The following is a 243,793-nucleotide window of genomic DNA, read 5'->3' as shown; positions in this document are numbered from 1 at the left end:
TCTACCCAGTCGTCTTGAGAAGAGGATATGTACAAACGGAGAAATGTTTCTAGGTCCTGATTAACTCTTTCCGTTTGCCCGTTGGATTGGGGATGATAGGCCGAAGAGAAGTTTAGTTTGATCTGTAGTGCTTGGCACAAGGATCTCCAGAATTTTGCCACAAACTGAACTCTTCTATCTGAGACGATTTCTTCAGGACACCCATTCAAATGGAAGATCTCCTTTATAAATTGCTGAGCCAGGATAGGTGCTGATGGAAGGTAAGAAGATTTGCAAGCTAAGCTTGAGTTTTGAAACATCAGGCCGTTTTTTTTCCAAACATTCAACATTAGTGAGATCATAGCTTGAAAAAAATAGATTAAGTTATTTGGTTTGTTTTGGGGTCAAAGTGCTTGTAATAAATAACTAAACTAAGGAGAGATTGTCAAACATGTTTGAATTGGGCAGTAAAGCTTGTCTCACATTACACTATATTTTTCTTACATTTATTATTGATTCCCTCTCATTTGAACAATAACATTTGAAAGGGAACATATATGCAAAATTTTACTTACATTAAAAATATTTGTCAATCACATAGTGCCTGAAGTTGGCACCCTCATCTGTCTCCCGAGGTCTGTGTCCAGGCTCCCCCACCTGGTCCATCCCAGCAACCTCAGCCTCCACCCCTGGAGCCCCACTCCGGATATTGTGAAACACCACACACAGAGCTATGATGTCACATACTTTACTTGGCCCATACATCAGTGCACCATCAGACCGGTCCAGGCATCTGAAACGTGGCTTTAGGAGGCCAAAAGCCTGTTCAATGACCGATCTGGTGGCTGTATGAGCCAAGTTGTATGTAACCTCATGCTCTGTGTGTGGGCGCAACAACTGAGTGAGGAGCCAAGGTCATAAGGGATAAGCGTTATCTCCTATTTAGGGTGAGAAGACAGAAGAACCACACGTTAATACATTCTTAGGCAACAAATGACCACCCTCCAAATGCTAACATAGAAATATGTAACAAGTACATTATAGTAAAGGCACATTGGCAGTAAAGTTTTGAATATTTGCTACAATAAACAACACATTATTGTTTACTAAACACATTTGCCAAGCCACAAACCATAGGTGGCAGAAGGCTTTTTACAATGTGCTTTATACGTGATATTGGAGGGATGTCATGGGCAACATGTAACTTACATGCAGAGAATTCTTAAAAAATAACCACCTCTATAACATTGTAATCTACAAACATATTATATAACATTTTGCAAAGACACTAATTTTTCAAAGATTAGACCTAGGCCTTCTACAGTTTGATAACTTTACATTGAGGTTCAAAATTGACAATTACATTAAAATATGTAACCTTAGATGTGATTTATCTGTTTACTAAATAATGCTACATTAACTTGAGATTTTGCAAATGTGTTCAAACAAACCAACCAACTATTTATATAAATTTAAAAATAATGGCACATGTACTATATGACCCAATGTTGAAACCTAACATCCGAGGACAAAGATAACATTCAGAGTAAAGTCACTTTGATCTTAATGATTGTGGAAAAAAAGGTTAGCAATAAATTTAGTAAATACATTACTCTAATGACTCTTATTTAAAAGCCACGCATCTCCATGTGGCCTTGCACCCCGTTGCCTCTCTTGCAATCTGTGCCACGTCCCCAATTGCATAAATGCAAAGGAGTCATGGGTACTCCCACCCCATTTGGCAACCAGGTCTCGAATCTGGAGAGACGGCTCAAACACAGCATGGACATTAATCGAGTGGAAATGCTTCCTGTTCAAATACAGAGAAGCATCCCCACTCAACGGGATCAAAGCCACATACGTCCCATCTACTGCCCCTATGACGTGCGGAATGCCGGATATGGTGACAAACTGCCGCTTAATGGGCACAAGGGACCCCTCATCGAATGGCAGATGTATAAACTGCGAGATGCGCGACAGGAATGCCCTGAGCACAACCTTCAGAACACGACTGAAGGTGGCCTGGGACATACCTGCCGCGACCCCCACTGTGGTCTGGAATGACCCTGTCGCAGAGAAGTGCAGTACCACCAACAGTTTGGTCAAAGGCGGTACTGCTGTTGGGATGTTGCGCATTAGCTCAAGGTCACTCTGCACAATGCACAGGTTGTCCAAGATGACATGAGGAGTAAGTCGATAGCAACGGACAACCTCAGCATCTGACATCCCAAAGAGACTGACACGTGGCCTGTAAGACACGCTCCCTAGGGCGGTGATGTTGTACCAGTTACTGGTTTGGACGGTGTGGAGGATCATCATCCTCGAGAAACAGATTCTCATCGCACTCCAGAATCTCCTGTATGTGGGACAAAAGGATGAATTAACAAACAAACTAATTAGCTGAGGTCTTTACAGCTTTGTATTTCCTATGTAGAATCCAAACATGAAAAACATATTTACAACAAAATCGCGCATCATATTTAGCCTTCATATTTTAAAGTACAGTCCAGAATAAGATAAAATTCATAAAAAAAAAATCAGACCCTAGTCAAAGTACAAAGATACCTCAGCTTAAAGATACAGAAAGAAAAACCACAACAGACAGAAGAGCAGGTGGGAGTGGATACTTACTACACAGGAAAAACCAAAGGGGAGCTTGGAAAAGCAAAAAATTTCCCCTGCGGGTCAAAGGAACTAAATATTTTCAGATAATCTGGTTGGGGGCCAGGTTAGAAAGAGAGACAAGAAAAGGGAAAAAACCAAACCAAAAAAATAATAATTTACTAAATACTCAGACCCTAAGCAAAGTGCAAAGACTCCACAGCAGAAACAACATCAACATAAATATATAGAAAGAAAAACACATCTGATTGGGGGCCTGGTTAGAAAGAGACACAAGAAAAGGGTAAAAAAAAAACCTTGAGTCAATACTCTCACCCCAGTCAAAGCGACAAGACACAGTGCAAGAAGCTTGTCAATCCCAAATAGTTTACAATACTTTACTCCCACGACCCAAAACATACAAAAAGTGTCAAATTTAACCACATTACATTGAAAAGTAGAGATGAGTATTGTTATATTCGCTACAATAATGCAAAGAATTCAATTTAGCATCTTGTTAAAGATATTGCCAAAAATACCTCTAGCCAGCACTCTTTCAATCACAAAGGAACGCCTAAACTCCCAACAAATAACAAGTAAAGCACCAAAAATGGTGTTTTGAACTGATTCATAATTAAAGAAGTGTCTGCAGGTGTACGTTGCTGTGGATCAGATGACGACAGATGCGGTAAGATTGCAGTTTCCTTGTATGTTTGAAGAGTACCAAACGCATAGTTTGAATTACGATAACTTAATAATGAAGCTGTAGTAAGGTGTCTGTGTTCATTTTTTGTGTTTGTTTATTACAACATTTAGGTGTTCCTTATGTGAAATGTATCAGTTCTCTCACTTGCAGACATGTTTTTGTAAAAAATTTTAGTTCTCACTATTCTATATAGTATATGTAATTTTAAATCTGGACGTTACCGTAGTGGTTAAGCATTCCACCTGCCAACAGTAGGGACTGAGTTCAAATCTAGAGTCACGCACGTATCTGTGTTGACTTTGTATAGCCCCATGTTTCTGTGAGTTTACTTGAATGTGTCACTTAGAGAACAGTACGCTAGTATTAGTATATGTTTTGGTGCTAGCTCTGTGTATAGAGTATTGTACAGTGAATGTATATTTATGATTGCGAATTGTTAGCCGTTGCTTTCGCAACCACAATGTGTTCTTTATTGTTTATTCTTAAACCTTCATATTGCCAGTAGTGCCTGTGTTGTGTTGGATGATTTTTAGGAGCACTATTACCTTGGTTTTTGCAAAACTTCCTTATAATAATGCTTATTGACTGTTGTGCTTTCTGGAATCCATTCTTCCAAAATTACACCCTTGATATCGAAAAAAACAATGAGCATTGCTTTGAATATTGACTTGCTTTGACAAGTTTTTTCATTCTTGGTGATGACGGTGTTTTCCAGTGCATTGACCGTCTTTTGCTTTCAGGATCGTACTGGAAGATCCAGGTCTTATCACAAGTGATTACTTTATGAAACAGGTTTGGATCTGTGTTAAGTTGCTGTAGAATGTCAAATTCAGTGCGACGTTCTTTTTGCTCTGGTGTGAGAACCCTTGGGACTATCTCTGCACAAACTTTCGTCATGTTAAGATCCTCATGCAAAATTTTCCATATGGTGTCTTTGTCAATGTTCACTGATTCAGTTATCATTCGAACACTGAGTCAGCGGTCTGTTCAAACAATCTGACTGATTTTTTCTACATTTTCTTCAGTTCTTGAAGTGCAAGGTCGTCCAGGGCCTTCATCATCTTTGACATTCTCACGTTCCTCGCTAAAAAAAATTTGCCACTCAAACACACACGCACGAGATAGGTAGTCATTCCCATAGGCCGTAGTAAGCATTTGAAAACATTCTGTTGGTGTTTTGTGCAATTTTACTAAAAATTTCAAATTGACACGTTGTTCAACTTTTAAACTTAGCATTTTTTCGGCACTCTACAGAAAACACAACCAAACTAAATGGCGACTCACAATCAACTGAACGTCATAGAGTGTTGCAGCTTGTCATGCAGGTTCAGACCGGTTGAAGTTTACTACGTGTGCAGTTATAACCGGATCTGACTGCTTTGTTTACTAGGTGGAATCACAGTCTCGCTATTTAATAGACATACCTCGTATATCATACACATACTGTTTCCACCTGCACGTTGGCTTAGTGATTAGACAATCCACCATTCAACAGTGGGGACCTGAGTTTGAATCCTCACTCACAGCCTTATCTCCGTGGAGTTTATATATCCTTCCCATGTTTGTGTGGATTTCCTATGTGTCCCTTATACAAGAGTACGCTTGGTTTAAGTTTGCACAATTTATATTATCAATTTAACCTCTTATTGTTTCATATTATTATTATTAGCGTATTATTAGCCATTTTTTTACAATATCAACAAAGGTATAGACTAACCATATATATTACACATCAATCACTTCACATTGTAATTTATTACAACTGTGCATTTACCATGGTTGTTTTTAAAAGAGTACATTGTTTAATGTTTGATAATAATATAAAATAATAAAAAAAATTAAAAATGAAGTGTATTAAGATGTATGTTGTGCGTATTTAGTTGTGAGTGTTTTAAATGAACAATACTTTTTGAACAGTTTAGTGTTTTTATTGAGCGCTGCTACTCTAGCTGCTTTGGATTTAAACATGACCCCGAGCTTCCTTAAGTTTAAGCAAGAAGTTAAGATAAAACTCTGAGCATTTCTTCTTAACTATCCGACGGATCTGGAGGTAAACGCCTACTCAGTCAGTACAAATAAAGCCTACTCTTCTTAACTCAGTACAAATCTCCACCGATTCCACTCCCATTCCCAACCCTTTTTTCTCAAGTTTTTGGAAAACTTCTTAAGTGCAGATAAGAAGGAGTTTCATCTTAAGTTAAGTGTCACGGGCACTAGGAGTCTTTACCCAGGGATCACCAGGTGATAGGCTTACCAGAGCAGTATAGGTGGTAATATGGTACTCTGGTAGCAGGGTGATCACGGAACAGGAAATAGCAGATGATGAGATGCTCAGGAAAGTCTATGACTAGCAGCACTGGCAATATGGAGGTAGTAATACACGAGGAACTGTATGGACAAAGGACACGTGAAGGTAGTCAGTGGTCTGCGGTAGCAAGTTGTACCACTGCTATAGTGAGGAGGAATGTCCAACAGAAACGAGGAGGTGATGAGAGTCAGCGGTCTGCGGATAGCAAGTTGTACCGCTGTCTGAGTGAAGGAATGGAATCCAAGTGGAGGTATCCGGGAAGTCAGTGGTCTGCGTTAGCAAGTTGTACCACTGCTATGTGAGAGGATACTGGAACAGGTGAAACTGTAAACAGGGGTCAGTGGTCTGCCACTAGCAAGTTGTACCACTGAATATATATGTGAGGAGGTGCACGGGGAGAGACTGCAACACAATATATACACGGACACCTTGACTTTGAACCACAGTGATATGCACAATATAAATGTATAGATGACTGAACAATACTGCCAATATAGAAAGTCTCTTGAAGTAGTCCAGCATAAGATAACACAGTCAATGATGGCAATAGACTCAGCGGATAGCACACTCCAGAGGAGAACCAACACAGTCCAGCAAGGTATGCAATACACAGCACAGTCAATGAGAAGTATGCATACCGTGGTTCAGGAGGCAGTCAGACAGGAGTGCAGAGATACCTGAACGGCAGGAGGCCGGCAGGATGCGAAGTCCCTGGATGGGTGAAGCGGTGGTCTAGTAGGTGCAGCGCACGGGTAGGTAGACCAGCAGGGAACACAGGAAAGCGTGGAGAGCGGATCAGCAGTAGATGGATGAGTAGTGCTGAGGAGTAGCAGCAGCGGGTCTCTGCGGGAACACGGAGGTAGCCAATAGCAACCAGCAGGTGCAGTAACGATGGGACACGGGAGAGCAGAGTTGAACAGGCACTGTTGATCACGGAGAATAGCGGGTAGCAATAGTGGAGGCAGACTCAAGGAAACACGGGAGCGTTGACAAGGACTGAAGACTGAAGCGCACAGAGGCAGCGGATAGGAATCAGCCAAACAGTCACGATGAAACACAGACGGGTTGCAGGTTGAAGACTGTAGTGCACGGAGGCAGCGGATAGGAATCAGCTAGCAGTCACGATGATGAAACACAGACGAGTTGCAGGTTGAAGACTGTAGTGCACGGAGGCAGCGGATAGGAATCAGCTAGCAGTCACGATGATGAAACACAGACGAGTTGCAGGTTGAAGACTGTAGTGCACGGAGGCAGCGGATAGGAATCAGCTAAACAGTCACGATGAAACACAGACGGGTTGCAGGTTGAAGACTGTAGTGCACGGAGGCAGCGGATAGGAATCAGCTGGCAGTCACAATCATGAACAGGTGAGTGGATGTGAATGAAAGACTGTAGTGCACGGAGGCAGCGGATAGGCATCAGCTAACAGTCCCAATGATACATGGTAGAGTTGAAGTGGTTAGAAGACTGTAGTGCACGGAGGCAGCGGATAGGAATCAGCTCACAGTCACGATGATACAGTAGATGGTAGAAGTGGTATGGGAACCACAGTAGCAGAAGTGGTTTGGAAACCACAGAGGTAGAAGTGGTTTGGAAACCACAGGAATCAGCAGGGCTGAATAAACAAGGAAACACAGGAACACCTTCAGAGACTCATGGGGAATGAGACTCCAAGATCAGGCAATGTGGTGATGACCACAGGTGCTTAATATAGGGAGGTTGCCTGATCTGCCAATTAAGTTAAAGGAACATACACTGGAGGTATAGAAAGGGCTGCGCATGCGCAGTCCCTCAGGATGGAGGACGGCCACGGTTCCTAAATGTCCGGGAAGAAGCACTCACAGTCCGGTGAGTGACAGTACCCCCCCTTTTAAAGGTGGGCACAGAACGCCTGGAACCGGGCTTGTCCGGATTTTTGGAATAAAACTTCTTCAGAAGGGCAGGAGCATTAAGATCTTCAGCTTTGATCCATGAACGCTCCTCAGGACCAAAGCCCTTCCAATGAACGAGGAAACGGAGGACTCCTCGCGAAATTTTTGCATCCAATACCTCAGTAATCTCGAAATCCTCCTCCTGATGAACTTGAACTGGCTGCGGTGCTGAGGAAGGAGTCGAGAAACGGTTGATGATGAGAGGTTTGAGCAAGGACACATGGAAGGCATTGGAAATCCGAAGATTCTTAGGAAGAAGAAGTTTAACACATACTGGATTGATAACTTGAATGATCCTATATGGACCAATAAAACGAGGGGCGAATTTCATAGATGGAACCTTCAAACGAATATTTTTGGTAGATAACCAGACACGATCTCCAATTTTTAGTGGTGGAATAGCCCGCCTCTTCTTATCTGCGAAAGACTTATATTTGTTAGATGTCTTCTTTAAACAGGTTTTGACCTGAGACCAGATATTTTTGAAGGTCTGACAAGCAGTCTCCACAGCAGGAACTTGGGTGGGCGGGAGGGCAGGAAATTCCGGAAAAGACGGATGGTGACCGTAGACCACAAAGAATGGAGTTTTGGATGATGACTCATGGTACATGTTGTTATGGGCGAATTCAGCCCAAGGGAGCAATTCTACCCAGTTGTCTTGATTGGCTGAAGAGAACATCCTAATAAAAGTCTCAAGATCTTGATTGACTCGTTCCGTTTGTCCGTTAGATTGCGGATGGTAAGACGATGAGAGTGCTAATCGTATGCCCAAGGTTTTACAAAGGGCCCGCCAGAATCTGGAAACGAATTGTACTCCTCTATCTGACACAATCTCAGACGGACATCCATGGATGCGGAAGATTTCTTTAATGAAATGTTCAGCCAGAGTAGACGAGGAAGGTAAACCGGACAGAGGGACGAAATGAGCCATCTTCGAAAATCTGTCTACCACTACCCAAATAGTATTGTGATTCTTACTTGGTGGCAAATCAGTAACGAAATCCATACTAATATGGGTCCAAGGCTTGGACGGAATGGGTAGTGGTCGCAGCAACCCTGCTGGAGTTCTGCGGGAGGATTTGAACTGAGAACATAAATCACAGGAAGCAATAAACTCTTTGACGTCTCTCCTCATTGAAGGCCACCAGTAACTACGAGAGAGAATCTCAAAGGTCTTATGTTCACCGGCGTGTCCAGAAAAACGAGAGGCATGGAACCACGAAAGGATTTTCCTCCTCAGAGTAGGAGGCACGAGGGTCTTCCCAAATGGTAGCATTTTGGTGGATGAAGCAGCCAGAGAAATACATTTGGGGTCTAGAATAGCATGGTTGGGAACCTCTTCTACATCAGAGGACGTCACAAAAGCTCGAGATAGAGCGTCAGCTTTCTTGTTCTTAGCAGCTGGTTTGAAGGTTATAATTAATTCAAAACGGGAAAAGAAAAGAGACCATCTTGCTTGACGAGGGTTCAAGCATTGAGCAGATTGCAAATATGACAAGTTCTTATGATCCGTGAAGATCGTCACCGGATGGCGAGCTCCTTCCAACAAGTATCTCCATTCCTCTAATGCAGCTTTGATGGCCAGCAACTCCTTGTCCCCGATAGTATAGTTTTTCTCTGCGGGCAGAAGACCCCGAGAGTAGAAGGCACAAGGATGTAATTTTTGTTGCTCCGAGCGTTGGGAGAGAATAGCTCCTAAGCCCACATTAGAGGCATCTACTTCTAGGAAGAAGGGGAGTGTCACATCAGGTTGTCGCAGAATGGGAGCAGACGAGAAGGACTCTTTGAGGATTTGAAAGGCTTGGAGAGCCTCAGATGACCATTGCTTAGTATTAGCCCCTTTCCGAGTTAAGGCCACAATGGGAGATGCAATGGATGAGAAGTCTTGAATGAAGCGTCTATAGTAATTGGCAAAACCTAAAAAACGCTGGATGGCACGAAGAGTAGTTGGCTGAGGCCAATGTAGTACAGCATTTACTTTGTCTGGATCCATCTTCAGGCCAACTCCGGAAACTATATACCCCAAGAATGGAATCTGGGGTAACTCGAATGAACATTTTTCCAATTTACAGAACAATGAGTTTTTCCGTAGTCTGGAGAGGACCTCTGCCACATGTTGGTGATGAGAAGGCAGGTCCTGTGAGAAGATCAATATGTCGTCCAGGTAGACAACGACACATACATATAATAAGTCCCGAAAGATCTCATTGATGAAACCCTGGAAAACCGCGGGGGCATTACACAGCCCGAAGGGCATTACTAAATATTCGTAATGCCCATCTCTGGTGTTAAACGCGGTCTTCCATTCGTCACCGGAACGGATTCTAATTAAATTGTAGGCACCACGAAGATCCAACTTAGTAAATATCCGAGCTCCCTTGATGCGATCAAATAGCTCAGTGATCAGCGGAATGGGATACCGATTCTTGATAGTAATGGCGTTGAGTCCACGAAAATCTATACAAGGGCGTAATGATCCATCCTTCTTTTTGACGAAGAAGAACCCAGCTCCAGCGGGAGAGGTGGAAGGTCGAATGAACCCACGCTGGAGATTCTCCCGTATGTACTCAGATGTGGCTTGAGTTTCAGGTAACGAGAGAGGATAGACCCGACCCCTGGGAGGAGTCTTGCCAGGTAGAAGGTCGATCGGACAATCCCAAGAACGATGAGGAGGAAGACGTTCAGACTGAGCTTTATCAAACACATCGGCAAATGAAGCATACTGAGGAGGGAGTCCCGGGGAGGAAGATGAGATGGAAGATTGCTGTACTTTAAGAGGAATAACTTGAGAGAGACAACGATGGTGACATTCAGGCCCCCAAGACGTAACTTGAGGGGTGCGCCAGTCAATCTGGGGAGAGTGACATTGAAGCCATGGAAGGCCTAAGACAATCGGACTTGTCGTAACAGGAAGAATTAAAAACGAAATTTCTTCATGGTGTAGTACACCAATCTGAAGGGTTACTGGAGACGTACTCTGGGTGATGAGACCATTGATGAGACGTGATCCATCTATAGCCGTCACAGTAATGGGTGTTTTTAAAGTGATCACTGGTAGGGACCATCGATTCACTAGTGATTTAGAAATGAAATTTCCTGCTGCTCCGGAATCAATCAATGCCTGTGACTCAAAGGATTTAGTAGCAAAGGAAATCGTAACATCGAAAGCGCAGACTTTAGATTTCATAGACAATGGAGAGGACTCCAGGGACCCTAACTTCACCTCTCCAGAACTAGTTAGGGCCTGGCATTTCCTGATTTCTTAGGGCAAGAACTGAGCATATGTGTGGAATCAGCACAATAGATACAGAGTCTATTCTTTACTCTTCGTTTCCTCTCTTCTAAAGATAATTTGGAACGTCCTATCTCCATGGGAATCACAGAAGGTGAAACTGGACGAAATTGAGGGTTTAAACGAAGAGGTGCTTTAGCAGAAGTTGTTTTCTCAGATTCTCTTTCACGAAATCTCATGTCTACACGATGGCAAAGAGAGATCAAATCTTCTAGTGACGAAGGAAGCTCTTGGGTAGTCAGTGCATCTTTAATTTTATCGGAGAGCCCCTGCCAGAAGGCGGCAACTAATGCTTCAGTGTTCCACTGAAGTTCAGAGGCTAAGATCCTAAATTGAATGACATACTGTCCTACTGTATGGGAGCCTTGTCGCAAACGAAGAATGCTGGAAGCAGCGGAGGTCACACGACCTAGTTCATCGAACACACTTCGGAACGTGGAAATGAATTTGGCACTATCTTGTAGAATTGGATCGTTTCTTTCCCACAGAGGGGAGGCCCAAGCCAGGGCTTGTCCAGAAAACAATGAGATAAGATAGGCCACTCTGGAACGATGGGTAGAAAAATTTTGAGGTTGGAGTTCAAAATGGACTGAACATTGGTTAAGGAAACCTCTACAAGTTTTGGGGTCCCCGTCATATTTTGACGGAGTAGGCAGGTGAAGCGTAGGAGCTGTAGACACCTGGGATGGCACTGGGGAAACGGAGGAAAGCACAGGAGCTTCAATACTAGCTGTAACAGTCTGTCCAGATGTCCCTTGGGAGGTTAACGATTGGTAACATTGAAGTAACAGCTGTTGGCGAGCATCCTGTTGCTCCACACGACTGACCAGATGCTGCAGCATCTCTTTAGCAGTAGGTTCCGTATCTGGGTCTGTCATGGCCTGATCTTACTGTCACGGGCACTAGGAGTCTTTACCCAGGGATCACCAGGTGATAGGCTTACCAGAGCAGTATAGGTGGTAATATGGTACTCTGGTAGCAGGGTGATCACGGAACAGGAAATAGCAGATGATGAGATGCTCAGGAAAGTCTATGACTAGCAGCACTGGCAATATGGAGGTAGTAATACACGAGGAACTGTATGGACAAAGGACACGTGAAGGTAGTCAGTGGTCTGCGGTAGCAAGTTGTACCACTGCTATAGTGAGGAGGAATGTCCAACAGAAACGAGGAGGTGATGAGAGTCAGCGGTCTGCGGATAGCAAGTTGTACCGCTGTCTGAGTGAAGGAATGGAATCCAAGTGGAGGTATCCGGGAAGTCAGTGGTCTGCGTTAGCAAGTTGTACCACTGCTATGTGAGAGGATACTGGAACAGGTGAAACTGTAAACAGGGGTCAGTGGTCTGCCACTAGCAAGTTGTACCACTGAATATATATGTGAGGAGGTGCACGGGGAGAGACTGCAACACAATATATACACGGACACCTTGACTTTGAACCACAGTGATATGCACAATATAAATGTATAGATGACTGAACAATACTGCCAATATAGAAAGTCTCTTGAAGTAGTCCAGCATAAGATAACACAGTCAATGATGGCAATAGACTCAGCGGATAGCACACTCCAGAGGAGAACCAACACAGTCCAGCAAGGTATGCAATACACAGCACAGTCAATGAGAAGTATGCATACCGTGGTTCAGGAGGCAGTCAGACAGGAGTGCAGAGATACCTGAACGGCAGGAGGCCGGCAGGATGCGAAGTCCCTGGATGGGTGAAGCGGTGGTCTAGTAGGTGCAGCGCACGGGTAGGTAGACCAGCAGGGAACACAGGAAAGCGTGGAGAGCGGATCAGCAGTAGATGGATGAGTAGTGCTGAGGAGTAGCAGCAGCGGGTCTCTGCGGGAACACGGAGGTAGCCAATAGCAACCAGCAGGTGCAGTAACGATGGGACACGGGAGAGCAGAGTTGAACAGGCACTGTTGATCACGGAGAATAGCGGGTAGCAATAGTGGAGGCAGACTCAAGGAAACACGGGAGCGTTGACAAGGACTGAAGACTGAAGCGCACAGAGGCAGCGGATAGGAATCAGCCAAACAGTCACGATGAAACACAGACGGGTTGCAGGTTGAAGACTGTAGTGCACGGAGGCAGCGGATAGGAATCAGCTAGCAGTCACGATGATGAAACACAGACGAGTTGCAGGTTGAAGACTGTAGTGCACGGAGGCAGCGGATAGGAATCAGCTAGCAGTCACGATGATGAAACACAGACGAGTTGCAGGTTGAAGACTGTAGTGCACGGAGGCAGCGGATAGGAATCAGCTAAACAGTCACGATGAAACACAGACGGGTTGCAGGTTGAAGACTGTAGTGCACGGAGGCAGCGGATAGGAATCAGCTGGCAGTCACAATCATGAACAGGTGAGTGGATGTGAATGAAAGACTGTAGTGCACGGAGGCAGCGGATAGGCATCAGCTAACAGTCCCAATGATACATGGTAGAGTTGAAGTGGTTAGAAGACTGTAGTGCACGGAGGCAGCGGATAGGAATCAGCTCACAGTCACGATGATACAGTAGATGGTAGAAGTGGTATGGGAACCACAGTAGCAGAAGTGGTTTGGAAACCACAGAGGTAGAAGTGGTTTGGAAACCACAGGAATCAGCAGGGCTGAATAAACAAGGAAACACAGGAACACCTTCAGAGACTCATGGGGAATGAGACTCCAAGATCAGGCAATGTGGTGATGACCACAGGTGCTTAATATAGGGAGGTTGCCTGATCTGCCAATTAAGTTAAAGGAACATACACTGGAGGTATAGAAAGGGCTGCGCATGCGCAGTCCCTCAGGATGGAGGACGGCCACGGTTCCTAAATGTCCGGGAAGAAGCACTCACAGTCCGGTGAGTGACATTAAGAAATTCTTAGCTTACGCAACATATTTTCCTTCTTGTATCCCTTTTCTGGGCATGCGCAGAGAAGATTTTCGTATTATCCGCAAAAAACGACAGATAAGATCAGTAATGAATCAGGCCCTATCTCTTTTAGTAACCCTCTAACTGTCCTCTCACCTTCCTTAATGTCCTTTTCATCCATGACTGTGTTTCTACCTTGTATCTTACCAACCTCCTGCCTGCCTCCTTCCCTCTTCCTCATCCTCTCCAACCTTACCCTCTCATCAAACTTTTAATTTTTGACTCTGGACGCATCCGATCAAGTTGGTTTAAAGATTCTTGACGAGCTATGCCCCAGAGGGTGCCCTCACCCTGTGTGCCATAGCTAAAGGTCGAATTGCTGCTTTCATAAAAATGATTGTGTTTGAGCAGTCTCCATATTTAACTAAATCATTTTTATATTAAAAAAAAATTCAGTCCTCTATGGGACCATTATGAATATAGACATGAACATGGGCTCCTATAGTTTCTAAAACTGTAGAGCTGTGATTACATATACCCGGCCTGATTCATCTTCAAACTCAATGTGATCGCACATAACTTGTACGCATGTGCCCCCATATTCAAGTACAAGCGGATCTCAAGATACGTTTCCATTTAAATCTGAGTATAAGTAAGCTCTACCTATATGTTACTTGCCGTATGTAGACAGACAGAACACAGTGCAGAATACAACAAAACAAACAACAGCGCTGATAACTGATGTACACATATGAAAAATACACATCAATCCGTGTGGTATAATGAACACTTTAATAAAAATATATATAAATCAACCATAAAATATGCAATATAAAATCAACACTGGCCAGTGGATGAAAGACAGAGCATCAAATGAATCTATTGCAATGGTACACCATACAATAGAGATGATAGAATTTGAATGAATCATTCTCTGATAGATGGCAAATAAGGTGTCCCACAATAGAGGACTAGTACTGTCCAATAACCCAGTCACAAAACATGAAGTGGAGCCATGTTGTTGGTATGAGTGTGGACACACTACTAATACAAAGGTGATTAGCACCAAAAATAGAAAGAGCACCACTTCTATAATTCTGGCCCGTGAATCCTCGAGATGATTCTGCCGTGAATACCACAAATAGAATGTAAACTCTGTGAAGTAAGACAATGTCACTTAACTGCCAAGGCAGGGGACGCACTACAGACCTGGTCCAATTCTCAGTCCCGTAAAGGTGTCTGTGTGCATATACTCCTCATGACATGGAGCTCCGTGGAGCCTGTAGTGAAGCCGTAGCTGAATAATCCAATCCAATGAGGGACGGCTGATACGATCATAGCACAGAGTGTGAAGATGTAACAACTTGAAGTGGTAGCGGTCTCGGGGAATTCACTGAAATGAAGGCCAGATGGATGGAACTGGGGTGTCCAGCGGCTCAGTGGGATATCCAAGTCCTCTGACGCGTTTCTTCACCTGCCGGGTGATTTCATCAGAGGAAGTTATCTGTTGTGCTCCAGTTTCTCTTTAAAAAGCTCATGATTTAGTCTCTGTTGAGCCCTATCCTCTGCCCCCTGAACTGCTTTGCGTGAGTGTCCTCTGGGCTGCGGTGGGATGGGATAGATGTGGTGCTGCATGCTCTCACTTCATTGGAACTGTAGTAGCCTGTAGTGCAGAATACGTACATGCATATTTGCAATATCAAGTTCAACCCGAATGCATGCAATTTTTTTTTTATAATTTACAACTCTTTATACTGCATTCATTAATAAAAGTATATGTTTTTATAAACTTGTTTTTACATGAATTACATAAATCCAAATGTTCTTAGTGTGTACTGTGCATAAATTGCATTTTTATAGCTTGTCTTACTTGCAAACACAAGCACACTATCAGTCGGGACTTACGTACTCACGTACTTACAAGATGCCCTGAAATTTAATTGACCACATTGATCTGCATAGGCATGCCCTAGCTACGCCCTTTAGTGTACATTGCCTACCTCCGTACACCCCTTCCCACCCTCTTTCGGCTCTTCAAGTCGCAGGCAGTTGTGTTAGTTGCATTCAAACATGAATTGCATGCAATTGCATTCATTGTTGTACGTTCAGTTCTGGCGCATGCACAGATATTTTTTCATGCAAGATACGGCACACAGATGAATCAGGCCCAACTGTGTCTTTTTGAATGTATGTGCATATGAATGCAAAAAATGCTATTTCTTTTTGTCCAGGTAGAATTGAGATCCACCACCACAACGAAGAGCAATAGTTCAGGGGAAACTGGTGAAGCCTGAAGCGCCTTGTTCTCAGAAACAAACAAGGTAAGCTGTTTTATGATAAAGAATAAGGTATTTGCTTTGCTTAGAGGTTCACATAGAGATCTGATCCAAAAAAATGACTACTTCTTCCATTATCATGTGTTTACTGCAATTAGTTAGGACGCCACTCACCTTATAGCTAGCTAGCGAGGTGCAACCAAGTCTTGATGAAGCAGACAGAAACTAAGCAGCAATCCCTTCTTCATAACCCTAATATATATATATTTATATATATTCATTTTAGGGGAAGTTTTGCCATGGATTTGTATCATCAGAAATCTGGCACACAAAAACATAAAGAAAAAAAAAGCAAGAAAGAAAAGGACTGCTGAAGGTCGGAGAACTCTTTTAGAATTTACAGTTTCCTCTCATTTGTCTGAGCATGTAGGTCAGAAGGAGGGAGCTGGATCTTCAATGATAATAAGTGGACTTGAAATTGATAAAGTTAATGAAAATCTAACTGTTTGATGATGTTAGTGGTTCAAGTAGTATGCTAACATGTGCTTCTGGCACAGACACTACACTGATTTCAGAACCACATACAAGTTCTGCACGTAAAGTTGATGTCACTGAGGTTTATTCCACATCTTACTCAAAGGGGGCATCTGATATCGAATTAGATAGCAACAGGTAGCTATTGAACTTTGATATAGGCCTTCTCCAACCAGGTTTCTCAATGACCCAAATAGAAGTTGCCATTCGACAAAGACCAGAACCATACCCAACATTTTTCCAACCTAATAAAGATGGCAGCCAATTTCCTACTTATATATTAAATAGTCAAACAAACAAACAGTTCCTCGTGACTGGTTAGTTTGGAGTAAGAGTAAGCAAGCTTTGTTCTGCTTTTCCTGTTTTTTATTCAGCAAATTCCCAGTAACACATCGTTCAGTTTTGACAACAGAAATCGGTTGGGAACCTTCTAAAGGTTATAAAAAACTGTCCAATAAAATTCCTGACCATGACAAGAGTAATAACCATCAGTCATGTTACATAGAGTGGCGAAATCTTGAAAAAGCATTACCGTTGATAGTTTAGTATGGCAAAAAAATCCAGAATGAAACAGAGGTTTGGAAAGCCTTATTGCAAAACAATCTGGATGTAGTTCTGTTTCTTGCAAAATGTGGCCTGGCTTTTAGAGGATCAAACAACCTAATCGGACATCCAAGAAATGGCAATTTTTTCGGAATGTTAGAAGTCGTAAGCTACTACGACCCTTTGCTCGCAGAGCATTTGAAAAATGTAAAACAGGCGCAAATGGAGGAAAAAAAGATTACAAGTACATTACTTTTCAGCCGAAATTCAAAATGAATTTATATAATGTTGTGCCTAATATGTGTTTAACTGCATTTTAAAGGAAAGAGAAACTGCAAAGTATATTTCTATCATTGTAGATGCAACACCAGACTCAGCACACATGGAGCAATCTACATTCATTTTGCGTTATGTTCTTGTCATAAACAATGAATATGAAGTTATAGAATGATTTATGGAATTTGCAACTACAATAAAAAAATCAGGGAAAGCTATTGCAGATTTAATTCTAGAAACACTTAAAAAACATAATATTCCTATAAATGATTGTTGTGGACAAGGCTATGACAATGGTTCTAACATGAGTGGAGCATACAAGGGTGCCCAAGCTGAATTTTACAAGTAAATCCGCTTACTATTTTTTCTGCTTGTGCCTGTCACAGTTTGAATCTGTGTGGTGTCCATGCAGCAGAATGTTGTCCTGAGGTTGTGACATTTTTCGGCATTGTACAAAAGCTGTATAATATATTTAGTGGCAGTCCTCAGAGGTGGGAAATTTTGAAAGAAAATATTGCTGCTTCACTCCATTCCATTTCAAAAACACATTGGTCTGCAATGGTAGAGAGTGTCAAACCCTTTGCTGAAAGACTTCCTGGGATCCAAAAGGCAATTGAGTCAGTGTTGGAACTAAACCTAACGTCAGAAATCCGAACCGATCTAAATTCTGTAAGCATCTATTTGGAGTCATTTGATTGTGTTTTGATGGCATCTATTTGGCTAAAAGTCCTTACAGCTATAAATTACAGAAGCACTATTTTGCAAGCACGAAAGACCACAATTGATTAAGAAGTTGAAAATCTTTCCAGTCTGGTAGATGAATTAAAAGCAATCAGAAATAATTGGCAAGCTATCTAAAATGAATCCAGACTGGTTGCTAAAATGTAAGCATTCCAACAAAGTTTAGATCTTTTCAGGATAGACGTCACAGAAAAAGGACAAGATTTTTTTAATGAATCATCAACTGAAGAAGCTTTCTGTAATTCAACCCCAGAAGAGATGTTCAAGTGCAAAATATTTCACATTCTTTTGGACAGCGTTATAGGCAATATGACAACACTATCTGATGCAGCAAAAGCCATAAATTCTTTATTCAGTATTTTATGGCTTTCCTGAGGTAGAGGATGAAGATGTTAGAGAAAATGCTATGAAGATATAAAGATGATATTAGCCAAGCTATGTGTGATGAGTTATACACCTTAAATCAATATATAATTCTAATTTAGGTGAAGATTTTCTTCCACCTATCAAACTCCTAAACAAATTGAAGCAGCTGAAGCTTGAACCCCTGTTTCCAAATTTTGTTATTGCCTTAAGGTTGTTCTGCACCATAACCGTAACAGTGGCTCAAGCTGAACGCTTTTTCAGTTGTCTCTCAAGAATCAAAGATATTTTAAGATCAACAATGACTCAAAATCGTTTAAATGATTTAGGTTTGCTATCAATAGAGGCTATCTTGACCAGAAATTGCGATTTTTTTTTTCAAGTATCATCAAGTCGTACAGCTCGTAAAGCTTCACTGTAATGGATGCAGATATAATAATTCAGCATTGGAAAAAGTCTGGGCATCTACATATTAAGAATTAAAAGGGTCTTTTAGACTGTCAGCACTGTCTTCTGGTTGATGTAATGGACAGCTCATAGGGATAGGTGGTGATTCCCACTACCTATAAAATTGTAAACCCTTATGCTGTTCCTGGCACTCAAAGATGGTGTTTATTAAATCAAAAGGTAGTATATGTAAAGTTTCATAAAGATATAAATTAAAGTACAGTTTCATTTATATCTTTATTAAACTTTACCATTACTACCTTTTGATGTAATAACCACTACCTTCGAGCGCCGGGGAACAACAGCATAAGCACCCAGATTTTAGTCTTGCAGCAATGTGCTGTAGTGTGAGCCTTTGAAGCTGTGAAAATGTAAGGTATTTTTTATGATGGCTTCTAACTTATTCAGAGTCTTGTTCACCTTTGTTATAAGTTAAGTTAATTGGTCATGCCAAATGTAATTTTGTTATGAACCAAATTTGTTTGAGAATGTTTTAAGTGTTTTGATGTTTAAAAGAAGAAACATAACTTGATGCAAAACCATCTATTACTACTGCAGTGGGAGGTGTAATATGTAAAATACAGAAATAATGTACTTAGAATAAATAAACTGTATTCTTACTGACAGGCAGAGAATTTTTCACCTCTGGGTAAGTCACTTTAAAATTGTACTCTCTGGGCCTGATTCATTAAAGCAAGCAAAGCAAATAAAGGTGAAAATTTGTTCTTGGACAAATCATGCTACAATACAAGGGCTGTAAATTAGTTTATTATTTTGCATGTAAATGTAATGAAATGTAAAGTTGATCTAGGGCATGCCCTATCCCAACCAGTGTCGGACTGGCCTGGCAGGGTCCCGGGGAAATACCTGTCCGATGGCCCCTTTTGCTAGGGGGCAGGGCCCGAATGTGATTACCAGGCCCCCACGGAGAGGTAAGTGTAGTAGCAGCCTGTGCTGCTGGTAAAGCAGAGGAGTTTCCTGCTCAGGCAGGAATTCCTCACTGTCTCCCATCACCCCCTCTGCTATGCTCTGATTGGCTGACACAGTCACTCAGTCAATCAGAGCAAACACGCCCCCTACCCACACTGCCATGGACGAAGCAAAACAGGAAAGGTAAGATAATGTGTCTGTATGTATGTATGTATGTATGAGAGGGAATGTGTGTCAGTGTGTATGATAAATGTATTAATGTGTGTATGAGAAATGTGTATATGAGAGAGGGGTGGTGAGTCAGTGTGTATGATAAATGTATTAGTGTGTGTGTGTGTGTCTGAGAAATGTATTTGTGTGTGTGTGTTATGGTAATGTGTGTGCTATGTGTGTGTGGGCAATGCGGCTTATGGCAATGTAATGGGGGTGAGGACAGTGGGGGCTTGTTATAAGTGAAATAGGGGTGAGGACAGGGGGGCTGTTGTAAGTGAAATAGGGGTGAAGACAGGGGGGCTGTTGTAAGTGAAATGGGGGTGAGGGCAGGAGGGCTTGTTATAAGTGAAATATGGGTGAGGACAGGGGGGGCTGTTATAAGTGAAATGGGGGGTGAGGACAGGGGGGCTGTTATAAGTGAAATTGGGGGTGAGGGCAGGGGGGCTTGTGGTAATATAATGACGGTGTGAGGTAGGTGGTGGCTACTGTGTGCAATTTTATTCGTGGGGTGATGGTAGACCAATTTAATTTAGTAGTGGGGCCTATTAATTTAAGATGAGGTGGCTGGACCTTTAATGCTGGGGTGGTTTGGGGCTATTAATTGAATATGGTGTTGTTTGGGCAGGAGGGTTATTTATTAAATGTGAATGTGAATTATATAATGCCAGGGATGGTTGTGGGAAATGGTTATATTTATTAAACTTAAATGCTATTTATTGCTAGGCCTATTTGGAGGTAGGGAAATAGGTTTATTTATTAAATGCTGATACTATTAATTTAATGTTGTGGCTGGTTGGAGGGAAACAGATCTATTTATCAAAAGTAAATACTATTATTTTAATGTTGGGGCTGGAGGGAGGCCTAATTATTAAACGTGTGTACTATTGATTTAATGCCAGGACTGGTTGGAGTTTTCTAAATGTCATGTACCCATTTCTTTCCATATAGGAATCCCAACATTGCAGGATCCAGACAAGCAGCAACTAAGCTAAAGAAACCAACAGCCACAGGTCAGGAAAGCGACAAGAAATTGACACACATACTCAGGTACATACAGTAGGCGCACACACATACTGGGCCCCACCTAACATTTATTTGGCCCCGTCTACATGATGTTACTTTCAGGATTTTTTTCCAGGGTCACTTTAAGTACCCAATCTGCCCTTTTCTATGTAGGTGGGACCCACCCAAGTACAAAATTTGCAAAGCGCAAGTCACCTGCACCTTTAAGAGTTGCACACATGTAAGGGGGACTAAGGGAGAGAAAGTTACACAGACTATAGTCCCCTCCCCTACACCCCAATGACTCACCCGATGATGAGGGAACACGATGAAGCACACCGCCCTGTCCGCGACCTGTTCTAGCCGAGGATCAATTCTATGTCCTCTTTTTGGCATAACCTTCCGCCCTTCCGCCTGGGGAAAAACCAAAAGTGAGGTTCTGCATGCACCAGGTGACAATATGTCGAGACCACGACAAAGGGGAAGAGACACTCACTCTATCCCTCCTGCCGACACCTCGTTTTACTCTGGGCCAGAAACCAGCACTACAAATACTTGGGACTAGAAACAGTTCCGTCCTAGTACTCTACTCGCCAATAGGCGAGGGCCCGCTCAGAAGTAGGGAAACCTAGTAGTTATACTCACTGAGTTGCTCCCACTTCTGAATCCTGTTCCCTCGCGTTCCTCCGTCACCTGCAACGACAACACACAGTCTCCCACCTACACTAACCGTGGGACTATAGTGTACCACCCACAAGATGCTACTAGCTAAACAGGCTCCCTGATTATATAACAACTAATGACCAGTCAGCGCAACTCTGCTAGAAGCTGTATGTGGTGTGCTACCTAAGCCCCACCCCACTTCCTAGGGAGCACCAGCCGGTACTTCCCTTCTGCTCCGGGGATATAAGCTAAACCCAAATCCCAGGACTTACCAAGGAGACTGTCTCCTCACTAGGGGCGCTTACACAGTACCAATGACCAGTTGCAGATGCTCGACTGGGGCCCACTGGAGCAATGCGCCACCTGGCAAGATGCCTCCGCCTGGAACCGTCAGTGGCCACTGCCGGAACTCAGACCGGACATGCCCAACCCTATGGTAACACCGCCTTCACTGGAACTGCCAGGCAGACCTGTCGGAACTCAGAGTCAGGCACTCAAGTTGAACCGACGGAAGAACCCCCAGAACTCAAATGGGCCGTGCTGCACTGCCAATGGGGTACCCTATCACTGCCTTGGTAAGTTTGCGTGCCCAGGAAACTACGGTCCAGGAAAACTAACGTGTAGGCTACACATACTGTATGTGATGTAATTTAACTCTCTACTCCCACAAAGGAACGGATAAACACAAAGGAGAGGACAGTTACAAGAGCCTACCTTTAATGGGGGCATGACGTCTTGTACCTGGAAGAGACTTCTAACATAATCCAAACACAATACACAATGCTATATCACCACACAAGTTCAATAACACATTACTAATGTCTAAGATGGTCTGAGTATGACAAGCAATTGCGTCGGCTAGCTGACAAGCCTAGTGTACAACACCACAACAGGAGCCTTCTGCTCAAACTGATGTCCCAGGCCTATTGCCTGATGTTAACCCTCCGTCTCACACTGCTCCTAAGGGCTTAGTGCCCTGCCTCAATCTATCTGATAAGCCCAAATTCTTCTACTGGGCCTGGTGTCCCCTCTCTAACTATGGGCGTTAAGTCCAGCTCTTTATGGAGCCTAGTTCCCAGATAATTTACCTATGCCTAATTGTGCCAGGGTCTTGTGCCCACTACCTGTGCTGCGGGCCTAGTGCCTGAAGTGCCCCAGGGCCTTGTGCCCTTATCTGAGAGAGAAAGAGTGCGGGCGGGGGCCCGAGAGAGGTGATGCCCAGAAGGGCCCTACCTGTCTCCTAGGTCTTCGGGGATCTTCTCCTGGGATTCCCCAACAGCAGCAGCATCCATGCTCGGCCACCGTCTTCTTTCTTGATCACGCCGGTATTCTGATCTCAGAGTAGCTCCTAGCCCTGACAAGAGCTCTCTGCGTTCAATGTCTTCTACTCGCCGTCTTCTTTGTTCTCGGCTTGACCGCGCCGCCTCTCGTCCGCCGTCCTCTTTTCTGGATATTAAATAGCCAGTGCTTTGCCATAGCTCATCTCCACTCCCCCCCCCCCCAACCCCCTTGATACAGCACCCACCAATGGTTAAGAAGGATAGACCCAGGGATTTGTCCAGGGAGGGGAAAACGCTGTGGAAATTAGACCCTAGATATAAGGAGCCACTCCAGGGGGTAGGGGGGGAGATATTCATTCTGGGACTGGAAGCTACAGGGTGGCTGGTTTTAAAGTTGCCACTCTCTACCAGTGTAATAAATCGGCAGATCCACAGGTCGTCAAGTCCAGACAGCCAGGTGACTGTAACTCCTTAAGCTAGTGTGGTAAGGGACAGATAATGTGGTAAACCTGCCTGGCATTTATTTACTGTGTGTACATAATATTCTAATGTTGTTTTTATTACAATAAGTGTACTTTTGTATTTTTCGAACTGCATTTGCCTGAGTGACTAATAAGAACCTTAAAAGATACTGGGTAGGCTTTCCTGGCTTAGAAAGGCACTCGTGGGTGGCCAGCCAGAGTGAAGTGGGTAGAATTGGGCCAGAAAACCCGGTATCTTCACAGGGTACAAGCAGTGTTGGACTCCAAAAGGTGGGTTTAATAGCCAACCCAAAAAAGTATTAATTAGGAATGGAGGAGGTGAAAAATCTGGGGTATACCATAGGCAGAGGTCTGATAAAGCCACAACTTAATAAAATTGAGGCAATACAAAACTGGTCAACAGGAAACAATTTAGAACTTTCTTGGGAATCATAGAAGCTTTATTCCCAATTTTGGTACCATTGCTGTCCCATAGACTGACCTGATTAAGGGTAGGAAGTCAGTAATGATTAGGTAGAGTCCGGAAGCAGAAAATTATTTTCAGGCGTAAAAGATAGCATTATGCGCTCAAAGACACCTGATTTTTTTTTTCTTTTTACGAATAAATTTTTTATTGGTCTTTAAAGTTTTTCAAAAGGGGTACAGAAGAAAAAAAAAGAGGGGAAAGGGTACATAAAGGGGATGGAACACAAACACAATACACTTGAAAACATACAGAATCAAAATCAAATGTATCTGACTATTCGTTGTGTGCATTAGGCTTGACTAATACTTTACACACCAACAAACAAAAGATCATTCACCAGCGTCATTAGAGGGTGAGGGTAGAGAACGTGATGGATTTCCCTCCCCATCTGTCACATAATTGTGCCAGGCTCTCCACTTAATCAGCGGAGACGATGTTGACGTGGAATATGGGACACCCAGGGTTTCCATTTTGAAATTGAAATTGATTTTGGAGATCACCTTGGCCAGGGTAGGAGGGAGAGGCTGCTTCCAAGCCTGAGCTATAGCTGCTTTGGTTGCTATCAATATCTGGCCTGTCACGTATCTATCCCAACTGGGAAGAGTAGGGGGATAGTATTGCAATAAGGCTAACTGTGGTGTGGGGAGGACCGAGTGACGAAGGACTGAGCTTATCAATTTAAAAGGCTTTATTCCATATAGGCCTTACTACAGGGCATGACCAAAATATATGGAAAATATCACCACGCTCAGAACAATTACGCCAACATAGTGGACATATGGAAGGCCAGATTTTATCAAGTTTGTCTGGGGTAACATACATTCTATTCAATAATTTTACCAGCATCTCAGTATGGTTAAGGCACTTGGACATTTTAAAGGAGTTGGCGAAAATATGTTCCCAGTCTTCTTCTGACAAATCTAACTGAAGGTCTGATTCCCATTGGATCTGAGGTTTAGACTTAGGAGCGATATCAAGACCCAATAAGGTTTTATACAAGAGGGTAATACTGGCTCTACTACTACCTTTAGTTAATGGGGAGTAATACCTGGCTAAGGGAGGGCCTATTGCCGGAATACTCAATGGTAGGGAAGTTAATAGATGCCTGATTTGGAGGTATTTGTAAAAGTCGCCTTTGGGCAACGAATATAGGGCACTGAGGTGTGAGTAGGAGAAGAGCCCACCCGAGTCCAGCAAGTGTCCTAGAGTCCGAATACCCCTACCAATCCAACCAGAAAGATTCAAGTCTGGTATTTGTTTGGCGACCGCCTGTAGAGACACACCCGTCGTAGGACGCAGCAGCCCCTCGGTACTCCGGCATAACCGATCCCACACAGTCAAGGTATCTCTGATAAGGGCCAGCAAGGTCTCCACAGGAGGTCTCCACTGAACAGGTATTGATAAAAGATCCGTCAAGGGGAATTCTGGAATACACGCTAACTCCAGATCTACCCAAGGTTTCACTCCCCTTGGGAGATACCAGTCTCGAACCTGGGACAAAATACAAGCCTCATGATATTTTGTCAGATGAGGGAGGGCCAGTCCCCCTTGTCGCTTCCCTCTAGTCATATTCTGCATAGCAATACGGGGGGGTTTGGACTTCCAGATATATGTTCTCATCAGGGAGGTCAACTTGGCTAGCAGCCCCGGGGGAAGACAAAATGGGAGCATGCAAAATAGGTACATTAATTTAGGGAGAAGCATCATTTTAAACGCTGAGATCCTGCCTAACCAAGAGACCTCGAAGCACATCCATGAGCCTATAAGCTTCAATAGTTGTTGATGTAATATAGAGAAATTATGTTCTATAATTAAATCTAAGTGAGGAGTTATTTGAATCCCAAGATAAGTAAGTCCAGTAGTTTTCCAGGAGTAACTAAATTTATCTTTAAAAGCCTGTAATGTGTCTACCGGGACATTTATAGGGAGAACTTCTGTCTTTGAAGTATTCAATTTATAAAGGGAGGCTTTCCCAAACTGTAACAGCAGGTCCTGGATCGCTGGCAGCGAGGTCTCCGGGTTAGTCACAAATAGGAGCACGTCGTCAGCAAATAGGCAAACTTTATGGGATGTCCCTTTCACCTCTAAACCTGAGCATCTTTGGTCAAGTCTTATCCGTGCCGCCAACGGTTCTATGGCCATCAGATATATTATGGGGCAGCCCTGTCGGGTCCCGTTAGTAATTGAAAAATTTAGAGAAAGGAATCCATCACTATACACTCGTGCTGAAGGGTTCGAATATAAGGATAATATGGCCTTTAAGATATTGCCGGCAAAGGTGTGAAGGACCTGAGTCATATAAGACCAGTGTAACCTATTGAACGCCTTTTCAGCATCCAGGGATAGCAGTAACATGCTATCATTATTCTTATGGCATTGTTCTATTAAATGAAGTATACGTCTCGAATTATCAGGGCCCTGTCTACCTGTCACGAAGCCCACCTGATCTGGGTGGATCAATTTTGGGATGATAGGAGCAAGTCTGTTAGCAATCAGTTTTGCGAATATTTTAACATCAGAATTTAAAAGGGCTATGGGACGATAATTCTTGCAATCAGTAGGGTCTTTTCCAGGTTTGGGGATAACTACTATATGGGATTCTAACATCTCAGATGGGAAGGAACCAGAGTGGGTCCCGGCCTCATATAGTGGAAGAAGGATAGGTGACAGTACATCTTGGAATGTGGAGAAGAATGAGTTGCTGTATCCGTCAGGGCCAGGTGCCTTATTCTTAGGGAGTTGTTTAATGACCCTATCTATCTCATCTAAGGACTAAGGGGCATTTAGTTCTTCCCTGAGAGAGGGGGGTATAGTTGGCAGGGGGAGATTCCTCAAAAAGGCGGCGATATCATGTTCTGTCGGCTGATGGGGAGGTGTCGGTACGTAAATTATATAAGTCTGTATAGAAAGCTGCAAAAGAGTCTGCAATAGCTTTAGGCTTAGTAATCTTGGTGCCCTTGGAAGTCGTAATGGTTCTAATACGATTCCGGGCCTGCAGACCCCTAAGTTTACATGCCAGCAATCCACTCGCTCTGTTACCCGCCATATAATATTTTTGGCGTAGTTTAGATAGTGCCATTTGGTACACTGCATAAGAAGTTTTTGCAATTTGGCTTTGGCCTGCGTTCTCTCGAGGTTTAGCGTTTTGGACGGGTGTGTTTTGTTCTGGGTGTCTAAAAGTTTAAGTTTCGCCTCTAGTTTCGTCTGTAGATACAAGTTTGCCTTATGTAATCTAGAAGCTACATGAATAATCCTGCCCCGAACTACCGCCTTAAGGGCGCACCAGTAAGTAAAGACCGAGGTATCAGCTGGGTCATTAGTTTGTGTGAAGGAGTGAATAGCATCTTTTATCTCTAATTTTGCCTCAAGCAAGTATAATAGGTGTTCTGGCAGCCGCCATGGCCGTAACGCAAAGGGCGTTCGGTTAGATTTCCATGTCCACGTCACAGGAGCGTGGTCAGATCACGACATGGGGAGAATCTGCGTTTTATGTGTATTTTGTAAGGACCATTTTTGTGAGAGGATGAGATCAATCCTAGAGTAGGTATTGTGAACTGTAGAAAAGTAGGTGTAATCTCTATCTTTAGGGTTAGCTGTTCTCCATACGTCATATAAACCAAATTCGGCCAAAAGCCTACCCGGGGCCATATCTGAGGTGGTAGAGGATTGTGACTGTTTAGATCCTGGTTTTAGAGATCTGTCTAATTTGGGTTCCACTACTAGGTTGAAATCACCCATTATCACCAAACTGCCTCTTTTAACCTTTTCAATCAAAGCTAAAATATTTTTCAGGAAGTGAAGTTGTCTGGAGTTAGGGGTATACAGTGACACTAAAGTTATCCATTTCTCATTCAATTGTCCTATAACTATCAGATATCTACCCATCTTATCTTTCACTGTAGTGGAAAGTTTAAAGGAACACTTAGAGCTGAGTAGAATGGCAACACCGCATTTTTTATGAGGCCCATTCGCAGTGTAACATATAGGAAACCGCCGGTCCCTGAAGACAGGTGGGGCTTTGGCAGCAAAGTGTGTCTCCTGATTTGCTATTATGTCAGCTTTCACTTTATGAAATGATGTTAACGCCAGTCTTCGTTTAGCAGGGGAGTTAAGCCCTCTAGCGTTTTGAGACAGAAATGTAACCATCACTTAAAAGGAAGGATTGGAAGTATTACAACTAATGAGCAATCTATGAGGCACCGGTCAGATATGACCTGGCCTCTTAATGGAGTCAAAGTAATTGTCTTCAGGTGCTGTGTTCCAATGGGTAAAAGGAGGGGCAAAAGAGGGGAGGTTATATATCCCCTCTGGGGGTGGGGAAACAGAAATAATCCCAAATATAGGATTAACATTTTTGCCGGAGAGGGGAGATACCGGAAAACTCACAAACTTGGGGTGTGTGCGGCCTGGGCCAGTCGGCACCACCGCCCGCATGTATAACCCAAACCATAACCCGCCTAAAGTCGAGTAGGCAGGTAAAGAAATATGAGCACACATCAGAATCTAACTCAAAGTATGCATATCATAACAAGCAAATATACAGAGTTTCTACACTCCCTAAACACAAAGAAATAACATGTACTAGGTTATCAAAAGAGAGATTATTTATATCAGATGCCTTTTTCTACAGATACGGCCTACCACACGGATGCAGTGACTTTACGGTCTTAAGAGGCTAAGCTATAATGGAGGGATGACTCCATGCTGACCCACCTTTCAGATAAGGTTCTACTTGATTCACCTCTGCTCTCACCTGTATTTTGTATATTTGTTATAGTATTGTTAAAGAGGGCGCTTTAATTGAATACAAAGTTGGTTTCTATAAAATTTGACTACCGTTTATATTTCCTCTCACCGGGATAGTAATTTGGGCTTTTTCATATATAGGGAAAGTGATGCTTGTCTCTTACTAAGTATATATGTATATATATTTAAAGACATCTGATTTTAAAAATCAATTTGTTGTGCAGACAGATGCTCAAGTGTAGGGATAGGTGCAGTGTTATCCCAAAGTAAAAAAGGTGATGAGCATCCTATTATTTATTTAGGCAGGAAGTTGAATCCGCATGAAAGAAATTATGCCACTATTGAAAAGGAAGCCCTAGCAATTAAATGGGTGCTAGAAACGCTAAGGTATTACCTTTTGGGCCGGAAATTTAGGTTAATCACCATGTTCCGTTGAAATGGATGTCTGCGTACAAAGAAACTAATGGAAGAATAACTAGGTGGTTCTTGGGTTTCCAAAATGATAAATTTTATGTAGAGCATAGGCCAGCAAGCTAACTGGCTAAGGTAGATGCATTGTCCCGAATCTATTGTTTAGGGACTACAAGTGTTCCTCCCCGTAGGTCGAATCATGGGGGGGAGATATGCAGGCACGGGCTGGCAAACTTCAGCCCAGGGGGCGCACAGGCGGCCGCATCACATTACACGTGATGCGGCCGCGTCATTGATGATGCGGCTGCATTGCGTGTCATATGATGCGGCCGCCTGTGCGCTGATGCGGCTGCATCGCGTGTCCGTGGATGCAATGTCGAAGTAATATTGTGGGGGGGAATCGGGTAATGCCCCCCTGCCCCCCGGTCCAGCCCGCCCCTGGAGATATGTGACAGAAGCACTGGGAAGGAAGTGAGTGGGAGGTACATAAGATTTTTGTCATTTGTATTTTAAAACACCAGGGAAATTGTTTGTGTCTGAGAAAAATCTGCGAAGGGTCCCTGGTGTTTTGTATGGAGAGAGTAGAATGGGCTCCATAAAAAAAATCCCAGTCCGGGTCTTCTGGTCGGCAGTCTCACAGCAGACTAATTAGAAGCTGCACCTGATTGTATTTGTATGTTTCTATGGGACTTTACAGGTCCCGCCATAGCTTTGCAGCCATGGAGTATGCTTGTGCATGTAGTAATACTGATTTTTAAAAAATTAGGGACTTTTAACCTGGTAGAAAGTGCCAAATGTATATTAGATATTAGTTTATGTTTAAAATTTACCTTCATTAAGGGCCAAATTTACATGAATACATATTTTCATTTATTTGTATAAAATTAAAAACAATGCAATGAAGCATGAGACAAACTATTGAACAGACATATAACAACATTTGAATATGAAGAAGCAGTGTAAATGTGAGAGCCGCGGCACCTGTACATGTTGCCATAAGCAAGGTGCATTGCCCTTAGTTAGTTAGGCCTGGGAGTTAGGCCCATAGCGCAGGTAGGGCCCCACCAACAGGGCACAAGTGAAGGGGCAAAGGCAGCATGGCAGAGCGTGAAAAGGGGCCAAAGCAACATGGCAGAGAGTGAAGGGGGGTCAGAGCAGCATGGCAGAGTGTGAAGGGGGGGCCAAAGCAGCATGGCAGAGTGTGAAGGGGGGCCAAAGCAGCATGGCAGAATGTGAAGGGGGGTCAAAGCAGCATGGCAGAGTGTGAAGGGGGGCCAAAGCAGCATGGCACAGGGTGACGAAGGGGGGACCAGGAGAAGGGGGGGAGCAAAAGCAGCATGAAAGGTGCCAGGGCTGGTTGGAATTTTCTAAATGTATCCATATTTTTCCCCAAATTGCATCCCCAACATTCCAGGATCCAGACAAGCCGCAACTAAACAGACCAGCAGCTATAGGTCGTGAAAGTGACAAGAACCGGTAGGACAGTCTGTCAAATGTTCTGAGTCTAGTGGGACAATCCCGATTCTTGGTGTCTGTTCTGCCCAATCGAAGGGGCAGGTCAAGACTGTGTATTCTTTATATACTACACTATGGTGCTAGCTGTCCTTCGTGGTCTGACCACTCCCCCTCAATTGTCTGGTCTTGCCTCTTTGATGGCTGGCCACATCCCCTCTGGTGGGCCCCTAGCATTGCAGTCCCCCGGTGGGCCCTTCATGCCCCAGTCCGACACTGATTGTGCTACTCGCTGATAGTGTTAGAAGTCATCAGCAGGGTCCTGTTTTTTAAGGACAGATTTGTCACTTGTATTCATTTTAAAATATTTTTACAAGCTTTACATGATGTTAAATTATTATGCTTTTTGACAAATTAATATTTCAGTTGTTTGTCTTTTATCAACAAGTCACAGAACTTTTGATAACTGTACGATTACTTTTTAAACTTTATTTTGGAGTATCGTCAATGTTTAATCGTCAATGTTTTCATTAGTTTGATTTTCATCCTCAGACAGAATATACTCCTCTATTATATAAATATACATTGTGTTTTGTGCACATAGTGAAAATGTTACTGTTTTATTGGGCAAAGTTACACAAAGAATAACCTTCTAATAAGAAATGACTTAATTTATGGTTCTTGTAAAAACATTCCAGGTTACAATTTACACAAAGGGAATGATGGTGCTTGCTTGGTGATGGTGTATGAACAGAAAGGAGAAAATATACGATCTATGGAAGGCACATCTTATACCTTGGTGATGGTGTAGTTTGTGAAAATTGCTGCCCCTTGAATTTGACCCATCAGCGAGGAATATACATCCTATTCTTTACACTGTATACTGTTGATTGGGGTTTACATGGATATAATATTGTCATAATGTTAGGAACTCTTCCAGCCGGCACAACACAACCCGGAGTCTACTCTGCCAGTCAGGTGTTCACTGGAGCCCCTGATGGTGGGGACAGACTGGGCTGCAGACTGACAGAGGGTCGTGAAGTGTGTACCGGCTGGGGAGAACCCAGGCAAGAAGAGTCAGGTCCACGCAGAGGTCAAAGGCCGGCAGCAGGTATCAGTATCGATGAACAAGCCGAGGTCAGAGGTCACAGGCAGAGAAGCGGAACGGGTAAACGAGCCAAGGATCAGGGTCACAGGAAACACAAGCGAAGTCCAATACAAAGCCAAGGGTCAAACACGGGTAGTCAAAACGTAGATAACAGGATACAGGAACTGGAACAAGCAGGTCAGCAGACTGGAGCACAGAAGCTATAACCGGCAATGAGGCAGCAGACCTCATTGCCTTAAATACAGACACAGACCAATCAGCAGTTGAACACACTCCTGCAGGTTAATTTACTAGTATCCAGCAGGGCCAATCAGGGCTTGCCCCTGACCTACACAGTTGCAGGCTAATGCCTGTTAATAAGCCTAATAGAATCAGCCCACAGGCTGCCTGCTATGCGCATGCGCCCGGCTACCAGCACCGCCGGGACGCAGCGCTAGTGTACTAGCGTCTGGCCGTTGCCCTGGTGATGGCCGGACAGGAAGAGGAAATGACGTCCCGGTCGTCAAGGTGACGGCCGGGACGCTGGGGCGCATGAGAAGCGAGCCGCGGCGGCTGTGAGTACCGCCGCGGCTCGTGACAGTACCCCCCCCTTGAGGAGGAGTCAAGGGACCCCGACACCCAGGTTTCCTTGGAAATTTCCTTAAGAATTCCTTCAATTGTTTGGGAGCACGGAGTTGTCTCCGCGGAACCCAAGAGCGTTCTTCTAACCCGCGGTTCCTCCACTGTACCAAAAAGTGCACCTGTCCTTGCACTTTTTTGGAATCCAAGATTTTCTGAACACTGTACCTCTGTGGCATGCCTGAAGACTGGGCTTGAGCTGGATAAAGAACTGGTTTTAACAGAGAACAATGAAATGTGTTTGGAATTTTTAACGAGCCCGGAATTTTTAACCTAAATGCAACAGAGTTCACCTGCTTGATGATGGAAAACGGCCCGATGAATTTAGGGCCCAACTTCTTGCAAGGTTGCTTCAGCCTGATATTTTTTGTAGACAGCCAGACTTTCTGGCCAACCTTAAGAGAGCAGATGGTACGGTGTCGGCCCGATTTTTTTTTTGCAACAAGTGAGGCTTGTCTTAAAGATGAGTGCACTTTCTTCCAGATAATTCTGAGATCCCTGGCAGTGGAACGGATCTCCTGGATACCAACGGACTGGAGAGAATACAAAGAGTTCGATCTGGGGTGAAAACCATAATTGCAAAAAAACGGAGAGGTTTTGGTGGAGGAGTGACAGGAGTTGTTACAGGCAAATTCCGCCCAGGGCAACAAGGAGGACCAGTTGTCATGGAACTCCGACGTGTAGCATCGCAAGAACTTCTCCAAAGACTGGTTAACCCTTTCCGTCTGCCCATTTGACTGAGGGTGGTACGCTGATGACAAACTAATCTTGATTCCCAGGAGGGTACAGAATGATCTCCAGAACTGCGCAATGAACTGAGAACCCCGATCGGAGACGATGTCTGTAGGGAGTCCATGGAGGCGGAAAATGTGTTGAATGAACAGGACGGCCAAATCCCGAGCAGTAGGAAGCCTGGCTAGTGGAATAAAATGCGCCATCTTGCTAAACCGGTCTACCACGACCCAAATGGTATTGTGTCCCACAGAGGGTGGTAGATCAACTATAAAGTCCATGGATAGATGTGTCCAAGGTTTAGCAGGAGCGGCTAACGGAACTAACTGCCCTACCGGGCGAGTCCTGGGAACTTTGTTCCTTGCACAAACTTCGCAGGACAGGACGTGACTTTTGACGTCGGCAGACAGAGACGGCCACCATACGGTACGGGAAAGTATCTCTAGTGTTTTGTAGATGCCAGGATATCCAGCAGTCCGACTGTTGTGTGCTTCAGCAAGAACTGTCTTCCTTAGATGAACTGGGACAAACAACCGTCCTACCGGAGTGTTGTCAGGAGCCAACTTCTGAAACCTTTGTAAAGTACAGCTCAGATCTTGAGTTAATCCGGCATGGACCATGGATATAGGAACAATAGGCTCTGGGTTAGTGACTGGGGCATGATGTGCCAGAAAACTTCTAGACAGGGCGTCCGCTTGAATATTTTTAGAACCAGGACGATAAGTGATAATAAAGTTAAATCGGGTGAAGAACAGTGACCACCGAGCCTGACGGGGGTTTAGACGTTTAGCTGAATGAATATACTGCAGATTCTTATGATCCGTTATAACGGAGATCTGGTGTGCAGCGCCTTCCAACCAGTGTCGCCATTCCTCAAAGGCCCATTTAATTGCTAGCAATTCTCGATTTCCCACGTCATAATTGGTCTCCGCTGAGGAGAATTGGCGGTAAAAAAAGGCACATGGATGCAAGCGGTGAGTCTGAGGATCCTTTTGTGACAAGATAGCTCCAGCACCGACGTCAGAAGCATCTACCTCGAGAATAAATGGTACCTTTGGGTCCGGGTGTCTGAGGACCTGAGCGGACACAAAAGCTTCCTTTAGGGTTTTAAATGCATTTATTGCTTGATGTGACCAAACAGCCGGATCACCTCCTTTACGAGTCAAGGAGACGATAGGAGCCACGATGTCAGCAAAACCGCCAATAAATCTCCTGTAATAATTGGCGAATCCTAGGAATCTCTGGACCGCCTTGAGGTTATTGGGTTGTACCCAATCCAGGATTGCCTGGACCTTGGTGGGGTCCATGGAGAAACCCTCTGAAGAGATTATATAGCCAAGAAAGGAAACCTTCTTAACCTCAAACTCACATTTTTCGAGTTTCGCGTAGAGATGATGTTCCCGTAGTTTCTGTAGGACTTGTCTGACATGACTCCGATGTGCCGGCAATGAATTGGAATATATGAGAATGTCATCTAAGTAGACAACAACAAAGTGTCCCAGGAACTCACGTAACACCTCATTAATCAAATCCTGGAACACAGCAGGAGCGTTACTAAGGCCAAACGGCATGACCAAGTATTCGTAGTGGCCCGAGAGCGTGTTGAACACCGTCTTCCACTCATCACCTGCTCTAATGTGTATGAGGTTATAAGCACCACGAAGGTCGATTTTTGTGAAGACCGTTGCTCCTCTTAATTGATCAAAGAGTACAGAGATGAGAGGAAGCAGATAGGTGTTTTTAACCGTAATCATATTCTATCCCCGATAATCGATACATGGTCTGAGTCCAAAGTCCTTCTTGGACACAAGGAAGCACCCAGCCCCTACTGGAGACTTGGATGGCCTGATGAAGCCTTTCTCCAGATTTTCATCAATGTACTCCTGCATGGATTTGGTCTCTGGACCGGAGAGAGAATACAAACGTCCCTTGGGTAGTTTAGTACCTGGAATTAACTCGATGGCACAGTCGAACTCCCTGTGCGGTGGTAGAATATCAGCAGCCTTTTTAGAGAAGACATCCCAGAAGTCATGATACTGGGAGGGAAGCTGCTAAGGAATGGACCGAACCACACGTAGAGGTAATGTCAAACAGGACTGTGAACAATGAGAGCTCCACTGGACAATCTCTCCTTTTGCCCAATCTATGACAGGGTTATGACAGGATAGCCAAGGATGACCTAGAATCAAAGGCACTGACGGGCATTCGATGAGACGAAAGACTATAGATTCGGAGTGGAGAGCCCCAATCCTCAATTGTAATAGCGGGGTCTCCCAGGTAACCTTACCGCCTGGCAATGGAGCACCATCTAAGCCACATACCGAGATGGCGGATTTGAGTTTAACCCGCGGAATTCCAGCAGAGCGGGCAAACTCGAAGTCCAAGAAGTTACCTGCAGCTCCACTATCAATGAAGGCCACCAGACCCACAGAACAAGCACTGAACGTGAGCTGTGCAGGAACCACTACCGCATTTTTTGGGGAGACAATTTGTAGACCTAAGTGAACTCTCCCCTCGTTTCCTAGGCATGCTCGTTTCCCGACTTGTTTGGGCAAGAACGGGAGAAGTGGCCTCTTGCGCCACAATATAAACATAAGCCTTGTGGCCGTCTCCTGTCTCTTTCCTCAGAGGAAAGACGGTATGCTCCCAATTGCATTGGTTCCTCACCATCCTGGGAGAAAGGAACGAAGGCGGATGGAGGTGATGACGTTTCCTTTTCAATTTTCCGCTCTTTATATCTCCTGTCAATTTTAATGGAGAGGTGCATCAGATCCTCCAGAGAGCTAGGAGACGGGTATTGCACCAGCGAATCTTTAACCTGTTCGGATAGGCCGACACGGAACTGACTACGTAAGGCAGGGTCGTTCCATCCACTGTCAGGTGACCATCTACGGAATTCCGCGCAGTATTCTTCTGCCGACCGTCGGCCTTGTTTCAAGGACCGTAGATGAGCTTCCGCGGAGGCCACTCGATCCGGGTCATCATACAGTAAACCCAATGCCTCAAAGAAGGAGTCTACGGACTGCATGGCCGGACTGGTCTGTGGCAAAGAAAACGCCCAGGACTGGGGGTCACCCTGTAGAAGGGAAATAATTATCCCAACTCGTTGCTGCTCTGAACCGGAGGAGCGGGGTCTCATCCGAAAAATAGAGCTTGCAGCTCTCCCTGAAGTTCCGAAACAAGGTTCTATTTCCGGAGAACCGATCCGGTAAATTCATTTTGGGCTCACAGATGGGATCTGGAGGAGATTGTGAAGCTTTTGTGGCTTCTTCTTGAACAGACATACGCTCAGCCAATCCCTGCATCATCTGATACAAAGACTCAACATGGCCTGCTAGGGTTTGTGCCGGAGACGGTGTGGATCCACTTGCATCCATTCTAATCTTGTCTCCGTGAGTGGGCCGGTTATAATGTTACTGTTAGGAACTCTTCCAGCCGGCACAACACAACCCGGAGTCTACTCTGCCAGTCAGGTGTTCACTGGAGCCCCTGATGGTGGGGACAGACTGGGCTGCAGACTGACAGAGGGTCGTGAAGTGTGTACCGGCTGGGGAGAACCCAGGCAAGAAGAGTCAGGTCCACGCAGAGGTCAAAGGCCGGCAGCAGGTATCAGTATCGATGAACAAGCCGAGGTCAGAGGTCACAGGCAGAGAAGCGGAACGGGTAAACGAGCCAAGGATCAGGGTCACAGGAAACACAAGCGAAGTCCAATACAAAGCCAAGGGTCAAACACGGGTAGTCAAAACGTAGATAACAGGATACAGGAACTGGAACAAGCAGGTCAGCAGACTGGAGCACAGAAGCTATAACCGGCAATGAGGCAGCAGACCTCATTGCCTTAAATACAGACACAGACCAATCAGCAGTTGAACACACTCCTGCAGGTTAATTTACTAGTATCCAGCAGGGCCAATCAGGGCTTGCCCCTGACCTACACAGTTGCAGGCTAATGCCTGTTAATAAGCCTAATAGAATCAGCCCACAGGCTGCCTGCTATGCGCATGTGCCTGGCTACCAGCACCGCCGGGACGCAGCGCTAGTGTACTAGCGTCTGGCTGTTGCCCTGGTGACGGCCGGACAGGAAGAGGAAATGACGTCCCGGTCGTCAAGGTGACGGCTGGGACGATGGGGCGCATGAGAAGCGAGCCGCGGCGGCTGTGAGTACCGCCGCGGCTCGTGACACATAATAATGAAAGCTGTTTACAGGCACGAACATATTTAGTCACCCCAGGCCTCTCTCCCTAGGGTGCTCAGCTATTCCCAAGCCCCTTTGTGTGAACAGACATAGGGGTAAATTTATCAAGCTGCGGGTTTGAAAAAGTAGAGTTGTTGCCTATAGCAACCAATCAGATTCTAGTTATCATTTATTTAGTACATTCTACAAAATGACAGCTAGAATCTGATTGGATGCTATGGGCAACATTTACACTTTTTCACACTTGCAGCTTGATAAATTTACCCCATTATCCCGGTTGTATCTCACTCACTTGTGGGTCAGGGAATGGGTGTCACACTGCCTCTACCTCCGACAGTCTGCCTCTGAGCTTCTGCCAGTCAGTCCCTGTCAATAATACAGATTTTGATTGTCATTGATACATACACAGTTGACCAATGCAAGATAGACTTAACTTATATATGTTTTATGGAGCACAGTATACAGAGATTAGTCATTGTATTCTTCACATTGTGTACTGTTGATTGGAGAGTTCATAGACATAATATTGTATTAATATTAGTAATATGAGCTGCTTATGTCTTTTGTGTTCCCATACCAAGACCTCGATCCCTGAGGTGCTCATTCCCCAATACTCTGCCCCGTTGGTAAACACTGGTGAGGTTTGTTCCCAGTTGTGTCACACTCACTTAGGAGTCAGAATGGGTGCGACTGATACCAGTCAGACACTGCTGCCATTCACTGTCTCCACTGAGTGTGAGAAAAAGTGAGCTCCAGTTAGGCGAGGCGGGGACAAACTATAGAGTGCACACCAATATGGGATGGTGGAAACATCCCCCCAACACTCATCTGCAGGGGGAAGACTTGGAAGCCTGGTGGGTGGTAGTCGTGTTTTTCTTTTTAAAATAAACCTATATGGAAACTAAAAAAAAAAAGAAGTTGAAAAAAAAAAAGTTTTTCCTGATTTCCTGGAATGGTCCTGACCGGGGTCAAATTGCCAAGAAAGTGGAAACACTACTCACAACAGCTGGCAGAAACATCAGCTGATGAAGAGCTCCTGTCCTCAGGAGCCTGCTGCCGAAGTGGACAGCAGGGAAGTAGCTTGAGTCTCTTCTCAAATGCAGGGTGGTAGCTGTTATAACAGCTCCATTTAAACCTTCAAATGCCTGCCAGGACGCCACTACCTCTTTCAGCACCAATACAAGATTGGATCTGTTTACATATGATTATAATGACACGATTTACACATTCATAAAATACAATTTATTTTTTTTACATTAAATGCCATAACAATAAATATTAGATATTCCACCATATTTCTCTAGTTCCCTATTCTCTCATACTGTGGGATCTGTCAAGATTTTATGGAAACATTTCCTATTTTGCAGGGTACTACACAAGTATAATATGAAATTAATATATAATAGCTCCAAAACAAATTCACAAATATAATTTGGGTCCTAGCTTAAAAATGTTAAGAACCCCTATTTCATGTATTAGTCTGGTGTTACTTAATAACCACAACATAAACAGTTAATGAAAACACTTATTATTTAATAAAGAAAGCATAGTAGCAGTGTTTATAGAGAATATAATACCATATTGTCTATTATTCCCTAAATAAATGAATGCCCCCATCGGGTACCAGCTACAGGCCAACCTGCTATTTAACCCTGTACAAGTCCGGTTAGGTATGGGCTACAGATGTGGTGTGGTAAGAGGTAATAGAGAGCAGCACTTCAGGCAGATAAATGGCGGTGACAGTACAATTTGGAAACAACCTCCAATGAATTGATGCTTCTCCCAGTATAAATAATTATTTATACAAACATGAAAAAGCCACAGAATGACCCCAAAGATTTAAATGAACCTATTAATTGGTATTCAGTCCAAATCACATTCCATAAAGAGACCCTTCTAAGAATTACTCACTTTCATATATTTGTTAATATAATAATCTATATCACAATGTATAATTAATACTAAAGAGGGGAAGAGAGATCACTACGTCCCGTGCAGCGCCCATTCTGCTTCCACTTTCCATTTGTACCTCTAATGTTTCCGTACAAGATGAACGGGTGACGTGAGGACTTAGTGGGTGGGGAAAGAGTCACACCCGGAAGAGACTGACAGCACCGGGAGGAGAACTGCTGATAATTGGGGTAACTGAATCACCCACTCGGGTGTACGCGCACTCTTACACCTATGACTCGTGTATAAGACTGGACGTGTGTGTGACCATGTGTGTCATTCTTGTGCAGCGCGCACACGTGTAGTCTTACTGTAAGTTTGTCGCAACATGTGTGTAGCGCTGTGTGTGCTGCCCGGTGTTACCCAGAGGGTGTGCCAGGTCTCTGTGTGACCACCTATGTGACACTCACCTATGTCGCTGGCTGCTTGACACTGGGTTGTTTACCAGGGGGAAATCTGAAACATGACGTTGGGGATACTTGTGATGGATATATAGAAGTTGTATTGCCAATGCACATTATTAATACGGATATACAGCTGTATCAAAACCTTGCATTGGTTTCATTTGGTGTTGTAGTTGGCAGTACATTACAAGGTGTGCATCATTGGTAGGTTAGCTGAAGGTGTTTCAGATAGGAGGGATCTTTGTTCAGCTCTAAAATGTGTTTGAAGCTACATTACAAAAACACTCCTATAATACTTTTGTCTTTTTGAAACGAAAGTATTTAACATCACATAGGTATCTATGCACTAAGGCAATTATGAAGTTAAGAGCAGCTCATTTTCCTCAATATTTGCCTCCTCTTGTTATATGAGGCTAGGGCACACATACATGGCAATAAGATTAATTATTATCATGCGGCTTGTGTGCGCAAAAATCTTCCATCACTTCTGTGGTAGTGGAGGTCTGCTCTGCTCCATTTACCTCTTGAAGAGCCAACAGCTGGACAAATATTTAACACCCCTGCAGCTGTATTTCTGTACTTTCTCCATATGTGCTGTGCTTTTCTATTTTTTTTATTTTTTTTTAGTTCAGTCACATTTTGAACCTCCATCCTTCTTCCTCCTTCAAACCTGCAGCTTGATAAATTTACCCCTAGGTGTTTTGCTTGCGATGGAGGGTAAAATTAGGCTTTGCCCTTTTGAAAGGGCAGGAACCTGAATGTTACATAACACTAGAACTGTTACTGAAAATCCAGGCCATTTGGTAGCTATAATGAAAGATAGTTAAAGACACTTTGTCCATAGACTCATAAGAAAGTGAAGGTGACATATCTGTATGTTACCCTATTTAATATTGTTACCCGAAGAATTTGTTCAGGTTATCATTGTTCATTTCTTTACCCAAACATCTCTGAGCTATTTTTAGGTTTATTTCTAAACACAAAATATGCAGCCATACAATACCATCCAGCTTCTGCAAATTGTCCACCTCCACAGAACGCCTTCATGCTGGAATTTGCAACTGCCCCTGTAAAAGTGTTACCTTTTCAGGGTCCAGTTGGAAATGTTTCCTAGTTTAGACTTATTTATGTTTTAAATTAATCAGGAGACTGAGGGGACATTGGGACTTTATTACTTGGGCCACTTTTGTTTGTAAGCTTTAATTACATTTTTGAAGTACGCCTAGATTTGCCTTTCCCGTGTAAAGTGCTAATGGAAGTTGCCCCAATAAAAGTATAGGTTAACACCAGGGGCCTGATTCATCAAGGAATGTATCTGTCGATTTCGTGCGTATCATACGCAAAATCACCCAGCACTTTGCCAGAACCGGGAGATACAGGCGTGAGCGCAACCCTGTCTGCTGTGTATGTGAACGCAAAGGACACTTACTACAGCCGGCAATTTGGGGGAGTGAACAGGGCGGACAAGAGGCATTTTGCTGTAGTCAATGTACAGTAGGGGCGTGCCAAACTCAAGCAAACGCGGCCACTTCCGAATCCAGTACTGAGCGTCTCAAAGTTACTTGTTTTTCTGCCGTATCTTTTTGTCCTGATCAGTAGTGATGACAGTCTTGCATGCATGCTATAACATGTGTTTGCAACCACAAACAACTGTTGTAATGTATTTTATGTTCAGTATACATTAACAACATCCTAATAAATGTATTTGATGGACAAAAAGTTTTTTCTTTTTTTCTTTTTTTTAAAAAACACATTTTTTTTAAACTGTTTTATTAGTAATGGCTTTATAATTAACAGGTGACATCAATTCAATATTTTTTTTTTTGTTTTCCTGTGTGTTCTTTAGCGAATTTATAATCCACATAGGTATTGGATGTATCCTGCAGCGTCCGGGGTAGTAGAGCAGACCTACACCTGAATTCATCTGTGCACCTATCTTGAGGTCCGTGCTTAGATGAATTTGGGAGTACTGAATAAGTGCGTATAATACTCAACGTGGGTAGCGCTCAGAGTGCGTGCCTTGATGAATCGGGCCACAGGTTTCTATCACCTTAAAGGTTGTGTACAAAATGTTTGTTTTGCATGGAGAGAAATGCTTTCTGTGTCCTCAATAAACAGGCAACACCAGCCTAAATGCGCGCCTTCATATTCTTTTTCTTCTTGTAATCATATTTAAAATGCAGTGCTCCTAATTTATGCTACCCCCATCCTCACTTACCACCAGATCTGCCCCTTCCCAGTTTCGGACAGTGCTTTATGCTGACAGTACAAAGTGAAGCATCTAACCAATGTTTTGTTGCTTCTGAGGCTTGGTTTTCAAATAAATAAGATCATAAATTCTGTATATTCATACTTTTCTGTATTTTGACAGAAACAAGACTGCTGCTGTAAACTAGTTATGTCTGGGCTGCTGTAGTTCTGCTTTTGTCTGGTCTGTCGAGCAGGAGCATTATATTTTCCATAGAGTTCAGCATTCTGGGCCCCTAGTTTGTAAACTGCTAGGCCCCCTGTCTAGTGATTTATGAAGATAGTTATTAATTGGAAGATTTTGTTTTATTGCTTAGCTGACCCTTTTATTAATTGTATCCTTAATTTATTATAGTGGTAACAGTAATCTGTAGTGCTGTAAAACCAGGAAATGAAATTTGAACATACATGACCAAAAAGGGGATTCGGTGGAACAGAAGGTGTTTTGCTAGGGGTTTGATCAAAAAGGGGTGAGTGCGATGAAACAAAAGGCACAAATACATTTTTGTTACAGGGACAAGTCACATGTTTAACAATAAGGATGTACTGTACTTTAATTACTGCTGAATGGTCCTGTATATATCAGCCACCCAACTTGTTGAACACAAATAAAGTGCAGTGAGGAACAATAATGTGTTGTGAACAGAGTGGTAATGATTACTGAAGAAGACATACGTGATAGTGTGTAGGAGTATACAATATGATAGGTTTCACTGAAGATAGGCGTTTTCAAGTAATGCATAATAGCTTCAGGGTTTCCCAAACCCAGTCCTCAGGGCTCCCCAACAGTGCAGGTTTTCCATATCTCCTTGCTGGAGCACAGGTGTATTCATTACTGACTGACACATTGTTATACCCCATTCATACTGCACCAAAATCCCGGGTTTTTGTCGGGGCGAGCTCAAACGACCCGGGTCTTGGTGCAGTATGAATGGTACAAGTCAAAAATCCCGGGTCTAAAAACCCGGGTCTTCAACCCGGGATTTATCGAGGGGTAATTCCCGGGTCGGACCCGGGTTGCCTGCACTATGAATGGTGCAACCCGGGTTTTTCAACCCGGGTTGCACAGAAAACAAGCTGATTGGCTGTCTGCCTGTCTCTGGAGGATGATGAAAAGTAATGTGGTAAACAATCACCACCCACTTTTGCATCATCTTTATGCGTCAAAAAACCAGTCACCTTTCAATGACATCACCATTTTTCAGCCAATGAAAACTGCTCTGGTGATGACTCCCACAAATTGCCAGGGCACAGACGTGTGCAGTATGAATGGGGTCAACCCGGGAAATTCCCAGGTCCGAGGTGCAGTATGAATGGTATTTCTGAGCTGGGACGCTCCGAGCACCGGCAAAAACCTGGCTTGAAAAACCCGGGATATTGCCGGGGCGGCAGTATGAAAGCGGTATTAAATGGTAGGGCCTGACCCTCTGACATGCCTTGTAAGAGAATCATAACTATCCACACATTTTAGGGATTTATTGTCTATTGAGGTGAAGTGAGGTAATCATATGTCATCCAGGCAAGTGATGCGTCTGATTCTACTGGGTTAGGACAGGAAGAAATGTAAATGTACATTTTTGGACAACCCCCTTCCTTATGAGAACTGTGTGCAAAAATCTTCAACTTAGTTTTGACTTGTTGCCTTCACCATTCCACAAGGCCACAGTTTCCAGCACAGAAAAGAGAAGTATTACTTTTTGTACTCATCTGATATTGGCTTTTCTGATGGTTTGGGAAACACAGTACTCCTACAAGAAATAGTGAGCGATAAGCCTTTGTGCTACATCTCTTACACTTGCTGATGTAACTACTAGCTTAGCGGAAGTCTACTATAAATAAACTAAAGCAAGAAAATGAGAACATTTTTGGTGTTGATGTGAATCTCTAAAAATCTATTATTTACTTACTATGTTTGTAACTTGAACTTAGAAGAACAAAGTAACAGACATTTGGTAAAAGACAAATCGGAGGCGAATAAAGGGGCTCATTTAGAGTTGGAAACTTTTGTTCTTAAAATGTACATTGGAAAAGACCCACTTAAAATGCATATTTATGTGCAGATGGGGTGTATGTCAGGCGTAGCTCCATGATAGCGTAGAGAATTCATAGAGATGTGGCTTGATAATGTTAATAGTAAATGCTAAAGTCTTGTTTGGTGTATGTTTTGTTTTATTTATTTGTTTAAAAAGAAATGAAAATTCCCTAATAAATGGACATTGTTTAAAAAACAAACCAAAACAGGTATTGCCTCATTACCCTACTTGTACATCAGCAACTTATACACAAGAGAGCATAGTATCTTGACAGTTATTTATAAAAGTCACATTTCCATATACAATCTAATTAAATACAAATACATATTACATTAAATGAAAAAAAAAAAATTAAATAAAGTTGCAGTAAATTCAAACATCTGTTGTTTTCTCCTTTAAAAATGCAATGGGAATATTCTTTCCTACAGTAGACCAAATAGAAATGTTAATTAAGTTTTATCACAATGCTAATGAATAAAGTGCTGTCAGCTGGAGGGGTCAGTACACAATCAGCCAATCAGAAGCAGCGAAGTAGTGCTGCTGATAGTCATCATCATCAGTGCTTATAGCCGCAACAGCCCACAAGAGTTTGTGTTTGCATCCACATTTAGTTGAGTCGTTTGTACCTGAACATACCCTTAGTGTACAGGGCATAGGGAGACGCAAGCCAACAATTTTCAAAAAAAACCTACGGTTGTATGCATACACATTTTGGTGCGCATACGTAGTACAAAAATGAATTTCTTTTTACAGAATAAAACCCCAGACATACAGTATGTCCAACTCTAAATGAGCCTCAAAATATTTCAAAGAGGAAGAGTACTTGTTGATAAGTGTATTGTTGTAAACAGCATCGCCATATGCTTTCAGTAGTTCATTTAATAATAAATATCCTTGTTTTATTCGTTTTGTTTTTTGAGTAGGTGTACAGTGTTTTGCTTATAAGGAACATAAATTAGTTTGGTTAGGGGGGGTTGTTTAATTTTGTGAGTGGGAGAGATGAGATAGTTAGGGAAGCATCTAAACTGGCTAGATAGCGTCTGTTACAGTAATGTATTTTAATGATAGACTTTAATATCTTTTTGTGCTAGATCACGCCCTCTATTCCAGTTGCTGCCAGAAATATGTGTAAGTCTTGTCACTATCAACTTTATTGATTCTTCTCTTACCACTTATTCTCAGCAACTTTCAAAGGTGTGCATTTTACTTTGTGTATATAGTAATAGCTGAGTAATAGCTAATTTTTATACTAATTCAAAAATGGAATTATCTAAATAGGCGCTATCATTTATAAAGGTATAGGCTATCTTTTTGAAAACCAGTTTTTAAGAAAGTTTTAAAAACCAGAAATAATAATAAACTATTGCTGTTGTTTGGGATTTTCATCATTTAGTATTTGCAGTAAGCAAATACAAAGGCAAAATAAAAATGAGGTTAGTGTGTCTTTAAAACTGTGACGTAAAGAACTATATCTGTGTGTTTGTGTCAGTTTGTATGTGTCTCTATCTGCAAATGTATGCCAAGTGAAAATGTATATGTCTTTTTGTTTTTAAGCAAACTTGTGTGTGACTTTACTCTACGCTTGAAGTGTTTATTACTGTGACTTTGTGCAAATGTCTATGCTTTTGCATTCACGCGCATAGATCCCTGTCTGATGTCAGATTACATTAAAACAAATAAATTATAACACAAGTATTTTAATTTCAGCTGCCAGCAATATAATCACATGCAGACCATATAAACAACTACTAGTTACTTTTTTTTTTTTAATAAATAAGATTTATTTTGTATGGCCTAAACTATTCACAATAAACATTTTCTTACATTTTCACATGTATAACCACTAAATGCTCTGGCTGTAATCGCCAACTTTTCATATTCTTGCACAATTCTAAGTTGTTTTCTGTAGTAGACAGTTTTCCTAAAATACATAATGAATTATTGCTTTTGATGCATTCTAATTTAGGTTATTTTATTACCTCCCTGCCATATATTAATTATTGATTAATTTGTTTATTTTATTATATTGCAATTGTCAAAATGAAAGCTGTTGCTAGTGAACTAGGTTTTTTCAGGCATCACTCTGCAATTTATTTACATCTTTTCTTTTTACTTTATTTCTTAATATATTTTTTAACTTGTAAGGTGCCACAGTAATGCAGTTGGGGTGAGCAACATACATATAAAAAGCAGTGATATGCAAGTAGCAATTGGCATGTACGTGAAATAGGAATGGGGAAGGACCGCCTCTTGAGAGCTTACAAACTAGTGGGCATGGGGCTATAGTTGAGGAGCAAGTTTGGCATTTGGAACATCAGAACGGTGGTAGAGGGGAGTGTTGGGTGGTAGTTGAGTAGGCATCAGAGAGTAAGTGGGCTTTCAGAGAGTGTTAAAGCTTTGGAGGCTGGGAGAGAATCTGATAATGTGTGGCAGGGAATTCTATGAGTTGGTGGAGGAGCAGGCGAAGTACTGTAGATGAGTAGATGAGTTTTAGGCCAAAGGTGTACTGGAGAGGGAGAATATTTGGAGATGAGGGTATGGTGAACCAGTATAGTAATCAGTAAAGTGTAATGGCAAGAGAGAAAGATCAGTCTTGTAGTAGCAACCTAGAATGAGGAAGCAGTAGTTGATGTGGAATTGGAGTTTTACTTGTGTCTTGACATGTGCTTAGTCTGGCAATGTTACATAGATAGAGTTGTCAGGATTTTGAAGGAGAGAGCAGAGTTGAGGGTGATACCTAAGCAGTGGGCTAGGAATGGTGTTGTCAATGAGGGAGAATGGGGAAGTGCTGATTCTGGGTGGAGAGAAGAAGAACCTTTCCATTTTGTACATGTTGAGCTTCAGGCAGAATTGGGAAATCCAAATTGAGATAGCAGAGTGAAGATTGGTCACATGAGATAGGAGGGAGAAATAAAGTTCAGGGGAGGAAAGGTAGTTTGAGCAAAAAAGAAAAAAAAAGAGGAGAGCCAAGAACAGAGCATTATAGGTCCTCAGCAGATTGTGGGAGTGGAGATGAGGATGTTCCAGAAGTGGACACACTAAAGGAATGATTGGATATATAGGATGTGAGTCAGGACAGAGCTGTGACATGTAGGCCGATGGAGTAAAGGGTGTGCAGGAGAATAGGGTGATTAACATTGTCAAAAGCTCAGATTTCCGGGAGGATGTGTGTGGAGAGTGACTGTTGGACTTTGATATGAGTAAATTATTGGTCAGTTTTGTAAGGGCTCAGTGGAATCCAGATTGCAGAGTATAAAGGAAAGCATAAGAGGAGAGAAAGATTTAGGGATAAATGTATTAAGTTGCAGGTGATAGATCTAAAATTCTGACCTAAGTCTGCCTGTGGTGTCAAGTATATCTGGAAGCGCTTCAATCAGCTGGAGAGAATTGACACAGACCAAGTTCTGTATACAAGGAATATTCTCTAGTTTATTGATACAAAGATAGAAGTTTTTATAGCCTACTGAATAAATGAATCCTACGTCATATGCATACATTAGTCTATGAGAAGCGCTACTGATTAACTTTCTCACGTATTCTAGAGGTGTTTATTTTTCTCCCCCTTCTAAGGACAGATGAGCCTATTGTTTTTATCTCAAGGGGAGCTGGGGGTATGCTATGTGCAACATCAAGGGCACAGCTCCCATACTACCAGCTGGATATGAAGCTACTTATTGTTTTCATATCTGGTTACATTCTTCAGGTGTTGTCTATGTCAGCTTAACTTCAAGGCCATAGGCCCACATATTGTAAGACTGCAAATCAGCAGAAAAATTAATAATCTCTTCTAGCAAATAATATTTCTATGGAAGTTACAATAAAATGGCTGAACAAAGGCCTTATGAGGCCTTAACAAAAAATCATATTTAACACAGGTTTGAAAAAGTGGAGCTGTTGCCTATAACAACTAATCAGATTCTAGCTGTCATTTGGTTGAATGTACTAAACGAATGATAGCTAGAATCTGGTTGCTATAGGCAACATCTCCACTTTTTCAAACCTGCAGCTTGCTAAATTTACCCCTTTTAGGCTCTAACATGAGGACATATCTTGTCTGATAGTGTGCAGTAAAATGTCCCACATTGTTTTATGTACTGAAATGGCTCAACCTGCTTTTCTGGGTAAATTGCTGAATAACAACTGATTAAATTTTGTGTTCACTGAACATTTACCACTATAATGAAGAATACTGGACTATAGGGAATGATTTGCACACAAATTTAGATCATTCATACACTGAAAAGCCTTCAGTAACAAATGTTAGTATACAGCATATATATGAGACATTGTTCAGGGATCCAAATTTCAACAAATTTTTCAACCAGGCCTCCCAAGGAAGGGTAGAAGACAATTCTGAAGGATATAAATCATGTCAGTACACTTGCCAAAGTGTGAGTTTCCCAACAACAAATGTACCACTCAGATACACTTTAACTGTTTCATTGCCATGGATCTAACGGGCAGTTCAAGTAAGATACTAATGGAAAGCTATACTTTTCCTGCAAAAAATAAAGTTATGCATTGTGTGTAAAGATCACATTCACAGCAATGAGGGCTAAGGGTCTCGCCACCTGTGCTGCAAAATTTCAACAGACCTAAAGAGAGATTCTTCCTGGTGTTAATAGACTTCATTGCATACGGTTTATGAATCCGTGCTATGCCAACATTTGTCTGCAATAATTATCAATGCTTTCTTTTTGATTAATTTCCACCACTGCTTCTGTAGGTATATTACTAGCTTACTTATTTTGTTTACTTTAAGCAACTACATTATTTGGTCAAAGTTAATAGAAAAAAAAAAATCAGGAAAATGAAAACTATTACCTAAATAAATCAGCTTCAGTTCAGTGTTTGTAGTTCACCTTCCACTGTACTTATTCCTCCTGTCCAAATGATTCCTTGGCCAAAGTTTCTCTTGTCTTATTACAATGCTATGAAAACTTATGTAAGATCCATTTTTTCGCAACAGGGTAGGAAACACTGGCACTTTTTATGTGGCCTCCTATCCCACGTTCTTCTTTTATGTGGCTCTTTATTCTCCGAATCAAAATGTTTAAACCAAAGGCCTCATTATTTAAAGTCCCTCTTTAAAATTAGACTGTTTCTCTTGTTTAGTTCTCTATTTAGAAAAGGTATATATCTACTTACAATATTTGTGACTATGCTCAGGTAATTATATGGATCTCTTTTATTGATCTCTTATTTTAATATGGTCTACAGCATACTTACCTACTTTCTTCAGCTCCCTTCCGGGAGCCAGCCAGTGGAGGGGGGCGTGAGGGTGCTGGGCGGCCAAAATCGCGTCATTTCGGCCCCGCCCCCTGTGGCATCATGACGCAAATTGCGTCATTTGACAGCGGGGGCGGGGCTAAATGCCGCGATTCATCAGGAATCGCGGCGTTTGGGATCTAATTCTGCCCACTTCACTAGGAAGTGGGCAGAATTCGGAAGATTGCCACACTCGCCCGGGAGTCCGGGAGACTCTCGCAAAATGCGGGAGTCTCCCGGACATTCCGGGAGAGTTGGCAAGTATGGTCTACAGTAATCCGCTATAGTAATCAATGGTGCTGGTTCTCTCTTTTTTTTTTTTTTTCTTTTTTTGTTATTTTTATAGTCTCTTCTAAACACATATACAGATTAACTAAGACAAATTTCAATGCTTCTCTTTTGCACTTGACTATTCATATTAGTGCAGCTGTTAGTTATGTTTCAATGGATTTAATTCCTTAATTGTTAATCAGATTACAGAAGCAACATTAACTATGACCGGGCTGAGCAGGTTCGAGTAGACTGGTAGTCAATGTGCTTAAAAAAGGACTACTGGCCCATAACTTGTGGGTCTTCTTTCTGTTGATGCCAATGAATACACATCTACCTTGGCTCCTTTTAAGATCTTGCTAGCTCCTGAAATCTGCATATTTTGTACACCTCTTAAATAGGTAGTTAGAGAGAAGTCCAGGTTAGCTGCAGGGTACTCTATTTTCCAACTAAAATAACCCTTGACAGATCTCAATTGGAATTTCTGCTCACTTTCTTAATGTATTACAGTTAGCTGTCCCCAATGACAATCGGCTGTAATAACTAATCACATAAGGGAGGGATCTGTTGAGTACTGACTGTTGTACCACTGATGTGGTTGTCAAGGGACAGTTAGAGATATCTACAGTTGGGTAGACATCACTTTTAGGTATTGCTAATGCAAGAACAAAAGTAATTGAATAGGTGACCTATTTATTTCCTTTTTGCCTTAAGAGTTATCAGGTTTTGAGATACTGGGGCTACATTCTAGAGTTTGAAATAAGAAGGGATGCAGATGTGGAGGATGATGTAGAAAAAGGCTATTTATATTAATGGTTCAAAATAGTTAAATAAAGACTATTCAAGGATATGATCTGTTAAAAAGGCTCCATGATATCTGTTCCATATATGCCGTTTGACAGAAAAACTTAGTAAATGTTTCCTTTTTAAATCTCTTGCAGAACATAGTTTTGTCACAAAACTGTTGAATGAAACCAACTGGTCTATATGTGCTGTCCAAACCGCTGGAAGAATGACAGATGACAAGGACGTACTTCGAGATGTTTGGCATGGGCGATTACCGACTTGCTTCACGTTATATCAGGATGAGCTTACTGAAAGGGAAGCTGAACCTTATTATGTAAGTGCCATCAATGTAGATGTGCAGTACCTTTTATGTATTTTATGTAAAACTTTTATCCAAGTAACATACATTATGCTGTGCCATATATTGTTTTAAGGAATTACTCCACAATTAATGGTCCAATTCTTAATAAAATATTCATCTTTGTTATACCCACCGCCGCTCCTGGAAACCTCCTGCTACCTAAAGCTAAGAGTTGGCGCTCGCTGAATCATGACTGGATTTCCCTGCAGCTTCTATATAGCTCTGTTAAAGGGCTATGAACAGATTAAACCCTCCAGTGTCGAGAAATGTGTTTTTCTAGGTGTTAAATTGCACTTTAGTTGGATTTGCTCCAAACTCTAACCCCCAATAGGCAATATGTTTCATCACAACATACCAACTTATCCCAGTCGACCAAGACATATTTTATCTAGCATTCCACTATCATATAATTCTTTTTATTCCCTTTCTGTATAAAGCACATATCAAGTACAAAATATGTACACAAACTGTTTCATATTTGAAAAGGTGTTACAAAAGTGTAAATGGTGTATTGTATAACATGTAATGTAGACAAAATAGAGTTGTACCGAAATTATAGGCTCTGCCTATTTAAATTACATACTTCCACTGGAGGTGTGACTCCCCATTATCTATAAACTTGGCCTTTGGTCGAAATATTATTAAGGAAAAGTAGCAAGGGTACAAAGTTAGAAAATAATAATGTATTAGGGAGCAAGTACAGGAGAATGGATGCTGACCTATCTTATCTGTCAGCACATTAACCCTATAATGTTTATCACAAGACCCATAAAAACTTGGTAGCATCGAAATATGATCCAGAGGACCATACACATCTCTATTGAAGGAAATGACCTTTCCATCATCAGATTTACTTTAGAACACCATAGCTGCAAGTGGAGCAGTGAGATGTGATTTACAGTTTTTTGGGATTAGTGACTTTGCTGGAAAGTCAATTTTTTTTTCTGTTTGGGTGGTGGGAGAGGGCGCCTGTGCAATAAAATAAGCCAGTGCTTGGTTATTGTTTAAAGTAAATATTTGTAACAAGTGTTTGGGGCCACCTTCTGATCAATTCATAGTTACATTTCTGTGTCTTGCTATTTATCTCTTGCACAAAAATGTTTTTAATTTTATGTAACTACTGGCTTTCTGTACATGTACAACCCATCTGAAATTCCCATTGTTTCGTAAAGTAGGGTAATGTCTCCTGCATATCCATTAATTATGTGTAATTGGAAATGGGGGAAGTGGAGGAACATATTCGCTTGACGGGAGTAAGATCCTCCTAGAAGTGGTTCTTTTCTGGGAGCTTAGCAGCAAATCTGGATAATTGTTTGTTTAGTCACTGATCTAACATTAAAGGGTTAATTGCTTGATGTAGCAATTCTTGTTTTTGAAATAGTCATTTTCTTAAAGATTGCCTCCCTTTCCCCATTTACCGTACTGGTTATAATCTATGCCTGAGGAAACTCAAGGCTACCAGTCAAGAAGGTGAGTGAAGATGTGATTGTGATTTTTTTTAGTTCAGACACAGACTGGAGTGGCACCTTCAATGTATTTGAATTGCTTACTTTGATTATGACGGTGGATAAGTCTCCAAACAGTTCAGTCATGTAACAGTCATGGGATTGTGACCCTGAATTTCATAAATATATATCCATATATATAAGACTTTTATATTTGTTTCTCCCTACGGTAACATCCCTGATGTGCACAGGCCTCCAGCACTAGAGTAAATATCAGTAGAGAGAGGGGGATCAACTGGGCATTTTTTTCCTATGAAAACTTATGGCAGCCCTATTTAACCATATTTAGCCAGTAGGCTTTTGATAGATGGCATCTATGTATTTGAGCATATTGGGGCCTAATCCTAAAGTCTGTAAAACACATTTAATAAGTACCCATCTATTGTATTTAATGCTTTATCCTCATTCATCAAACCTCGTGGGGATTCCCTTTTGTTGGACCAAGCATTATAATATAGCATGTAGGGCCTTAATGCCTCGCTTCTTTCTGCAGCACAAAACCCAGCTGTTCCTTGTCTGTACAGAAGGGAAGGACTCCATCCAGCCTCTTTGCTCAGACATTTGTATATCATTTAATGTCAACATTCAATAAGGAAATAGATACTAGCTTGCGATGACAATTTCCTTCTTTAGGAATAACTAGTTTATGTCCCTCTAGGGAAGTTGCAATGTACTGCCTTGCAGAGACAGTGAATTACAGACATTCAGGAATTAAGGCATGAGCATATCCTGGTATGATTTACAGTACGTGACTGTAAAGCATCTGGATCAGGACTCTTGTCCTCTTGTCATGGGTTTCACTGCTCCAAATTATTTGAAGGAAAGATCTTTTTCTTGGCTATTCACAGTTTTCTCCAACAAATTTTGGGTATCCACCAAGCCCAGATATCCTAATAATCCTTTTTTCTCTGTTTTTGTAAAACGGGTCTCCCCAGTATTGTGTTACAAATTGCTTACATTGTGACCTATAAATCCGCATTTAATGTGGCTTTAAACAGACCCCATATGATTTTCCATCTCCTAAGTCCATGCTCTTATTTCTGCTGACTGGGAAGCTACTACTGTTTTGATGGGAGTAAGGCTGTATTGCCTATCTTTCTGGCTTTTCCCCAACTCATCCACACACTCAGTAATGTGACAAAAGTCACTTCTGAGATTTGCTATTCAGCATGAATTGTGTTGTGACTTGGCAAATAAATCTTGGATTTATTCTATTGAATTGTTTTCATTTCAGCCCCTAGTTCGTGTTCCTTCTGTTTTGTTTTAACTATCTCCCATGCTTTTTTGGGGTCGCTTTTAGAGGGGAAATTATAATTAAAGGTACATCCAGAGGCAGATTATCCCTTAACACGTCTTCCTTGAATGTGATCAGACCATGTCCCCTCATGCACTTGCACTATGAACCAGGAGAGGGTAAGAGAGTTGTGATCACACTGACTATGCGCTGTAGGACTTGGGAAACTAAAGTAAAGGAAATGACAACAAAGATTATGGCTGCTGTATGCAATGGGCTAGCATGTAGGAAAAAGTCATCTTAATTGGTGAAAAACATTTCTAATGTGTTGTGCGCAATTTTAAAACTGGACTGCTGGAACTAGACCTGCCAATAGCAGCAGCGACCAGCAGTTGGTTAACACACTAGCTGTCAATTCAGACTAACATGACATGTTTCTCATAAATGACATCTCTAATGACACAGAATCTAAATGATGAGTTTCACAAATTAAAGTACTGTGCTCCCAATTACTCCCTCTTCACCCTTCCTTAATATCACCACCATGCTCTACTCAAATATTACATTCATTTAAGAGTTGTCCATTAAATTATTAGCATAATGATCAACATATATGTTTATTTAATAGCATGGTACAAAGATCAATGATCTCCTGTAATTAATTGCAAAAAATCAGATACATGCTTTTATCAGTTTACAGTAAGTCAGACTAATAAAAGCTAATAGCTGATTTGTTGCTGTTCATTACAGTGCATGGTCTACTTTAATATTAAAGTAAAACGGGCATTATCACAAAAGCTGAACATTTTGTCATTACTATCGCATTTTGGATTGGTCTCTACAAGAGCAACTAAACTACTTATTGTTTGTGTATTCTGCATGTTTGTTTGTTCATAGGAGTGTATGTTAAATGGGTACCAAGGATGGCTTAGGTTGTTAGAGTACAATGCAAACATATAAGACTCCACACAGTAGAATACATCACAAAGGGGTAATCCACAGCACACAAAAGCAATTTACAGTAAAGGATGTTAATTGGAAAGGTTTCCAGAAATGGTTAATCCGCAGTAAACAGGACAATCCGCATTATAGGATTAATCCACTGCAATGTTGGAAGCCCTGCTGTTCTCCAAAGGGCTATGCTTTTCCACCTTGCCTCATTCTGTCCACTGGCTTTCTCCCATCCACCGCAGGTCTCCACCACTGACAACTGTTTTATTTCTCTACTTCCTTCTGGGCTTGAGTGACCCTCAGGCCTTGATTGGCTGCCCCGGATGCTTACTTATGGCCGCACAATCCTTTGTCTGCAGTACCACGGCCCAAATAAAGGCCACACAACCAGATTCCCATCCAGAGACCAAAGGGTTTTCAGTGCACTATTGGGCAGCGGCAATGGCCGAACATAGGCAAGGAATCGAGACTGAAACCTGAAACGCATTGGATTAATTCACTTCTATTCTTTTATTTATGAAATTGTGAGAAGTCAACATTCAGAAGTGACATGAACAAAGCTTTTGAAAATCGTGTGATCTCTAGTTCATAACAAACTTATTTAGGTCTTTTGATATGTCATTATAGCGTATGTTGGACAAATTACGTGTAGGAAATTTCAGTAAGTTGAAAATTCTAAAATACTATGTACGATCTGGTTTAGGTCTTTGTCACTTGCAAAATGCAGTTTTTTTTTTTTTTTTTACTATGTGTCAGAAAAAAAATTAACAGAAACTCCCTTTTTTTGTGTTTATACATATACATACATTTGGCTATATATATTTATATTTGCAAAAAAACGATCTAGTTCTGAGAATAGTACTGATAGGCTGACCATTGAGTCATTTCTGGCTCTTGTGGCAGTAAATCACATCTGTTTATCTACAGTAAGCTGAGGGTTGTACACTGACATAGTTGTTTTTCTACTGTCTGTCTTTCTCTGTTATGCATAATGTAGGCGTGTCTGTAAACATTTTTCATTAATTTGGAACTTTGTGGGTTATAAGCTGGGGAGGTTGCATTAGTCATATATATTTTATTGTCCTCTTTCTCTTCCATTTCCCGCTCAAAGGCCATTTTGAGGCAATTACAGTGCAAACATCTTCACCCTTAATGAAAAAAAGCTGCAATGCAAAATGGTACAAAGTATCTTCACTTTCCAGAACATTTCCAGGTATAGGTTTAATAGAAATCTACAGCAACTAACTGGTCCAGATGGATCAGGGGGTGGGGGGTGATAATGCTACTTTAATCTGGTCGCTTAGATTTGTGCAATATTAAGCATAAACATAGGATTGTCACTGGTGCCTGAAGCAGGATCTTTGCCCTCTTTGTGAATCACTACTAATTTTGAAGCTCCTGGTGGCTAGATCAAATTTTGCTCCTTGTAAAAGGGATTTGAAAAAATCCACCAGGAAGGGGGCTAAGATATATCTCTGAATGTCTTGTAACAAGCAGCAGTAAATCTGTTTGGATCAGGCAGAGAGCAGGATTTGAGAGTTTTTTTTTTTATTGTGTCAATTGTGAGATCTTTTTATTGAAATTGGATTCCTGAGTGATTGAGAGTTTACGAAGAGGACAGGAACCTAGGTAGTTGTTCCATGTGCTCAGGGGAAGTTCTAGCTCCCAGTGCTGCAAACAAAAATCTGCGTTGAAATTACCAAAGTAACGGTAATAATGCGCTGCCCTGTTGTTGTAAAGAAAAACGCGGGGAATTGCATCTGCCCCTAAGTATCATAACAGCAATAGGTTTTTAACAAAGTAGCTAATTGTTTTGCTAATTGGACAGATATAGCAGGCTTTCAAATGTCAGAGGACCTATCTAAATTAGAATTCAGAGTTACACTAAAGTCACCTCCAGGATCACATCTCTTTTTAGTAATTCTTAAAAAAAAAAAAACCCCAAAACATTAAAGAACTTATGCTGGGAAGTGGGGCATATATGAATGCCAGAGTAACATTCATTTGATTGAATGTACCAAACAACTATAAGGTAACAACCTATTTTTTTCTAAGAAGAGGGGTTGTTCTATAGGATAAGCATCCCAAGCCCGCAACATTTATTCTCAACTGAGGCAGAGAATGTTTGATGAAATCATTTGCCTTTCAGAGAAGAATGTGCCATAAAAGTCAATCACTTCTCATTCGTTTGAACACATAAAGTGCAAGTTTTCTTTTCTTTGGAGAGATTAACAGCACAAGCTCACAGAATGGGACCGCTGAGTGTTAAATAGCTTAGCACGTAAAAGTAGTCTGTCCTCGCTTGCAACACTCACTACTGAGTTCCAAACTGCCTCTATAAGCAACATGAGCACAAGAACTGTTTGTCAGGTGCTTCATATGTTGTGTTTCCATGGGCGAGTAGCCACACACAAGCCTCAGAACACCATGCACAATGCCAAATGTTGACTCTGGAGCAGTAAAAACACATTCTCTGGAGTGTCAAATCATACTTCACCATCTGGCAATCTGATGGACAAATCTGGCTTTGGCGGATGTCAGGAGAACGCGATTTACCTGAATGTGTACTGTCAGCCTCAGACCATTATTTTTCCTCCAACAAACTTACAGCTGTTTTTCATGGTAGGGCCTGGGCCCCTTAGCTCCAACATACAATGGCATTCTATAAAATTGTGTGCTTACAATTTTGTGGCAGCAGTATGGAAAAGGCCTTTTCTTGTTTCAGAATAACAATGCCCCTGTGCACAAAGTGAAGTCCATCAAGGATTGATTTACCAAGTTTGGTGTGGAGGAACTTGACTGGCGTGCACAGTGCCCTGACTTCAACCCCATTCAACACCTTTGGGATGAATTAAAATGCCAACTGCGAGCCAGGCCTTCTTGTCTAACATCAGTGCTGACCTAACTCGCTGTTGTGATTTGAGTGGCTGTGAATCCCCGCAGCTATATTCCAAAATCTATTGGACAGCCTTCCCAGAAGAGCGGAAGCTTGTATTGCAGCAAAGATGGAACCAACTCCATATTGCTGTCCATAGATTAGGAATGAGATGTCTAAAAACGCACATGGATGAGGTGTCAACTTCTGGCTATGTGTGTTATATAGAGTAGCTGCACCTTCTCTTCTTGTGAACAAAAAAAATAAGTGCTGGTCTGTTCTTAGTGAACATGTTTGTGGTTTTTTTTTATGTAATATTTTTTCTTTTTTTTTTTTCTTACGGACATGTGCACAGTACTTCCTTTCCTGATTATTGAGTATGTTCTCTCCCAGGACTTTTCAATTATATTTTGCTGTGAATTCATGTCAGAGTTTATAAAGTAACTACTTTAGTTGGCAAGTAAAAAAAAAAAAAAAAAAGTCATGATTTGAATGTATTTATTGGTATGTTTATGATGTTGTATTGTAAATAAGGGTGCAGACAGTGTAAATACACCAGTGCACTATGCAATCCAGTCTAATGAAATCAGAGGCCGGCTGATGTGACATGCGCTGCATGGAAAAGTGTTACGTTGTGCAGGTAAAGATGCCATTTTGTGTTCTGTTTTCAGAGTAGATTAGGTTTAAGCATGTATTATAGCTAATATTTTAGTATCCTGATTCATATTTACCCATAGACTTCTGATAACAGAGGACAATCATCATAATATAAATTAATAATGTGTGGTTTGTGTTAGACAGATGAAGCTCTTTTTACATAACTGTACGTCCTGCTGCTATATGACTACACGCACAAGGCTGTACTGTTTTGGACGGCTTTCTGATGGTTCCCAGCCATTAGATCATCTGTGCATCATCATCATCATTTATTTATATAGCGCCACTGATTCCGCAGCGCTTCCATATTGGAAGGAAAGCCCTGGACCTAGTAGACTCTGCCATCGATATTACTGAATGTGTTGCCGTGCTGTTTGTATTAAAAGTAAAACAACAAAAATAAAATGCAAAATAATGTCTCCACTTAAGGGGACAAATTTGTAAAATATTTTTAAAAAAAGTAAAAAACAAACAAAACAAAAGCAAACACATACTGTTTATATTTTTTGTTATATATTTATACCTCTATAGATGATGTAGGGTTACAGTGTGGGTTCAAGTCCTTTTTGGGTTGGATCGCAGCACTGGAAGATAGTACTCCCAATGAAGCATAAATTGCTTAATGTCATACTTTTCTACTCTGAAAAAGAAAAGATAAGCTTTCATTGTTCTGTTCCTGGAGCAGGAAACATAGAATTTTACAGCAGACAAGAACCACTTGGCCCATCTATCCTGCAACCAGGATCTTATCCAGTCAACCATCTTAGAAGATCTGCAATGTGGGACAGTGTCAGAAACCTTTCTGAAATCTAGATAAGCTACATCTACGCCCCCCTTGATCTATTACTTTAGTCACCCAGTCAAAAAAGTCAATAAGATTTGTTTGACATGATCTCGCCCCAGTAAATCCATGCTGTTTGGGATCACGTAAGTTACTGGATTTGAGATATTCTACAACTCTATCTTTTAAGAGTGTTTCCATCAGTTTCCCTACTACTGATGTAAGGCTTACTGGTCTGTAGTTGCTCGCCTCTTCCTTTGTTTCCCCTTTTGTGCAGTGGGACTACATTTGTTTTTTTCTAGTCTTCTGGAATTACTCCTGTAGCTAATGACTGGTTGAATAGTTCTGTTAATGGAGTTACCAGCACACCCTTAAGCTATTTTAGTATCCTTGGATGTATCCCATTTGGCCCCATTGATTTATCAACTTTCAGTTTTGAGAGCTCTGTTAGGACTTTCTCCTCTGTAAATGTACTTGTATCTACCTCATTTTTATGAGTATACTTGCAACTTAACTGTGGTCCCTTCCCCGCTCTTTCTGTAGTGAACACTGAGCAAAATTAATTATTAAGATGATCTGCTATTACCTTGTCTCCCAGAACAAGACCCTCACTCTCTGACTTTAGTCTTATTATTCCTCCTTTTGTTTTTCTCCTTTCACGTATATACCTATAAAAGTTTTGCCCCCTTACCTACTGACTGGGCCATTTTCTGTTCAGATTGTGCCTTTGCACATCTGATTACCTTCTTAGCCTCTTTCTGTCTAGCAAGATACACCACTTATATTTCCTGAAGACCATCTTTTTTTTTTTTTTTTTTTTCACAATACTTGCAACTTATTTTGCAAACCACCCTGACTCCCTTTTCCTTGTACTTTTCTTAACTCTTTTGATACAAAGGTCTGTTGCTTTAAGTATTGCACGTTTTAATTTTTCCCACCTCTCCTGCACTCCTTTCAATTTTTTCCACTCTGCCAAAAAGTCTCTTACACAATTTCCCATCTCTACAAAGTCAGCCTTCCTAAAATCTAACACCTTTTTTTTTGTGTGGTATGAGTGTGTCTGTTTTTATACTAAACCATACTGCTTGATGATCACTGGATCCTAGATTCTCACCCATATTTATATCAAATATTCTGTCACCATTTGTAAGAAGTAAGTCTAATATTACGTCTTTGCGAGTAAGCTCCCTCACCTATAGCTTGAGGGATGCTCCTTGCAAGGAATTCAGAATGTCCTTACTTTTAGTGGAACTTGCAAAAGACCCCTCCCAGTTCACATCAGGTAGATTAAAGTATCCCATGATTATTACCTCTTCTTCTTTTTATGCCATTTTATTGACGTCCAGCAATAAGTTTCTGTCCAGTTCCTCTTCCGGACTAGGTGATCTATAGATCACCCCAGTCCGAAGAACAGCCTTCACTTCCGTTTTTATGGTCACCCAAAGGGACTCAGTTTTTTCTTCAATACTTACATACATTGTAACTCCTCCTTTGATTCTTCCCACTCTGTCCTCTCATAAATAAAGTATATCCCGGTATAGCTATGTCCCAGTCATGATTTTCATTGCACCATGACTCCGTAATAGCCACAATATCCAGATCATCCCTTGTCATGCTTGATTTTCTCCAGTTGTCAGCTTTACTAGTTCCTTAGCATGCTCCGTTTGTGCTCCTTACATCTCTGCTGACTCTGATCTTCTGTGATTGTTACCCTTTAAATAGAGAACTGTTATATAATTTCTCAGTGTGCTCCTTGCTCTGCAATTCCTGTGCCTGACTGATTTCCCAATAGCCAGAACTTTGGCTTTATCCTAACCTTGTGAACTTCAGGAATTCCTGACCTTGGCTTGATTGTGGACTTTACTATCTGTGTACAAGACCGTTACTTTAGCCCAGTTACCTGCACAGATTATTTACCTGCATTACACATATTACCATGTCAAGTCTGGCATCCAACCAGTGAGGTACATCATCTGAATGCATGTACCATTATTCCTGAACTTGATACTGCATGCAGCGCATACCTGTTTCTGGTATATTCTGCAGTAAAGAGTTAGGATATCATCCCAGCTTCTGCGTTTGCTCTCCAGTTTTGTGACAGACTCAGTTTTGTCACAGATTATCATATAAAATCTATAGAATTTGAAAGCAGAAGTACTCCATTACGCCATACCTCTCAACATTGTTGAAAATCCCCATGGAGACAGATGTGGGTGTGGAGTGCGCTACCAGAGGGACTGTGGTCATTCCATGAAGTGGGAGTGGCCATGCCCCTTAGGGAGCGAGCCATGACCCTCCCCTGTAAATATTTGACCTCCCTCACTTCTGTAGTAACACATTTCAGCCACTCCCTTTACCAGTGTAGCAAACCCCGCCCACTCCCACCCCCTCACTGGTGTATGAACACCTCTTCCCCCCATCTTCACTGTAGCAACTCTAGCGGTCACAATACATTTTTATCCACTCGCTTGCTGGCATCGCCCTGGAAGAAGAGTACTGCCGGCATCCTTGAGATCACTTCATAAAATCGTTGTTTTTTTCTTTAATTATGGGGATGAAGGTTTTCAAGAAACTGTTGGCCCCAGAAAAATAATGGACTATGTCTCTTTTGCTACCAGTGTTACAGCCTGGTGGAAATTAAGTGACTATAAAGGGTGTGTAACAATTTTGTTTTGATGAATGCACATGAAAATATTTTTTAGGCAGCTTCTCATATTTGCCCTTTAAAACAAAGCGTTGAGTTAAGAAGTAAATAAAATAGTTGCTTGGAAAATATATGCTAATGCCTATTAAATAGCAATGCAACCTTATGAGCCGCTTCATGCATCAACTTATAGCTTATGTATATGCTACATATTATAACCGTTTTTCTGTGACTGTGAGCTCACCACCTCACTGATCCCAGGGAGAACAGCACTCTCTTCCTCCCGCCTCCTGCGGTACCTCCTTAGCTGCAGGATCCCCCAGGGCATTTGAAGCTGGTAGGGTAATTGGGAGCAGTTCTGACATGTTTGTGCTGATTGTTGCAGAGACATATCATGTGACAGTGTATCAGCTCACCCACTCCTGTTACCAGAATGTCCTTCTATCATCTCTGGAGCTTGGTGAGTTCTTTCTTCTTTTTTCTTCTTTTCTTCTTCTATTGAAGAAGACGACTGCCTGGTTGATGCTTATTCATTTGCAAGACTGACTTCACTGAACCCCCAACCACAGAGAGGCTGGTACAATGCGGGACAGATACAGGGGTCCTGGAAAGCCAAGATTGAAAGACTGCAGTAATGTTTCTTTTCCGGTGTCCTAGGTCCTGGGCCATGGGTTTTGCACAAGTGAGCTATAGTAATGGCAAAACTGTAGTACTTGTTGTTGCTAATTTTCATTGTAATATCCAAATATATTCACTTTTGTACACTACACCATAAAAAATGCATTTCTCTTGAAAGCAAAGTATGGAAAAAATGTAAAATTGGTTTGCTCGTATGGTGCAAAACACATGGTCCTGAAGGGGTTAAAGTAGTTGTGTTCTCCTTTGTTTTATTGGTCTGTGTATTTTGTAATGCATGTTTGTACCTCATTACACTGTATTAAACTGTACAGTCTTCAAAGCTAAATGAAACTAAAGTACAGAATGTGATTTTTAAAACGATTATTACTGTTTGTTTAACTATCCCTGTGTTGTGAAAGACTGGAAGCAGAACAGAGCAGATATTGTCATAGCAGGTTGCAGCACTTGGAAGAGACCATATAGAGACCTCTGCGGAAACTGCCATTTATTGGATAACCTAGAATATTTGACTGTAGGTGCAAAAAAAAATCAGTGAAAGCCATGCAATAACTGACTCTGTTAAGGCCAAAGACTATAAGATTTCACTAAAAACCCTGATTTTTCAGATCGCACCATAAGCGTTCCCACCTATGTCATTGGAGTCGTCATGGTGCCGGTGCAGTGACTCCATCGGTTGACATACACAAGTGAAATATAATATATATGTGTGTGTGTGTGTGTATGTGTGTGTATGTGTATATATATATATATATATATATATATATATATATATATACATATACATACACATACACACATATATACATACACACAGTTCAGTTTATTAGATTTACTATAGGTCATTCTATGTTTTGTCCATAATGATTAGTTACTGCTCAGTGAATACGACACCAGTAATCTGCTTGTATGATATATGAAAATATTTTCTTTACAGCTGCTCTTACCTCGTGTGAGCTACCTGACCCTGGTAACTGACAAAGTGAAGAAACATTTTCAGAAAGTTATGCGGACAGAAGACATAGGCGAGATTTGGTTTGAATATGAAGGCATTCCTCTGAAATGGTGAGTGGTCAGAGCATGGTTACTGTGCGTACACATTGCTAACTTGTGAACTCTTTGATCTTTCCAGTTACAGGACATTTGACAGCTGTTGGTTTTTTTTGTGACACCTGTTTCATGAGAAGGTATTTGTATTTATTAGAATGCAAATGAAATGTGGACTATGTTAAATACAATTCAGAACATTGTCTCTTCATTTTTAGATTTTATTTTTTTTTCAAAATGAGGATAAACTATAGAGTAAAAAAATGTCAATACCAATGTCAAAAGGAGGAGGGGGGGGGAGTACAGGCACTTGAACAACTCCTTTCAGAAGAGGCAATAACCACCCATCAAAATAATTATTGTATAGAAGAAGCCAAGATTGTGTTGTGTGTTGGCTACTAAAACAAGGGATAACTAATAAAGGGAATGAGCAAAGTGTGCTTAGTCATAACATGACTATTAAGTTTCTATTAACATAACATAACATAGTAACATAGTTGATGAGGTTGAAAAAAGACACCAGTCCATCAAGTTCAACCTATTTCGGATCTCCTGCGATCCTGCACTTATATTTGAAATTAATCCAGAGTAATCTGTTTCAATTGTGAAAATCCCCCCAGACTCAATATTGCAGTCCTATTTTTACCCTATATCCACTTCTATCCTTCATTTTAAATTAACGGTCGTATCCCTGGATACACCTTTCCGCTAAAAATTTGTCTAACCCTTCCTTAAACATATCTATTGAATCTGCCATCACAACCTTCCCTGGCAATGAATTCCATATCTTGACTGCCCTTACTGTAAAGAACCCCTTCCTTTGCTGGTTGTGAAATTTCCTCTCCTCTAACCTTAGGGGATGACCACGTGTCCTGTGTATGGTCCTTGGGGTAAAAAGTTCCCATGAAAGCTCTCTGTATTGACCCCTAATGTATTTGTACATAGTAATCATATCTCACCTTAGACGCCTCTTTTCTAAAGTAAACATGCCTAAACTGGCTAACCTTTCCTCATAACTTAATGACTCCATATCCTTTATCAATTTTGTCGCCCTTCTCTGAACCCTTTCTAGTTCCAAATAATCTTTTTATAGAGGGGTGCCCAGAACTGTACTGCATATTCAAGATGAGGTCTTACCAACGATTTATACAGTGGCAAAATTACACTGTCTTCCCTTGCATCTATGCCCTTTTTTATGCATGCCAATACTTTGTTTGCCCTTGCAGCTGCTGCTTGACATTGAGCACTATTGCTAAGTCTACTGTCTACGAGCACTCCCAAATCCTTTTCCATTATAGATTCTCCTAAATTAATTCCATTTAATTTATATATTGCGTTCTTGTTTTTGATCCCTGAATGCATAACCTTACATTTATCTGTGTTAAACCTCATATTCCATTTGGCCGCCCAATCCTCCAGTTTATTTAAGTCCCTCTGTAGAGAAGCTACACCTTGCTCTGATTTTATTACCTTACAGAGTTTAGTGTCATCTGCAAAAATAGAAACTTTACTCTCTAAACCGGCGGTTCCCAAACTGTGCGCTGCGGCTCCCAGGGGTGCCGCGGCGCTGTCACTGGGGTGCCGCGGGCCAGACCTATAAAGAAGAAAGAAAACAGGAACTTACCAATCCGCCGGGCGCCGGGACCCAGCAAAGTTCCTGTTTTCTTTCTTCTTTCTGTGGCTGGCGCCTGGCGCGGGGAAGAGTGTGAGAGGGATCGTAGCAGAGGAGGGGGACAGAATGATGGCAGAGGAGGAGGGGGACAGAATGATGGCAAAGGAGGAGGGGGACAGAATGATGGCAAAGGAGGAGGGGGACAGAATGATGGCAAAGGAGGAGGGGGACAGAATGATGGCAGAGGAGGAGGGGGACAGAATGATGGCAGAGGAGGAGGGGGACAGAATGATGGCAGAGGAGGAGGGGGACAGAATGATGGCAGAGGAGGAGGGGGACAGAATGATGGCAGAGGAGGAGGACAGAATGATGGCAAAGGAGGGGGATAGAATGATGGCAGAGGAGGAGGACAGAATGATGGCAAAGGAGGGGGATAGAATGATGGCAGAGGAGGAGGGGGACAGAATGATGGCAGAGGAGAGGGACAAATAGCAGAGGAGGAGGGGGACAGAATGATGGCAGAGGAGGAGGGGACAGAATGATGGCAAAGGAGGAGGGGGACAGAATGATGGCAGAGGAGGAGGGGGACAGAATGATGGCAGAGGAGGAGGGGGACAGAATGATGGCAGAGGAGGAGGACAGAATGATGGCAAAGGAGGGGGATAGAATGATGGCAGAGGAGGAGGGGGACAGAATGATGGCAGAGGAGAGGGACAAATTGCAGAGGAGGAGGGGGACAGAATGATGGCAGAGGAGGAGGGGGACAGAATGATGGCAAAGGAGGAGGGGGACAGAATGATGGCAAAGGAGGAGGGGGACAGAATGATGGCAAAGGAGGAGGGGGACAGAATGATGGCAAAGGAGGAGGGGGACAGAATGATGGCAGAGGAGGAGGGGGACAGAATGATGGCAAAGGAGGAGGGGGACAGAATGATGGCAAAGGAGGAGGGGGACAGAATGATGGCAAAGGAGGAGGGGGACAGAATGATGGCAAAGGAGGAGGGGGACAGAATGATGGCAAAGGAGGAGGGGGACAGAATGATGGCAAAGGAGGAGGGGGACAGAATGATGGCAAAGGAGGAGGGGGACAGAATGATGGCAGAGGAGAGGGACAAATGGCAGAGGAGGAGGGGGACAGAATGATGGCAGAGGAGGAGGGGGACAGAATGATGGCAGAGGAGGAGGGGGACAGAATGATGGCAAAGGAGGGGGATAGAATGATGGCAGAGGAGGAGGGGGACAGAATGATGGCAGAGGAGAGGGACAAATGGCAGAGGAGGAGGGGGACAGAATGATGGCAGAGGAGGAGGGGGACAGAATGATGGCAGAGGAGGAGGGGGACAGAATGATGGCAGAGGAGGAGGGGGACAGAATGATGGCAGAGGAGGAGGGGGACAGAATGATGGCAGAGGAGGAGGGGGACAGAATGATGGCAGAGGAGGAGGGGGACAGAATGATGGCAGAGGAGGAGGGGGACAGAATGATGGCAGAGGAGGAGGGGGACAGAATGATGGCAGAGGAGGAGGGGGACAGAATGATGGCAGAGGAGGAGGGGGACAGAATGATGGCAGAGGAGGAGGGGGACAGAATGATGGCAGAGGAGGAGGGGGACAGAATGATGGCAGAGGAGGGGGGACAGAATGATGGCAGAGGAGGGGGGACAGAATGATGGCAGAGGAGGGGGGACAGATGGCAGAGGAGGGGGACAGAATGATGGCAGAGGAGGGGGACAGAATGATGGCAGAGGAGGAGGGGGACAGAATGATGGCAGAGGAGGGGGAACAGAATGATGGCAGAGGAGGGGGACAGAATGATGGCAGAGGTGGGGGGACAGAATGATGGCAGAGGAGGGGGGACAGATGGCAGAGGAGGGGGACAGATGGCAGAGGAGGGGGACAGAATGATGGCAGAGGAGGGGGACAGAATGATGGCAGAGGAGGGGGACAGAATGATGGCAGAAGAGGGGGACAGAATGATGGCAGAGGAGGAGGGGGACAGAATGATGGCAGAGGAGGAGGGGGACAGAATGATGGCAGAGGAGGAGGGGGACAGAATGATGGCAGAGGAGGAGGGGGACAGAATGATGGCAGAGGAGGAGGGGGACAGAATGATGGCAGAGGAGGAGGGGGACAGAATGATGGCAGAGGAGGAGGACAGAATGATGGCAAAGGAGGGGGATAGAATGATGGCAGAGGAGGAGGGGGACAGAATGATGGCAGAGGAGAGGGACAAATGGCAGAGGAGGAGGGGGACAGAATGATGGCAGAGGAGGAGGGGGACAGAATGATGGCAAAGGAGGAGGGGGACAGAATGATGGCAGAGGAGGAGGGGGACAGAATGATGGCAGAGGAGGAGGGGGACAGAATGATGGCAGAGGAGGAGGACAGAATGATGGCAAAGGAGGGGGATAGAATGATGGCAGAGGAGGAGGGGGACAGAATGATGGCAGAGGAGAGGGACAAATGGCAGAGGAGGAGGGGGACAGAATGATGGCAGAGGAGGAGGGGGACAGAATGATGGCAAAGGAGGAGGGGGACAGAATGATGGCAAAGGAGGAGGGGGACAGAATGATGGCAAAGGAGGAGGGGGACAGAATGATGGCAAAGGAGGAGGGGGACAGAATGATGGCAAAGGAGGAGGGGGACAGAATGATGGCAAAGGAGGAGGGGGACAGAATGATGGCAAAGGAGGAGGGGGACAGAATGATGGCAAAGGAGGAGGGGGACAGAATGATGGCAAAGGAGGAGGGGGACAGAATGATGGCAAAGGAGGAGGGGGACAGAATGATGGCAAAGGAGGAGGGGGACAGAATGATGGCAAAGGAGGAGGGGGACAGAATGATGGCAAAGGAGGAGGGGGACAGAATGATGGCAAAGGAGGAGGGGGACAGAATGATGGCAAAGGAGGAGGGGGACAGAATGATGGCAAAGGAGGAGGGGGACAGAATGATGGCAAAGGAGGAGGGGGACAGAATGATGGCAAAGGAGGAGGGGGACAGAATGATGGCAAAGGAGGAGGGGGACAGAATGATGGCAAAGGAGGAGGGGGACAGAATGATGGCAAAGGAGGAGGGGGACAGAATGATGGCAAAGGAGGAGGGGGACAGAATGATGGCAAAGGAGGAGGGGGACAGAATGATGGCAAAGGAGGAGGGGGACAGAATGATGGCAAAGGAGGAGGGGGACAGAATGATGGCAGAGGAGAGGGACAGATGGCAGAGGAGGAGGGGGACAGAATGATGGCAGAGGAGGAGGGGGACAGAATGATGGCAGAGGAGGAGGGGGACAGAATGATGGCAGAGGAGGAGGGGGACAGAATGATGGCAGAGGAGGAGGGGGACAGAATGATGGCAGAGGAGGGGGAACAGAATGATGGCAGAGGAGGGGGAACAGAATGATGGCAGAGGAGGGGGGACAGAATGATGGCAGAGGAGGGGGGACAGATGGCAGAGGAGGGGGACAGATGGCAGAGGAGGGGGACAGAATGATGGCAGAGGAGGGGGACAGAATGATGGCAGAGGAGGAGGGGGACAGAATGATGGCAGAGGAGGGGGAACAGAATGATGGCAGAGGAGGGGGGACAGAATGATGGCAGAGGAGGGGGGACAGATGGCAGAGGAGGGGGGACAGATGGCAGAGGAGGGGGACAGATGGCAGAGGAGGGGGACAGAATGATGGCAGAGGAGGGGGACAGAATGATGGCAGAGGAGGGGGACAGAATGATGGCAGAGGAGGAGGGGGACAGAATGATGGCAGAGGAGGAGGGGGACAGAATGATGGCAGAGGAGGAGGGGGACAGAATGATGGCAGAGGAGGAGGGGGACAGAATGATGGCAGAGGAGGAGGACAGAATGATGGCAAAGGAGGGGGATAGAATGATGGCAGAGGAGGAGGGGGACAGAATGATGGCAGAGGAGAGGGACAAATGGCAAAGGAGGAGGGGGACAGAATGATGGCAGAGGAGGAGGGGGACAGAATGATGGCAAAGGAGGAGGGGGACAGAATGATGGCAAAGGAGGAGGGGGACAGAATGATGGCAAAGGAGGAGGGGGACAGAATGATGGCAAAGGAGGAGGGGGACAGAATGATGGCAGAGGAGGAGGGGGACAGAATGATGGCAGAGGAGGGGGAACAGAATGATGGCAGAGGAGGGGGGACAGAATGATGGCAGAGGAGGGGGGACAGAATGATGGCAGAGAAGGGGGGACAGATGGCAGAGGAGGGGGGACAGATGGCAGAGGAGGGGGGACAGATGGCAGAGGAGGGGGACAGATGGCAGAGGAGGGGGACAGAATGATGGCAGAGGAGGAGGGGGACAGAATGATGGCAGAGGAGGAGGGGGACAGAATGATGGCAGAGGAGGAGGGGGACAGAATGATGGCAGAGGAGGGGGAACAGAATGATGGCAGAGGAGGGGGACAGAATGATGGCAGAGGAGGGGGGACAGAATGATGGCAGAGGAGGGGGGACAGATGGCAGAGGAGGGGGACAGATGGCAGAGGAGGGGGACAGAATGATGGCAGAGGAGGGGGACAGAATGACGGCAGAGGAGGGGGACAGAATGACGGCAGAGGAGGGGGACAGAATGACGGCAGAGGAGGAGGGGGACAGAATGACGGCAGAGGAGGAGGGGGACAGAATGACGGCAGAGGAGGAGGGGGACAGAATGACGGCAGAGGAGGAGGGGGACAGAATGACGGCAGAGGAGGAGGGGGACAGAATGACGGCAGAGGAGGAGGGGGACAGAATGACGGCAGAGGAGGAGGGGGACAGAATGATGGCAGAGGAGGAGGACAGAATGATGGCAAAGGAGGGGGACAGAATGATGGCAGAGGAGGAGGGGGACAGAATGATGGCAGAGGAGAGGGACAAATGGCAGAGGAGGAGGGGGACAGAATGATGGCAGAGGAGGAGGGGGACAGAATGATGGCAAAGGAGGAGGGGGACAGAATGATGGCAAAGGAGGAGGGGGACAGAATGATGGCAAAGGAGGAGGGGGACAGAATGATGGCAAAGGAGGAGGGGGACAGAATGATGGCAGAGGAGGAGGGGGACAGAATGATGGCAGAGGAGGAGGGGGACAGAATGATGGCAGAGGAGGAGGGGGACAGAATGATGGCAGAGGAGGAGGGGGACAGAATGATGGCAGAGGAGGAGGGGGACAGAATGATGGCAGAGGAGGAGGGGGACAGAATGATGGCAGAGGAGAGGGACAGATGGCAGAGGAGGAGGGGGACAGAATGATGGCAGAGGAGGAGGGGGACAGAATGATGGCAGAGGAGGAGGGGGACAGAATGATGGCAGAGGAGGAGGGGGACAGAATGATGGCAGAGGAGGAGGGGGACAGAATGATGGCAGAGGAGGAGGGGGACAGAATGATGGCAGAGGAGGAGGGGGACAGAATGATGGCAGAGGAGGAGGGGGACAGAATGATGGCAGAGGAGGGGGAACAGAATGATGGCAGAGGAGGGGGACAGAATGATGGCAGAGGAGGGGGGACAGAAGGCAGAGGAGGGGGACAGATGGCAGAGGAGGGGGACAGAATGATGGCAGAGGAGGGGGACAGAATGATGGCAGAAGAGGGGGACAGAATGACGGCAGAGGAGGGGGACAGAATGATGGCAGAGGAGGAGGGGGACAGAATGATGGCAAAGGAGGAGGGGGACAGAATGATGGCAAAGGAGGAGGGGGACAGAATGATGGCAAAGGAGGAGGGGGACAGAATGATGGCAGAGGAGGAGGGGGACAGAATGATGGCAGAGGAGGAGGGGGACAGAATGATGGCAGAGGAGGAGGGGGACAGAATGATGGCAGAGGAGGAGGGGGACAGAATGATGGCAGAGGAGGAGGGGGACAGAATGATGGCAGAGGAGGAGGGGGACAGAATGATGGCAGAGGAGAGGGACAGATGGCAGAGGAGGAGGGGGACAGAATGATGGCAGAGGAGGAGGGGGACAGAATGATGGCAGAGGAGGAGGGGGACAGAATGATGGCAGAGGAGGAGGGGGACAGAATGATGGCAGAGGAGGAGGGGGACAGAATGATGGCAGAGGAGGAGGGGGACAGAATGATGGCAGAGGAGGAGGGGGACAGAATGATGGCAGAGGAGGGGGAACAGAATGATGGCAGAGGAGGGGGACAGAATGATGGCAGAGGAGGGGGGACAGAAGGCAGAGGAGGGGGACAGATGGCAGAGGAGGGGGACAGAATGATGGCAGAGGAGGGGGACAGAATGATGGCAGAAGAGGGGGACAGAATGACGGCAGAGGAGGGGGACAGAATGATGGCAGAGGAGGAGGGGGACAGAATGATGGCAGAGGAGGAGGACAGAATGATGGCAAAGGAGGGGGATAGAATGATGGCAGAGGAGAGGGACAAATGGCAGAGGAGGAGGGGGACAGAATGATGGCAGAGGAGGAGGGGGACAGAATGATGGCAGAGGAGGGGGAACAGAATGATGGCAGAGGAGGGGGACAGAATGATGGCAGAGGAGGGGGGACAGAATGATGGCAGAGGAGGGGGACAGATGGCAGAGGAGGGGGACAGAATGATGGCAGAGGAGGGGGACAGAATGATGGCAGAGGAGGGGGACAGAATGATGGCAGAGGAGGGGGACAGAATGATGGCAGAAGAGGGGGACAGAATGACGGCAGAGGAGGGGGACAGAATGATGGCAGAGGAGGAGGGGGACAGAATGATGGCAGAGGAGGAGGACAGAATGATGGCAAAGGAGGGGGATAGAATGATGGCAGAGGAGAGGGACAAATGGCAGAGGAGGAGGGGGACAGAATGATGGCAGAGGAGGAGGGGGACAGAATGATGGCAGAGGAGGGGGAACAGAATGATGGCAGAGGAGGGGGACAGAATGATGGCAGAGGAGGGGGGACAGAATGATGGCAGAGGAGGGGGACAGATGGCAGAGGAGGGGGACAGAATGATGGCAGAGGAGGGGGACAGAATGATGGCAGAGGAGGGGGACAGAATGATGGCAGAAGAGGGGGACAGAATGACGGCAGAGGAGGGGGACAGAATGATGGCAGAGGAGGAGGGGGACAGAATGATGGCAGAGGAGGAGGACAGAATGATGGCAAAGGAGGGGGATAGAATGATGGCAGAGGAGAGGGACAAATGGCAGAGGAGGAGGGGGACAGAATGATGGCAGAGGAGGAGGGGGACAGAATGATGGCAAAGGAGGAGGGGGACAGAATGATGGCAAAGGAGGAGGGGGACAGAATGATGGCAAAGGAGGAGGGGGACAGAATGATGGCAAAGGAGGAGGGGGACAGAATGATGGCAAAGGAGGAGGGGGACAGAATGATGGCAAAGGAGGAGGGGGACAGAATGATGGCAAAGGAGGAGGGGGACAGAATGATGGCAAAGGAGGAGGGGGACAGAATGATGGCAAAGGAGGAGGGGGACAGAATGATGGCAAAGGAGGAGGGGGACAGAATGATGGCAAAGGAGGAGGGGGACAGAATGATGGCAAAGGAGGAGGGGGACAGAATGATGGCAAAGGAGGAGGGGGACAGAATGATGGCAGAGGAGGAGGGGGACAGAATGATGGCAGAGGAGGAGGGGGACAGAATGATGGCAGAGGAGGAGGGGGACAGAATGATGGCAGAGAAGGAGGGGGACAGAATGATGGCAGAGGAGGAGGGGGACAGAATGATGGCAGAGGAGGGGGACAATGATGGCAGAGGAGAGGGACAGATGGCAGAGGAGGAGGGGGACAGAATGATGGCAGAGGAGGAGGGGGACAGAATGATGGCAGAGGAGGAGGACAGAATGATGGCAGAGGAGGGGGATAGAATGATGGCAGAGGAGGAGGGGGACAGAATGATGGCAGAGGAGGGGACAGAATGATGGCAGAGGAGGGGACAGAATGATGGCAGAGGGGAGGGACAGATGGCAGAGGAGGGGGACAGAATGATGGCAGAGGAGGAGGGGGACAGAATGATGGCAGAGGAGGAGGGGGACAGAATGATGGCAGAGGAGGAGGGGGACAGAATGATGGCAGAGGAGGAGGGGGACAGAATGATGGCAGAGGAGGAGGGGGACAGAATGATGGCAGAGGAGGGGGACAGAATGATGGCAGAGGAGGGGGACAGAATGATGGCAGAGGAGGAGGGGGGCAGAATGATGGCAGAGGAGGGGGGACAGATGGCAGAGGAGGGGGACAGAATGACGGCAGAGGAGGGGGACAGAATGACGGCAGAGGAGGGGGACAGAATGACGGCAGAGGAGGGGGACAGAATGACGGCAGAGGAGGGGGACAGGGCAGAGGAGGGTGACAGCGTGAGAGAGGGCATAGGAGGGGGACAGCGTGAGAGAGGGCAGAGGGGGCAACGTGAGAGAGGACAGTGTGCCTGGATGCAGATGGGGCAGTGTCCCTGGATGCAGAGGGGCATTTTTGCATACAACTAAATAAGTATTTCTGTCGTGACCTTAATACTTATTACAATTTTTTGACCCAACTACTTCTAAAACAGGACTGCTCAGTAATTATTTTGGAGGGGTGCCTTGAAAAAATTTGGAGACTCTAAGGGTGCCGCAAACTGAAAAAGTTTGGGAACCACTGCTCTAGACCATCACCAAGGTCATTAATAAATATATTAAAAATGAGTGGTCCCAGCACGGAACCTTGAGGTACTCCACTTAAGACTTTTGACCAATTAGAAAATGTTCCATTTATCACAACTCTCTGTTCCCTATTCTCTAACCAGTTTTCGATCCAAGTACAAATTTTGATTCCTAGACCCAGTTCCCTTATTTTGTAAACCAACCTCTTGTGTGGCACTGTATCAAAGGCCTTTGCAAAATCTAAGTAGACCACATCTACTGTCCTGCCCTGGTCTAAGTTCCCACTAACTTCCTATTAATGTGCACTTGTCAGATTTGTCTTTTTGTAAAATCCTTTATGAAAAGCCTAACAAACTCCTCCATCCCATTTAATATAAGGGACCATTATACTGCTAATAATCTGTTTCCTGGGTCCCCTTTTAGATCCAGCAATGTGCTTTGCCATCTTGATGATGTGAGCTGCAAATATATGAATATTCATGTCATGCTCACATGTTACTATGTAACAGTGCACAGTGCCATTCGCTTCAGATTGTCAAAAATGGGTCTCTTCCACTGGTCTCATTTAAAGACTAAAGTGGAGCTGGAGGGAAGAATATGGGGCCACATGTCTATTTGATAGTGTTCTAATGCATTGCTTTATGAATAAGGAAGTGACCAATCCTCTTTATTTGAGATGGGGCTGAAGAAAGTGTACATTATGTAAAATGTATTAAGCCAGTTATATGGTTATTATTTTTCTATTGGTCTGTGCCCTTTTTTCCCATAGGGCCTAGAACTATAGTAGTGACTTACAGTCTGTTACTTGGTAACAAGTCCAGTGATTTACTGTATTATCTTTGGCCCAGCAGATAAGAGAGATGCCCACCATTCTATGGTCCGTATTGGTGGGCTTAAACTGCTTAAGGATGTATCCAAAAGCTGTTTTAATTATTGTGACTTCTACTGGGAAAATATATCCTGTAAATAAGTATTTATTTCAGTGGTGCTCAATCTATTTTAAACATCAATCTGGCAAGCGAGGCAGTTTGCAATAGGGTGTATTACAATATCAAAGGTTCTATCCTGTTTGTAAAGTACAAGTGAGTACAAAAAGCAATGATCGCATCTACACCTGTACAGGCACTTTTCAAAATCCGTTTTGTGCAGTTCTACGCATGAGTCTTATCAGTAAGAAAAAAATAAATAGCAAAGAGCTCTGCTAGCTCTCCAACCTCCAGGGGTAATGACAGGAGGAGGATGGTTATGGGAGTAGCACTGTACACCATAGTCCCTAAATTTGTATGAATGTTGATATCATATTTAAATTTTTGTTGAATTAATTTGTGTCATGACTCACCAGGTGGCATGTGTGTGAACCAAGATGTTTAAAAATATCAACTTCTAGCTATTAGAGGTGATTCCTGCTAGTAACATTACTGTCGCACAGCATTGTCTATAAAATACTGTGTAAAGGCAGCGGCAGCTCCGTTCCGCAGCATGGTGATAGTATCACTGTAGTTCCAATACAGGAAGAAGAGCCTAAGGTCCTAGTAAAATCTAGTTCAACTTTCAAAGAATCTAATTATTTGTTTGTTGAAGGGTCACTACTATGATTTAAGTATTTTTGTGTTCTACTGGTTATAACAATAACATTTCATGTTGGTACAGTATGCATTGTTATCACTGTGTGTTATAGATCAATGGGATTCTGCTAAAGCATCTGTCCATCACTGTATAATCTATCTTGATCTGTTTTCCAAAGAATCAAGATTCAGTCTATCTGTGCTGTAGACCAAATAATTAGAGAGTGCTAATCTTAGCCTTTTTGATCATCGTTAACACTGACCTTATATTAAAACTTAATAAGAAGAGAGACGGTAAAATAAACCGCGGCAGCTCCAACAAGAAAAGAGTGGGGAGAGTGGTGGAGTGGGACCTCTGGGGGAGCTGGCCACTGCCAGCATCAAAGCAGGAGAACGCCGTACCGGAGCCCACACTAGTCCGCTGGGAATAGGTCTGTCTGCGCTGTAGAATTTATTGTCTCACACGTACTATATTAGGAGACTGTTGCTCAATGTACAAATTGTGTATTTATTATCCACTTATTTCTTCTCTTGCAGATAACATAATAATACGTTTTTTAATTGCGGATTTATTAAGGTGCTACCCACCAAATTTTATTGAATGCAACATTTAGAAGGCAGGAATTGGTTTTGATAAGGCGCTCTAAGGGGCATATTCAGTTGTAGGTGGAAACACCGAAAATCTTGCGCTCTGCGCACTATTACCCTTATTACGGTAATAGTGCACGGAAAACCGTTATTACCGTAATTTTCTCGCTGGATTTCAGCTCGCAGCTCCCTGAGCCGCGAGCTGAAATCCAGCTAACTACTACCGTAACAACGGTCGTAGTTTTAACGTCGCGACAATTGAATATGCCCCTAACAGTCTCTGAATGTCAAATATGTAAATATTGAATGTGAAACCCAATAGTTATAGAAAATGTAACTTTTATTAATAAATTCATTCAAAATTAAAATATTAAAAACTGCAAAATAAGGTGGTAATGTGAATAGAGTGATATTTAACATCTACTGAATGTACTTTATTATCTTATTAGATTTGTCCCCAATAAATGATATTTAAGATGATCTTTATTTGTTGTCTCACTTTATTGTTTGAGCTCAATGTCTTCACTCTTATTTCCCACAATTTACAATATTACAATGCTTCTAATACAGTTCTCATTGTTATCACACCATGGGATAGATGTTATACAGAGGTTGGTACAATCTTTGTGGGACTAACTGACACTATTAAGGTTTGGATTAGTAACATTTTATCATATACCTGTCATTCATCAATAGGGATTGGTCTTATTATTGCTAGTGAAATAGTTAAAGCTTCTAGTTCCCTAAATATTCAATCAATTTCAATACTCCTACCACAGCAAGTGTGATAAATGTGGTAACTATATAAATTATAAAAGGTGACAAATGTGAGGTTCGAGATCCACACAATAATTATGGAAGAACCCAGTAAAATGTATTGAATATTTAGTGAGCTAGAAGCTTTAAATAATTCACTAGCAACAATTAGACCAATCCCTAATGATGAATGACCGGTAATGACCCTAATAGTGTCAGTTAGCCCCACAAAGATTGTATCAACCTCTGTATTATATCTAACCCATGGTGTGATAACAATGAGAACTGTATTAGAAGCAGTGTAATATTGTAAACTGGGGGAAATAAGCATGAAGACATTGAGCTCAAACAATAAAGTGAGACAATAAATAAAGACCATCTTAAATATCATTTATTGTAAACAAAAATAAAGAGATCATAAAGTACACTCAGTAGATTTTAAATATCACTTTATTCACATTACTACCCTATCATTTTGCATTTTTTTAATATTTCAGTTTTTAATGAAATTATTAATATAATTATTAGGTTTCACATTTAATAGTCACATATTTGACATTCAGAGACTGTTAGTTCACCTTGTGAAAACCAATTTCTTTCTTCTAAATGTTGCAATAGGTCTGTCTGCACCAGATCGGAAGCCTCTCCTTCCCCGGTGTGTATCTAGCAAAATGGAAACTTGAGGTTTTGATTCACATTTTGATCCAACATTTAAGCATTAATTCTTTAAGTAAAACCCAATGTATGTGCATATTTGTATTTACCATCGTAGTAGCCTTGTTACACTCCTTGGTTGGGCAAGATTAACTTGCGTATCTGCCATTGTCTATTTGCCAAGCAATAGCTTTGAACAAAGCGTCTCTCAGACGTGGGCCTACACTTAATTAGTCTAGTAGATACAGTTTCTGAAATATATAATGTATAAAGCAATTTGGATGCACAGACTGACATGCTTGTCATGTAGAGAAATGCATTATCTATGCTATCATCTAGTTCTAATGACCATTTTGTATACTGTTTTCCAGTTAGTGTAGGACCACTTAGAAAGAAAGTGTAGTAAAATTAGCCATAAAAATATAACATTCTACAAACACTTATACTTATAATAAGTAAATAGATTTAAATGTACATTAAATGTAATTGTGGAGAGTTCTTGTGGTAGCTAAGAATAACATGCAGATTACTGACTTATGTTAACCAATATACAGTTAAATGTTTCCCACTCATTTACTATTATGCTATAATGTAACTGTCAAGTGTACAGTCATGGCCAAAAGTTTTGAGAATTACACAAATATTGGTTTACACAAAGCTTGCTGCTTAAATGTTTTAGACCTTTTTGTCAGATGTTGCTATGGTATACTGACATAAAATAACAAGCATTTCACAAGTGTCAAAGGCTTTTATTGACAATTACATTTATTTTATGCAAAGAGTCAATATTTACAGTGTTGACCCTTCTTTTTGAAGATCTCTGCAATTCGCCCTGGCATGCTGTCAATCAACTTCTGGGCCACATACTGACTAATGTCTGCCCTTTCTTGCCTAATCAATGCTTGGGGCTAGATTTACTAAGCTGCGGGTTTAAAAAAGTGGGGATGTTGCCTATGGCAACCAATCAGATTCTAGCTATCATTTTGTAGAAGGTACTAAATAAATGAAAGCTAGAATCTGATTGGTTGCTATAGGCAACATCCCCACTTTTTCAAACCCGCAGCTTAGTAAATCTAGCCCTTGGAGTTTGTCAGAATTTGTGGGTTTTTTGTTTGTCCACTCACCTCTTAAGGATTGACCACAAGTTCTCCATGGGATTAAGGTCTGGGGAGTTCCCTGGCCATGGACCCAAAATTTTTAATGTTTTTATCCCCGAGCCACTTGGTTATCACTTTTTCCTTATGGCAAGGTGCTCCATCATGCTGGAAAAGGCATTGCTCGTTACCAAACTGTTCTTGGATGGTTGGGAGAAGTTGCTCTTGGCGGATGTTTTGGTACCATTCTTTATTTATGGCTGCGGTCTTTGGCAAAATTGTGAGTGATCCCACTCCCTTGGCTGAGAAGCAACCCCACACATGAATAGTCTCAGGATGCTTTACTGTTGGCATCACACAGGACTGATGGTAGCACTGTCCTTTCCTTCTCTGGACAAGCGTTTTTCCAGATTCCCCAAAAAATCTGAAAGGGGATTCATCAGAGAAAATGACTTTACTCCAGTCCTTGGCAGTCCAATACCTGTACCTTTTGCAGAATATCAGTCTGTCCCTGATGTTTTTCCTGGAGAGAAGTGGCTTCTTTGCTGGCCTTCTTGAACCAGGCCATCCTCCAAAAGTCTTCACCTCACTGTGCGTGCAGATACACTCACACTTTCCTGCTGCCATTCCTTAGCAAGCTCTGCACTGTGGTGCCCCAATCTTGCAGCTGAATCAACTTTAGGAGATGGTCCTGGCACTTGTTGGACGTTCTTGGGTGCCCTGAAGCCTTCTTCACAACTATTGAACCTCTCTCCTTGAAGTTCTTGATGATCTAATAAATGGTTGATTTAGGTGGAATCTCACTAGCAGCAATATCCTTGCCTGTGAAGCCCTTTTTGTGCAAAGAAATGATGACTGCACGTGTTTCCTTGCAGGTAACAATGCTTAACAGAGGAAGAACAATGATTTTAAGCACCACCCTCTTTTAAAAGCTTCCAGTCTGTTATTCTAACTCCATCAGCATGACAGAGTGATCTCCAGCCTTGCCCTCGTCAACACTCTCACCTGTGTTAACGAGAGAATCACTGACCCGATGTCAGCTGGTCCTTTTGTGGCAGGACTGAAATGCAGCTGAAATGTTGTTTTTGGAATAAAGTTCATTGTCATGGCAAAAAGGGACTTAGAAATTAATTGCAATTCATCTGATCACTGTTCATGACATTCTGGAGTATATGCAAATTGCCATCATAAAAACTGAGGCAGCAGACTTTGTGAAAAATAATATTTGTGTCATTTTCAAAACTTTTGGCCATGACTATAGTAACCTACAAAATATCACTAGTGTATGTATGTATATATGTGCGCGCACGTGTTTATGTATATGTGTGTATATGTATATATATGTATATATATTGCAACAGAAGACAGGCACGGCGCCTCAATGTGTATTATCAATTGTATGTATATATATATATAGACGGATGTAATAAGCTGCGTACCATAAGGTTTTAGTAGGTCGTCTTAATCATAGATGGGAGACCCTCCTTCTAGGCTGTTCCTCCCAATAAATCACACATCGGACAATGCAGGAATAAAGAGAGTAACATAGAGTAGTACGGTCATAGTATACATCACACTTCTTGTGAGCATGCACACCACCTATTTAGGTTTCCTTATTGTGAGAAAAACCATATATACCCAAGGTGGAAGACCATATATAGTATATTAGACACCCACGTGATGTATAATAATAAACTGCGTACCAGATGTTTTCTAGGTAAAAACATAAATAGGTTCCTTAGATGATCAAATATATATTCTCTCCATCTCAACCTCATTCATTGGCGGCGAAAATGACACAGAGAGGAAAGGTATAAATATACAATTGAGTTTTAATAAAAAAGGTATAACAATGCACTTACATCAAGGAGTGCAAATATATGCTGGCAAGACAGGCTCAACGCGTTTCGTCCCGGTAACAACGGGACTTCCTCAGGAGCAAAATAGTAGATAATCATACCGTGTGTATCCCCAGCTTTATATAACGTTGAAGCGCCATCTTGGCGCATGCGCAGATGCCGCCCATCACCGCGCACGCGTCAAAACAACTTTATTGGCACAAGTTAGTGTCAGTGCAAGACTGGATAGACCTCGCATATACAGTGATTATAACTGCTCACATCATTATTTGTCCATATAAATGTGAATAACACAATTACTATAAACAAATGGTTCACTTTAAACCAAGATACATAGCACATAATTACCATAATTAAAATATCGCTATTAAAATACACTATTAAAAATATATATCACTATTGGCTACAAAATATGAATATATAACCCAACTAGATCTCTACACATATCCAATAAAAATTGTCCAATAAAAAGTCATTATTATATAGTTTGTAATAAACATAGCTATAATATATCTCTCTTTAGCTCAAATAGATCTATTATTGGCTAAAAAAGTGCATAACAGTTAATACATTAAACATGACAATATAATTAAAAAGGGATAATTCCCAGTATACTCCTATCTATCTCCCTTACATAATTCAAGACACACAGTTAAATAGTATAACAAGATATAATTATATACTATAACATATATTCTCAAATACTCAAGTATAATTAGCATAAAATTACGTCTAGATCAGTAATAAATTACAGAAAGGGGGCTAACTCATAATTCTCATTAAGCCTAGATGGAGTCATGGTACCTAATTGGAAAATCCAAAACATCTCCCGTTGGGAGAGTTTGCGCTGTAAATCTCCCCCCCTTGAATTTAATGTTACTCTTTCTAAAGCCATAAACTTAAGATATTTTGGATCACTATTATGTTTTTGTGTAAAGTGTCTAGAAACTGAATGACTTTGTACTCCATTTTTAATGTTACGGATGTGCTCCTGTATACGCAGTTTTAACAGACGTTTAGTCTTACCAACGTATTTTAATTTACAGGGGCACTCCAACATATAAATAACCAAAGTGGATAAACAATCCATTCGCTGCTTAACATTAAATTTCCTACAATTATCGTGATTGTAAAAGAAAGTTGTTGCTGGATTCATATATCGACATATATTACAGTGAGAACATCTCACTGATCCTATCTTATCTGGTATAAAACTAGATGATTTCTGGGTGGTTGTTTTACTCAGAAGTAAACTTGGAGCTATCAACTCTTTTAGACTACGATTTTTCCGAAAAATTAACATTGTTTTATCTGGGAGTATTGTAGAGAGTATCGGATCTCTCTGCAAAATCCCCCAATGTTTTCTTATAGTTGATCTAATCAAGTTTTCCCCACTATTAAATTCTGTTATAAAGGGTATCATTTCACCTTTATCTTGTTTGATGGTATAATTCAATGTTTCAACTCTATCCTTTTGTTTAATTTTCCTGGTAGCCTCGTTGAGTACTTGATGTGGGTATCCCCTTTCTTTAAAGCGATCAGTATAAACACAAAGTTGTTCCTCAAAGTCATTATTGCAGCTACAATTTCTTTTTATCCTATTAAACTGAGAAAGAGGAATATTCTCCTTCCATTTTCTCTGATGGCAACTATTAAAGTGTAGATAGCTGTTTATATCTACATGTTTAATATAATTTTTAGTAATCACCTGAGTATCATTTGATGTTAAAATGAGGTCCAAATATTCCACTTGTATATTACTTATATTAGCAGTAAATTTAAGATTATATTCATTCCTGCTAACATATTCCAGAAATTCATCAAATTCATCTGGAGTACCATTCCAAATGAGTAGAATGTCATCAATGTAACGTTTATACAACTTGATCTTATCTGAAAAAGGATTGAGTGAATATATATATATTTAGTTTCCCAGCTGCCCATATGGAGATTGGCAAAGCTGGGTGCAAAGGTGGTACCCATGGCTGTACCCCATATTATATATATATATATATATATATATATATATAGAGAGATATAGAGATATATATATATATATATATATAGAGATATATATATATATATATATATATATAGAGAGATATAGAGATATATATATATATATATATATAGAGATATATATATATATATATATATATATATATATATAGAGATATATATATATATATATATATATATATATATATATATATATATATATATATATATATATAGAGATATATATATATATATATATATATATATATAGAGATATATATATATATATATATATATATAGAGATATATATATATATAGAGATATATATATATATATATATAGAGATATATATATATATATATAGAGATATATATATATATATAGAGATATATATATATATATATATATATATATATATATAGAGATATATATATATATATATATATAGAGATATATATATATATATATATATAGAGATATATATATATATATATATATAGAGATATATATATATATATATAGAGATATATATATATATATAGAGAGAGATATATATATATATATATATATATATATATATATATATATATATATATATATATAGAGATATATATATATATATAGAGAGATATATATATATATATATATATAGATATATATATATAGATATATATATATATATATATATATATATATATATATATATATATATATATATATATATATATATATATATATATATATATATGGACGAGAACCGAACCCACCAGAATTTTGCCTATCCGAGTACCGAGGTACTCTCCCGACCCACTCGGACTCCAAATCGAGGCGTCGTCGGATCTCGGGGCTCAGTTCTCGCGATATTTGAAAATTATAAATACCGGCCTCCACAGCAATCCATCACCATTTGACAGAGGGAGAGAGCAGGGTGTAGTCACAGGCTGATTAAAGCAGGGACAGAGAATACAATTCTGATTACAATTCTGATAACAATTGATAGAGAAGAGAGGAGGATAGAGGAGTCTTTTTTTTCCCCAATATTTAGCACTCCCAAGTGCTTTTGGGGTGTCCCCCATTCTTTTGCATTAATATTTCTGGCTGTCAAAAGTCCTATTTGTCAGCAGTATCTAAAACAATTTGTTGCACTACAAGTGCTTTGGGCTCATAATGGATTCAAAGCAGTCCACATATGAGCAGAATGAGCAACCAGGTTCTGCCACCAGTCCTGATGGTAGTGTTCCCAATACTTCATCTGGGAAAGGCGATGTCAAACTACACAGTCTTTTGAAATCCGTCAAAAAAACACACACCAATTTTTTTTTTACCGTGTTGAAGGGAAAAAGAAGTGTAACTGGGGAAAAGTTAAGTGCCGATAAAAAAAAAAAAATTGCCAACATGCCATTCTACACACGCAGTGGCAAAGAAAGGATGAGGCCTTCACCTTTCTCTATTAGTGGCAGATCAAAAAAATGTTACTGAGCATTCTTCTTGTACGGACACTCGTGAGAAAGCAAAACCAAGTAATTTGGAGTCTAAAAGTGGTGCACAAATACTGTTACACGTGAAAGCCCAGCTGCAAGAAAACAGTAAGTCATTAGAGGATAATCCAGTGGTATGTCTAATCGTGAGCATTCTGTTAGTGACAGTGTACCCATAAAGAAGGTTCCTTTCAGCAGTTCTGCTGATGTGTGCCTTAACAGCCCGAGTGTAGTCGGTGATACACCAATTGAGGATGCCACTTTTGAATTAGAAGAGGGGGAGATTTGTGTAGGCGACGAGGGCACTAATGATGATGTTGTTGATTATGATGCAGACAGATACCAAATTGCCTTTCTCAATTTCTATTTATATTCTAGACTCCATAACGGCTGAATAGTTTTCTATTTTACTCCTAGTGGAGAGGGGGTCTGATGCAGACAGATACCAAACTACTTTGGTCCATTTATTTTTACTTTCTAATTCCACAGTCTATGCAGGCTGCTTTTTACTCTATTCAACTACAAGTGGAGGGTGTAATATACACCCAAAGACGATGGCTACATTGCCAATAATCAAAGATGGAGGAGGTAGACAACCAGGTTTGTCTGTATAATTTGCAGGCAAGTGTTCGCATTAAGGACGGCCTACCAGGGATTAAACTGTTTTTTTTCATAATTTATTAGCTTTTGAATTACCTCACTTATCCAAGAAACTAGTACAGCACTAAATTAGGTTATTTTAGACCAAAAAAATTGTATTTTTTTCAAAAATAACAAAACCAAAACATGCAATGGCGGTTTTGCAAAGCCAAAACCAAAATACTACGGTAATCCAGATCCAAAACCAAAACACAGGAGTCAGTGAGCATCTCTAGTGTGTGTGTGTGTGTGTGTATGTGTATATATATATATAATTATACTATTTTTAGTATGATCTGAATAGCATCATGATTATCTTATATGATGAAGATGTGAATAGAGATAATCTAGAAGTATAGAGTGTAAATATATAGAGTTATGTGACCTTAGTAACAATAAAAGGTCAGTATGCCTTTAATCATGGTGGTAGGCTACTAACAATTGAGTAACAGGTGGAAGGAGGGTGTGCACAAATTCGGAGGCACGTACCCCACATGGCTGCCAGCAACATCCCCCTAAGCTGACCAATCACAGGAAGGGAGAGAAAAAGTGATTGATTAAAGAGACGTCAGTAAGTGAGGAAACTCGGTCATTAGACAGAGAAGTGATAGACAGAAGTGATAAACAGTAAAGCTATGTAAAGTCAGATTTCAGCAATAGAGGAATTTAGAAATAGAGATGACGGGTAGAGAAACCTAAACAGGATAAGATTTTAACATGTAAAGAGAGTCAAGCGGAGAAAAGAGAAGTGAACAGCAGAAAAATATGGCAAGAGGAAGGTTAAAGCAAGTCATTATAGACTATGAAATATAAATATCAGTCAGAGAGGTAACTGTAGTGAGCATTTTGAGGGATTCAGCAGAGATAGAGAGGGAAAGCACCAGAGAGTAGGAGTCAGTAACTTAGAAAGTGAAATTAGAAATAGAGAGTGAATGCAGGTTAGACAGAAGATTTGAGTAGTAAGATCAAGTGAAACCAGAAAAAGCAACAACAGGAGAGACTTCAGCCACAATTTAGAATGTGAACCCTTCAGAAACAACCCTACCTGGTCCAAGATGCAGTAATTAACAATATCATCCCGCTAATTTTGAACATCACGAGATAGATTTAAGGATCCATTAACTAATCGCACATAATGTTTGATAAAAATATCTGTCATGGCCAGGTGAAATCCATGAAAATATGTCTACAGACTTTCCCCTAGTAAAAGCCGTTCCTAAATGTATGTCCTGCTTCTTTTGAATCTCATTTCTATTGGAGTCTCGCCTCTCTCTCACACTGTACATTGTGGTCAGTGGAGCTGCTGCTATTGACAAGAACTTGACAGAGCTCCACACAACCTTTTTTTTTCGTCAGCTTCTGCTGTTGTTGGCCCCTCTTCCTGCTTCTTGCAAGATCCTGAAGAGCTATCTATTGGGATGGTAGGTGCTTGGGTTAATGTTTTACACTGAACTCTGATTGTCTTCCAGAGATCAGCCCAGAGCAGGAATTGACTGTACCTAGTATACACAGCAGCTTATAGCTATTATTATTAGAGATGCTCACTGACCCCCGTGAAGTGGTTTTGGTTTTGGATCTGGATTAGCTTTGTGTTTTGGTTCTGGTATTGGTTTTGGCAAAACCAACCTTGTGTGTTTTGGTTTTGGATCTGTGTTTTTTTGGAAAAATTGCTATAATATGCTAAAATCACATAATTTTGCTCTTTTTTTGTTCCTACATTATTAACCTCAATAACACTAATTTCAAGTCAGTGCAGTCACTTTTGACCACTTCACAGGTCACAATATTATTTTCATACACTTTTGGACAAATACTGCAGCGATCTAGCTGGATGGTAAGCGACAGAGCAATGTCTCAAACACACGGCAGTTCCTACCACATCTAGGACACATTGGCACACAGCAGTGGCAGAAAAGAAAAGTTGTGCAAGATGGAATTGTCCTTTGATTATGAAACCAGTTATGGTTCATTTAATCGCCCCACCTGTTTTTTGGATAAGTGAGGTAATTCTACAGCTAATACATGGCAACGAGCGCGGATTCCCCCCTCCCCCAGGATGCGTGCTATTATCGGACCCACACCGATCCAGGATGCCAGACAATGCACTAAAAAGAGCTATTGTAACACGCAGCATAAAGCCAGTTCATCAGTGAGCTTCAAATCGGCCCCAATTTCCACAAAATTATAATCTAGTTGGGTACCTTTTGATGCAAAGTGCAGATTACAAACACTTGATGAAACAGCAGCAAAGTGGAAGGCAATACATATACATGTCTATTTAGATATCCACGCTTACATTACTTATGCAAGCAACGTTGTTCTTTGGGTGTATATAACACCGTACATTTTATTGTGCAAATTCAGAAGAAAAGCCTGCAAGGACTAGTATTTGTATTTTTCTGCAATGAGAATTACTAACGCAGCTCTACACACACATACACCACATACACGCACATATATATATATATATATATATATATATATAGTGTGTGTGTACATACGTACGTACGTGTGTGTGTGTGTGTGTATATATATATATATATATATATATATATATATATATATATATATATACTCAATTGATTAAGAAACTGAAGTTGCTGCTCACTCTCAACCAGCTAAGTCAAAAGATACAAGAAAGATTTGTGACTACAGACACCACTCTCATTTGAGGTTGTTAAATAAGTAACTAAATTTTATACACACATAAGAAAAACCCAAGCACAACACTTATGCTTAATTTTGTGTAATTTGGACAATGTATGTCTTGGCACCTTATGGTGGACACCAAATATTGTTTAGCTTTCTATACTTGCCAGTAAATATCGCTTAACAATTTTTACTATAGACCGGAGGGGCTTACCTTGCTACCTGGTCTGCTTGGGAAGAGGATGACGGGATGTTACACAATTTTTCTGGATTGCTTTCTCACCGTCAGTAACTAGCTGTTACTGACCACTCTTTCTGGTTTTACCTGCCACCAGACAGTCGCTCACTTGCGAATGTCAACTGCGCAATAGTTGGAGGATTTCCACTGCCACCACTAGGCTCCTTAACTGCCACCCGGAACCGCTGACTTCTGGGTAGCTGGTATAGCTGCTGCAGCTCCTCTTTGCTGTAGGCTGGCTGGTGCCTCCTGACCGTTTACTATAGTTCAGGACTGCTGGGTAGCGGGCAGAGTGTTGACACAGAGAGAGTGGGGTCAACACAGGACAGCCGGGGAATGGATTAGAGTATAAGCTCCTATCTGTTGGTCACAGGCTACAGCAGGTAATAGGCGTAAAGCAGAATCTCCAACCAGTTATGTTTATTGCTCAAGGAAAGGACCTTTTTACTCTAGTTAGAGGTACTAGTTATCATCCAGATGTACAGATGGTATACTACAGTTACAAATATAAAATATACAAAATACAGCTCTTTATATACTGTTTCTGACCCACATATTGGCAGGAAGTAACCTGGCACCACAAAGTCTGAGATATTACATCTGATGTTTAGTTTATTTGTATTTAATACAGCAATATGTGTTCTCTTCAACTGCATTAAAAAATGTGGTGGTGGGGGATCTATGCATTGTGGACTGTATAATGTAACTCTCATTGTGGAATGTGCAATGTGACTGGCAACTTGGCTGTGTAGTATGGCTGACAATGTAACATTTGTCATTGCACTGAGCCACTGGTCTAGGATTTATTTCATAAGGGGCCCCACCATGACTTCTGCTCAGCGCCCCCTTTTGGTCCTAACTACTAAGACTATCTCTTCTTTGTTTGTAATCCTACCAATACAGTTGTCTAATTGAAGTAAAAAGGAAAGCAGACATACATTGATAACTGTACTTGTACAGATATTCCCCTGCATGTTTAAATCTTTTGCCTTCCAGCTCAGTCCATGCAATATACAACTTCACTCCATTGTCTTACTTATTTTCTTGTTTCAGCTCTTTCCATTGGGAAATATAGAGGTTGATAATGGAGGCCAGTAATAACATATTTGCTATGTTTAATAATATGTAATTCCTGTTGGAGCACATCTAAGTGATATGTTAGTGCTCTTATAAATCTTCTTAATTTCGCACTAGAACACCACTTACAATTTTAAAAGATGTGATGAGGTTTTGTTTTTAGTCGGAAGCGTCTAAAGAGCAGTTGCCTAAATTATTTGACATCTTTTGCTTATTCTGAATCTTACCTTTTTGTGTAAACATTGCTAATGCATATCTGAAGGTGAAAAGACATGTAAGCCTATTAGCGCTTGTAAAGTTAAAGATTTCACTCCAAGGGAGGAATTCAGTTACCATTACTACGGTAAAATCTCCGCTCATTTTTTCTCGTACCTCTATGGGGTGCGAGGAAAAAAATCAGTGGAGATTTCTGTAAAAATCCCTCGGCTAATTCCCCACAATTTCCTTTCTCTGTATGAATTTAGTCAAGTGGATTTATTTCTTGTAATATAGATGTCTGTTTTCTCATTATAACTGTCTATGTATATAATGTAGAGATTGTAATAATTATTATAAATAGAGATAACACAGAGCAAGGGATGACAGCATTAGGCATGCTGACTTTACAGCAACCCGATAATCTTTTTAAAGATTTCCCGCTCGCCTCTTACCTGTTGTTTATAATCTCCACAAGATGGCACCCTTGCATTGATTTGTAGTTTTCATACTCTTCACATCCTAAGTATTTACTAGTGACTTGAAAACCAATTTAATATACAGATACCTGTGTATTAATGACATTGTTGTGATAAATGTGTTAATCGAGGCCAAGATATGTGTTAAATGAATTATGTTTTTTTTTATGCTGATAATAAAGAAGAATAAACATTGTTTTATCAGGATGTGTGATCGCTGTTATGATTACAGTCGCTTTTGTGACAATGGTAGTATGGAGGATGGAGGTTTTGTAAGCAGTGCTTGTCCATGTTTGTTTCTGCAACCCATGTGGCTAACTTATAGATTAGTTATTTGCTCTGGCACTTATTAACTCTACAAGTTTGTGAGACTGTTGATTCATGTATCAGGGCCACAGGGTCTGTGTTAAACCATTTTCTTGCCTTGTTGTTTTCTATGTCTAATAAACTACATCTCCTGCTGTTGTTTTTATATTTTTAATTGATGTAAGGTACTTTCTGTGCCAAGTATTGTATGTTAGGTTTAATAGAAAAAGTACACTACAGATAAAGTATAGTTTATAGCAGTGAACAATGCACCATGTGCAAGGTCTAGGTGGTGAGTCTATACTATCTTATGACAGATTTCTATGTAGAATGTTGTATTAAGGGATAGTAGATTTCTGCTATGTTACTGTTCTTTTTTTCAACCCAGTTATCAGTCACCACAATTGTCGAAAGAAAAACCCAAATCGTATACTTTTGTTTGTGTGTGAGTAGAAGCAGTACCTCTGTTGATACTTTTGATTTGCATTCCTTTTGTTTTGTGATTTAATGCATTTTTTTTTTTTGGATAGTTCCTTCATTTTTTTTACTTAGTTTATGTTTGCTCTAGTGTTGCATTTTTTTATTCACTTTTTATGAGCACTGTAAAGAATTTTCTTTTAATGTATTGTGGCGTCGTATACATTGCAGGATTAGACTTGGCAATAGGGATCAGAGAATTCTGTCTTAGAATCGAATCTCATTAGGCCCTGGCCCTCAATTTAATGTTATGGTTAAAAATATTACCTATGGAACTCACTTTATTTTTCTCAATGGTAAAGTGAAAGCATGAGCTACCTATTTTTCAGGTAACATGCATATATTTTAGGATGTAAGCTCTTACATTCAGGGCTTTCTTTCCTTATGTTCTCCTTCTACTATTGCATCACCTTCTGTACCTCTAGGTCTGTTCCCCTACCCCTGTTTTCTTGAGCCCAGGCCTATTTCACATTTTGACATTACAATCACTCTCACTCATTGACCCATATATAACTTGATCTGTGTTACCAAGTTATCTATGTGTAATATTTAACTAGCAGATGTCTGGTCTTTGTAGAATTATGTTTAGATTAATAATGTAATATGTGATGTATTATGGATCGTTGCTGTCAGTGTATTGTAAACAACTACTGTAAATTTCATGTACGGTGCTGCAGACGTTTTGTTTCAACTTTTATAAATAAAAGATAATAATATGGTTCTCATTAAGCAGGTGCAGTGGATACTACCTATTTTTTTTTACTTTTCATGCGCAGTGTTGGTCTTATTTAGTAAAATGGTGCTATGTGTTCAAAGGTGCTATAAGCAACCGATCAGATACAGGGGAGGGCTGGCAAATTTGACCCTGGGGGTAAAGACTCGACTTGGCAGCCTAATAGGAATGTTTTAAAGAGAACAAAAACAGCACACGTTTGTACATACTGTAGCACCATAAGTTCATGTATCTGATGATCTGGAAGAGAGCTGGAGCCAGGGCTGGATTAAGGGAATGGAGGCCCCTGGGCTAAAGGGGCCTCCATTCCCCCGTGAGGGCCCCCCCCGTGATCCGAGCTGTCCGCAAGTGAACCGAGCTGCCAGCGCCTCCCCCCCCCCCCCCCCAGCGCTTACCTCCTTCTCTGGCGCGCTGTACGCTTTTTACTGAGGAGATCTCGTGAGAGTGAGACTCACGAGATCTCCTCAGTAAGGAGACTACAGCGCGCCGGGGAAGGACCGCAGTGAAAGTGCTCAGCAGCACTGATCGCGCCCTGACCGATCAATACTGCTGTAGCCCAGTTAGCCCTATGGTTAATCCGGCCCTGGCTGGAGCCAACATGTGATTTAAATAAGTTAGGGCAAAATCTCAAGTGAGTGAGAAACAAATATTCCTCTTCTAAAAATAGAATTTTGATTTATTTAAAAAAAATAAAAAAAATAAATGTCAGCATTCTGTGTCATGAGAGGACATGTGCAGTTTATTTAACATAGCTCAATATACAAAGGTGTACCTGTCATTCAGTTTTGAAAAAAAATACATTAATAGTACAGCCAGAGTAAAAGCCTTTATTGGCATCCAAATGGGTGACCCCAGAACATTGTGGTTGCAAGTGCACTTTAAATCTTTGCATTCAAATCATAGCTCCTGCCCTTCCCCCTCTATATCCAACGCCTGCTGGAGCAGACATCAACTTTTTAACGGGTCCTAAGTTTTATTTTATTAATCATATTAGAAGCATAAAAGTCTGTGAGTAGAGATGTTGCGGCGGCTTAATGTACGCAGCGCAGTGCACAGCTGTGCGTGTTGAAACTGGGATCCTTGGTGCAGAGTAGTACCTCAGATGGCTCCAAGGGAATCGTGCAGTGGCTGCAGGTGGCAGTTGCTGCACCACTGCACCAGTGAGCGGCGTAAGGTAGGCTAACTCTTTTTTAGTGCATGGAGGTAAATATTAATTTAAGGTGTGGTGAGGCTGCAGGGCTTAGAGACTGTATTTTATTACAAATGGCACTCATTCGTTAGGAGTTACTATGAAAGTAGTGCTCTGCTAGGCACTAGTTTGGTTTGAGAGGGAGATATTTCAGGATGACAGCCATATTGGTGTTGGATCCTGGGAGTAGGGTTCTTACCCCTCATAAGGTGGATCCTTAAGTCGTTCTCCTTGGCATGCTCTTTGACTGTGACTGAAGCACGCCAGAAGTATCTGAACTCTCTTTAGTCCAGCTCTCCCCTTCTATACCATTGGTGCTATATAGTTATAGTTTAGGGGTGGTTTATGACTAAATTTATATGCGTTTATTAGGATTGGGTCTGTTAGCGGGCTTTGTTTCTATTGTTTGATTGTGTTCTGTTTATTGAATTCTATATTCTCTGCATTTCTGCTCTGTCTGACAAGGGGTGTTCTACCAGAGCTAAGGCTGGGAAGGTTGTGTCTGTAAATATTTTTACATGTTGTATATGCCATCTTAAATTACCTCTGGGACATTCGGGGACAGATGTCTTATGTGCAGATTGCCGGCCTGAGGATCGTGTGCCTTGTACTCCTGAAGGCTCTGGTACTGCTATTGCGGAATCCATCTGGGCTCAGTCTTTAGCCAGCGCAAAATGCTGAGATTGCTTATCTGACCTGTTCCCGTGAAAGGAGTCTTTCCTAGATTCCATCTGGTATGGGGGAGATTCTTTTGGACATGTGTTCCATTTGGTCATGTTTAGCCAGAGGCCTATGGTTTCCATGAAGGCATCTCAGGATCAACTTGTTTGGGTAAGAAATCTCGAGACTTCTGTGCTGGAAGTATTCAAAGTTTCCACTTCCTTAGAAAGGATGTTAGTTTCTACAACTACTTCTGCCTCTTGCAATTGTAGAAGTTAATGTGGAGTCTAAATGGACTCTAAAGTCCCATCCATTCTCCTTGGGTGTATTATTTGGGTCAGTGCTAGAAAAAATTATTAGCTGGGCCTCGGGAGTGCTTTTCTTCCTGTTAATGCTTCAAGGGCCGGAGATTCCTGGTTTTGCTTCTTTCGGTTTTAAGGGGAGGGTCCTGCAAGGTAAACTAGGAGTCAGTATCCCAGGTGGCAAGCCTTTGCCCCTAGGGGAGGTTTGTGAGATTGAGACAGGCTTGGGTTGCTAGACATCCAGTGGTCAGGTCTTCGGACAAGTCATCAGCAGGGTGGGCATTTTACCAGCACAGATTCGTCTGCACAGGTTAATCACAAATGCAACCCAGACTTCTGGCTACCTCTACATCTTTATTTCCTCTGAGAACTTGCTTAATTTAATTTGACGTGTCAAAATGCCTTCAAAATAATATAGCCAGGTATGTGTCCTAGCGGTCTGGAATATGTGTGATGCAGTTTAGAGGCTACTATGATGTAACTTGGGATACGTGAACAGGCTTAGAATGGAACAAAATATGGTTGAAAGCAGGTAAATAGTTTGCTCATAGCGTGCTCCGGAAAGTAATTTAAAGCTAATATGAGCTAGGGACAGCTAAGAAAATGAATTGTTTGAGATTGCAGTCGGTTTTATTTAGACTTTGAGGTGGGCAAAAAGGCCTGTTTAAACCGAATTGGTCGTCTACCACATTGCGTCTGAACTGTTGTTGCTCGTAGTGTATTTTACTTCACAAAAACTCCACTTATTGCTGACCGGGGCAACTCTAGCAGTGCATTAAATTGGTGAGGTGACTTGTTAGAAAGGTGGCATCCTATGACCATGCCAAGTCACTGAGCTCATTAGTATGACCCATTCTACTACTTATGTTTGACTTTGGAAATTCCGTGGCTCTATGTATGTTTGTTTTCACTTGTTATAGCAATAGGTTTGGCTGAATTGGCCATACACACTTATTAGAAGGGATATGTTCATATGCTGTATTGTCACTTTACTACAAATGCTGCTTTAGCAGGCGTACTCTCCATTTTCGGTATCTCAAATTCCACTTTCAATTTACCTATTCTGTTCAGTCTCACTGAGCTATGTGTAAATATTGTGTATTGACCACTATTTAATGACCTGGCCAACTGATGGGAAGGCTCTGAGTGAATGGTTGGTTTCACAACTTAAATGTTCTTCCAATCTTATATTTTATTTTCAATTTGTAATAGTGTTTTTCTAATGCTAATAATTTTGGCTATTTTACATATGTAACAAAATATTCATATTCCTGTGTTTTCATATAGTGCATTTGAACACACTTTTGGTTGCTGTTCTGTTAGCCACCAGTTTGCTCAGGCTTTGTTGCGCTTTGATTTATTGGAATAGACATTAATAACTGTGATTAGGTATCATGGTTAGGGATTGGGAATTTTCATGTTAATTGGAGAACAGACTAACTGCAGCATACTCATACATTATTAAAACAAGGGTTTTATCAGAAGATACTTGCGTGTAATGGGCACTGCATTTATATTTGCTATATTTTTACTTGTTACTGTGTGTTCTCTGCCACATTATATTATTATAAAATATGAATAATTTTTAAAACAATATTTTGTTTTCGATTTCTGTCCCTAATTACTTGTTGTTTTGTTTCAGGCATTACCCAATTGGTTTACTTTTTGACCTACATGCATCAAACTCATCCCTCCCTTGGAACATTATTGTCCACTTTAAGGTATGTTAACTCTTACTTTGTATTGCACACAATATTGCCATATTGCACCTTTAAGTCTATCAATATCAGTAAAATAATATTCCTACTCTCATTGTAACATATAAAACACATTTAAACATACAGGTCCTGATTCATTAAGGATGCCCAGAAACGGACTATACGCCAGGGAACGTGAGTGTATGCAGTACATCTTCAAGCGGAAAGGACACTTCGGACAACCTACGATTTAATGGGTGGAATGGGGAGGGGAATGGGCGTTTGCACGTAGTCAATTTACAGCATGGCGTGATAGGCTCGAGCGCATACAGCAGCGCCCGATTCAAGCTTTGGCCTTCTCTAAAGTACGTGTTTTTTCAGTCATCTCACTTGCACCAGCTACAGGTCAGGTGTAAGTGCTGAGTGATAGTGATGACGGTCGTGTAGGCATGCTACAACATGTGTTTTGCTATCAAGAGGAACTGTAAAAACGCATTTTATGTACATTAGACATGAATAACATCCTGATATATATATTTTATAGAGGGGATGAATTAATTTTTTTCTTTAAAAGTTTTTTCCATTAATGAGTATTATTGACAGGTGACAATCAATGAATGATGTAGTTATTTTCTATGCGTTCTGATGGAACTTTATTTTCCACATATGTATTGTTTGTATCCAGCAGTGTGTTGTGTCTGTCTCAATACGGCAAGTGCCATATAGGCAGAGAGTACCTAGACTGATATTGAACAAGATACGTTTCTTCAGATCTGCTTGTAGCTGAATACAGATGTGTGTATACCTGAAGACGTGCGTTTTTTAAAAAAAACGCACTATACGTTAGTTTTGCGTGCCTTAATGAATCAGGCCCACAGTAACATTATTATAGTTTAAAATATATTTATGTTTCAGTCACTGGAAAGCTAAAAGTTGGCAACATAAATTGTAAAAATTATGGGTTGCTTGAGGACGTATCTTTTCTGTATGTCACCACACATGTTGATGTGTCATGTATGTATGAATCGGAAACCAATACCACATTTTAGGGTGGTAACTAGAACTGATTTTTTTCCACTTCAAGGTAGCTACAACAGAGCCAACTTTTGATTTTCAAGCAACATTTAAAATAATTCTTAATATTTTCTAGTAATTCTTACACACCCAAGTTATCCTATATCTCAACGTTACCCATTATGTTAGAGGTTATACCCAATAACTTGTAAGTCCTATGATTGTCCAAATTTGTTCAGTATTGGCTTCATCTCTCTCTGGACGTGTCAGACAGAGTTTAACTCCTTATTTTAGTACAAACTTGCATGTTCCTATAAATTTAACACTCTACCCTTCATTTAACACAGATGGATACTGCATCTAATGTAATCTAACAGGAGACTGGATTTGAAAGGGAAAATGATAATTATCATTCATCTCTGTGCTATATTTTTAATTTCTTGTAGTTCTTTAGGAAGGTAAAGCAAAAAGGATGATTCAACTCGCTTGCCCAATTCTAACCTGCTAATTTAACACCTTTTCATAATTTCTGCTGAAAATGTACTGAAATTGAAGTAGTTCACTAATATTTATTTTGCTATTTGCATTTTGTAAATCTGTAAACCTATTCTATGAGATTTCTTCTATTTAAGGAAAAAAAGAAAAGTCTTTTTAAAACATATGATGGGCCTTAGTAAAATGTTGAAATGCTGACTAAGAATCTTGTGTGTAGGTGCCTTTGAACCATGACAGAGATATGCTAAAAACAAACCTAACATTATGTTATTTGTAGTCATCTCAGAATATGTTATGCAGGGCATGACTTGACATGTTTTTTGGTCTCTGAATTAACTGAACTGACTTCGATAACATCCAAACGGTTTATCAAAACCACTGTAACTTTCAATGCATACAAAAATGTAGCCTCCTTTGCAGTACACTAAGCTGTGGCTCTAGTTCTGAGTCACTTGTTCCATTATGCTGCACGCATAGATATCATATTGTCTCCCTCCTTGTTTAATTCAGTAAAAGGATAACAAAGGTTATATTAGTAGTTTTTGCACAATAATAATAATAATAAAACTGGGGTGCATCATTTTTTGTTAAAATCTAATTGAAATGTAATAAATTATGAAATATTTTGTATAGTGCATTTGTTACTGTTGATTTATACATACTATCTTGTATATTTATGTTTTTAATATGAAGGAGTCCACATTTCCTTTTCCTATACACACCATTGGTTTAAACCTGGTGCACATGTGCCATTTGATGTATGTACGGTTATATGATCTTGTGAACTAGCTAAGACAAGATGTTTCAGAGGGGATTTCTCTTTTACATGAGCTTTAGTTAGTCAGAAACAAACTTTTCCTTTTTCTTACCAACTGCTGGGTAGTTTGGAAAAGAGCTTAGTATGTAGTTGTTGTTTTTTTGATATTGGTGGCAGAATATTGAAATCTCAAAAGAACCTAAAGGGGAACTTTAAACTTGTTCGCTAGGACTGCAGTTGAAACACTCAAGATATATTCTGATTTGGGGTAATCCAGCATTTGCTTCTAGCCCAGAGAATGCCCAAAGACGTTGCTATAAAAGATGTTTTAGACCCTGGGGGCAATCTCTATACTTTCTAACAATTCGATGACGAAGCCAACATCCCCAATTCTCTATTTTTTTGTACTTACAATTACGTAATTATATCTCTTCATTGTATGTACATAGCACCATTATGCAACACCTTGATGTAATGGAGTCCTTTGTCAATCTTAAAAAAAAAAATGGCATATAAGATCACTGTCTTTGTGATGAACTTATATCCATGGACTAGAGACTATTTGGGCGAAAATGGAAGAGACTTGGCGTGGGGATATCGCAGATATAAATGAATCCGACTTTTTTGTAATCCATTTTGAAACCATATTAAAATCTCTTACCTCTGCTAAGTTACAGGAGATTCCAATTAAGATAATCAATAGAGCCTATATTTCCCAATTGCAATACAAACATATGGCAGAAGAGAAAACAGTGATGTGTCCAAAATGTAAAATGCCACAAGCTACTATAACACACAACTTCTGGGATTATAGGAAAATGTTTCAAACAAAGTTATTTATTTCATTAATGCTACCTTTAATATACGAGTTAGGAAGAATCCTATAGCTCTTATGTTTGGAAGACTGATTTGCCATCCTCAGAGATATTACTTGTACTAAGTGTAATTGTGAAACAGTTGATACTGCGCCAATGGACAACCCTTGATTTCCCCCCCTTCCTAAGCTCTCTTAAAATTGAATTGTTGCATATACTTTATCTAGACAGAGGGGTGACTCCAGATATAGTAGTAGGGGTTAAGGGGCTTTGCAACAAATGGGGTTTATATATAGAACCAGTGGATTAGATTGCCCATGCTAATATCTTGAATGACTTTGAGCCTACTGAATGCATTCTGTCTAGACAACTTTTATGATTTGCATTCATACCGGGACCATGTTCCTCATATTATTATTTTTTTTATTACTCTATTAGCGGTAGAGAAGCCATTTATTTTCATATGAGGCCTCCATCTGCTTTTCCTCCTTCTTCCTCCACCCTCTCACCCATTTTATGTTTTATTTACAACTGTTCTCTATAATGTATATTTATACTGTATATTACAGAATATTTGTCAATATTTAAATTACCTACTATAACTTATTGAAGCCTGCTTTGTGGTGTTCTTATCTTTATTTCTATTTAGTTATTTGTTTTGTATTTACTATGTCATATTTGTTTTTTATGTTGTAAAGCCTTGGGCAAACTTTTCAGACAGTATGTCTTACTTGCTGCATGCTTTATTGCTATTTGTGTTTTCTTTGTACTATATTGTTTGCATTTTATGTATCACTAATAATATTATTATTATTATTATTATTATTATTATTATTATTATGAAACAGTCAAGGGTCGCACATTGTCCAACTTATGTTAAAAGTTACATGCTGCAATCCAAATGTATACTGGTAGGTTAATTGGCTTTTGATGAAACTCAACCAAGTGTTTTGTTGTAGAGAATTTAGATTGTAATCTCCATCAGGGAATAGAGTAATATGAATGATTAAGCACTCTATTTAAATCTGCAATCCCATGAAAAAAAAAATGAGTTTTTCTTAAAATAAATAAATAATAATCTAAATCATTGTGGCATGCTTTAAAAAGAAGCTTGGTAATTACCATTTTCATGGTTTGCTTCTTGTCATGTGACTAACATGGTAACCACAGTCACATTGTACGTGATTTAGGGAGCAGTGAGGCATTGACACACCCATCAGAGCTGCATTGTAAAATCCTCCCCCTTCTTCTCCCCCTTTGCCATCACAAAACTACAGAGCAGGGCCTGATTATCCTTATTGTCCAATATACTAACTAGACCGCAGCCTAGGGTGCAAGGGATTTGTTAGGGGCTCAGAATTTTAAGAGGGTGGTATAAACTGAAATTCATTTTAAAATATAAGAGTATAGTTGTTCTCCAAAGTAAAAAGAAAACACGAAAGAAAAATGTAGTAAGGTTTTAATCTTGATATATTCCCATGGTAAAGGCTGATGACTGAGTTATCCTTGGCGGGCGCTTGCGGATAAACAAGTGCGGAAATGACAGCCCCCTCTCCTTTCACATCTTCACCCTCAGTAGTACTTGTTCATGCTTCACTTCCGTGATACAGTTCTGATTGTAATGAACACAAAATAAGAGCTAAAGATTGCCGTGACTCTCTTTTTGAAAAGCCAAGTGGAGCTGAGTTTCGAAAATGCGTCAACATTTAAGAAAACCAGATTTTAAATTAAGTACGAATTTGTTTTTACCTACCGCATATTAGCCTGGCATGAAAGGCGAGGAGGGGTGCTGCAAGCATACTAACCTATGGCGGCCTGAACTCTTTATCAGGGTCTGCCTCAGAGGCTACCTACACAGGGCAGATATAGTTAGGACAGCTAAGAAAAAATATGACCATTGTCATGCTTAAATGGTGTTTAACTTGCTATTTAAAAAAAAACAAAACAAAAATGTGTCTGTGGAATTGCTACTTTAAAGCACTGTATATTGTATTGGTGCTAGATAAATAAAGGTTAATAATAATGTATGTCACTTACACACTAATGCACATGACGCAGGTATCAGAACAGACAACATATTGTTACTGTGTTAAAACACCATAGGTTTTTTTTTCTTTACCTTTTTCCATGTATGCTTGTAGTTGGCCATATTTTGGGCAAGTTTAACTATCCATCAGTATTAGTGAGAATGTGAGCAATACCATGTGTTTGGCGGTAGCATGCTCATCGGGCCCTGAGCAACTTTCTGTGACATCCTCAAAATGTAGGAAGTCTGACAGCTTTCAGCACATTTGCTTTGAATGATCATGTGAGGTTGGTGTCTTCAACCCACATCAACTGCTAATTTAAATGGTGCCTAAGGGTGTAGCAGGAAGTACAAAACATAGAGTTAAGGACACAGTTTTATAGCTGGTTTATCAAAACTGGTTGGTGTTAATAACTTATTATTTGCAACTAATTAAGTTATTGTTAATAACTAATGCATTAATTAATTAAGCTTTGACTAAGACTGTGCTATTTAAATGATACTTTCCAAAGGTGCAAGACATTGCCATATATAAATAGTGTGTGTGTATGTGTGTATATATATATATATATATATATATATATATATATATATAGAGAGAGAGAGAGAGATTTATTGGAAATAGTCATATTATATCCTGTTTAAAAGTATGTTTTGCCTTATTTTTATCCCAGAATTTTCCATCAAAAGACCTCTTGCGATGCCAATCAAAAGATGTGATAGAAGCACACTTTATGTCATCTGTGAAGGAAGCTGATGCTTTGAAGCACAAAAGTCAAGTTATCAATGAAATGCAGAAGAAAGACCACAAGCAACTATGGATGGGTTTGCAGAATGGTAAATATTTTGCTCCGCTTAACTGCACTTCATTATTTAATCTTTTTGTTGTCACCACCATTCATCCAAATAGCTTCATGTGTTTTTATTTCTAGTAAGTTACACATATGGTATACATTTAAATTTGCTATTTTATTAAATAGTGAATTTCATGTAGAAGATAATGGACATTTTCGGTCTGGGTAAAGAGAAGAAGAGCAGGTGTTTTATTTCTTCTTCAACTTAAGGGCAAAATGGAACTCTGGTTGCTGTTTTTTTTTGTTTTCATGAAATGTTTGCTCGCATTTGACTCCTGAATCTTTAAAACAAGGATGTCTTGCCTGCACGCAGTGGGGCATGTAACTTATCAGCTGGGTGCCGTTGACCTTGTTCAGGCACTCTGTGACCAATACTCATGAGATGCACGTTCCTACTGAATTGTTTGGCTGAATTCCCCTTATTCATGGTTTAGCCCACAAATTAGCTGATTCCACTGAGTCAGACAACGGGTTATTTCAGGAGCAGGTTAGACTTTTCATGTAGAAAATAAATTGAAACTAGTAAATTAAATGGTGCGATAAAGTGTACCTGTTATTTATTGTGTAGACGTGGTAAAGCCTAATTCAAATATACAGTTAAAACACATAACTCATGAGTAAACCATTTTAACATGTGTGCACCTTCCTCACTGTGTTATACTGCCAATGGATTGTCTTTATGCTTAATGCAAATTATTTGTTGGTGTGGCCTGTCCTGTGGGCCGATGCAAACTCAGTTAACATCCAGGAGCAAAACTTAAAGCTGGTAGACTTCCTGCCATTTCATGTTACAAAATGCTTCCCATGAGCAGTCCTGCCCATATTAGAGGTGCTGACACGCTCATGAATATTTCATATATGCCCAGAAGATGACTTCTCTCACTGAACTTCATGAAGACTTGCATACAGAAAATACATTGTCTGAATAAAAATTACATTTAATGTTTGTTGCCGATATATAGTGTGTTTAAGATGTAGGTGACATGGTTGCTTTAGGATATTTACTGCAAGCAAGCATTTGTACAAATTGCATGCAAATGTCTTTGTCCATTTAATTGGAAATACATGCACTATTTTAAGAAAAACAAAATGGTAGTCCTCACTTGGTTGTAATCAGTTTATATGTAGCTGGAAGTACAAAATTGTAATGTAGGTTATGTGACCAGAAAACAGTAACTGATAATCAAGTGTGATTTTTATTCCTGATTTTCTCAAATGGAATTATATCCATATACCTTAAAATACAGAGAGAGTTTATGTCAATACCTTGAGAAATTAGTCAGTTGTTGTTGTTGTTGCTACTGCTTGTAAACTCTGATTTGGAGCATAAATTTTATGGTAATTTCCCAGGGCAAACACTAATTATTTCAAGTAATTATGGCAAAAGTTCAGGAATTTTTTTCCCCTTTGAGACCCTCTCTCCTGTGCAGGACCTTTATGTCCCACACACAAATCACCACAGCAGTGTCTCTCAGGAGGCATCCAGCCTCCTCCCCAGGTCTGAGACCCAGTTTGAAGCAGAGCTGCAACCTTTTAACAGGCATGTTGCAGGTGCAGCTCCTAATAAGTCTATTGTGAGAATGCAGACCAGAAGATCCAGACTGGGCCTTCGTATGGAGCCCACCCTGCTCTCTCCGTACAAAACACCAGGGACGCTTATCAGCTTTTCTTGAAGCCGAACACTCTATTGGAATCTCCTTCCTATACAAATCAATCACCCTGGGTTTAAAAGCATATAAGTCAGACAGCCTGGGACAATATCTATCTATCTATCTATCTATCTATCTATCTATCTATCTCTATCCATCCATCTGATTTTGATATAGAACACAAAATGAAATTAGGTAGCATAAGAAATAATATGTTATGTCTGGCAAACCAACATACAGGAATTCATTAAGGTATATGCTCCTAAAGGTATAAATGAGAAAGTTGTTTGTAATGTAGAATAACAAAAAAAAAAGTGTATACCGTGATCGGTCGTGTACATTATTTTGTATTTATTATAGTTTTTGGTTTTTTTTCATATAATATATACTAAATCTAGTGGGTTCTTTTCATTACTGAGCAACCTTGTCTTTATCAAAGCTCTTGCAGGCAGATTACATACAGCCAGTTCAAATAGAAAGTTTCTTTAAATTCACACCTTCTCCTTATCCGGAATCCAGTGTATTATTTGTTGTGTGTCAGACATTCTGCTGCTCATTGTTTTCATATTACAATGCTTAGGGCTCTGACAGTGACCACTTTCAGGTAGAGAGCTTTATATATGATTCAAAGACTGCAATTTTCTCAGAATCTAAAGCTTACTGACACTTTATCACCCCTCAACCTTTTGCACACCCTAGCTGACTTACTAAAAAAGAAATGTAAAAATGGGCCAGCAGCTGAGTTCCGAGAAGCACAGGACTGCTGGAGAAAGCATGTGGGCTTAGGACGGCATTTGGCTTCTCCCATCTGCTGATGAGCAATGACTCAGATGAGTAGTGACCTCCATCTTTCTGTTGCAGTATGACATTGCATGTTCCCAGGTGCAGCAAAGAAGAATGCTGAAAAACTTAGTCATTTTAATGGTGGTTTAACCTCTTTGCTGCTTCAGACAGCCCCCATAACATATATATTTTGCAGCAGGCTTTAAACATGAATACAGTTTAGCATTTGCCTAGGGAAAAGATGTTCAGCTTTTCCTGCATTATTTTAAAAAGGGGAAAGTGAAGTCAGTCATTTTATTGATTTCTGTCCTCAGTTGCTTTAATTATTGAAGACAATGAAATAGAATCTTACAATACATTGTATTTTATATTAAGGAATTAAGCTGAATCCAATATATTGCAACCAGCAATGTAGATCAGTCCTTCACTGTCTTGAAGATCTGTATAGCCCTCTGATCCAGATCTGATTTATAAATTTCTATTCACAAAGGCTTTAGGTTCTAGCATCACTCTATGCTGTTCTATCAACACTGGGGAATTTACCAAGTACAGATAGAAACCATCAGAGCATGTACGGAGTGTTTGCAATGTAGAGCAAGTTCACATGCAGCTTACAGACACTAAAGCATCCTTTATATGTGTTTGACAGTGCTGACAAGCAGATATATAGATATAGATATATATATGTGTGTATGTATGTATATATGTATGTATATATATATATATATATATATATATATATTTAATGCATGCATGCACACACCCTTCTACTGCTGAGTATAATGTATCTCAGAATGTTGACACACTAGCACCTTTGAACAACCCCTTTATCATGCCCAGAAAAAAGGCGTTCTGACACAAGCTCTTTTCACATTGGAAAATGCTGTTTACCTGACATGAGAGCACTTAAAGGACTGATATACCACAAACTTTAAATTTATATGTAACCAGAAAGTTAATATACGTTTTTCAATGTTAATCATACTTGCCGGCTTTTCAGAGATTCCCAGGAAATGTGGAGGGGAGCTCAGTGAAGGTGGGGTCGGGTGGAACTTAATAAAGAGATTTGCATCATAGTGCCCCCTGAAATGTAGCATGATGATGCAAATATCATTATTACACCATGGCGAGCAAACATGATGACTTTCTTCATACCATCACTCTCTCTGCACACTAATCGCTTAAGGGAGATTTCCACAATCCCTCGCGGGTCCAGGAGATAACCTACTATTTTGGGAGTCTCCCGGGCTTTCTTCGTGAGTCAGCAAGTATGGTGTTAAACTGACAAATGTTAATTATTACCTCCCCTCTCCATTACAATCATCTGAAGGTCCTTCAACATCTTTAGGACAGTGCCTTAATGTGATCTGATTACTGTGAATTATTGACCCTGCCCGTGTGTATCAATCAACCAATCAGCAGTGCATTTCTGCTGAGCAAGTCTGCCAAGCTGTCAGTCATTCTGTTTGTTATATTAAATAAGCACCTCCTACCTCCTAACATGGAAATACAGCTGAAGTTAAGTATAAACACTCCAATTTTAACCTATTACTCACTATAAGCGTGTGTGTGTGTGTGAATGTATATAATATATAGCGAGGGGAGCAAGCAATACTTAAAAAGATAATTTAAGCTGCCCTACCATCTTACATGCCAACCACCCCCCCCCCCCCCCCCACACACACACACACACACACCACCCTGATGCCTTGAGAATATAAAACGGCTTCTGTGGGCTATATGCAGACTTGGTAATGTTTTTATGGGGAGCGGGAGGGGGGGGGGGGGGGGTTTGAGGTGGAGTGTTGTGCAGGAGGACCAATAACAAGCTGCAGTCATGTCTTGTGTTTGTTCCCTGCTTGGCAGCCCCCCTCGAGTGCTATTTTCAGTTCACTTCTGGTGCATGATGCTATAAAGTAGCAAAAGCACCATTGTTATCCTCCACACACTTGTATATGCTTTATATTAATTATTGTTACAGAATCAGCATCTGTGCTGTTGGCAAACAAAAGTTTCTAACTTTGTAATTCCAAACTGAACTTTTGCATAGAGCCTGTGCTTTTTTCTTTTCTTTACATACATTTCTGATTAGCTAAGTCATGGATTGTTCCTTTGACATACTCCTGTATCTTTCAACATTTTTGTATCACTAACCGCATTACAATGGAATTTGTTTTACCAATTACCCATCATGTGTATCAGTTTATCCATAGTACCCCCCAATGGTTGTAAATGTATACCGAGAAACTGGTTATATCATTTACAAATGCAGCTAACTTATTTTAAGTTTACCTGATCAGGTTGAAGTATCTCTTGATTCTGCGTTACCCATGGGAATACACTCTCCAAAGGTCAAGTAACACAGTTTTATAGGATATCATTCTTATCTTGTTTGTGCGTGATTTTCAAATATAGGGCTGTTGGTCTCGCATTGGCTGTCTTGTCACATCTCAGAAACTGATGACCAACTTTCTTCCAGAGCACATAACACATTTTTGAAACCTGCAGAAAAGCTTACGAAACATCTTTTGACAACTTTCAAAAGCTAATTTAGATCTCTCAGCTATTTGCAAAAGAGAAATAAGAAAAGCTAGTGAAACCAAGACACTATGTTCTTTTCAGTTTTTTTTTTAAAGCAGATTTTCGTTTAGCTGTAGCGTTTTTTAATGTCCCAGTGAAACACCATTGATGACCACAAAAAAAGAAAAGAAAGTACCATTTGTGATAACTGTCTCACAGTATACAGCTACATCTGCTGCTGTTTTTTTTATATGAAACCTTTGTGCAGTTTAAATTTGGGCTGAAACAGAGAGAAAACATTTACATTTCTGCTGTGTCTGTTCATTCTTGATATCCATAACCAAATTGTCTTTAAGCTCAAAGATTTTATTTTTAATGTAGTTATTCGCATGTGGACAGAAGTGAACAAAAATAGTTTAGAATTATAGAGCTACTCAAATAGGAAGCCAAGCAGACCTTCTATGTAGCCTGAGAAGATCCATTGAGTTCTGGGGAAATTACTGTAAAATGTTAAGTAGTAAATTTTTACATGCCACCTTGTTTCTGTCATTTCTTAAGCACTGTTTATATAGAACTTCTCTCTTGGATTACATGAAAAGGTTTATACATAATCATCTTTGAAAGTCAATATACACACAAGCTTTGACTATGACTTTCTGTCATATATGCTGCAGAGCACCAGTCTACAATAACTGTTAATAGGTCAGGTTCTAGGAGCTTCCAGGTTTTACTGAAATGAATGAACCTTAGGTTTTCATTTGTCCCCAAAAGAGCAGATTTCTGTCTGTTACTCACCTGTTATACAGTCCAGTTTTGCATGTTCGAAAAACAAATCTGCCATATTACATTCACTAAATATCACAATGATTTCAGTACTGGGTAGTGATAGTAACTCTGAGTCACTATCTCATCTAGGTTGTTCAACTTTTTAAAGACATTTTCTGTAATATGACAATGGACCACCAAATAGAACTTACCGGCTTGAATAGGCCTAGAGTTATATTGTTTGCAAATTTAGGTAGAGGATAAATATCCTCCAAACAATAAACAAGCAATATGTTCTGATAACATGTATTGCTGGTGATGTGTACTGGTTATGTATTTGAGATCATGTTATCATATCAGACTGATGATGTAATAACATTAGTGTCGGTCATCCTCATGTGATGGTGATTGATAGTCTGTCGTCATTTGCACCACTTAATTCCAACTATGGGCCTGAGTCATTAAGGAGAGCAAACCATAAAACACGAGTACATTTGCACCTGGGCAAAACCATGTTGAATTGGGGGGAGGTAAATTTTAAATGTGGGACAGATTTATAGTTGAGAAAGGTCGTAGACCAACTTTAAAATTTCAGTGTAAAATTAAAGCTATAAAGTATTTGTGTGCTACATGAAAAAGCAGCCAGTATTTTCCTTATTTGCACAATAATAAACTAATTTGCACCCATTGTATTGTAACATGGTTTGTCTAGGATCGGTCTTACTCCTTTTTTTTTTTTTTTGCTTTGCTCACCTTAATCATTCAGGCCCTGTGTGTGAGCAATGGGTGATCAGATCTATCCAATGTGGTCACCTGTGTAGCCGAACTTGTCACAGATTTCATCACTAAGTGTTCAGGCTGTGCAGTCATATCGACAGAATAGAAGCCAACTGCATGCCATTTCACTGGGCAGTCAGTGATGCCAAACTAAAAGAACATTCAGGGCTGTATAGATCTCAATTAGCCTATAAGCTTCCTTTCTGCAGTAGTTCATTTTCTTTGTTGAAGAGAGCTCTATTGTTGCTTATTTGCTGACATAGCACCTTAACTATTTGCATATGTTTTAGATTATGCTAATTTTGTTTAATTAAACACTTTGGGGATGTGGAAATTATTATAAAAAGTAAATCACACTATCACAGCATTGTTTGGACATGCTGGGTACAGAAACCACTCTTGGAAAATGTTGCTTCTAACATTTTGTCTGGTGAGGTTTTGTCTTGGCAATGCGTCATTAGTGTAACTGGAAACAATATTTACCCCCAAAGGCATGTTAGACTCAAATCAATGTTCTATTCAAAACACAATTTTTAAGAGAAGTTAAATAGCCAAAGGATAAATGGTGAGTTAACACCCTGTGGTATACTACAGCAAGAAGCATCACTAAGTACTAAATAGCAGTTTTATAGTCCATCTGCTGATAGTGGACAGCTTTGTAATTTTCCTGGGTTTTCCTATTCCCGAATCTTTCTGGCCCTACGTGGAATATTGTGGGACTATTGTAATAAAGCTAATTGTCCACAACTGGACTAGTTGGGGGACTGGGATAAGTGTCATTGCAGCATTCACAGTGATGTGTGTGCGACAAAGGGTTAATCACAATAAAACCGCCTGGTCTGTCTAAAAATTATTAAAAACCCCTTTTAATTATACTGCACACTATCTATTAACTGCCACCACAAAGATTTGATTCCAAAGCTAAAACTTTGCAGGAGTTCTTCGGTTATTCTCGACTTATATTTCACTATAATTAAACTTAAATTAACAAGAATGTATAGTAAACCAAAGAATTCCCTATTTTTCAGTTGTGTAGGGTTATAATTACCAAGTTATTTAGCACATGAATACTTTATGAACATAGAATTGTGAAATGGAGTTTAATATTACAAAAATGTCACAATGCTTAAGGTATAAAAGAATAATAAAATGACATCAAGTAAAATAATGATTTAAGTAAGTTTCTAAAATAAAATGGAGAAAAGCATAAACAGAAAAAACTCAGAGTTTCTTGATCTGGAACAAATCTGCAATAAAATTTGATCCCTGGGAACAATTTTTTTATCACCTACAAGTGACATGCTCTTTTCAGCCCCCAGCCCCGCTCCTCTGTGTGGTCACTAGAAGTGAGCTGTGTAGATGATAGTGGGATTTTACTACAGGTTTTTATGACTTCCACTGCACCCACACATACTTTTACATTCAATCAAATGTACACACTGTACATATGGCATTATTAGATACATTGTTTGGGAAATATGGTACTATATTTTCTCTATGTGGTTATCCTTTAAGTTTGACATATGTTGTGATGCCAGTATGAATTATGAACACTATTTCTTTACAATATGAATAGCATGCACCTTTGTAAATTATCTCAGTTAATTGGACAAGCTTTAGTAAGCTGAGATCTGACACACAAATAAATATTCTCCAGGCCCAGATAATGAAATTAAAATTGGAGTTATTATTTTCTACTCTGGTACTGAGAAGCCCTTTGTAGCTGGACTTCCTAGACTTCCTGCTTCATGTGAGTCTAGACTCTTCTAGAGCACACGTCAATGATTCATGAATTTCTATGTTACTGATAATTGTGTTCCGGCTCATGCCCTGCAGAAGCATCTTTGTTACTGTTGTTACATGTCCTTTAATTTTATGAACTGTATATGCACGTTAAATTTTCAACAAAGTCTAATTGAGAATGAGATGCAGGATAATATTTCAGAATTTCGTCTTTGGAGTCTTTTCCCGTAACATTTGACTCATGATGATTGTTGATTTAACTAACTTACACCCATTTCTGATTAACTGAACCTTGAAAAGTTACCCACTCGCATTTAAACACTGATGATTATGTAGTATATCTGACTGTTTCTGTTTAATTCATGTATGACAGTGTATATTGTATGTAACCTTGTAATGTAATCTCAACGTGTGCTTTGCTAGATGACATGAGTTTGAACTTATGCCAGTGTCATTAATCTTTTGAAACTAGCCAGGCCCAGGATAGATAAGGGTCTTGGAAGAGTTTGAAACCCCAAAGTTGTAAACCATCTAGCCAAGCAGAATGAGCAAAGGTGGGAAATCAGTGAACATTGTGAACGTTCTGATCTCAGGACATCACTAGCTCCCTTCGAAAAGCCCTGTGACATTTGGGAGATCAATCTGTCCTTATTGACAGCTAAACTCCAAAGGTGGGGGGTGAGGGCTATGTGGAAAAGAGTTTAAAATCTTCTGCTTTAGACATTGTGTATTTTCATGAGGGGTCTATCAAGACTGAAATGTCCTAGTTTCCTCTATTGTATTCCCTCACACACCAGGTCTTAACTACGAAGTAGTGACTCTGATTTTATTTCCTATTTTATTTTCTGAAACTCATATGTGTAACATATTGTATGTCTTGTTAACTTTTGAAACTAAGCCTTTGAACCATTTTTAAGATTAAATAAATTTAATCTAGTGTATTCTCCATGCTTCTTTGTAAATGTATGAAACCCAGGGAGGCTCATGCTACATGTGTATGTGATTTAAGTGTGAAACATTTATAAGTGGTTCTGGTGAATGTAAGGACACCATAATAAATCCTTTGTGGTGATCGAAAAGGTGATTTTTGTGCTAAGTGACTGGCCGGGACAGGCTGGGCATTCGTGACACTGACCTTCTCTTTTAACTGCAGTGAGGATGAAACCCAGTCTAGTCTACGGGTCCATGCCCCTTTTTGTTCACGTGTTTGTAATGCGGCACATATTTCTGATTGCTGCTTAATCCCTTTCAGAGCATCTCACTGCACTTGAAAAAGTTAGTTCATCTACAGGAACGTACTAGGGGTTAACAGTATCACATCAGTGCTATGCTGTATTTTTACATTAATTGAAACGGGCTATTCATTTCATTGGGAATGTGCACCATATAGACACTCTTTTGAAATAATAGGCCCTTGGATTGAGTGGACCAATGGTGTGATAGACCCTGGAGTGCAGTAGTATAAATACAGAAAAGAATGAACTGAAACTGCTCTCACGAAAGTGATCAATATTCTACTTATTGCAAAGTCTAAGGGTCATTTCTCCATACTCATTCTCCTGGATCCCTCTGCTGTTTTTGACTCTGTTGATCACCCTCTTCTATACACCCTTCACTCCATTGTTTACTTCCTACCTCCTCCCCTCCACTTCCACTATCTGTTGGGGTCCCACAAGCCTCTGTTCTTGGCCCTTTACTCTTTGCATTGTACACCTCTTCTCTTGGGGCACTATTTTGCTCATTCGGCTTCCAATACCACCTCTACACTGATGACACCAAAATCTATATCTCTTCCCCTGACTATCACGTGTAACCAACTGTCTTTCTGTTCTATCCACACGGATGTCCCAATGCTACCTAAAGCTCAACATGTCCAAAACAGAGATTATTATCTTCCCTTCAGCCAGAGTCACCACCTGCCCTCAAATCTGCCTCACTGTCAACACCACAATTTCCTCAGTCTCCCAAGCCCACTGCGTTGGTGTCACTCTTGACTTCGTCCTCTGTTTTATTCCTCTCATCCAGACTCTTTTCCAGTTGTGTCAACTCCACCTTAAAAACATTGCCAGAATACGCTCTTTTCTTACTCAACATGCTACCAAATCTCTTATCCATTCTCTCATCTGGACTATTGCAACCTACTGCTATCTGTCATTCCTGACACCTGTATATCCACACTGCAATCAATAATAATATAGCAAAGCAAAAATACAGTAGCAAAACAAAAAAATAAAAATAAAACACATGCAAACAACGTATAGATAAACCAGAAGAGTATTAATGGTGTACATTCACCTGATAGGTAGCATAATTTGGCACCTAGTTCTTTTCCTACTTAACCTGCAGGTTTGTTAGGATGTAGTGTGGTAATGATAATCCCAGTTCATATTTCCTTGATGGTTATTGTCAAAGGATTCATCACTGGTTAATTCCTACCTGTGTTTCTTTATCTAGATGTATGTCCTGTTAAGAGGCAGTGATTATTTGATTATACACCTCTGTGCAGCTCTGGAGACACGATATTTAATGCAATTCTTTCTGAAGATGGGAGAAATGCATACTTGCCCACTTTTAAAACCTCTCCTTAAGATCCAAGAGGGGAGGTCAGGTGACCTGTGCAGGAGGGAGCGTGGTGTGCGCCCCCTGCTATGAAATGCTGAAATTCACGGTATTGCATACGGGGGTGGGGGAGCGGGGGGGCTTGATGACGCAAATAGTGTCATTACTCTCTGCCTCCACCAACACCCTGGAGGATCCCAACTCTTGGAGATATTCTGAAAGAATACACATTGATTCACTGTTAAAATGTTTTAAAGAACATTCAAATCCCCTTTATCTTCTTGTGAAATTTAGCAATGAACATTTAATTATATGGATCACCGTGTTTCTCAACCTGCTGGCGGGTAGCCAGCTTATTGTAGAACACTTGCTTGATTTTATTGTTTGCAGTATTTCATAAGTGAGTGAACATTGCATTTACTAGTATAACTGCTGAATTATAGCCACAACTGGATGAGATCCATTCAAAACACCAGCACATTAAGATATTTCATGTGGTTTGCCATGGGTGGGAAAACGTAAGTTCAATTGGGTTTTTGTTTTTCAAATACACCTTATACATGTTTGTTGTTGTGGGCAATGCCGTTTTCAGAAGTCACGGGTACATTTGAAAGGGTTAGGCAGTCTCAGTTGTTTTCATGCCATCTAGGTCACTGTATGTTCTTGTTTCACCACGACCAAACAATGCAGTGCTTTAATCTGAGGTTATTGTTCTGGCTTTACAACTTGTGACACGATCTCTAATTAGACTTATTTCTCACTCAGCAAATTATCAGATCTGTTTTGAAGTTTAAATATGTTTTGGCTTCATATTCTAGTGCAAATATGCTTAAGTCCTGTTTTCTTCCCTTTTTGTCAATTTAATTGTAAAAGGTTAATTCCTTTTTTTTTTTTTTATAATCTAGTAACACCTAAAAATTTTAAATGAATTATGTAACAGAGTTAAAAACAAGAACATGTCTCTACCTATGCACATACAGCCACATGGGAGTGTTATGTGACCGGATTAGGTATGTATACATATCTATGTTTACATTTTCCTTTTATATTTGAATACTGTACATACTAATCCGGTCACATAACACACTGTAAAATGGTGGATGTAGCTGGAAGAACAACTTGGAAAATAAGCTTTTTTTCATGTACGTTTTTAGGACCATATCAGATAAAGATTATTTAATAAAGAGTTCACATGTGGGCATGTATACCTAAACCATGCTTGGGTTGAATGACCAGTTCCTTTGTAATCTAATCAGTGGGCCCACAGTCAGCAATCATATTGGCCATTGCCATATTTAAGCAAACTTTTAAGCTGACCCACACCACATAATATTTTTGTTCTGCTACAAGTATATTTTACATCATGGGCAAATATTGCAGATCTGTCAGCACAGCCATTTTATATGCATCCCCATACACACTTATCAACCAGATGTTCCAGCATTCCTGATTGAAATTTCTTTTCATTTAATCAGTTTTTATTGAATCTAACGTCGTTGTGCAATAAATCAGACACTCCACAGATGGCTTTTACAAATGGTTAAAATGAGACAAATTCCTATTGCTCAGGAACCATATCATAGAGTAACATAACAATGCAAACAAAGCTTCAATCTGTCCTAATAGCATATAAAACACATAAACAAAACCAACGGGGTTAAACTAAAACTCGATTTAAATATAAAAATAAAAATGGAGATAGATGGGGGAAGGGTACATTTTAAGGACAAAGAAGGTAAATCCTCATGAAGAACACTTCACAAAAAAAAAATATTAAAATGTTTTCTTTATTCTTATATTGCATCTTTAACCACCAATATTTTCAAATAGTTTAATTCATACCCCTGCGTGGGTTTTGCTTTAGTTTACTGCTAAGTATTTTTTAATAATATAAAAAATTTCAATCAAAAAATTGCTTAAATATAAAAAAAGATCCTTATCTAGTTTTAGTACCAGTTTATTTAAAGCCAAGGAATAGTTGTGAAGGGGAGAGATAAACGCTTCCACACACAGTTTATAGGTTTGAGAGATTGGGTGCATAGGGGCAACTTTAGAGACGCCAAGGGACTCAACTGGAGTCAACTTTTTATGGACTGTGCGATTATTGCTCATAATGAAGTGTCTGAGCAGGAGCTAGCCCCAGAATTCCCAATTTGAGAGATTATTTTTAAGATCATCAAAGGATCTTCTCTAGGTTGATTCTGCTGGGCCTGGTAAGAGGAATTTCACTAGGATGTTTGGAGAAGAGCCTTGGATGGAATTCTGGGTTAAGCGCATAAGTGGGAATGTCCCAGGAGAAAACGGCAAAAGAGTATTTTCCAGCATTGAAGTTTAGGCTCAAGTGTGCAGTGCTGGACTTTAGGAATATTAACGGTCAAGGAGAAAGTATTAGCAGAAGCAGGGAAAGACAGTACTTCAAGGTTTTTTGAGATGTGAGTTGGAAGAGTCTGGAAAAGGTAGAGGACCTCGGACAGAATGTTCATCTTGATTGCTTCCATGCAGAAGACAAGAAGGGAGAGAGCACTCACCCTGTCTGGTACCATTGGTGATATGAAATGCATCTGAAAGGGCACCCTTAAGTTTAATTCTGGCTGAGGGAAAACTATATAACACCAACATATTTTAAAGCCAATGAGGAAACAATCACATATGCTCCAGCAAGCCCAACATATATTGGTGGTCAGTCCTGTCAAATGCCTTCTCAAAATCCAACAGGAGAACCACATGGGACTTACCACATCTAGCATGAAAGATTACTCTAGTGGTTATCCTTGATTTCTCTACCTGGTACAAATCCCACCTGATTTGGCATAAGAGTTCTAAGATAATTTGTATGCAACTTTGCAAATAGTTTAAGATCTAAATTTAACAGGGATATTGTTCTATAGCTGGAGTACTGGTATTGGTCTTTCCCTTCTTTAGGGATAATTGTTACCTGTGCCTCCAAATGCTGGGGTAAAAGTATCCTCCCCAAATATCTTATTATCTGCCTGTAGACTTTAGGGGATAGGTCACTCATTATGGAGGAGAAAGAGAAGAGGTAAAAGGATGTGATCCTTTTATAATAGATATTTATGTCTCCTAGAGAAGAATTTGTGCCAAGTTAGAGAAAGTAAGAAATGTATTGGTATCTACAGTATCACAAAACAGATGTATATATTCGTGAAGTGTACCATTTATTTTTTACTCATTCAATATGTTCGAACAGGATGACTAATTCCTTATGATCCAAAGGAAGTTAGTTGAACAAATATCCTACTGATATTAATACTGAACAACACACTACAGGTCTATAAGTGAAAACATTGAAAAATAGAAGTGGGAAAAACTTCTCCCCATTATATAGACCACTGTTAAAGGACCTGTGGTAGCGCCTCACATGCGCACGCTATCCTTTAATTATATTCTTAGATACACTCGCTATAAAACTCGCACTTTTATGCACTTTTCCTTACACAGTGTTGCCTTACTCAGTCTTTTGACCACACTAAATAACACAAGTTTTACAGAACTATTTATCCAATAAACACTGTATCTCAGCAGTACTTCACAGTATATATTCGTTATAAATAATCAATACTCACAACATATGTATGTATTTAAATCAAAGTATTTTACTGTTAACACAGAAAAGCTTGTATTCACAATTCACACACACATCATAACGTTGTTCAACATAACATAGTATATAAATATAACATTAACCCTATGTTCACCACCGTTATTCCTTACACTATCCTAGCTTTGCATATGTATCCTTAATAAGAATCAGTATTTATAAAATTGATTTAACTATCACAGATATCAGACAATAGCTACACAGTTATATGTATATAAATAGTTAAATCCACATTACAAATACACATATAGCTCTATGGGTATATATATATTATTGATACTTATCAAGTCCTTGTATCCTCGGTCCGATTCTTATCTGCAGTGTAGGGAACGTTCCTGTAGTATAGAATCCTTTCTTGTAGCTTAGTGTAATATATATATAGTAGGGTGTTGTAATCCTATAGATGTTTTCTGCAGTGTAGTGTATCCCTAGTGTAGTGTATCCGTAGTGTAATGTATCCCTAGTGTATGTCCTGCAGTGTAGTGTAGAGCTCTTTGTCAAGGGGCAGCAGGCATCCAGAGAGAGAGAGAGGGTCCCGGGTCTGGACTTTTATAGTCCAAACTTGGAAACACCCAGCCTCCCAAGTAACAGCATGTGTGTGGTGATTCACCACACACACATGGAGCTTCTTGGGTCCAGGGATGATGATGTCATCACCACTGTCGGTTCTCCCCACTATGTATGTGTCCAGCAGTAAAAAGCAAGTGACCCTTCCAGTGTCCCAACACCCTCCTTTGTCTCAGGCTTCAAAGCTGTTATCTGAAACTGACCAGAGTTGTGTGGGGGGTTTTACAAACACATGCAAAATAGCTAATCTTGCCATGTGGCTGGGAGGATGGGAGATACTTTTGAACAATGCATGAAATGGCTTGAGAATCATATCATAGGAGAAGGTTCTTCAACAGTCCCCCTGTTGTCGGAAAACCGACACTACAAGTAAGAAGTTACCTGTCCCTAGATTTGGTGGTGAACTAAAAAAAAATAAAGAGAGAGGGAGAGAGAGAGACCCCGATAATTTTCAACTCTCTCTTCCTCTCCCTACCAACTATGGAGGAGATAAAAAAAAACCTCTTATGTTATTGGCGCACAACAGGAAAAAAAACCTCTTAGAGGGGGAACCATAGTGGAAAAAAAAACCACCCTTTCCCCGAGGGTGTGAAGAGCAGGAGAGAAGAAAGGAGAAGAGGAAAAGAGAAAAAGGCACAAAGGAATAATAAAAAAACAAAGACATTCATGTAAAACAGATCCCATGCCTGCAAAGTCCATGATGCCTGCAAAGTCCATGATGCCTGCAAAGTCCATACCCCCCCTTTCCTTAATAGTTCATCATTTGTTGTCCTTTAGTCTTCATGTGTTACTAATACCAATATAATGAGAACTATTATGGGATGAATGAGAAAATGATACTTTGGCATCATATTCCAGCTTGATTGTAGCTTGATTCCCAGAAAGTTTCTGCAGTATGTCTTCTTCCTTCCCGAAGTCGAGCAGCCAATTCTTGAGTTCTGGACCAAAACCAAGCAGGATTTTCTGAAGCCACACAGTAGTATCTGGACGGGTACCTAGTCGCTTCTCTGGGGTTGCTGGTGTTCTTCCTATCTCCTCCGCTACATCCACACCTACAGTGGGAGAAAGAGTAAAATATGCTCCTCGGAGGAGTGTCCCTCTTGGAGCGCTGTTAGTTGCATATACAGTACAAGATGTAATCAGGGTAGGGCTCTAGGATTTTCCTTTCCTTACATTTTAGTTCTCAATGATCAGTTAAAACTTTTTTTTTTTATTTTATTTGGAAGGGGTATGATTTCTCAATCTACCCATCTCAATGAGCACAGAAGCACTCTATTGAGTTAAGGAGGCTTGCGTGGTTTTCACTTGATCAACGTGGACCCAGAGAACTTTACGTCTTCTCCGAGAGTCTTTCTTTGTAGTCGTTGGCCTTTGTACTTTTATCATTGTGTCACCCAGGATTTCAAGGACCTGATATGGTCCCTCCCAGTTTGCATCCCAGGGACCTGCCTTTCGGAATGTCTTGATCATTACCAGACTATCTACTGGAGGCATGGGAGTCTCCCCCTGTAGATAGGGTTTGTTCAGCCGGATGGCTGCGTATGGCAGCAGTTCTTTCAGGTTATTTTGCACCTGTTGTAAGAACACATCTCTGGCAATCGCCTCTTTGATGGGGTTTGACAACTGTGGTTCATTGGGGAAGCAAAGTGGCATTTTGCGACCAGTCATGAGCTCAAATGGGGTGATCCCTGTTGTCGTTGCCTCAGTTGCCCGAATACCCATCAGTATTGCGGGCAGAGCTGTCACCCAAGAGGAGCCCTTCTCTAACAGTGTCTTGGTCAAACGAGATTTGATTGTTCGATTCATTCGTTCTACTATTCCTGCTGATTGGGGATGATACGGTACATGAAATCGCTGTTTTATGTCCAGTAGTTCACAAAGCGCTTTCATGACCTTGCCAGTAAAGTGTGTTCCCCTATCAGATTCGATGATCCTGGGAACTCCCCAACGTGACAAAATCTGTTCCCATAAGACCCTTGCTGTGGTAGTAGCAGAGTCATTTACAGTTGGAATGGCCTCAACCCATTTTGAAAATACATCCACCACTACCAAGGCATACCGACAATTGCGACTGCCAGCTGGTAGTGGTCCTATAAAATCTATCTGTAGGGCAGCCCAGGGTCCTTCTGCAGGGGGCACACGCTGTAAAACCGGCTTGAGAGCTGGAGCTCTGGGGTTCACTTGTGCACACACAAGACACTGTTGTGTGACAATTTCCACTGTCTTTGACATCCCTGACCAGTATAATTTGTCCTTTAAGAGGGCCATGAGCTTATCTCGGCCAGGGTGTCCGAGGAGCTGATGGTTGAGTCTTGTCAGCTCTACCTGAAGATGTGCAGAGACAACTGGCAGGGGTTCTGAACCCTCATTGTTCGTATGACACAGGATGCCCTCTTTGATTGACCAGGGATCTTGTGGCATGGTAATGTGGGGTATAAGAAGAGGATCCTTTGCTTGTTCCTCTTCAAATGACACTGGGCTTTCATCCAGAATCTTGTTTCGTATCGTCACTTTATAGGATGATACTTCCTTGTAATCTGGGTCTCTGAAAAACCCAGATAAAGAAGCCAGTTTGGCTGCTTCGTCTGCAGAGTTATTACCCAGGACAAGGGGATCATTCCCTTTCTGGTGAGCAGGAACTTTAATGATCGCAGCCTCTTTAGGATGCATCATTCCCCATTCCCATAACTCTTTGAGCACTGAAACGTGCGCAAGGGGTTTATTCTGGCTGTCCACAAATCCGCGCCTGTGCCAGGTATCCAAGTGTAATGTCAGGGACCGAACTACATATGAGCTGTCACTATATATAGTACGTGGTCCTGACGGTTGGAGTAGTAAGGCTTCCTTTACTGCCTCCAATTCTGCCCTTTGTGCTGACAGGTGACCAGGTAATTTAACAAGACTCTGAAGCCCTGTAGTCTTATCCAAGACTGCATAACCTGTCACATATTTCCCATTCGTGTGAGACCGAGACCCATCAACAAAAATGACTCGGTCACCCGGATGTGTTGTTTGTCTAAACAATGTCATTGTTTCATCATATGACATTTGTCCACAGTCGTGTTCCGTCCCTGCTGTGTTTAGCAGTTGGGACAATACATATTTGGCCTTGTGACTTACTTGGAGATTGTGTCCACTGAAATCCATTATCCATCTCCCAAACCTCTGTTGAGAGACTCCAGGCAACATGTCCCGGAGTAGAAGGGTTAATGGAGAGTGTGGAGTCTGTATAGTAAGTGGTCTAAAGCCCACAATATGTTCTGTCACTTTGACAGCATAATGTATTGCAGCCAGTTGTTTTGCACATTCATCAAAACCTCTTTCCACAGGAGAAAGAAGTCTTGAGAAATAGCCTAGTGGTCTAGTCTCAGATCCTACTTCTTGTAGTAAGACTGTTGATATGGACTCTGGGCCAGCGTGAGCCTGAATTGCCAGCTCACCCTCTGGGTGTGAAGTGGCCAAAACTGGGGCAGAAGAGAGATCTCTTTTCAGAGTAGAAAATGCCTCTTCCTGTTCTTCTGCCCATCCTCTCAATGAAGGTTCCTCACCTCTGAGCAATTCATACAGAGGTTTCGCTTTTGTAGCAAAATCCTCTATGAACTCCCTCATGAAGTTTGTAACCCCAAGAAATTTTCGCAAATCTTGAAGGGTATTTGGTCTAGGTAATTTGACCATTGCCTCAACTCGGGCGGCCATTATACCTTTTGTCCCATGAGCGATCTTGACTCCCAGAAATATGACCTCTGACCTAGCCAGGTTTGCTTTGTGAGGACTCAGTTTGAGCCCTGCACGTACAAGGAGGGCTAGCAATTCCTTTAGGAGAGTCAAATGTTCCTCCATAGTCTCTGTATGGAGTAGTAGATCATCCACATATTGCAGCAGGCATTCTGGGTGTGAAAATACACTCAGTACTTCTGCTAATGCCTGATGGAAGTATGTGGGGCTACTGTGAAATCCTTGGGGCAATACGCAAAACATGTATTGCGTATCTTGCACGGTGAATGCAAATTTGTAACGGCAGCTTTCTGTCAATGGTATCGAAAAGAAACCATTGGCTACATCAATGGTAGAGAATACCTTACTTTTGCCGTTTATTCTTGCCAGTATGTCTGGTGTCTCTGCTACCACCTGTGCTGACATGGGGGTATATTTATTCAAAACCCTGAGATCAATTGTGAGTCTCCAGGTGTTAGTCTCCTTCTTCTTGACAGGCCATAAGGGATTATTGCACTTGGAATTTCCCTTTATGACCACCCCCCTTGCTTCTAAGTCAGTCACAGCTTCTATCACTGGTTCCATAGCTTCAGGGGGGAAACGATATTGGCGTTGAGGTGGTGGATCTGGTCCTTGTATGTCCACCTGAACATCAATCATCTTTCCACAATCATTCTTCCCTTGAGCCCACAGCTCTGGGAATTTGTATACAATAGGTTCAAGGTCTGTGTTATGCGAGACCTCTGGCCATTTGTGTACAACCATGTTAGCTGTTCCAGCAATTTCATGTATGGGTGGTCCTAAGTGATGTTTCTTTATCACACAGACCTTTGAGTTTCGTGGTCCCTTCCATAGTAAACAGTTTGCTAGATCTAAGATCCAGCCATTCTGTGTCATTACATCAGTTCCGATAATGTTATCAGAACCTGAATAATACCACATAGGAATTTTTAAGGTGAAATCACTGTTGATTTCCACAGTGACTTCCTCAATTCTTTGGGCTTTTACCCCCCCTTGTTGGTGATCAAATCCAGTCACCACACACTGAGGGCTGTCTGGTAGTAAGTCATGTTCTACATTATACTGCCCCAGTATCAAGCAGAATTTTCAGTAATTCATTTCTTATTTTGGCCATTATGTGGGGTCTCCCTGAGGAATCCAATATGATATTGCATATTGGTGCCAGATCCTTAGGGGTCCCTAACCTTCAATCTAATTGCACCAGATTCCCAGTAGGGATATCTGCTGTGCGAACTGCTACTTGTGCTTTCTGTATGTCACAATTGTTTACCTGTTCTAAAGAGTTCTGTGTCTGTGGAGTCACTGAGTTATGTGACTGTACATGAGACTGTCCTGTTTGGCCAGTATGTGTACTTACAAGCGACACACATTTTTGCATCTGATTCAGGTGCTGCAGTTTTGACTGGGTATGTGTTTGCTTATCTAACTCTCTAACGTGAGGCTTGTTTTTAAAGCCATTGTTATTGCCCAGGTGTTCAGAGTCCCTTATATACTCTTTGCGAACACCTTGTGGACAGTTACGTCTTACATGGCCAAAGTTTAGGCATGCATAACATTGCACATTCACCCATTTCTCCTGTGGAGGAGCTGTAGGTGTAATATGTGTCTGTCTGCGCACATTGCCATATGTTGTGTAACGGTTATCTTGTGATCTGCCATTTACCACAACATATTCCCTCATCTTCAGTGACTTCCTATTTTTCATCAAATCTTGTCTATACTCTTCTATAACCATTGCTGCATCTGCAAGCGTTGGTTCTTTAGCCGCACTTAAGCGAATTGCTGTGTCAATGTAAGGAAACTTTTCCACAAACATGCGTATCATGCCTTGTGGAACGTCTGCACCTTGATCTTTGGTGACTTTTCTATACATTGCTTCAAACCTACCACATAGAGACAATGGCTCATCGTGAATGGTTGGTTTAAAGTTAGATAGGATCTCTGGGGTAACTTCCCAATGGCCAGTTGCCAATTTCATGAGGACAGAAAGTCTCTCTTCCTCATCGTGAAATTGACCATTTTTGGGAGCAGTTTTTCCAGTTGCTGCATACCTCTGATTGAGGTGAGTGGGTAACCACAATTTAAACAAGTCCATGCGATGTTCTGGGGCGACACTAAATTTGTCACAATGTCCCTCAAAAATATCGCAGGAGGTAAAAGGGTCTATAATGGGATCATATTTTGGAATTTCCTTACGGATTTTCAACAGAAATTGAGTCTTCTCCATACTATAATTTCGATGGGAAACATGCAATCCTGTGCCATTACCGTGACTTGTTTGTGGTGTAGGAGCGGTATGTACAGTTTCCCAACCACTGCCTAGGCCAAAAACTTGATCATCCGTAAATTGCGCACGACCATTAGAGACATTCCCCATGGGTGTTGGGGAATAAGTTAATGTGCGTGCTACAGGGTCAGCCACTGAGGCTATTGGATTTCGCTGATCTATCACAGGAGAAAGTATGGGCATATGTATATTATTTCCTATACTCCCTGTTTCACTGCTTCTCTTATCTGTTATACATACCTGCTTTCTAGCCATGGATGTATTCTGTGTTGTGGAGAAGGGTGATAACTCATTGATAATTTTTTGCATATTGGTTATCATTTGTGCTCTATTGATTAAATCACTTTGTAATTCAGCAATTAGAACTTCATTAGATGCTACCTTATCCCTGAATACATTGATTTCTGTATACAGTTCTGCCAATTCCTTATCAACATCTGTGTAATATTTTTCTTTCTCTAATATTTGGGAATTGAGCATACAAATCTGTCTTCCCCTATCTATATTGGCCATATCTTTGTCTTCCAATTGTGCTTCAAGTATGGAAACACTTTTAACCTTTTCAATGCAGCACTGGCAATGAGAATTTGCATCAGTGCCCTTTTTGTTTTTAAGTATCATCTCAGCGTGTTCAGATGTCCAAATCCTATCTTCATAAGCATGTACCAATTTAGCTAACATTTGGAGACGTTTAGTTTTTTTGTTGAACACGGTTCTCCTATTAATACACAGCGCATCATGTGTATAAGCCTGTTCTAAAAGTGTTGCCCATAATGTTTCAGCAGATGTGTAGTTATTAGTAATCACTGGGTTAAACATACTATTTGCTGACAACTTCTCAATGGTAATAAAACTCATACTCGCCTGTCCAGATACAGAAGTCATTTTTGTTCTGTGTTGAGTGTTACTTCTCACTGTAGTAATACAGGTCCCCTTAAGCCTCTGAGACGTAATAATGCTGCTTCCAGAAAGATCCTTATCAGTTCAGGAACGTCTTTCCCCTCTCAGCAGGACCCTTCCAAATGACTGTTGCAACCTTGAAAAGTGAATCCACGTTTCTCACAAACGCTCACAGTGCGACAAACCGTTCCTTCTTAAAGCAAGAAATAAAATAACGAGTATCCAAGAAACTTTAAATTTTAAACTAGATTCGCTGTAATTAATTGTATTTCTTCTAGGCCTCAAGTAAAACAATGTTATCTGTCCAAACCTCTTTCCAGAGAAAGCGTACGCTAATAACACATAAGTATCACCTCCTTTGTGTACCTAAGCTATTCGTCCCCGCTCCTCTACCGAATTAGATTAACAATATAACAATTTTCACTACTATATCCTAGTATATTGCAATTAAAACAGCCAGGGCTAAGCTCGCCAATGTTAAAGGACCTGTGGTAGCGCCTCACATGCGCACGCTATCCTTTAATTATATTCTTAGATACACTCGCTATAAAACTCGCACTTTTATGCACTTTTCCTTACACAGTGTTGCCTTACTCAGTCTTTTGACCACACTAAATAACACAAGTTTTACAGAACTATTTATCCAATAAACACTGTATCTCAGCAGTACTTCACAGTATATATTCGTTATAAATAATCAATACTCACAACATATGTATGTATTTAAATCAAAGTATTTTACTGTTAACACAGAAAAGCTTGTATTCACAATTCACACACACATCATAACGTTGTTCAACATAACATAGTATATAAATATAACATTAACCCTATGTTCACCACCGTTATTCCTTACACTATCCTAGCTTTGCATATGTATCCTTAATAAGAATCAGTATTTATAAAATTGATTTAACTATCACAGATATCAGACAATAGCTACACAGTTATATGTATATAAATAGTTAAATCCACATTACAAATACACATATAGCTCTATGGGTATATATATATTATTGATACTTATCAAGTCCTTGTATCCTCGGTCCGATTCTTATCTGCAGTGTAGGGAACGTTCCTGTAGTATAGAATCCTTTCTTGTAGCTTAGTGTAATATATATATAGTAGGGTGTTGTAATCCTATAGATGTTTTCTGCAGTGTAGTGTATCCCTAGTGTAGTGTATCCGTAGTGTAATGTATCCCTAGTGTATGTCCTGCAGTGTAGTGTAGAGCTCTTTGTCAAGGGGCAGCAGGCATCCAGAGAGAGAGAGAGGGTCCCGGGTCTGGACTTTTATAGTCCAAACTTGGAAACACCCAGCCTCCCAAGTAACAGCATGTGTGTGGTGATTCACCACACACACATGGAGCTTCTTGGGTCCAGGGATGATGATGTCATCACCACTGTCGGTTCTCCCCACTATGTATGTGTCCAGCAGTAAAAAGCAAGTGACCCTTCCAGTGTCCCAACACCCTCCTTTGTCTCAGGCTTCAAAGCTGTTATCTGAAACTGACCAGAGTTGTGTGGGGGGTTTTACAAACACATGCAAAATAGCTAATCTTGCCATGTGGCTGGGAGGATGGGAGATACTTTTGAACAATGCATGAAATGGCTTGAGAATCATATCATAGGAGAAGGTTCTTCAACAACCACCATACATCTGTTTAACTAAAACAAATGTTATTTAAAGTAACAACAAAATACAAAATTTAAAAAAACGATAAGTTCAGATCAGTTGGATGTTCGTGCTTGTGGCTCTTTACATAAATCAAAATTTAGATCCAGTCTGTTCTTTCTGTTAAAAAAAAGAAAAAAAAGAAAAAAAAAAAAGGGTGTTCACCTATGATGCACAAATAGGGATCCCCTTTAATAAAGAATCCTTTGTATATTTACTCGGTTCCTAAGGCTTTCCTTGGGGATCTTATCCAACAAATGAGGGTTAGGATACACACCGTCCGCTTTAAGCAGATCAAACGGGGAAAGATGTGACTTGTACAGTCTATGGCTTTTTAAACAAGCCGGGTGCAGCTGTACTCCGAGTCTGTTCAACGTTGACAGGTTACGCTCCCCTTATAATTTTTCTTACCTTCCAGTAATGAACCACACAAATTATATGAAGCCAAGGAGATAGATCTATCAATTTTTTAGTATATCCTATTGTAAATCGTTACACCACGGTTCATTTTAAGAAGCAGCAGTTATCTTCTCCATAGTATACAAAATCTAAAGGTAGCTGCATCCATATATTATGTAGAATTGTATAGTTAAATATTGACTTGACATTGGTGTGTTTAGTATTAAAAGTCAACGCCCAGAATTATCCGTGGGGTTGTTTTGCTTGGTTTTCTTGAGGTCTAAAGTGGTTCTTTTAGACCAGGGTTGTCCAACCCGCGGCCCAGCACGCCTGTAAATGTGGCCCAGAAGGAGTTTTGGTTGTGGCAAGGGGGCAGCACTGTTAATGGAAAAAAAAATCCTGCAAAAAAAAGAAAAGAAATTACTTACCTTGCGGTCACATCAGCTGGTACTCCGGCTCCCTCCCTTGTCTCCTCCTCCATGCGGTGCTCACAGTGAATGTCGGGCGTGATGTCATCATGCCCAACATCCATTGCGGAGCGCAGCACAGAGGAGTCACCCGCGCGAGAAGAACTATCAGCAGCACAGAATTGGAGAAGAGAAGAGGACAGGAGAACAAGCCGATTAAAAGGTAAGTTAAGGGGGATTTTTTTTTATTATTTCAAAGGATGCTGACCAGTGAATAAAAGTCACCTGGTCCTGGAGCATCATGGACCTTATCTCCCTGCTACATACTTCTACTTGTTATACTAATGGGGCATTATATATTATTCTCTTTGGCCCATTATAAGTTGTTATCCCTTAACTAACATAGTGGTGTAATTAGCAAAACGGGTCACAATTTGGGGTCACAGTGATGTATATGTCAGGTACTGCAGGCCTGGTCAGAGCACCCTGATATACAATGCCTGGCTTAAATGCACTTTATTGATATTGCATCGAAACAATACAAAAAGTGATTATAGTATAATAACTAGAGAGGATTTTTTGAACAGGGCGATTGAAAGGTAAGTATAGGGGGATTTGAAAAAAAAGTGATTATATATTTTTATATATATATATATATATATATATATATATATATATATATATATATATATATATATATATATATATATATATATATATATATATATATGTTATGTATGTCCTGTATGTTTTCTATGGTTTTTTGTATGATCAGCTATCGTTATTGTTAGTGGATCTTATGTGCAGCCCAAACCAACTCGTCGTCTTCCAATGTGGCCCAGGGAAGCTAAAAGGTTGGACACCCCTGTTTTAGACAGTACAATATTCTTCCGCTGAATTTTTTCACTAACAGTTTGAGAACTATTTGAATATATCTTTTGCTATAATCTCTATTAGGGTTCCATTTGTATACTATAATATCCACTACACATTCTGGGTTTATAATTGTGATAGCCTAATAGTCTCTTACATTATGTCACTTTACTGTACTTGAGTCCTGTGTGTTGGATATTTTATTATCACCATTTAATTTTTTATTCTTACACGACTTTGTTTTCATATTTCGCTAATGAGTGTAGTTGCTTAGTACTTTTTAAATACATTTGTAATAAAGATTATTAGGTTTTAATATCATTTTATAACATTGTGCACCCGAATAAAATTACTGTTCTTCCTTATTGTCATGGTTCCATTGCAACAACAATCAATTGGGTAGTTCCCCTGTCTTTATTTCGTCTTACAAGTTTTGTGATTTGGTGCATTATAAGATATAGGTGGTTCCTAACTCTGTAGGATCTATGGTGAACAAAGTGTTACTAAACGCTGCGACTAGTAGAAATGTAATTAACATACGGTGTGTAATATTTCCTGTGAAATACATGATGCAGCCTCTACCCCTAACATCTAGTAGACAATGGTTGTTTTACCTTTACTTTTAGGAATCATGATGTTGTAATATGGAAAGTATCTGAACTAGAGACATCCAGAAATGCAGTCATTGTTAAATATTTACATAATCTGCTTTTGATGCGGTTGTTTTTTGTGGGGGGGGGGGGGGAAGCATTTACAGATTTTGTTTGAAAGCAGAAGCCAAATGTGGGATTTGCCCTCATTCACGTTAAAGGAGAGAGAACAAGTGAATGTTAGTTTGTCTAATGATGTCATGTAACAAATGATTTATTTTCATTATATAGTGTAAAAGCTTTCTTGCGACTAGATAGACATTTCATTTCTTTTCATGTATTCTCTGTTGTTTTGTCTCTTTTTTCCTTGGATTTTATTTATCCAGTTCATATATCATGTAATCCAGTCTGCTGATATTGGAGGAAAACGACACTTTCCCTGCTGGTGACTCACTCTTTCTTTACAGGAAAATGACTTGTCTACGTCATTCTTGTGCCAAGAAAAATGGCTCTGCCTCTAACATTGTAAGATTATTATTATACAGCCTTTATGTAGTAATGTACAATTTAAATAAAAACATGAAGATATTACATTCTATTATTCTATACATACAATTCCTCATGTAAGGTTCGTAGTCCCTGGTCGTAAGCGGTGGTAGTCATTATAGCGACTACCGGAACGCCGACAAGACATACCCCCTACATGATGAGCGCGATGCTGTCATTCCCGACACTGTTCATCCCGACTGTATGAAAATCAGGCGTGAAACAGTTGCGACCAATGTCGTCACTTCAAGGCACACTATCATTTGTGCTGTTAAGGTGCTAATACAAAGAGGCATCGGCTGTACAAGGTAAAAGACTTTGTAAAAAGCATAGTACAGCCGGTGCCTCTTTGTATTGGCACCTAACAGCACGAACGATAGTGTCGCCCTTGAAGTGATGTCATTGTACCCGGCCGGCATCTTCATTGATCGCAACTGTTTCACGTCTGATTTTCATACAGTAGGGATGAACACACTGTCGGGAATGATTGCATTGCGCTCATCATGTCGGGGTATGTCTTGTCAGTGTTCCGTTAGTCGGAATTATGTACCCAACCCGGTTGTAAGAGCTTCCAATCTACAAGGTATAAAGAGAGCAAGAGAACTACAAGATGTACTTTTGGCAAATTGAAATTGGGATAAATTGGAAAAGTCATTAGTGAGGACAAAAAACTAGGAGTAGTGATGGGTTACTTCTCTGACTTTGATATGAGCTTTTAGTGACTTCTTAAAGATTGGAAATCCTGGATGATGGCCTAAGTGTCAATTTCCAGAGAAGACAGGCAGTCCTAGATAATCATAAGCTAGGTAGCTATTACAAGGACAGGCAGATGCACAGTAGAGGATACACAATTGGGTGAATGAGACTGGCATTAATATGCATAATGCATTGAAGTGGGAACAGTCCAAGGAGGGAAAGGCTTATCAATACAGTTTCAGAACTCAAAGTGTTAGATGTAATAAGAGAGTGGACCAAGCTTTTAGTGGTGACCTGTATGTTGTCTTGGTGTAATTTAGGGATATTGGATAGGTGAAAATGGACAGATTTTATCAAAAATTGGATATGAGGAGAGAAGGATAGGTAAAAATCAAAATGAATACCTAGGCTGTGTACTTGAGGTGTGTGATGCTAGACTTATTGACAGTAATGGATAATTGGGTAGGTGAAAGGACCAATACAACTTTTTACCAAGTACGAATAGCAAAGAGATTTGATGGCTTTGTGTACTGGTAACCCAACAGAAATAGGAGATGAGAGGTGGATGTATCATTGGGGACAATACATGTGCAGTAGGAAACATTAGATCAAAATCCGTTAAGGGCTGAATTATGGAGGCTGAGCATTTAGAGGAGAAGCTGGTAAGATGACCCTGCTCGCAAGCTTACAATCTATGGGACAATGGGACTTTGATACATGAGTTTAAGTCTGCATATATATCAGTCCAGCCAGATTGCAAAGGTAAAAATTATTTGTATGCTATATGATCCAGTCACACAGCAATGTTGGTCAGGGAATAAGAGGGTTGTTGTCTTGTGTGAATTGTGCAAAGGGTGGTAATGGTCTAAAATAGGGAGGTTAAGAGGGTGGTTGAGGAATATTATAAGCTTGCCTAAAGAGGTGGATTGTCAGAGAACGCTTAAAGATTTGTAGACCAGAATAAAATCTTGTTTGAAGGAGGGAATTCCATAGAGTGGGTGCAGCTCGAAAAAGTTCTGTAACCGGGAATGGGAGCATTTGATGAGAGTGGAAGAGAGACGCAGATCTTGTGCAGAAAGGAGGTGTCGAGTTGAGACAACTGAGGAGATGTATGTTGGTGCAGTTTTGTTGATGGCCTTGTAGGTTAATAGAAGTATTTTATATTGGATTCGGTAAAAACAGGCAACCAATGTAGAGATTGACACAGTGGCTCAGCAGAGGAAGAATGATTTGCAAGGAAAATTAATATAGCCGCTGCGTGCATAATAGATTGTTGGCACTCGAGTCTGTTTTGGGGAAGACCAGTAAGAAGGGAATTGCAATAGTTAATGCGGGAGATGATGAGCGCATGAATTACAGTTTTTGCAGGATAATGAAAAGTGAGATTGAGGGGGAGTTGGGGAGTGATGTGGGGCAATGAGAGCTGTTGTGCGTATTACCAAATGCTGTTTTTATATTTCCCAAAGTAGATAATGTCCATGTGAACCAGTTATTTCTGATTTATGTTATTATTAGCCAGTTTAATGCCGCTAATTTCGTTCATGGCTATTTTATAGTAATATTTTTTCTGTTTTATAAACCAACAATATGATTGCAAAGTTCTTGTTACTTTAGGGAGTAGTCTGAAATCTTTGTGTTGTTTTTTTTTCCATGTAATGGTTTTTAAACAATATGTAGAATGATTTGTTCACTTTCAATGCACAGTTGAAATGGGGGACTACTCTAAATTGGTTTCAGTTGATTTTTTGTTTTCATTTTTTGTTTTAAATGAAGTTGTCATATTTTGTGTTCATGAGTTACTTATTTTTCATATGTACACAATAAACATGCCTTGACAACTTTTGTAATATTTGTATATAGTGCCCTCCTATGCAGCCAGTACCCTGCATTAGGGATGAGCGGGCTCGGATATCTGAAATCCGAGCCCACCCGAACCTTGCCGATCCGAGACGGATCCGGGTATTCCCGCCAATTGCAAAACTGAAAGCGAGGCTCCCGTTGTCGGATCTCGCGATACTCGGATTCTATAAATTCCCCGCTGGCCGCCGCCATCTTCACTCAGGCATTGATCAGGGTAGAGGGAGGTTGTGTTAGGTGGTCCTCTGCCCTGGTATATTCTGTGCTGTGCTGTGCTCAGTCCAGTGGTGCTGTGTCCTGTGCTCTGTCCTTCTGAGTTCAGTGGTGCTGCTGGGTCCTGTGCTGTGTCCTGTTTAGTCCAGTGGTGCTGTGTCCTGTGCTCTGTCTTTCTAAGGGCATTGTTATTTCCCCATTCCCAAGTTATAAAATTTTTTAAAAAAAGTTATAAAAAAAATAAAAAAATAATAATCCTGCAGTATAAGTCCATTGGTACTGCAATATTACAAAGTTCACTGATTCAGCAGTATAAGTCCAGTGGTACTCTCCTGTGCCGCATATAATTTTTAAAGGCTTTGCCGAGTGTGTGTGGCTTAGGGGTACGCTCTCTTGTGCTACATATAATGGAAAACAAAAATTTGGAGGATAAAGCTGCGAGGAAAAAGCTCAGTTTTCCTAAAAGACCCGCTGGCGGGGATGCTGATAACATCTGGTCCGGACTGAAGGACCTGCCAATCATTGCAGACATGTCTACTGTTGCTGCATTGGATGCTGTCACAATAGAAAAAATAGTGGAGGATTATTTTTCTGACACCATCCAAGTAGACATGTCAGACAGTCCATATTGTTACTGGCAGAAAAAAAAGGCAGTTTGGAAGCCCCTCTACAAACTGGCTCTATTTTACCTGAGTTGTCCCCCCTCCAGTGTGTACTCGGAAAGAGTTTTTAGTGCAGCGGGGAACCTGGTCAGTGAGCGGCGAAGGAGGTTGCTTCCTCACAACGTTGAAAAAATGATGTTCATAAAAATGAATTATCAATTCCTCAATCAAGTACAGCACTGCCCTCCAGATAGTACAGAGGGACCTGTGGTTGTGGAGTCCAGCGGGGACGAATTGATAATGTGTGAGGAGGAGGAAGTACACACTGTAGGGGGAGAGGAATCAGAGGTTGAGGATGAGGACGACATCTTGTCTCAGTAGAGCCTGTTTTGGACTAAAGACAATATTGTGAGGTGTTCAGAATAGACTGGGAATTAGAGGAAATGATTGTTATTGAAGTTAATAATAGCGTAGGAGTGAAAATAAACCCAAAAACTTGATTTTAACACTTTTTTTTATGTTTTTTTTTAAAATAAATCCGAATCCAAAACCTTTAAATCCGAACCAAAACCTTTCGTCAGGTGTTTTGCGAAACAAATCCAAACCCAAAACCTCAAGGAAATCCGAATCCAAAACACAAAACACGAGACACCAAAAGTGGCCGGTGCACATCCCTACCCTGCATTGAAGCCATTTTTCCAGAGGCTCGTCGGTTTCTCTCACAGCCTGAAAGGTAAAGGGTTAAATGGGAGGAACAATTACAAGCAGATTCCATTGTTGGCTAACAAAATTAATTTGCAAGGACGGCTACATACAGCCGTTTTTGTGTGGAGCCAACTGGGGGAAGGGGTCTTCTTAGGTAAGTATTTTCCGAGATGGTGGTGCAGCTTTAAAGGTGTGTTATACTGAGATGCATAACTAACACATTCAGATGAGATCACCAAATGCAAACAATCTGTTATTACCTTATTGTTATTTATTATTATTAGATTACTTGATACCTTCACAGTATCACAGGTGAAATAATAAGCGTCATATGTTGCTGTTTTTGAGTGGATAGTTACAAATTTAAATAGATTTCCACTGTAAAGTAGCAAAAACCATTTTGTGACTGAATAGCTTTAACTCGCATATGTTCTATCTCTAGCATCTTTTTTACAAGATGTTGGACGCTATTTATCAAGCATGGGTTGTTGTTTTTTTAAAATTGGTGATTTCTCTGACTGCATTTAAATTGGCAGTTTTATTAAAGGCAAAGCCTGACATGTAGGATTGGTAAATATATATTTTCAAACACTACAGGATTTTCCTTTGAATAAAATCACCGTTTTAAATCCTGCAGGCTAAATCGGTATTTAATTAAAAATAAAAATAAAAGGGGCATTATGTCCTCTAGGATTTAGTAAACAACAATTAGCTGCACTGATAGGTAGTTAATGAGCTTTCCACTTCATTGCAGTTGAAAATGTATTTAAATATCCATGATGTAATATGATGTCATTATTTAAAAAGAAGTCCACTTAGACTTAAAATTTTCTGTGAATGGGAGTTTCATGGGTGTATTGGTGGTAGTGGTGGGGCTAGACTTATTTAGAATGAAACAAGCATGGTAGTTAGACAACTCCTTCAGTAGAGGATCACTGTACTGCAGATTAGTAAAGCTGTCTTTGTAGTGCCCAATGTCAGAGCAACTTTTTCCTAGATTAAAAGATGATCTGAAAGGAAAAGCGTTGTGCTGAATTCGGCACATAGAATATTAATGTGGACAAAACACTTTCACCCAATAAAAATATTTATGTGCTGAATTACATGCATATATCAATATTTTTTCCTTATCGCCATAATAGGTTGGCAGTTTGTTGCTTATAATGTATACATTTAACAGAAGTTGGTTAGGGCAGGATTGTCTTTTGGTGTGGTCAATCTTAAGGATGTGGTTAGGTAGGTACTCTGTGTATACTGCAGTCTCTGTAGAAAATACTGTTGTGTTTCTGTGCATCTTTAATACTATGCTTACTTTATTTTAAAAATAGGCTGTGTTTTTTTATTTTCATAATTATCATTTTAAGCCTTTTTTATATTTTGTCTGAAAAAGTGAAGCTAATATACTTATTCCATTTTATCATCATGTCATATATAATCATTGTTTTGCAAGAAACACCGGTAGCATAGAAACATGCTTAATTTCTTCAACACTAAGAACCAGACTGCATACTAAAACTTAGTGGAAATGAGAATTAATGTATTTTGAGGGAGCAGACGTACTCGCTGTCAGCCATACCTCACTGAATTAAGGGTACGTGAAGCAAATTTGTTTTAAAGAATAGATGCTAGCCGTTCCATGTGCCAAGTCTATTTAAACATACTTTACTCACATTCCAATTGCGTGGGAATACAATATGGTGTACTGAGGTGTGATTTTTCTTCTGCGTCTTGTGCCCCTCCGATCTGTACTGAAATTTGTGAAAATTATGGCTGCCAAAATGTCATTAAGGCCACTGTATAATATATTTACATTTATTATTTTTTTTATTTACCTTTTGGGATACCTTTAACATCTGTATGGGCATTATTGCACATTTAATAGAGCTGGAACGGACACATCAACATTCCAGCTTACTCTTTGCTTTTAGGGGATTGTTCATATGCGGGCTGTCTTTATTACATGTGTGTGTGTGTGGGATTTTTTTATTACATTGCGGGGAGTGCATCTACAAATGTACTCCTCTGCTGAAGATCAACATGGTGGAGCAATACCGGTCTCCGTAAAAGTACTGTATGAGACCACCAACTCTGAGCTGGTGCAAAATCCAGTGTGGAAATGGCCGTAAGCTCTTCCGCACAGCAAGAGATGTCCTTAATATTAGAGATGAGCGGGCTCGGATTCTGCTAATCCGAACCCACCCGAACAGTGCTCGGATCCCGTTCGGATCCGAGCACTGTTCGGATATTTCCGGCGGGCAAAAAAATGAAAACGAGGCTCTGTCGTCCAAGTCTCGCGTCGAATCTCGCGAGGGGTGGGAGGGAGGGCCCAGAACAATTCCATCTTGTACCTCTTTTTGGCATTATGTGCTCAAGCTACCTCGTTTTGGCCTAAAAACAATATTGTGAGGTGTTCAGAATAGACTGGAAATTAGTGGAAATGATTGTTATTGAATGTTATTGAGGTTAATAATAGCGTAGGAGTGAAAAAAAAAACACAAAACTGGTTTTTAGCACTTTTTATGTTTTTTTTCAAAATAAATCCGAATCCAAAACCTTAAATCCGAACCAAAACCTTTTGTCAGGTGTTTTGCAAAACAAATCTGAACCCAAAACCTCAAGCAAATCCGAATCCACAACACAAAACACGAGACACCAAAAGTGGCCGGTGCACATCCCTACTTAATATGCGTCTTCCCTCTTATCTGCCTTCATCTCAAGTAAGCACATCAGTGTTCATACACTCACTCCACCCAACCCTTCAGGCTGTGCAAACACCGCCATCCTGCTCTGTAAACCTGTGCGTTTCAGTGGAAATCTAAGTGCACCACTGAGCTGCTAGGGGACATGGATGATAGAATTTTTAAAAATCTTTATTGTGCTTTTAGGTCTAGTTTCTGATTGGATGTTTGTCCATTGCAGAACTCATGGTAGTTTATAGGCTTCCTGTTTTTTTTTCCCTTTTGCTTGTTTGTGTCGTTTATGAGCATAAAATAGTGTCAGCCCTCTTCTGAGAGCACTGACACTGTTAGATACAGCTTTTATTCACTGTCGGGGAGCCAAAACGAAGTGGGAAAACATCACAATTAAAGTATTTTTCTATCATTTTACCTATTTGTCTCTTTATAACAGACTTAAAATAAAAATATATTTATTCAAATATGCCAATAAGCTAGCCAAATAAAGGCCTTTTATTGCTGTAATGAGAACAAAAAAGGGTTATTCTAGACCAGGGGTCAGGGAATTTTTTTTACCTTTTACCCCAAATACATTTAGTTACGCCGACATTGCCCCCTTGATTTGAAAGGAAGAAATCATATAATATTAATCATTGGAATTCAAAATTTTATTGAATCTATTCAAAATTTCTTTGAAAGCTTCAACTGCAAAACTTCAGGTTTTGGAGAAAAGATGTTGCTTCATTTTTTATATGAGAGCATCAATATTGGGGCATTATGATGTCAGAGCAATTTGGGTAAAGTCTTCAGCGTCCAATCGATTTCTCTGCTTTGTTTTTATGTTCGTTAGAGTGGAAAATCCTTGTTCGCAAAGATAGATTGTTGCAAAAGGCAGCAACTTTTTGACTGCCTCCTCATGTGCAATTTTGAATTCCTTTGCAGCTGTTGACATACAAAAATTTGACAGATCTGCTTTGTTTTCAAATGCAGTACATGCTTCATTATTGCATCGAAGCTCAAGAAGTGCCTCTGCCAACCCTTGAGGCTCTTCTGGTACAACAGCAATTTCACATTTAAAGGGGTCTACAATCCAACTGACAGCATGTGAATCTGCAAGATTTTCCCCATGAATTTCATTTTTACCCCATTTGGGGTAATTTACCCCTGTTCCCTGACCACTGTTCTAGACAAAAGGACATATAATCTGAAACATTGGATCAGTTATTAAGTGACATAGAAGGTAGGCAAGTACCAACTGATTGCGTGTTTTTGTAAATGAGTGAGCAAAACTGCTCTGAAGTGAGTGACATACCATAGTGTGCAGTATAATGGCCTCATGGTCTGACGAGTCCCAGTTTGCGTTGAACTGATGGGGTAGTCTGGATTAGTACATAGTGTCCCCCTACAAGGTTTCCACAATGGAGACTAGTGTGTGTGTGTTTTCATGGCACACATTGGGTTTCTTTAAATGAGCAGAGTAATGTTTGAATACTGAAGGATTTCTGACCATTGTTGCTTGTAAGGTGCATCCCTTTATGTCATCAGTGTACTTATCTGCATATGGGCTTTTTTTTTTATTAATACAAGATCCTACTAGGAAAGTATTAGTATATATGACTGTGAATTCTGCTTTGTACAGTGATGAGTCCATGCTGTTCTGCTGATGTAGCAAATTAAATGGCTGCTAAGTGTGCGAGCTCCAGTCACAACAAATATACAACAATACAAAATGAATATACACGTTGTGAAATTCAACCGTTATAATTTACATATATTTTTGACATTTAAATAAAAGGGAGAAATAGGCGCATATTGTTTAGGGTATATTTCTATTGGGGTGCATAACTTATCTAAAAGTAATCATTGATAGTGTAATTTTACTGAAGCTATATTGTAAAATCTTGAAAATGAAAGTCGTGTCTATTTCATAAAAATATAATTTATGATACATTACAAACAAATGTTTTCAATGTTTGAACAGCATATAGCAAAAACTGTATAGCTTTTTTTTTTGTAATAGAAGTATAAAGTACCTGCAGGGGCTAAGCATGAATTTATAGTAATTGACTCACTTTGTGAAAATATCTCTGCAGGCTACATAAAAACATAATGTCTTTTCACATCTTTCTTGTAATATTCTAGACAAATTTGACCAGTTTTGGGCCATAAATCGAAAACTTATGGAATATTCGCCAGAAGAAGGTGGTTTTCGTTATATACCTTTTCGAATATACCAGGTAAGTGTTGTTGTCTGAAATAAATTTTTAAATCGTATAATGAATTACAACAGACAAGGTGATAAAATAAAAGTTGTTGGTAGTTTAAAATACACACACGCACCCCCCTCCTATTCTCAGGGGCCAATCCATATATGGCCCCCTCTGCAACAGCCATAATGAGTATAATACACTGGGAAGCAGACTTGTTTTTGAAATGTTGCTTATCTTTTGTAACATGGACTAATTAAAAGCACACCTTTTTGAGGTACATATAAACTAGTTCCCAGATCCGTGGTGGGGCCACACTGCAGAATGCAGATCTTTTTGTGTTTACACTGCAGACCCTATATCTAGCCAATGTTATTCATTAGTCAATGTGCTAATAGCTGTCTAGTAGTTATGGCAGTTTCCAAACACCACTACTGCTTTATTCCAGTTAGTAGAAGGTGAGTGTAGAATGAGCTCTGCTGTACGGTTCTGAACCACTTTTCTACCAAACAGTGACGTTTCTGTGAGTGGGAGAAATTTGTCTCCTTTTCTCCCAACCTCCAAAAAGTGGTTATATTTGGGATATATATCTTGTAACCAGATTACGGAATCTAAGGTGTTAGAACCCGTAAAGGCAATGAGAAAGGGGGGGGGGGGTAAGGGGTGGTGCTTTTAACATAGAAAATGTTAATGCAAAATGATTTAATGTAAAAGGAAAGATTTATACCTCTTGTAAACCCACTATAGGACATTGATGTTTATAATACCATTTATTATTGAACTGAACAATAAGGATCATTTATGCACAAGCTGATGTGCAGTCCTGCAGTGCAAATGGCCTTTTGTGATATTGTGTGTCTACTTTTGCACAAATGCACCCATTTTTTGGATTTACGATTTGTAGGCAAAAAGCGGAAACATTTGCACCATCTGTTGGGAAGTGTTGGCTAAATTTGAAATCTTCCTTACTATGTGCAGATTAGGTGAAATTTTACATTTACGTTGAAAATTTGAAGTTACATTTTGCAGGAGAGTTTATTGAAATGAGTCGGGAGAAGCCACGTTTAGGGAGGAGTTCCCTGGTTTTCAGGGAAGAAAAGGATGTGCGCCTAGTTGCAAAAGGAGTTTTTGGAAACACATATACCATACCATACCATACATAGTACATAACAGTGCATAGTTAATAACCAATATATGCTATTACCTGGTCTATAAATATATAGTCCACTGGCACCTTTTTTTGGGTCCTTGCCCTGATGAATTCCTGCTTATCTGATGGCAGATGTGAGAGCAGTCGGGTAGATCCTGCAAATAAAATGGCAAAATTCAAAGTCATATTGTGTTCTAATGCTGTGTGCTTTCATTCTTCTTCTGTATGCTGCTGCTTTAAGAAAATGCATTACATCAAATCAAAGCATAATAGTGACATTTACTTCAATACATTTTTATGCCACCAGATGGCATTTTCAGAGAAACCTACTAAGCTTATCACATAAATCAAAAGTATGCAGCGCCTGAGTATTATGCTTTGTGAAATAAATTACCGTATTCAGGTTCCCAGCTTCAGTTAATCAGCATCTTCTGTGGTCCAAACAGATGTAGCTGTTAAACACTTGCAGATAAAACACACATGCAGCTGAATAGCAGAGCACTGCAAGTGATTGACAGTTACCTCCGCTCAGACTACAGATGTTGGTGATAATAATTAAAGGAGAGTAGCAGGCCCTCTCCCCAATGCCCAACAGCCCTAGTGCTTCCACTGTTACAGGAAGACCACAAGAATGGGGTTACTCTGCTGTAGCGAAAACCAGCTATAGACTGGTCAGCGCATGGATGGAGCCTCTGTTGGTCAGTGATAGTGGGCAAAAATACATGGATGTACCACCTTCCCAGTGGCTACCTGCAGTGAAAATTACTGGGGCTCTTCCCATATTGCCTGGGCTGTGAGAGTCACAGTATAATGGACATGGAGTTCCTAAACCCCTGCTCATTATACTTAAAGAGAAGGAAATATTAAACAGAGATACACACTTCTAAATAATTGAATTAACCAGTCCCTAAAGCCCTCATTCACCTCTCCATTAAATATAAAATTGTCTTTCTTGATCCATCACAGTCCAAATCCAAAACATAGTTCAGCAGACCTGCAAATAAATACCCAGTGTCATTCAGACTATACTGCAGTTCTTATATTGTATACAATGTTTCAACTGTACATGGAGAAGACAGCTGAATGCTACCTGATGTATAAGCAATTGCCAAGTTGCATCACTAACCGGGCAGTTAGCCCATGGTATTGCTAGTAAAACCTATCAACACTTTAGTGTTTAAAGTTTACAGCTGGAGACCTTTTACTGCATGGGGTACTTGTTGGTACCAGAGTTGAGCAACATTAAAAAACAATTTGACATGTACTACATCTGTAGCTGTATTGACATTGACTATAGCTAATACAAAGTTATTTGCTCATGTATGGTTTACACATATTTTAATGGAAAAATATGTACTCATACTGAAACTAATCATTAATGCGGACATGGAAATGACCGCTATTATGAATACTGCCTGATGTATAAACAATTGCCAAGTTGCATTGATAGTATAAAGTACTTGTCTTTGACTTGTTCTGTACTTTGTTCTCTCTGTGAATAACAATCGTTGTTTTGTGCATAGGTGTTAACCACTTAAAAAACCCTGACAAGGTATTTGCAGAGGAACCTGTCAGTAACAACACTTCTTAATTTCCCCCATTATTATGCAGAATGAAACAAAAGGAATTGCACATCAGCCTTGCTATGTTATAGTGATATACAAGAAAGTATACCTTATTTTAAGTAGGTTATTTTTCTTCTTTATTGTTCTATAAATATTTAAACATATCAGTATAAATCATTTTGCAGAATTTTTCTTTATGATTGTATTTAAATGGAATCTGCCCAACTTGTTTATCCAATGTACACCTCAATATCAGTCATTGGGGCCTATTTATGAATTGGGTTTTTTTTAATGAAAATCCCCCAAAAATGGCCGTTTCAGGGGACAGAAGCACACATAAGTTATGTTTGAATTTATTAAGAGGGCATCGCTGCAGATATCATAGATATCTGCTGCTTTGCATTTTGCTTCGAAGTCCAAAGCAGTCCCCATAAATGTCTAAAGGGACAGCTATGTTCCGCAATTTAACAAGTTCCGAAAATCAAATATTCTCTGAATTTGTGCCCGATGGCTAACGCCACCTGAAGATTGCATTAGCCATTGAAGCCTACGGGGTAGAGCATTGTGCAAGAGGGATCTTCGGATCCCTCACTGCAACTTACCTGCTCTCTAGTCCGGTCACTATCGCAAAGGTGACCACTTTGTGATAGTGACCATAGAGGACATAAGAGATAGGTCGTCACAGGAACAGCAGTTTTTTTGTGACTGCTATTCCTAGTGAAGAATTTAAATAGTCATGATATTTCATTCCTTATCTTTGCGATAAGGATTGAATTTGATTATGTTGATAATGTGGTTAATAATAAATTAGAGATGAGCGGGCTCGGATTCCGCTAATCCGAGCCCACCCGAACAGTGCGGATCCGAACGGGATCCGAGCATTGTTCGGATATTTCCGGCGGGCAAAAAATTGAAAACGAGGCTCTGTCGTCCAAGTCTCGCGTCGAATCTCGCAAGGGGTGGGAGGGAGGGCCCAGAACAATTCCATCTTGTACCTCTTTTTTTGGCATTATGTGCTCAAGCTACCTCGGTGCAACCTTTTGGCCTAAAAACAATATTGTGAGGTGTTCAGAATAGACTGGAAATTAGTGGAAATGATTGTTATTGAATGTTATTGAGGTTAATAATAGCGTAGGAGTGAAAAAAAACCCCACAAAACTGGTTTTTAGCACTTTTTATGTTTTTTTCAAAATCCGAATCCAAAACCTTAAATCCGAACCAAAACCTTTCGTCAGGTGTTTTGCGAAACAAATCCGAACCCAAAACCTCAAGCAAATCCGAATCCAAAACACGAGACACCAAAAGTGGCCGGTGCACATCCCTATAATAAATATGCCTCATAGACTCCAATGGAATGCTCCTATTGGCAAAATGATACAAATAATGGCACAATACGTGAAATGCCACGCCATAGGATTTAATCAGTAGCTCTGATAGATGAGTATCCTAACTACTGATTAAGCAGAGCTCTACAAAACCCTTTTTTTTCATATTTTTTATTTATGAAAAGCAGCTGTAAACCATAGCAATTATCCAGATGTCTTACTTTGCCCTTTTCCTGGGGACCAGTTTCATTTACAATCCTTCAGTAGTTTTAAAATATGTATTTTCAACTATTTTTATGTTTTTTAAAAAAATAATTTGGGCTGTAACTGAATCTTGTAGAAGAGCCTGACTTCTGTTGTTTTATTACTGTTATCTGTATTTGGAAGTAAATAATATTTCTAAGTGAAATTACAATAATACTGTCTTGGACCTTGCATAAATAATTTAAAGGAGAGCACCACTCCCCCATAAAGAAGTTCCCACTTAGAACATATGTTTCAAATAACATGTACAAGCTTGATCCTATTCTGAAAAAATATAACACAGTAGATGTTGCAAATGAGAAAAAGACGAGACACACACCTGGCTTGCTGTCAACAGTTCTCACATCTCATCTCCTGCATCATAGGGATAGTGATGTCATTGTATTTTTAATTATCCACTTGTGTAGTTTGAATTTTTGTTATTAATGTAAAACATATGCGTAGTATTTCCGTTTGACTGTCCATAGTTGTTCAGATGCATGTTTGTTGTCTTCTTTGTGCAGAATTCCTCTAAGATTTAAAAAAAAAATAAAAAAAAATCTTATTTCCCCATTGACATTACAACTGTGAAAAGTGTGGAGACCTCCCCCTATGTGCAGGTCCGTTCGGCAGAGACAGGCAGGGAGAGTGTGCTGCCTGGCTACTCTGATTGTGTTTAATCAGAGCAGCGGGCAGCATAGCCGTAACGAGGCCGGTGCCACCCGGCTCCTCCTACTTTTTAACTCTGCCCTCTGTCCCTGCAGCATCAGAGGTCATGATGCTGCTGGGAGCAGAGGAGCAGAGAGAAAGACACCGTTCCACTGGCACTCTACTTACTGGCACCCCTCCCACATGGACAGCAGTAAACGTTTGGGGCCAGACTGGACTAGGGGCAGTAGGTGATAATATCAAATTCTCCCAACATTTTCTATTTGTCACCACATTTTACCTACACATTACATAATTCTAAAATGTATCAGAATTTCGGTTTTAGAACATAGAGGACAAAAGAGGGACAGGGATTAAAAACAGAGTTTTGTACCCAAAACCATTAGTGTGGTGAATGCTATTTCCATTTCAGTCATTTGAAAACGGTGCCGCAGTTTTGCTGGTCTTTAGTTTCTTCTGACCTATGTGCAAGAAAACCTCTCATTGCAAACATGACCAGTTCCCGTTTTTTGGGGTTAGCGGGCAACGCTGGGTGTGACTAGAAATAGGTGAGCAGCGCTGGTTGGATATCTGAGTGAGAGTTAAAAAGGTGATTGTGGCAGCTGTGGCTTTAACTTTGTCATCTTCATCATCATCATTGTACAGAACATCTTGATGGATTTATTTTCAGGTATTTATTATTAGTTTAATGAAGCTAATTATTGTAGTATTGGACTTAATCAGAAAACCTGAGAAAATTGTACCCCTGCAGTTTTTTTTATGCATGTTCCTATTCCCTCACCTGTATGGGAGCACCCCCATATTCTGTATCTGAGAACTGCTCCCCAGAGCGTTTCCAGGATTGTGGGCCCAATGTGAAATGTTGAAATGTGCAAAAACATCACTTTAAAGTCCATCCTAATAGAACGTAAGGACCATGAACTTCATTAAGTTATTCAATTAACTTCTTGTGTTAGTAACATGTGTAAGTAACGTACATTTTAAGAATTTTATTACAAACAAAGCTAAAAATGCAATTTTCTGCAAAATGTGCAACAAGAAGGATCATCATGAGACCCACCGAATGACCGGTCTGATGCCTATTGTCAGCTACCTCCAAAGACATGCAAAACTAAACCCGTCTGTGGGGGGGAATGTATGGAGCAGCCCTATAAACAGTAAAACACTCCCCTGCCCTGTGCCCTAAATACTCCTTCTTTACCCTTTTACATTTCTGCAAAAATGAAGCAAAAATTGAAAGTACTGTGATTCTATGAATGCTCATTACATAAATATCCCTACAAAGCCAGAATGGGGAGGGAGGGGGTTTCAGTGCTGTCTAGCACTGGTAAAGCGCTAGCTACGCCCCCACAGGAGGTTGGACACGCCCACTCAGAAAATGACACTCCCACTTAAATGGGGGGCGCCGGTGCTCTGTCTCACCCAGGGCACCAAAATGTCTAGTTACAGCACTGGCGGCAAGCAGCACACGCTCCCTGCCTGTCTCTGCCGAACGGACCTGCACATAGTGTGCAGTCGCAGCTGTCAAAAAGGGGGCGGGGGCTAAATCGCTCCCCGTAAAATATAATTGTAGATCCGCCCCTGGCTCATGGTGGCCCAGTGGTGCCTCCTTTCTTTTTTCTTTTTTTTTTAAAGCTGGAATCCCAGTATCAGTGCGGCATTGATTTAGAACCCCAAAATTCATGGGTTCCCGGTAGAATGTATATCATATTTGATAATTAAGGGAATCCTAAAACAGATTGTGGAGGAACACAAATTAGTGTTTGGACCCACAAATTATGCAGCTCTGCGTTAGATTAAACCTCTGCAGTATCACTTAAAGTTAAAGCGGACTCCTAGTTCTGTAGGACCTTTTAACTTACACCACTGAAGATCTAATAGAGGTGCCCATATGGTGACGTATGTATATATGTATGTGTATACATATATATATTTGCAACATCTGATTACTAGCAGCTTGCTAGCTGGAAAAAAAGGGAATGGGTCACCCTTCTGTCTCTATTTATACATCAGTGGTCCTTTATAACAGCTCTTTGGGAAATTTATGTGTATGTATTATAATTTATATATATATATGTATGTATATGTGTGTGTATATATATATATATATATATAATACATACATACGCATAAATTTCCCAAAGAGCTGTTATAAAGGACCACTGATGTATAAATAGAGACAGAAGGGTGACCCATTCCCTTTTTTTCCAGCTAGCAAGCTGCTAGTAATCAGATGTTGCATCTGATGAGCTGCAGTTAAAAGGCTGCTAGGCAGTTTTTGGACTCTCTAGGGTTCCTGGGGGAGGGAGGGGTTGGATGCCTCCTGAGACACTGCAAACAGTGACCAGTAAGTACAATATTTTGTATATGTGTGAGACACAAGTTCCCTGACTTGAAAGAAGAGTGTTCCTGTACATTAGTAAGAAGCTACAGTCATGGTCAAAAGTTTTGAGAATGACAGAAGTATTGTTTTTCAAAAAAGTCTGCTGCCTCAGTTTTTATGATGGCAATTTACATATACTCCAGAATGTCATGAAGAGTGATCACATGAATTGCACTTAATGTCAAAGTCCCTCTTTGGTGTGATAATGAACTTTATCCCAAAAACAACATTTCCACTGCATTTCAGTCCTGCCACAAAAGGACAAGCTGACATCAGGTCAGTGATTCTCTCGTTAACACAGGTGAGAGAGTTGATGAGGACAAGGCTGGAGATCACTCTGTCATGCTGATTGAGTTAGAATAACAGACTGGAAGCTTAAAAAGGAAGGTGGGGCTTAAAATCATTGTTCTTGATCTGTTAACAATGGTTAGCTGCAAGGAAATATGTGCAGTCATTGCTTTGCACAAAAAGGGCTTCACAGCAAGGATATTGCTGCTAGTAATATTGCACCTAAATCAACCATTTATCGGATCATCAAGAACTTCAAGGAGAGAGGTTTAGTAGTTGTGAACAAGGTTTCAGGGTGCCCAAGAACTTCCAGCATGTGCCAAGACCGTCTCCAAAAGTTGATTCAGCTGCGGGATCGGGTCACCACCAGTGCAAAGCTTGCCCAGGAATGGCAGCAGGCAGGTGTGAGTGCATCAGCGAGCACAGTGAGGCAAAGACTTTTGGAGAATGGCCTGGTGTAATGAAGACCAGCATAGAAGCCACTTCTCTCCAGGAAAAACATCAGGGACAGACTGATATTCTGCAAAAGGTACAGGGATTAGACTACTGAGGACTGGGGTAAAGTCATTTTTTTCAGTTGAAATCCCCTTTCAGATTGTGGCATCTGGAAAAGCACTTGTCTGGAGAAGGAAAGGTGAGTGCTACCCTCATCCTGTGTCATGCCAACAGTAAAGCAGTTTAGTTTCCTGCACTGTTTTTAGTGTTTTATTGTTATATTTTTAGAAGACTTCACAGGTTCTTCTACAGTTATAGGTTCTTTTTTGCTTTGTTAGTTGGAATACTGCTCCTTTGATTACATCTGTCAGCGCCAGGGGACTGTTTTCTTTTACTTTGGTAAAGCATCCTGAGACCATTCATGAGTGGGCTCACTCACAATTTTTCCTGAGAACACAGCCATGGATAAAGAATGGTACCCAAACATCCTCCAAAAGCAACTTCTCCCAACCATCCAAGATCAGTTTGGTGACAAACAATGCATTTTCCAGCATGATGGAGCATCTTGCCATAAGGCAAAATTGATAACTGAGTGGCTCAGGGATCAAAACAACAAAATTTTGGCCAGGAAACTCCCCAGACCTTACTCCCATGGAGAACTTGTGGTCAATCCTCAAGAGGCAGGTGAACAAACAAAAATCCACAATTTCTGACAAACTCCAAGCATTGATTAGGCAAGAATTGGCGGCCATCAGTCAGTATGTGGCCCAAAAGTTGATTGACAGCATGCCAGGGCGAATTGCAGAGGTCTTCAAAATGAAGGGTCAACACTGCAAATATTGACTCTTTGCATAAACTTAATGTAACTGTCAATAAAAGCCTAAGACACTTATGAAATTCTTGTAATTTTACTGCAGTATACCATAGCAACATCTGACAAAAAGATCTAAAAACACTGAAGCAGCAAACTTTGTGAAAACCAATACTTGTGTCATTTTTATTATGTTTTGGAACCTGTTGAGCAACAGTAGTTTTCAGAAGGCCGCCCACCTGGTATGAAAGTCTTTCCTCTTATTTGTGACTGCTGAACTTTATGAACTTTTCCTACTTTATTTAGTTTGGTATTAACTTTGCATATTTATACTAGTTCTTGCTATTTCATCACATTTCATTTTCTGAATTAAATAATAATAATAATAATAATAATAATAACCTATGTTTGTAATGTTTATATGAAATCTGTGAAAGTATTTGTGCACTTACATTAGACATTCATACCCATCTTGGATTTAATGTTTTGTCTTTGTCATGGATGCTTTTTAGGTATTTCTAGTATTACTGTTTATTACAATGAAAGTGCTGAATGTTCCCATCTTAGTAAACAGAACTAAGCTGCAAGTTTGCAGTGTGCTCTTCTCACCTGAAGAGAGCGTATGTGCACTGCAGGTAATCAAATAAAGGTTGCTGTGAAAGCAGACATACATGTTCTTAGACAGAGTAATCATTTTATACACACAACACACATATTACTATTTGTTATAGCTCATAAGCATTTACAATTTTACTTTTGATATAGTCGATTGTCTTGTTTCAAAATTGTTGCATTTTTTAAATTGCTATAGAGAGATGAAAAGTACAGACAGGAGTGTATTTGCATGCCCAGGTGTCGGCTTGTTAGTTTTTCAGTTCTGATGTTACTGGGTATATTAGGTTTCAATAAATAGTTCAAATAAAGAGCATTTCCATTGTGTTATTGTCATAGGGTTTCACTGTTTTCTATTTTCTCAGTATTGGTGCAGGTGCTTCTCACCTCAAAATTAGCTCAGTACAGCATAACATTTTTTTATTTTCATTATTGCCCAGTATTTATAAAATAATATTTGTGATTTTAAATATGGGGATGTTTTGCACAAAAAATAACTACATAAAAGGAAGCAGGAACAATAGACATCAGGGTTCATTTTGGTGTAAAACCAGAATTAAATGGAACATGTAAGGCCGGTTACCCAATGGCTTTTCTTTTGCATAATGTAAATGGAAGCCCCTGTCAAAATGCATTAAACACTGTGTGTCTGCTTAAATATTGGTGATATACACTGGACTGCCAAATGTGTCCAGGTTCATGCAGCACAGGCCTTTTACCATTTCAGTGAGCTTTACAGCATGCAGTAACTACATGACATTAATGGGCTATTGAAATGGATTTTTTGTTAAAGAAAGCATCACCCCACTCCCCCTTCCTAATATCCATTACCAGCACCAACATAATACAGCCTGGGCTGATTCTCTATGAAAGATCATGGGTTCCCCAAGCTAAAATGCAAATCGGCACCAGGCTAGAGAAGTCACACTAGAACAGAGAAACCCACCCCGTCATAGATTGAGCCAGCACTAGGCTGGTCAGTGTGCGGCTGGAGCATCTATAGGGAAGGGAGCCCCGCAAAACAAATGTGCACACCCCTCAAACTACCAGCCAACACTGAAAAGTGATGGAGTTCTTTCTGGCACCCCTAGTTTGGGTATCGGGTTAATGGAGAAAACATTGTGACAGCTGCAGGGCTCAATTTTGCCACCCCAGTGATTCCAATATAATGTAAAGGTGTTCCTTAGGCCTCTGCCCCTTATACACACATAATGTAAAAACACACTTTTTAAAAATAATGTTTAATAAACAAAACAGGCCCAAAGGGAGTGCCCTTAATTGTAATCCGAAATGGACACACACAGCCGAACCTAAGTTTCATTTTTTTAATCCAAAGGCCAAATTATAATTTCTTCTTTTAACGCAAAAGAAAATGTCCTTAATTTTGAACCTGAAAGGAAATACCCGATCAGGTCATCTTCTCTAATGCAAATAAAAGAGTGAGAGCTTTTTTTAATTCACTGGAAAGAGAAATAAAAGCCATTAAGATGACATGAATTCCCAAGATTGGATCCCTGTCACTGAATGAACGTGATCTTCACCTGGACAGTGAAGTCTAAATGATGCCCTGTTCCATTCCTGTGAGTTATATAAATATATGTATGCGAATAACAATTTTCCATATGATCGCAAAATACTTCTTATAACAGTTTTATAACTATATATATATATATATATATATATACATACATACATACAGTTGTAAACTACTATTCTGTTCTAGAACTTCTATTGTTCACTTTCACAAGAAAACTAGACTAAAAATAGGCTTGCAAGTGGTGACGTCCACATGAGGCTGAAGAGTATGACAAATTTTCAGCTTGAGCTAAATCCAAGTGTGGGTCATGAAGCTGTCTGCAAGTCTAGCGTAGTATTTCTTTTGAACTATGCTAAACAATGCTTGTCCCCAAGAGGCTGCACTAAAATGAGTCAATGCCACCACCTTGAGTAGTATACTTTTAGGAGTATATGTGATATGACAAAGGAAAGACTTTTCGAAATGCTTTGAAACAAATACAAAAATGTATATATTGCTAGAGAAAAAAATGGGTTATAACTGATGGGGTCCTGAAAGAGTTAGTATACTTAATAACTTATACTACAGAGCAATGTGGAACAAATTGTAATTTGTGGATGAGAGGTTCAAAATTCCACTTCAGGAAGCTATTTATATGATGTGGTCCCTCCCTTTGGCCTGTTTCTTTCCAGGCCTTTTTCTTTTTTCTAAAAGTTTAATCTGTAAACTCTAGTTCACATACATGGCGCAAGGCAACAGATTTACAGCAATGATGGTTTGTTTGGCAAAGAAGGGTTTTGGCAATCATTATAATTTCACACACTGATTATTGTTGTGGTTTGGAACCCATTACATAAGAGATGTGAAATGTTAACCCCTCCATGATAAGTGTGAGTAGTTTGTTGAAACAAATTGTGAGCTACACTTGTGGTGTTAGTGATATTTTTGCTGCACCACTGTTCTGCTGCTGCTGCCAATACAGGCCATAATAATCTGTATGTAAGGTAATTAGTCCATTCTGATATTTTTCACCTGCGTGTTTCTATTTATACATTTTGTAGTGGTTTGAAAATCATCTAAATTATGTTCTAATTGTATTGAACAGAAAATGGCTCAAGAAAAGGTAGAGCTTTTGGATCAGCTTAAAATAGCAATGCGAGAGACATTTAAAATGATGAATCACTTGAAAAGCTTGTACTTTGTAGTTGGAATCACCTATGTAAAGCAATTCAGAATACACTTACTCTGACCACACGGATCTAAGAAACACCTGTAGTTTCTATTTCCACCAGTTTGGCTAGCCAGGGAAAAAGCAAATCATCAGGAAAGAGATTTTGAACACTCAATAGAGTCTGTACCACACCACAATAACAAAGAAGATGTAAAATAAATCGAAAATCTCGAGAGTACCTAAGAAAGTATTTTTATTTCATGAACCAATTCCTGAAATAATTCAAGAACCATGAATAATTCCAGAAATGAGATCGTACCATTTGAACAAAGTGAATACTATGGTAGCTCATCTTGCCAAAACTCTACCAATTTTATTTGGGGTTTAAGGAACTGGTAAAACAAACAAGATCTTCTATGTTGCAGCATGAGTGACAAGATCACTTAGAATATCAGCCAGGACCTCTGCTTTTGTAGCTGCAACAAAACACACGCCAATGCTATTTCTGAGTACCTTTCTTTTTAGTCCTTCATCTTTTAGAAGTTGGTTTGTAGCTTATTTTGTGAGATGAGAATTGTTACCTCAGGTTAAGAAGTTCTTCAAACCTCAGGACAGCAATCAGCACTCTCTTCGGTGGAGAACAAATCCTGACTAGTTTCATACTCATCCACAATGAGACCTATTGTCAGTAGCCATAGAAGCCCCTGATGAAGGCCATTGACAAGAAATTCCATGACTTGTTGGACAAAAAACTATAATTTGTTACAGTGAACATCATGGCTTCCAGTCAGTTGTTCTTGATTTGCAATAAATTCAGAAGGGTTTGGTGGCTCATAGCCAGAAAGAATTTGCTTAAATTATTTGGTAATAGAAAGATGGTAGGAATGTGTTGCAAGTTCTGATGGTCGTCTTTGAAAAAAATTTGAAACCAATCCATTTGCATTTATTTCAGTAATGCCACAGTGGTAGCCTCATTAAACAATAATTGAGGTATAAGATTGTTGTAGAAGATTATAGAATATTTTCAAGGCAAAATATCATGTTTGAGTGTCCCTCCAGTGTGTATGATTGTGTCCAGTGCAAGTGTCTAAGTTATGCCTCAAAGTGCGAAGACTACATTACCATGATGTCAAGAGATATCTCCTCCTAACCTACTTCGAGGACTGATCTTTGTGAGTCTGAAATCCTTTATGTGTATTTCACACAACTATACAACTCAGATTAGCTAGCCTAAGGCAAGCAATGTTAGAAGCTTGCATGACATCAAATAAGACCCCCATGCGAATCCTAGGTCACATTTAGTAAGCTGAGTTTGCATCTGAGAGAGCAGGTGACTTGGTGGACCAGATATGATTAAGCAGCTGTGTTGATGTCAATATCTGTGAAACTGCAGAAGACATAAAGAAAAGAGAAAACCTTGTTCCTTGTTTGGAAATTCCATTCTTCCCCCATTATTTTTAGGCAGAGCTTGGATTTCATATTCTTTTGCATAAAATTGACATGCTCTGCAGTATTTCAATGTTTATATAAACACTAATGCTAGTTAAAAACGTATATTTCAAATTTGTGGTTATGTTATTCATCTTGACTATAGGTTGGCAGAGAGATATTTTGGGTGTGCTATTTCAGAATTGTGGTGGAAAGAGAGATTCCAGCTCAGTAACACAGTTTTTCATATCTTGCTCCTAGCTGCCTTAATAATTTCAGTAGAATAATATAAGAAGTTTTAGAGAACATTTCAGGTTGATATTTACTACGCTTGGTATAATTTATCTTTCCTTTTTCTCACTTGGGTCAGATTTATTTTATTCTGCATTATATGTTTAAAAAACGATTATACATAGCCATGGAAATAGCTAAAAGGTGGTATAGATACAAAATGTAAAATGTATTTTGGTCTGAAATAGAAAAGTGCTTAATAGTTGTTCAGATGCTTTGTATGCAATTATAAATGTTTAAGTGTGGGAAGTTAGTCAACCTGATGTGACTTATGTTGGAAAGCACCTAGTATCTGATCAGACTGTCTCGGAATAAATTGTATACAGATAGTAGTGGAACAGAACAATGAGAAAATGACATCCTAGTCTAGGAATATACCAAATATATAGGAAGTGTCTGCACATTCAGGAATACAGGAGTTGGGTAGTAGCACACTCTCTGCCATATGCTTGCTTTGCTTATTTTATTTTAAGCATTCATCTTGCATTTAGGTTTCAGATATGGATAAATTTGATTTTTTGTTTGTGTAACTATGGAAAATATAGCTTAGTCAGTGGACCTAATTTACACACAATTTACAATGTGTACTGGATGCACAATGTACTGGTGTACCTTGATGATCTATCTGCCAAGCACATATAAAGGTGCACACCTACTCTCCATTTTTGGGAGACACATTTTCAAACTAGAGGTACACTAGGTGTGCTGAGAGGAGAAAAAAATCTCAAGAGAAATACTGTACAAAAGTGTAAGCGTCCCATCCAAAATCTAACCTACAACTTTATAGACAGCCCTAAATGTACACCCCCATCCACCAATGTCATTGCAGTAATGTAACTCTTCTGCACCGCTCTTCAAATCTAGACACATTGGAGCTCTTCCTTTGTACTTTGTAAGGAACATTGGCACTTTGACCAGCTTCTCCCATTTGCAAACACCACCATCTGGGTCTGCAAACACAGGTACTTTGGCGAATATCGACACGTACTTGCACAAATCGAGGTGCAGGGCATCACCAAATAGGATTTTCCACACTATGGGCCTGATTCAAGAGTGAACTCAACTTGCACGTAAGTTGCATTTGAAATAAAGGCAAAAACGCACGCGCGACACACACACCCCCGGAACCCCTCCAGCCGATCCGGGTACCGCTCGCGCGCTCCCCGCCCCGTACGGGGGGAGGCGCGGAAGGTTTAGAAGTCCCGAGGCACCGAGGACCCCGCCGGCGGCGCCGGGGGACCGGGCTGGGGGGCGGTATGTGAGTATTTCTGACCATATTCAAATCCAAGCATATCTCAAGATACGCTTCCATTTTAAGTATATGCACAAATGTATGTACAATAAAAGGTCACATTAGAGCGCATACAAAATTATCAAAATGTTTTATCATTAAATAAAATAACTACTTTTAACCGCATTATCATTTCTATAAATCTTAAATTTCATATTTTTTTTCCGACATTTACATATAGATGCTTTCAATGTACAGTACATACAATGCATTTTTTTAGTCTATCTTTCTTCCATACAGACGTTCTGTGCTAGCCAGTGGCATGCATATGTGTACTTTTTAAATCAAAGAGGATGCCAGGACAGTCATCACTATCAGTTGGCATTTACACCAGCCCTGTAGTGGGTTCGAGTGATACGGCTGAAAACAAGTGCTCTTATTTGAAACCCAGGACTTGAATGGGACGCATCTGTGTTACAACGTCCTTACTGTACATGACCTACGGTAGTCCTCCTCTCCCTCCTCTGTTTCGCCTCTTGAGTCATAGACAGTCGTGTCATTTGAATGCAGACATATATTACATGCAGCTGTATTCATTGGCGTAAGGTTCATTTCTGAGCATGCACAGAGCTATTATTGGCGGAAACCTATTATCAGGGCACTAGTGCTGTAATATGTAATAGGTGTCAGCAGTGTTGGCGGTAGATGTTAAACCACAGGAAGCTTTTAGACTCCATTTTGTTGGTTTTATTTCAGAACTTGTTATAACAGATGATATACATATATGCAGTTACTCACAGTTGATACTTCAACAGACAGGCAGTATGACAAGCTTATGCAGTTCATTTACTTAACACTATTATAGCACATTAATATATGCAGATGGTAATATGCTTATATTGTGGGCAATGTCAGAGAACAGGTTCTTAATATATATTTTGTGCCTCTGCTCTCTATATGTATCTATATTTAAGTAAGTTTTACACAAAAAGGATGCAGCTCCAGTTATGTCTTTACAGTTCAACTGTCACTGGAAGAACCTGCTGAGAGCCTAACTTCCTGTCTGTGCATGCTCAGTAGAGCGATGCGGATGGCTGGAGGCTTCCCCACTTTCTGTCTTCATTAGATCACAGGGGACACCACTACCAAGATTAGAGAGGAAGTGTAGCACTCCATATTAACAGCTATTTCACGCAGGATATGATATACAAATGGCTGTACATCCGAACATGGATCGGGCCTTATGTGTGTTGCTTGCTGTATCACTGAATGATTGGTGTGTGTCTGTGGACTTTCACTCATGAAATTTGACAGCCATATGCAGCAATTCTGATGTATGTTATGAGTTAAAATACAGTTTATGCAGTCACAATACACTTGACTTTAGTGACTTTTAGTCAAAGTTTTATTTGATGTAATTTTTTATTTCAGAAATGTAAAAAGTGTCTGATAGTTTTAAGAAAATATTTCATTTACTACATGACATAAGAAGCAGCTGCAGTGAAGGATACATTAATAGAGAATAAATGATAAGCATCACCACTGAAGATGGCGCCACTTTCCCACACTATAGTATACTGGAAGCTGGAGGAAGAAACATTACTGTTTCCCTGTCTTTTACGTGTGCATCCTGCTGAATCTATATGTGGACTTCCTCTCCAGAAATAGCTGTCTTCCCCTTTTTTTGACCACTGATGCTATTTTAAGCACTGATCCCAGTATTAGTGACTTGACCTATTTCGCACACACCCACTCATATGTATGTGTAAATAATATATATGTATGGATGTGTGTGTGTGTGAAATATTTATTTAGATGTAGCTTGAACAGACATTTGCACAATTATTGTACCAGTACCCTGCATCAAAGACCACATTTTGATGTGTTTTTATGCTTTTAGATTTCAAAATAGATGACGTTTTTCCTCAAAGTGAGCAGGGAATGTGTTGTCTGTCTCTAGCCTCGTTTAAATTGAATTTTAATTACATTGGGTTTCTAAACTATATCACAAACAAAAAATAACTGACGTTCAGGCTGGACCAAAATAAGTGAATGAAAACTAGCTTGTCACAAAGTAAAACAAATACAATAACAGTTTTTAAAGTTAAATGTGTTTTCACAATTGTAATGTTTTGAAATTAAGTCTGCTTGAATCAGGACTGTTAAAATAATATAAATTATATAGATTAGCCTATTTAATAGTTATATTGTATTGAAGTTCTTTTAATCAAATTACATTTTACAATGTATACAGTATATTTATACATTACACATGATCCAAATGAAGTAGTAGCTAGATCCTAAAAATTAAATCAGGGCTATTTTATACCTTTTTGTTGGTTAATCTGAATATATATGTATTTATTTGTTCATTTAGTGATATTACTGTGTGTCCAATTGAATTTCATATTGCTTGTTTTAGGAGAAATAGGTATTTATTTTGGTAGCTTATGATTATTATTCTTTGTTTAGAAAGCCACTCTGCGCTGTACCATGAGAGTGAATTTTGAACATATCATTACAAAAGTGGGGGTTTTAGTGAAACAGTAGGTGAGAGTCTTGCTTACAATGCAAATGTCATGCACATAATGAAACATAAGGCACACATGCTTGTGTGTACAATGAACCAGCCACATCTTTAACCACAAGGAAGTACTTTGCCAAGTGCAGAATTATCTGATTGTACTATACTTCCAGTTGGTTCCTGTGATATAACTCAAATAGTGTGGTGGTGATTACAGAAGAGGGCATGTTTTATAGTGAGTTTGGGTTTTCAAATATAGTAAAGGAACTGGATCAATGAAGAGGTGTTTTCTTAAAAAGTGATGGTAAGTCGTAGACAGGGTAGAAGATTGCATCGCAGAGTATGGCTTTAGCATGGAAGAGGTTCTGTAGACCAGGCGGCAGTGGTTAGCTGTTGGTCATTGGCAAGTCACAGAGAATGATTGTGCAGGTACATAGAGATAGTGAAGATGTATAGGGTAATGCAAAGATGTGGAGACTCTTTTCTTAGAAGTAATAGGTTACCTATGCAGTGACCTGCAAAACAGCTGTAGCATTAATATAAAGAGTGGGAAAAATCATTCCAACCACTTCATTGTAGATGAATGGGAATGTTGCCAGTTTGGTAAATGGAGACGTGAATGATGAGTGTATTTGAGATTCAATAGTTTTGTTATTAGGAGAATGTGGCATGATTTTGCAATGTATTAAATGTGAAAAATGAAGCTCAGGGCAGCAATAAATAAGTATAGTTTTAATTTAAGTGCATTACTCCATGGAAAACCAGAAAAATAGCATACTACTTCTCAAAGTTACTTTGACTGCACCAGGCCAACCACAAAATGACTATGTACAGATCCATTTACTTGCATTATATTTAGATTCTCAGCCATAGATAGCATTTCCAAGGCTTTGTCAACGCACATTCAACAAGTTGCTCGCATGATCTTAATGTCTGTGTGTACGGATCCTTAAAGTAGGCAGTGCTGTAGTCCGTTTTGAGGAGCTAAAACATGCACATAATGTCACAGCCTTTGCCATCACAATCCACTTTTCAGTGATTTTAATCTATTTTAAATACATAAACACCATCATTCTCATCCCCTTCAGTATTTGATGAACACCACGTTTGGACTAATGCTTTCTAGTTTAGATGGTTCAGTTCTACTTCAATGCAGTTGTAAGGAAAAGCTGAAAGTATCCATTTATGTTTTTGTAGAATCAATTTAAACGGAACCAAAAGGATTCCGGACATTTACTCTGACCCCTTTTTAACTCCTCACATATATCTATTCTTATGAGATCATTCTTTATTAAACTGCTTTACTTGCACTGCAACAATTGAATTCCTGTGTGTGCTAAGTGTATTTGTATTTGTTCTGCTTATGTTGTTCTTGAGAAACATTGGCTATAAAACTGCACTTTCCTCTGTGTGTCATAAATGCCTGAGATATTAATTTAAATTAGCTGTTTTGCATAGACAGCAGTTCCTGTACCATGTGATCACTAAAGCGGGGTACACAACAGAAAATTAGTGCAGATGCGATTTCTGTAACGATTTTACCAACGACTGAAAATCCAGCTGAGCATGCAGATTTATGTGTACACACCTACACGATTTACCTTCAGATCTCTGCTCTTCATCTGTCCTAACCATCTGCTGAAAAGATTGTAACTCTGTCAACTCTATGGAGTACACTGCTGGTTGTTAGTACCTACACACCTCCACATTTGCCCGACATTGTTCCATCGTTGATTGTGATGTTTAGGAAATTTATACAATCAAATCAAACGTAACGATGTGTTTTGGTACAATAACACACAATCATTGAAGCGTACACACTAATGCAATATCTTACCAAACAGTTGTTTATCATGTGATCTGAACAATAATTGTATGAAAAACCTGTAGTGTGTACCCAGCTTATTAGCCAACGTACTGAAAATGGACAATGTGATGATGTCACAGGATGTTTCTTTCATGCAAATGTGAATATGGAATAAAACTCTACAGTTGTAAAACACAATAAATGTAAATATGTTTTTAGTTGTGTTATCTGATCAGAATCCTGTTTAATTTACTGTAGGCAAGATTTCCACTTTAAGGTTTTGCAGGTAAATCTCACCAGGGGCCTGATTCATTAAGGATCTTAACTTGAGAAACTTCTTATTTCAGTCTCCTGGACAAAACCATGTTACAATGCCAGGGGTGCAAATTAGTATTCTGTTTTGCACATACGTTAAATAGTGCTTGTTTTTTCATGTAGCACACAAATATCAACTTTAAATTTCAGTGTACAAATAAGCTATGAAGTATTTGTGTGTTACATGAAAAAACAGTCAGTATTTAACTTGTGTGCAAAACAAAATACTAGTTTGCACCCCTTTCATTGTAACATGGTTTTGTCCAGGAGACTGAAATAAGAAGTTTCTCAAGTTAAGATCCTTAATGAATCAGGCCCCAGGTCTATGCTGCTTACTTTTATTTGGACAGTTTTTTTATTGTTTGTTTTAATTCCAGGTTTAGAAGAACTTTAACTTGTAATTCTTATGTCAAAAACTGAGAGTATTTTATAATAATGAGCGTTCTGGTACAGTTTGATTGCTTTCTGGTCCACCCTGTCATACAGTGGAGGCAGACATGTGAACTGATATTTATGTGAATACAACCTATTTTCTGGAATGGTGTCCTTGGCCTGTGTAAAAATTGTCCTAATATATTGCTGAAAGACTGTGTATAAAATCAAATTTACGAGAGAAAATCAATGGTATTTTGACCATTTGATAACCATAGAAAGGTCTTGTTTGTTATTTTACAGATGGCAAAATGAGTACTATGATCCCCACTCTGCGCCATTGCTTTCTAAAGTATGACCTTTCAGTTTTCATGTTGTATAGACATATGCAAATATTCTGAGAGAACACTACTGATGAGTAAGAGAGGACAGGATGGAGGAGAAGCCACCTAAAACAAACTAGAAGACTTTATGGCTCACCTCATACATGACCTATATTCTTTTATAGATATGTACTGGGGAGGCAAAATACGAGACAATGTAAAACTTCCATTACAGCATAGCTATGTGAAATGAAAGTATGTTTGTGTGGAAGCCATTAAAAAGCCAGAATGTCTATTTATGCCCTAAAGAAACAGAGTTAAAAACGCTGCTTAACGCCACCATTGCCATCATTTAAAGCAGGGGTGTCCAACCTTTTAGCTTCCCTGGGCCACATTGGAAGACGACAAGTTGGTTTGGGCCTCACATAAAATACACTAACACCATCGATAGCTGATCATCGAAAAAAAAACCATAGAAAACATAGTTAACATATTAAACTTACTTGGAAATGAAGTTAGTAAGCGTTAGGAAACCTGTTGCAGAATCATGATCAGGCCTGGCGCTCCCATTTGGCAAGGTTAGGCACTTGCCTAGGGCGCCGGGCTCTGGAGGGCACCTGGAGGGCGCCACAGAATACTAAAAGACTTTAAAACTGTGCGGCGACCGCTGACCATACCTGTCACGGCCGCCGCACAGCATTCAGATGCACGGGGAGGGGGGGAAGAGGCTATGTTGTCACCACCGCCACCTCTCTGCTCCGTCTCCGCCCCTCCACTTACTAGTGTTAGTGAGTGGAGGGGAGGAGACGGAGCAGAGAGGCGGCGGTGGTGAGACAAGGTAAGGAGAGGAGGGCGGGGGGGTGCGGTGATTTTTGCGGGGGGGGGGGGGGGGGGGCGCTTTTTTAAAAATGCCTAGGGCGCCGTGGACCCTAGCACCGGCCCTGATCATGATTAAAGCAGTAGTCCCATTACCAGCTACAATTTAACTTACCTGCATCTGCCTCTTAGTGGGGTTCGGGGAATTAAATGCCAAAAACATTTGTTTCCTCTCTTTCTGCACCCATGAATCATTTTTTTTATTGACCAGTTTGAAATGGTCACCGATATAAGTAGCATCAGGAGGACTAATAGAAATCTACAGAGATTTAAAGATAGGGTGGCTGGAAAAATGGCTCATGGAGCAGCCTCCGATGAGGGTAACAGTGGGTGGGTGATATTTTCACCCTACTCAGCTCTGCACATTTAAAATGGTTTAAAATATTAAAAATACAATTATCTCATAATATTTATATTATATATATACAGAGAACACAGCTAGTTCATAATTGCATGGTGCAGAAAGTCCAAATTCAGAGTAACAACAATAAGATACTGGATGATCTTTCACTGCTGCTGATAGTTCGCGCGGGTGACTCCTCTGTGCTGCGCTACGCAATGGATGTCGGGTGTGATGACGTCACCCTCGACATTCACTGCGAGCGCCACACGAAGGAGGAGACCAGGGAGGGAGCCGGAGCGCCAGTTGACGTGACCGCAAGGTAAGTATTTTTTTTTTCAGCGCTGCCCCCTTGCCACAACCAAAACTCCTGCTGGGCCACATTTACAGGCATGCTGGGCCGCGGGTTGGACAACCAGGATTTAAAGTCTACCTCTGGTGGCAGCAATATTTGTTTTAGCTCTTGAATGGTTGGAAGCATTGCAAGTAACCATGGACAGAATTATGGAACTTGTTTTCCCTATTTTATGTACATAAAATGTATATTTCAGTATGCAATCTAATTTTTTTTTTTAACTTTGTACACTAAGGGGCCAATTAAATTCGGCCGCGTTATTGTAGGAATAACGTGGCCTACGCACTATTACCGTTGCTATGGTAATAGTGTGCAGTATTACTGTAATTTTAACGCAGATTTTTGTACGCAGGCCCCGCGAACAAAAATCTAGGTTAAAATTACCGTATAAACGGTAATACTATCAGCGCCGCATTATTCCTAGAAAAAATGTGGCCATATTGAATCAGCCCCGTATAATATTTCCCAAATCGCAACTTATTTTCTGTAATGTTTGTGGAATAAGTGAGTAATGCAAAAAGAAAATAATTTACTTTTCTTGCTCCACACTTCCAGCAGCCTTTCTGTTGCTTGCTTTTGTCACTCAAACTATTATGGGGGAGCTCTGTTAGAGTTGCTGTCCAGGAGCACACAAAAACCTGACACAAATTTAAAAATCAAGCCCAACACCCCCACCCACCACACCCTCACTCTTGAGAACCCAACTATTCCGGTAAGGGACAAGGAATTCCATTTTTAAACCTCATTTCAGTGAGTGGGCTTGTCTTTTTTTTAAAGCTGCATTACCATTTAAGGCTAATTAGTGTCTTCCTGGTGACCAGCCTGGCCAAAAACCAGGGCTGTGTGATGTTATGGAGTAGTGGTGTGAGAGGGGGTACAAATTACAAGCCGCAGTCACTGACATTGTGGCTTCTAATTGGTCCTCCTGCGCACACACCCCTTCCACAATGACTGCATAGCAAACATTTTAAAATTGGTCTGGATATGAAAGAGTGATAAACCTCTAGTATTGAAGTGGTTAACAAGGTACTGTTTTATCTAGATGTAAAATACAAAGTAAGTACGAAACACATCAAAGAGTTTTTTCTTTTCTTTCAGCAGAGAGGTTTATAGCTTCCACAAAAATATACTTTCATTTTACATAGTTGTGTTGTAATGGAGGTTTTACGTTTTCTTTTGGTTCTGTCTTCCCCCTCATATATTTTTTTAAAGAACATAGAGCAACGATAAAAGAATATAGGTCATGTATGAGGTTAGCCATAAAAGACTAGAAATTTGTTCTGTGAGAGTATTTGCTTATGTTTGTATAGCACAGGTTTGAATTACGGGGATATGATCTGTACACATTCAATAATAGCTGCTGTGTGTACCTGTCATGTTCTCGCTGCACAGGACCAACATTTGTACGCCATGTAGGAACATTGCAGCGCACAATTGTCACTATATGACCTGGCAACGTAGTGATGTGTTACACTGAAGCATTGACATTGTAAAGTAAAATCGAATTGCATTTGTTAAATCCGTAGTCTTTCTGTTTCTTCATTGACTTTAGCACAGGTTCTGCAAAGCAGCAACTCCAAACTGATTATCTTTATAGAGAAATACATAGAATCAGTCATGGGCATGTATTGAGTGTATTTATCATTGTGTCTTCAGTTAAAAAAAGAAATCTTAAGCAATAAAGGAATTTTGTTTTTAGTTTAATTCTATAAAAAATATGCTTGGTCATTGTAGTGTGTGTATTTAGTCATTTTGTTTTAAAGAGATCATATATTTTCTACCAAAGACACAAAGGCCATCCTCATTTATAACCAGTGAGTAGTTCTAAGACGGTATGAGCCACCGGAGTAGCAACACATTAGTCATACTTTTTCTTGACTTTACAGTTAACTTTCACTGTGGGGAGTGTGAGTATGTCGTAGGTTTTTCTTTTCAGCCCTGAAATTCTTCATTTCCAGACATGTGTAACACACTGCATAGCTTTCTCTGTTATGTAAAGTACATGTTTCAAAGCAAGCACGTTGTGTTCACAGTTCTTCTTGTTTAAAAGGGCTTACACTGTTGGTAGACACAATAGAAATCTGGAACGAGTGTGATTATATCCTTTATATGATCAGAAGTAAGGAAACAATAAAGTTTTCAGATGATCCAGCACTTTAGGTCACTGCTGTCCAGCTGGAGAGCTAGATGCATCCTTCCCAGTATTTACAACAGTATTCCGTGTACAGCCCATTACAGGAACACTTTCAGCAACACTGCTCTAGGCTGTATTTCCACAATCTCAGTCTACATGATGCAGAAATCCTCCTTTCAGCTTCAGGGTAATGTAAAGGAAATTGTAGCACTTACTTTTCTCTCAACAGACAAACAAAACATTTTATATTCATTTTTTTTCTCCTATTCGGATATCTTATTATATATTATAATTCTATAATATAATTCTGTTTATAATAAAGGGCCTGTGTGTACATGCATATAATGATATTTCTGACACACACACGCACAAAGAATTGTTTGGATTATTTTAAATCATTCCTTGCAGACATTTTATAGCAGCCTTCCCTTTCCGATCAATGTTTGGAAGTATGAATCACAGAAGCAGTGTTCAGAGGATATAGACCCACTGTGACGGCTAATTCAATGTAAGGATATGATAAAGTTGTGAGTTGTTTCCCAAGAATTAAGAATAAAGTTGTTGCTACAGTTTACGAGGTGAAGAGTTGCCCAGCAATGTTGTCTAGACACAACACTTCACTCAACCTCTTACAAGAAGAAAGAAATAGGGGGAAACCAGATGTATACTTGTTTAATGGCCATCCTTACAGAACGTTAATTAGAAGTATTGTTATTTAGGCAATTCCATGTAGGTGAAATATTCAGTATAATGACCATGTTTAGGAAAATAACAGGCTTTCCTCAATGTCAAATTTCCGTTTGAGGCCTAAAATGTATGCAATTGATTGTGAAGAATAATAATTGAGGTTCCACACTAGTCTTTACTGGGCTATAGTTTTGGCAAACAATCAGAGCATGTTGTGACCCTGCAATTGTAGAAACAAGTCCGCTTTTGATGAACAGAACAAGGTCATGTATAATCGTGTTCTTCCCCAAGACAGATAGATTGTTATTGAAAGTAGTGTAAATTACGTGATTCTTGTCATTCTCAGAGGATATGCAATTAAAGGCTAATTAAGTTATATAACATAAAATATGAAAGCTTCTTTATCTGCTGTCTATTCATGCGGCGGTTCCAGAGATACATTTAACTGTCCAGTGTAGGAGAGCCCCTCTCTTGCTTTATGGGGGAGGGGAGGGGGACATTTTTCAAATAGAAACTGGGGAACCCAGTTATATTGGTAACCTTTGTAAATTGTCACCAGGCAGTATTTGATTTAGGCCTTGATCGGGGAGGGGGAAGGGGTTAGATGTTACTTTGAAAATGCTATTTGCATGCAATGTAATTTTGCACTGATAGATTAGAAATTGTGGAAATAAAATAGGAATTCTGTGATATGGTAGATTCATACATTTGAAGAGGAATATTGCCGAGATTGCAATGTGTACAAGCATTCTATGGTGAAAAGCGCCATATTGCAAATCAGGATTGTAACAAGTTTCAATTCTGTGTGCTTTTACGACATATTGACAACTCAAATCTAAAAGTAGAGGCATTCATCATTTTACTTTCAATTGCCAATGCTATATTTCCACTACATCTTTAGTTTTATACAACTTTTATATCACTTTACTAACTTTCAAATATACCACCATACATTTGTACTATTTTAAAAATTAAAAAGATCAAATACATCATACTTTGAACTTTTCTCCCCATTCACATTACTCACGTCTTTCTATGTGCAGGGCGAATATTCTTTTAATGGTCTTGAACACTTTAATTCATGGCTATGTTTTTCAAATATTTTATTTAGAAACAGAAAGTCCTCACCAGCTCATACACATCAATGCTGTTCACGGCGTTTATACTGGTGGTCCCTCTTTTTACATATGAGAATGTTAAAATATTTAGGCGTTATATTCTTGCTTTAAATGTAGAGGTGTTATAGGTTGGTTTATTTAATCACTCCCACGTCAATAATGAATTAGGCTACTTAAAAATTGATTAAAAAAGGTGCCATATAATGTACTCTCTCCTTTACCTGTGTAGTTTAATCCCCCAGATCCATCACATCTTGTCAGTGAGTCAGCTTTACTGGTAACTCAATAGTTACACATTCTGCTTTACGCCATCCTCCTCTTCTCTTCTGAATGGCTTAAGTTACAGGCTGGAGATTTAAAACTCTTCCTCCATTCTCTTTTCAAAGGCCACTTATCAATCCTTTTGTCTTCAGTGACAGGACGGACACTATGATCTAAGACGTTATACTGTCATTGGACTGTGTGACCCTTTCAGAAAATGAGGCAGTCGGTGTATATTGGGAAGCCTGTGGAGGAAAAATACCTGTGCAGCTGCAAAACAGCTGTCTTAATCCATAGAAAGTAAAGCAAGATGTCTTGATAATGCGGTTTTCACTCATCAGGTCTATTTCACATATATTCTACTCAACAGAGTTTCAGATAGTAATTGAGTAAAAGTGTACACTTTTGTCCTGAAATGAAAAAACATAAAAGAAAAGGGACATAAATCTAAAGGATAACTAAGCAAGGGCTCTGAGTTGTTTTCATCAGACAAACAATTGATGCTGAAAATGAGGAACATAGAGTATACAGGGGCTATAAAAAGTATTCACTCCATTTGGATTATTTTACATTTTATCTTCTTGTATCATGAAATCAAAATGGATTTCTTTTGGAATTCCTAAAAATGATCAATATAAAAGCTCTTTTTTTTTCCCCATTTGAGGACAAAAGTACATACCTACTGACTAACTCAGTGCACAGAATTACTGTGGCAAGACTCGGCAAGCAGCAGGTTAATATAATTTACCATGTAGGTGATGATGCAGCTGTAAGTGAATTTGGATGCCCAGTGCACGGATTTCATTAAACTTGAGAAAGGATTCGTAAAATGTCTTGTTCCTCTGGGATATGTAGCATGGTTAATTGTTTGTTGTGTAATATTAGGTATATATTTCCAGATGTTTTATGTGGCAGAAGAGCAAGCTACTATATAGCATAATACTTGTTACATACAATTCTACTGACATCTGATGCACGGGTATTAAGTGGTCACTACATGAATCACTTAAGTAAAGCGTGTCACTTCCTCACTTTGAGCCCCATGACTGACAGTCATCATGTTGTTTTTACCGTAACACTTTTGTTATCATGCAGGAATTTTAGACATGGTTCAACAGGAGAATGGAATTCAAAATGTTTCATTTATGTGAGTTTCATGACATTTCACTGCTTTTTCTCAATACTGAGTTGTCCGTTCTCTTTCCCATCCAAAAATAAACAGCACATGTCCTTTTCAGCATAGTGACTAATGATAGCTCTCACCAGTAGAACATAGTACTACTACTACATGTAGGTCCATTAATCAGTGAGCTCATGTACTATGCAATATGTATAACAAGACATGACAAAGTAAGATATATATATATATATATATATATATATATATATATATATATATATATATATATATATATAATTTAGAATTGGTGTATGCATTGTTTCCATTGTTACGGTTTATGCTGCAGATTATCCTTGTTTTAAGTGATTTTTAATAAATGAATTGTCATTGTCCTTTAAATCTGAATAGAGCATGGTTGAAATGATTTTCAGAAAAAAGGAAGCTTGTGTTAATAGGGAAGTTGGAGGTTAAACTAATAACAGATTGTGTAATAAATATATTAATGAGATGGAAGGAGGACTGATTAGATATGGAGCTGTAGGTGGAAAACTGAAGCTGGCCAGAAAGTGAGAGAACATGTTGAAAGTATATGAAAATGTTACCTATTTTAAAGAGAAACTATAAGTTATTTATTTTTAAAACATTTCCTATGTATTTAACTTACCAAGGGCAGATCCATACTGAACTGGCCCACATGTAGCTGCGCAGGATCTTGCTGTCGAGCATTTCTTTACTGCCATAGAAATGGGACGGGTTTCGTTAGGATGCCATAGCCTTCTCTCTTTTTTTCCTACCATGTGGTATGTTCCGAACAGAGCCGTAGCTAGGCATGTGTGGGCGGTGCCATCGGCCAGGGCTCAAGCCGAAGGGGGCGCAGCAGCCGCCGCCCGCTACCTGGCTCTATCTACAGGCTTTTACTTACCCGCAGTGGAACGCGGGTAAGTAAAAGAGAGTGTCTGTCTCTGTCTGTCTGTCTGTCTCTCTCTCTCTCTCTCTCTCTCTCTCTCTCTCATTAATGACACTAAATGGAACAAACACCTTCTCTAGGTAGAACTGATATGAATATTTATTAACTGGTAGTTATTTAAATTAGATTTTAGTGTTCTCTATTGCCCAAAGCACCTTTTTACATATCGCAGTGTTTTGAAGGGCAATGGAAGCTGCATCGCTGTATTTTCAGGGGCAAAAGAAGGCTACATGGTACAGTGTGATGAAGAGAGCCATTACTATGAACTGGGGGCATTACTGTGCCATAATATGAATATAATATTAAATAACAGATTTTTGTCAGGTAAGGTATGCATTAATATTTTTCTTTAACAGTTTAAATGTATAATGTACTTGCAAATATGTGTAACAGAATTCTTTCAGTAAAGTGCTAGCCACACCCCCTTATTAGGTTGGCCACACCCACTTGGCAAATGTCACTCCCACTGAGATGGGGGGCGCCGGTGCCCTGTCTCGCCCAGGGCACTAAAATGTTTAGTTACGGCACTGGTTCCGAGACCAGCAGAACTGCAGTCGTCTTTTGCAACTAGCTGCTGACATATAGAACCCCATTTCCCTAGCTCACCTGCTGTGCCCACACTTAACACCCCACCCTCTTCTTGTATTGCTAAAACAATTGAATTTTTGGGTCGGGAGAGGTTGTGCTGTTCATTTATTTATATATTTTAAAGGGAAAGAAAAAAACATATGCACATTAATATATATGAAAGGCTATGTATTGCTTTGCCAAATATTGTACATGAAATAATTGCAATGTTTATTATCTAAATTTGTCTACCATGCTTTCTTTCACTACTCTCCAGCAGCTTGTCATTTCAGGAGGGAGGTGTCTTTGCCATGTTAAGAGGGAAGTGCTTCTTTTACTAAGCAGACAGAGAAGCACTAGCTTGCACTCAAACTCTAACAGATACAGATTGAAAGACAGTTCAGTAGACCTGGGCTTTAGAAATGTACAGTGTGGATTGGGACAGAGCCAGTGATGTTGCAGTAACTATAATAATTGCATTCTCAGCTTTTTTGACCTTTGTGATCCCGTCTCAACATTGTTTTAAAGATGTGAGGGCAATTGCAGTCATCTATAATGGAGACGGCAGTAGTCGATGTGGGCTGGTGTATGGTGGTATACCATAGCGCCACTTCTCTTTCTGCCACCATTGTAAAACTATCAAATTACATTCACTTATTTTCCCTACTGCCACTTTGACCACTGGCAGTAGTGGATACTTGTTACTGTGTAACAAAGCTGCAGTAGAAAGCATGATTAATACTGATCAATGTATTTTATATTCATGGTTCACAACTGAACCTTTAAAATTTTGGGGGTCTTGAGGCCCTTTTAAATGATTTTTTTTTATTAGTGTAATCCTACCCTCCTTACATTAGACAGCCTGGGCTGATTTTTCAGTATAAAAAGGGAACCAGGAGTGTGGGTGCCCATTATAATGTTAAATAGCTTCCAGACTGATCAGCACAAGGCTGATGCCTCTATGTGAGTTTCCCAGACTTGCTCTGAAGAGAGTAGGGCTTTTCCAGACACCGCCTCACTCCCCCCTGGGTTGTAGGTGTCTGGGTAACGTCTACATGGAACCCCCAGAATAGCAACTTTTCCAATCTATAATTGCCATGAGGTCCATAACACTGGAAAAATAATTTAGAAATAAAGACACCCACACGTCTTAAACAGGCCATATCCATGAAGTGACAGTATCCGGGTCTAGTTTGGCCACAGCAGGTGGCAAATTGAATGAGATCCTGCTGCTCAGCACTCTGACCTAGCAGCTGTTTGTCTTCTGGCATCATAGGAGATTAGTTTGGACCACTCACGCTGCAATATTGGGCCAATTGGCCAATGTCGCTGCACATATTGCAATGTTTGTAGCAAGCGTTACATAAATACATTTTAATTGAACAAAATATACACATTTCCTTGGGTTACGAAGTTTCAGATCATTTTTTGTGTGTGTCATTCATTTGAATCTTAAAATAAGCTTCAGAAGGGTTAACAATAAATCCCATCTTCATTTCATCAAGGAAGAACTGCCCTGTAGCTGTGATGATAAAAGCAACCATATGTCCATACTGCAGATAGTTATGTCTTCGGTTTTATGAGACTAGAGTAATGCTGTACACTTAATTTTTTCGTTTATTAATAAAAGTTCATTTCTTTCTGGAATTTAATTTTAGTTTTCAAGCTCTAGGAAGAGGGATGATGTATGACTTGCTGGAGAGATCATAGTCTGAAGTTAATGCTCACAAGTGCTCACCAGATTAGTATGTTGTTTCAAAACATAGTATTTGAATGCTAAATAAGATTCTCACGCCTGACTTGAAGAACTTTGCTATTTTACTTTTGTGTTTTAGGTAAAAACACACAATTTTTATATAAATTAAAATTGATTTGCATGTATGCATATAAAACTTTTACAAGTGAATTACTATCCCAATCACTATGTCATGATAATGTGCCTCTAATGAAGCAATTTTCAAGAAAGTAGGGGTCATTACACACTCCTCACAATTTTAGTTTGGTTGCATTCAATTATAAAATCTGTTTTATACAAAATAAAAATAAATTAGTATGGGCGTGCTTCGGTATGATTAATGTCAAATAGCTGAAAATTTCCAACCCAGCCGGGCCACGTTGCACATGATGTTTTGCTTTTCTGACTGTCTTATCCAATCATTTCCTGCGCATGTGCAAACCAAGCCTACTTACGGTAGTTTTAAGTTTTATGTCGGTAACTTTTTTTTTTTACTGACTTAAAATTTAAATTATTGAAACCGGTAACACTTTTGTTATTGTCTATGATATTAAAATTTTGACTTTGAGGTTAAATATTTCTTTAAAAAAAAAGTTCTTGAATGTATCTAAGTTGACCAAAATAATATGATTTGCAACTTATGTTGATTTTTATGCTCAGAGAAAAAAAGGCATCAAATCAGAATACATTGTTCTTTCTTTAATGGCTTACAATTTTTAGTAGACTATACAAAACCTAATGACGTCGAAAGGATTCCATAATTGCTAAAAAGAGGTGGCACCTGGTATATTTACAGGACAAGGTCACTGGAAGATAGAAGCACATACAATTCGCTCTGTATCATAACAATGACAACGTGTGCAGAACAGTACCACAAAGTTTAAAAGAGGATTTATGTAGCTGTTTATAAAACAGTGTTTGATTATAAATTCCATCATAAAAATTACTGCTTTATAGCCAAATTAATTTTTGGGTGTTTAAATTTAGACCCTTTTTTTTTTTGTCATTTTCAATCAAGTTTTTTACTTACCTTAGACCAAGCTCAAGTCGGACCAGCATTAAGTCATATACAGTAACAATACATATAAACAGACAAATAAACGGTAAATGCAATAGTAAATATAGACAGGATAAATAATATCCATTTGGGTTCAGGTAAAATATGCATGACAATGCTTTAGCAAGTCATTAGAAAAAAAAATATGACAAATGGTTTTGTAGTCCAGTAAAGTATAGGTAGTATAGTCCATTTTTTTTTATAAAAATCTTAAAAAATGCTATAGACAGTGAAAAAGTATTTATTTACATTACATTACAGTTTTCACCAAAAAATTTAGTAAATATTTTTATAATTTATGAACAACTTAATAATTATTCTGTTACGTTTAACATATATTGGAATACCAAATATTTGTGTTCGCTTATCTTTCACTTTTCATTCACTTATTTTTTTATACAGGTTTTTTTTTCATAACTTGTTATCATGCAATAGCTGGATGTGAGCCAAGTTCCCCATCCAGTGTCACTGAAGTTCTTAAATTGCTGCAGTTGCAGATATCTGCTCTAGTAACATGTAGCTGTGACTAATAATTACATGGGAAATTGCAATAACAAACTCACCCAACTATGCTATAGCTATTCATACCTCCTGGCCCCCCTGAGCAAAGTCTAGCATAAGAGATGCCTGCTAGATACACTCTGCTAAAACAAATCCAACAATAAAACGTAGGGTAATATTTATAAAACAGACCCGCTGGGTCCCGTTTTGTGGAGGGCTAATGGGACCTAAAGAGTTTGACTTATTAGCAATTACAGCATGTGAGTAATTGTATGTCTTGCAAATAGTGATTCTCATAATAGTCTGAAGGAGATCTCAAGCAGGTATCAATTTCTCGGACACCTCAAGATCTGATATTTCAATGGTGTCTAGCATGTTAGAAGTTTTCTCATTATTCATCTTATAACCATGCAATGCTAAAATACTACAGTCCAGAATTAATCTTTTGAAAAGCTTTTAGGACCTTTACTTACGAAGACATTTTAATTGCTTAGTTCCAGCTACTATGCTGAAATCCTGTGCACGTGTTGTACATGTGTATTTTTCTCCAATATATTTATTGCTCATGCATGCTGTCTTTTGTTGTGTACAATATCTTTCATATGGTAGCAGAGACAATTGTACACTGTTATGTTTCATATTAGGAAACATTGCAATATTCATATTGCAAGCTGTTCTCCTCCCCTCCCACCCTCCAAAAAACTATTGCGTTCTTGATCATAGAGCCACATAATAACAAATACCCTAACTGAATGCATTTCTTTTCTTGGCTTTTTGTCTTTCCCTGTGGGAGAGGCATATCTGGAATGTGTCACAAGTGTTGAACAGATCCTTGAAGTGCTCTGCTCATCTGTCCTTTCTGTTTTCAGAGTATTGCATTTGTTTAGGAGCTTAAAAAAAATACAAAATGTAACTTGCTGGTTATCAGACTTAACTATATCAGTGAGCCAAGTATTTCTGTGAATAATGACATAGTCTATATAAGAATATGTAAACAAAATAGGGAACAATATTTCCACCCCATGGCTTCAGTCATTGAGCTAGAAAACACATTTTTCAGACATTTGTTGACTTATATATTATATGACCTACCGTATTTCCCCATGTATAAGACGCACCTTTTTCGCCAAAATTTTGGGTCTAATAACTGGGTGCGTCTTATACAGGGATAGTAGCACTTTACCGGACAGAGGAGTCATCTGACAGGATAAGTCTTCTCTTTGTCTGATCCTGATGCTGGAAACCCGATTAAGGTCCTCTCTGCGATGTCCGGATGTCCTTTCAGGACCTTGACAAGGTCCTGAAAGGCATCCTTTCAGGACCTTGAGGTCCTCAAAGGATTGACAAGGTCCTGAAAGGACATCCGGACATCGCAGAGAGGACCTTAATCGGGTTTCCAGCATCAGGATCAGACAGAGAGAAGATAGAAGACTTTACCAGACAGAGGAATCATCTGACAGGGTAAGTCAGAATTCACTATAGCGTAGTCTCTCCACTGTATAAGCTGCACAAATACTCTGTGAAAAAATTGAGGATAATGTTTATCCTCAATTTTTTCACATGTTTTATATAGGTGCGTCTTATACAGTGGAGCGTCCTATACATGGGGAAATACGGTATATAGATGTTCTCTAAATAACGTGAAATAAATTTGGAACAGAAAGCATCTTAGGGCTAGATTTACTAAGCTGCGGGTTTGAAAAAGGGGGGATGTTGCCTATAGCAACCAATCAGATTCTAGCTTTCATTTATTTAGTACCTTCTACAAAATGACAGCTAGAATCTGATTGGTTGCTATAGGCAACATCCCCATTTTTTCAAACCTGCAGCATAGTAAATCTAGCCCCTAGTCTCACAAAAGCTAGGTTAACTTGTCAAATGTATTGTTGTCTGTAGTTGTTAAAGACAGAAATAGACTTTGAGCAAAACAATTGAAAATTTACGCAAAGCGCTGTCACAATTCCTGCTAAATCTGCTTCTGCATGGTGCCAGCAAGAAATGACATGGAGAGGCTAAAACAAATAATTGTCATGTATTTTTATGTGCTATTGCACCTGAAAATGGTGAAAAGTACTCTTTAACTATTTCACTACCAACACGTTAGCCATTGTGTTGACAAGTAGCTCTAAGGTTTAATTCTAAGTTGTGGTTATTGTCCACAAGTAAGAGCTTCAAGATCACATGTAGGAAGGGGTCAGGTGTCCATATGCATGCCCAATTATTTTCCTGGTCACACAGGCACACTGTTTGCTCTTAGAAAGCTGGGCACTGTGCTGAATCTGTGACCACTTGCTTCAAATGGATCCATGTTGACCTTATCACAGGGACCTCCCATGATTGTACTGCTATTCATTGTAATAATGTAATTACCAGTTCATTTTGGAAACAAGAACAGAAATAGTTGTCACAGATCTTAAAGTACAAGAATTTTGTTCTATTAAGTCTAAACATAACATGGCATACTCTGTATTAGTCTATAACATGTAAAGAAAAACAAACATTTGTTTTGTTTGGCCACATTGCACTATCCTGTTGTAGCATTTTACCCCAGCAAAGCAAACTAATGCAACTCCCACTCTTATTATTAAGCGCATATACATTTTCTATTTTGCAGACCACTTTTAGAAAAGTATGATGAAAGTGAATCTTATTTATTAGGGTTATTTTCCCTTTAAACACATTGGTGATGAACAGTGCCAGTCAAGTCAAATGCCACTGAATACCACATGTCAAAATACATGTGTTTGACATGCTGAAGTTAACAAGTGCTTGTAGTTACATTTGGGGAGGTCAATAGCGGATATTCCATTAATCACAATGTAGTTGACTTGTATTAATCAAGCAGTGCCTGAAAGACGGCAACTGCAATGCTCCCTATAACAAGTGCAAGCCTGAGTGGGTATAGTGGCTTTAAAAACAAATTGTTATCCAAGAAAACCTTTCTTTTTTTTTTATTTAGATGTGCATGTATGTTTAACCCATAAATGTGACCTTTCCCCCCATGTAGCCTGCATTTAGTAACTGGTAAATTGCTCTATTCAGATGGTCAGGTTTGGTGGGTGGGTTGAAGAAACGGGTCATAGCAGACCCAATTTTTTCAACCTGATGATGACAGCACACAGTGAATTCAGATTTGATTTCTTTCTTTTGAAGTCCATTCAGAATGATCAGTGTCATATGCAAGCTAATTTCTGGGCATATAAATCTGCAAATATGTGTTTTTTAATTAATTCCTAGAAATAGTGTGACATGGTTCAGAGGAGCTGTTTAAATCAATGTGTTTGATTATGTGAAAATCCCCAGAGGGTGCTGGTAGATAAGAGCCTAGATCCATTGTAGCACCTTGTTTTATTTATGGCAGGTCGCAAATGTGAAAGCCTTTGAAAATATCTCTTTCAGGACAGTGAAATCTAACACCCCTCAGGGAAGCCTCAGACACAGAGCCGGTTTTAGACCTCATGGGGCCCTAGGCAAGATATTGGTTTGGGCCCCCCCTGAAACAATCCATAGCACAATATTTTTTTAGTATAGCATAAACTCCTATAGTTAAGTAGAAGGGTAAGCTATGTGCCGCCGCACATCACACTCCTCCTCCTGCATCACCATGTGGCCCCTCATTATTGTCCCTCTCCTCGCACTGTGCCCTATCTGCCCAGCACCTTTGCCCCCTCTCTGGCCAGCACCTTCACACATGCCCCCTCTCTGGCCAGCACCTTCACACATGCCCCCTCTCTGGCCAGCACCTTCACACATGCCCCCTCTCTGGCCAGCACCTTCACACATGCCCCCTCTCTGGCCAGCACCTTCACACATGCCCCCTCTCTGGTCAGCACCTTCACACATGGCCCCTCTCTGCCCAGCACCTTTACACATGGCCCCTCTCTGCCCAGCACCTTTACACATGGCCCCTTTCTGGCCAGCACCTTTACACATGGCCCCTCTCTGGCCAGCACCTTTACACATGGCCCCTCTCTGCCCAGCACCTTCACACATGGCCCCTCTCTGCCCAGCACCTTTACACATGGCCCTTCTCTGCCCAGCACCTTCACACATGGCCCCTCTCTGCCCAGCACCTTCACACATGGCCCCTCTCTGCCCAAAAACCTGACTTAGGTGTTTCTCCATTTGCATTAACACAGACCTTTCAGTTCAGATATCTCAGGAGCTTTGTTTTAAAACTGCACTGTGACTCTAAATTTTTGTTCACTTTTGGAAGTCTATCTGAATTGAAGCGTGTCCCATTTTTCTACTTCTCACAGCACCAGAAATTTGATTATGCGTGAGTTATCGATTCTGTGTTTTACCCTTTTTATTTTTATAAAGAAACATTTGCATTATATTTGTATGTCATTTTACGAACTGTTTATCTTGAGCATTGTGGATGTATTTCCCATATTAAATTACACTTAATAAGTTCAAGTCTCTGTGTTCTTATGAATTCACGCGACAGTTTGATCAAAACGCTACATAATTGAAATACAGAGGAGAAGATTTTGGTCTATGTTAACTCTGACTAAAGTAAATTGTGCTAGATTAGGGAGAACCGAAGGCTTCCTTAAAAAGAGTGTCAGCTCCTCATAAAAAAAACCTTGGTGGTGGCATAGTTGGTATGGCAAAGCTAGTGTGTGGCATGGATAGGGAAGGATTTAATCATTTTAGACAGACCAGGTGGCTGGTTTTGGTTAACCCTTTGTCACACACATGTCACGCAGGCTCAGGTGAGTGCTGTTTATGACGATCAGGATGATTTTTTTGAAAGATTTAATTTTATACAAGGTCAGATAATCATCAAACAGTTTAAGTACAAGCAAACCAGAGACTTGAGAAAAAGTCTTATGAAAACAAAATAATGACAACAACAAATAGGCAATCAAAAAAAGTTGCTTAAAAAAAATTAAGGTTGAGTATGGGCAGTTAACCAGGGTTTTCATATTGATTTTTATAAGGGAAAGGAAAGTCTGGGGAAAGGAGGGGACGGTTAAATCCCGATAAGGGGAGTTAAAATAAAGTAAAGTAGCTAAGTTTATTTAGTGTGTCAGAGGCAATAGGATATTATTGTAGATCGCACAGTTTTCCCAAGCCTTACAAAATGATTTTGCCAAGTTATTTATTATGGCGGCATTTTATTCCATGTGATAGGCATACCATATTCATTTTACAACTGTGGCAAAATATGGTTTGAGATTTTCAGTCTGCGCTGCCAGAAATGAAGTTCTGCAACAACTTGATTTGGTATTTTGTGATATCCGGTGGGAAGGGGGGGATCAAGGAAACTAAATAGTACTGTGACATGAGCGGAATGTTGGTATGCAGGGCAGAGTGGATCAAGCGTCTGCAGTGCAGAACATTAATTTGATAGTTTGGGACACGACCGCCATATATGTGAAAGGATACTTTCAGCACCTATCAGAAGCAACAGTGAAATTTTTACACATTCTGGTGGGAACATATTTCCAATCGTACAATAATTTGTAGGGGATCTCCTTTAATCTTCATGCAGATAGAGCTGGATGCAGTGCTTTCCTAGTTCTCTGACCATTCCTATCTCTAGAGGTTTACTAATATTCGATTCAACATAAAGTGCGGAGACCAATCATTTAGTAGAGGCCTGTCTCATTCAGAGTGTTTTGAACGCAGAGAAGAGTCTTCATGTTAAATGGGGCTTTTAAGATGCATGTAAGTTTCTGATTTATACAAATTGGTAAAAGTTTTTAGGTGTAATTTCAGGGAGGTTTGGAGATCGGGAAATTGAGGAAATGTAGACAAGCAATTTATATTGTTAAGAAATATGCCATCTGCCAGCCAAACATGGGGTCTAGACCCGGGGTACAGGTAGAGTTGCCAAAGATTGGGATAAGAAGCGAGGGGTCTGAAGCAAGCACATAGACTTTGTTAATACAGGCCCAAGCCAATAGGGAAAACTCTGGGTGGATCGGCTTGAAGGGGAAGATCAGGATGGTTTTTTTAAGGGCCACATACATCCAAATTAGATTGAAAGCTACCAAATTGCTCAGCATGTACATAACTTTATAATAACTAAATCCTCTGGACACTTGCTGCCCTGGCCCTTATCATTTAATAAGCTAGTCAACAACTACAATTTATCTAAATCCAGCAGACAATGTAGAGTATCTCAGAATCTTACATGGAGTGGTTTCACTTATATTTTACTATTTTAATCGATCATTTTGTTTACAGTTAGCAGACAGTACCTTGAAAACAGGCTTTAACTTTTTTTTATTATGCTATACTGCATTGCATGTCCTTCTAGGATTACAGATGTAAGCCTTTACTCCCTTTAATGACCTGATAAACATTGTAATTAGAGGACTCAAGAGAAGATCTTTTAAAACACCTCCAAAATTGTTCTTTCCTTGTTTTTACAGATGGTGATTGTTGGTCATAACCTGTGTAGTGCTTTAACAATATCTATGATTTGCTCAATTGAATGTTTTTGGCTTACATTATATACTACTTGCATCTATTTTATTATTTTGTCTGGGAATGCAGTGAAATAGAAAAACCATAAACAGTTGATTATTAATTATTTGTATGTTAACTAATTTGAAAGACCCCACAAAAGTATTGATAATGTAATAGCTGGCAAATACTGTATATTTTATAATCTGTCTTTCTTGCTACTATTTCTAGATTTTAACCTTTGTTTTCTATCTTATATGCGTACCATATGAAATGTCCACCACCCATCTCAGATTTTAATGAAATCTTTTTAGTTGAGAGGATGTCCAAAAAACTGTTTCTACCAAATATCTCGACTGTCTGACCATTAGTTTCCGAAATATTGATTTTTCAATGTATTAAACTATTTACTAATTGTGGCTAATTTATTCTAGTTTATTTGAACTATCACAAGTGTTTATTAAGGAATCGCCACGAAATTTAGACCCGTAAGGTAACTTTTCCTTCCTAATCCAAAAACAAAACCAAATTACTTTATCTGTCTTATGTTTCAAGTTTCAGCAAAAGTGCAAGATTTTGGAGCAGAATTAAAAATGCTACGTTAAATCGACTTTAGATATCTCAATTTTTATGTGTTTAACAAAGGTACAGTCATGGGCAAAAGTTTTGAGAATGACACACATTATTTTTTGCAAAGTCTGCTGCCTCAGTTTTTATGATGGCAATTTGCATATACTTCAGAATGTCAGAAAGAGTGATCAGATGAATTGGAATTAATTTCAAAGTCCCTCTTTGCTATGACAATAAACGTTATCCCAAAAACATTTCCACTGCATTTCAGCCCTGCCACAAAAGGACCAGCTGACATCAGGTCAGTGATTCTCTCGTTAACACAGGTGAGAATGTTGACGAGGACAAGGCTGGAGATCACTCTGTCATGCTGATTAAGTTAGAATAACAGACTGGAAGCTTTTAAAGGAGGGTGGTGCTTGAAATTATTGTTCTTCCTCTGTTAACCATGGTTATCTACAAAGAAACACGTGAAGTCATCATAGCTTTGCACAGAAAGGGCTTCACAGGCAGGAATATTGCTGCCCGTAAGATTGCACCTAAATCAACGATTTGTCAGATCATCAAGAACTTCAATTAGAGAGGTTCAATAGTTGTGAATAAGGCTTCAGGGCACCCAAGAACGTCCAGCAAGTGCCAGGACTGTCTCCTAAAGTTGATTCAGCTGCAAAATTGGGAAACCACCAATGCAGAGCTTGCTCAGGAATGGTAGCAGGCAGGTGTGAGTGCATCTGCACGAACAGTGAGGTGAAGACATTTGGAGGATGGCCTGGTGTCAAGAAGGCCAGCAAAGAAGCCATCTCTCTCCAGGAAGAACATCAGGGACAGACTGATATGCTGCAAAAGGAACAAGGATTGGAGTGCTAATGACTGGAGTAAAGTCATTTTCTCTGATGAATATCCTTTCAGATTGTTTGGGGAATCTGAAAAAACACTTGTCCGGCGAAAGAAAGGTGAGCGCTACTATCAGACCTGTGTCATGCCAACAGTAAAGCATCCTGAGACCATTCATGTGTGGGGGGTTGCTTCTCAGCCAAAGGAGTTGTGGGTTAACTCACAATTTTGCCTAAGAACACAGCTATGAATAAAGAATGGTAGCAAAACATCCTCCAAGAGCAACTTCTCCCAACCATCCAAAATCACTTTGGTGACGAACAATGCCTTTTCCAGCATGATGGACACCTTACCATAAGGCAAAAGTGATAATTAAGTGGATCAGGGATGAAAACATCTAAATTTTGGGTCCATTGCCAGGAAACTCCCCAGACCTTAATCCCATTGAGAACTTGTGGTCAATCCTCAAAAGACGGGTGGACAAACAAAAACCCACAAATTCTGACAAACTCCAAGCATTGATTAGACAAGAATGGGCGGCCATCCGTCAGTATGTGGCAGAGAAGTTGATTGACAGCATGTCGGGGCGAATTGCAGAGGTCTTCAAAAAGAAGGGTCAACACTGCAAATATTGACTCTTTGCATAAACTTAATGTAATTGTCAATAAACCTTTGACACTTATGAAATGCTTGTAATTTTACTTCAGTATACCATAGCAACATGTGGCAATAAGGTCTAAAAACATAGAAGCAGCAAACTTTGTGAAAACCAATACTTGTGTCATTCTCAAAACTTTTGTCCATGACTATATACATTACTACCACAAAAAAATTCAGCATGGTACTCTGTGTCATAGTGCAGAAAAAAATAAATTAATTTGTTGTTCTATTACTGTTGTACCGCATACATAATTTACACAGGAAACAATGCTAGGTTAAAAACTATACCCAAAAAGTGAACAAAACTGAGGCAATGGGATAACCCTCCTATACAGAAACTGAAATGTTACAGAATCTGATGGGAAGGGGACTCTTTCAAAACTGAAACTTTCCAGGGAGAGGGAGACAGACAGAAAGATAGTCAATCATGGCAGCTGCTCCTCCAAAGTGCACATTTTGGTAGTCTTTTAAATACTGACTGCCATATTGCTATCTACTCAAAACCCACTGATTCTGAAAACTGAAGTTTCAAATGCAACCAGTGATTCTGGCATCTCAGTCTGCTGCCGCTATGAAATGGTACTGCTGTTAAACTATGAAGAATTTCAGAAAATATGTTGTAATTCTTTCTTGTCTCACAAAATGGAGCCAGAAAAAGCTTAAGAGTTGAGGCACTGAAGTGGACCAAAGAACATGGTGACTGTCAACTTTATGCTGTAGTTAAGCCTGGACAGAAATTTTGCCCAAAATGCAGAATTCAACAGTCACACTGTAAAGAACAAACAGACATAGATATGCCAACAGAAGAAGTTGAATCCCCGGTGAAGAGTTTAACTGAACCTACAGAAACAGATGAGCTCAATCAAAGTATTACGAAGCTTGAGTAAAGAGAAGACAACGGGTGGCATATGCTAAAAGAAATAAAGAGTAGGCAAGTTCAGCCATTCAAGACAAGTTTACTCAGATATTGTGTCTTCCTAGCACATCACTAGAATAACCCCAGAAAGTAAGCAAATGTTCAGGTTGTGATGATTTACAGAGTCTGATTATATGAATTAAAACAAAAGTGTAAAGAGGCGCCACGACAAGAAGTAATACAAATATTAACTCTGGCACCAAACAGCTGGACAATTAAGCAGACTGCAGAAGAAATTAATGTCACAGAATATATGGTAAAACAATAAAGAAAATGTAAAGCAACCCATGGCATAGAGGGAAAGCCCTTCCTGTACAAATCATTCATCAGGTACAGCAGTTTTACAAAGATGATGAATATTCTCGGATGTGCCCTGGAAAGAGAGTCTGTTTCTGTAAAAGTTCCAGGAGGAAAAAGCATTCACAAACAGAAAAGGCTACTCCTAGTAATCTTGCTTTCAAAGACAGTTTTCCAGACATTCAAGTTGGATTATCTAATTTTTGTTCCATTCTGTGTGTATTTGCGAAATTCACCAAAACGTAAAATTATTGGTTGCTGTTCTACCACTAAAGATGGACTACAAAGACCTAACTAAAATCCTTGTTTGTTCTTCAGTCTCAAAAACTTGTATCCTTCATCAATGTGACAAATGCCCAGGTCTGAAAACACTTCAGAAATTAGTTGAAAAACGTTTTCATGATAGTGACATGGATGATGACGATACAATTGTTTATAAGCAGTGGGTCCACACTGACCAAAGTAAATTGGTTACAATCACTAGCACTGTGGAGCAATTCCTTGAAGTTACTTGTAGTGCTGTTGATGCAACAGCCCATCTGTACACCGCAAAGTCCCAAGCTGAATACCTACGTCAGTTGAAGGTACCCATTCGACCAGAAACAGAAGCTATTGTGTTACTAGATTTTGCAGAAAATTATTCATTTGTGTGTCAGGATGTAATTCAAGGATTCCACTGGGACACTTCACAAGCAACACTCCACCCATTTGCTGTGTATTTTAGGCAAAATGATTGTGATACTTTAAACTTTGTGAGCCTGTGCGTTACAAGTGAGATCCGTGACCATGTAGCCATTACTGTGCATGCCTTCATTACGGTAGTTATGAAACACTTATCGGAACTATTACCAAAATTCGAGTATGTTCACTACTTTAGTGATGGTGCTAGTGCCCAAATCAAAAACTGGAAAAAAAAAATTGAACTTATGCTTCCATAAGAATGACTTCAACATTCAAGCAGAATGGAATTTTTTGCCACATCTCTTGGTAAGAGTCCATGTGACTGCATTGGAGGGACAGTTAATCTTCCAGCCACCCGCACCAGTCTGCAAGCAGTGAAAACCCATCACATCTTGACACCTTTGGACCAGTATAACTGGGCAAATGAAAATGTGCATGGCATAAAGATTTTCTATGTGTCACAAAGTGAAATACAAGACTGCAAAACCAAGCTGCATAGCCATCTAGAAACCGCAAATACTGTGGCAGGAACATGTACTCATCAGAGATTTCGGCTTATTAGTAATGATGAGCTACACACGTACCGCTTGTCGTCGGATGACATGAAGACAGCAGGAACCAGAGTTAGTGTTAATTTGAACACAGTCGCAAAAAATGTAGACAAAAGTGATCTGCAACATTGGATATATTACTCACTGAGGAAGAACAAGATGTGCTGGTACATTTCATGAAACAAAACCAATCAAATGTGTTGTCCTGGCCTTCAAGAGATAAGTGTTTTGTTCCTTTTATTCATGTCCCTTGTGTAACGGAAGTGCCCATTGTCCAAGGAAGGACTGTAAGGCAGTATACATTGTCTGCTGACACTTTAAGGAAATTTACAGACTGTAGCAACAGGTTCCAAACAAGGGAAATATAATGTGATTGTTGGCTCAACTTCAGTTATGTTTAAGTTTTTAAATTTCATGGTTTCTTGTGTAAATTATGTATGTGGTACCATAGTAATCGAACGTCAATTCATTATTTTTTTTCTCCACTATGAAACGGAGTACCATGCTGATTTTGTGGTAGTAATGTATACAGTACATTTGTTAATTAAGCACTTGGGATATCTAATGTTGACTTAACCTAGCGTTTTTAATTCTGTTCCAAAAGCTTGCATATTTGCTGCAACTTGAAACGAAAAGCAGATAAAGTAATTTGCTTTGGATTCGGGAGGAAAAGTTACCTTAGGGGTCCACGTGTCATGGTGATTCCTTAATAAACACTATGATACTTCAAATAAACTGGAATAAATAAGCCGCGATTAGTAAATAGTTTAATACATTGAAAAATCAATATTTTAGAAACAAATGGTCAGACAGTTGAGATAGTTGGCATTTATTATTATTATTATCATCCCTGAGGTCCACAACACCATTTGGAGGGCAAACAAGACAGTACATGATATAACAGTACAATATAGTAAACCAACAACACTACAACCCTTCCCACAGGTACTGGGGTGCAAGGGGTATATTCAGCGCAGTTTAAAACCTTTGCCCATGCTAATGGTCACTACTAACAAATTTAGAGAGAGAGGTGCGAAGTCAATGGATGAGTGAAATCAATGGGCAGAGAGCCCAAGGAGGAGGTGCGCAGTGTAGCTGGTGAGCAAACGTTAGAGATAATGAGAACAGGAAGGAAGAGGGCCCTACTCACTAGAGCTTACAATCTAAAGGGAATGGGGCAGACAAACCGTTGACTCAAGGCAAAGAGTCAATGTAAGTGGAAGTGAGGGCAAGAAGGAAGATATGGAGGATGAAAGAGGGTGATTTATACTACATGGTGAAATAGTTAAGTGGAGGACTGGTAGGCTTTTCTAAACAGGTGGAGTATGTGTCATTGTGTCTATGCCTTGTGTGTACTTACATGACCATTAAAGATATGTATGGTCAGTGAACATACAGTTTGTATGGATTACATCCAATTCTCCCCATACATACCCCAGAAATGAAGGTCTTTTATTGCCAAGATGCCGGACAGCATTGAGCTTGGGATGGACAAAGCCAGACCTTCCAAGTTCCCGTGTGAGACTAAAAAGTATATGCAGAGCAGTTTATTGGGGATGTCAGCAAAGAGGCTGGGAGAGAAGAAGTGTAATCAATGTTGAGTGTAGTTAAGCCAGTTACAGGGGCCCATGGTTGTTACCAGAATAGGCATTTTAGGAGGGCTTGAAGCCCCAAATCTATTATCACAACTCTGGTGCAAGTAGTGTGACTTTTTCCTCATTTTATCACATTTTTCAGGACTGCAAAGTTGTTTTTATTATACATTAAAAAGGGCCTTTGATGGTTGTTTATTTAACAATAGCTTATTTAATGTGATTGTTTTAGAGTAGGGCTAACTTTATTTTAGCTTCTTATATTTTATAAATATATATATTTCCAGCATGGTGTTATTAAAAAATTTCATGCAATAGAATCTGTAGTAAAACTTTGTAAAGCCGCAGGAAGTACACAATCATTTTGGTGCTTACTATAATGTCAGATTAATACTTTTCTGTTTTTTCTTTCCAATAACAAAATATCTTGCATATTGTAAATACCAAAAGGACAATATAGTCAAAGAAACGTGTTTCAAATATTTGTGATTTGAAATACTAGTTTGTCATGGTATTATACGTGAATTTAGTTGTGCAATTAGCATGTAATTAAGTGCAATCATTCAGTATAATCTCTGGGTGTAAGTGTTTGTAGTGTATAAAACAGGGAGATTACTATGTGCAAGTGATCCTAGCTCACAAGAAATGTAGAGACAAAGGAGAGTAAACGGAATTGTAACTACGTCCGCACTCAATTTTAATTTGGGAATCACTTGTGCTATTCAAGTTTATTGTTCTTAACATGACAGTCTGTTTACCTGGTTTGAAGGACATTGGTAAAAACTATAAGATCTACACATAAAAATACTTTCAGATATGTATTACATTTCCCCGGATTGTTGCTGAAACCTTTTGTCTGAAAAAATGTTCATTGTATCTCAGTATCTGACACACCAAGAAGAGATTAGGTGATTATATAATTATCTAGGTGGAGCAATCACAATTGTCAATAACTGTCTGCTACACCTCAGCTCTTACCTTTTCAGACCAGAAAATACTACATGAAATTTCTTTATCAAACGTCATGTAATCCTGTTGTATTTTCTTTACATAGCATCTTTAATTAGACTTTCACATATATTACATGTGCAAAAAATACATGCATATTATAAAACATAAATATTGTACTAGGTGCTTAACACCGTATCTCCAGAACCAATAGCAGAATATTTGTGGGGTAACAGTCCATCCTCCTGGGGTCTCCGCTCAGTTACTGAATGAGCAGAGTGGGGGCTTCAGGAACAGATGAACTAGCATCACCAAGCTGTGGGCTTTATAACTTCCACGTCCACTTTAGTTTCACCAAGTGTATTTTTGTGATAATAGAAGGAGAGGATGGTGAAGGGAAGTATCAAAGACGGCACACAAGGTGGATTGGAATTGGCAAAAAGCTCCTAAATAGTGATAATGTTTATTTTATTGTAAAAGGGAAATCTTTTATTTTATTAACATGAAAAACAGTTATCATAATAATGTTGGTTTAAATTTTTGTTGTGTAAACTTAGAAGATAATTTGCTGATATCAAAGGCTCAGATATTCGAGTTTTGAAAAATGTAATTATTCTTTATCACCTCTATTACACATTGCATCATTTGCTGGTTTTTTTTTCTTTCTTTCTTTCTTTTTTTATTTATTTCCAGTTTACATTGATGATCATGTTTTTGATTAGCAAGGTGCAAACAGCAAGATATTTGCCTGTTGTAGCTATTAAGACATTTCCTTTGACTTGCTAGACTAATAAAATGTCTGGTGGGATTATATGAGTTACAGCACATCTCTGCTATTGACACCACCGTATTGATTAACCTGCTGATCTCCAGTCTCTTTTTGGTGCAAAATTCAACTGCTTTAACCTCTAAATTTACCTTTTTTATATGACAAAAACTGCCATGAAGCAAATATTATTGTCAGTGCTTATTTTCCCCACTGATTGATTTATTTTGTACTGCCTCATATCTCTGTTTTTTTCATTTGCATTTAGACTTATTGGCAGCATTTCATTTTGTGTTTTCCAACTCTAATTGCAGGCAACCAGTGAACGTCCTTTTGTGCAGAAGTTATTTCGACCTCTTGCCAATGATGGGAAGCCCAATACGCTTGGTGATTTAATAAAGGAATTTTGTCCTGCAGCCATCACACCTGACGGTACATGTTCAGACAACTTGAGTGGCACTAACTATCTAGATAAAAAAAATTTTTTGTTACATTATAGCAATAATCTAATGTAACCTCATCTTACAATCAGAATTGAGAAGTTTTGTGCTTAACATGTAGAAAACCTCAGCCTTGTTGAGAGTAGGAAACTTGATGGTCGGTGGCCAGTTAACACATATATTTGTATGAATTATTTAGCGCCACAAGAGGTAATTAGTACATTATGAAATAAGAAAATAAGTAAATAAATATGAGATTTCAGTAAATGACAAGCATTGCAGACATATGAGTAAAAAGGATCTTTGAGAAAGTTTCACAGTCTAGCTCGGTAACAACAGATAGATTTAGTTTTGAGAATGTGGTATTTAGCCGGGATATTTTATGTGCTAAATATATAATCTTTACTACGCGAGATGCAAGTTTCTTGTAGATTAACCAAAATCTCAGAACCAATCATTTGAGGAAAACAATTTTCAAATGTGTGTGCATTGTCTAAGTATCACTGTATCTGGCTACATGAGGAGGGGCAATGAGTGTCTGTGAAGACACCTGCCTGAGCTCTGACATAAGGGAAACCACAGACACTTAGGCATCTAAAGCTTCCAAAACATAGAAACTTTACAGAAGAAAGCACTGTGCTAGGGATCAAGCTCAGTTTTTCTTGTCAATAATTGACAGGCTATAGGGGTGGAGCAAAGGACAAGTAAAACACAGACAGGGTACCTGCAGATTCATGTGTATGAAAAGGCAGCTATTATAGACTTCTCTTTGAAGATTTAGAACAAGTAAGATATTCCTGTTTGCTAGATGAAAGAAGGCTTTTATTATCCTCTCTGTTTGAAGATCTGAATATTATCACCTCCTTTAATTTCTTGGCAAGCAGGACCTTTCTTTTTTGTGTTTTTTTTTAATCTCTCATGTGTTACCATATTTAGGCCTACACTGGTTAATAATAAAAAAAAAAGTATAAAGCTTGTCAAGTATGTGTTAGTAAGACCGACTTTACCATAGGATTTTTTATTGAGTACAGTTTCGTAGGTTTTAATGATGGATCACTGTGTTTTAAGAGTGTCACTGTATCCCACAAAATGACCCAAGTATTGCCATCCCTTTACAATCTGATTCAGACTGTTTGTTCATATGGATTTGGTTACCATATTTTGGAAGGCAAGAAAGAGAACACATTGCAGTGAATGAAGCTGCAGAATTTTAGATCATTGCCAGTTTAAGAATGTCCCTTCAGTAGTCCCTTCATTGCCAGGAATAAAGTATGCCTCAAATACTAGGATTTATCATTTTTCTGGATCCACCTCTTCTCCGTTTCCTCCCAAATGTACCACAAGGCTCACTGCTAGTCCTTCCACTCTTCTCTATCTGAAAACTTTAATCAATCCTCTCTATATCTCTCACCATCTTCATTGGCCGCGGTACTGAATGTCTCGCTGTCATTTCATCTTTCCTCTCGCCAACTCAAACTTTCAAAAACTAAGCTAATAATAACCCACCAGTCAACATAAGCTACCTACCTGATATCTCTATTTCTGTGGACAGTACAGCAATAAACCCTACCCTTCAAGCTTGCTGCCTTGGTGTCATCCATGACTTAGAAGTGTCCTTTGTTCCCCTGTATTCTAATCCTGTAATATACATCTAAGAATCATTTCCAGAATACACACACATTTTATTGAAGTTACTGCAAAAACTTGCATGCACTGTACTCTCCCTCATTAACTATTGCAGCTTCCATCACCCCTACAATATATTTTGAATGTAGCTTTCCTTGCAAAACATTGTCAGCCCGTACATTAGTTGCCTATGTTTTACCAGATCAATCTTAAAACACTAACATACAAAGCCATTAATTAAACTGCTCAACAAACATATCTTCTCTAGTCTCAAAATATGCCCCGACTCGACCCCTCCACTTTGCCCAAATTATATGCCTCTCATACACACTGATTACCTGCTTTAATTCCCTATTGAGGAACCTTTTTCAGGCTGCACCCATTCTTTGGAATTCCCTATTTCCCTCCTTCCCTTCCCCTACAACATGAGTTTGCCCTTGCCTCCAAACATTCAAGCGTTCCAAAACTCATCTCTTTAGGTAAGCTTACCGAATTCACCTTGTTTTCTACTCAATTACCACCACAGTTCACAGAAGCTTACATTTAGCCACCTCCTATATTCAGAAACCCTCTGACTCCTGACTGCATCACAAAGCCCCACTGAGCACCTTTGAAATTACAGTCTGGCAGAACCAATATGCAATAAGTGGCACTTAACCTCATGTATCAAACACCTATTTCCGTATAGATTGTGAGCAGGGCCCTCTTACCACTTTGTCTTTCTGGTAATGCGTTTGCAATTGTAAAGCACTACAGAGTATGATAGTGCTATATAAATAAATGTTAAAGTTCATTTTGAAAAGGCCATAATGACTATCAGATACATGCTTAAAAATGACATAACTTTATCTTTAAAGAAAAAAAATAAACCTGCTTAGTGGGATTGCTACTTTAAGTACCTTTTAAGAATGCATCTTATTTGATGTCTGCCTACAAATCATTATCTCCTTTTTAAAATCTCTCTGGAGGGGCATCCAGTATTGCTCACACACACTTCATTATGTGCCATTGTAGGACACTCTGCTGAATTATAAATCTGAATTATAAATATTTATTAGCAGCCTGAAGAAACAAACCAAGAAAAATGCTAAAGATTTTTCTCATAGCATGGGATTGCTGCTTTAAACTAATCTTAACTGAAACAGCAGTCACTATATTATTATTCAATTCAATTTATTAGATACAATATATACTATTTACACTTACAATTAATGTTTTATATGCTAAATGAAATACAATTAAATATGTGGGAATAATAGCCTGATGAGAGAACCTTCATTGTTCACTGTTCAAATCAAAAAATCACTTTGTTATGGCAGTGTTCTTTTGCTTAAAAAAATTATTAGTACATTTGATTTTCGAGGTCAGGGCTTATGAACCAAACTAGAATTCTTGCTCTCAAATGCATTTGTTTTATTTCCACTTTAAGCCAGATAGGTTATTGTGTTCTATATAAGAGAAAGTGCTGCTGAACAATGTTCATTGTTGTAGAAAATAAGGGTGGAATTTGAGAGCATGTATGGCTGGGAATCCTGAGAGGAAATTGGCTCTGTCTAAGTTTCCTGCCTTTTAAGATGAAAACTTTTTACCTCACACAAAGAGATTTTCTGTAACCCTGGTTTCTAACCTGAGCCAGTTTATGGTTTCTGTTGATGACATCAGTAATTTCACAAAATACCTGAAATATTCAGAATAACTTTGCTTAGCTTAGTCACTTGGTATTTTTACAGATTTCTTGTTGATAGATAAACTGGTACAAATGCTTCATTCAAGATGCAACTAGACCAGTGATCACTGGAACTGAAAACTAAAACCCCTTTGTTTTGTTTATTGATTCAAGTTATTCTGTACCCATAGAAATAACATAACGCCTACTTTGCTGACCACCTTATATCTATATGCAGTTCTACCTTTGGCTGCTTATTTTGTCACTTGTACAGTCACCATAATACCAATACTGCAACTAAAATAAATGTTATAACCATGTATGACTAACTCAGTGACTACCAGCAACCTAGCTTAGTCTTTGTGGGACCAGTGATAGAATTGTCTGAAGGACAAATTTAAAGGCACCTTGTCAAGACCGCAACATTCACTTCCCTGTGTGTAATTCCTAAACAAAGTATTATTTATTATTAATAGTTGAAACTTTGGGTGATGTACGAAACCATTCAAAACACTTCTGCTTTTTTTATGTGGACAGTCGGCATATTACCTGGATTAAATGGCCTTTTCTTACAGTTTGATATGGTATTGCTCTTTTGGAGGCTTATTTTTTTTAGACCTCAAGGTTATCTTATTCAGAAATCTATTCTTAATATGTGTGTTAGGACTTTTGCTATATTTTAAAAAAAATAGTCAGAATATGTTGACCTTTAGCTATATTTTTTACTGAAGAAATATTTTAATGCTTACATTCCAGCACCGTCTGTTGAATTTCAAGCACTATGGAACATGAATATATGTTTAATCCAATTTAATTCCTAAGTAGTGAAAATAACCCATTCATCGTCCGATGTGATTTACTAGGAGCATTTCATTGCATTAAACCCTACACAGACTTCTTTTCTCCCACTGTTAAGCACACAGCAGCCCTTTGTGTTGACAAATATCACAGCTGCCTCCAGCCTTGGAGGAGACCAGTATAGCTATTATATTATATTATAGCTCCTTTTTCCCTGCGCTCTCACACCAAGTGCTTTACTTTCTAGCATTTTGTAAGTGAGCTGATGGAGTGTGAATGGCATAAGAACTTTTCACAAATCAGGCCCTTAAGGTAAAAAAAACCCAAAAAACAAACTACTTTCTTTTTACCTTAGTGCTCATACTACTGAGGGAGCATCTGGTTATGCAGTGAACATATATTTTACATGAATTAGAAAAGGCATTGGAGATTTTCAATGAGTACTATTGATATCTAGTGCAGAGAGTTTTCAATCTCTAACCAAGGCAAATCAGACCCTGTAAGTTAGCACCCTGTACTTGTGTGCATGTGTGTTAGGGAATTTAGACTGTAAGCCCCAATGGGGCAGGGACTGATGTGAGTGAGTTCTCTGTACAGCGCTGCGGAATTAGTGGTGCTATATAAATAAATGGTGATGATGGGAATAGACAAATGGCGAATGACACTTTACTAGCAACACAGATGATACATGTTCACCAGTGCCACGTCAGTCTGTCAGCTGTGGGGGGGCAGCACCTTCAAGGAAGCTAAAATTGTTCGTTTGAAAGTGTATGGAGAGGGACGTGAGTTATGATTGAGTGTTTGTTGTTAAGGCATGAGCCAGCTTATGTCCATGGGCACAAAACTTTTCTGTCTCCATTGTAATTTCGCTTCTTTGTTTTAGCATATAGAGTAGATGGCCATGGTCCATAACAGCATCTTACTTTATTTATTCCTTTTCAGTTTCTGTTTTTATTTTTCCCATATACTTCTGCAATCCAACCAAAATAACTTGTCTACTTCCTTTAGCGTGTGAGTGCATTCAAGACAAAAGGAAATTCAGTTTGTGTAAGTTGTTATGATGATATACATTGCACTCCTACAAAACAGAAATGCTAAGTCATGCTGCATAATGGTATATAGATAATAAATTGGACCTGTCAGGAGGATTGCATATATTATATTTTTCATAGTATGGTAATGATGCCTGATGTAAACTAGGTGTATATGCTACTGATGCAGACCTTGCGATTAATCAACTTTGCTTATGCACGGAATTGTGTGTTCTGTTTTGTTTTTTTAGTGAATACAGTTTACGTCTGTGAATTTTAATACAAGTGTTTTCAAATTCTGCATGAGGCCCAATATTACAAATCTTTCTTGCAACCTTATTCAAGCCTATTCAAAGCTTCGCCTGCCATCACAAGTATGAGGATTTGAGTCTGAACTGGACCTTGGCCCTCTCACCTATTTTGTGACTCTGCAAGGTCTCAATTACTGCATCTCTTGTACCTTATTTCTCTCTGTTTAACACTTCCTCCCAGACCCGCTCCCCATATCATTACTCCATACTACAGACCCAAGCCTATCCCCTCTGTCAGCTGTCGCTCCCCCCTCCACCACATATCACCCTTTCCCAATCGGACATCCAATCCTGCAAACCTTTTTCCCATCCTTTCTCTTACTCGCCTTCGACTGTCCTGTGCAATCTGGAATGCAAGATCTGTCTGCAACAAACTCACTCCCATTCATGACCTCTTCCTCTCCCATTCCTTTGGTCTTCTGGCCCTGACAGAAATGTGGATCTATCCCTTTGATACTGCTACCCCTGCTGCACTCTTCCACGGGGGTGTCTCCTTCTCCCACACTCCACGACCTGGGAACCACCAAGGAGGTGGTGTAGGTGTACTACTGTCTCCTGGTTACACCTTCAGCATTATTTCCCCTGAACCCTCCCTCTCCTTCTCTTCATTTGAAGTCCACTACATCTGCTTCTTCTCCCCTCTCCAGCTTGCTGTCATCTACCGTCCCTCTGGCCCTTCCTTTCAATTTCTTGATAACTTTGGTGCCTGGCTTTCCCATTTTCTCTCTTCTGATGTACTCACTATTATCATTGGGGATTTTAACATCCCTACCAACTCTCCTATTACTACTGCTGCCTCTAAACTCCTGTCTCTCACTTCCTCGTATGGCCTCTTCCAATGGGCAACTTCTGCCACCCGCCATGATGGTCACTCCCTGGACCTAGTGTTCCCCCATTTCTGTGACATCTCCAACTTCTTCAATTCTGTCTTCCCACTCTCTGACCACAATCTCCTTTCCTCTCCAATCCAAAGTCAGTGTCCCATCATTAGCATTGACCCCATCATCTTTGCGTCCTCCCTTGAACCCTTACTTGCTCCCCTTTGTTCCCTATCATGTCTCAATGCTGCTGTCTCTCTTTACAACACCACACTCTGTTTGACTTGATACTGCAGCCCCAGCCACCCCCCTTCGTCCCTACCAATCCAATCCCCAACCGTGGGACTCGTCTCCACCAAAAGTGCTCCTCCTCCTCTGAACGCCAAAGGATGAAATCCCACTCCGTTGCTGCCTTCATCCACTTTAAATTCATCTTTTCTTCCTACTGTTCTGCCCTCTCTCTTGCCAAACAAACCTATTTCACATCCCTCATCTCCTCCCTGTCCAGTAAACCCCAATGCTACCATTAATTCTCTACTGTGTCCTCCCCCAACTTTGCCCCCTCGTCCCTCTCTTCACTTTGCATCTACTTCAAAAACAAAATTGACTCTATCCACAGTGATATCTGTTCTCGTCAGACTTGCCTCCCCCCACCTGTCCACTCTATCACTCACTCTGCCACCCTATGCTCCTACCCTCTTTTAACTGGACCTGAGATCCTCTCTCCTCTCCTCCTCCTCTTCTGCAATATGTCCTCTCAATCCTGTTCTACCCAAGTTCCTCCTCTCCCTCTCTTCCAATGCCTGTTTTAACCTTGCTCACCTATTTAACATCTCTCTCTCCATTGGTATCTTCCCTTCAGTATTCAAGTATGTTCTCATCTCCCCTATTATTAAGAAACCTTCCCTCGACCATCCTCTCTCTCCAGCTATCGCCCATATCTCTGCTTCCCTTTGCTTCTAAAATTCTTGTCTTCAATCGTCTGACCCACTTTCTCTCTTATCATTCTCTTTTTTACCCTCTCCAGTCTGACTTCCATCCCCTTCACTCAGCTGAGGGTCATTTGTTACTTTAGTGCGGCCAGTTTCAGTTAAGTCCAAAGGTAACTTCTCCCTTTTCTCGTACTCCTCGTTCTCTCTGCTGCTTTTGACACCATCGATCATTCTCTTCTCCTCACCACCCTTCACTCCCTAGGTCTTCGCAAAACAGGTCTCTCCTGGTTTGCCTCCTACCTCTCTGGCTGCTCTTTTAGCATGTCTGATTCTGACTGCCCCCCCCCCCTTTCCCCTTTCTATTGAAGTCCCACAAGGCTCTGTCCTTGGACCTCTGCTCTTCTCTCTCTACACTACCTCTCTCGTGAACTCATTCAATTATTTGGCCTCCAATACCACCTCTATGCTGATGACACGCAAATCTATCTTTCCTCCGCTGACCTCTCTCCGGCCTTCCTAAGACAGGTAACTAGGTGTGTCTTTGCTCTAACTACCTGGATGTCACAGCGCTTCCTGAAACTCAACGTCTCCAAATCAGAGCTCATCATCTTTTCTCCAGCCACTGTTGCTATCTCTCCCAATATCTCCCTTTTGGTTGACAACATCACTCATTCTCCTGTCACCCAAGCACGCTGCCTTGGAGACAGCCTTTACTCAGCCTTCAGCTTTATTCCTCATATCCAGTCCCTCAACAAATCCTGCTACTTCCGCCTCCATAACATCACGAATATCTGTCCCTTCCTCTCTCAGGAAGCAACCAAAATCCTGGTCCATTCACTCATCATTTCTCATCTCGACTATTACAACCTCCTTCTCGCTAGCCTTCCTGACTCTCAAATATTTGACCTTCAAACCATACAGAATTCTGCGGCTAGCCTCATCTTCCTCTCTTACTGGACCTCTTCCGCTTCTCCTCTGCATAAATCCATCCTTCATTGACTCCCTGTCTGTTTCGGAATTCAATTCAAGTTTCTTATCCTCACTTACAAAGACCTTACCAACACTTCTCCCCCGTACATCTCTGTTCTTGTCTCAAGGTACATATCTACCCAGCCACTCTGCTCTGCCTCTGATCTCCACCTAAATTCACCTCTCCTTTCCTCCTCTCTTGCTCACCTCCAAGAATTCTGCCATGATGCTCCTAATCTTTGGAGCTCCCTACCCCATCACGCTAGACTCTCCCACTAGCTTCAGTCCTTCAATTGCTTACTCAAAACTCACCTTTTTTAAGCTTGCCTCTCCTACCACCTGCTTACCATTCTATCCATCACCTCCTCTTCATTGTGTGCCATCTCCATCTCTTCCCAGATGGTCCTACTGTCTCTCACCACCCCTTACTCTAGAATGTAAACTCTCGCGGGCAGGATCTTCTCTACCTATTGTCCCACGTCTGTCTACTTTCTGAATCCCTTGTTCATCCTGTCACGTCTTTTGCTGCACTCTGTATGAGTCCCCATTACTCACACTCATCTGTGCTACTTATATGTATTATCTCATCTATTTGTTACTTGCTACTGTATCCCCCGCTATGGAATCTGCGCAGCCTTATAAATAAATTATTAATAATAATAATAATAATAATAATAAAAAGCAGCAATAAAAAGTATTAGGTGCTCTTCCACAAGCTAACTGTATAGTATGAAGTGTATTTCAACACTGTGTCAAAGCAAAATGCACAAGATAGGTCCTCGTTCACACTAATGCTAGTTAATACTTACAAAACACAGTGTATTTAAAATACATTCTTTTAATAGAGCTTTTCCTCATGTAAGCATTGAAGTACTGTACTCTTGTAGTGCATTAAAGAAATATTGTAGGCTGCTGTCATCACATCCTCCCAATCCCGGTTACAAGACTTTTTTTGGGTTGCACCCGGTTTGAGGAATTCCCTCTCTCGCACAATAAGACATTCCTCTAGTCTTCAATCCTTCAAACGTTCTCTGAAAACTCAGCTCTTCAGACAAGCTTATAATATTCCTCAACCACCATCTTAATCTCCCTAGGTTTCTCTATTACCACCCTTGCACAGCTAACACAAGACAACCCTCTGACCAACATTGCTGTGTGACTGATCATACAGCCCTCTCAATACTTTTTACATTCTAGCTGGACCAATATGCAATATGATGTAGCATTTACCTTTGTGTATCAAACTCTCAATGTCCCATAGTTTGGAAGCTTGCGAGCAGGGCCCTCTTACCTCTCTGGCTGTATGTATTACCCAGTATTGTTTTATTAATGTTTGTTCCCAATTGTAAAGCGATACGGAATTTGCTGACACTATATAAATAAATGATGATGATGCTGTTTTAATCTGTTCTGCCCCTTGCATCAAATGCTTTTTTAATGTATATATTTTTTAGGAACCATAAAACGCAATGGTGTGTACAAGCATAAAGCAACAGGATTGTTGGCTGACATTTCCAGCACTCGAGTAGAGGTGCGTGTTTATAGTCTGGTCACAAAAAAATAAATACAGCCGATCACAATGGTGTTAAAGGACGTCATAATAATTAACATTTATTTATATGGCGCCAGCAAATTCCATAGCGCTTTACAATTGGAGACAAACACAGTAATAAACAATACTGGGTAAAACAGACAAAGATGTCACTGCTCGCATGCTTACAATCTATAGGTCAATGGGAGTCGGATACATGAGGTTAAATTTAAATACTGCATATTGGTCGGCCAAATTGCAAAGGTAAAAAGTGATTTGTATGCTATGTGATTCAGTTACACCGCAATGTTGGTCTGTTGATCTGGGTCAGAGGGTGGTTGTTTTGTATGAATTGTGTAGAGGGTGGTAACAAGGTAACTGAGGTCAAGAGGGTGTTTGAGGAATATTATAAGCTTCCCTGAAGAGGCAGGTTTTCAGAGAACGCTTGAAAGCTTGTAGACTAGATGAAAGTCTTATTGTGCGAGAGAGGGAATTCCACAGAGTGGGTGCAGCTCAATAAAAGTCCTGTAAACGGCAATGGGAGGAGGTATTGGGAGATATTTTGAGATGAGTGAGGAGATGTATCTTGGTGCTGTTTTGTTGATTGCCTTGTATGTTGGTAGAAGTATTTTATATTAAAGTCTGTCAGTCTCTACATTGGTTGCGTGTTTTTTTACAGAGTGACTCAGCAGAGGAAGAACAATTTGTAAGGAAAATCTGTCTGGACGCTGCATGCAAAATAGATCGTAGTGGTTTGAGTCTCTTTAGGGGAAGATGAATAAGGAGGAAATTGCAATAGTCAATGCAGGAGATGATGAGGGCATGAATTAAAGTTTTTGCAGGATGTGTAATATATGTGCGTATTCTGGAAATGTTTTTTAGATGTATGTAACATGATTTAGATATAGAGTCAATGTGGGGAACAAAGGATAGGTGTGAGTCGAGGATTACACCTAAGCATTGAGCTTGTGGGGTGGGATTTATGGTCATGTTTTCAACAGAAATAGAAATGTCAGGTATGCTCTTGTTAGTGGATGGGAATATTATTAACTCTGTTTTTGAAAGATTGAGCTTGAGTTGGTGAGAGGACATCCAAGATGAAATGGCAGAAAGACAGTCAGTAACGTGGGGCAACACAGACGGCAAGATATCAGGACAGAACAGTTAAATTTGGGCATCATCTGCATAGAGATGATACTGAAAGCCAAAGGAGCTTATTAGTTTTCCAAGAGAAGTGGTATAGATGGAGAACAGCCGAGGACGTACCTAATACTCAACCTTCTGGGACTCCTACTGACTTTCTCTGGATCCACCTCCTTCCTTTAACACTGAAAGAGTGATTAGAAAGGTAGGATGAAAACCATGAGTGGACAGTGTCTTGAAGACCTAGAGATTGTGGCATTTGCATGAGAAGAGAGTGGTCAACACTGTCGAATGCAGCAGAGTGATCCAGGAGAATTAGAAGAGTAATTGCCTTTGTTTTTAGCAGTGATCAGATCATTGACAACCATAGTCAGTGCAGTCCCTGTGGAGTATTGAGAACAAAAGCCTGACTGAAAAGGATCCAATTGGTTGTTTGCGGAAATGAAGCGTGCGAGGCGAGTGTAGGCAAGTTTCTCTAAAAGCTTGGTGGGGTATGGGATCTGAGAGATGGGACGGTAATTTGAGAGAGAGAGTTTGGGTCAGAATTTTGTTTTTTCAGAATACGAGTAATCACTGCGTGCTTGTATAATGATTGGAAGATACCAGTAGCGAGATTACAGATTTTAGTTACAGGTGGAATGAGCACAGGAGACAGGATCTACAGATTTGTTAGGGAATAGGATCAAGATGACAGGAGGGTGGAGTAGGAAGATAAGAAGAGAGTAGATACTTCATGTTCATTTATGAGATCAAATGAAGAGAGGGTGGCAAAGTGTGCTGGGAAGGAATTGAGCTGATTACTTGTCAAGGAAGATGATACCATTTCAAGTCTGATCTTATCAATCTTGTCCTTGAAATAGGAAGCAAGATCCTAGGCACTGATAGTAGTCAGAGGGTTTGGGGTGGGAGGGTTGAGAAGAGATTTAAATGTGTTAAACAGGCGTTTGGAATTCCAAGCCTGAGCATAGATGAGAGATTGGTAGTATGTTTGTTTTTCAGTGTGGTAGATAGAAGTGTATGTGAGGAAATCATTAGAGGTTAAAGCAGTGGTTCCCAAACTGTGCGCCTAGGCTCCCTGGGGTGCCTTAGAGATCTCACAGGGGTGCCTCGGCCAGGGCCAGTGGTAAGCAAGACAGGGGACTACTTGGTAATTATTTTGACTTAGTAGTGCCTTAAAAACATTTTGGAGACCCTAAGAGTGCCTTGAACTGAAAAAGTTTGGAATCCACTGGGTTAGACACTTACGCCAGTGACGTTCTGCCTCACAGGAACGTTTTTGAAGGTTTCATGTTACTTTAGTGTGCCACGGTTGACGTCAAAGTTGACGTGAAGTATGAATATTTGCTGGAGCCACTTTATCAAGGACTTTAAAAAATAATCACTAACTATCTGTATTTATGTTTGACTACCTGTTAATTCTGAATTCACTAAATGGGTTTACAACTGAGATTCTATACGTTATTATGTCTTTGATTATAACTTGTATTCATCTTGATTATAACCTGACAATTTGTGTATTGTTTTGTAATAATAGCAAAATTATAGGCTGAACTGCTAAAGAAGAACAAGGTAATGCATTGTTGAATATTTTTTGCAGGTCTCTGCCAAAAAAAAGAAAAAAAACATTATTAGGTGTAACACATTGTTAAAGTACACAATAACCTAACTGCTGGGCATTCATCCAGTGTATTCACCCTGCAGGTCTCCCACAGACTCTGCTGCCAGAGTGAACTTTTACAACATTGATAGCACTACGCTGTTAATTCCTTTCACTTGTCATAAATCATGTATGTGCTTGTATAACAGGCTTTGAAGATACAGTACAATTATCTCTATGATACTTTGGTACTTTTATTCAGTGAGAGAATATGGGTTTTTGGCATGGATTTTGTAGGTTATAGATTTCATCTGGTTTTACAATATATAGGGAATAATATACTCTTTATAATAATAATAAGGGCATTCATATTAGTCAATAAGGAGGTTTTTTTTTTTAAAAAAAAAATAAATATTTTATCATTTTGCCTATAGAGGAATTGGGGGGGCTTGCAGAAAATTTTGTGACTCACCCCATGACAAGTATAATGCAAAACTTCATAGTAACAACAAAAGTAGATGTACCACTGGTGTTAAAAGGCTTATGGGTAATATCCCAGAAGGCATAGAAGAAAACTGCAAGTGTTGACTAATGTTAGAATAGATGTTGGAAAAATGTAAGACTGGTAGGATAGCATGGAAAGAGTAATTGTTGGTGAAGGAGTACCATTTTCCCATCTATGTGAAAACATCCATGATACCTGTTGTGTAGTTTGTGGTGATGCTCTGTGAACCTCACTTCTTGAATACAGTAGGACCATTTCCTAAGAGGGTGAACAGTGCTACAGTGTCTCGGGAGTGACACATTTGCTTTCATTGATTTAGACAAGTATATCTAGGAGATTATATGAGCTTTTGGTTTGTCATAAAGCAATAAAACCTAAGTGTGATAGGGGATCAATTAATGTTCTAATTAACTAAGAGTTTGTTTAGGAAGTGCTTGAGATGGACATCTGATCCAACACAGAGGAACTGCTGAAGCTATGTAGATATTTTTTACCACTCAACTTCGCTATATTGAGCATGTTAAATTCCACTAGGTTCCATCTCTCCCAGAATCTTTTATATTGACATTGGCATTGACTCTGGATAAAATGTGACGAGTCATTAATTGGAATGCAAGGGGTAGGTATAGAGTAGATGGGTGAGGTCCTGAAGAGCTGTAATGCCAAAACTAAGTCTCTAGTTTCAGAAGCGGGTGGGAATTATTGTCTGTCTTTTTTTTATGGATCCTAGGAATGTTGCTATTGCTATTCCAGTACTGTTTTTTTTTAGGAATTGTTACTGCATAGTAGAACGCCAAGTCCACCTTGTGTGTTAGGAGGTTAGCTGAGACCAGGTTATTTACCTGTCCAAATACATCTGGTGAATAATTTCTGAATTTCTTGAAAGTACTTGGATGAGATTTGTATTGCTATTGGTTGTTGAACATATAAGGATCTATGCAACACATTAATTTTTAGAACACTGACCCTACCTTTTCAAGAGAAGTGTGAAAGGTCCCATCTTTTTAAATGCAAGTGTAGTGTTTTAAGGAAAAGCATGAAGTTAAGTGGGTAATGAAAATCAGGCTTCTGTGGAACCTTGAGTTTTAAACATAGGCTATTTATGATTGTTACCACTTGAAAGGAAATGTTTGGCCAAGGTTATCAGTTGTATATGAGAGATTTGTAAAGCTTCAGATCTCAAGAAATTAATTTGGAGATTTGAGGCTTGACTAAAGCCTAGGGCAAGCTTAATCAAAATTGGGAGTGAAATTGTAAAGACTGGGAGATCATGCACAAATATATAGTACAGGGCCCATCCCTGTGTGTTGAGAAAGCGTACCACTGGTCCAAATTTGTAAAGGGCCATGCATGCCCGAGAGTGGTCATCCTTAAGTCTTGTTTCTAATGCATTTTTTGCACCCTGGAGCATCATGGGTATATTATGTGTGTGGATATAATGTATACCCTCAATAGTTATTAATATTATTCATATTTATTTATAAGGCGCTACAAGGCATCCGCAGCGCCGTACAGAGACAAACAAAATCACAATACAATGGGAGACAGCACAGTACAGTAAACACAGCAACTCAGTACGCTCAATGCACAGCTAGAGAGGGCGGGGAAGGGGGAGGGAGGATCCGAAAATGACGGGGCCCAAGAAGGGGGGCGCAGAAGACAGGGAGACCCCCAGAGGGGAGGAGGGAGCGAAAGTGGACGTGGGGTGGAGGACCTTTGAGGAGGAGGGCTAAGTAGCTGGAGAGCAGAGTTAGAAGTGGTGGAAACAGGAGGAGAGATGGCCCTGCTCAGAGGAGCGTACAATCTAAGGGGAGGGGTGGACAGACAGAGAGACGCAGGGGAGAGAGGGAGAGTAGGGGGACAGAGGCAGAAGATAAGGTAGGAAGTTAAGTGGGAGACAGAAAGGCTTTAAGAAAAAGGTGGGTTTTTAGGGCCCGTTTGAAGCTGGACAGATTAGGGGAAGTTCTGATGGAGGGAGGGAGCTTGTTAGTTGCGTCATAATGTCTCTAGTTTAACGTAAAGTACAACTTGAGATCCAAATTCAAGACTTGGAGATGACGGCAATGTGAGCCTCAAGAACACTAGCCTAGATATGGTTATTTTTTATGTATTGATGCTAGAGAGACATTGCTAATGTTTTCTTAGAAGGACTCTAAATTCTATAACAAAGCCAAACAGGCTTTGCCCTGAGGCATTTTAATAAGTAGAGAAGAAATAAGCCTGCGCTTAATCCCATATCATATATGGTTCCAGCTGTATGGCAGTATAAATGCCCTGTATGTATATATAACGAAAAGATAGTTGTCAGCGCACATCCTTAATACAGCATATCTGTGAGTATTTAGCAAAATAAAAATATGAGTTATTGGTCCGTATTTTGATCAAAACATTTAATCCTGCATCCCAGCGTTGCAGTGTTGAGGATAAGTGCTGATAACAACTGTCTTTTTGTTTTCTCTACCTACATTGTAAAATTCATGTTGGGTAAAAGGAGAAACAAGTCTAAATACTACCCTTGGTGGAAGTCTTGAGAAATGGAATTGCTTATTAAACTGAATTGTCTGTGATTGCGGAAAGTTAATTTGAGGCTGATCATGTGGGGGAGTAGTGTTATATAAGGCAGAATAAAATAAATGATAATTGGCAGCGATATCATGTGTATTTATTTTCTTCATAGAGAAACTGTGTATAATGTGACAGCTATATGTAGCCGCTAGCTTCTTTTGTTGCCTTAGCTATTAATTTGCTAATTTTATTAACTCAAAATATCTGTCTAACAAAAATAAATAGTTTCACTAGTGGGAAAGAAAATATTTTAATTCAAATCACTTTTATGTGAAATATGTAAACATATTATTGTTTGTTTTCAAGAATGGATATTTCATGTGGAAGGTCTTGTATTTTCTAGATTGTAACTTTTTAGATTCTAGATCTGTTTAGCAGGGCATGCTTCAACACCTCCCAGTTTGTGAAATTAGAGGTGACTTCAAAAGCATTTTAGTCCACAAAGTATGCAATTGTTTGAAGCGATTGTGCCCTGCAACCATGGTCAAACAATCGACTATTCTTTCAAATGCCTGGTTAAATGATCCAGGGATACACTTTTCTAAGGGTGGCTATGTACTGGGGACAAAAATGTAGTGTTGTGATTTAGGAATTGTATTGGGAAATAAAAAAAAAAAGTATAGTCTTCTGCACTAGGGTGAAAAATCCACCGCACATCTATTAGTTGGAGGGTATGGAGTGTACAAAGGAGTCTACAAATGTTTCATTTGTGGGTTCCAATGTCAGATAGGACAACTCTTAGAATGAGAAACCCCTGCTGAAACTTGTAGAGACTCAAAACTGAGTTTGACACAGATTTGAGAAAAGTAACTAATTGCTAGGGTGAGTCTATGGGGACCAATCATTTATTTATTTTATCTATGCTCTGGATCATTCATTTCTGATTGACAATTTTTTATGTTGCATTAGTTTCACTCATTTTATCAGATTATCTGCCAGATTCTTCCCGTGTTAGTTGCTCTTAAAATAAAATATCAGCATATTGGAATATAGATGTATATCTATCTTGGAAAACCCAGCAATATAAATTATTAATACATTTACATGGGTAGAATACAAAAGTGAACGTCATCTATGAGCCAGAAAGATCCACTGGTCATTAAAGGCTAAAACCATTTTTAAAACAATAAGCTTCTTTAAGTGGGCCTGTCACCATGTCCTGTGATGTTGTACTGCTTACTCTATAGTATATAATAAAGGGATTCACCCATGAGAGAGCTTCTAGTACAGAGCACTGTTTATGCGCTATGCTCTATCCCAGACTGACTTCCTCCAGCCCACACAGCAGAAAAGCTGTGAGGTATACAGGAAGCTTGCCCAGGAATAAGCAATACAGTGTTGATTTGTCAAAGTGCACTATGCTCACACCAGAACTATGTAGTAAAGAATGAAAACTTAATAGGATCTGGTGACAGATCTGTTTTAACTTGTTCCCTATAGGATTGTTCCAAATATAATATGAATAAATTGCAAATTGACACTTAAAAAGTAGAACTCGTTGAATGCGTTTCCCTATGTGTAACTTTAGAATATGTACATGTGGTCTGCAGACATAATGTATAGGTTTTTCTGCATCACAAACAGCAACTATTGTGGTTGCTAAATTCACTTTGATGAGGTAAAGGAATATAAAACCTGCCATCTGATTGTAATCTCAGAAAATGAAAAAATGTGTTTTTAAGTGTTTTTATCTTAGTTTTGTGCTGAACTATGTTACGAAGCAGTGCTCAGTGTAGAGCTGACAGTATTTTCCTGTGGTAAAACGTTTTTTTCCTATGGCTATGAGACATCCTTTAGCACAAATTGAGTATCCCTATTTTTTTTAACACTAGCAAAAGTCGCACAAAGCACCGAGCAAACCCTTTTTTAGATACTTTTTTAATTTACCCTTCTTTCACCTAAGGTATTTATTCCTCTAATACCCTTTTTTTTTAAATTGTAAACTGTTTTCAAATGGTGCCTCTACATTTTATTTCAGTGCATAGTTCAAATGATAATTATAATTGTGCACTTTGCACAATTTGCCTTATAAGCTGACGTATATAACAGCGAAAATCTTTTGTGGTACAATGAGTTTGAGTGAACATACAGATATGATCAAATTTCCAGCAAGATGTGTTTGATAGTGAACTCATAAACATCCGATTTCCTGTAAATCATTACATGTTTACTTTCTGTAAAACATTTTGTAATACGAAAACACACACATCTCCATGAAAGTTCTCAAAAAAACCCACAATAGCTGAGACAGCTGAAGTCATAGATTGCGCTCTGTGCAGTTATCAATCCTGTGATGTACAGTTATTGTTTTGTATGGAAGCATAAGTGGATCTGAAGTGAAATATGAGTGTCCAGGTTTTGAAGTATCTTTTTATAAATGCTCAACTTGCAATAGGAAGCTGTGCCACTCTTTGTCTAAAAATACACTTTGTTTATGTCTTTTGGGATAGAATTTACAATATTGGATTGGTGTGTAATTAAGATAATCATTTTAATAGCATTGCTTAGTGTTTCTGGAGTGGGACATCACTTATATAAGCAGTTTCAATATGTAAACAAGATATAACTAGCAAGTTAATTTTGTTAAGATCAGAAGCCAAGAGAAATGGCTGACACTTTCAGTTTTATGTCATATATTGCTAATAAAACACAGATAATTAGAACATGAATGGCTGTCCTGGATGGAAGTACTGAAGATAAAAAAGTAACGAGTTCAACCTTATTTTTTGGTGTGCTGACATTTGCAATAATTTATTACATACATGTAAATATTTTCTAGTACCATTTGTAGATTACCATTAAGTCATTTTCAGACTGATATATGCCCAGTTGTTGTTCTGAATCCTGAAACATGTAAGTTTTATCACCAGTGACATACCTTGTGCTTTATTAACAGCAGCAAAATGACAGTGACAATTGCACCTAACCCATGGGCAAACACAAAACTTCTATAGGGGAGTTTTCAAGTATCTTAACTACGAAGGGGGTGTGACCCTCCAATGGAAGAGAGTGTCTAGACTCCATTTTATTTTGTAATGCAGCACACATCACTGTGCGTCTCACCCTACATGCTGCCCTGTGGGAGAAATACTTTAAACTGCCCCCTCTCCCGTCCCATTGCCCCCTCTCCCGTCCCATTGCCCCCTCTCCCGTCCCATTGCCCCCTCTCCCGTCCCCATTGCCACCTCTCTTTTCCCATTGCCATCCTCATTGCCACCTCTCTTTTCTCATTGCCATCCTCATTGCCCCCTCTCTTTTCTCATTGCCATCCTCATTGCCCCCTCTCTTTTCTCATTGCCATCCTCATTGCCCCCTCTCTTTTCTCATTGCCATCCTCATTGCCCCCTCTTCTGTCCCATTGCACCCTCTCAGCAATTGTCAGCATTCTGACTAGTAATGCTAGAATGAAGTATAAACAGATAATTGTGTGAAACGCGTATGATTCTCATCTGTGATTCATGTAGCAGTCTCAGAAGGGTGACGTGGTTGAGTCATTTGCCCATCACTAAAAATCTGGGAGAACTCTGTCATCCTACAGAGTGGAATTTCCTGATGGCTAAGCATGGGAAAAGCTTTCTTTATCAGCCATTTGACTAGTCATGGGATTAAACTATTAGGAATTCTCGGATATCAACAGATCTTTGCGCACTTAAACATGTTTGTTAATGCATAAAAGATGAAAACAGAAAGTTATTTATATGTCTTAATCACTATGCAATTATGACAGATGTCTTCAGGGTAGTTTATGTTACGGGAGGCTTTGTAATTCAAAGTTTTAACCATGTAAGATACAAATGAATAAAATGTAATTTACCAAGGGTTAACATCGGCTAATACAACAGTAATGAATATGATTTTATTTTATACTTTACCAAAGTTATTTAAGTTAGGCAATTGTGTTTCATTTTTTCCAAGTAAAATACAATCCTACCATCACATTTCTATAAATGTATGGTTTCTACTAATGCTATGCCAGAGAACAGCCAGGATGAAAAGTAGCAGATTAAGGGGCCGATTTAACAATCGGTTTTTTTCATAAAAATCCCACAAAAAAAAGCAGTTTTTGTGGGATAGCCGCATTTTTAACTGTAGTTAACATTTATTAATATGACATTGCAGCAGATATCGTAGATATATTTTGGGTTTTTGGTTATTTTTTTGTCTGTCTTTGTGTATTAAGTTTTTGGAGGTTTTGGCTTTTTTTTTTTCTTTGCTTTCCTTTTATGTACATTTTTTGCTTTCATTTGTCTTAAGATACCTAAAAGGTATCTTCTGGTCTCTATTAAATTTGTTGTGCTCTGGGAATGTCCTTCTCCCCCATCCCAAACAGTAGGAAAGCTTGAGTAATATATACACCATGACAGTATTGTAATCCAGGCATTTGTCTTTCATAAGGTATGTGCACAAACAAGGCAATGATTAAATGGTGGAACAGAACAGGTTACATTAGTGAAACCCTAACATGCAGAAGAGAAAGGACCAGGTATCTTCTTTTTGACCTGCTGTAGAAGAATTAATGTAATTGTGTTTTGGCCGTACCCTTTCAGCCAAATTGTGTATGTATGTTTATAAAACTCTGGGGAATCTCATTGTTGTGACCCATTATAAATGTGAAATTTATCTTCATTATAAATTATTGTACTGTAAACGTGTACGATTCCTGATCTATCCAAAAATGTAGACCTTAACGTCATTAATGATGTGCATCTAGGTCTTCAGTATATATTACCCTTTATAGATTAGTTAGGTAAATCCTGCAAATGGCCACACACTTGTCAATATAACATTATACACAGAAAGGCTCAAGTTTGTTTAGATTCTGCAAAATAATACAATTATGACACAATTTTTGTTAAGATAAAAATATACTAATTGTGCGTATGTAGGCTGAGTGCTTTTATACAAGAACTCTCCAGTGACTTCTAATATCCATATAAGCATGGGGTACAATATTCCATAAAATAAACCTGATTTATTTTACAAAAGTTATACATTGCATGTTTAAAATCTGTAATGTAATAATCCCATGTAAATAACACTCTTATCATTTGCAAAAAATATACTTAAGTCCTACCCATGACATACATAAACACAGGGCACTAACACGAGGGCCAGGTTTATTTCGAAGCTTGTGCACAGATGCATTTAAGCCCCTGTCTGACCTCTGTTCCTATCATCCTATACATACATACATACATGCTATGATACATTGAATGGTAATGGTTAGTATCTTGTAGTGGTTGCCAAGGGTAAAAGAGTCTACTTTTGAGTAGACAAACCTCTTTCAAGCCTAATCATTGTGCTATCGATATACAGACCATGGAAGATATTCTCAACAGTGGAGTAAGATTTTCCAAAACTCTGATTTTTATTTTTTTCCTCCTATTTATAATAAGGATATTCTAAAATGTATCATATTAACAAAATGCTACAAAAATATGAAGTGTTATCCTTTGGGTATATGTCCTAATTTATTTATATTCCACATCCATCCTAGTGCTATTTTGGTACTATAGTATTTAAAAACTGTATTTGGTAGGAGTTGCAGTGATTATCCACACCACAATAAGGGTATAATGATCCTTACACTAAATAGATTTTTACCTGCAGCTCTGTAGATGGTTGTCCTGGGCCACAATGGGAAAGTCTGGCAGCACTTTGCAATTGTATTTACATTTTTACTGTTACAATGTGCTGTGCTCTTGCCTCAGTCTCTAAGTATTTCTGCTTAAGAATAAGTTGTATTTTAAATCATTGTTTGATATGCACCGCATTGGCTGCATCATATTTATTTTTACTCAGCAATTTAGAGTTCAGCTGAGACATGCCCTTTCTCAACTCTTAAATCTGCCGCAAATGTTAAAATTTCCCACCCCCCACCCCCCACCCCCCACCCTGATGGGCAACCCTGATGGGCAACCCTGATGGGCAACCCTGATGGGCAACCCGATTTTGCCAAAACTCCTTTTATTTTTATTTTTGCTTAGTTCCTAGCTCTTAATGGGTCCCTATATGTATAGTGCAGAGTGGAGCCTGCACTTTGTCTTTGCATAAGTCCAGTGAAATAGATTCACTTAATAAGATACAGAGGTTAAAGAGGGTTTCATTAATACATTGACCAAACTGGTTTAATACTTTCATATTTGCATGTTACTTTTCCCAGTGTACTGTTAGGTTAAAAAAAAATCCTTAATTTTTAAATGTATATAGTTAATAATCAAAACGGTTTGTGTTTCCTTCCATATCTCTTGTACTTAATATTGCGGTTTTTTTATTTTTATTCTTTTCATACACCCCCGCAGTCCTATTTCACTTAAACTTCTTAGTTCCCAGAACCAACCCATGTGTCTTTGTGACATTTAATTACCCCTCCCATGCTTCAAACTGAATTTTATGCCATACGATATGGATGACTCAGAATTAGAGAAAGTATAGAATAGTTCCTTCATTGTTTGCTTGATATTTATTTGGTTATATTAGCTTCACCCAATTATGTAAATGGAAAAAAATGTATCTTGCAAACAACTGTATCTATTATATTGTTTACTGTTAGCCAAGGTGACACATACATTAATAGCTTCAATGGTAATATTACTCTGAAATATTTTTCGTTGTACAATATTAGTGTCAACAGGCGGTCCCCATAAGTTCTGACAACAATATTGACCTTCAGTTGCCATTGGTGTCACTGTGTCACGTTTTAACAGTTCTATGCAACCACTAGTTAGAATGTGAGTGCTATATCTTCTAAGCCATATATTAGCCATGCTCTTATTCCTACATTTATATAGACTAGCATTAAATAAAGCTACAGTCGTAAGGCTTATTCCTAGCCTCTTTACAGTTCGTATTTCTATAAACATCCCAGAGGGCTGAAGGATCCGTCTGACTGGGAGATTATTAGAGTGGAGTATATCAATGTGGCGCACGCAGTAAGTGGACCCATAAGGCCTTGTACACATGGATGCCGATAAGGTGTCTGAGGTGCTCCACTGTCAGGGTGCTTGTAATGTTCTCTAATGTTCTGAAAATTAGTGTGCATTGTACCTTTTGGTAAAGTCTCACACTGCAACCACAGTGGGGACTGTGAATGTAGGGTGGACTTTTTACGCAAGGCAACACTACTTGTAGCACCTCACACACCTTTTGGAGCCTATCAAACACACATCAACACTGTTAATCCACAAAGTGTTATATAATGTTGTATGTATTTGCCAAAGTACAGTAGGCTTTTATGAGAGCGCTTATGTAAATACATTGTGCGCATACTACCGGTAAGTTTTGAGACATGTTCAGTAGCGGTCTTCTATCACACTATTAAAGCTAGGACACAATGCAAGGTTTTCTTTGTTTTAGCTATCTCTCTTTTATCTAACTGTTAACCACTAGTGAATAAAATTTATATATAGTTTAAGATAGGCAAAAGCTGGTGAGTGGTGAAATCACCAAGTGATTGTAATAACCCTTATCATGGATCTTATATAAGCATGGGATTATTTAGGATTTTAATCTAGTATTCCTGTCTTGCCGATTTTGGTGTGTTTGGAGGTCTTTGCTCACCAATCCGTTCTTATCATTACTTTGTTGGTGTATGTGTTTTGTGGGTAAACAAGGTCACAAGCACTGCTCACCAAAAGAGTCATTTCAGGTAGTGGACATCTTTTCAAATGCAAGCAACACTTTTCCACAATGATTTAATCTGCACATTTGTTTTTAAGCTTTTTATATTAGAAAGGAAGCTGCACTATCCTCAGGAGGAGTTGGTGATATGCAAGCCCAGCGTTCTTCATCTGCCCCTAAAGCTGAGTATGCCTGGATTAAAAATGTGTCACTAGCAGTGGCGGATCCAGGGGGGGGGCTATCGGGGCGATCGCCCCCCCCTAGCAGGAGCTTGCTGCCGGCGGCTGCACACTGTGCAGGTCCGTTTGGCAGTGATAATATGCTGCCCGGCTGCTCTGATTGTGTTTTAAACACAATCACAGCACATTATCACTGCCAAACGGACCTGCACATACTGTGCAGCCGCCGGCAGCATTAGAAGTTAGAAAGGGGGCGGGGCTTAAATCACCCCCCCTTTATCGCCCGGGGTAGAAAAAAAATCTAGATCCGCCTCTGGTCACTAGTTCCATCATAAACAGGCCCTTTACTAACTGCCCTTATGCCATTTTTATACAGATTGTTTTATTGGTATTGTCACTTGCCATATTTAGCAATAGAAACAAACAGTCACATTATTATTGTCCTGAAGGAAATAGCATCTCACAGACCTGCCTATGTCATCATCATCTATTCATTTATATATAGCGCCACTGATTCCGCAGCGCTATACAGAGAACTCCTTCACATCAGTCCCTGCCCCATTGGAGCTTACAGTCTAAATTCCCTAACATACACACAGACAGAGAGATGATATATAGATATATAAAATAGCTAGACAGAGGTATATGTAATTACTTCTAGCTGACTACCTTATACAGGAATAATCACCATTTGTGTGTTTGACTAGTAACCAAGGACTCACAGAAAAGGTATTACCATTGAACAGTATAAGATGTATTAAAAGGCTCAGCCAGGTACTAGAAGGACTTTTTTTTTTATTATAAAAAGTGCAAAATATTAAAACAAGAAAAAAATACATTTACAGCAACTACTGTGAACTTTTTTTATTTGTTAAATGAAACGTGTAATTAAGAATTTAACCCTATTAGTTTTCAGTGCTGAGAAGATATATTTTCTGAGTTCAGAATGTGTTTAGTTACTTTAAAACCCACTGTTTCCTCTGAGTTATTTGCTTTTGTCCCAGCAGAGCGGTAAAAATAAAGTAGATCTACTCCAATAATGCTGGTTACAAACCACAACCGATTTGTAAAGATAATGCATTTTAAGTCACTCAGACAGATTCCTAGCTGTGGTGCACAATCTGTCTGCTCCGTGGAATGTGCATTATATATTTTTGGGGAGCCAAATGCTGGTATCTGTCCATTAAGGATTTTAGTATGAATGTTTAATTGCACCAAAGCTACAGCAAAAGTAACTTTTCCCAATAATGAATGTGATTTATGAAGTTAGTTTATACTGTGTGTGAGATGTCTCCTTCAGAGAGGCATTCCATGTAGTTTGGGCAGACAGAGTGACTCAGCTTCAATTTGAAGGCCTTTTAACCAAACAGTTTAGAATGTCTCCTCTCCTCTAGTGCTGGATGGATTTCTGGAGACCTACGGATGAATAATTGAGAATGAATATGTAGTGTATGAGTACATTATCATAGATGACTCGCAAACCCATAATTACTCATTCCGAGAGTCAGCAAAAATAATAAGAAAATTATATTGTAATTATTTTATAAATTAATTTCACTAATGCAAAACTCAGCCAAAATCAGTTTGGATAGGATAGATTTGCATTCGTTACTCTGTTGGTTGCACTGCTACTATATTTTACCTTTACTAATTCTCTGACCATGATAACTAGCAAGTACATCTCCGTGTACTAGCCTTTGAAAAATTTAAACTATAGTTATACTGTGGATGAACTAAAATTGTTTGTGCTAAATTTTGTTATGTTTCATAAGTGATATTGTAAGATTTTTGTAGTGTATTGCCACACGTTCAAAGGTCATCATCAAACGCGGAATAGGTTGAGGGAATGCAAGCTTAAAGCTAGTACACGCTGCCGAAAATTTTTCCTGATGTGATATCGTTAACAATTTTACCATTGACAGAAAGTCCCAATCAGAATGCCGATTCATGTGTACACACTATACATGTTTCACACGATTTACCTTCAGATCTGTGCTCTTCATCTGTTATAACCATCGCCTGAAAAGATCGTGACACTGTAAATTCTATGGAGATCTGTCTACACTGCTGATCATGAGTGCATACATACTACAGAATTTGCCCGACATTGTTCCATCGTTTTTGAAGATTTTTAGTCTGTTTATAAAATCAAATCAATCGATGTGCTTTGGAACGATTAAACATGATCGTTGGAGCATACACACTAATGTGATATCGGACCTAACGGTCGTTTATTGTGTGATTGGCACAGTAATCGGGTGATAAGCCTGAAGTGTGTTCCCAGCGTAAATGTTGTTTGGTTATTAAAATTGCATAATCACATGAGCTGGTATTAGTGTTTAGGCCAGGTATTACATTTTATTTACAGATCAATTTCCCAATCTGTATTTAATCAAAATATACTTAAAAACTATCTCATTATTGGAAGAAGAATAAGTGTCATATAGGGTACTGTAATTTGTGTAAACAATCATGAGCTATGTTAACTGATCACTTGGAGCTTATAAAAGAAAGTTTTATGTTTAAGAGTGTGGTGTGACTTTTGAGGATGGTGGTGCAGGTTGGAAGAATAAAATTCTTCGGAATTTATGCAGTGTTGTGGATGGAATTGGCTTGGTATGCCTATATTTTATTTCACAGTTGGGTAGTGCTGCTGAATTATATCAAAATAAATTAATTTATTGAAATGATTGTGTTTAATATGTTAATCTACATTAAAATGATATCTACAGTTTATCAGTCATGTTGACACTTTTATCACTCTTTTGAGCACAGTGTGATGTATTTTTGTTCTAGATGGAGAGAAGAAGTATCAGGTGATGATCCACGGCATAGAACCTTTGTTGGAGACACCATTGCAATGGCTAAGTGAACATCTCAGCTACCCAGACAACTTCCTCCACATAAGTATCGTTCCTCAACCCACTGATTGAAGGACATGATGTGCTTAAGTGAAAGAGACTGGCACACTAGGACTGGATTTTCTAAGGTCACTTTACAGCCTGACTTTTGGTAGGCGGGGCCTAAATCCAAGGAACAAGAAGACAGATTGTTCTTCAGAACTCTCAAGGGTCCCTTCCACTCTTTTTGCTCTGCCAGCACTTGAGCCTGGGTTTAACAAGGAGATCTGCTGGAAGCTTCCTGTTGTATTCTGGCCAAATACAAACATACTTGGAGAGTCAGTGATAGTATGTACTATAAATTGTGCTAAAATGTTTTTTCAATTTTGTTTTCCTTTATGCAGCCAGGGTTCAAATTATATAAAAAGGAAAAAAAAATTGATTTATTTTGCTAAAAGAGTCAAGTCAGAAAATGGCACCAAAGCATGTGTAGCAACTTTTACTCAATATCTAATATAGGTGAAACTATCCAATGTTTGTTGAGTTTTTGTTTACAATATTCTGTTTACAACAAGAATTAGCAGAACATGAGTGAGATTTGTACTTGAAATACTAACCTCCAACTCAAATATATTAGGGTAGATTAAATTTCCCGCGTTGTTCTTTAGAACTACACGGCCCGCGGAGTATTACCAATACTACAGTAATAGCTGCCCACTATCACCGTTACTACAGTAATTTCAATGCGACCCACAGAGCTGCAAGCAAAAGTCAGCTTAGAATTTACCATAGTAACGGTAATGGTGCACAGCTATTACCGTAGTAATGGTAATAGTCCGTGGGCCGCATTGTTCGGGGAATTGAATCTACTCCATTATGTTCATGAAGGTATCACCCACAAAATTACTATCCGGAAATAAAGCTAACAGATACCAGCAGTTGTAAACATTTACTCCGCTTGTGAACTTAATGGACTTTTTTTTTTATTTAAACCATTTTATGCTCTGCTATTAGTTGACATTAACAATGTTTAACCGACAACAGTTCAAACGGAACTTAAGTCACCTGGACAATTAAATAGTTGAATCCATCTATGAAATGCTCTTTTGTGTCTAATTTTGCAGAGTTGTGTAATTCATTTTTGAAGTTTTGTAGGATGTACTTACTGCTCATTACTAGTATGCATTTCAAACAAATTTTGAAAACACAAGTTACACAGTTTACTACAATATGTGCTTTTTTCAAGTTATGTTGTGGTCAGAGATGTGGCAGTGGAGCTTGGAAAGATTAAATATCTCCCCGCAATTATATCTTCCAAATTGCACACCTTGTTGAATGCGATCTTGCATGCAGCTATAGTCATTAAAATTGAAGTTAATATATATTAAACAAGTAACATCATTTAAGTAATAATATACTTGGAGAATGCTCTGGTTGCTCTATACATTTAGTTATTGCCAAAATTGGATCTGAAATGCATTTAGGTGCCTTTTCTATATGTATCTGTCAATGCCAATGAAAATTATGGATGATTCTCAGCCACCAGACATTTCCATACTTTTTTTTTTTTACTTTTTTTTTTTTTAAATAAATCACAATAATTTGCTTTGTTGCAATTCTTCCTGAGAACAAAGGACTGGACAAGATTTAGAGGCCTAGTGTATGTAGTGCTCTCAAAATATTTGTGTTCCGAAATTGACACCACATTTACTTATATCATTTATTAATCTTTCAGGATGCCCCATCAGGTGCCCTCCATTTATTTCCATTTTTATTTATTTTATTTTATATCCTGGCCTCCTTGGCACCTGCTCACCATTTTACCACCAGAAATGTAAACAGACTTAATGCTGGAAATATGTACAAAAAGTCTCTTTATGATGGATTCCACTAAAATGCTTGATGGTTTACTTTGATAATGCTGAAAACATTTGAATAATTTGTTAATAAGGTAAGTCGTTGCTTTGGTGGTTCATATCACAAATATGTCCCTTATTCAGAATATGTGATGCATTGCTATCCAAGAAGTAGCTCAGCATTCATATAAATTTAATTTAAAAACCTCCCTATAATAAAGAAGGCCCAGAACTTGTAAATGAAATCAAAATGTTGGTAATTAAACTGATTACTTAAGAGCATATTGCACTCTGTTACAGCAGACACGTTCAGAGATACCATGACCTAGTCTTTCCCTAATATGCAGAAAAGTAAACTAAAGTGACAAGCAAAGTACTGACTATTGATCAATGCTAAACCATTTCATCACCTTCCTACCAGCAGATGTGACATGTTGATAGCTGGTTAAATAAAGCCTCTGCAGCCATTTGTTGTTAATCCTGCTGGACTGTATTTTGGGAGAGTGAGGTGGATGTGTAATATCAAACATGACAGGCGCCTAGAGAGGGAGTGGTAAAACATCACCCAGTATAAACACCTTCCTGCTAGCTTCCTTCCATTTACTTTAGTACACGGGCAGTGGCAGTGGTGCAGATTGTTCCATGTGTTGTATTCTAATGCTATCAACCGTAGTAATAAAAAAAATTCATAATTGCCACTGTAGACATCACTGTCTCTAAAAATGTGGGTCACATTTCTAAGAGAGGACTGGTAGATAGTCTATTGTAATACATTTTTAAGCACTGTGGTGAGCTCATACATATACCTCAATCTTAAAATGCATATGGTTAATGTCTTTCCTTTCATGCACCTTAATTAACCTTTGTATGTTATAAGTGTAACCTTATGTAAAACCAAATAACCACACAGACACTTATTAACTTTTGGCAAACAGGTCGCAGTTTTATTATTAACAAATTACTAATTGCAAAATTATGAATGGTGGTGAGAGCAAACGCAGTCAGCTAGCAACCAATCATTAAAACTGCAATGCCAAGATGGCATTAAAACTAGACCAAGGAATAATCCCTTAACATTGCCCGGTACTAAATCAGGCGTCGGTGTGACTACTTCCTTCTGGACTCAACATTGGTGGCCATGCAAAGCACGCCAAGGGATCCTTCATGCAGAAGGAGCGAGAGTCATGTTACTTGGAAAGGGGCAGTGACGTGTGGCCAAGTAGTGTAAGCACTGTTGTGATTAGTCACTGACTGCACCGCTCTCCTACCCACCGCTGGTACCCTTTAACGGATTCCCAGCTCGACCCCACAAGGCATAACTAGCAAACCTAACTGTTCATAGATTTTATGTATAAACAAAATGAATCCCTCATCATTCAGGTGAACACCATTAGGCCGAAATAGGTGTGTTTTTTTTCTGTTTTAATTGATGGGTGGGGAATATCCAGACCTCCTAAATTTGTAACCACCCATCCGGTGACACTATTAATTTTCCATAGTAACCTCGTCAAAATGGAAGCCCTTATGCGAAACCTCCAAGAAAGGCAGGGAACTATATTAGACCAATATAATATTACCGTTGGCCATCGTGCATGTATAGCACGCAAATCTTCCCTAATGTATATAATCCGCCACGGTGTAAAACTTGAATGTCTGGAGGTTGTGATACTTTGTCCTCAAGTAATGGTAATAGGGATGGCCAACATCAACCCCTTCTCCCAATCCACTTGATGTCAACGGGGCAGAGAAAATTTGACCAGTTACGTGCAAGCTGATGTTTGGAGGCCCAATAGACAAATGAATAGAACATTATCGATATTTATATCTTCTGGCCTGTGAAGACAGAGAAAATTGATCATCTTAAGGGGATATGTATTTTTTTAAACTAAATAAAAAGGGGAGGACTACTATATATCTGTCTTATAACTAGAACCGACAGAACACCGTAACCAGAGGTAAATGATCTATTCTGTTAAATGAGTAATCATCAAGCAGGTCCCTAAATACAAGGGTCGCCTTAAAATTAGGGATGTGCACCGGCGACTTTTGGTGTCTCGTGTTTTGTGTTTTGGATTCGGATTTCCGCGATGTTTTGGGTTCGGATTTGTTTCGCAAAACACCTGCCGAAAGGTTTTGGTTCGGATTTAAGGTTTTGGATTCGGATTTTTTTTTAAAAAAGCATAAAAAGTTCAAAAATCAAGTTTTTGGGCTTATTTTCACTCCTACGCTATTATTAACCTCAATAACATTCAATAACAAGCATTTCCACTAATTTACCGTGTATTCTGAACACCTCACAATATAGTTATTAGTCCAAAACGTTGCAACGAGGTATGTTTCTGGACTGCGTAGTGGAGTGGTCCCCACAATATAATAAGAAAACCATCAACTGGTATGAATCGCACCGAATAATGTACCTGGACTGCGTAGAGGAGTGGTCACCACAATATAAATTAAAAACCCTGAACTTGTATGATTCGCACCAATAATGTACCTGGGCTGCGTAGAGGAGTGGGTCACCACAATATTATTAAAAAACCCTATACGGGTCTGAATTCCACCCAAAAAGTTTATGGACTGCGTAGTGTAGTGTTCCCCACAATATTATTTAAAAATTTTGCAGCAACAGTCAATGTTGTTTAATATCTGATACACCTCTATCTGGACTGCATAGTGGAGTGGCCCCGGTACCCACTTTGGTCCCGGGGCCACAATACCTCCTCCAACCATGGTACAGACCATTCATCATTGAGATCCCATCAAGTATGTTAAAGACAGACAGGGTCGAAGTGTTATTGGTTGACTTTGTAAACCAAAAAACTGTCCCTGTTGCACATAGTCGTGCAATGAAGACTGACTTTTTCATTTAAAGGCACCATCTTTCAAGTGTAGTGTTTGTAAGTCATATTATACTTTTGGTAAAATTTGTTTATTTTGTTCCTCTTTATGGTAACTACTAATAGAATTAAAGTATTAAATAGAATTAAGGTATTAAATAAGAGTGGTATAGAGTGGTAGTGTGGTATAGAGTGGTCCCCACAATATAATAATAAAACCCTCAACTGGTCAGAATTCCACCAAACAAGTATCTGGACTGCGTAGTGGGGTGGCCCTGGTACCCAATTTGATACCGGGCCACAATAAAATAAATACACACTCAACTGGTCTGAATTCCACCAAACAAGTATCTGGACTGCGTAGTGGGGTGGCCCCGGTACCCAATTTGATACCGGGGCCACAATACCTCCTCCAAGTTCCAAGTGTAGTGTTTATAACATCTTAACACTACACTAATTATAGCACGTCAAAACCTCTTGTTTTAAATAATGACAGGGCATTTAACTTTTAATTTAATTTATTGAATTTGTTGGCATTTTCTTTTACTTTTTGAACATGGCAAACGACTGTTGAATGGTCACATAATGCCAAAAAAATAGTTGCAAGATGGAATTGTCCTTGGGCCCTCCCACCCACCCTTATGTTGTTGAAATAGGACATGCACACTTTAACAAACCAATCATTTCAGCGACAGGGCCTACCAAACAACTGTGGCTAAAATGATTGGTTTGTTTGGGCCCCCACACCAATAAAACAATTCATCTCTCCCTGTACAAACTAAACAGGCTCTACTGAGGAAAGATGTTGTCCTCATCCTCAACCTCTGATTCCTCTCCCCCTACAGTGTGTACTTCCTCCTCCTCACACATTATCAATTCGTCCCCGCTGGACTCCACAACCACAGTTCCCTCTGTACTGTCTGGAGGGCAGTGCTGTACTTCATTGAGGAATTGATTATTCATTTTTATAAACATCATTTTTTCTACGTTGTGAGGAAGCAACCTCCTTCGCCGCTCACTGACCAGGTTCCCCGCTGCACTAAAAACTCTTTCCGAGTACACACTGGTGGGGGGACAACTCAGTTAAAAAATAGAGCCAGTTTGTACAGGGGCTTCCAAACTGCCTTTTGGAGTTCTACCACGTCACTACCTCTAGTTAATTTAGATTGCAAGGCTTGTAAATATAAATACTTTGAAGATAAAAAAAGCAGGCTGCACAGACTGTGGAGCTAGAAAGTGTAATTAAATGGACCACGTTACTTTGGTGGCTATCTATGCCCCCCCCCCCCCCCTCCCGCCCACCCTACACTTTTAGTTGAATATAAATAAAGCAGCCTGCATAAACTGTAGAACTAGAAATTCAAATATACAAAGAAATGGACAAAGGCAGTTTGGTATCTGTGTGCATCAGATCCCCTCTCCACTAGGAGTAAAACAGGAAACTATACAGCTGTTATATAATCTAGAATATAAATAGAAATTGAGAAAGGCAATTTGGTATCTGTCTGCATCATAATCATCAACATCCTCCTCAGCGCCAGCTACATCAATATCCTCCTCCCGGTGTACAACATTCACACCTTCATTAGCCAAATCTGTAACTGGACTGTGGGTGATCCTTCCAGCATATGCAGAGGGCGTGCTGCAAATGCTGGATTTATTGTTGTTGCTGACAGCATAACTCTCTTAAATTTTTTGTAGGGGGGGGGAGGAGGAGGGCTTAGATCCTTGGGTGAAGCTGGACCACTAGTCATGAACACGGGCCAGGGCCTAAGCCGTTCCTTGCCACTACGTGTCGTAAATGGCATATTGCCAACGTTACGTTTCTCCTCAGATGATTTTAAGTTTCTCTTTTTGCTATTTTTTGAGAACTTGGGCTTTTTGGATTTTACATGCCCTGTACTAGGAGATTGGGCATCGGGCTTGCCAGACGACGTTGATGGCATTTCATCGTCTATGTCATGACTAGTGGCAGCAGCTTCAGCATTAGGAGGAAGTGGGTCTTGATCTTTCCCTACTTTATCCTCCAAATTTTGGTTTTCCATTATATGAAGCACAAGAGAGCGTACCCCTAAGCCACACACACTCGGCAAAGCCTTTAAAAATTATATGCGGCACAGGAGAGTAGCACTGGACTTATACTGCTGAATCAGTGAACTTTGTAATAGCAGTACCACTGGACTTATACTGCTGAATCAGTGAAATTTGTAATAGCAGTACCACTGGACTTATACTGCTGAATCAGTGAACTTTGTAATAGCAGTACCACTGGACTTATACACTGCTGAATCAGTGAACTTTGTAATATCAGTACCACTGGACTTATACTGCTGAATCAGTGAACTTTGTAATAGCAGTACCACTGGACTTATACTGCTGAATCAGTGAACTTTGTAATATCAGTACCACTGGACTTATACTGCTGAATCAGTGAACTTTGTAATAGCAGTACCACTGGACTTATACTGCTGAATCAGTGAACTTTGTAATAGCAGTACCACTGGACTTATACTGCTGAATCAGTGAACTTTGTAATAGCAGTACCACTGGACTTATACTGCTGAATCAGTGAACTTTGTAATAGCAGTACCACTGGACTTATACACTGCTGAATCAGTGAACTTTGTAATATCAGTACCACTGGACTTATACTGCTGAATCAGTGAACTTTGTAATAGCAGTACCACTGGACTTATACTGCTGAATCAGTGAACTTTGTAATAGCAGTACCACTGGACTTATACTGCTGAATCAGTGAACTTTGTAATAGCAGTACCACTGGACTTATACTGCTGAATCAGTGAACTTGGTAATATAATATTGCAGTACCAATGGGCTTATACTGCAGGATTGGTTTTGCAAATTTTGTTGTAATTAATTTTTTTTGTAATTATTTTTTTGTAATTTTTTTTAGAACTTTTTTTTATTTTTTAAAACACTTGGGAATAATGGGGAAATAATAACTATGCCCTTAGAAGCACAGAGCACAGGACACAGCACCACTGGACTGAACAGGATACAACACAGGACCCAGCAGCACCACTGAACTCAAAATTGACAGAGCACAGCACACAGCACCACTGGACTTATACTGCAGAACACAGCACAGCACAGCACAGAACTAAACAGCACAGCACAGAACTAAACAGCACAGCACGAGATATAGCAGGACAGAGGACCACCTAACACACCCTCCCTCTACCCTGATCAATGCCCGAGTGAAGATGGCGGCGACTAGCGGGGAATTTATAGGATCTGAGTATCGCGAGATCCGACAGCGGGATTATGACTCAGAGCCTCGGTTTCAAGTTTTCATTTGGCGCCAATACCCGGATCTGTCTCGGATCCGACTCGGATCGGAAAGGTTCGGGTGGGCTCGGATTCACAAAATCCGAGTGCGCTCATCTCTACTTAAAATACCCAATTCTCCATGAAATAAAACAGGGAACCATGCGTACCATTGTCATAACAGAAGGACACTTTAAATTACCATGTTGACTATACAACTAGCACCAAACATACCCCACTTATAGGAGTTGTTTTAATTGTGGCATTATGTGTGAGAGGTCCAACCTCTATAGGTTTATCACGATAATACTTGAAGGGAAGGGCCTCCAACCTATTATCAGTGTAACCATTCAGAAGGGGGGTGGATTTCAACCTGTAAAAGTTTACATCAGCAAGCAGAGTGGAAAATATAGACCAACCAATATGGTTTATCCTATGCAATAGGATGATGGGAGGGTGAGGGTTCCAACCAATTAAGGTTTGTTACTGTGTAGCTGGTGAGGTTTACTTAAACCAAGAGAGTGGATAATAGGGACCAACCACAGGTGGTTTAAAACAATACCAATTAGGGTGAGGCGGTCCAACCAATCATGGTTTACTTAATTGAAAACAGGGTACCAACCTAAACAGGTTTAACACCAGAAAACTGGGAGGGGGTAGGGACGGTAATACAAGTGAAGGTAAAAAAAAAAAAAAAAAAAACCCTGGAGGCTCACCACTAATCAGGCCTGTATCTGAGGGAAAAATTGGTAAAAATCCCTTCACGCCCTCGCTAAAACGACGCTCAGCATTCGTCCTGAATTACAGGTGGTGAGAGGGTGGGAAGAGAGGGAGAGGATAAAAAGCGAGAAAAAGAGGATGAACATTTAGTACTGTGGTTGAATGTATTTTTTATAGGTGTCTGACTTCCAGTGACCCAAGGATTGAATCTCTAGGACAGAGGCACCACTTACGGCTGCAGCGGCAGATGTCCCAATCCAAAAGGAGTGGGTCCCATAGACTAAGCCAATTTTTTGCACTGCCTTTTAAAAAGAGCATTAAACTGACATTTTGAAAGTGGAGATCCGTCATTGTGTACCAACCATACGTCTCCTTCTCTGGGTCGAACCTCATAATATCTAATACACAGAGCAACAAGACATATGGTTACATCTTTGTGAGTGGGCAAGGTTATCTATTGCCTTTTATTATATCTTTGAGTGCACTATCTTACATGAAACGTGTATTAGACACTGTGTATTTCGCAAGCAAAGCTGAACCTATGGAAAGCCTGGAATAAGCTACCAGCTCACTAATCCTTAAAACTCTGTGGAAAGCCATGGAAATAGCTGTACTAAACAATATGGTCTCATAAGTGCTTGAAGTTGTAGATGCCAGAGCCCCTATCAACTGCCTTAAGTAAGGGAACAGTAATGGGTCGTCTAGTATCAACACCAGTGGAACAAAGCTTAGCCCAGCCCTTCATGGCCTTAGAAATTACAAAGCTTTTGTGGGATCGAATTTATTATGCAAGCGAACCATAAAAGATATGCCCGATAAAATTGAAGCCATAGCCGTCTTATTTACCCCATGCCTATATTTATCCCACATAAAATGTAGTATCTGCTCAGCCTGACTTGAGGTACTTGTGGCATTGGATCTTAAGACCGCCTCCCACTGACACCAGGCCACTTGATAAGCCCATCTTGTAGAGTGTGCAAGGGACGACTCGGCCAACCCGATCATCCCGATTCTACCCACTTTCAGGCGGAAGAAGGACAAGGAATTCCGATTAATTGAGCTGAAGGAGCGAGTCAATGGTCAGGACATACGGAGGAAGGAGTCTGACCGCAGATTCTACATCTAGCTTAGCTAGATGCCCCTGTCCATTTGTCCTGACCATTGTCAAAGCCTCATCAAAGGGCTGGTAATTCACTGAGCTATGGCTCGTGTCTATGGCGTTATGAACTGAAAAAGAAAAAAACAAATCTTACAGCGCTAAAATAAAAAGGTACTAATGGCCAGGAAAAACCAATAATTATTGAAAATCAAGAAATGGTAAATCCAATGATTTAATACACAGCACATAACATTAATAAAATACATATAACAGAACTGTTAGTCAAAAGAGACCGGTGTAAAATAAATATAATAAACGAAAATATATTCCAAATAAAATTCACATATATATCTCCAAACTGTAACGAAAACAGAACAATGTATCCCAATGTAAACTCAGTATTAAATACCAATGTTTGGTATAGCAGCCGAAATATGCAACAGTAATGACCCTCAATATTAGCACAAAGTCAGTCCTTTCATATGATAATATGGTGTTCATACATCATAATCAATAGATGATATTGAAAATTGGATTAAAGCATACTGTTATTGGCACAGCCAAATGTTTTGTTCACCATGTGTCAGGGCTAATATAGTTCCACTTAGCATCTGTGACCCAGCATTAATATCACAGCTAAATCCTCTGTTCACCACATGTCGGGACAACTTCACTTAGTAACTACGAACCAGGAGAACCGTGGGTACGGACTAGTGATTTCTGATCCCCTCACTCAGGCTCCGTAGCAAGCGGTATACACACCAGTAGATGAGCAATCCAGAACGGCTTATCAGTTTGATCTAAATGAGAGTTAATCCTACTCCACTTGTAGTCCATGATACAGAAATCACTGTTAGCGCTCGCTGGTATGTGTCCACCCTCGCACTGGAACTCCGTTGAAACGTGATACACACTAGTATGTGTTAGATCGTAGATAAAAAAGTAAAGTATAGGATCTATGACCAGCTACTGCAGATAGCCTAGGTAATTATGTGAAGAGCTCCTCACGATCCTGAACGTTTGACGCGTTTCGTTCAGCTCAGCCAAGGTAACTATGGGTCATATTGCTAGTCTTTATAAAGTCATGGAATCAGTTCTCAATTAATTTTAGCTGCTAACACCCAAAAGAGAGTCACCAGAAATCCCAAACTCACAACAGCAGCAGCAGGGACCAACATCCACAAAATGATTTTGAGTATACATAGTACTTATAAAAATGTTTGTATACGTAAAAATAAACAGCTTTAAAGAAATGGTCAATGTAAAAAACCATCCTCTAATTTAAAACTGATGAATCTGAATGAATCCGGGTGAAGAGGTAGAGGAAGGAGTCTGACCGCAGATTCTACATCTAGCTTAGCTAATAAAGCCCCTTGACAGTATGTTCTGACCATTGTCAAAGCCTCATCAAAGGGTTGGTAATTTACCGAGCTATAGCTCGTGTCTATGGCATCATTAACTGAAAAACCGTGAGGATGGGACAAATGCTGTATTAAATGATATTTGCCAGCTGTCATTTTAGGGACAAAATTGACCCTAGTCTGTGTGTGTGTGTGTGTTAGGGAATTTAGACTGTAAGCCCCACTGGGGTAGGGACTGATGTGAGTGAGTTCTCTGTACAGCGCTGCGGAATTAGTGGTGCTATATAAATAAATAGTGGTGATGATGATGAATAGCGGTGACAAGAAAATGGAGAGGGATTAACAGTAAAGGGAATAAAGAAGGGGGGGAGGAAAGAAAGTGAGGTGAAAAATTTAAAGTAAGAAAAAACTGACAAAGTATAGAAGAGAAACCAAAAGGGGGGAAGAATAAGTGAAATGCGAAGGACTAAAATACAATTCACTAAGATTAATGAATAAATAAGACACAAATCCTATCTGAATCTGCAGCAGCTTCTCATTCGAAAAGTGCGGGAATGAAAGGACCCTGCATTCCATGGGGAGTAATATGAAGAGAAAACTATGCCACTCACCATGAAAAACTTTAACCCTGAATGGGTAAGTGCCTGACGTTCATAAACCAATGCTTTTAAGTGCCTTCAGCTTAATGGTTTCACTTAACATAATCACTCATTTTCACTAGTGCATAGTGTGATATTATTATGAAAGGAAATTATGTATCACTAACACCTTTTTACATCAGTACTGGCTTCTTTGAATGTTTATAGAAATCAATGTATGATAAGTGCAGTAACAGGGGCGTATTGGCTATAGAGCCTGCCAGGACTTTTAGGTCGGTGGCCACAGGACTGAAGTTTCTTTGGGCAAGTTTAAAAAAAATATATATTCCTAGCGCCCCTCTCCCCTGGACTGGATGCCGGAGGGGGGGAGGGGTCAGTGAGGTGCTGGGTGGCTTGTCTTCTCTACTGTGGCCACGGATCTATAGATCCGTCCCTTCCTCCTTTTTCCAATCCCCGTAGTGCTAGATTTCACATGGGACGTGCACCATGTGACAGGTGCCGGCCCATGTGAGCAGACAGAGCTCCAGCAGCACAGCAGGTAAGTGTGAGAAAAGAGGGGGGGCTGCTAGTGTGTGTATGTGTGTAAAGGGGTTCCCTGTTATACTGTGAGAGAGAGAAGGGGGGCCTGCTATACTGTATGTGTGTGAGAGAAGGGGGGGCCCTGCTATACTGTGTGTGTGGGAGAGATGGGGGGCAAACTATACTGTATGTGTGTGATTGAAAGTGGGTGGGCCTGCTATACTGTGTGTGTGAGAGAGATGGGGGCAAGCTATATTGTATGTGTGTGATTGAAAGTGGGGGGGGCTGCTATGCTCTCTTACATACAAGGCCCTCGCCAACGCCACTGCACCCTACATCTCCACACTCCTATCTATTCACGCTCCATCCCGTCCTCTCCGATCTGCCAATGACTGTCGCCTATCTTCCCCCCTCATCACCTCCTCCCACACGCGTATCCAAGACTTTGCCCGCGCTGCCCCCCTCCACTGGAACAAGCTCCCTCCCTCCATCAGGACTTCCCCTAACCTGTCCAGTTTCAAACGGGCTTTAAAAACCCACCTTTTTCTTAAAGCCTTCCAGTCTCCCACTTAACTACCTACCTTATCCTCTGCCTCTCCCCCTTCTTTCCCCTTCCCTGCCTCCGTCCCTCTACTCTCCCTCTCTCCCCTGCATTTCTCTGTCTGTCCACCCCTCCCCTTAGATTGTACGCTCCTCTGAGCAGGGCCATCTCTCCTCCTGTTTCCACCACTTCTAACTCTGCTCTCCAGCTACTTTGCCCTCCTCCTCGAGGGTCCTCCTCCCCCCTCTGGGGGTCTTCCGCGCCCTCATTTTGGGCCCCGTCATTTGCGGATACTCCCCCCGTTCTCACTAGCTGCGCATTGAGCTTACTGAGTTACTGTGCTTTATGTTAACTGTACTGTGCTGTCTCACTTTGTATTGTAATTCGTTTTTGTCCCTGTATGGCGCCACGGACACCTTGTGGTGCCCTATAAATAAAAATTAATAATAATAATAATAATAATTATTAAATGTGGGTGCTATTGACTTAATGCTGGGGCTGGTTGGCATTTTCTAAATTTCATGTACCCATTAGTTTTTCCATATTGGGCCTCCAGCATTCCAGGATCTAGACAAGCGGCAAATGAGCTAAAGACACCAGCAGCCACAGGGAGAGAATGAGTGAAAGTGACAAGAACAGGTTGGAGAGAGCAGGACAGTCTGCCAACTGTCCTGAATCTGGTAGGGCAGTCCCGAATTTGGGTGACTCTCATGCTTAGTCAGGATTTGTAAGTCCTGCTTAGTGTACTGCTCGTGACGGCAGAGCTGCAGGTATATAACAGAAGTGGACACAGTTTTGCCTGTGTATTTGTCTAAAATGTATCTAAAATGATAACCCTCCCCTCTGTCTTAAGTGTCCTGGGCCCCTCAGAGCCTTATTCCAGCCCTGGTGATACTTTAGTGGTTGTTGCATTGATTCCATTGCCTGCCTTCTACCTTACACTAGTCCTATTCTCAGATCATTTTGTCAAACAATTACACTGTCAATATCATTAATTCTGCCTCCTTTGCACTTACTATATCACTAGCAAACCCTTGGAATAGCTCTCCCCTTCACTTATGCCTTTGTCTGCCAACCATCCCTGCACTGTTATTAAGTCAAACCAATCCCCAAATCACTGGGCACATTTAGGGCTAATACACAATTGTTACAAAAGAAGTGTTTTCTTGCAGATCCTTGAAGCATTTCACCTTTCTGGTGATCGCAGTGAATAGCCATTAATTATAAGGATTATTTTTAATGCATTTTTTTGAAACACACAGTACACATTTATATATTATAGAGAAAGAGAGATTTGACTGGTAGTTTGCATCTCATGACGTCAGAGGAAGATGCAACGTTGTATGAGGTGCTCATATGCTGCTCTGGCAGACTGATCAGATACAATTGTGCCAACATGTTTCGTAATAGTTAAATTTATTAAGCAAAGAAAGATATGTTTCTATGAAGGAAATGTTGGAAGAATGTGTTAGTAGGCAACTAAACAAGTTTGAGCACATTTTATTGTTTCCAATTAATTGTTAGCCACACAAGAAACAATTCTTTAGCTATTTGATGAAGAATCATTAAAGATGGATGTCCAAATCAGTGTGAGAAGATATATGTTTATACTAAAGCCAATCCTAGTCCCATCCCAACCTAACCAAAAGTTGCCAAGTAACGTGAATTTGTATAAAAGGGTGATTAATGTTAAATCCACTGCATGGGCAATGAAACAAACAGGAGTTTGGCACAGTTTTAGAAAACAATGTGAAGAAAAGCACACGTACATATTTACCATATTTACCAAGACATAAAAAAATTATTATTGATATTTTAGCAATTGGGCCCCACAGTTATTCCTAGATACTGGTTTGGTTTGATGTAAATAGTTTATAAGGAACATTCGAGTATCTGGTGTATTCTTGTAGCGCAGACTGTATTAGAATGAATGTAAGGGAGATACCCCAAAAGTAACAACATATGGAAATACAATATCACAAACTGTGCTGACAGCATTGCTCTTAAACATATAAATAAAGGGCTGAATAAGGGAGAAACCTGGAACATTGCATTTGAGGCAAATCACTTATAATGACAGTCGCATGCACAGAAGTATCTTAAAACCAAACATATAAATATACAGTATATTTACCTATTTTCTGAACTTACTGGTAATTACCTGAATTTTAAGCTTTAGGTTAATATTATTATTATCACCATTTATTTATATAGCGCCACTAATTCCGCAGCGCTGTACAGAGAAATCGCATCAGTCCCTGCCCCATTGGGCTTACAGTCTAAATTCCCTAACACACACAGAGACAGAGGGTCAATTTATTAGCAGCCAATTAACCTACAAGTATGTTTTTGGCATTTCAAGAAGAAATAGTGTGGTGTGAAGGAAAGAGGGCTTGGTTCGAAGAACTGCCCTGTCCTCATGAAAAACAAGAAGAGGAGACTTGTAAGATAGGTGATGGTATTATTTCTGTAGCATTATATCAGAAAGCAGTAGAACTAAATAATATATTGAGAACAGTCTCCACTATTCCCCCATAATTTAAGGTTTGGAGTAAGTCTATGACTGTTTTGTGAATCTTGTAAGATTTTGATAAATATGATAAATTAGACCATATTTAATGCAAACTAAATCCATAGTTAGTTCTATATCTAAGAATACAGTTTTGACTATAAGGGTACAATCTGAAAGAAGGGGAATTTCATTTGTTAGTTTGTTTTAACACTCAAGCTAAAAAAATGAAAAATATTGAGCTATTTTACAATAGACAATGTGGCTTTTTATTAATGGTAAACCTTTGTTTTCATGTAAAATGGGCTGAAGGAATAAGGAAATGATAAATGATATGCAGGTCTGATATTAAGCAACATCATCTTGAATAACATTTGGAGATATTTTGGAGAGATACATTTTCATGCTCTGTATAACTGTTGCCAATCTATTATTTTAAGGCATATGTTCAAGCATCCAAGAATGGTCTTTGGTATTTATGTAGGATCTGTGTATCTTGAAATAAGACGCATCTCAAAGAAATATGGTTTTCATGTGTATTTATGCCCTTACTTTACTGATCTTGCACATTAACGCCCATGATCCGCATTCTCCCAAACATGTTTGGCCGTAGCCACAGGGAGCCCTGGAACAGACTCCATAATGTCCTTAGCTCTGATGAGCTTGTGGATAGTTTTAGGTTTCCACAAGTCTGGTTTAAGTCCCTCCAGATGGTGCTCCCTCACAAATTGTCCAACATCCAGGTAAAACCAAGGTGTAGTCCAGTTGTAAGGGAAGGAGCTGTCCCACTTGTCCCAGCCAAGTTTCCTCCAAAGAGGAAGAAGGAAAAAGCGTGACATGGACTTCCCAGCAGAGCAAACGTTCTTTTCAAGGAGTGTCCTGCGGATACAGTTGCAAACAAAGAAGGCCCGCAGCATGGTGGGGATATCGGGGATCCCTTTCCCACCTTTGTGGGGCTCCTTGTACATAACTGACCGCTTTACTCTGTCCATTTTGGAGCCCCAGATGAAGTGAAAGACTGTCCTCGTGATGGTCTTACAGACGGCAGCAAGAGGTGGCCAAGCTTGGGCCATGTACTGCAGAACGGGAAGAATCTCGTTGCGCAGCACCAGTGCTTTCCCTTCGATGGTAAGGAGTCGGAGGCTCCATAATCCAATCTTTTGCCTGACTGTCGCCAGTCTCTCTTCCCAGCACTTCAGGGCCGCCTCCTCTCCACCAAACCAAACTCCAAGGATTTTGATGAAGTCCGGCTTGATTGTGAAGGGGAATGCAGCGGGGGATGACAGGTGCCACTGACCAAACAGCATCGCCTCTGACTTCCCGCAGTTGACCTTTGCCCCTGAAGCTTGGCCGAAGTTGTTGCAGGTCTGGACAAGTGCTGCCGCCGAACTCTGATCAGCGCAGAAGACAGTGGCGTCCATGTAGAGCGAACACTTGGCCTCTAGTCAGTCTGGATCCGGTGCGGTGATCCCTCTGATCTCTGGGTTTTGCCTGATGGACATCGCAAAGAGCTCTATACAACAGACAAAAAGGAGAGGTGAAAGAGGGCAGCCTTGTCTGACCCCAGACATGATGGAGAAGGGGTCAGTCTTCCAGCCGTTCACCACCACCGAGCTGTAAATATCAAGGTACATCAGGTTAACATAAGAACAAAACATATCACCCAATCCAAACCTGCACAGAACCTTACGCATAAAACCATGAGAGACACGATCAAAGGCCTTCTCCTGATCAAGACTTACCAGGGCCACATGTGCATGGCGGTCTTTGATATAATGAACCGTGTCCCTCAGCAGCGCAAGGCTTAGCTAGTACCTTGGCCAAAATCTTGTAGTCAACGTTCAGGAGGGAGATGGGCCTCCAATTTTTGAGGTCACATCTCTCTCCCTTACGCTTATACAAAATCGTGATCAAGCCCTCTCTCAGAGTAGGAGGCATCCTGCCCTCCACTACCATCTACTCATACAGCTCTAGCAGGTCCGGGCCAATGAGGTCCCACAGCGCTACATAGAGCTCGGCTGGGAGGCCTAAAGGATTTAGCGGCAGAGTGCAGCTCCCCCAAGGTGAGGGGGGCATCCATGGCTGCTCTACCTGTGGGATCAATAGGGTTAGTGATACCCGACAGGAAAGATTCAGCCGCATCATCGTCAGTAGTCTTAGGGGAGTAGAGTTTGCCGTAGTAGTCTGTAACGACTCCCATGATGCCCTCCTTCCCCCTCCTGGGGGTGCCAGACTCGTCCCGCAGTTCAGTCAGGGGCGTGTGGCCGGAGTGGAGTTTTCTGAAAAAGAAAGAGTTACATTTCTCACCCTTCTCCAGATTCTCCACCTTGGAACGGAAGATGATGCGTCTAGCCTCTTCCTCCAAGTGCCTTTTCAGGCCCCCCTTGGCCTCAGCCAGATCATCCTTCACGTCCCAGCCGCAAAGTTGGAGATCCATTAGGGACTGCAGCTGACGCTGAAGCCTCCTGAAGTTTCTCTTCCTCTCACACGCCTGTTGGCGGCATTTAGCCTGAAAGAAACTGCGAAACTTGCCCTTGACATACTCCCACCAGTTAGACATACAGTCAAAATACATTTTGTCATTTTTCCACATTACATAGGCATCCCTCAGCTCAACCATCACCTCTTCCTTTCCAAGCAGAGCGCAGTTCAACTTCCAAGAGCCAGGGCCGGGAGGAAACCCGTGACCCAGAACACCTTCAAAGAGAATGGCCCTATGATCAGAGAAAAAGCAGGGAACCATGACATGCCTGTTTTGTCTTACCGCTCTCGATGTAAACACAAAGTCAATCCGGGAACGCACTGAGCCATTGGGGCGACTCCAAGTATAATTCACAGAGCCGGCCCCCATGGATCCCACAAGGATGCTTCGGCTACCATCTCCTGCAACAACCTGGAAGAAACATCAAGTTTAGCATTAGTACTGGAACTCCTACCATCTACCTCTATAGGACAGTTAAAGTCCCCGGCCATCACTACCGCCCTGGTGGTTGCGAGCTGGGCCCGCAGGGTCTGGAAAAGCTCCAAACGCTCATTCTTCCCCGGGGATGCATACACACAGATAAGCCTGATAGGCTCACCCGCCCAGGAGCCATCTACGATAAGCAATCTTCCGCAGACAAACTCCTGAACGGAATCTAGTGGGAAGAGGCTTCCCCTGATAAGAATGGCGACCCCTGCAGACGTACAGTCACTCCCCCCATACCAATAGGAGGGCCCGTGAGACCACTGCCTCCCCAGATGCCTGTAGGAACTAGAGAAAGGGAGAGAACATTCCTGCAACATGTAAACATCACATTTCTGACTGTCAAGAAAGGTAAACACAGACTGACGTCTAATCTTATCCTTCACACTCCTCACATTAATGGTAAAAAGAGAAAAGTTAGCCATTAGTTGGGAGAAAAAAAAGAGTTAGCACAGTCATTACATCAGTTACCGGTGGGACTTGGTCCGGTCTGCCCGTGTCCCCTTCGGGAGGGAGCAGACCTTTCTCCTCAAGCTGGCCGAATAGGCAGATTTGGGGTAGTTGCAGGAATTCTTCCTCCTCCTGCTCGGAATCCAGCAACTCATCCACCATCTCTACCAGGGCCCCCTCCGACGGGAGGGGGTCATCTTCGAGTTCGATTGCCTTTTTCTTGGAAGGGTCGGAGTCGCCAGCTGGGCTGTCTAGCTCTTTCCGCTTCCTCCTTTGTTTGTTCTCATCACCTGCAGACACAAGAGGGGGGAGGGGGGGGAAATCCTCCAGGGAAAGGGAGGGAGCTGCCGTAGCGGTGAAGGGGGTTAGTGCTACTACAGGGGGGGGGGTGTTGTGACAGCGGGGAGGGAGGGGGGTGCTGTCCTGCTTGGGCTGCAGGGCAGGGGCAGGTCCACTTTCCGGCAGTCCAATCCCGGCAGCTGCAGCGTAGGTTCTGGCCCTGTGGGGGCAGTCCCTGTAGATGTGGCTGGCCAGGCCGCAGAGGTTGCAGGACAATTTTCGTGGGCAATCCTTGGTCTCGTGCCCCGCCACCTTGCAGTTCCTGCAGGCTGAGACTTTGCAGCTTCTCGCCATGTGGTCAGCTTCACAGCATTTCCTGCAGTTCCTCGGCTGATCGGCATAGTGAAGAAGGCCGGCAGAGCCGCCCAGGGCAAAGCTTAATGGCAGGTGTTGGAGTCCGTCAGTTGTCATGTTGTCTTTCCTCAGTCTGATAATGATGGACCACTTGCCTGTCCAGAAGCCGTTGACATCCAGGATCTTGGAGGGGTCCTTGACCACGGAGCAGAAGCGGCTCAGGAAGGTAGCGATGTCTTTACCAGGGGTGTGAGGATTTCTCATGGAGACCGTGACTCTTCTCTCCTCTCTCTGGATGGGGCAGTTCCCCACGAAGCGGGAGAAGGGAGACTCCGGTCTCGCAGTCTTCACTGCCTCCCAGTACCTCTTACAGATGGCAATGGAGGCGAAGGTGATATACCAGATCCCTTTCAGGTAATTCTGCACGCTGAGGGTTTCAGCCTTGGAGAAGCCCTGGTCGAGGATCATCTTCTTACCGAAGGTCTCAGCCGTCATGTCTGGGACCCTTCCTTCCACTTCCTTCAACTTCAGGACCACGGTCTGCCTCATCCAGGGTTCCAGAGTGGGGGTCTTCTGGGGGGTGTCCTGGCTGGGCTGGCCTTGTCCAGCAGTAGCAGGGGCAGTGGAGGCAGAGGTTCCGGCCACGGGGAGAAGCTTCGGGGCGGTGGTCTTTCCTCCCTTCTTCCCAGGGGCAGGAGCAGGGGTGGAGGCAGGAGCTGCAGTAGCTGAGGCCATCGTCCTGGCTCTTCCTGGGGCAGAGAGGCTGGTCTTCCGGGGTGGAGGGAGCAGTGCAGATATCCTCCCGCTGGGTAGAGAGGAGCAGGGGCTTTCGCTGAAGAGGAGGCGCTTCTTCCGCTGGAGCAGGGCCCGAGGAGAGGGGGGCTTCTTCAGCTGGAGGTGCTCCCGGCGTCTTCTTCCCGGCAGGCAGGGGTCGGCAGCGCTTCTTCCCCGGGGTCGGTCTTCTTGCTCCTGGCCGGCTTTGATCGGGTAACACAAGTCTCAAACAGTTCCTCACCAGGGTTAGAGTGTGCTATCGGATGAGCCACACTCAGGTATGTCCTCTGGGTTTTGGGCAGGAGAGAGACAAGTGCACCATGCAGCAGAGTCTACATCAGCCCCTCACCGATGTTAGAGTGCGCTATCGGATGAGCCACACTCAGCATAACCTCCACCGGGTAGTTGGTAAACTGATAAGAACAGATACTACACTTGATCTTAGCCAAAAGGCCGAGAAGTGATAAAAAGAAACTAGTTCTTCAGAAAGATTTTTTTCTGGATAAAGAAAATGTGTACACCAGAAGGGGTTAAACAAAGCGATCAATATGAATTGATTCCTTAGTGAAGTTAATGCATTCAGGGTTTTTTGTGGTATAGGCTGCATTTTTTATATTGGGTATAATTTACATGTATAGAGCATATTTAGACAATTTGGTTATTACAGTGTTACTAGATGTTACATTACGATTAGTGGATAGGTTGATTAAACAGTAACCAATGTGTTTCAATGCATTGCATGTGCTGTACTCATTAAAATATGTAGGTATGCCTTTCAGCTGATCTCTTTTTAATGTGGTTAATTTATATTTAACTTTGTATTTAATTTGAGATGAGCGGTTAAATCAATTCATTTTTATTTTTTGACGCATAATGTTCCCGACAAAGGGCCTTGTGTCTGAAACACATTCTTCCTATGTGTACAACTATATTATAATTATCTGGCCACAAATGTTTCATTGATTTGAAATTGGTGACCTCTGTGATTTTAGTTGAGATGTGTTATGAATCCCAGTGTATTCACGAAGAGCAACAGAAGTGTAAAGCAGAGTGTCTTTATTCAGGTAAATACACAAACAAAGAATACTCAGATCCACTGATAAGAACAGGTTCCTAAGGAGACTGTATAGTAAAATGGCAGGAACAGGTATTATAAGTTTTACCCCAGTCCAGAAGGCACAAGGCTGTCCAGGAAAGCAGACAGAGTCCAGGGATAAAGCAGTGATCAGACAAACAAATCCAAATAGCCAGGTAGAGATCAAGCAAATTAGCGAGGTCCAGAAGTCTGTCCAAAAGGTCAGGGCAACAGGCAAAATAGCGTGGTTCAAGGTATAGGCAAATGATTCGGGGTCTCAGGCAAGTAGGCAATGTCCAAGGTACAGGCAGGGGTCATACACAGAAGTTCAGTCCAGCAGGTATATACCAAATAGCACAAGAGCATGTTAGCAGCAGCCAGGAACAAACGGATGAACTGCACAGAGCACCGCTAGAGGCAGGTACTTAAAGCAGTGCAACAGGTGCAGTTCTAATCAGGCATAATGCAAGGAGATTAACTCCTTCAGGCACGTAGAAGAGTTCAGGAACAGAACAGCAGCACCTCTGGTGGTATGAGGCACTGCTGCTAGGTACAAACAACAGACAGAGTTGTAACAAGATGCCAATGTTTCCACCTGTGATAAGGTTGTGTATGCATTCCTGTTAATATTCATTATTAATATTAGCTTTTTTAATGAATCTATTTTCCCATCAAAAATATCACACACATTCAAGAAAAGAACCACATATAAATTCTATTCTATTTATTAAACATCATATGACAGCTAGAGGAAGCATCAGCCCAACCTCATACTGTAAAGAAAAAACAACTGATTTAATAAGAGATTATTGCAAACATGATTGTTCTGTTTTCGGCTGCATATACAACATTTAAATATATATTAGCTGCTCCTGAGTCTAACTCTGTTTCTGACATCTGTCCTCTGGTTTTAAATCACTAGCCAAAAGTGATTTGCACCATTTTCAAACAGCAGATAGTGTTAGAGGTTATTGAACCAATTATTAAAAAATATAGAAATCCAATTATAGTTCAGGAATAAGCACACTGTTACAAACAAGAAATTATTCTTCAATACGCTATTACAGAATTGGAAAAATGTATCACATAATGTGACTGCATATTCAAGCCAACTGCAGTGGCTATTACACAGGTCCTTGACTCCTTACCGGATGGTCACAGCAAAGATTTTGCTTTCAATGTGTTCTCAGATACCAAATTAACTGATCCTTTGTGGCTATGACCTCAATTGAGTGCTTAACACACTGATGTCTGACCCCTTTGAACCACTGCAAGAAGTTTCTAGGGTGACACTAAGCGGCGTTCTTAGTGGCAGGTACTCCTGCTCACAGAATTACAGAAGTTGGAATTACGAGCACTGTTGTGCAAGGAGCCCTTCTGGATGTCTATGCACTGAAGCTGTTTCTTAGAGCCAGTTCAGCATTTCTGCCTGAAGTAGTATCTACATTCCACATTAATCAGGGAGATGGATTGCCATGCTTTTTTTTTTTGTACCCACAACCTGGGAATTGGTAACAACAATTCTTCTTCAGAAACACAGAGCAAATATTCATGGTTCCTCCAGGGCTTTGGAATGGGTGTACCCCTTCTAAACAAGCCATTTCTGGAGGGATCAGATAAGTAATTATATAGGTATACAAAAAGAATGCATTTAGGGTACCAGACAGGGCCATCTTAACAACATTATGGGCCCCCGGGCAAAGCAGTGCACCGGGGCCCCTACATATGTATATATATATATATATATATATATATATATATATAGATGTATAGAGATATGGATATAGATATATAGATATAGATAGATGTACTTGCTCATTGACCCTTTAAGGTTTTTTTTTGCAGGTTTTTTTCTTTTTGCAGGATTATTTATTCTAATTAAGAACCCTGCCTATGGGGCCCCCTTGCCCGTGGGGCCCCCGGGCACCTGCCCATCGTGCCCAATAGAAAAGATGGCCCTGGTACCAGAGATCCTAAATGTCCACACAACATGGGCAGGAAGGCTAAGGTCTCAGCGACAGAGCTTTAAAAAGCAGTTGGGTGAACGTCTATCCGTACCTTCACTAGTCATTATCATCTGGGTATCTTACTCTCTATCGATTCTCAGTTTGAGTTCATGTTATCTGCTCAGCCACTAAGTACATTTTTGCTTTTTCAGCATAAGTGGCTGGTGTGTCATTTGTGACCCTCTTACTGTATTGCTTTGGTACATCCCATTGTAATGGCTGTCATGTAAGATTAAAGAAAATAACTGTGAATTATGCTTTCTGTTCTTTCCTTTTTTTCAAAATAATCCATGCCAGCCCAAACAAAGGCATATAAAGAGGGGGAGCTACCTAATATACCAACTTGGTTAATTTTGAAATTACAAATTGTACACAGAGAATCGGAAAAGGGGGGGGGTTTACCTGTCAACCTAAACTGGAAAGGGAACCTACCCATGGTATTTGCAGCTAGAAGTATTTAGAGGAAGATGACTTAACATTAAACATATTTCACATTTTTCAGCTGCAATTTTGTCTGACATAATTGCTCTTGAAAAATCTCCAATGTGTGCCACTACTTAAACATCAGTTTTTACTACCTGCCAAGTCTTATTTTGGTAAATAGATAAGTGATGGGGATGCAAATCATACATTTTGAGACTTAAATTTAAAAAAACAAAAGATTTACCTGTATAACCGTAACATTTGTCACATACTCTCTTTAGAAGCTTTATTTATGTAAAATTATGTATGCAAATATCAAAGAGCATCTGCCTGTGATGAAATCCAGTTTTCTTTTTAGCTTTTTAAGCACATACTTAATTTTTGTTTTAGTTATTTAAGTGATGCTGCGTTGATTTGGACTCATCTGTATCTCTTTTTATGGTGTGTTTGAGTCTGAGCACCATGTATTGAATTTTTCTTCTGCGCATCCTAAATGTGTCCATCTTATTAGCCAATGAGATCATTGGAATGTTTAGAGTATTTTAGGGGATGAGTGCGATGATCTTGTGGGTGATAGTGACCTGTCTACTCATGCAATTATTTTAGTGAGGACTGATGGAGGAGGAGGACTGATTTGAGGAAGGAAATGGCGGAAAAACACTTAATGAGATTTTGGTATTGGGAACCCTGCTTCTTCTACTATCTCACAGTACCACTGCCCAACTCCTTACACAAGGATGCAGGAAGATTGTGGTGCTTAACGTATCTTGAATCAAAGTTAACACATCCGAATTGTTGCTATAGTGTTTGAATATTTCTGTAAAGGAGAGCAGATTTGGACGCGTACATGAGAATATCATATAGAGCAAGACCTCTACAACTCACTTTTCAGGTGCAACATGCTTTTGCATTTAAGCTATACGTCTTTGTTTAAAATTTGTCAAAATTAGTGTTCAGAATATGCATAGGCACATGCATCTCTTAAAAAACTTTACTTTATACAAAGAAGTAATAAACTATATATAAATATAGTATACTTGCTGTTATATATGTTGTACAATCTTGGAAACTGATTGCACCATATAAAAGCAAGAACGCAAGAGGCCATAGGTGTTTTCAGGTATGTTTTGCCTTCATTGACATTTATACATTTCCTCATGGAATACTTTGACAATGAATCATGGGACAGAAGTGACATCGCTACTCTCAAAATATGTGACAACATCACTACTCACCATATTAGAATGTATTTTTCAGAATATTACATTGGACACTTAGCGACAATGAAGGAACAACATTTGGCTATGTTGAATGATGAAGATAGTTGGCTTAGTTAGCTCTTATTGAGAAAATGTGTGTTTTGTATTCCAAATATTCATATGTTTAAGAATAAACATTATTTTTTTTACTTAGGTGTTCCAAGTTTTTTTTATTTGCTTATACACACATATTAAAATGATTTGGATTTTATTATCTGTTTTTAACTTTTTGCTTATCACAATTTTTATGTACAATTATGACTCCTGGAGGCTCAAAAATCAGGATGCTAAGGACCTTTGTCCAACCCAAAATATGCCATCCGCAGGAAGATAACCATTCCAGCAACTAAAACAAAGCAGATCCTGGAGCTTGTTAACCGCCTTGATGAGCAGCTATATTTACTATCAAGCAAGCAGAAGTCGACCCACCCTGGTTCTCTACCAGAGACTCTTTAAAATGGGATTAGTTACTAGTGCTGAGCAAAGCTTTTGCTAATTGAAAAACCTGGAATATCTGTAATGCTGCCTTTTTGAATAAGCAAGTACACGCAGCCTTTTTAAAGCCACAAACTCATTCTGCTTGTATAATTGTAATCCAGGGCATTAAACATCTATGACCTTTACTTAAACACACATGGTTGGTGGCATTAAGTTGCCTAAAATATTAGTGGTTCATAACTTACTTTTGTAGAGAATTTTTGTAGGGAGATATTCTTGTCTGATTGGAGAACTAGGCTAGGTACACACTACAAAAACTTTCGACCAATTTGTTATCACTAAAAATTTTACTAAAGACTGACGTTACAATTAGTCTGCTGATTCATGCTTAAGTTGGGAACACACTACAGAAATTTCAACCAACTTTTTATACCGAGCAATTTTACATGCGATCGATGGTCCGATCGCTCGGTCCAAGGATTGCATACACACTAGCCTTGTTTAGGAAGATAAAGGGAAGAGCGGAGGACCCTTTAGCGACTTTTTACAGCTATATTATCATGAGCAATGACTGTAATTTTGTACTTACTGTTGTGGATCAGTTGGAAGTTTATACACACTACACAGCGGAAACGAGATTGGAACGAAAATATTAAACGGTACGACCAACCAAATGAGGCGACAATCGTCCATTTGGGCAGACTTTCGACCATTGTGTCACTGCACACACTGACCCGACTTTTGAACGAGTGGTCGTATGTCGGCTGATTGAGCCGATTATTGAACGAAAACCGTGTAGTGTGTACCCAGCTTTACACACTACACTACACGATTTACTATACCCCACTCAGACTGAGTAGGACATTTTCTATTGGTGTTCCCAGCTGCTGTCAAAAGGGTACACTAACTCATATCTGGTGGTCCTGCCCTTTGAAAGTCCCCTATTGGGACAATATACATGCACTTCTGAATAATATGTTAGAGGCCTCAATCATAACACATGAATTTTATTTTTATGTTATCTCACCCAAAACTCTCCAGGAATCTGGAGTCAAAGATTTTGTCAGCTGCAATGTGCCTCCTAGCTAAGCACTTGAAAAATCAGTCTGTCACATATTTTTTACTCTTGTCACTGTTCAGTTATACTTGTTGATCTGATTAAAAATAAAAAAATATAAAAAAATCCAAAATCTGTTATATGGCTAAGAAAGTCTTAAATAAATGGAGATAAATTCCATTAGAGACAGCTCACTGCACCTGTTATATGACCATAACAAGTTTGAGGAAGGATACAGCAAATTTGATTCCTCATCTTAATCCTTCGGATGCTAATCCTGGTAAAGATTACAGATGTTCACTGACCCCCATGTTCTGGTTTTGGATCTAGATTAACTTAGTGTTTTGGTTTTGGCAAAACCGCCCTTGCATGTTTTGGTTTTGGTTTTGGATCTCTCTTTTTTTTTCCCCCTCTAAAATCCCTATTTTTTTTTTATAAAATCACATAATTTTGCTCTTTTTGTTCCTGCATTAGTTTTAACCTCAATAACACTAATTTCAAGTCATTTGCAGTCCATTTTGACCACCTCACAGGAAACAATGTTATTTTGATGCACTTTCAAACAAAGACTGAAGCCACCTGGCTGGATACTAAGTGAAAGAGCAACGACACAAACACAGAGCAGTTCATAGCACATCTAGGAAACATTACCACATAGCAGTGGCAGAAAAGAAAAGTGGTGCAAGATGGAATTGTCCTTGGGCCCTCCCACCCACCCTTTTGTAAGATATCGAAAAGGACATGTACAGTTAAACAAAGCAAGTGCTCCAGCGACAAGCAGTGCCACTTTTGTGGCTGAAGTGTGTGGTTTGTTAGGGCCCCCACAAAACAAGCTAACAATGGGCTTAAGGCACCTAAGCAAACAGTGCTATAAATGAACTCTACTGTGGTAAGTCATGCACCAGTGGAAGCAGTTCTTGCCAGTGATAATAAGAAGGCCATTGTCATGCCTGGACATAAGACCAGCTCTTATGCGTGGAATTATTTTTACACAAATCCTGGCAACAGTTGTCTAGCCATTTGTAGCATTGTAAAGCCACAGTCAGTAGAGTTAGGGATCTTTACCATCTAGGAAGCTCATCCATATTACGCCATTTGAAGCGAGTTCATGGAAAGCTTTTGTGAAAATCAGAAACTTAGGCTAAAAAATAACAACAAGCAGTCCAGCATCAGCTACCACCCCTCTCAGCTAGATCCCAGCACCTGCAATCTACACCCTCAACACCTTCATCATCAATATCCTCACAAGTGATCGGAGTTAGTCCTGCATCCAAGTTGCTAAGGCGAGATAACTCCTCCTCTATTCAGGACTACTCAGAAGAATCCTTGAGCGTTAGGCCCACTGCTGCTGCTGCTAGGGGTGGATCTTCAACCCAGAAGCAGACCAAGAAGAAGACTAATAGTAGTTTACAACATTTGATTGTTAATCCTTTGCAAGAGGAAGCAAGTATGGCAACTGTCAACCAGTTGCACAGCGGATCAGAGGCGTCATGGCGACTATACTAGTATTAGATCTGTGTCCAATATCCACCATTAATGCAGCAGGAATAAGACAGTTAATTGAGGTCATGTGTCCTCGTTACCAAATTCTATCTCAACACCATTTTACTAAACAAGCAATTCCTCACCTGTACCAGGAGGTTACAAAAAAATAAAATTATTGGGCTACAAAATGCCATTGTACCCACTGTACACTTAACCACAGATATGGGGACAAGCGGAACTGGGAAAACTATAGATTATATGACTGTGACAACCCACTGGGTTGGTAAATCGCCTTCAGCAGCATCTAACAAATTTCGGTGTATAATCTGCTTCACTAAGAGGCATATTAATATTGCTATTATCATAGATTTGTAAGGCGCCACAGTGCTCCACAGCACTGTACAATAGGGAAGACAAGGACATAAAACAGGACATACATAAAACAAGAACAGACAAGGCAGACAAAATGAATGAAGATATGAAAACAAAGGGTATGGAGGACCCTGCTCATTAGAGAGCTTACATTCTAAAGAGAAGAAGGCACAGCTGAAACAAGAGGAGCGAGTGTGGCTCAGAGTGGAGATTGGGATAGTTGTGAGGGTGCATTAGTGTGAATAGTGTTATCGAGGATAAGGTCACCTCTAAAAAAGAGATGGGTTTTCAAAGAGCATCTAAAGATTTGAAGGCTGTGGAAAAGTTTAAATTGAGCGTGGTAGGAAATTCCATAAGTGGGGAGCAGCACGGAAGAAGTCTTGAAGGCAGGAGTGAGAGGTGGTTCCCAAACACGAGACAAGGCGCAGGTCAGAGGTAATACTGCTGACAGCCTCTTTGAAAAACTAAGGAATGTCATTGCAACATGGCTTATCCTGCTTGGACTCTCCTAAGGATATGTGATTTCTGCTAACGCCACCAATATTGTTAGAGCATTACAGCGGGGGGGAATTCCATCACATTCCCTGTTTTGCTCACACAATCAACTTGGTGGTACAGAATTTTTTTTAAAAATGACAATGCCATGCAGGAGATGCTGTCTATGTCCTGAAATATTTAGGGTCATTTTCGTGATTCTGCAACAGCATGTAGGAGAATGCAGCAGCTGCAAGAAGAATAGAATTTAGGAAACCACTCAAAGTAGTCACATGTGAAGAGAGTGCAGACACTGTTAGCTTGAGTAAAGTGATTCCCCTAATTAAACTTTTTGAAAAGCAGCTAGAGAAATTGAAGGAGCAAATTGCAGGTGCTGAGATATAGCTGAGAGAAGGGAGCTAGCTGATGCTGGTATGCTTGGTAATATTTAGGGGTAGAATGGCATGTTGGCAAATTTATGTTTTACTACAGTAAACTTTCACCTTTATTAAAGAGGTGATTTTTTCTTTAAAAAGGTACAAGCTTTTTATTTCAATGTTTGTTTCCCTGACTTAAAACCACTATCACTTGAACATAGGCTTTAGCACATGATGTAGAGGGATTAGTGTCATCATGACTGAGACTGGAGAGTAACAAGAACAATGTGACTGGAGAGTGACAAGGACACTGCCATCCCTCCTGTTTCTGTATGAGCTATGGACAGTAGAATGTCACCGCAGATTTTGAAGAACACTGCCAACCCTATTATTTCTATTTCAGCAATGACAATTAGCAATGGATTTGTTTTGTTTGTGTATTAGCTAGATAACACAGTACAATGTGACTGCAGATTTAGACCAAGACTGCCAGCCCTATTATTTCTATTTCAGCAATGACAATTAGCAATGGAGCTCTCCTGAATGTCACTGGAGACTTTGAAGAACACTGCTACCCCTCCTCTTTCTTTTCTACCTATGATACTGCCCAACTGCACTAGAGACTGTCAAGAACCATCTTACCCCTTCTGTGTCTCTCTGTGAAATGGCGCTGGATCACCGTGGAGGGCGGTACTTATGGAATCCAAAACTCGTGAGATCCGACGACGTAACAATGATGTTTTGCCTCGATTTTGGTTACAAAGGCGCGTGAAAGTACCGAGCCGGCTCTGCTCTGTACTCGGATTGTCGAAGTTCGGGTGTGTTCGGTTCTCGAGGAACCGAGCCTGAGCATCTCTGGTAAAGATATACTTTGTGAATTGTGACTGCACTTCTGTTTTCTACCTAGGGTCTCGGTCCTCAGGATGGCACTTGATGGCCAACACTCAAATTTCCACGGAGGAAGTAAAATCCATGCTCTCTATAGTGGCCCAGACCTTGATAGTCTCCCAATTCAATATCATGAGAAGAATATGGAAATACAGCTCTCCTAAGTAGTTGACCTTTTCAACCAAGTATAGGGAGCTGCTCTTAACCCAGCTCCGATGAGAGTAAAAATGATTGTAATTCCTAAACCGGGTAAAGATTTATGCTTCTGCTCTAATTATAAATCCATCTAACTCCCCAATATTGATTTAATGATCTTTCTTAAAATATTCTAGCATCTAGATTTGCCCTAGTGGCGTTGATCCAGCCAATCTAGGCTGACGTTGATCTCAGGGCATCAAGCCCTATATAATACCAGACAAGCAGTAGCTTTGATCCATGTTGCTACAAATAAATGCTTTCTCTGCAAGTTTTTGCATTAGACGCAGGGAAAGCCTTCGATAGAGTGTGTTGGTGCTTTATGATGCACAGTCTCAACTGGATGGGTTTTTGAGGCAATTTTGGAATGTACAGATCTTCTATACCGCATAGCAATGCTACTACTACTACTCAAACAGCATGCAACAGGGATGTTCCTTGTCTCCTCTGATATTTGCCCTGGTCTCTAGCTGCATGAATTTGCTCCAATCCAGATACACTATATGGACAAAAGTATTTGGCCACACCTGTCAATTATTGAATTGAGGTGTTTCAATCAGACCCATTGCCAGAGGTGTATAAAATCAAGCACCTAGCAATGCAGTTTCCATTTGCAAGCATTTTTGATACAAAATGGTCGTTCTGAAGAGCTCAATGATTTCAAGCGTGGTGGTGTGATAGGATGCCACCTTTGCAATAAGACGGATATTCCACCATCAACTGTAAGTGATATTGTTAGCCAGTGGAAGCATTTAGGAACAAAAGCAACTAAAGCCTCAAAGCGGAACACAACATAAAATCACAGATCAAGGTCAACGACTGCTAAGGCACACGGTGTATAAAAGTTGCCAACGCTCTGCTGATTCCATAGCTGAAGAGTTCTGAACTTCCACTGGCAGTAATGTAAGCACAAAAACTGTGCGCCAAGAGCTTAATGGTTTGGGTTTCCATTGGCTGAGCAGCTGCATGCAAGCCTCAAATCACCAAGACCAATGCCAAGCGTCGGATGGAGTGGTGTAAAGTATGCAACACTGGACTGTGGAGCAGTGGAAACATGTTCTATAGAGTGACGAATCACACTTCTCTGTCAGTCAGAAGGGAGAGTCTGGGTTTGGTGGATGCCAGGAGAACGTTACCTGTCTGACTGCATTATGCCAACTGTGAAGTTTGGTGGAGGAGGGATAATGGTATGGGACTGTTTTCAGGGTTTGGACTAGACCCCTCATCTCCAGTGAAGGGTAATCTTAATGCTTCAGCATATCAAGTCATTTTGGACAATGCTATGCTTCCAACTTTGTGGCAACAAGTTGGGGAAGGCCCTTTTCTATTCCAATATGACTGTGCCCCAGTGTACAAAGTAAGGACTACAAAGACGTGGTTTGATGAGTTCGGTGTGGAAGAACTTGACTGGCTTGCACAGAGTCCTGACCTCAACCCAATTGATCAGAGATAATAAAAATTATTTGTATGTAAATGACGTTCTCCTGACCTTAATGAAACACCTTCATTACCTAATTTATTAAAAGAAATCCAAATATACAGAGAATTATCAGGTTACAAAGTTTAGACTTTCCCTTGTTGATGAAAGTCTTACTGCAAAGTATCTGACTTTAAATAGCAGAGACTTAAAACTAAATACCTTCGAGTTTTCAATATACTACACTATGGGCAACTATCAAAGGCTAACTGTAGAGGTGACCCTGGCTTAGATAACATGAATTAAGGTATTAAAATGAACATCTTCTCACTTCACAGTTTATATAGGTCAAAAATACCCCTGAGTTAGACTGAAAATTATCTCCAAACATTCTGATGGGAGGTGAGGGCTCCCTAGTTTTAGAAAAATTGCAGCATCTCAGTTGTTCCAATGCATTTATTGGCACTCCCCTTACCAAACTAAAATATCTATTGACATAAATACATCCTACACTGGTCTTTGTTTCATATGATCTCCCCTGTGGAATTATACACAGGACAAACCCATCATAATCAAAGAACATCTGGTAATCACTTAATGTCTATCTGGGACCATATACTTATACTGATTTAGAATAATTCCATAATCCCCACGGTTCTCTGTTCTGCAAACTTTTCTACTTGGGTCAAAGCAAACATCAGATTCCCAAATGACATAGCCATTCTTAGATATTTCCTCTCATTCAAAGATTTGCAAGGGAGATTTGGTCTTCTAAAAACCGTATCTGTCAATTCTTCAAATCAAGACCACTCATAACTATGGTATTTCTCCGCTTTCTCCACTCTAGAGCCAAAGGTTTTATCTCCACTTTATATATATAAAGGAATTATATTCCTTTATATGTATAAGGAACCCATGTGCTCAGGTCGGAAACAGATTTTGGAGAGCCCCTAGAGGTAGCAGTGTGGGATGAAAGAGAATGACCTCAATAGATATTTTAGATGATACCGTGTCCCTGCCAGGTTGGAATTCATTCCCAACAGCATGGAACTTGTTTTACTGGGAGTGTATTTATAGGGGCATACTATTTCAGATCTGGTGACAATGTTCTAAAATTATTGACTTTTGGAGAGACGTTGGGAAGCTTATTAAATAAGTCACTACTGTAGAGCTATCTACCCATCCAAAATATATCCTTCCCCTGCCTACACTCAAATCAGCAAACTGTCATCTTGCAGAAGCCTGGAAGTCCACAATGTCCTGGTCCCTCACTTCTTTTATCAGTAGGGTGCAACAAACTTATAAAATTAAATATATGACCTTTCTTAATTATTCTGCATTAGTGTTTAGCAGAGTTTGAGAACCCTGGCCCTCTCATTTATGTGTGGAATCGCATTCTCGCCCCTAAACGCTAATATGCAACATCCTTTGCTATTTAGTCATCTCAATATAGTTGTGACTGCTTGGTTTAGTACATTTCTTTTATTGATGGTGCACTGTGCTAAACCAGTTTTGGTTCTTTATCAAAAACATTAATCAACATTGATTGAGTTAAAAGTTAACTGAGTTAAAGTGTACCTTGTTTGACATACAGTGGAGGCAAGTCATGGTGCAAAATCCTCTTTGGGGAAATCACATACCTCAGTTTGTGCTGGCGGGCCTAGGTTCCCACCAAAGTAGGTGTTTCTGTGGATCAATATGTTTGCAGAGTGGCAGAAATTTGGAGCAGCCAATGAGTAGTGTTGAACAGAGAACAACGACATTCTTTGCTACGTACTGCGTACGTGCAACTAGTTTTATAAAAATGAGGTTTCATCTTGCTGAGATTATATATAAAAAAAATAAAGGGTTGAAATGGATTCTTTGTTAGTGACATTCCTTGCTTTGCGGAAAGTCACACAGTCAATTTCACTCTGAAAAGACACATGATTTTTCCACCAGTTCAGAGATGGCAGAGATAAAATCTCAAAGTCTCATCCCTATACTTTTGATGGGATGCACTGTCGTTTTGCACTGTGAAAAAGCACATTTCTAGGTGCACTTGTGACATGAGCAGTGAAAAACAGTACTTGTGTTATAAAGACAGATGATTAGTGATGATTAATTAGAGCCATAAATGAAGCTAAACCGAGCAGTAGTTTAGGAGAAAACTGAAAAGTTTTGTTTAATGAACGGTTTGATTCTAAAGTGGTAATAGACTGGACTTGTATGTGATGTTTACAGCATTTTTCTCTCTCTGCAAACCTAGGTGCGCTTCTACACAGAGGCATTTCCAAAGACCAGAAAGAAGGCATGTACTTTGCGTTGGACGGATCATCCAAGTCTTTCCGGTGTAAAAACAAAGCGATTTGCAGTGTGCATCCATTCCACTTCATAAATATCTATGCGTGGACTTTTCACGTATAAAAACTTGGATCTAAAACGTAATTAGGACAATACCAAACAATTCCAGATAACTTAATCATAATTGTATTGGGGTGTACTGAGCTTCATCGTCGAAGGAAATTCCCACATTGCAGTCAATGTGTTGCTTGAAAAGAAAAGAAAAAAGTCTTAAATCTTTACAAAAGTTTATTTAATATACTGCCAAACAGCTGAAAACAATTACTAATTAAAAGGAAACACTGACATGGAACTTCCCACGCCTGGGACAAATGTGTTAGTGAAAGCTCAGCATCTGCTGTGGGATTACTTTGACATCATTCTGCAAATTTTAAAAAGTGTTCAAAAGTGCGTCTTTCAATGTATAACCACATAAGGGAAGATATCTTATTCATTAGACTTTATTATCAGTGGAAGTCATAGAACAAAAAGAAATGTAGCCACAAAAGTGTATTAATAAGGTATGTTCTGCAAGCAGTGCATGCCACTTGAGTTGAAACAATTTCAAAGAGTTCTTAAAAGTTACTTGCGTGACTGGGAACAGTAGAGACAAGAGACTTGGCTATTAAAGTAGATGAGCATAACTCACCCCCTCCCCAGCAAACAACACAAATCAAACATGCAAGTTTATATTATGTGACTCATGAGCAAAATGAAATATACAACCCAATTTTGTCCACCTGTGCGATTGATAGTGAAAAAGAATGAGAACCTACAAGGGAACAGAGCTTTGAAAAATCAAGACCGCCGCAATCGGGCTTTTGCTTTAGTGTAGGATTCTTGATTTATGACTACAAAGTCATTAGTAATCATGTATTATTATTTCCCTTAATTATATTGCAACAATAATGACTTAATTTGTAGACATCGTCATCAACATTTATTTATATAGCGCCAGCAAATTCCGTAGCGCTCTACAATTGGGAACAAACATTAATAAAATAATACTATGTAGTACAGACAGACAGAGAGGTAAGAGGGCCCTGCATGTAAGCTTACAATCTATGGGACAATGGGAGTTTGATAGTTTTGACAAGGGTAAGTGCCACATCATATTGCACATTGGTCCAGCTAGAATGCAAAGGTAAAAAGTATTGAGTGGGTTGTGTCATCAGTCAAACAGCAATGTTGGTCAGAGGGTTGTTGTCTTGTGTTAGCTGTGTAGAGGGTGGTAATAGGGTAACCTACGGAGATTAAGATTCTGGTTGAGGAATATCATAAGCTTGTCTGAAGAGGTGGGTTGTCAGAGAACGCTTGAAGGTTTGAAGACTAGAGGAAATTCTTAATGTGCGAGGGAGGGAATTCCAAGTGGGTGCAGCCCGAAAAAGTCCTGTAACCGGGAATGGGAGCATTTGATGAGAGAGGAAGAGAGACGCAGATCTTGTGGTCCCACTGCATTGTTCTTGTCTAGTGCTAGGTACTGGTGCTCATTGGTTATGTTTGATGTCTGAACATAGGTTCAAATCCCAAATAGCAGGATAAAAATAACTAATGTAAATTGTAAAGTTTTACAAAATCTGCTGGCACTATATAAATAAATGTTGTTGAGAATGATAATGTTCTTAATCAGTGAAAGTGCTCATTCCAAAATATATTGAAATCTAAGATTTCTAAAGAAAATGGCTTGTAGAAGTTACAGTTGAAATGATTAGCAAGGATGTGATTTAAGTTAATATATACACTAGTTTTCTTGGGGTCTTTCCCTAGGCTAATGGGATCAGTGCACAATATTTTATTTGTTTTGTATTCTTACAACCTATAGTAAGGGTTGTGGCGAATACTACGGTGAGATTGACTACTTATTCATTATAAGCTTTCATTATTTCTAAAACAATCCAAAAAACACTTTTGCAATCAGTTTTTTTATATTGCAATA

At 40.2% G+C, this 243,793-nt stretch overlaps 1 protein-coding gene, 1 long non-coding RNA gene and 1 pseudogene across 5 annotated transcripts; 1 reads left to right on the top strand and 2 right to left on the bottom strand.

The window, feature by feature from the left end:
* Window positions 1-266: 266 nt before the first annotated feature.
* LOC142144246 (uncharacterized) lies at window positions 267-39,174 on the bottom strand. Its single transcript, XR_012689677.1, has 3 exons — window positions 39,064-39,174; window positions 37,445-37,518; window positions 267-917 (listed from the first exon to the last, which is right to left on the bottom strand). It is a non-coding gene; the product is annotated as an uncharacterized LOC142144246 (long non-coding RNA).
* Window positions 39,175-39,189: 15 nt separating this feature from the next.
* ATG5 (autophagy related 5) lies at window positions 39,190-209,237 on the top strand. Of its 4 annotated transcripts, none has more exons than XM_075202857.1 (9): window positions 39,259-39,293; window positions 42,109-42,223; window positions 50,266-50,444; window positions 62,692-62,819; window positions 93,572-93,650; window positions 99,408-99,570; window positions 134,871-134,965; window positions 181,662-181,779; window positions 207,875-209,237. In XM_075202857.1, exons 3-9 carry the CDS (start codon window positions 50,337-50,339, stop codon window positions 208,009-208,011), a joined length of 828 nt encoding a protein of 275 aa, XP_075058958.1. In that variant the 5' UTR covers window positions 39,259-39,293; window positions 42,109-42,223; window positions 50,266-50,336; the 3' UTR covers window positions 208,012-209,237. The 4 variants fall into 4 exon arrangements, with proteins under 4 accessions (XP_075058956.1, XP_075058958.1, XP_075058959.1 ...); XM_075202856.1 differs by lacking the exon at window positions 39,259-39,293 and adding an exon at window positions 44,878-44,914 and having other exon boundaries at window positions 42,209-42,223; XM_075202855.1 differs by lacking the exon at window positions 42,109-42,223 and having other exon boundaries at window positions 39,190-39,293.
* A 19,186-nt stretch (window positions 209,238-228,423) lies between these two features.
* Window positions 228,424-228,534, bottom strand: LOC142146860 (U2 spliceosomal RNA; annotated as a pseudogene).
* Window positions 228,535-243,793: the final 15,259 nt, after the last annotated feature.

The sequence above is a fragment of the Mixophyes fleayi genome, chromosome 3 (genome assembly GCF_038048845.1).
Source record: "Mixophyes fleayi isolate aMixFle1 chromosome 3, aMixFle1.hap1, whole genome shotgun sequence".
Classification (NCBI taxonomy): domain Eukaryota; kingdom Metazoa; phylum Chordata; class Amphibia; order Anura; family Limnodynastidae; genus Mixophyes; species Mixophyes fleayi.
This window is presented reverse-complemented; position numbering and strand designations above follow the sequence as displayed.

Bases quoted from the DNA above. Each gene is read 5' to 3' on its own strand.
- ATG5 (XM_075202855.1), top strand. From the start codon at position 50,337: ATGACAGATGACAAGGACGTACTTCGAGATGTTTGGCATGGGCGATTA. The intron at 99,571-134,870 runs GTAAATATTTTG...GTAATATTCTAG, and splicing joins ATGGATGGGTTTGCAGAATG to ACAAATTTGACCAGTTTTGG. The intron at 134,966-181,661 runs GTAAGTGTTGTT...CTCTAATTGCAG, and splicing joins TACCTTTTCGAATATACCAG to GCAACCAGTGAACGTCCTTT.